This window comes from Musa acuminata, chromosome BXJ2-11 (genome assembly GCF_036884655.1).
Source record: "Musa acuminata AAA Group cultivar baxijiao chromosome BXJ2-11, Cavendish_Baxijiao_AAA, whole genome shotgun sequence".
Lineage (NCBI taxonomy): Eukaryota > Viridiplantae > Streptophyta > Magnoliopsida > Zingiberales > Musaceae > Musa > Musa acuminata.
Genome location: NC_088348.1, coordinates 32,478,223 through 32,753,226, shown reverse-complemented (window position 1 = coordinate 32,753,226; position 275,004 = coordinate 32,478,223). Strand labels below are relative to the sequence as shown.

At 39.0% G+C, this 275,004-nt stretch overlaps 34 protein-coding genes, 4 long non-coding RNA genes, 3 other non-coding genes and 1 pseudogene across 76 annotated transcripts; 23 read left to right on the top strand and 19 right to left on the bottom strand.

Annotated features, from left to right (window-relative positions):
• Window positions 1-2,900: 2,900 nt before the first annotated feature.
• LOC135626966 (uncharacterized) lies at window positions 2,901-31,301 on the top strand. 3 transcript variants are annotated; one of them, XM_065132829.1, is made up of 26 exons: window positions 2,901-3,193; window positions 6,093-6,173; window positions 7,208-7,307; window positions 7,413-7,497; window positions 7,605-7,654; window positions 7,733-7,798; window positions 9,612-9,691; window positions 11,233-11,292; window positions 13,329-13,428; window positions 13,522-13,599; window positions 17,529-17,596; window positions 17,674-17,742; window positions 17,822-17,899; window positions 17,992-18,087; window positions 20,838-20,908; window positions 21,804-21,881; window positions 22,016-22,109; window positions 25,613-25,711; window positions 26,318-26,517; window positions 26,607-26,721; window positions 29,210-29,341; window positions 29,441-29,548; window positions 29,706-29,815; window positions 29,882-29,977; window positions 30,281-30,537; window positions 30,645-31,301. In XM_065132829.1, the coding sequence occupies exons 1-26, from the start codon at window positions 3,152-3,154 to the stop codon at window positions 30,728-30,730; spliced, it is 2,499 nt and encodes an 832-aa protein (XP_064988901.1). In that variant the 5' UTR covers window positions 2,901-3,151; the 3' UTR covers window positions 30,731-31,301. The 3 variants fall into 3 exon arrangements, with proteins under 3 accessions (XP_064988901.1, XP_064988903.1, XP_064988902.1); XM_065132831.1 differs by having other exon boundaries at window positions 30,628-31,301; XM_065132830.1 differs by having other exon boundaries at window positions 2,902-3,193; window positions 30,651-31,301.
• A 387-nt stretch (window positions 31,302-31,688) lies between these two features.
• On the top strand, window positions 31,689-34,971 carry LOC135626967 (uncharacterized). Of its 4 annotated transcripts, none has more exons than XM_065132833.1 (3): window positions 31,689-31,786; window positions 32,635-33,493; window positions 34,828-34,971. In XM_065132833.1, exon 2 carries the CDS (start codon window positions 32,678-32,680, stop codon window positions 33,473-33,475), a length of 798 nt encoding a protein of 265 aa, XP_064988905.1. In that variant the 5' UTR covers window positions 31,689-31,786; window positions 32,635-32,677; the 3' UTR covers window positions 33,476-33,493; window positions 34,828-34,971. The 4 variants fall into 4 exon arrangements, with proteins under 4 accessions (XP_064988905.1, XP_064988904.1, XP_064988906.1 ...); XM_065132834.1 differs by lacking the exon at window positions 34,828-34,971 and adding an exon at window positions 32,437-32,506 and having other exon boundaries at window positions 31,738-31,786; window positions 32,635-33,687; XM_065132832.1 differs by lacking the exon at window positions 34,828-34,971 and having other exon boundaries at window positions 32,635-33,687.
• A 372-nt stretch (window positions 34,972-35,343) lies between these two features.
• On the top strand, window positions 35,344-36,268 carry LOC135626968 (bZIP transcription factor 53-like). Its single transcript, XM_065132837.1, has 2 exons — window positions 35,344-35,659; window positions 35,762-36,268. The coding sequence occupies exons 1-2, from the start codon at window positions 35,610-35,612 to the stop codon at window positions 36,165-36,167; spliced, it is 456 nt and encodes a 151-aa protein (XP_064988909.1). The 5' UTR covers window positions 35,344-35,609; the 3' UTR covers window positions 36,168-36,268.
• Window positions 36,269-39,474: 3,206 nt separating this feature from the next.
• On the top strand, window positions 39,475-49,790 carry LOC135626965 (uncharacterized). 3 transcript variants are annotated; one of them, XM_065132826.1, is made up of 13 exons: window positions 39,475-40,117; window positions 41,649-42,069; window positions 42,229-42,880; window positions 43,199-43,239; window positions 44,538-44,582; window positions 45,540-45,640; window positions 46,839-46,917; window positions 47,823-47,921; window positions 48,007-48,075; window positions 48,184-48,233; window positions 48,338-48,419; window positions 48,954-49,048; window positions 49,137-49,790. In XM_065132826.1, exons 1-13 carry the CDS (start codon window positions 39,747-39,749, stop codon window positions 49,294-49,296), a joined length of 2,265 nt encoding a protein of 754 aa, XP_064988898.1. In that variant the 5' UTR covers window positions 39,475-39,746; the 3' UTR covers window positions 49,297-49,790. The 3 variants fall into 3 exon arrangements, with proteins under 3 accessions (XP_064988898.1, XP_064988897.1, XP_064988900.1); XM_065132825.1 differs by having other exon boundaries at window positions 44,538-44,606; XM_065132828.1 differs by lacking the exon at window positions 39,475-40,117 and adding an exon at window positions 40,217-40,426 and having other exon boundaries at window positions 44,538-44,606.
• A 1,486-nt stretch (window positions 49,791-51,276) lies between these two features.
• LOC135626964 (uncharacterized) lies at window positions 51,277-54,064 on the top strand. The gene is made up of 2 exons (XM_065132824.1): window positions 51,277-51,872; window positions 53,566-54,064. The coding sequence occupies exons 1-2, from the start codon at window positions 51,441-51,443 to the stop codon at window positions 53,809-53,811; spliced, it is 678 nt and encodes a 225-aa protein (XP_064988896.1). The 5' UTR covers window positions 51,277-51,440; the 3' UTR covers window positions 53,812-54,064.
• Window positions 54,065-54,914: 850 nt separating this feature from the next.
• Window positions 54,915-61,245, bottom strand: LOC135626962 (uncharacterized). 2 transcript variants are annotated; one of them, XR_010492512.1, is made up of 8 exons: window positions 60,766-61,245; window positions 59,998-60,488; window positions 57,514-57,895; window positions 56,486-56,682; window positions 56,213-56,354; window positions 55,503-55,659; window positions 55,244-55,358; window positions 54,915-55,121 (listed from the first exon to the last, which is right to left on the bottom strand). XR_010492512.1 is itself a non-coding variant. In XM_065132823.1 (7 exons), the coding sequence occupies exons 2-7, from the start codon at window positions 60,063-60,065 to the stop codon at window positions 55,336-55,338; spliced, it is 969 nt and encodes a 322-aa protein (XP_064988895.1). In that variant the 5' UTR covers window positions 60,066-60,488; window positions 60,766-61,244; the 3' UTR covers window positions 54,915-55,335. The 2 variants fall into 2 exon arrangements, 1 of the variants encoding a protein (XP_064988895.1); XM_065132823.1 differs by having other exon boundaries at window positions 54,915-55,358; window positions 60,766-61,244.
• Window positions 61,246-61,648: 403 nt separating this feature from the next.
• LOC135626961 (shaggy-related protein kinase alpha-like) lies at window positions 61,649-66,787 on the bottom strand. Its single transcript, XM_065132822.1, has 13 exons — window positions 66,627-66,787; window positions 64,818-65,006; window positions 64,591-64,683; window positions 64,387-64,446; window positions 64,008-64,280; window positions 63,669-63,743; window positions 63,176-63,232; window positions 62,950-63,090; window positions 62,663-62,713; window positions 62,480-62,575; window positions 62,286-62,369; window positions 62,090-62,192; window positions 61,649-61,970 (listed from the first exon to the last, which is right to left on the bottom strand). The coding sequence occupies exons 2-13, from the start codon at window positions 64,929-64,931 to the stop codon at window positions 61,888-61,890; spliced, it is 1,230 nt and encodes a 409-aa protein (XP_064988894.1). The 5' UTR covers window positions 64,932-65,006; window positions 66,627-66,787; the 3' UTR covers window positions 61,649-61,887.
• Window positions 66,788-69,231: 2,444 nt separating this feature from the next.
• Window positions 69,232-73,766, top strand: LOC135626958 (ATP-citrate synthase alpha chain protein 2). Its single transcript, XM_065132820.1, has 11 exons — window positions 69,232-69,389; window positions 69,635-69,811; window positions 69,894-70,136; window positions 70,283-70,334; window positions 70,656-70,770; window positions 70,857-70,938; window positions 72,688-72,783; window positions 72,916-73,017; window positions 73,125-73,241; window positions 73,315-73,431; window positions 73,517-73,766. The coding sequence occupies exons 1-11, from the start codon at window positions 69,291-69,293 to the stop codon at window positions 73,586-73,588; spliced, it is 1,272 nt and encodes a 423-aa protein (XP_064988892.1). The 5' UTR covers window positions 69,232-69,290; the 3' UTR covers window positions 73,589-73,766.
• Window positions 73,767-75,239: 1,473 nt separating this feature from the next.
• LOC135626960 (uncharacterized) lies at window positions 75,240-78,201 on the bottom strand. The gene is made up of 3 exons (XR_010492511.1): window positions 77,664-78,201; window positions 77,076-77,114; window positions 75,240-75,624 (listed from the first exon to the last, which is right to left on the bottom strand). It is a non-coding gene; the product is annotated as an uncharacterized LOC135626960 (long non-coding RNA).
• An 11-nt stretch (window positions 78,202-78,212) lies between these two features.
• On the top strand, window positions 78,213-79,904 carry LOC135626959 (uncharacterized). Its single transcript, XM_065132821.1, has 2 exons — window positions 78,213-79,422; window positions 79,707-79,904. Exon 1 carries the CDS (start codon window positions 78,472-78,474, stop codon window positions 79,387-79,389), a length of 918 nt encoding a protein of 305 aa, XP_064988893.1. The 5' UTR covers window positions 78,213-78,471; the 3' UTR covers window positions 79,390-79,422; window positions 79,707-79,904.
• A 2,275-nt stretch (window positions 79,905-82,179) lies between these two features.
• LOC135626957 (uncharacterized) lies at window positions 82,180-89,066 on the bottom strand. Its single transcript, XM_065132819.1, has 11 exons — window positions 88,887-89,066; window positions 87,746-87,910; window positions 87,569-87,672; window positions 87,235-87,309; window positions 85,196-85,289; window positions 85,028-85,087; window positions 84,802-84,867; window positions 84,619-84,717; window positions 83,362-83,406; window positions 82,729-82,831; window positions 82,180-82,418 (listed from the first exon to the last, which is right to left on the bottom strand). Exons 1-11 carry the CDS (start codon window positions 88,992-88,994, stop codon window positions 82,348-82,350), a joined length of 990 nt encoding a protein of 329 aa, XP_064988891.1. The 5' UTR covers window positions 88,995-89,066; the 3' UTR covers window positions 82,180-82,347.
• A 2,893-nt stretch (window positions 89,067-91,959) lies between these two features.
• Window positions 91,960-93,652, top strand: LOC135627213 (probable galacturonosyltransferase-like 4). Its single transcript, XM_065133224.1, has one exon. It carries the CDS (start codon window positions 92,207-92,209, stop codon window positions 93,263-93,265), a length of 1,059 nt encoding a protein of 352 aa, XP_064989296.1. The 5' UTR covers window positions 91,960-92,206; the 3' UTR covers window positions 93,266-93,652.
• A 353-nt stretch (window positions 93,653-94,005) lies between these two features.
• LOC135626956 (uncharacterized protein At4g15545-like) lies at window positions 94,006-98,832 on the top strand. Of its 2 annotated transcripts, XM_065132817.1 has the most exons (9): window positions 94,010-94,506; window positions 94,592-94,660; window positions 95,676-95,732; window positions 95,947-96,016; window positions 96,196-96,297; window positions 96,384-96,590; window positions 97,870-97,912; window positions 98,281-98,359; window positions 98,443-98,832. In XM_065132817.1, exons 1-9 carry the CDS (start codon window positions 94,225-94,227, stop codon window positions 98,533-98,535), a joined length of 1,002 nt encoding a protein of 333 aa, XP_064988889.1. In that variant the 5' UTR covers window positions 94,010-94,224; the 3' UTR covers window positions 98,536-98,832. The 2 variants fall into 2 exon arrangements, with proteins under 2 accessions (XP_064988890.1, XP_064988889.1); XM_065132818.1 differs by lacking the exon at window positions 97,870-97,912 and having other exon boundaries at window positions 94,006-94,506.
• A 558-nt stretch (window positions 98,833-99,390) lies between these two features.
• Window positions 99,391-101,307, top strand: LOC135626953 (33 kDa ribonucleoprotein, chloroplastic-like). The gene is made up of 4 exons (XM_065132810.1): window positions 99,391-99,894; window positions 99,987-100,088; window positions 100,182-100,484; window positions 100,611-101,307. The coding sequence occupies exons 1-4, from the start codon at window positions 99,445-99,447 to the stop codon at window positions 100,734-100,736; spliced, it is 981 nt and encodes a 326-aa protein (XP_064988882.1). The 5' UTR covers window positions 99,391-99,444; the 3' UTR covers window positions 100,737-101,307.
• A 148-nt stretch (window positions 101,308-101,455) lies between these two features.
• LOC135626954 (histidine-containing phosphotransfer protein 1-like) lies at window positions 101,456-106,712 on the top strand. Of its 6 annotated transcripts, none has more exons than XM_065132815.1 (9): window positions 101,456-103,607; window positions 103,698-103,785; window positions 104,099-105,226; window positions 105,326-105,443; window positions 105,538-105,668; window positions 105,784-105,852; window positions 106,050-106,121; window positions 106,238-106,310; window positions 106,385-106,712. In XM_065132815.1, exons 4-9 carry the CDS (start codon window positions 105,384-105,386, stop codon window positions 106,433-106,435), a joined length of 456 nt encoding a protein of 151 aa, XP_064988887.1. In that variant the 5' UTR covers window positions 101,456-103,607; window positions 103,698-103,785; window positions 104,099-105,226; window positions 105,326-105,383; the 3' UTR covers window positions 106,436-106,712. The 6 variants fall into 6 exon arrangements, with proteins under 6 accessions (XP_064988887.1, XP_064988885.1, XP_064988886.1 ...); XM_065132813.1 differs by having other exon boundaries at window positions 105,323-105,443; XM_065132814.1 differs by having other exon boundaries at window positions 105,312-105,443.
• Window positions 106,713-107,748: 1,036 nt separating this feature from the next.
• On the top strand, window positions 107,749-110,213 carry LOC135627651 (uncharacterized). Its single transcript, XR_010492662.1, has 4 exons — window positions 107,749-107,870; window positions 108,581-108,727; window positions 108,854-109,016; window positions 110,084-110,213. It is a non-coding gene; the product is annotated as an uncharacterized LOC135627651 (long non-coding RNA).
• Window positions 110,214-110,374: 161 nt separating this feature from the next.
• Window positions 110,375-110,446, top strand: TRNAC-GCA (transfer RNA cysteine (anticodon GCA)). The gene has a single exon. It is a non-coding gene; the product is annotated as a tRNA-Cys (tRNA).
• Window positions 110,447-111,595: 1,149 nt separating this feature from the next.
• On the bottom strand, window positions 111,596-114,845 carry LOC135626951 (bZIP transcription factor 39-like). Its single transcript, XM_065132808.1, has 2 exons — window positions 113,153-114,845; window positions 111,596-112,219 (listed from the first exon to the last, which is right to left on the bottom strand). Exons 1-2 carry the CDS (start codon window positions 114,729-114,731, stop codon window positions 111,750-111,752), a joined length of 2,049 nt encoding a protein of 682 aa, XP_064988880.1. The 5' UTR covers window positions 114,732-114,845; the 3' UTR covers window positions 111,596-111,749.
• Window positions 114,846-119,092: 4,247 nt separating this feature from the next.
• On the top strand, window positions 119,093-121,036 carry LOC135627174 (glutathione transferase GST 23-like). Its single transcript, XM_065133174.1, has 2 exons — window positions 119,093-120,346; window positions 120,426-121,036. The coding sequence occupies exons 1-2, from the start codon at window positions 120,029-120,031 to the stop codon at window positions 120,903-120,905; spliced, it is 798 nt and encodes a 265-aa protein (XP_064989246.1). The 5' UTR covers window positions 119,093-120,028; the 3' UTR covers window positions 120,906-121,036.
• Window positions 121,037-121,790: 754 nt separating this feature from the next.
• On the bottom strand, window positions 121,791-121,863 carry TRNAA-AGC (transfer RNA alanine (anticodon AGC)). The gene has a single exon. It is a non-coding gene; the product is annotated as a tRNA-Ala (tRNA).
• A 1,065-nt stretch (window positions 121,864-122,928) lies between these two features.
• On the bottom strand, window positions 122,929-123,001 carry TRNAA-AGC (transfer RNA alanine (anticodon AGC)). Its single transcript has one exon. It is a non-coding gene; the product is annotated as a tRNA-Ala (tRNA).
• A 53-nt stretch (window positions 123,002-123,054) lies between these two features.
• Window positions 123,055-132,312, bottom strand: LOC135626948 (pentatricopeptide repeat-containing protein At1g80270, mitochondrial-like). Of its 6 annotated transcripts, XM_065132802.1 has the most exons (5): window positions 132,155-132,210; window positions 131,031-131,099; window positions 130,393-130,585; window positions 129,044-129,638; window positions 123,055-124,808 (listed from the first exon to the last, which is right to left on the bottom strand). In XM_065132802.1, exons 3-5 carry the CDS (start codon window positions 130,446-130,448, stop codon window positions 123,561-123,563), a joined length of 1,899 nt encoding a protein of 632 aa, XP_064988874.1. In that variant the 5' UTR covers window positions 130,449-130,585; window positions 131,031-131,099; window positions 132,155-132,210; the 3' UTR covers window positions 123,055-123,560. The 6 variants fall into 6 exon arrangements, with proteins under 6 accessions (XP_064988874.1, XP_064988869.1, XP_064988875.1 ...); XM_065132797.1 differs by lacking the exon at window positions 131,031-131,099 and having other exon boundaries at window positions 132,155-132,312; XM_065132803.1 differs by lacking the exon at window positions 131,031-131,099 and having other exon boundaries at window positions 130,393-130,519; window positions 132,155-132,310.
• Window positions 132,313-132,499: 187 nt separating this feature from the next.
• On the top strand, window positions 132,500-137,768 carry LOC135626949 (uncharacterized). 3 transcript variants are annotated; one of them, XM_065132805.1, is made up of 5 exons: window positions 132,500-132,643; window positions 132,773-132,852; window positions 134,822-135,414; window positions 136,379-136,554; window positions 137,054-137,768. In XM_065132805.1, coding segments are annotated over exons 1-5 (1,317 nt in total). In that variant the 5' UTR covers window positions 132,500-132,641; the 3' UTR covers window positions 137,520-137,768. The 3 variants fall into 3 exon arrangements, with proteins under 3 accessions (XP_064988877.1, XP_064988876.1, XP_064988878.1); XM_065132804.1 differs by having other exon boundaries at window positions 134,822-135,486; XM_065132806.1 differs by lacking the exon at window positions 132,773-132,852 and having other exon boundaries at window positions 132,537-132,643; window positions 134,822-135,486.
• A 995-nt stretch (window positions 137,769-138,763) lies between these two features.
• Window positions 138,764-145,179, bottom strand: LOC135627293 (uncharacterized). Its single transcript, XR_010492579.1, has 3 exons — window positions 145,034-145,179; window positions 143,190-143,393; window positions 138,764-138,958 (listed from the first exon to the last, which is right to left on the bottom strand). It is a non-coding gene; the product is annotated as an uncharacterized LOC135627293 (long non-coding RNA).
• Window positions 145,180-145,719: 540 nt separating this feature from the next.
• Window positions 145,720-154,395, bottom strand: LOC103972376 (transcription factor TGA2.2). The gene is made up of 11 exons (XM_009386693.3): window positions 153,741-154,395; window positions 152,573-152,676; window positions 151,452-151,525; window positions 151,140-151,334; window positions 148,793-148,870; window positions 148,640-148,699; window positions 148,128-148,205; window positions 147,959-148,010; window positions 147,056-147,327; window positions 146,370-146,615; window positions 145,720-146,176 (listed from the first exon to the last, which is right to left on the bottom strand). Exons 1-11 carry the CDS (start codon window positions 153,779-153,781, stop codon window positions 146,030-146,032), a joined length of 1,347 nt encoding a protein of 448 aa, XP_009384968.2. The 5' UTR covers window positions 153,782-154,395; the 3' UTR covers window positions 145,720-146,029.
• Window positions 154,396-160,006: 5,611 nt separating this feature from the next.
• LOC135627458 (sigma factor binding protein 1, chloroplastic-like) lies at window positions 160,007-160,718 on the top strand. The gene has a single exon (XM_065133564.1). It carries the CDS (start codon window positions 160,150-160,152, stop codon window positions 160,570-160,572), a length of 423 nt encoding a protein of 140 aa, XP_064989636.1. The 5' UTR covers window positions 160,007-160,149; the 3' UTR covers window positions 160,573-160,718.
• Window positions 160,719-162,046: 1,328 nt separating this feature from the next.
• LOC135627305 (calmodulin) lies at window positions 162,047-164,394 on the top strand. The gene is made up of 2 exons (XM_065133351.1): window positions 162,047-162,263; window positions 163,738-164,394. Exons 1-2 carry the CDS (start codon window positions 162,188-162,190, stop codon window positions 164,109-164,111), a joined length of 450 nt encoding a protein of 149 aa, XP_064989423.1. The 5' UTR covers window positions 162,047-162,187; the 3' UTR covers window positions 164,112-164,394.
• Window positions 164,395-165,940: 1,546 nt separating this feature from the next.
• LOC135627643 (protein ETHYLENE-INSENSITIVE 3-like 1a) lies at window positions 165,941-170,519 on the top strand (annotated as a pseudogene).
• A 365-nt stretch (window positions 170,520-170,884) lies between these two features.
• LOC135626947 (putative disease resistance protein RGA1) lies at window positions 170,885-175,916 on the bottom strand. Its single transcript, XM_065132795.1, has one exon. The coding sequence runs from the start codon at window positions 174,238-174,240 to the stop codon at window positions 171,037-171,039; it is 3,204 nt and encodes a 1,067-aa protein (XP_064988867.1). The 5' UTR covers window positions 174,241-175,916; the 3' UTR covers window positions 170,885-171,036.
• Window positions 175,917-177,076: 1,160 nt separating this feature from the next.
• Window positions 177,077-178,848, bottom strand: LOC135627071 (transcription factor CSA-like). 2 transcript variants are annotated; one of them, XM_065133027.1, is made up of 4 exons: window positions 178,581-178,848; window positions 178,257-178,478; window positions 177,750-178,160; window positions 177,077-177,604 (listed from the first exon to the last, which is right to left on the bottom strand). In XM_065133027.1, exons 2-4 carry the CDS (start codon window positions 178,471-178,473, stop codon window positions 177,339-177,341), a joined length of 894 nt encoding a protein of 297 aa, XP_064989099.1. In that variant the 5' UTR covers window positions 178,474-178,478; window positions 178,581-178,848; the 3' UTR covers window positions 177,077-177,338. The 2 variants fall into 2 exon arrangements, with proteins under 2 accessions (XP_064989099.1, XP_064989098.1); XM_065133026.1 differs by having other exon boundaries at window positions 178,257-178,848.
• A 3,541-nt stretch (window positions 178,849-182,389) lies between these two features.
• LOC135627185 (cyclic dof factor 3-like) lies at window positions 182,390-185,967 on the bottom strand. The gene is made up of 2 exons (XM_065133182.1): window positions 185,748-185,967; window positions 182,390-184,506 (listed from the first exon to the last, which is right to left on the bottom strand). Exons 1-2 carry the CDS (start codon window positions 185,856-185,858, stop codon window positions 183,127-183,129), a joined length of 1,491 nt encoding a protein of 496 aa, XP_064989254.1. The 5' UTR covers window positions 185,859-185,967; the 3' UTR covers window positions 182,390-183,126.
• A 3,488-nt stretch (window positions 185,968-189,455) lies between these two features.
• Window positions 189,456-190,049, top strand: LOC135627373 (uncharacterized). Its single transcript, XM_065133453.1, has 3 exons — window positions 189,456-189,564; window positions 189,639-189,691; window positions 189,785-190,049. Exons 1-3 carry the CDS (start codon window positions 189,477-189,479, stop codon window positions 189,911-189,913), a joined length of 270 nt encoding a protein of 89 aa, XP_064989525.1. The 5' UTR covers window positions 189,456-189,476; the 3' UTR covers window positions 189,914-190,049.
• A 1,771-nt stretch (window positions 190,050-191,820) lies between these two features.
• On the bottom strand, window positions 191,821-193,809 carry LOC135626946 (ricin B-like lectin R40G2). Its single transcript, XM_065132794.1, has 7 exons — window positions 193,611-193,809; window positions 193,399-193,521; window positions 193,103-193,331; window positions 192,738-192,889; window positions 192,526-192,648; window positions 192,225-192,453; window positions 191,821-192,049 (listed from the first exon to the last, which is right to left on the bottom strand). Coding segments are annotated over exons 1-7 (1,035 nt in total). The 5' UTR covers window positions 193,788-193,809; the 3' UTR covers window positions 191,821-192,047.
• Window positions 193,810-195,542: 1,733 nt separating this feature from the next.
• On the bottom strand, window positions 195,543-200,879 carry LOC135627084 (rhamnogalacturonan I rhamnosyltransferase 4-like). Its single transcript, XM_065133045.1, has 9 exons — window positions 200,602-200,879; window positions 200,118-200,469; window positions 197,996-198,063; window positions 197,791-197,879; window positions 197,547-197,709; window positions 197,173-197,462; window positions 196,878-197,082; window positions 196,648-196,805; window positions 195,543-196,275 (listed from the first exon to the last, which is right to left on the bottom strand). Exons 2-9 carry the CDS (start codon window positions 200,419-200,421, stop codon window positions 196,014-196,016), a joined length of 1,539 nt encoding a protein of 512 aa, XP_064989117.1. The 5' UTR covers window positions 200,422-200,469; window positions 200,602-200,879; the 3' UTR covers window positions 195,543-196,013.
• Window positions 200,880-201,645: 766 nt separating this feature from the next.
• Window positions 201,646-203,338, top strand: LOC135627642 (uncharacterized). The gene is made up of 2 exons (XR_010492656.1): window positions 201,646-202,669; window positions 202,769-203,338. It is a non-coding gene; the product is annotated as an uncharacterized LOC135627642 (long non-coding RNA).
• A 7,562-nt stretch (window positions 203,339-210,900) lies between these two features.
• Window positions 210,901-216,380, top strand: LOC135626945 (zinc finger CCCH domain-containing protein 53-like). Of its 8 annotated transcripts, none has more exons than XR_010492509.1 (12): window positions 210,901-211,310; window positions 211,441-211,878; window positions 212,050-213,164; window positions 213,253-213,432; window positions 213,560-213,745; window positions 213,858-213,955; window positions 214,053-214,313; window positions 214,410-214,539; window positions 214,723-214,932; window positions 215,048-215,124; window positions 215,221-215,285; window positions 215,554-215,863. XR_010492509.1 is itself a non-coding variant. In XM_065132790.1 (12 exons), exons 4-11 carry the CDS (start codon window positions 212,110-212,112, stop codon window positions 215,079-215,081), a joined length of 2,154 nt encoding a protein of 717 aa, XP_064988862.1. In that variant the 5' UTR covers window positions 210,902-211,125; window positions 211,203-211,310; window positions 211,441-211,878; window positions 212,050-212,109; the 3' UTR covers window positions 215,082-215,124; window positions 215,221-215,863. The 8 variants fall into 8 exon arrangements, 4 of the variants coding, with proteins under 4 accessions (XP_064988862.1, XP_064988865.1, XP_064988864.1 ...); XR_010492507.1 differs by adding an exon at window positions 216,123-216,380 and having other exon boundaries at window positions 210,902-211,310; window positions 215,221-215,734; XR_010492506.1 differs by adding an exon at window positions 216,111-216,380 and having other exon boundaries at window positions 210,902-211,310; window positions 215,221-215,734.
• A 4,055-nt stretch (window positions 216,381-220,435) lies between these two features.
• Window positions 220,436-224,305, top strand: LOC135626944 (L-ascorbate oxidase homolog). Its single transcript, XM_065132789.1, has 3 exons — window positions 220,436-222,519; window positions 222,602-223,714; window positions 223,802-224,305. The coding sequence occupies exons 1-3, from the start codon at window positions 222,278-222,280 to the stop codon at window positions 224,097-224,099; spliced, it is 1,653 nt and encodes a 550-aa protein (XP_064988861.1). The 5' UTR covers window positions 220,436-222,277; the 3' UTR covers window positions 224,100-224,305.
• Window positions 224,306-224,835: 530 nt separating this feature from the next.
• LOC135626943 (probable galacturonosyltransferase 7) lies at window positions 224,836-230,889 on the bottom strand. Of its 3 annotated transcripts, XM_065132785.1 has the most exons (10): window positions 230,620-230,888; window positions 230,348-230,376; window positions 230,207-230,260; window positions 230,050-230,106; window positions 228,878-229,073; window positions 228,214-228,269; window positions 227,596-227,891; window positions 226,775-227,132; window positions 226,140-226,682; window positions 224,836-225,535 (listed from the first exon to the last, which is right to left on the bottom strand). In XM_065132785.1, exons 1-10 carry the CDS (start codon window positions 230,762-230,764, stop codon window positions 225,254-225,256), a joined length of 2,016 nt encoding a protein of 671 aa, XP_064988857.1. In that variant the 5' UTR covers window positions 230,765-230,888; the 3' UTR covers window positions 224,836-225,253. The 3 variants fall into 3 exon arrangements, with proteins under 3 accessions (XP_064988857.1, XP_064988858.1, XP_064988859.1); XM_065132786.1 differs by lacking the exon at window positions 230,050-230,106 and having other exon boundaries at window positions 230,620-230,889; XM_065132787.1 differs by lacking the exons at window positions 230,050-230,106; window positions 230,207-230,260.
• A 2,045-nt stretch (window positions 230,890-232,934) lies between these two features.
• On the bottom strand, window positions 232,935-251,746 carry LOC135626939 (mediator of RNA polymerase II transcription subunit 33A-like). 3 transcript variants are annotated; one of them, XM_065132780.1, is made up of 12 exons: window positions 251,366-251,746; window positions 251,115-251,225; window positions 247,303-247,656; window positions 245,737-246,053; window positions 245,513-245,607; window positions 245,045-245,411; window positions 243,830-244,037; window positions 242,652-242,766; window positions 242,189-242,356; window positions 240,805-241,477; window positions 235,610-235,816; window positions 232,935-234,695 (listed from the first exon to the last, which is right to left on the bottom strand). In XM_065132780.1, exons 1-12 carry the CDS (start codon window positions 251,650-251,652, stop codon window positions 233,602-233,604), a joined length of 3,996 nt encoding a protein of 1,331 aa, XP_064988852.1. In that variant the 5' UTR covers window positions 251,653-251,746; the 3' UTR covers window positions 232,935-233,601. The 3 variants fall into 3 exon arrangements, with proteins under 3 accessions (XP_064988852.1, XP_064988853.1, XP_064988854.1); XM_065132781.1 differs by having other exon boundaries at window positions 245,516-245,607; XM_065132782.1 differs by lacking the exons at window positions 251,115-251,225; window positions 251,366-251,746 and adding an exon at window positions 249,035-251,044.
• Window positions 251,747-255,992: 4,246 nt separating this feature from the next.
• On the top strand, window positions 255,993-258,759 carry LOC135626938 (protein YCF54, chloroplastic-like). Its single transcript, XM_065132779.1, has 3 exons — window positions 255,993-256,285; window positions 256,982-257,214; window positions 258,297-258,759. The coding sequence occupies exons 1-3, from the start codon at window positions 256,040-256,042 to the stop codon at window positions 258,487-258,489; spliced, it is 672 nt and encodes a 223-aa protein (XP_064988851.1). The 5' UTR covers window positions 255,993-256,039; the 3' UTR covers window positions 258,490-258,759.
• Window positions 258,760-259,015: 256 nt separating this feature from the next.
• On the bottom strand, window positions 259,016-263,479 carry LOC135626936 (cytochrome P450 714B3-like). The gene is made up of 5 exons (XM_065132774.1): window positions 262,768-263,479; window positions 261,155-261,381; window positions 260,833-261,080; window positions 259,641-260,001; window positions 259,016-259,553 (listed from the first exon to the last, which is right to left on the bottom strand). The coding sequence occupies exons 1-5, from the start codon at window positions 263,048-263,050 to the stop codon at window positions 259,095-259,097; spliced, it is 1,578 nt and encodes a 525-aa protein (XP_064988846.1). The 5' UTR covers window positions 263,051-263,479; the 3' UTR covers window positions 259,016-259,094.
• A 1,545-nt stretch (window positions 263,480-265,024) lies between these two features.
• On the bottom strand, window positions 265,025-273,220 carry LOC135626937 (uncharacterized). 3 transcript variants are annotated; one of them, XM_065132776.1, is made up of 9 exons: window positions 272,974-273,220; window positions 272,248-272,533; window positions 271,014-271,097; window positions 270,734-270,796; window positions 270,413-270,475; window positions 269,722-269,781; window positions 267,212-267,355; window positions 266,156-266,248; window positions 265,025-265,672 (listed from the first exon to the last, which is right to left on the bottom strand). In XM_065132776.1, exons 2-9 carry the CDS (start codon window positions 272,473-272,475, stop codon window positions 265,208-265,210), a joined length of 1,200 nt encoding a protein of 399 aa, XP_064988848.1. In that variant the 5' UTR covers window positions 272,476-272,533; window positions 272,974-273,220; the 3' UTR covers window positions 265,025-265,207. The 3 variants fall into 3 exon arrangements, with proteins under 3 accessions (XP_064988848.1, XP_064988849.1, XP_064988850.1); XM_065132777.1 differs by having other exon boundaries at window positions 271,035-271,097; window positions 272,974-273,219; XM_065132778.1 differs by lacking the exon at window positions 266,156-266,248.
• Between the last annotated feature and the right edge of the window lie 1,784 nt (window positions 273,221-275,004).

Here is a 275,004-nt window from a genome sequence, read left to right as displayed (position 1 = left end):
AAAAAAATGTTCAAGTGATGTTGAGCTATGTTGGGGTCAATTCCTGATATGTCTGTCGGTGACCATGCGAACACCTTAGTATTCTCCTTGAGAAAGTTGATAAATTGCACCCGCCTCTCCCCATGAAGGGTTTTCCTAACCTTGATGGTTTGGGTGGGTTGGGCTTTATTTAGGAGTACCTCGATTAGCAACTCTACCATATCAAGATATGGAACAAATTTGATTAAGTCTCCAGGGTCTATATGTGATATCTTAGGCCGAGACCATCATCAAGTAGCACTGTTGTAACTCTCTTATGTTACTTCTAAGCTCTCTAATATTGGCTCTCATTAAAAAAATTATTATTATGTGGTAAGTTAGCATTATCGTCTTTAATCTATTTAGTATAGGTATGATTGTTTGTAACTATCATAAACTCAATCAATATTATTTTAGATTAGGGCTCATGTTTGAATGTGACATATAGCTTCATAACACTGAGAGGTAAGATAAAGTCGCAAGTGAACCCTAGTAGTGATGTTATTAAGGTAAGGCTATTAGTGACAACCTAAGTTTTCAAAAAGCATCAAAGGATATTAATAGAGTTACTTATGTCGATTACGACCCTCTTCACTTGAGCATTAATCATCTATATAGAGACTACCAAAGCATTGTCATGATTCAGACCGTGATACTCCACCTCTTCCTCATTGAAAGTTATCTCCTAGTCGCTTTTCATTCTCGGATGCTTTTCATTGGTAACTCAAGTATAAACTTTACAACTCAGAGTCCTCTCCCCTCCCCTCCTGAGGCAAGTCCACTAATTATAACATCAATTTGCCTCTCCACTAGCCCCAGAGGTTGGGGTGAAAGTTCCGGGTGCTTTCAAATGAACTGCCTAAGGTGCCCTCGTTATATGAGCTTTTCAATTTGTTCTTTCAGGTCATGATATTTTTTGATGTCATCATCGTAATCTTAGTGGAACTATAATACTTGAACTTATCTCATTTCACTAATGGGGTTTTCATTAGATGAGGGTATCTTAAGAGCCCCTTCTTTATCTGTAGGAAAACTTTGATTTGTTATATTTAGATATGTTAATTTTGACCTTAGATAGGATACTTTGGCTGCTATACTATGATGACCTCGGGTCGAGACTAATAGTGGCTGCTCCTGCTTTGACCTCTTGCATGACTCCTCATACTTAATTGAGACCATTGTCTTAGCAATACCTTGATTGACCCTTTGAAGTACCTAGGGTATAATTATTGGTGGTCTCCCTATCAATAACAAAAAAAATGAGAAGGCTTGAGCCCCATTATGAAGGTCTACATTATGAGTAATGATGAATAACTATTATGCCTCGATCTCATTTGTAAACTGAGCAATAAAATTTGTAAGTGTTTCTTTCTTCTCATGCCTAAGTCTAAGGACTATTGTCACCGAAGACCAAGGGCATACTTTCCTTTTGAAGTGATATTCAAACCCTAATGCTAGCTTGGGTGAAATAGTATATGAAAAGTGGCTTTAAGCAAGTGTACCATTCTTATATATGGCCTCTTAATGTGATCGAGAAGGTATGACACATTAGGACATCCGAGATATCATATAACGACATTTAGGCATAGAACACTGTAATATACTCCATCGGATTGATAATACAACTGAATGCTTCCATGGGTGGGAGATGAATATTTGTTGAAATTAGTTCCTCTTGGATTTACTAGGTGAATGATGATCGACTTGTCTCAAATTCAAGTAGGGCAAAGTGAGGGCGGTATGATTCATTGAATTTCATGATTTATGACTAAAGTGCACCGTTGGCCATGGGTGCTCTTGAGATGTCAACATCGCGTCGGGTTGAGGAATCTCAATGGACACCATTGGTCATGGATTTGGGGACTATGGCTGAGTTGGTGGTATCATCTGTTGGACTAGTTGGGAAAAAAGTGAATCAACGACCTATATTATTCTTATTAACATATGTACTTGGTGAATGAGATTTAAGAACACATCAATGAGAATGAGGAGGTAGACCAAAGTCATCCTTGGAGGTGAGAGACCTAGGACATTAAATATGAACTAGTATTGTATTGGAGTCTACACGGAGGTAGATGCATTAATGTCCAGAAAGAGTGGCTACTGTCTCCTTTGGGTGAAAATATTATAAGTTAGGTACAATGCCTCTTTGCTCAAGTGTTCATTGAGAGGATCGACGAACGGATGTTCGTGCAACATTGGGTCCTCTTTTTAATAGCAAAAATATCACGTAAAAATATCATTGATGCCTGAATCAACCCGATGTGGTTTAGACTCGTGTACACATGAGTATTTGAGGGGCCTTCGAGATGGAAATATCGAGCTTCTGAGGAGATTCTCCAAAGTACCACCTACACGAGGACAGGTTGGAAAAAGTTTCTCGAGTCCGTCTCTCCCGTGGTTGAGTTAATAATCCAAGATAAATGAATACGATCACCGTCATACGTCACCTGCCACGTATGCCCCACCGTCCTTCCGAGGCCCATGGCTTTGACCAATTGCGCGATGCGTCACGCGTGAGTCACCTATTGGGCCGCCTCGGCGCGTTCAGGCTCGGCTGCGTCAGCCAGGCACGGCGAAGCCCTCCCCGTCCCACCGTCAAAAAGGGAAAGCGAGATATAGCAACAGATCAGCTGTCTATGACGATGCAGAGTTCAGGGAACCTACCTCAAACCAGGCCCTCACTGACCGAAGTCCCGAACAAGCCACGACCTCAGTGGGACCCACGCACGCTTTCTTTTCCTAGATCCTGCCTGGAGAGGGACAGCCGTGGCGCACTAGCCTCGGAGCCCCTACGAGGACGGAGGGCGTTTCCGTAATATTGGACGACGCAAAGCAAACTATTAGGTCGCCTCATTCCGTCTCACTATTCCTACATTGTCTGAATAAAGAGTAGGGAGAGCAAAGAAAGAGAGGGATAAAGAAAAGGAGATAGAGAGGGGGGGAAGAACGAGAAAGGGGAAAAGGGTGGGCTTCTCCTGCGTCGTTAATGGCGGTTAGGGTTTTCCATTCGTCGCCCTAAACCCGCCCGTTTCTCCATCTCTTCCCCTGTTCCTCTTCCTCGTCCTCGGAATCTTGGGTACCTTCCCCCTTGAATTGTCGCGGGAGGAGCTGCGGTGGCGGCGGGCTGGTGATGGGCGCCCAGGGCAAGACGTCCAATTCCTCGAGTTCTTTGGTCAGTTCTTTCTAGGGTTTCTGAAAATTCGTTTCCCGTTAGGGAAAGATCTTGGGTTCTTTTTTCTTGGGTGCCCTAGTTTTTGTGATCGGTGCTTGTCTTCTTGAATCCTTTTGATTTTTGCACTGTTCTTGCTATCTTAGGGTCTCGTGTTCCCTTCTTGTTTAGTAATCCACTGGTTCTGCCACTGTGGTTATGGGCCCTTGTTATCAGCTTAGGCGCTCATCTCGCCTGTACCAATTTCTTTACCTTTCGGGTTTTTGTTTCTGTTTTTGATTCGTCCAGGGAATCACTTCCGTCAGCGACTAGCCCATTTTATATCGTCATGTGTCCCGGTTTGCCTGCCTTCATTTAGTTCAGGAGACGTGGCTTATTTGGTTTTGCTATAGTTTATTTTTACAGCATTATTTTCCCCGTGGTTTATTTTTGTTAGCTGTCATTCTTTTCGTATTCTGCTGTTTCACGTTACCTACACATTTGATATATGGTAATAACCTGTATTCTGTTGTTTCACGTTACAGAATGATACACTTATTTTTAGGCAGCATAAGATAGTCAATTTCCTCATCAACAAACTGATATACTAAGTTACTAACATAACAGCCAAAAAGTGAGGCTGCAGTGGTGGTGTATGACATGTAGCTTAGAATTGCATAGTCTTGACTGTGCTCTTCTAATGTTCGCATTAAATCAAAAGCTGAAATCTCAAAACAAAACAATAAATATTTTAGCCTTAATGAATATATAATCAAACATATAAAAGTGGAGCATATGACACACATTCCTGAAAAACATTGTGCCTCTTAGTTTGCAGTTGGATTTGAACTCTTGAAAGCATATCAAAGTATTTGGTTAAATGACATGGATCAAGGATTTTAATTTGCCAGAAAATTAACGTAAGCTAGTTGCTGGATAGTTCACTCAATAACATTTGGCATTCATTGTCCATGTGGTGCTTATACAGCGCTGTTGATGCCTTTTTTTTTGCATCAACTGTAAATTTTTTGTTATTTGTTTTAATTATTTTGCTTCCTGTTGGATCATTTTGGAAAGAGCCTTAGTAACACCCTGAACCCTGCACATGAATCAGTGACTGTGATGTCAGGAATGGTATATTAATTATATCACATTGTTGCATCTTCTTTTACTTGTGTTGTGACTTAAACTATTACATTGATTCTTACTTTATGTGGCATCTAGTCATATTTAATTTCAATTCTAATTCTTGTCAAAATTCTTAGCTCTCGCTGTGCTAAAATATAGATAAACTCTTTTTGTAACTTTGGACTAGTGTTGTCAAAAGCGCCAGGCACTATGGCAACAACATGCCTTATTGCTGGAGGCTTTAGATGTTTGTTTAGGTGCTCACCTGAGTAAAGTAATGCACTCACCTCATGAAAATTATGAAAATATATCCAAGTTCATTATTTCATTAAAACAAGAATTTAATCAAAATGAGTTCTATATCATTACATATGTAAGATGATTATCATCAAAGCACCAAATTACATAAGCTGAGCTGTCTATAGAGTGCTCAATCAACAAAATTATAATCACATTGCTTCATTTGTTATTATCAAAACTAGAAAATTCAAACATTTATCATTCAAGACTTCTAATGATAATCAAGGTCCGCCCACATCATCAACATTATCTGTTTGCCTATCTTCCTCACCACTTAGTTTATATTTCTTAATATCATCTTCTATTTTATCAGAATTAACCTTTTCTTCTTCAATATTTATTATGCTTGAACTTGATGCTTTGGCGCATGTTTGTAATCTTGGTTGTTGTCTAGTATAGTCTTGTTTTTCGAAACGCAAATGCCCTTGTTATGTCACCCATTATCAAATTTTGATCGTAAAAAAACCACATCATCTTTTGCATTTGACATGTTAACATTCATCTTTCAATTAATTATTTATTTAACTCATTGGTACTATTTCAAGAATTAGGATCAATTGGATTCCACAAATTAAGACTTGAGTGCTTGATTTTACTTAATATACTATCGGTAGTAATATCTTTGATATTTTAGTTTGTTTATCTACTTTATATGAATTTTATATTAATTTAAGATTGAATTAGTATTTATAGAATAAACGGCATAGAAAGGGTCAATGTGCCAGTGGCAAGTAGGGAAAAGCTTATTGGGTTGGCAGCTAAGGTGAGGCCCAGGTGAGCCTCTGATTGTCTAACACCTCGACCGAGGTGCTTGCCCAGAAGTTGCCTAGTTTAAGACTTTTAGCCTAGGGTACTTCGAGGTGCCTTATGCACCTCCAAAGAGACTTCTTCTGAAGAGAGCACTGGCAAGATTCAGTTTTAGTTCTGAATCCAGTTACATGAAGTCCCTTCTTTGTAATTAATCCTTCGTACCTCGAGAGACAGAGCTGCTTTATCCTCTTTGCCCTCCCTATCTTATTACTATTTTTTTTTGCTGTCTCACATGGCAGTGAATTGCAAATATAGTGGTGATTGGATGACAAACATGGTGAGAACGGACGGTGAATGCGAACACAATTGTATATGCTTTTTTGCTTCGCAGTCATGCTTTTCTTTTCTCTTGCCTTTCTCTTTCTTATGCCTACTGGCTGTGCTGTCTTCTGTCCTCCAACTTTCCCTTCACTGGCTCCAGCTGGTTTTTGGTTATACGGCCAAGGAATTGGCTGATGTTAAACCTGTCAATCTGATGAACCGTCATTTAATAGTTGAGATTGATCGTCTATATTATCTAATGTGATTTCGGAAAATGATTTTTCACACATTTTATGGATTTTTTTGTTCATTTTTCCTTCTTTTGAAGTCAACATCATCCGTTTTTGTTTATTATCTCCTAGTTGATTTGTTTACACTGCAGCTTATGATGAATTACTAACTAATTGGTTTATAAATGGTTCAGCGAGTTAAGGTTTACCGGTTGAACGATGAAGGTAATTGGGATGATCAGGGCACAGGGCATGTCAGAATTGATTATTTAGAGGTTTTGTCTCTCTCCTGTGACCTTCATGTAATATCTATAAATATTTTGTTTATTTAATAATATTTGTAGCTTATTATTATGAAATTCGTAATTTTATTTGTCACGGATATTTGTATCCTTTTTTTAATGATTGCTTGCCTTTTCTGATTAATGATGATCCAAAAAAAAGAAAGTAGATATTTAAAAATAGGGATCGACTTAGACTTGTAAACTAAAGCTGCTTATGGTGTTGTTGATTTTTAATATGGGATATGGACATAGTTCATGCATGCACAATTCCGTTGCTTTAGAACAAGGTTTGCCATACCGGACTGTACCGTCCGGTACGGGCGGTATGTACCGGTCCGACAGGCCAGCGGTACGCGGACCGCCCGTACCGTACCGAGTACTGTAGCAGTGTACAGTACACTGTAGCAGTGTACAGTAACACTGTAACAGTGTACAGTGCTCGGTACACGTGAGTGTACCGCTCGGTACACCTGGGTGTACCGAGCGGTATACCGTACCGTACCGGTACTGAGCCCGGGTCGAAGCGCCGGTACGGTACGGTACGGCGAACCTTGCTTTAGAACATTATGTATGAATCCTTTTTGGCTTGATAACGAGAAATATGGGAATTTTTTGATTGGTGATCGGTCATGCAAACTGTGTACTGAAGCCATCTCAATTGCAACACTTAGTTATTTGCTGAGGGATCAAGAATAGGTACCATTCATATGGTAATGCATTGCAGCGGTTGTAGGCTTTTCATATACCAGTGATCTGATAGTAGCTATCAGATCATAACATCTCATGCATAGTTTTAGTTGAGTTTGAAAACAAGTTATTGGAGACTTTTCCTGAATCCTTACCATAAAAATAGGAGATCAATAAATTTTTTAATTAAAAGTACTGAATTATAAAAAAACATAATGGTTCTTTTAACGGTATTTAGCCCAACAACTAGTTCTGTGATCATACTCTTCACCAGTTAATAACTTAATATACATGTTTAAACATAGCTCTTTTTCGTTATTGCATCATCATGTCTTCAGGGGACCGAGGATCTTGGCTTGATTGTGGTTGATGAAGAAGAGGATGACTTTTTACTCAAACATTCGGTCTCCTCAAATGATATCTACACAAGGCAAGAAGGTGTATGCTCTTTTTTTTATTCTTTTTAAATATTTGGGCTGGCAAATGATCCCTAAGTTGTTTATTTATGTGTTCCTGAAATGTCATGTTTCTTGTGAACTTAAGATACCATAATCTCATGGAAAGATCCAGAAGCAGAAGCGGAATTGGCACTTAGTTTTCAGGAGGCTCCAGGCTGCTGCTATATATGGTAGTTCATTTTGGTATTGTTGTCCTCTTTTGCAGTCAGTTTACTGAAGTTTTCACTTTCATTTGTATAACTTGAAAAATACACCAATATTGTGCTGATGTTTTTAGGGACCAGATATGCGAAATTCAGAGAAACCTCCATTTTAGTAGTCTTGGTGGTAAGTTGATTTTTGCAATCTTTTTAAATACTTTAAGGCATCAAGCTTGCTTATAATTCCAAACATGAGATTTTGTAGATCTTGAGGTTGGCCCTCGTCCAGCGATGGAAGATCTTGAAGCTACTAGCTCTTTATTATCCAATGGTAGATTTTCTCATTGATATGCATTATAGCCTTTTTTATATTTTTTTTGCAAAGATTCATTACCTTTTTTGTTTGAATTGTTTTGTTGTTTTACTGAAGTTTAAGTTTTTCAGACGTCTGAAATTCATCAAATGTAAACTGATCATGACTAACTTGCTTTACAAATTCATAATGGCTTGTATTCCATTTATTCTAATTGGTTTTGACATGATCAAGATAAGATGCTCTTATCAGGGCTTTCTTTAATTCAAGTAGGGGACCGATCTACAAATTATCTACTAGAGAAGTAAGCTATTAATCTAAATTATTATTTCAATTTCGTAAAAGAGATGTAACAGCTAAGTTTGAACCTCGTAGCCTTACATCATCAATATATATAGGTTTTGCCCGGGAAAACTTTTTTTTAAAGTAATCTTGTCATCATCCTTTAATGTCAAATTCTTCATAATTCATATAGAGCTCCTACCAGCTAAACAACTTGTTTAGCATATATTATAACCATATTAGAATTCTGATACACTAAATGGTTCCTAAAACAGCTACTGAAATTAATGGTGAAATTAATCTGAAAATATCTAAAATAGAGAAGTCAATCGTATTAGTTTGAAAGCCCTTAAAGGAGTTGTGAATATATAGGATTTCCATTTCAACTTTATTGCTCCATGCAATTTGTACTTATCATTTGCAGGAGTGGTATATGATTCCAATACAAGAGTAATTACAGAAACATGTCCACGTATTATACTTATCTCAATTTGGTAAAGACTAGCTCAGTTCATCTAAAGATTGATCTTAACATTTTTTTAGTAGATTAGGCCAACTATATTCCAACTTCAACTGGAGCATTTTTTCCCTGAATGCTCTGACTTTCTTTCCGGAAGACCTATTTTAAGTTTTTAAGTTTCCCTTAGCTTGATCATCCAGTTCCTTGACACTTGTCGATGTCCTCTCTACCATTCATGCCTTTCTTGATCCCATGCCTCTTGGAAATTGTTCAAGAAACAAGAGCCTTCTCACTGATTGCAAAATTTCTATCCATCATTATAAATAAGGTTAAGTTTTTCTTTTATCCTTCTTTCTTTTCCATCTTTGATGCTGCTGATTAGTATTCTATGATTCCTTCTCTTTTTGATCCTTTTCCTCCTTTTCCCCCTTGTTCTGCTGGAAGCCTATATCAGTATGGCCATCTATGAGCTGTGTTGATGTCAGGTATCTGACTGTTGGTCAGCATGAGACCTTGACAAAGAGAGGCAAATTTTGGTCTAGTGATTTGGGTTCATCAGAATTCTTTCTTATTGTGTTAAGCAATGACCAGATTTACAATATTGTCTGTGTTAATGAACTTGAAGCAATGTTTACTGAATCTTCTGATGGTAGTGTCCGAAATTGCTGATAGCAGAATGCTGCCCTAGATTGAGTTAGTTCAGGATCCCATGGGGGATTTGGTGTGTCTGAATTATTTGGAGCATCTGAGTATCCAAAATTTCTGAAAATTCTGGTAATGGTAATAAAACTGAGGTTGTGACCACGTGTTGAAGGCACAACATATAGTTGGATGCATTTTCCTTTATGAAAAATTTCAGCAGGAATATTTCCTTGCAAAATCTTATATTTTATTAAACTTTGTATCAGCACCAAATTGTTGTAATATTCTTGTCCCTTGCTTTACCTTTTAAAGCTTATGTACTTTCCTTTTAGGCTTTGTCAATGCATTTCTACATATTGTATCAAATATACTTGTTCTTGCAGAATATTCAGTTTGTGTACCTTATTCTAGTCATTTTCTTAATCATTTTTTGGTTATCTTTTGCAGATGAGTCACTTCGTACTGTTAATAGTGAACTAAGAGATCTTCCATCCATTTCATTATCCAGTCTTCCATTAATTTTGAAGGTATGGAATGTCCAGAATTCCCACTCATTCTTTTACACTTTTGTGCTACATGTGATTGTCCCTGTGCACGCACAAAAAATAGAAGTCATGTTGTGATATGCTGTGTCACTAACATCCTATGCTGCTACTTTTTTTTCATATCTTTGGAGGATTGTTGTGTATCCTTCTCTGTTGAACACTAATTTGCACCGAAATCCAACTATCTGGATGGTTGTGCATCTGAAAAGCTCTCCCACAGAATGAAGATTTCAATCTTCACTTGTGCCCAAGGTTTCCCATAGATTGGGGTTTTAAATACCCAATTTGTGCTCTGTGTGCATAGTTTATTGGAAAAAAGATATTGATTTACAAATTTCTGTCTTTATTCGGATATTCAGTTATCAAATTTTGCAGTCAGTCTTTGTTCATGAATATATATATTATTGCTCTTCTGTGCATTGTTGTTATCTTGTTTGGCTTTTGTTATTTATCAATTTGTGACTGTCTTAACCTATTTTTAAGCTGACAGTAGATAAAGCTTGGTTTATGGAATTGTGTTTGATGTACATGGTTCAACAGCTACGATTCTCTTTCTTCTTCGAATACACTCCCAACTTAGAGAAAGGACTTAAATTTTGAACTGATACTAGAGAAAGGACTTCAATTTTGGTCTGGTACCACTTTCAGTTACCGGTCAGATCAATATGGTATTGGTATACTGACTTGTATTGCTTGATATAATCAGAAAACAATAACCTCAAAAAAGAAGAGTCTGGTATAACTGAGATTTGATTCCTTGGATAATACTTAACCAGATTATTTACTGTGATCTGGCTCTTTTCTTGATGAAATATTGAGTTACTGGCTTACTGCTATACCAAAAGAATAATGCTCAGATGTGTTAAACAACCAATTTTTTCTATGTATAAATTCAAAATATGAATACTTATATAGTCATCAACAGAAATTCATTGTTGCACTAAAATAAATGGCAAATAGTTTGATAATCTTAAACATGTTTTATTAACTCTTCTAACACTTCTGAATGTCTGGTACATGATTTTAGATCCAAGTTTAGTTTGTGATAATTTTTTGTAGTTGCTTTATCTATTTTCTGGAAGCAAATTTTATTGTGAAATATTAAGGAAATAACTTGATGCGAGTTCTTCTGAATTATATCTATACAATTTATTTAAAACTGATAGAAGCTTGATCGGAACTCCTGAAAATGGCTGAAACTGGACAAAACTTGATAGGGATTTCATGGTGCTGTAACTTCCAAGATTGATCAATGTGGATGTGTTCTTTAAATGCCTGGCAAACCCTTTTCTCTTAGCATTTTGATTAAACTTGTATATTAATCTCTTACTTTTTTCTGTGTCTTTATTGTGCTCCTGTGCCCTTGGAATTTCACTTTTTAGCTTCATTGATGTGCTAAGTGAGATAATTGGTTGGGATCATATTATTGTTCTTCTTTGTTTTGTTTTGATTTTCTACATTTTGTCTTTGGTGTGCCACACAATTATTAAAACCTTAAAACTGATGGTTTATCACATGCGCAGACTGTAATGGAATGTGGTATCATGGATCAGATGCGTGTTGGAGAATTGATATTAAAAGATGTAAGCTTATTGCTAACCTTACCCAAAGTAATCTACTTAAGCTTATGAACATGAGAGTTTTTAGCTGGAAGTATAGCTTTGAAATGTTCTTGTATTGGTTGCTATTTTGATGCAATTTTTCCTATTATGCTATAGAATCTTAATTTATGTTGGCATGTTTTGGATTTATGTGTATACCTGGAATGGTTGTTAAACACTGTTTGTGGGGAACATGAAACTCAAGATTTTAATTTTAATTTATTCATAGTCTACATCTTCTTGTTCTGTTGATTGCTATTGGGAATTTGTGTCAGTTGTCCAATGGTATAATTTGTGTTTGTTCAACTTGTAAAAAATGTGCACATTTTGTCAACGTGCTGTTTGTTGTTTTTGCTTATATCAACAAAAATTTTGGAGTTGGCTTGTCCTAGCAATTTTCACTTTTGATTCTGTTTGATGCCTGGCATTAGAGGGTAGGACCGTAGGGGTACAATATAATTGAATGGTCAAACATGTGGTTTCATCATGTGATTTTTTGGTGAGGGAGGTTGTGTGTTTGTAATATATTGACAACACGACATGCAAAATGAAAAATTCTCTCAATTAAATCTCATTTTTTGGGATGTTTGTGTTTTGATTATGTGCATGTTAGATATTAATTGAGATACTCTGTTTTATGTGGAGTTGAATTTGAGATATATAGGGACATGAGTGAGGCTCCTATCAATGCAAGGTCTATGAAGGGTCAATATATGTTGATTTCCCTTTGCAAGCAAAGAAGTTGTTTTTGTGACCTCAAACTGCAAAGGGACAAATCTTATTGTGATCCAGGGATCACCTTTAAACTGAATTTGAGATAATAAATAAAATTAATGATTTATCTTAGTTTGATTATCAGAGGTTCTTGTTATCTTCTTCACATTTTAGAAGAACTGTTTTATTCTATAATTTCTTCATAATGAATAAGTCATGAATGCTATTAAATTTGCTCATTATATTTTGCTATGGTTTGTATTACGTATTCTAATGTTCAAATTCCTAGCCTTTTTTAGCACAAATTTGTTTATTATAATTTTTGTTGTTGTATACAACTATACATGTCATTCCGTGTTCTACTTTTCCAAGATTTAACATATGCCATATTTTACAATGTTGTAAGTGTTTCATTTTTAAATTCATATCCTTATCCATGTCTGTCATTCACTGGGAGGAATGATCTAGTTTAATGATCATGGTGGTTCTTTACTTCATGCATTCTGGCAAATTGTGTACGATAGGCCATCAAAGCTTGCTTATTTCTCCACTTAGTTCAAGCTCTTTAGATGTAAATTAAGGTGACGATGAGATATCAGACTGTCTAGGCATAGAAGCAGTTAACAAGATGGTACATTGTCTCAATCTCATTTTAGTATAGGTCCATTCCATGGCTTCAAGGATGTCTTCTTTATGGATTTCTTTCCTGATTATTGGCTGCTTGAAGAAGCACTCTGACCAGAGCGGGAGCCTTAAGAAATTGGGCTGAAGAGGAATTTGAGCCTTCGGAAGCTAAGGAATATACAGAACAAGGTGATGAAAAAAGAATCCTTCTACTCAAGACTCAAGTGTCTGTTCTTTGCATGGAAGTGTTACTTGGACTGTCAGAATAATCTGGAAGCATTACTTTGATCAATGAAGCTGCAGCAGCTGAAACTGGCTTAAGATTCGAGAATTCCTTCCTTGTAAAGGATGTGGAAGTATGAAAATTATGTTCAACGAGGGGTCATAGATCATTGAGACATCTACCAACATTCTGTGTTAAATAACAAAATTTATTCTTTCAAGAGGTCTTGACAAGTTTGCTGGAGTTATGAGAACTGCACTTTATCTTTAATAAAACATGTTTATGGTGGGTAGTGTTTATATAATCCTAACTTAAAGAAACAGTACCTAGATTTATCACAAGGTAAGACAAAAAATATATGTTCATGTTTAGCAAGGAATGCATCAAAGCTATACTTGCATTAACCAGATCTACATTGAAAAATTTAATCAGTTTTTTTTCCACTTGTGTGGTGCAGCAAGATTTTTTTTCCAAGCTAGTAGATCTTTTCAGAATGTGCGAAGACTTGGAAAACATGGATGGCCTCTACATGATCTTTAAATTGGTCAAGGGTATTTGTGAGTACTGAGAACCTCTGCTTTATATCAATACATTTTTTTATGTTCAATTTGTTTCTTATGCTAACGATAGTTTTTTTTGGTGATCTGTAGTTTTACTAAACAACCCTCAGATCTTTGATAGAATTTTTGTGGAAGAATACATTTTGGACATTATTGGTTCCCTAGAATGTAGGTTCTCCTTTTCAGCTCCTGTTTTCTCTCTTACTATTGTTTTTAGAAGTGTATATGTTTTTAGATGAGTGGAATTTGATTGTATATATGCTTCTTAATATGTTATCTAATATTGCTTGCTGGTTAAATCTGGGTTAGCTAAATGATAGCTGTCATTTATTTAACTCCTTATTACTCCATGCTTTGGGTTCCTTTGTTCCCAATTTAGCTGGCATAAAGTTCATACTTGTGCATTTAACCCTGCTTTTTGGATATGTACCCTAAAAACTGCTATTGATTTTGTTTGTTTCTATTTTCATAATTTCATTACAGCACTTAAGATGATCCTTCTATGTAATAAAATGCACAAGAAGTGTATGCGGTATACAGTAGGAGTCTTGATTAATGGCTCTGTAACCACATGCTATTGTCATGGTGTCTAGGCCGATATGGATGGTAAGTGCTATTTATTTACATATGGTCAGGCATGTTGCTGTTCTGACATTATGACATAATGCCGGTAGGTGGTGGAAAATTTAATAAAGAGGATGAGAGAGGGAAATAACGGTTAAAAAATGTCGACATGGAAGAATAAACCTCCAACGAGAGGAGACCTCCAGTTATCTTTGACAATCTCTAGACACCTGTGGATCATCTTTGATGAATTTTTAGTGAGGCCTCCTTGTGGTGGTAACCTACCAATACGCATCCAGATCTAATTGGAAGGAAAGGCCAAGAGAACTTCTATTAGGCCTTCATTTTAATTATTTCAGGTTCATCAGTTTAACTTGTTAGTAGTTGATAACTTGATATAAGAGAGAAAAAAATGGCAGTAAACATTTGCCAGCTTGCCCGTATTTGTGGTCTAATATGGTCATGGGTATTAATGATGCGGTATCCTAGTCCATGCAGGAACATAGGTTCCTGATCTTGATAACTGAGCTTGGCACACTGGCTTTTTAGCTGGTCTTGGCCTCTCAAATGCTTTGGTAGAAGTAGGATGCTTTCGTCCAATAGCATCATGGCATATGACTGCATGCCCTGCACGACTTTGTTACTGTGATCTGCGCATAAAATTGATGTATGCCTGAGGGGTCGATGTTGGTGCTGTTTGATGTGCATGCTCCAACATGGAGTAGGATAGACTCATGCATTTCAGCCATTGCTGAATTCCTCTTGCACAAGGAAGATCATGTGAAGTTTTTCAGTTTTGGATCATGTGTCTTTGTTGCTAACATGTGGACACAACAGTTGTTCCTGTATCCTGTGCTTATGACTTTATTCACCAAGGGAACAAGAGGGGGATCTGGTGAAACTGGTGATACGAGTACTAAGCATTCGGCATTTGTACTGTATAATAGTCAGTATGATGTCTGGTGATACAATTTGCTTCGGATTGAAAAATCCATTGTCATTGGACCGTATATAATTATCTTAAATGGTAGCCATGAAGTACATAAACCTAGTTAAGTTTTTGATTTTTTTTGGCAGCATACCTAACTGCCGTGCTTTCTAGAGTATTGGATATAATGTATAAAATCGATACTTTTCTCACAGACTTTTCGTTATTCTTTGTTTTAATGAAGTTTTAAACATTTAATAATTAGCTATCTGGCATGTTGACTTATCAACTGTTTTGAAGTCATTGTTTTCTGGACCTGAACATTTATATCTCTATTTACAATCAAGTTTATTCATATCTGCTTTTTAAGGCAATCGCTGCTGGTACATGTTTTGCAGCTAGAACCCTATTTCATGGTCATCTTGTTCTGAAGCTGTAGTTTTTGTCCAAATGTTGGGAATTCTGGTAAAATTACATAGGTGTTACAAATATATATTATCCACACTGAGGGATATTACTACAGTTCTTAATACCTATTGTGTTATACTAATATTGATTTTGTTGCTTTTGGCCTTGATATAAATTATTATTATTATTATTATTATTATTATTATTATTATTATTATGGTTCATTGGTTGCAAGGAAATGAACACAAATTGGGTTTCACTGAAAAAGAAATACATAAAAAATAACAGCAAGTTGTTTCCTTTTTCTTTCCTGGTGTATAGGATATAGGAAACCAAAACCTCTTTCCTTTTTCTTTCCTGGTGTATAGGATATAGGAAAAATTCTAAAACATGCTCTTTTTAATGGAAAGACATCTTGAAAAGTTGTAGGATTCTGGTCTAAAAGAAGTTTCTTTTTGTTTTCCTAAGGAATTGCTCGGAAAAATGGTTAGCTTTCCTGCTTACTTGGGTACTCAGTTGCTGATTTTTATACAGTTTTCCTACCTAATAAACATGAAAAAGTTCTCCAGGAAAAATATTTTTGCGTGCAACTTAACACACTCTTATTCTGTTTATGATATGTGATTTATGCTCCTGCTTTTATCTGTCACTCATCTCCGTCACAACACTAGAAGATGGTGGGGCAATATGATTAGGTGAGTTCCCACCTCTTTACTGCCTTTGGGATGTCCATCATTGCCCATCGAGTTGTGGTTGGGCCTTGGAAGATCAAGTCATTTCACGTGACCGCCTTAGAGTTAGAGGACACTGAGAAATCTGTGGTTGGTGATAATTACAGGTTTGTTGGTGATGCCGAGAATAATGATTTCTATGAAGTCATGAGTACCTGCATGATCCAGCCAAAGCAGGAGGTGGCATGGGACTGACTGCTTGATGAGAGGTAATGCTGGCAGATCCCAGGGAATCATGGTCTCACCACACCCCCTTTGCTGAAGGTGTTGGTGGTATTTTGGTCTGCCGTTCTCTGCAATGGTGATAATCGAACTAGTGATTTGTGGAACTGTCAGTGCCACCATATGCTCTCCCCTTTGGTAGGCCTGATGTCAAGAAGACAAAAGGACAGAATCATCTATTTAATTAAATGAAAATAAAGTTTTTTGCTCATTATTTACACAAGATCAAAAGGAAGGGGAGGAAGGGTAAAAAATATCTTGGTGAAGGTGCTAAAATTTGTTGTATAATTGTTGCTTAGTAAAACTGAGCGGATGGAAGAGAGAATAATACAAGATCTGATGATGCTTTCGAGGAATAAGAAAAGAAATAAATAAGCAAGGACTGATAGAAAAGATATGGATTATTTTTTAATCATATTATGGATTGAGTGTGTGATGTTCACAAACATATTCGGTGTTTGTTATTTTTTCATTGGAAGGGATGTCTCTAATATTATAGGCCTGCATATTTTTTAAGACATAATCGAGGTTAATTTGGTGATGTTGCTCCTCTGTTGCTTGGGTGACTATGTTTCTGGTTTTAAAGAGAACCACTCTGCATGTAGGGGTAATACTGTGTGATAGACCCCTTCTAGACCTATCATTTTCTAGGAGTTTGGACCACCCTTTTGATCTGAAGTTAATCTGCTTTGAATAATTATTAGAATAGTATGCCAAATACTTTTAATCGAAGTCCACGACAGATTAAATCTTGGATCAAGTTTCTAAATGCTTTATATAGATATGTCCTTTGTAAATGCCACTATTTTGTAGGGCCACTAGTTTGTAGGTAGTTGTTTTCATTTTTCACTTTTAGCCTTTGTGTGTCTCTGTTCACTGCTGATCGACATTTTCTCTGATTGATTTCTGAGATGGTCAGAATAGCTTTGATCATGTTACTTATAAAAAAAAAGCTTTGATCATGTTATTACACATGTATTTGGATTAGGCAATGACTTTGTTGTAACTCCTCTTTTGTATAAATGATCAGATATCAAGATCTTGTCCTTATTACATCGATATTCTTCAATATATCATGCAATGGTTGTGATGAATATTTTTCATGATAATTGTGACTTGATGTTTGTAACACAGGAAGGTTTTTAGTTGGAGTATTATTTTCTATATAAACTTCTTTTGCAAAATGATATATTTGTCATAATTTATTTTCTATATAAACTTCATTCTCTATAAACTTCGTGTAGATGATCCTGAGGTCCCTCAAGTGCAGCAGCACCGTGCATTTCTTAAGGAGCATGTTGTTTTTAAGGAGGTCAGTTAGTTGAAAGTCACCACCAAACTGATAATCTTATCTTCTTGATTGTGTTTCAAAGATTTGGTCCTCTGCAGGCCATCCCCATCAAAGACTCTTCTGTACTTTCAAAAATACACCAAACTTACAGAATTGGTTATCTCAAGGTCAATAACGCAGCCTATATTCAAGCTATTGGCTTAATTTGCATTAAGTGACATCTCACTATTGTTGTGACAATTTTAGGATGTGATTCTACCACGGGTTTTAGATGATGCTGTAATGGCAAGTCTCAACACAATGATTCATGCTAATAATGGTGTTGTGAGGATCTCAACATCTCAACCTTTTGGTCTTTGTTTATTTCAATTAAACTTTTTCTCTGACATTTATTTTTTGTTATATGATTCTTTGAGGTCATTTCCTTGTTGAAAGATGATGCATCTTTTATTCAAGAAATATTTGCAAGGATGAGGTCAACCTCCACCTCAGTCGAATCAAAGAGGGACCTGGTAACAGAATTATTCCCAAATACTTTATCTAACTGTTATACAAGCATACTTTTAATAATGTTTAATTTGATATGAATCAAGTAATTTCTGCATTTAACTGGGTATCTGTTATATGAATTTGCATTAGGATCCTAGCAGCACTTGGTCTTTACTTATGGAATACATTTGTTCTTTTTTAGTTTGACTTCTTCTGAGCTGAATTGGGAATAATTCATTGTGTATGATATTGTCCTCCGAGAGCCATAATATACTTGTTTTACCATGTAACTTATTTAGTTATCCTTTTATTTTACTAAATTCCAAGTGTCATGCTGTTTAAAGCTATATATTGCTGAAGTATTTTGATAACACAATGCCAAATGAAGATGTTTACGTAGATAGTGAGGTTATTAGAAAAAAACAGAATAATAAATACTTACGAACAAGTGGGAATAGTTTTAATTTAGGATAAAATGAAGAGGAAGTCATTTTAAGGTGGTATATACACGTTTGAAGAAGTGTGTTGATAAGTCAGTGACTGAGGTAAGTCAATTAAGTTTACTTGTTTAAAGGGTAATAGAAGGCCTAGAAAAATGTAATTAGAAACTTTAAATTGTGATTTGGTGGATCCTAATTTGACTAGTGATGCTTGCCCTCAACATAGCATGATGGTTAGGGATGTTAAAATCGGTTCGAACCGAACTGTTATGGGCTGAACCGAACCGAGCCATAACAACCAATTCGGTTTGGTTAAAAACTTAAAATAAGGTAGTTTGAATCAGAACCAGTTCGGACCTACCTAACTAAACTGGTTCAAAATTGGTTAATCTGGTTCCGTTAACTGGTTAATTGGTTTCTAATTTCAAGCAATTTAAAAAAAAATATTTTTTTCTAAATAATCTAAAAAAAGGTTTCTATCTAGCACCCAATCCAATGCAGAATTTCATGTTGATTAAGGTGAGGGAAAGATGACAACATAGATAAGAAAAAATGAGAGAAAATAAGCTAGAAGCCTTCTTCTACAAATGCAAAAAATTAATTTCAATAATCCATTGATTCGTAATGTAAGAATGTACTTTGTTAAATTGTTGTCCCATATGCTTGTGACAAGTGTGTTGCTTATTGATTTTTTATCATGTAAATTGTATGGTTCATTAGTTGATTAGTAATACTAGTGGTTACATCAGATCTTTCTGCAGTTTAGTAATACTAGTTTTGATGCCTCATGCACATGACAAAAAGCTTAGAAGCCTTGTCCATATTGATTTTGCACAATTCCATGAACGTTCATTTTTAATTTGATTCTGGAGAGGTTGATAGTATGTAATTGGTTGTTATCTTCCATATTTGAAATCGGTTTGGTTCGGTCCGAACTAGTTAACCAAACTGCGGAAGAGTACTCTCCCGAACTGAGATCGTTTATCTTTTTCAAAATTGAACTATTGATGAATTGGTTCAAACCAAACCGGTTCTGTTTGGTTTGAACACCCCTAATGATGGTGGGTGAAGATCCACGCTGCTGAGCCCAAATATTTGGACACGTTACTATGCTCTAGAATCCAGAGTCCAATTAGTTTCAGCAATTGTGTTGTTTGAATTCCAAGTTTGTGACATAATTTTTTGTGTCGGAATATGTGGAAATGGGATGGTTTTTTGTTGCCGAATGAGTAGCCATTCGAGATGATCTTCATAATTCAAGGTTTGTTGGGCATAAGAGAGTCTTGGGATTTAGTTTAAAATCCTATTGTTTGGACTGGCTCATTGAAATTGGCCAAAAAAGAGAACATAAAAAATGATAAAGCTAATTGTATAAAAAATAGAAAAAATAATAATTATTGCAGCATATCATTTATTTTTATATTTTTATTTAAGTTTTTACAAATAAATAACTCAAGAAAGTGATTAACAGAAAATGGGGAAAGATCTGCATCATCTTCTTCCTCCCCTCTTCTCACCTATCTATCTTGGTTTTATTGGTGGAATAGCCATATAATCTAAAGACATTGAACTTTTACGCCAAAGTGTTCTAGCTTTTCTGGAAACATGTTGTTTCAGCAATAGCTCCTTTTGGTGTCAATTGAATTTGATTGTGTTGATCATGAAGGGTACTATCCTCTTGAATGATAATTTGTATGATTCTTTTCTTACTTCACGGGCATAGATTTGGATTTGGATATGGATGTGATGATATATATATATATATATATATATATATATAATCTTTAAGATAAAAGGAAACAAAATGACATTGATGCAGCAACAACGTTGGCTACAGGGATTTTTTTTTTTCTGTGGTTGTGCACTTTATAAGACAATATCTTTAGTTAAATCAAGATCATTCAAATATCTTTTTATTGTTTCACAGTGTTCTTAGGTCTCCTCGTGTCTCTTATTACACCATAGGTACCAATTTACTTATCCTAACTTAATCTATAGATCTTCTTAAAATATGTCAATTACCATTTTAGGGAATTGTTCCTCGTTTTATCTTGTATGGCAAACAATTTGAAGTATCCACGATTGGTGGTTGAGTTGGTGATTCTTATTCTTGGTGAATATCAACTTTGAGTATGTGTCTATTATAGACTCATAAGTTTCCATCTATAAATAGAAATAACTCTTTTCATCAAATTTTAATTTTTTTCTCATCGGTATGTTTCCTGAAGTGTTTCTGTAAGATGCATTGTGGAATTTGGATGTCTGTAGTTCACAGTCTTTGTGCCTTGACTTGAGAGACCAATGTGACATTATTTTTTTCCTCCATGTACCAGGTTTTATTCTTGCATGAATTTTGTTCTCTGAGTAAAAGCTTGCAACAGGTTCAGCAATTGCGGTTATTTCGGTATGTTCATGTTTGTAGCTATAGAGATGTTTTTTTTTTTTTTATGTTGCAGTATAGCTTTGAAGCAACCAGTCTACTGATTGCCATATAGCTTTGTTATGGTTCTTTCAAATAACATTTGGCTGAAATATTTGTTAATTTTATAATGGGGAGGTGTAACAAAAACGTTTAATGGATATCTGAGTATGTAATGTTGTGCTAAACAATGAAATGGATGGGATGCCATACATGTTTTGGAATAAAATATCTAATTGTTCCAAGTCCTGAAGTTTGATTAAGAAATTGAAGTCTCATTATCATTAAGTGTGCTTTATTATTCTAATAGAAAATAGCCATCTCTTGTAAGTTGGTTGACATAAGAAAACCACAAAGCTTGAGGTTTCTTGCAAATGCAGTTACAGTAGTGGTAGTGTATAAGCAACTGTGTTCAAGAAACAATTTGTATCTATGCATGATAATTCGTGTTGATTGAATTGAATTATATTTGGAAGTTAAAATTATTTAGCAACATTTGAGTTTTCAGCAACCATACGTTGCATGTGAATTGTTGCATGTTTCGAGATCCCCTCTTTGGCTGCAACTATAGATATTTGGTTTTGTGTACCACAAGAGAGACTTGGTATCTTTCTTGGAGCAATTTAAAATTGTTGTAAATTTAGGATTTTGAATTCTTGTAATCATTGCAGTTTTGAGGAAGCCAAACATAAAAGGATCCTCATACATATGAAACTATTGGTTACCTTCTGATACATAATCATTAAAATGATTTTAACTGAGATAATAGTTAATTATATAGGTTTAGAATCAAATTTATTTAAGAAACAAAAGTCTACATTTATCCTTGTAAATGCCTTTTTGATAGTCTTCTGTAGTCCAATGATATTTTTACCAACAGGGATCTTGCTGCTGAAGGCTTATTTGACATCATTACAGATGTGTTGCAGAGTCAGGACAAAAAGCTTGTTTCTGCTGGGTAATAAGTAGCCTTATGTCTGTTAATATTCTTTTAAGTTATTTGTAGCTGAGCCAAATTGTAGGGATCTATGTCTGTTGTTTTAATTTTTATTGGCATATGCTAAATTGTGCAGCTATCTATTTGTAATGCAGGACAGAGATTCTTATCCTTTTTCTTAACCAAGATCCTAACCTTGTTAGATCATATGTCATCCAACAAGAGGGAAATTCTCTTCTTGGACTTTTGGTAAGCAAGTTGATAGCTATATGGTCTGTCTTAAAATGCACATTTTTTTTATATTTATTTATCTCTAGTGAGCTCTTTTCGTTCTTGAAAAATGTCAAGGATGTCAGTAATATCTTAATATCTTAACGTGAGACACAATTTGTTGTGACTTGTGAGACTAAAATGTTGGTGTTGGTCCTAGTCCAGACTTAAACATGGACTGCCCTGATTTCGTTGGAACTGCCTGGTATTGGCTGAACTTGGTGAAACATCAAAACTTAACCAATGCTGGTTGAAAATTGTTGAATTTTGATCAGTTTCTTTTAAAAGCATCAGTTCAGTTCATTATGTGAACTGGGCTTCTAGTTTAATAAATGTGTCGATTTGATCAATTGAATAGGGAGAAGATTAGGAAGAGAAAGTTTGCTGTTTTCTTGTGTTTCTTTTCTTATCGGTTTTTTAACGTACTTGTGCACAGCACCAGTGGGTTCAGCAACCAGAGTGGTACAAGTAACCGGAAAGGCCTTCCTAAATGAGACCTGACTTTCTATCGTTATTTAGACCTAAGCGCCTATTTGTGATGGAAGATTTTGTTTATTTGATTGATGATAATTTGAATTCTTATGATTTTGGCTCAATAAAACCTTGATTGGCCTTGTCCCACAAATAGTAACTAAATTTGTTTTTTTTATGCAAGATAAATTACTTAAGTACTTTGAATTTCATTAGTTAATTTTCTTGAAAGGCTTAGACATTTTTTTTCATTAATGTATTTGGTATGTATAATGGCTTCTCCGATGTTTTTCTGTGATATCCATATAGGGGAAGAGGTATATGCTTCATTCCACAAACATCATAAGCCTGTTTGTTAGTTCTGTTTGTGCTCGATGTATTTTACAATTACATGTGTAACAAATAAAAAGTTTCATATTAGACCTTGGGTTTCCTAGCCAATCAGTTTTGTAATTGTCAGAACTAATATAGTACCATCAATTACATTTTTTGTCCATGGAACCGGAAAATGGCATGAATAGTGTCCAAACTGTGCCAAAGTTTGGACAACTCAAGTACATTATATCATGTACTTGGCGCTGCATGATTCATGTGGAATGCATACTAGATATGGATGTGCCACCATATCCTCAGCAAGATATTTGCATTTACATGTACTTTTGACCTATATTACATTCTTTGACTAGATGCATGTAATCGGCACTATTGCACCTTCATGGTTACAACATGTTTTTAGAATTTTATAGCTTTTATTGGCCGTAGCAAGAGATTACATTTAATAAACCTAGACATTACGTGCATTTTTTCTATGATCTACCTTTCAATCTTTTAATAAGGATTGCCTTAGATTTGGTTGATCTTCATGTAGGTTTTGTAACATCCTATAATGTGATTATGTTGTTTTTTGGATAAAAAAATTGTTAGATCTTATTGGCTGTAATGATTGACCGATCATATTATGTGATAGTAAAGAGATCTTGATGAATTGGGGATGCTACTATGTTCGAACCTTTCAAATCTGACACCTGGTCACTTTGTGGTTCTATCTGGATTGCCTCTGGTGTTGTTATCTTGGTTAAGGTCCAGTTCCACTGTGTGTTCAAATTTTGAGACTATAAGAGCAAAGTTGTTGACATAATATACAGAAAATTATTAATTAATGCAACTTATGCTATGTTCATTTGTAAATTGATCATTTAAGCAAAGAGTTACCATTTCTTTTCTTGAACAGATGGAGATAAGGAAAGAATAAGTTCTAGAGGCACAAGATTAACAAAGAGATTAGTTATAGGCTAAAGTTATCAATCATGGTTGAATTTAGCTGGAAAAGTTAAGCATAACACATTATCTAATGCATGCGCTAAAATCTGGGTCAATATATTGGGGATCTTATATTTCTGATAAAGCTAAGTTGGGACAAGGTGAGCTTGTTATTTTGTTTTGAGCAGTCTTGACTTGTTACACCTGGAATCAATAGTCTTCTAAGTCCAATATTTATTGGTAGTGCATGTTTACCCATGGCAGAAACATATAAACTCTTAGTTTGGGACTATTGGGCATCACATGTCTACTGTCACTGACAACTTTAGCTTTTATATTGCCACCGACATCGAGTAAAACAGATAAACTTGATTGTTGTACAACTTACATATATGGTGCCACATTATGACATCTAAGAGTAGAACTGTAGCTTTTAAAACAACAATTGTGGCTTAAAGCTGATTTTCCCTTGTATACATCTAGATAAGTAGAACTGTAGTAGACCTAAAAGGATATCGTGGACCCTAATCTCTCTTACATGTCAAAAGGGACTCAGAGGCTCCATGATATTACATGAATCAGCAGGGGTACAATACTGTTCATTGATGCTTACTAGCTAATATAATCTAAAATAGATTTCTGCAGCATATGTTTCTTGCACCAAATTAGTGGTACAACACTGTTCATTGTACTTAATTTTTAAACGAACTTTGATGAGTATCCATATCCTACCTTTGATGTTTTCATGCAAATTAGTGGTGAATTTTATATCTTTCATGTTAACATTATAATATCATGTGTGGATGGATTGAACTTTATGTTTTGTTTCAAGGTATATATATATATATATATATATATATATATATATATATATATATATATATATATATATATATATATATATATATATATATATATATATATAAGTTTGACTTACCGGTCCGAGCCAGTGTGTCGGCCGGTCGACGGCAGGACACGTCTTGCTCCGTACCAGTGTATCGACACATGGTATGCCGATGCGTACCAATGTTTCGATGAGAAAGAAAAAGAGGTTGAAGAGGAAGGTCTGGTGGAGGAACAGAAGAGGAAGAAGGAGAAAGGAAGAAGAATAAAGAAAAGGAAGAGGAGAAGAAGTGCAGCGATACTTGGGAAGCAGCGGTAGTGTCGAAGGGAAGCAGTAGCTTCACAGTGGCAAAGAGACAGTGCTGCTACTGCATCGCAATGTTGAAGAGGCAGTGTTGTTGTAGCATCGCAGCGGCGAAGAGGCAGTGCTGCTACAGCATTGCAGTGGCGAATCAGTGAAGATGTAGCGTTGCTGCAGCAGTGAAGAGGCAGCGCCGCTGCAACATCGCAGCGGTGAAGAGGCAGCGCCGCTGAAACATCGCAGCGGTGAAGAGGCAGTGCCACAGCTTTGTGTGCGAGAAGAGCCCTAATATGTTTTTTTTAACGCTGAAATGGATTGGGCCCACCACTTTTTGATTTTTTTATTATTTTAATGCAGATCGCCGGAAAACGGGGTGGTCTGAGTATCGGTCCACGCCTGGACCGGTATGTACCACCAAAACCGTACCATTTCGGGCGGTATAGTAATCCTTATATATATTCCTTTTACAATTATGTTTGTTGTGTTCATCTTTATATTGCAAGGTTAGCTAATTATTGTTTTACTTATTTGTGTCTTGACCTGGATGGATAAATCTATGTTATTTTTTGTTGTAAAAAATAGATTTTACTGATGAAAAAATTTCCAGGTCAAGGGTATAGTTACTGATATTGGGGAGGATATGCATTGTCAGTTCCTTGAAGTTATTCGAATATTGGTTGACTCCTACACTACATCTGGTTCACAGGTACTCAAGTAAAAAAAATTATGATTTTATATTGTCTTATTTCTTTGTTGTCCTACCTGTTGCTTGTGTGAACATCTAAAACATCATTTTTCACACATATCATGTCAGTTGATTTTTGAGTTTCTTTGAATGTTCATTTATTCCCTGTTTTTAAACATGAGCTTATCAGAAACATTAAATATATACCGGCAATGGTCGCTTCATCAGTGTACAAAGCGTTATGTTCTTGCAACAATTTCCAAATCATGTTTTCTTGGTACTATCTTCTCATAATTAATAAATATCTTTAAGGGAAATGAGAGAATTAAACTGATTCATGAGTCGTATCCAATCTTGACAAGGATTTTTTTAATGTTTGCTTGCTTTAAGCAATCTTTCCTGGTATAGACTCTGAAAATTTTCCCTTTATATTAACTTGCAATAAGCTTTCTTTAATCATTTATCTTGTTTGATGCTTTTTACTGTTTGCTTGCTTCTGACTATCTTTCCCTTCTATAAACTGTTTGAAAATCTTCTTTTTATATTATCTTGCAAGGAACTTCTTTGATCACTGAGTTCGTATGCTAATGCTTTCATAATATTTGATTATTATTCTGTTCGCTGCAGCGAGACACAATTGTAGAGATCTTCTATGAAACTCATCTGCCTCAGTTAGTAGATGTCATAGCATCAGCGTGTCCCCCACAGAACACTTCCCGGTCAATTGCTAAATCATCTGCAACCATTACTTTAACGAAACCAGAAATTTTATCAAACATCTGTGAGCTGCTGTGTTTCTGTGTGATTCATCACCCCTATAGAACAAGGTGAGAATATGATCAAATCTCTATGTTGCTAACTATATTGCTTGATAATCTTCTCAGATTAGAGGTGCTTACTTTTCTTGTATATACAGGTGTAGTTTTCTTGTGAATAATGCCATAGAGAAGGTCTTGTGTCTAACATGCAGAAGAGAAAAGTTTCTAGTGGTGGCTGCTATTCGTTTCATGCGTACTATTGTCTCCTACAAGGTGTGTCTTCCAGTTTTGCATTAGTAACTGTTTTCCATCATTCAGATATTGAACAAATATATTATCTGCATATCCTCATATTTGTGCTCTATCACAAGTGCAGATAATATTGACTAGTTGCTTGTTTGTTAAGCATAACAAACATTGCAAGATGTAGATATACTAACAAGGAAATCAAGACATGTTTATCAAGTTGCCTCCCACAGCTTCTTCTGGTTACTGTTGTAGACTTGTAATATTAGTCTAACAAGATAAATAAACACTCTAGTTTTTAATATACCGTATTGGAATTTTATACATTAAATTGATTGTAAATAAGACCCTAGAGGTTCTCCAAAATTGTCTCTAACAATAAGATTGAAAATATCATATTCTTAAATCAAGTAGGACTATGGCATCCCTTAGGCAGGAGAGCTAGCTGAGATTCAATCAGGTCTTATTACAGATTTTGACTTGGGATGTTTCTTGGATCTACTTCAGTTTCATCATCTTCTAGTTTGGTATGGATTATAATCTGTTAGTGTGCCTCCTATGTGTTCATGAGCCCAATAATGATTGGGGTTGCTCGATTTGGACTATTAGGACTCGACTTCTGGGGAGCCTACTGGCTGCTTAAGGTGCTTTTAGTCACTAAAATTTTGCAATGTGATACTTGCCAAGTATCTTTTGGGCCTTAAGATGCACTAACCAGTAACTTTAGTCTAGTTGGTTAACATAGTTCTGAAAATTGGTTGTTAACATGGTTTCTTGAAGAAGTAATGACTTTGAGAACTCTACGCTGATTACCTTGTCTGTTCTAAAACAATGTTGGAGTGTCATTGTTCCTTCTGAAGACCAAAATTCAACATGCTGTTTGTCCCATGGTCATTAATATGCTGGTATTTGTTTATGGATCTTGGAAAAAATGTTATTTGAGAACATTGAAGTATCTTGGCTTTCTATTTAAACTGGATCTAGGCCTAGAATAAATAATAACATATTAGAAGGCGATGTTGGATAAACAGCATGAAGTTTCATAGCTGTGGGTTATGTCTCAGATTGAAGTGCTACTTGGATAAAAGTGTACACTCCTAGTAATTCTGGATTATCAAGTTGTGAGCATATGCCTACTAAACCATGAGGCAACTTATATGTCAACCAATTCGACCACTCAGTGTGAACTGTGTAGGAGGCAGATTCCTGGAGTAGGATGGGACTCCAATAGTTTTTCTACTGAGGACCTATGCTAAATGCAACCCAACCAAAATCCACTAATGGGGCTATTTTGCTGCCTCTCACTATGTGTTACAGGTAAGTCAGTAATCTTTGGGATGAGAAACAATATCCATTTCTAATCATGTTGAGAATCGTTGAGCTTCAGGACTGATAACAGTAAAATTGATTGTTCTTGGTCTAATCTCCGGTCAAGCTAAAAACTTAAAGCCAACAAAATCCAAGCTAAACCTATAAGCTTGATGAATACCATTAATTGCTGAAGATTGGAGGCAGATAATTTAGACCTTAGGACCCAGACTTATTCTTGGACTCCAATTTTGTCATTTTATTCTTTTGCCCATACACAACTAATTATTTTAAATTTCAAACAACTTTTTCGATATATGGGTTGTTTTTTAGGCTGCTACATCATGCTGGGATAGACATGACAAAAAGTTTGTTTGAAATCCCACCCAAGGAATGCCATTTCAGGTATGGACCCATATTGGTCCTTGCTGCGTCCGGTATGTATCGGTTGGTATTGTTATATACTGACTCATGGTACATTGATATCTACTGGTGACTCAAAGATGAAGAAGAGGAAGGAACATATGATAGTGGCGGAAGAGGAGTAAGAGGAAGGAGGAAGGAAGAGGAAGGAAGAAAAGGAGACAATGGAGAAAGAGGAGGGAGGAGGAAGAACTAAGAAGAAGCAGTGGAGGAAGAGGAGGAAGCTTACGTAGTTAGTAACATGTGGTGGGTGGTGGGGAGGTAAGCAGCATTGGGCGTTAGTAGTGACTTTGTGCTCCCCATGTAATTGGAGGGGTAAACTATAAGGTTTCCTTTATAACTTTTTTAATGGGTCTTGGTTCAATCGCTTGAAACGAGAGTGGTCCATGGACTGGTTAATGTAACTGGTATGTCTCACTTGTTTCATACCATTCTAGGTGAAATGTCATTCCATGAATTTCCAACATCTCTTGATCATATTGTAAGGTGCATGGAAAGGATGAGCTATCTTCAATACATACGCCCTGGTCAAAAACAATCCCCCTGGTAGACATTTAGGATTAGATTATGCTTGCGCCTCTGACTGTAGAATAGGTTGGGTCTAGTCCTTCGGTCTTATGGTGGATAACTAAATTGTTTTTATTGGCTTTCTTTTTCTGTACTAATTGTGTCCATTGCATGCTCTAAATCACAGTACTGTTACTTAAACCAACTGTATGCATTAGTCCATTACTAGTGACATCAGATAAATGTTGAATGACTAGTGAATCTGGACGTCTTACAGGATGAACATCTTCTTCGTCACATTGTTAAAAACAATCTATTAAAACCAATCATCGAGGCATTCATTGAGAATGGTGATCGCTACAATATGCTGCATTCAGGAGTTCTTGAACTTTTGGAGTATATCCGGAAGGTAGTCTTCCTTCTGGTTTCTTCTCTGATAGTGTTTTTGAGGATGTTTATATATTTTATTTTATAATTTCGTTTTCATGGCTATCCGAAATATATGCAGGAGAATGTAAAAGTTCTTGTCTTGTATGTAGTTGATTCCTTTTGGGATCAACTGCTGGAGTTTCAGCACTTGGGGACTGTCCAGGCCCTAAAGGTCAAATATGAGCAGGTGTGATTCTGTTTCTCAGACTGATTTTTTGATGCATTTTTTAGGTTGATGTCAATTAAATTAATAATGGAAGGAAAATCATGCTACTACTTTTGATTGTTTAGATATTACTTCTACTTCTGCATTGGTTTATTCTGGTCCCTTTATCTTGTGTCAGCTGCTGGAGAATCCTGAGAATAAAAATGCTACTATCACTGTAGACCCTCGAAGAAAAACCGAGGACCGTGCTCTTGAAAAGGAGGAAGAAGACTATTTTAATGAGGACAGGTATGTTATGCTAATAATAGTAATGTTGCGTGTGTAACGTAAGAGTTTAATTGGTGTGTAATCCAGTGATGAAGAAGACTCCGTTGCTCATTCATCGCATGTTCGAAACCAAAATGTACGATCAAAGCTGCCTAATGGAACCAAGGACCACCCATCTTCAAGGTATCCTTTAGCACAGTGTTATTACCTTTAAATCATTCTATTGCTGAATACACCCATATTGTCACTTTTCAGTCAATTAATACAGGTAAGATGCTGTAGCAGGAGTCTTTATACATAAATTTTGTGATTATGTCAGATAAATTGTTCTAAAAGACTCATATAATTCATTTCACAATGGAGAATGAGAAAGCTGCTGATACTTTAGTTATCAGTTTGTTTTCTAATGAAACTGTGTTCTGCATTTGGTTGTTCGACAATCTTCATTTATAGCTAATGTATATGGATCACTAATGTATGTTGTAGGTCTGGATCTGTTGGACTTGTTGACTATGACGATGATGACGACGATGACTATAATCCACCATCTAAAAAATCTGAAGCTTCTGCAGAGGATGAGGACGGTGTGGCTTTTTCCAGAATCAAGCGCAAGTCCACCACTTCGCCTGACTGCAAAGATGAGAAGCCTGAGCTAGTGAAGAAACCAAAGATGGATCTACGTGTAAATGATGCTAAGGCTGCCATCTTTGCTGCAAGTTCAACCTGCAGTGACAGCAATACAGGTAATATGAGGTCACCCCTTACCTTCTATGGATTGTGTACAAAATGAAATGGATGAATTAATTATTAGGAAAAGATTCTGTGTCCCTAAGGTGGTATCTGTCTGAAGCTGTAGATACGAGACAGTCAAGTGGAGAGGATTGTCCGTCAGCACCTGTCAATAATTCTTCATCAGCGGGTGTTGTGAATGGCTAACCGTTCATGGTTTGGAGCCATGTTGAATATGATGAAGTCATAGTTTTGGCTTAATTATCAAGCAATGAACTCTCATTGCACAAGAAGTCAACAAAGGTTGCAGTAGACATTTTTAAATCTCGTTTCAAGGAGGAAGATGGACAAGAAGAATGGTCGAACCATGGCTGGATCTGGAAGGGGTGAAACAAGTCTGTAAACTGTATATTTGAAGCATAGGTCTTCTTTGGAGCAGCATGAATTATTTTCTTGCTGGCGGAGCGATGGGCCATTAGCATCAGCATGTATTTATTCTTGTTCACTTGTAGAACAGTCAGAACTTCAATACATCTTGTGAACGATGAAAGAGACCATCACTTGTTTATCAGAAAAAAAAAGAAAATTGTGGGTACAACTTAAAAATATAACTACTGTAAGGAGACTCGGTTCTCTGCACTAGCTTTTTGAACTGGTGTGGAGTGTCTCTCAGTTCAGAGGTAATATTCAATTATGTACGGGTGACACTAGTTTCTTTCTTTTCCTTGTATTTAAAGAGTAGAATAAACCTTTCTTAACTAAGGCTTCTTTTTCTCCATCTTAACCTGTGTATTGTCCTGGTTCTTATCAAGTCTTTTCTTCATTGACAGACCAGTGTGAAATTTATTTTGATGGTTTTGTACTTATGCCAACATGTTAGTTCGAGAACGATTATGACAATGCCATCGGATGACGGCCGGCGTATCGATCGAACTGCATATGGCGGCACTAACAATACTGTGACGACGTACATCGGACAACGCCAAAAAAGAATTTAATATATTTAAAAGCGTAAATTTGGTTTATTCTACAGTGGCATGAATAACCTTTTCGAATTTACATGCTGAAAGTTTTAGTCTTAAGACCTCAAATTACAAATATTGAAATGGTTTTCTCTTTTATCGTTATATTTATTATCATTAAAAATAATTATCTAATGGTAATTATTCATACTATTAGTAGTATTACACGGTTTTCCGACACGCGCTTCCTTCCGACCCTCTGCATCGTCTAGGGTTTGGTCCTGCCCTTCTCGTCTCACAGGTACCTCGATTCGATCCTCTCGCATTCCTGTCTTACCTCTCCATCCGTTTCTTTCGGTGTTTGCTTTCTTCTTGGCGATCGATCTGAAAGATCCGAGATTACCTCTCCGTTCGTCTCTGCGCGTGTTTGTTTTCTGAAATCGATCCTTCTTTTATGCTTGTTGATGATCGATCTGAAAGATCTGGACAAGAAGATGATTACCTTTTATGCTTGTTGATGATCGATCTGAAAGATCTGGACAAGAAGATGATTACCTCTCTGTTCGTCTCTTTGCGCGTTTGCTTTCCGAAATTGATCGATTTCGTTTTTTTTTTTTGCTTATTGATGATCGATTTGGAAGATCTGTACGAAGAGATGGGTGCATCTCGTTCACACCTTCGCACGTTTGCTTTCTGAAGTCGGTCGTTCACGTTTTGGTTCTTGACGAACGATATGAAAGATCTGGTCGACTAGACTGGATGAGGAGTCGAGGGGTTCCTCTCTCCTAAGAATCCGGCTTTCGAAAGTACAACTTTTCTCAACGGGACTTATTCGCTTGCTATTGTTGTTTTCTGGGGCTCGCAGTTGTGCCTTCTCTTTGTTTTATTTGCTTTCGGAGCCTTGTTCCGCTAGTCTAGATGTGTGTTGATGTGCATTTCTATGACTTGTAGGATTAAAAGATACTGATGCCTTGGTTTCTACTTTCTACTATGTTCGGTTGGCTTCCCATTCGAAATCAAGGTTTCATAGCTCGGATGTGTTTCCTCCCAAGAAAATTAGGACTAGGTTTTGTTTTTTTTTTTCCAGCCATAAATTTAGGTTACCATGGAGTGGACCTCTTAATCCATTTACGTCTTTCTTTTTTCCAGGATATTAGGAGTTACAGATCGTTCTAATTATACAGTCATATATATGTCGAGCAAGAAGGAAGAGAAAGCGCAGGCTGCAGCTGAACGGATCAAGGCAGCGGCGCTGTCAGCTGCCAAGGGTCTTAGTCGGGCTCAAGCCGAGCGGGCTGCTGCTGCAGCAGCCCGAAATGTGAATGCCTATGGGCAGAAGGAAGAAGGACCTAGCCGATGGCAGGAAAGGAAGGAAGCAAAGCGCCAAATGTATCTGATGAGCACAGAGAAAGCTGTCAAATTGGGTGAAAGGAAGGATATCAAATCTTCCGTTTCCTCTGCTGGTGTCACCTCGCAGTGCCAGAAGTGTTATCAAGCTGGTCATTGGACTTACGAATGCAAGAACGAACGAGTCTATATTTCCCGGCCGTCAAGAACTCAGCAGCTCAAGAACCCGAAGCTGAAGATGACCCTCTCGGTGTCGTATGAATTGGACAACCCTGACATTGGGAAGGAAGAAAGGGATGAAGGGCGTGATAAGAAAGAGATTGGGGGAAAGAATGGCACAAAGAGCAAAAGAAAACACCGATCTGGTACTGATTCGGATGAGGACAGCAGTGAGGCCTCCGTGTTTGAAACAGATAGTGAGTCTTCAGTGACTGGTTCTGAAGACTCATCCGGTGAGTCTAGCTATAGCTCCAGTTCATCTGATTCAGAGGAAAGGAGGAGGCGGAGAAAGAAGCATAAGAAAAGGAGACAGAGAAGGTACAGTTCGTCTTCTGATTCGTCTGAGACCGAATCTGCTTCGGACAGTGACTCTGATGAGAAAATCAGCCGGAGGAAGAGCAGGCGACACAGCCGTAGGCGTTAGGCTGATTTCATAGGAATGGTAAGTTAACTCTTTTTATTAATGTTTGTTGTGGTTGTTCTGTTACTTATTCTGACCTTTAATGGTGATAATGTAGTGTCCAAAATTATGCTTGTTTTGTATTACAGCAGTATCGTCTGAGCAAATGTTTAATACTTTTCATGTGTGGCTACATAATTAAATATATGAATTTCATCTGCTTATTTGGTTGTTAATTTGAGAAATATGTGGAAAATAAGGAATGTACTTAAATTATGCTTCTATTAGCATTTTGATGATGGTAGTTGATTTATTGGGCAATGTTAGACTATTTAGTAGTGTACTTGAGCTAACTTACTGCTGAAAGCATTATGAAGAAAATGAGATCCACATTCCCATCCATATCCTTGTTTCTCTATTTTTTTCTTTGCACTTTTTTGAGTCTTTTCATAGTGTTGCATTTTCTTGTTTTAGTTTTTTTTTTTTCGGTCAATGTTCTTATCTGCTCAATCATTTTACATCTCCGTTTAAATTCTTTTCTTACTGATGATTTTCTTGTTCTTGTCTTCTATGTTATTATCGATGTTCTTACCTACTTAATCATTTTTTTTTTCCATTTTCGTTTAAACATTACTGCTCAATCGTCTCGCAATGTCACTGATTTTCTTTTTGTTGTCTGTTTTCATGGATGTTCTTGCTTCTGCTGCTTATGTTCTTTTAAAGTTTTTCTGAAATTTTTAAAAGTTTTATTATTGTAATTGTTGTTTTTTTCCCCATTTTCTTCTTCTTTGCGCTTCTTTTAATCTTTTCACGATTTCTCTATGTTTCAAGTGATTTTCTTATCCGCTCAATCATTTTCCATCTGTCTAATTTTTTTTTTCTTGATCTTGTCTATGTCTTTATTGAATGCTCAATCATTTTTTCCATCTGCATTTAAACATTACCGTTCAATATTTTTGTAATGTTGTTGATTTTCTTGTTTTTGTTTATGTTGATGTTTCTATCGGTGTCCTTACTGCTGCTGCTTGTGTTATTTTAAAGTTTTTCTTTTTCTTATTGGCGTTCTTATTTTATGTTATTTTAATGTTTTCTCGATGTATTTATCGTCTCAATAATTTTCCGTCTCCGTTTGGTCCAGCTTGATGATGGATACTTAAATGTCGTGTGTGTTTTTCGGTTGATGCTGTGCAACTAATTTTTTCGATGATGTTATAATTTGTTTTTGATTGCTAAAATAGTAAAACTCCCACTATTTGTTTTGAGTTCAGATGAAAGAGATGAATAATTATATTTTTGTCACGTGTAAAACTGTCATAATTTAGTTCGATTGTCGCCCGAAAGTAACGAGTCATCTTCACAGTTGTAATTGTCCACAGGTGTGAAGAGTAGATGGAAGCAAACTCGTCACATTGGTGTCCTGATGATGTGCGAAATAAGAGACAGTGTTGTCTTGGATCGAAAGCAGTTTTAAGATCATAAATTATGTTGGCAACTTACAATATAGGTATTTAACATAATTAATTGGAGACTAGGATGAAAATTTAGGAATATTAATCATATCGAATACTGATTTGATGATAATTAAGATATTACATATAGAAAAGGTATAGATATTATTATTATTATTATTATTATAAATAAAGATGGCAAAGCAATATCTTAGAGATAAAGAAATATGAAATTATTGTATCTAAAATTTTTATTAGAAGAGGAGATTTGAATTGTTATAATAGGTGTCTATTTCTGATTAGATGATTGATGATCCAACCGAAAGGGATCTAAGAGAAGAACAAATGGGGTGAGTAAATTTTTTTAAATTGTTGTTATAATATATATAACAATATGATATATATTGTTATAATATTATATATATATATATATATTATAATTATTTTATAGGTATAAGCTCTTTATTGCTAAAGTTGGGAGCACCCTTCCTTGGATATTGGTCTAACAGCAGAGATCGACTTCTTCTTGTTTCTTCACCCAACAAAGACATCGGTTTGCTGTCTTATCCGGGGGGAAGCAAGCAAATCCCTGTTCCCATATCCAAGCCTCTGCCACCTCGATTTCTCGTCCCTGTTCCCAAATCTCTCCTTTCGGTGGGTTTTCATACCCCCCCCCCGACCCCCGAAGACGCCATCCTCGTCCTCGTCGCATGATTCGCTTTCTTTCCCGGATCCCCGTTCGTTGTCCTAATGGTGTGAGGTCAGTTTCCATTCGAGCCCACTCCCTCTCACCTATATCAACGCCGCTGCTCTTGTTCGTCTTCTATGTGGTGTTCCTCGTAGCTTGCTCACTCATCATCAGGATGACACGGAACCCGGCGCCGGCGGCGGAGAGGAGGCAGAAGCGGAAGCTGTCGAACCGGGAGTCGGCGAGGCGGTCGCGCATGAGGAAGCAGCAGCGGTTGGAGTACCTGACCAGCACGGTGGTGCAGATGAGGGACGAGAAGGCGCGGATGGCCGAGCTGGCCGCCGGGGTGACCCAGCAGCGGCGGCTGCTGGAGTCGGAGAACAGCGCGCTCAGGGCGCAGGCGGTGGAGTTCGCCGAGAGGCTGCAGTCGCTGAGCTCGGTGCTCCGCCTGGTGGACGACGTCCGCGGGGCGGCCATGGAGGACGTGTCGGAGATCCCGCCGCCTGTTCCTGGGCTGTGGCAGTCCCCTCGCCCGGGCGTGCCCATCTTGGCCTCGGCGGACGTGTTTGAGTGCTGCTGAGCTTACTTTGGATTGTCTTTATCGATCCTCTCTTCCATTTCTGAGTGCAGTTAGTACTTGAGATAGGTTTCGTTGATTTCACAAAGTTGACCTTGTTGACATATTCTCTCTCTTCAACCAACTTGAATCTAAAGACCATATATATATATATATATATCTAATAAGCACTAATATCCAATAGAAAGTAGGAGTATATCTAAAAATAACAAATGTCAATATGCTGAATAAATAAGTATTAATGATAATAATTCTTGAAAGGGAAATATCGTCTCGGTATGTGATATTTAATTTACACATAATCAATTTTGAGAATTTAATTTGATTGTCAAATGAATCATATCATGAGTCTAACATCCAAAGACTCGTAACACAAGTTGGACATTAGACTGGTCAAATTCTATGGTCTTTCCCAATCAACTATTAAACTATTTAGGATAAAAATTTAAACCTTTAATATGATATTTTGAGGCTCAGTCTTAGTGACTAATATAGAGTCTTTTTGTTGAAGGATAAGTAATAAGGATAGGACTTGGACTTAGATTGCTACTACCAGTGAGCTGATGAGCTTTACATGTATTTAGAGAAAAGGGAATAGTTAGCAGACTCCCTAATAGATTGTCATACTCGATTCCTTGCAAACTTGAGTCAGCTTATGAGAATCACTAACAAAGATTAGGAAGAAATATTCTATAGAGTACACATAATTCAGATTGATATATTTGCAAGTGGTGTATTCTGCAGTCACAATATTAATAAGCACTATCTTGAAAAAAAAAAATGAAAAGAAAAAAAAAAAAGACTGAAGGCTAGAAAAGGGTTTATGCAGTCAGAAGGGCTTTTAGTTCATCAAATTCTGTGTAGAAAGAAAGTTCAAAATGCATGAGCATGCCATAAGAGTTGATAGGGACCTGTGCAGGCAGGATTGCAGTCAGAAGAGTAGGCTTTCAAAGCATGTTCCAAATGCATTTATGATGCACACAAGTTGATGAGGAGGATGTCTTGCAGTTAGCTGTGGCATTCATTGTCTATTTCTTCCATGAATTGGAAATGTCTATGTTGAATTGTAAATGAAAATGAAAATGAAAATTATAAGAAAAGGAACTATTCTTCTTGATTATTTAGGAAGCAATTTCGATCATTCTTTTTATCCATCATTATTTCTATTATTATCAACTCTGTGTTTCATCGAAAACAAAAAAATTAATCCATTAATTTGATGAGTCTGAGTCTAAATAAATACTTAAAATTAAATTAATAGTAATCAATCAATTTAGTTATATAAATAATTTATTTTTTCATATCCAATATGAGATTAAATTAAAATGTTTAACTATCATGAGCAATAACCAAATGGTGATAGTACTAGATATCAACTTATTTGGTTGATAAAGAAAGATGTTTGATTATAAAATCTCATATTCACCTCTTATCTTTTGTAAAGAATTCTTGATGCCATATATGTCATTATGAGATGTCACTATGTAAAGATGTTTAATTTACATAGTAAAGAAAATCTTGATGTAATTAATATATTTCATTATGAGATGTAACCAAGTAATCATAAATATTTGCAAGAGCAATATATGAAAGAGTAATTGAGCAAAAAAAATTAATAAGAAGACAATAACAATGATCAAAAGTTCAAATAAAATAAAAATATAGGAGAGTTAGTTAGACTTATCATTAGATTTTGATAGATCATCATGTAATAATTGAATGAAATTTGGGACAATGTTCTCATGAGGTCTGTCAAATATATCATGAAGAATAAGATTGCATTCTTCATCTAATGGCAGTTAAATCTGATGTAAACTTGAGATATGTGCATGTTAAAAGAACATTGACTCTTTTCATAGCTGCTGCAATTGACTCATGGTTGATGTGGAAAGATGATTTGGAGAGTATAGGAAGTTAAATAAAGGAACTGGCATTCTCTCCTTGCAAGTGGGTGGACCACACTACCACCAACTTGCTTGCAAGCAAACAAAAAACCTCAATGGATGAGGATAGGAGAAATAAAATACAAGCAGATGAAAGTTGAAGAGAAGACAAAAGATGAAAAAGGTAATTTTTCTAAGAGAGATATACAGGAGACATTGCACAAGTCAAATAAGACAAAATCAATGTTGGATATTATCTCAAAGGTTTATCCGATAGTATTGACTTAATTGACTTAATGTTCTTGACTTTTCTTGATGAAAGTTTCATGGTTCTACTTGTCATTTACGTCGATTCCCTTTATGCGGCTGACTTGTACACTTCGTCAAGTTTCACATAAGTTATTTTTCTTCTCGGTTTTCATTGAGTTGACGGTGACTTTCATACCTACTATTTTATAGGTTAGCCCTCCGTTGAGTTTAATCTTCACATTGGCTCTAAGTGTACCTTCGTTTAGTATTGCATAGGGTTGCTCCCTCACTTAATCTTGCAATGTGTCCACCGATGTATTATCTCATGCGAGATCATATGATGACTCATCGTTGCTTGCTCACTGAATCTATTGAACTTTATGGAGTTATCGTTTTGAGTTACCCCCTCAATATGTGTGGTCTATTGTACATGATTCTTCATCTAGAGAATTGAGACTTATCATGATATCCATCCCGGTAATTTTTCTCTTTACATCATTCACTCTGAAAGTTTCAAAGACCATCATCCTCTTGGATTATTTTGCTTTGATGAACATACCGTGTCATCGTAAACGCATTTACTAGATTACGACTTCGTCGATATAGCCCATTATTATATCTCTTAAGATTTAGCAACATAGTAAACTTACTACATACTTCATTCTTTTATAGACATTTCCTTTTAACGTAGAAAAAGTTTTCAAGTTCTATGATACCACGTTTTGATCATCTTAGGATGACTATAGATAATCCATCATCCTTATACAAATCTTTGCATGAGTATTGAATTCTTCAATATCTTAAAAAGATTATTTTAGAAAAAAAAATATTACTTTAAATGATAAAATCTCTGAGATTGAATTAGCTAGTTTGGTAAAAAAAATTAATGATTAATAATAAAATTCTGAGATTGAATTTTATCTTCATTGTATATCCATTAAAAAAAAAAGGTTAATCCACTACCTTAAATAACAAAGGAATCCACTACCTTAAAAAAGGTCTATCCATTGTGAATTAGCAAGTCACAATTTCTTTTGTTCTGCACAATGCATCAGCATCAGACTCCAAAATTAACTGTTGGAAACCCAAAGGTGGTAATTTGGAGTGAAGTGAAGTGTCAAACATGCTGAACCAGTAATGCCAAAAAGCTTCACCCAGTTGTCATGGCAGCAGCAGTCTCAGAAGGCATGGGAGGAGTTGTTCTTGATTAAAGAAAGAAAAGAAATGCCCCCACACAAGCCACAGCCCACCGAGAGAGAGAGAGAGAGAGAGAGAGAGAGAGAGAGAGAGGGCATCATTGATCCATAAAAGGAGGCTTCTTTCAGCAGAACACCCATTCTCCACCGCCCGGGAATTCGAGGACAGGTGATGAACGCCCTCCTTCTCACATCACTGCCTGCGTTGCTGCTGCTACTCCCACTGTGAGGCGAAAAGGAGCCGCCTTTGGTGCATGGAAACCCCGGCGGAAGAGCTGCTGAAGAAGATCAAGGAGCTGGAGGCCGGACATGCCCGCCTGAAGCAGGAGATGTCGAAGCTGATGCACGTGAACGAGGGCGGCGCACGCCGATCGAACCGCGGCCGGTCCCACTCGGTGTCGCCGCAGAGGACGGTGGCCTCGCCGCAGAGGAGGAACAGCGGAGGCTTCGAGGGCTCACGCTTCTTCCGGCACTCGTCGAGTCTGCAGCGGGAGAGCCCGGGGGCGAGCACCTCTGCCGACGGCGCCGCTGGGATCGGGCTCTCGGAAAGGCAGTACCTGAACATTTTGCAGTCGATGGGGCAATCGGTCCATATATTCGATCTTGATGGCAGGATCATTTATTGGTCAGTTGCCTATGCTTGCTTTTCTCTGTTCTTTGATCATCGCCTTTCCTTTCACTTATTTATCAAATGTTTTTGTTTTCTTTTTGGATCCTTAGGTAATGTGTTGCTGACAGTCTACTAATCTGGTCAGGTGTCTTCTTATCTATGATGTTTTGACGATTTGCATGATAATATTCAAAACTTTGGCAATGGGTGTGATTTAATTCTGCTATCACCCTTTTCTGATAAAATTTATATAGATACTGATTCGGTGAATGCTCATATGGAACCTTGCAAGAAAATTGTTGGTCGGGAAAGGTCATCTTTATGGTATGCTACTGTTCCAGATTTTGTAAGTGAAAGCAATTTATAGGTAGAACAAACTGAGAGCACCTCGACAAGCACTATGCATGGTTTTCAAGTCATATGCCGTGCTTAAATGTCAAGCATTAGGGTTCATTTGTTATGGAGGAGTTTACCAAAGACCTCATAAGTCGGCAATCTTTTTTCTAAGGTCACCAGATTTACTAGGATTTGAGATGTTGTTTAAGTGTACCATGATTGTGGTGAAACACTTGTGTCCTGTATTCTCATCAGCTCTGGCATACACATTTATTTTTATTCTCTTCGATTTGTTTCTTGTTTCTAATCTATGTTTTTTTCTGAAATGTTGGGCAGCATTCTAGTTCAACTGATCTTAACAGATCCTCATCCTAAGATCCTTTTCCACACCTTAAATCACTCACGATAGGAATTCAAGTGTCCTGGTCTGGCCTCCACCGACGAGATTGTCAAAACCAAAGAGTCAAAGACGATACTCCCTCTGCTACAATATGTTATGTTATATGACACAAGGGCACTAGAAGTGGCCTTCTCTTTAGTGCTTCAGCACATCGATTTAATGGGTTTGGTCAGCAGGTGGCACTCACTATAAAAAGAAATAATTTAATTGTTATGTGATCAGGTATTCTCATTGACATTCTTCTTGAAAGCTTTGATATTGCAATCAGAGGAGAATGTCAAGACAAATATGCTTTAGCCATCATCGATTTGTAAGGTTTGGGAACTAGAGAATTTTATGACTAAAATTTGGTCAATTATTGAAGAATACGTTGAATGAGCATAACCAATATTACTTATTTACTATATTGTCTTTGCTTTCTAGCAAGTTCACATAGCTGAACTGCAAAGGAGATCTAGATGGAACTTGATCTTATGATTGCTTCTGGTTAGTTGGTGTATATAAAGCAAACCCTCGGTGGTTTGCATTTTCTGTGGTCATTTCTTATCCATTTAGGTGTCTTATTATGCTTTGGTGCTATATCTGTTTTGTTCATTCTTTATAATGAAAGGTGCCACATAATCCTCTCCATGTGATATTTGGAAAATTTTATCTTATGCTTATAATATTGTGCTGGCAAGTGTTTTATTTTGGTCAACACACAAAGACTTGATCGTTCTGGCTTCTAAATGTTAAACTAGGTAGTTGTTCTAGTTTATTCACATAATTAACACAAAGACTCTTCAAGGATGATCTTTTTTGATGTTTAAGGAACCGATCAGCAGAAAATCTTTATGGTTATGCTGCATCAGAAGCTCTTGGTCAGAATGCAATCGAGCTGCTTGTTGATGCCCGTAATTTCAACATTGCTGGTCGCATAGTTCAATGTGTAACTACGGGGGAGAGCTGGACAGGAAAGTTTCCTGTGAAGAACAAGTCTGGGGAATGTTTCTTAGTTATTTCCACAAACACCCCCTTTTATGATGATGATGACGGTAGTTTGGCTGGCATCATTTGTGTCTCGAGTGATTCAAGGTCCTTTCAGGACTTGCCATCCTCTCCAACGTCTACCGAGTCACAAGCTTCTGTCGGCCACACTGCAAGTCGCCCAAGAAAAGGTTCTACAAGCAATGGTGGTTCTATTCCTCAACAGCCCATCCAAATTGCTATTGCATCCAAAATTACCAACCTGGTGAGTGTAACTTGTTGTAATTTCATGACCAGAAGAATGTAATAGAATCTCATGTCATAGAAGTTCTTGGGAGCATTCTTCATTTTAGATGTGTCTGGCATATATTGTTAATTTATTTTCTAGTTTATTCTTTCTTGATTTTTAGAATCACCAAAACAGGCTACTAAAGTTACAAACAAAGTTCGCTGTCGAATAAAGCCAGGTGAAAATAATCTGGAACGTGAAATTGGAAACAGAGATAGCCAGTCTTCTGATCATGATGCAATGCCATCAGACCGTAAGGAGGATGGTGCTTCCAGTGGATCTAGCACATCTAGAGGTGAGGTGCCACCCTGTGCTTCTGGTAAGCCCTCTGCTGTAGTGGAGGAAATATCTCCTGGCAAAGCAACCAAAGTAAATAATGATGAAGATGACCGAAAGACAAGCATCTTCAAGATCATAAGCAAGACAGAGGCATTATTTGCCAATAGGGGGATATTATCGCCCTGGAAAGGGCACAACCAGGATGGTAATGATGCAAAGAATTGCTTGGTCTGGCCATGGTTGCATGGTGATCAAGAAAATGACTACAGTTATCCAAAGTCATCCGAGTCTGGCACAAAAACAGAAAATCAAGCAACTGAAAACAACCGGACAGGAAATAATGAAGCTTCAGGCTCCTGGTCCTCTCTTAACATCAATAGCACAAGTAGCATTAGCAGCTGCGGGAGCACCAGCAGCACTGTTGTTCACAAAGTGGATATAGATACTGATTGCTTAGACTATGAGATCTTATGGGAAGATCTCACAATTGGAGAACAAATAGGTCAAGGTAGTCATCTTCTTTCTTGTGCAATAACAAGATGGCATTTGCTTCGGAAATCCCTCTAATGAGATCAGATGTCTTAGTGCAATAATCACAAATTGGACCAATTATCTTCTTTTGCATGTGCATGTATGTCTATGCAATGATTGCCAAGGAAACTTTTTAACAAGTACCAATAACATTATTCTCTTCTTACTGCCTAATTGGATTGGTTACCTAAATGATCCAACCTATAGCACTGAATAGGCAGAGGCTAATAATGTTATCACCTTTTTTCTTGATTAAATGCCATTCTCTAACTTTGAATATCTTCTGTTCCTGCAGGTTCTTGTGGAACTGTATATCATGCTTTATGGTATGGCTCGGTAAGGTTCTCTCATTTCATATAATGTGACCCAAGAAAGGTGTTTTCAGCATAGCTTGCTTTTCAATGATTTCCCTCTTGAGTAGCTGTTTGCTAGTCCTGTCTGTATTTTATTTTTCAATCATGCCGATGTTTAATCCTATTAACTTTAACTTTAGTTTGGTTTTATCTATGAGAAAGGCTTATCAATGAATGTGCTCCAGGATCATAGGTTTACACTTTACATAAGAGAGATACCAAATGCCACCATTGTTGAAAACTTAAATGTCCACTTTGAAAGTTTCAGCTAGAAATTCAATTGGATGATTTAATGCAAGATATAGTGAAGCTTACAATGAAAGTGCTAATTAAGATATGTTACAGCAGAAGTACCAAAAATTGAGAACTATCAATATGAGGTGACAGCATAAAATTATTTTACAATCACAAGGAGCATAAAATAATAGGAATAAATATGCACCTTCAAATTATACATTATGTTTCCGTATTCCATGCCTACAAGTCTTGTAGTTGTGATCTATTTTATGGTGGAGAGACATAAATCTGACCTTGCAGGCTGATTTAAATAGATTATTAAATGCATAAAATAAGCTGATGTTTTTCTTTTGACGTAGGTAGTATCTTCAGAATCTATGTAATATGAACTTTGTGATATATAATGCAAATGCATGCATATATATTTTGATATTCAATGAAAGAGTTGTTCATAGGAATAAAATTATTTTCCTTGGATTGATGCTCAAATGAAGTAGCATGCTATAGTGGATTGTGATGTTCTGTGAAAAAAATAAAACTAATGTATCAGTTCATCTCCGGTAGTCATGAATTTTTCTTAATAAGTCAAAAGATTTTTCACTTGTTGGTTTTCTTTAAGCTGCCTATGAAATGATTATCTGAACATTTGATGTTCCTAATGCTGGATACTAATAGTTTCTTTTTGGCCACTGGCCAGATAATGGTGCAGCATCTTAAATATCTAAATGTGCATGATATATTCTTGCAGTTTAGAATTGAATCTTGACTGGCCAGCAGGTTGCACAGAGATGAATGATCTGCTAGTACTTAGCTTAGGGCCATCTGCCTTGTCACATATTATTCTCCCACCCTAAAATAAGGAACCATTGAAAAGCATGGATGAAATTAGGCATGTTCTATCTTGTCTAATCTCATATGTGGACTTTCAATTTCATACCATAGATCTTTTTCTAGATGAGCATGGACGTCTAATGGATCAATCTGATGTTCAAACCGCCTTGTCCCTATTGTTATGGAGTTAAACTTATGCACTTTCTCTTGTAGGATGTGGCAGTTAAAGTATTCTCAAAGCAGGAATATTCTGATGAGGTGATTCTTTCATTTAGACAAGAGGTAGTGATCTCTTATAGACTCATGTATATGGTATATTGAGATTTGAGAAGCTCCCAAACCTCTTCTCATGAATTTGTGGTTCACATTGATTATTTGTTATTAATTTAGTAGTTGCTATTATTATCTTTTAAATAATAGTATCATTGTTGTAGACTATGTTTACTTCAAGACTTTCAATCGCGTCACTCCTCTATCTTTTCAGCTGTTGAAATTTTAGCTATCACATCTTCTAACAAGTTACAAGTGTTCAACTTCTTCATCAACTATCTTGTTTGAGAAACTTATTCAGAAGTTCATAAGATTAGAAATTACAGATCTTAGAAAAATGTCTCTCTCCTATATTTCTTTTTCTACTGTGCTTCTTCACCTTTTGAAGGTTTTCACTTCATGGTTCTGAGTCTTGACAGCATTGTCACTTCAACTGAGTCATATTAGCTAATACAAGTTAAAATAAGTATGCACTAGAAAGGTACTTGATCAATGATTTATAGTCGTCGTGACATGAAGTTTTAGAGCTTATCTGATCTTAATTCTCTTTATAATCTGCTACAATAACATGTGTAACCTTGTTGGCTTTCATAATCTCATGGGGCTTACGACCTGCCTAATTTCTATACTTTTATTGGCAAATTATCATGCTTGACAGCCCCATATGGCTTTTCATTAGCTATCCCAGACTTCTAAGATCTCAAAACTAATGTGTGCTGTTGAAGCTCCACAGAGATATGCATATGTATGTAATACTAGCTAAGCCAAATTTAATAATTTGTTTTCTGTTGACATGGTAGAAAAGAGTCCCTCTTTTCCAGATTGTATTATTGATTTCTATTTATCGGCTGCTTTTACTATTCAGATGTCTTTGGCGTGATGTCATCGAATTTCTTTTGAATGTTTCACATTGTATACAATCTAAACATTGCTTTGCTTTACAAGGTGTCATTGGTGAAGAGGCTACGACATCCAAACATACTACTTTTTATGGGTGCAGTTACTTCTCCCTGTCGTCTTTGCATTGTGACAGAATTTCTTCCACGGTTGGGTCTTGACCTTTTCTTTTTGAATTAGAGTAAAACAATGTGAGCATTATTTTTGTGTGAATGCGTTTTTCCTTAAACCCATCATGTAGTCTGGAAGTTAGCAGGGTATTTGCATCCTGTTAAGAACAACAATCTTCTGGGTTTGATATCCACAGAGACACTCTCGCATAAAAGGTAACTGGACAAGATGATGTTAGGACCTGGCTCAATAAAACACTAGCCTAATAATTTGGATTGGAAAGCCTTCAACCACATAAGCCAAAATATCCAGGTTATTGGTAGTATATACAAGGTACGCAATACCGAATGATACTGTCCGGTACGAGTGGTATGTGCCGGTCCGACAGCATACCGGTATGTGGACCGCCGGCTACCGAGCGAAACGAAAAAAAAAAAATAATATATATATATATATATATATATGAAAAAGGCAACGTTCGGTGACGTCGCCGAGGCGACGCGATGTCACCTTTTTTGGCGACGTCGCCTTTTTCGGATTATATATATATATGTATATATATATATATGTATGTATATGTATATACATACATATATATATATATATTTATATACACAAATATATATATATATATATATATATATGTATGTATATACATATACATACATATATACATATATATACATGTATATACATAGATATATATATATATATATATATATATACATAGATATATATATACACCGAGCGGTATGCTAGAGCGTACCACTCGGTAAACTCGTACCATACCATATCGAGCTGAGCTCGATACTCCGATACGGTACAAAATTGCAAACCTTGGTTGGTACATCCAATACTTCTTTTTCCTTGACTTGAACTTTGCAATAATTGTATGATTATAGAAGATGATTACATTTTAATTTCCTCGAGCTGCACCTTTGGGATATAGCAAAAGGAAAAAATCTGTTGCTGGTGGAAAGTTGAAGTACATCACAACTCTATATCATGTGCTATAGGTGCAACTTGTAAATGCTCAACCATTTGTTTAAAGTTGCACTTAAAGTTACAAGTAAAACAATATAAATTTACTGTATAAGTGCATATAGAAAAATGTTCATCAATTTCATATATATGTCCCACTTATGGAATCCATTTTTTAGTTATATTGGAGTGTGATATACATTTTTGAGACTTTTAGATATCCATTCACTTTACATGGACATAACTTGAATGCAGTGGGAGTTTGTTCCATTTACTGCAAAAAAACACGGGGAGGATGGACTGGAGACGGCGGATTCACATGGCTCTAGACATTGTAAGTATAGTTCCTCAATCCAAAATGGACGCTTACTCTTTTTCATATCTGTTCAAATCTAGTAATTCACATACAACAACCCAAAGTGCACACATTCGTATGGACATTAAAAGTGGTAGTATGTTGGTTCTACATGAATTGAAGTATGGAAAGGAATGTACTGTATAAGCACCAAATCAGATCCAGGAAACAGCGCATCATCCAAGTCCATATGGTTAACTATTTTCATTTTTTTGGGAATCATGTTACAAAAGGGAAGTATCTTGGTCAATGCTATTCTTCTTGAATTGGACATCTGAGATAGTGTGGGAGTTTGGGAGCATAGGGCAAATGTTATGTAGGACTCTTTGGACTGAAGGTGGGTAGTGGTTAGTAGAATATAGCAAAGTGGGCAAATTGCAGAGAGAGAATTGGTGCAAAGTTGATGATCTGCCAGACTGAAAAAGTAAGAGAAAGGCTTTATGAGTGTTTTGGTGGAAAGCTTATACTGCAGGTTTTTGGAGGCAGGAAATGTTGCTGACAAATTGATGGTGTCATTATGGGTGCTTTTTATTTTTTATTTTTTGCTATTGGGCTGTAGATGTTAATATCCTAAGGTGATCCAGTGGTAGGTTGCACCAACAGCATTCACAGAGAAAGGAGGAGTTGGTTGGCAAGGATGAGTCTTAGCAATTGGTTCTTCCAAAAGTAGTAATTTTTTTAGGCAAGAGAAGATGTTTTATTGGTTTGTGTGGCTCAGAAGAGCTATAGGTTAGACGGAATTGAACTCAGGCTTTTTTTGTTAATTTGTATTACAGCTTTTGTGTATATGACCTTTGAAATGAATGAAATGCATCTTAGACCCTTAATGTTGTGATTGTTTCAGATGATTTTAGTTTATTGTGAAATTCTTACTTTTTCGACAGGCAAGGGGGATAAATTATCTTCATCATAGCAGCCCTCCTATCATCCATCGTGATTTGAAATCGTCGAATTTGTTGGTCGATAAGAATTGGACAGTCAAGGTTGCATTCTATTTATTAATATCAGTGGCCTATGCCAACCGAACAGAAACATTTTATCCTTTATTAATTTCTTTATGACTAGCAGGTTGGTGATTTTGGTCTTTCGCGTTTGAAGCACGAAACTTATTTGATTACCAAAACTGGGAAAGGAACGGTATTAACATTTTCTTATGTTCCCTTTTAACCCATAGCAGTCATTGATGGCTTCTGAGTATTTGATTATTTGTGATACTAAGAATGTTATGTTTATATGGTTTCTTAGCCACAATGGATGGCACCGGAAGTTCTTCGAAATGAACCTTCAGATGAAAAGTACATGCAGATGTTAATTTTATTTTAGCACACAATTTACATTGTTATTTTACTTGCTGCTTCAAAAAGAATAAAACACTTCTTTTTGGTCTATGGAAAAATAGGTCGGATGTGTATAGCTATGGCGTAATACTGTGGGAACTTGTCACCGAGAAAATCCCTTGGGATAATCTCAATTCAATGCAGGTAATGCACCGCTTCAACTAAGTACAAGTTATTTTCAACTGTTGATGCTCTACAATGTTTTATGTTCCGAATGCTTGAAACTTTGGTATATCATTGTGGAATATGACATTTCTAGCATTCTTAGCTACTTCTTAGTGGATGGCCGAAGCCTGATGCATTACGATGGCTTGACATTTCTAGCATAACCAATCAATGAGCTAGATGTCCATTTTCTCTGAGCCACCTTGCCATGAAGTTTTGTTAGTTTCATCATTTGTCTATTATAAATTATTATTTAAACTCATGAGAGTCAGGGATTGCAGATTAACTTTTGACAAAAAATATGTTTGGTTATCCAGCTTTTCAAGTTTCCCGGTATGTTTGCATCTACTAAATTCACTGATAGTTGTTTCAATCATTCATATCACCTACATTTGTTTTGAAAGTGATCGTTGCTTGACAATTTTGCTGTTCTTAACAAGTTTGCCTCTGGTCTTGGACTGATTTCCTATTACCCTCCAGAGATATCTCACATAATGATTTTTGTTTATCCAGGTCGTTGCAGCTGTAGGATTCATGAACCAAAGGTTGCATCTCCCAAAGGATTTGGATCCACAGTGGGTCTCGATAATTGAGAGTTGTTGGCACAGGTTGTTTCATCACCCATAAATAGTTTAAAACAGTTCCTGCCCTTATTTTCTTAATCATCCCTGGTTGATTCTCTATTTTTTCGTACAGTGAACCAAAATGTCGACCAACGTTCCAAGAACTTATAGAAAGGTTTAAAGATTTGCAGAGACAACATGCCATCCAGTCTCACCTGCAGCGTGCCACACCGAGTGAAACCACACAAACCACCGCAAAAATGAGCTCTCAGGAGAGGAATGATTTTGACTAGATCATGATCTATGTTTCCATACCAACCTGAGATGGGGAATCAAGCTGCTTCTGTCTCTTTAGGAGTGCATTTGCAGAATTTAGGAATTGGTTTTAGATCCTCCAACAAGAATGTAGCTTCAGCTACATGTTATTCTGCTTAAGCCATGCAAGCGCTGTGAGTTCAGAAATATTTGTGGTGGTCATCTGAGATTCTTCTGTGTGAAAGAAAATGGATATCGATAACGAGGGTGTCGGGTTTGCTATAATTCAGGAAAATTTAGGGCCTTTAATATGTACAGTAAATGACAGGAGGATAGCTAATGGGGGGTTAAGCCTTGAGCTACGTCTACTGAGGAGTGTTTTCCTTGTGCCACTGGCAGCATATATCCATCATCTCTAAAAAGAGGAGAGACTGAATTGAACCTTTTCAAGATTTTGTACTATGAAGAGAAAGGCTCCACTTTGTAACTGCTATGTTCTTTTCAAAATAAAAGAGAACAAAATCTCTCTCTCTCTCTCTCTCTCTCTCTCTATATATATATATATATATATATATATATATATATATATATATATATGTATGTGTGTGTATATATGTATATGTGTATGTATATATGTATATATATATATATGTATATATATATATATGTGTATGTGTATATGTATATATATGTATATATATATATATTTTTATTTTTATTTTTTGGTGTGTATGTGCGCTTTAGTGTGTGTGAGCAAGTTTTTGGAAAAAGTATATAGTGTTGAAAAATTCTCTTAGAGCTAATTTCTATAATTTTTTGTTGAGTACCCTTTCCTTATGTGAAAATATCATTTTACCTATCTCTGTTGGATCTATTGTCGCCATTGTCCTACATCGCTGTCCTTGCTCCATATAGACCTTCTTAGCCTTCATTGGATCTACTCACGTGCTTGTTTGTGACACAAGCAACTATTGCCCTCATTGGATTTGCTCTTATGTGCCTCGTCTTCGTTGATCTTGCTCATAGCATTGGTGGCTAGCAATGAAGGCATAGACAAAGAGGGTTGCAAGCAAGGAAGGAGAGAGTTATGACTAACGAGATAAGGGCGAGTTTGGCGGGGTAAAGGGGAGGGGAGTTAGGGCAATTTGAGCCAACAATCTCATGCTGGGTGAAGGCGATGGTCGATAGGGGTAATATCATTATTTTTTTAAAAAAATATTCTATGAAAATTTTTAAAATTTTTAATAATGACAAAATATCAATCTCAAATAATTATGATATTATGATTTTGTTGTATATTTATGTTGTATAACTTTATATGATTTTCTTAGATGAAACATATTTACATGTATGCCGAAGCAGAGGACACGAGGTGATAATATATTGTAGTGAATAATTCAAACCAAAAAACATGCAAAAGGAGATGAGTGTTAGAAATATGTTCGACAACTTCTCCTCCAATTTTCAAATAAAAAAAACGTGAAAATCAATTATAAATTTATAACTAGAAAAATGTGTATGTTTAATTACTGGGAAGATATTTTTATAATATAATTGAGATTCTAATTAGTGGGAAAAATATGTATCTTAGAAATAGGAGATTTTTAATTCGTGGGAAGACTTTTTTTTAATTTAGATAATTGTGAAGAATATTATTCGTTTTGATTTGGTTGTAATGACGTGGCAAATGAGCTGATGATTTGACTGCGTGGACATCGTCCATTGCCTTATTTAGGTCCACGCGCGTCTTTCCATTGGAGATCCATTTCTTTCCAGTGTCAATGGATCACACGGAACACGATTATACCCGCGAGTGAGAATACCTCATTTTTACTTCATTTTATGCGAGAATTATCCTTGGTGACGTGAGCCCTAGGATGGGCTCACGTGAGCGGCAGCACACTCCCGCAGGGAGAACTGGGGGAGGCGACAAGATCACGTGAGCCGCGAAGCACAACTCCGCGCTCGTCCTCTTGAGCGGATCGGTCTCCACGTCATCGATCCGCGTAGCGATGCGAGCAGTGGACGGTGGAGATCGTCCGTCCCTGAAGCCGGTCGCTCGTGGTATCCCGAACCCTTCCTCCCGCCGTCTTCCTCCTCTATTTCTCGATCGATTTTGATTACCTTTTTCCCTTGATTTTTTTTCGATTAATTTCGTTCTGCATCCGAGGAGGAGGAGGAGATGAAGGGAGCAGCGACGGCGGCGGCGGCTGAGAAGGAGGAGAAAAGGGCGATGGACGCGGGAAAGAAGAAGAGGGAGGAAGAGATCAAAGGCGTCAACGGGAAAGCCGACGTGTATGAGGTCGATGACGATGAGGTGGAGGAGGATGGGGAGGACGACGAGGAGCCGGAGGAGATCGTGGAGTTGGATGACGACGACGACGATGGTGAGGGGTCCGATGATGATGACGACGATGATGATGATGATGATGACGAGGAAGAAGAAGAAGATGACGATGTGGAGGAAGTCACACCGCAGGGGCATCGCCCCCAAGTGCAGGCGGCGGATGATGACGAGGAGGAAGATGAGGATGAGGACGAAGGCGGTGACGGAGATGACGACGACGATGACAGCGACGACGACGAGGACGATGCCGGGGGTGAGGAAGAGGAGGTATCTCTCTGCCTATTTCGTATAAATCTCTCTTTTCTACTTCATATTTGCCTGTTTTGCTCATTAATTACTCGATCTAATTACCGTGCTTGGATTCTGCTCAGCTGCGTTTACTTCTTGTAGATCTAGACATTTGTATACATAAAGATCTTAGTTTTGTTCTTGGAATGTGTTATTGGTGAAACAAAACTATGCCTTTCGACGCAAAATTAACTGATGCTGCACGGAGATCATCCTGCAATTAGCCTAATTTGGGTTGTATCTAAGTCCAAATTGGTACTGTGTACTATTATTCATCGAAGTCTCTTATTGTTCATACATCAACTTTTTGGACTCACAATGATAAATCAGTTGGTATGATCATGTATTTGTGCTTCTTTTTGTATTCCGTAATGATGCCCTCCTTGGTGTGATTTCTTTTGTGAACCAAATAGATCATTACAACAATCCTGCCAAAAATTTCTTTGCATCTTTGTAATCATATCTTGTAATATCTCAATTTTTATGTTGCTTCCTCCTATATGTCGACTTGCTCTGCCGAATCATATCTAGCGTAGTTATAGATCGATCTTAAGCAGTAACCACAGATAACTGAGTCTCTATTAGTTTGTGGAAAGCTTTCTCTCCTCCAGTGCACTGACTATCGATACTCTAATTTGGTCTGTTCATTGGTTAATATGATGAACCTTTAATTTCTCTGGAAAACTTTCCCACTTATTGTTCTTTACATTCTTTTTTTTTATAATTTCCAAAGTAAGACTTGGTTTTTTTGCGTACTTTATGTCAGAACCTCTTTGCCTGCATGTTCACATCATAATACAATCTTCCTCTGCTGCCATTCATCTTCTCTTTCTTCCTTGAGGGATGCTGCTGCCCATCATCTTATTGCATATTGAGACAAAAAAACAAAATTAGGGCTCATCGATGATCCTATTGAAACTTCAAGTTTTCAAGCATTAAACATGTCTGATTATTTCCTCTCTCTTTTTTTTCATTTGCCATATTTTGCATGGTTGGCAATTTTGTCCTGTGTCCTGATGTTTACTTGTTCTTTTCTCATTTTCTATTCGCATAAGAATCGATTCTAAAGAGAAAATTTCCAAAGTGATGCCGATGCTTTGTGAAATATTCAGCACTACCGCCATCTTTATATGGATTCACCATGGTACATATTAAGCTACTATTTCCTTTTATCTTGGCTCATTTTATGATGCTTCCAAAGTAACCTAAGCTCCTTGTCTGGTTATAGTGAAACAGAAACATCGATTTCTCCTCCCCCCTTTTTTTTTATTGTTTCTTGAAGTAAAAGTAAGTTTGGTAACAAAAGGAGGCTGGAAAATTATTTGTTTGAGAAGAGCACAGCACATGAACCCGGACAAAAATTAGCTTCCATCATGATAATCTTCAAAAAAAAATTGGCAGCGAACGCTTCACCTTCAGAGTTGAGATTATACTAAATCATCGTTACCGAGCATGTCATGTGCTTTGATTTACTCTCTTTTTCTAAAGAGCAAAATCACCAAAAATCATTGCTGAGTTAGCTCTTAGTAGTTTCTGTGCCTTCTAACTGTTGCATTATTTTAGTAACCTGATGAATTGGCACATGTTTGGCTCTATTTCATGTTCCAACACATGATTGGTCTTTTGTACTCATGCTCCTCTTGCTCACATCTTCTATGCCATCTAACACTAGGAGGAACTGGGAACCAAGTACCTTGTGCCGCCAGTGGGTCGTGCAGAGGACGAGGAAGATGCGAGCGACTTTGAGCCGGGTGAAGAAACCGACGACAATGATGAAGATGATCATCAGGGTCACGGTGGTGGTGGTTCCATCAAGGATGGTACCTCATCAAAGAGGAAAAGATCAACCAAGGATGATTCAGATGGCGACAGCAAAGGCGACGATGACGATGATGACGAGAGGCCACCAAAGCGATAGTACATTGGTGATCTACCTGTTGTCCAAATGACTTTTGTTTGAACTTTTTATAAGAGCAACCCCGCCCCCCCATTACTTGGTGTTTATTAGGGTTTTAGATAGCCTGATTGGGGATGATAGATTGGATCTGCATGCATTGTTTGACAGTGTGTTAGTTAGGCTTTGTACAAGTTAGGAACTTTCATGTGTTGGTGATAGGTGGCAGTTGTTTCACTAAGATCACATCTTAAATCTATGTTTTCTTTCCTCGTGACCTTTGGAATCTTTTGTTTGACCTTTCTGTTTCCAAGTTTTACTGATGATTTTTGGATGAACATTGATCCAAGCGTGCCCGTGATCCGACGGTTTGCAACTCACATCATGCTTGCACCGATCCTAAGGCACCTGACTCTGCCAAAGGATATCTAAAAGCACCGATTCTTTGTAGGTCTTCGTCTTATAGTCTTCGTAGCTTGATTTATTCATTTATCTCGATCTTTTCACCATCTATTTGGAGTGCTGACACTGTGTGATATGAACATAAATCGAGGATTTGATTCGAACTATATCAATAACAAATAAAATATTTCAGACATAAGAAGAGGTATTTTGAGAATATATCAATGAATAAATATGAAACAGAAACTCAAATATCATATTTAACATTTGCATTTAGAAAATTAGCTGGTTGGAACACAGTCGATGGTAGGTTGACCTTGGGACTAAAATTTCCTATTGTTGAAACCATGCTTCTCTTGAACTCGACTGCTCGCTATTCATGAGTAACTTTCTTCGATCAGATTTTGGTCGTCCATCCCAAATGGAGAGAATGGAGATCCATTGATGAGTGTTGCAACCCATGTTTCAGGAGATTGGATGGTTCATGCAAAGAGCAAATCTACTAAGCAAGACAAAGAAGAGGCAACGAAAGAGCTTCCGAGTGTTTGACAAAGAAGAGGCAACAAAAGTCCCTTCACAAAGGAGATCAACGCTACTTGAGCTTCGAGTGTTTGTCAATACCCCTATCCATTATGCATATTTCTAGCAAATATTATTTTTGTATTTATTTTTTCTTCCGAACCCTCAGCTTCAAGTGTATTATTAACATCCAAACAAAGTTGGGAGGCATCAAAAGAAACTGCTTCCTTTTTCTTAACTATTTTTCAAGGGAAACTCCAGTTCAGCATTGTAATCCGGTTACCTCTGGATTTTCTTACAGAAACCTCTACTCGAATAATTTGTAATCAATCGACCAGGCACGCACAACGTCGTCGTCGGGGATTAGCAGGAGTTCCAGTCAGCGCGAGCTGCACCTAAGGCCATCAACCACCCTGGATCATTTGGCCAAAACAGGTCAGCTTACTGCCCTCATCAACAGAAGCATGGCACAAGTGGCATCCCCCGTGTGACCTCCAAAGTGCAGAGAGCAAGGCATTTTTCAACATCAGCTTACCACAACTTCAAAAGCAGCAGCCCATCAGCACACCTCTCCCTTGAACAGCATTGTCCATGTGGCCTCATATCTCAGCCAGTTGCAATTATTACTCAGTGTTTCAAGGACAGCCGCTCTGGCAGCACAGCATCGAAAACAAAAGATAAGTTCAGAAGATTTCTCACAGCAAATCAAAAATAAAAAGAAAACAAAAAACTATAGATGCAACTATACAAAGTGTAATTGCAACAGATTTATCAGTGGGAATTTTAAGTCTCACTTATTAGTTCGTACGTCACGATCATCGAGGTGCCCCAAAGTGACATGTTTAAGAACCTGGGTCCGAATCCTCTGTAGAACCCTCTCCAACCATCGTCCTCGAGGAGCCTCCTTGTTGTCTTCATAACTGATGGCCTTCCCGCATAATCATTCATGACCTAGGTCATAGGAAGAAAATCTTCAGCTTCAAGCAACTATGATGATGCTATGATTTTCTAAGGTCAAAAGTCTCTTTTTATTTCACTTCTCCATACTTCTATAACAAGAAACTGTAGCAACTAATCTTGTTGTACAAAGGGGATTCTGAACCATTAGATGACAGAGACAATATTCTGATGAAATACAATAAAAGTTCTATTTTTCCCCTCCAAAGCACCATGTTAAAAGACTTGGAGCTAAGTGCCCTTCAAAACTGTGCACTTTGGGTTCCATTAGAGGATTCAGTGAAAATTTATGTCAAATGATTACCTCTAAGGGAAACAAGCTGTTATTTTAAGAGAAAAGAAGATATCCGTATTCTTGACTGAGACGTGATGACTCTCTTGAACAACCAAGATCATCAGCCTCTTAGTTTCTGATATTATGAATGTCAAAGTGACTGCAGCAGAGTAGCAAACATGTTTTATGACACCTATATGTACATTATTTTCTTCAAAAGAATAAAGTTTGGCACTATCAGTGAGTATTTGAACAAGATAGGACTAAATATACCTGCAGCCGTGTCTTGACTGTATCTATCGGAGTAGTGATAACTGATGAACAAGCACTAGCCAGTGTTCCGGCTGTTGCCTGAACAGTTACTAGCTGTAACTGAGATGGTTTTTGCTCCACATCATTTCCATAGCCCAGGCTCCTGTCCAAGAAAAATGATAACAGATGTTTGTGCATACACATTATGAGCCAACCTAAGATATGCATGCTGCATGTAATTTCTGAACAAATCCAACCTAAATAAATAAAGGGAACATATTGTGATAAATGTACCTCCAAATAACATGTTGAGCAGCACCATAAGCACCCCACCAAAGAGCAGTTGCAGGTGACTGGGTTGCTACTGTTATCCCAAACCCTCTATAAAGACCACGAATTCCTTCTTTCTTCATCACTTTGCGGATGACATCAAAAGGGCCATTATATGTAGTCATTTCAGGTAGGCCTTGGACCATCAGTCTCTGGGAAATCTAGAAACACCAACAGAACCTAGGTTTAAGTACAAGAATGTGCAGAATCCTCAGGTAAATCTAGTAAGCTTGTGTTGATCACAACTGCCCCCCATGACACCTATGCTTTTCATAAATTTTTTTGTCCCTTTTGAGGTGCACCAACCATTCCATCCCTCCCCCAAAAAAGGAACACCCTTGAAATAGCACTAATCTAATTTGCAAACCGACTTTGATTTTACCAAGAATAAACAAAGCAATGCAACAAACCAAATTACTTAGATTCTGGTTTCATGTAGAGAGAAGAAAGGCTGTGCACAAATAACACTTATGAAACCAGGACATTTTTAACAAGGCACAAATTCAACCTTTTCCTCTACAACCCTAAACGATGTTGACTCTTAATTAATTATTAGAAATTTTGAAGACAAGGATACTACACTGCTCTTTCCAGTTTCCCCTAAAAGAAGGATCACATACTATATCTATGCCAAAGTAGTCAATCCTAACATTTTTGAATGGGACAACAACATGAAGAGTCTAAGCTCTAACAAAGGAAGGATTGAGGGAGTCCAAATCATGCAACATATGATCATATTTTGTTGATTCAACTTCAACAGCAAATAGGTAACAACTAAAACAACATCAACGATGTGCCCAAGCACAAATTTCATATCTTTATTTTTAATTATTATCCCCTTTGTTATCATCTATGACAAGCTGGAAGAATGTGAATTCATGGTCCCTAAACAGGGAATCAATTTTAGTACGTTTAAAAACATGTAAAGGTAAATTGGATGTTTGGAGTTCCAAATTGCAAAACAATTAATGAGTGGAATGAAGAGAACCTACCACATCCAAGGGTACAAAATAAATACATGAAACTATGTTTGAGACCAATCCTGCCACTCCATTAGACAAAGCAATACGTGTTGCCTCGGAGACATTCAGACCCTCTGTATTTTTTAACATTATATCTTTAGATACTTCAAGTGATGTAAGAGCCAGCACTCGACCTGGCAATGATCCAATGGCAGAGGTAGCAAAACCTCTATAAAGTCCAGGAATTCCATCATGTCTCAGTATTCTTTTAAACACAGAGATTCCACGCATGTGCGATAACCCAGCTTCAGTAACTTGCATTCTAGTCTTAACAACGGCTGTTGGATGTAATAACCCAGACTGAAACGTAAAGAGGACGGCACCAATGACATGAAACTTTGTCTTGTCCAACCTTAACACCAAAGTAAAACAAAAAATTAGTTAGATCTTTGGACTGTCAGAAGCTTCCAGACAAACTGACATTTCTTATAAATTCAAAAGAGATTAATGATATGTCAATGAACAACATCAAAAGAACTATGTTTGAGGGAAAAAGAGAAAAAAACACAGATGTCTGTGGCTCCATGCACACACACATAGTTAAGCAGAGTAATACTTCCATCTACATGAGACATACACTTTGAGAAGTGACTTCTAAAACCAGAAATAGATAAGCTGAAACATTCTAGACCTCCCACTTTTCAGTGAGTGGAGTTGAAGATGTACATATTTATCAGAATGAAGTGCTCTATACTAACAACACAGATCAGCAATAAAGCAGAAACTCATTCAACACATTATATAAATTAGCTCTTAGATAAGTCTACACTGACCTTTTAAGGGTCATTTTAACTCATTCAACACATTATATAAATTAGCTCTTAGATAAGTCTACACTGACCTTTTAAGGGTCATTTTAACTCATTCAACACATTATATAAATTAGCTCTTAGAGCACCCAACAAACTGGATAATTCCAATTGCATTGATTGGTTAACATAATTAGGTTTTTATGAGCCAAATTCAATTTGGGTAATATATTTTCCATGTACATCACATGGTCTCAAGTCTGGATTAAATTTGAACTTTTAAGACACAAATCTAGGATACATCTGATGCAATCCCCTGGGTCATTTTATTAGTCCTGCCTGAGCTGATCTAAGATCTTGATTTGGAGAAGAAAGAACAGCCTTTAGGTACATCATGAGTAAAAAAGCACACAGCACAAATCAGCAGCATTTAGATATATTATGACAGGACAAGATTCACTGAAAAAGCCAGATATATGTATACATATACATATGTATATGTACATGTATACATAAACATATATATACATGTATACATATACATATATATATATATATATATAGCCTTAGAAGTAATCTTTTATCCCACAGAAATTATTTCTTCAACAGCAAAAACGTCATTATCTGAACACCTAATTTTCATAGTCACTTCTCCTAAAAACCCTCTGTGAGGTGTTCCCAACTCGAGGAGTTATGCTGTCAATAACCTGAATGTGATATAAAAGGAATCAGATGTTGTCAATGATGATATGGCAGATGATTCTCATAATAATGCTTTGTGAATTTTGCTACAGGACAACATTTACAACTTATTAACAGAACTGTTGCATACTAATCAGTGTGATCTTTGATCCAATCGGAAACAGCAGTTACAAGATATCATATGAGATCTAAGACTCGATTGTTGAAAGCGATTTATTTTCAAAATCTCCTGCATTTTAAAGGCAGCAGAGAGACATTCTTACTTTCAGTTTGAGGTTTTAGGGTTCTGCTATTAGTCAATTGATCTAGAGAGAATGATCGCATCTTTGTAAAAGTAATTATCTCAACCAATCTATGCTAGAATGGCTACATTGTTGACTAATACTACTGAACGGTAAAAAGAAAATTGATGATGATTGTTTGAACTCCAAAAATTCGTAAATGGATATGCGATCGCTAGCTAGGATGTTTTAAGTGAAGTTGTGTAAATAATCCTGGCTCGTACGACGAGACCTTATTAGGTTTTAACTTCCTTTTTGTTCCCCATCCGCCAAGCGCTGTAGACTACTTGGTCAAGTACACGATCAAGATATCCAAGAAACGAACTATATACTACTAGGCTCAAATTATACGATGAAGAAATCCAGGAAACGAACTACATGCTATGTGGCTCAGGTATACGATCAAGAAAAAGAAGGAACCAACTATACACTACATGAATACATGATAAAGGAATCCAAGAAACGAACTACGGACTCCTTGTCTCAAAAACACGATCAAGAAATCCAAGAAACGGAGTACATGCTACTTAGCTCAAGTATACGATCAAGAAATAAAACGAACAACTATAGACTACTTGTCTAGAATACACGATCAAGAAATCCAGGTAACGAACTACAGACTCCTTGGCTCGAGTATACGATCAAGATATCCTCCAAAAGAAGTCGAAAGAAAAAGAATGGGAACCTCGGAGACAAGGAGGAAAGGAAGAAGCGGAGCGGACCTGTCCCAGTTGATATTGGTCTCGGAAAGGGCGAAGTCCGCGGCCGAAGCCTCTGCTTCCACCGCCATCGGTCACCTTCTTCCGCCGCCACCGCAGCAGCTGCCCTCACGGGGGCTGTTTCTTGGCGCTTGCTTGCTTCGTGTCGGTGGCCAAGCAAAGGAGCGCCTCGTACCGTACTCGTCTCTTCCCTGCTTTGTTGGGAACGGACACCTTCTACAAAACGGAGTCACGAGGGTCGGATGGAGAAGCTTCCAGAATAGGGGGGGAGAGACGAGACGCCCCGCTGCTGATCTGGCTCCGCGGAGGAAACACCGCCCGGATGACTTTTCATGGGTGATTGCGTGGAGGTTCGTCAGAGTGTTCCGAGCCAACGAGATTGAGGTGCTGCCGTGTCTCTGTCAAGCGATCCAGCACAAGAGGAAGTCCTTATAGGTCGCAATCGCGGGCGCCATGCAGCTACGGATCTCTGTGCTCAGCAATTGGGTGATGTGCTGTAGCGACGATTGTGTCACTTTGTTGGTCAACTAATGGGAACAATAAGAAAAATGAATTTTAATGAAGACAAGTATTATTTATTCAAAAAGGAGTTTTTATAATAATTTCCCCGTAATTTATGTTGAACAACCGATCAAACAACTAGAAATTGTGTCACATGTGTTGAACGCGAAGCATTCCTTTCCTCTTTTTTGTGTTCGAGCCAAAGGTGTCAACCATTCATTTCAAGGACCACTAGAAGGTCAAAAAGGATGGCAGCCGGCGAGTGCCCACCTGTTAATTAGGTTCTCGAGTGCAAATTTTGTAGGAAACCAGTGAACGGTCGAGATGCAAGGCGCCTTTGAATCAGCACAATTTACATATGGTGGGTGTCGAAGCAAGCTTCAACTAACAAGAAATGAATCAGCCAAGTATCGAGCCAGAACACCGTGGCACAGAAAAGGAGCAGCTGCTCTCTGGAGAAATATATAGCACTAAGAACCTAGAAATCCAACTACACCTGGATTCATTTGCCAATCAAATGCATGATGCAGACAACCAAGAAAGAGACTGCAAATTTCTACCAACAAACACAAGAACAGCTAGAATCAATAAATCCTTAAAAAGTACATTTATTTAAGATATTATAGAAAAAAAAAAGAGTTCAATGGACATTTTTGAGATTTCTTGAAATCTAAAATCTTATCCAAAGGTTACAGTGACACTGCTGAGAATCAAGACAATACAGCACTGAAAATGAGCACTTGGTAAGCGAACAAGGAACATATTTAATTACCAAGTAAAGAAAAAACAAACTTGCTGAAAAGGAGGCATTTATATCCAATAATGATTTATAGTCTGCTACTTTATGGAAAAAACTAGGAAAGGAAGTAATACAGTAGACTCTGCAAAATATCATATCAACGCCAAACTTTAATTGGATTCACATTATTAACCAAATCCATGACATAATTATACAACAGGAAATGGGTCTTTCATAGTGGTTAGAGTGTGATCCTTTTACCAATACAATACCTCCGCGATCAACTTGAATACAAATATATATAGAGACAACAGAGGCAAGGATTTGTTTTGATTGAAGTCTTAAGCAAACAACAAGATTTCTCTAAAAATATCTAAATATAGTGTGAGAAAAAGCATAGGTTAGCAAAGATACTGAACAATGTTCAAGGACCCAAGAGCATACCTTGCAATCTGGAGTGCTGATACTCCACAATACAGTAATACAAAGTAGACTAAACAAAGACAAGGAGAAGGACAGAGATGTCAATGACAATAACAACAAGAAAGAGACTTAAGAGGTCACACACGATGCTAATAATTAAGAAATAAGTATTTTTCCTTTCTACCGTATATAGATACACAAACTATTTTCTAGTGACATGATTCAACAAATCACAGCCCTAAGAAGGCGCATTGCTTTCTTGCGTGCTCCGGAATCAATTTTGATACAATCTCCGTCGGAACACCCTTTAACTCTGTATAATCATGCATTGTCAATAAAGAAACATGATTTTCAAGAGGGCGAAAGGATGAATGAAAAGAGGGTAGCAAAAGAATAATGTTATGCAGAAGGGATGTTCCATCCCTGACTTACCATTAGGCTTGAAGTTGAAGAGTGGAGGTAGATAACGACCATTTGGTAATCGAGCACTTGGATCTCGAAGCTCATCAAAGAATGGATGGATCAGTGCTTCCAACTGCACGAATAGCAACTTACTAAGACATCCCAAATTTCTACGTGGATTAATTTAAGTCCTTGGCTACAGTAGTTAAAAAGTGTGCCAACTCACAGCCGTGCTCCGTAAGTTTGGAGAATATTGAAGAAGCCTAGAGACAAGATCTACTGCTTCAGGTGGTGTTCGTTTATGAAAAATCTGACAAGAGTACAATATCTGGTTAAAACTGTAGACAGGAGAGATAAAAGAAAATAGAAGTGATTTGAAATTGAAAACAAATAAGATGATGAAATGCTAACTAAATTTACCTTGTGCCATGGGTGAGCTTTGATATGTGGAAACTTAAACTCAGTGTAATTTGGATTCATGCATTTGATTTCTTCTCTTGTTGGGGTACCCAAAATCTGCACCATGCCAAAAGAACAGAAGAAATAAAAATCGTGGTACCAATGATACATCTAAAAATAATAAATGCAAACTGCGAATGGCACCTTGATAATTTCAACAAGTTGGTCGACTCCACTCTCACCAGGAAACAAAGGCTGTTGACATGTCCAAAGAAATCATTTGCATTTTTTCATTTTCTTCTAGAGTACTACAAAACATGGTTTAGGATACAGGTTGAACGAGTATAGATTGATTGGTCTGTACCAGGCCAACCAATAATCAGTATAGAACCAAATGACACCAGATGGTGGTACATGTCAGTGTCAACTTCAACAACACATTGAAACTGATACCAAAATGGTATTCAAAACATGCTACAAGGCAGTAATACCTGTCCTAGAAGAAGTTCAGCAAGAACACAACCAGCTGACCAGATGTCAATTGCTGTTGTATACTCAGTGGCACCAAATATAAGCTCAGGAGCTCGATAATATCTGGAACATATGTATGATATATTTGTTTCCCCTTTCACCTGTTAAAACAAAAAAGTCATCTATATCCAGACACAGGTATTCAAGAAAAATATTGATGGATCGACAGAAAGGATGAAGATGTACCAAAACTTTGGCACTCCCAAAGTCACATAGTTTCAACTGATGTGTATGTGGGTTGACCTGTTACAGGAAAAAGTTAAAAGAAATTATATTACTTAAACTACAAAAACCTAATATAATTACAGAAGTATAACAATACGTATCAAAAGCACATCAACATATATAGCTATATTCATCATTATATAAATTAACCTAGGAAAGGTATAGGCAAAAGATACTGTGTAAATATACAATAAATACCATGTAGAACAACTAAAACAATTATATATGCACTTCAACATCTCAAACAAATACACATACATCTTTTCATATGGAAACTAACTTCCATGTGTTAGTTTGACACAAATTAAAGACTCCAAGTAATCCTTATTTGAACAACATTATGAACATCATATCAAATACATCTATTTTCCTTGTCCTTGAAGACAGGGAAATGGTTATGAAGCTCAATTTTCTATCCAGAAAGATGGACACAAGAAAATGGTAAAATATATACCAAAAGATTTTGTGGTTTGATGTCTCTGTGGCACACTCCAATGCTTCCATGAATATAAGCCAATGCTCTACAAATCTGTCAATACAAAGGAAGAATCAGGGCATGTTCCATTGGTACTTTCCCGAGTTGGTTCATTCAATTAATAACTGGATGGCAATAATAACATCATAGCACTTTAAGAAAATAACAAGAGCAGCCTATGAGAATGACTCAAACGAGCACAAATCTAATGTTGAAACTTGAAAGTAAACACGGTAAATGGAAAAAGTTTGTTTCAAATGAACTTTCCCAATAAAACGATTTGTCAAATGAAGCCTGACAAAAGAAGTTTAAATTTACCTGATACATATAAAGTTTCACGTATATCAATGGCATACGCTGATTCATCTTGTTATAGTGCTTGATTACTCGATGAAGAGTCTCAGGTACGTACTCAAGAACCAAGTTAAGATAAAGCTCTTCTTTTTCAGTTGTTGAAAAGAAGCAATGTTTTAAGCAAACAACATTTGGATGATCAAGAAGACGCATGGTTTGCAACTCACGGTTCTTGTACCTCTTGTCTTGAAGAACCTTCTTTATAGCTACTGTCTCAACCGTCTCTAGACATTTTGCCTAAAGGTAGAAAAATGATTAGTAGAACAGATAAATACAAAATATTGCAGAGCTACAGGTAATCCTAAGTTACTATTCTAGCAGACAAGGAAACTGCTAAACTCACCTGGAATACGACTCCAAATGATCCATGCCCGACAACACGCTCAGCCATGTAGCTTATAGTCTGCCAGGCATCCAAAATAAGTTAACAAAGGAGTAGAAACTGACAAATGCAAAACAATGATGATGAATTGGATGAGCAACATCAGGTAACAGGTATTTTTAGAATCAATTCACTTGGAAATATTCACAGAGCTAGCAGATTTACCTGTTTTGGCTGGCCATTTCTGCCACCTATAGTTGTCACAATTATATGACCTGTCTCTGTCCCGTTGCCATCAACTACAGTAGCTTCCACTTCCTACAATTACCGTATAAATAATTACTGATCCACATGTTTGCTTCTCAAATAATTGCAGCATTTTTTCCACTTACAATAATGGGAAATAGATAAAGCAGCATTGGTTCAATTCATCACTCAGTGTATTTACTTACCTTATCATCTTTTATTTTCATAACATTCATTGCATCTGGCAAAGTGTCCACAGAAACACTACTACCAGTGGTATCTTTCGGCCCTGATGAGGGTGGCAAGCTAATTGAAGCCATTCAGTACAGAAGGTAATTTAATGATCTCTGTAACCAGTTCCTCATGTAAAAGAAACGGATCCCGAGAACAAGTACCTATAAAGAAACCAGAATTCATGTCATTAAGACGAGCCTTGAGGCATAATTTCTGGAATGCAAATTCAAAAGAACCTCATGCAATGTTCAATGTTGTACAAATAATTGAGAATTAGGCTCATAAACATACAGTGCTTACAAACATCTACATCAAAGCAGATACTCAAACAGATAAAGAGTAACAAATTTATATCCGAAGGCATGTAAAAGATAGAACTTGTTTATATAGATCAACAGAGGAGGCCATTGAATGTTTAACCAACTCTCAACTTTGCTCACATTACATCGAATTGATAATAGCTACCAAACAACAGAATAAAACAGCTAAAATAAGTACAACGTTACGTCTTATATCTTTCCATTTAGATACAACACAGCAGAGTCAATGTATGGTGCCTTTGACCAAGTTAACTATCATTAATTTCCAGCATCATTAATCATCCACAGAAATTAATGAAGTGCAGCAAAAGCTAGCAAAGGAACACTAAATTTCATGCGACAAGTCAATGTGTGTTGCCTTTGACCAAATTAACTGTCATTAATTTCCAGCATCATTAATCAGCCACAGAAATTAACTTACTGGTCCCCATCATAACAAACCCATTCTTGAAAACATATCCCTAAAAGCAATATCAGATGACAATCACACAGAAATACCCAGCCCATAAAAGAGGCATACCCAGTTCATGAGGCTCTTGTTAATATCAGGTGTGGGGATGATCAATGTATGCAGTCTTCCTTCTATATTTAGAAAGATTATTTCCAAGACTTGAACCCTGATCTCCCAGATCATAAAGGACCAAATCCCCAGTCTACAGCTTCACCTAATTTTAGCAACTTATAAAGACTAACAAACGAAATCATCAACCACTTAATTAATGGGCATCATCTTAGACGTTTCGGTTGATCTAGGTTCCAGTTTTACCAAACTTGCCATCCGTGAATACCACTGAAAAGGGAATCCATTGTGAAACTTCTCAACCACGTAACTGGTCTTCTCAAACTAAGATTCCCATAAAAGATCACCCATGACCTCTGCAGCAAACATTTCACTTCTTCATCATGAAACACAAACATGTAATTATGCTATCCTCAAACAACGTTCGAACGTCAGTCAAACAAGGAGCTCCATGATCACTGGGGAAGCTCAAGCATGTCTAACTCATATCTGCAGCAACTATAACGAAATAGAGCTCCATGATCACTAGGGAAGCTCAAGCATATCTAACTCATATCTGCAGCAACTATAACGAAATACTCTATATTAGGAGAAAACAGAAGAAAAAAAAAATCTAAGAGATAGAAGAGCAAGAGCAACTGATTCAGATCATAACACAGACCCTGGACCTAGAAGGAAAAAACAAGATTTAAGCAACGAACTTCCATAGGCAACAAAGGACCAAAAAATGTAAAGCGTCAAACCCTAATAAGATCTCCTTCGATCTGCTCTGACAGTCGAAATCATTACAGATCTGAACACAAAGACGGATAGAAAGTACCACAAAAGGTCGAGAGAGCACGGATCTATCAGATCAACAACTGGGAGAAGATCATAGCAAGCTCAAACCTAAAAACCTGTTAAACAGAATAAGAAAGAAGAGTTCGGGCTGCGATTCTCACCGAAGAGAAATTCAGCCACCGATCAGGCAACGAGAATCACTGGGAAACAGATCATCAAGAGATCGAAGAATTGACGTTCCCCCCTCTCTCTCTCTCTCGACCTTCGCACTCTCACCTCGGGGTTGAGGAGAGAAATGAGACTCGTGTGAACACGAGCTCGAACTTTCATTTGTCTTTTTCTAGTATTTTTTCGCTTTAAACCTTTTCGGGCTTTTTATTTACAGAGGGTGTGAACGTCGGGGTTAAAATTTTCAATTGAAACCTTCGTATAAACTTAATTTACACCTCTTCTGCTACTATATATTCACAATTCACGGAACAAAACACAGACAATACCAAATATTATCCCCAGAAAAAGCCCCTTTTATTTTATTCACAATTAAGGCTCCCTTTGGGTTTTATTCCCACTTAAGGCCTTTCTCTATGCAACATTTGGCTGTCACGGTTATAAGTGAGAATAAGTGAAAGTTCAAAGGACGTTTTCATAAAATCGCCCATAAAATTGTCACAACAGTGCCGTGTTGCTACGATCGGTCGAGAGATACGAATCACGAGTTCCTCTCACGCATCTCAAAGCATCAAATTAATGTCTCCTATCCTATAAAGATGAAGCTTGTGCCAAGACACGCATCCACTGTAATCTACCTAGATGTACTTGCAATCGCCCTTCGCTAATGATTCGGAATAAACTTTCGAAGGACATAAAAATCCACTCGGATCAATCATTAGCCTCCCTTTACTAGTCATTCAATTATAAAGGTTAATCTTCCAAACTTGAGAATTTTTCCCGTCATTGACATGAATAAATCTCTGAAGAACATACAAGTTCATTTGAATCAATCATTAGTCTCCCAACCTTAAATAAAAATTTCAGACCGAAGACTTCTGTTGTTTTATATCATAGGAAGGGTTAGATCGGGATCTTATTCTATCATTAATTGCTTATACACGATCTCTAATGAAACCAATGTGTATCCTGACGCATTAGAACCCCTAAGAGGCTTGGACATATGATTGATCATCAAAATCTCATCTCGAACATATAAGCAGTACATCAGAATCTCCCCCAATCGAATCTTCTTCGACTCTAATCGTCTCATAGGGAAAGGGGTGAGGTTACCTATGAGGAAGAAAGTAATATCTAGATAACAAAAAGTTGACTTCTAATGTAGCAACTAATGGAAGAGAATTTAGCAGAGCTAATTAATTGTGTCATGCTGGCTGCTAGAAGATAAATTGCAAATTTTATTTGAAGATATTCTTACATTTATCAAATGCTGGTTAAAATTTGATAATATTGACTTTCTTTATTAGCAAGGAGATATTTTGCATCTACAAAAGAGAACAAAGGTATTTAGAAAATATGGTGATAATTTGTAGAAGGAATGAGGATGTAGTTTGATTAGTTTTCATGAGGTCCACATGAGTTTATATCAACAAAATATAGGACTCTTAAACGTATTGATTTTTTTATTATATTGGTCATATAGAAAGTACATTATCAATTAATCATCATCTAGCATATCATCTTCATGTGATGTCAAGGTAAAATAAGAAAACGAATGCCACTTTTCACCCGTCTACCTAGCAAAAGTCCAATATAAATGGTTATAGGTTAGAAAGATTGTTGGAGATTATTAAAGACTAATTCTTCGTGGAATAGTTTATAAAATATTTTATTCTTTATGATTATATATAAAATATGATTTTCAACACAATGAAAAAAGAGATTTTTTTTTACCACTCACATCTACACTCTTATTCTTCAAGTTATTAACTTAAGATCGGAATACTTCTCAATTTCAGTCTTCAAGTGATATCTGGGGAGTTTGATATTTTCACATTAGACAACTTTATATATGTGGGTCTGGGTCACATCGGACTAATCAAGATATTAATGATTTTTTTTTTTTTCTGTTAACACCATCAATAATCCATTACTCAAATGCCAAATAAGCAAATGATGAAATAAATAGAGTTTAGCCACTTATAATTCGGATCTACAAAATTGGCTCATATACTTTCTTGCGGCCCAATCCAGAACTTCCATCACAGCACGTGCGCCGACCAACGCAGCGGACAGTGTCCTGTGCCATCGCCACGATACAACTGGAAGATCCTATTTTCAAACATAACTGGAGAGGATCGAGTTCCCAACCACCGCTAACAGGCCACCGAACCTTCCCAACACACGATTTAAAGAGTTACTAAGTAATCCCTCCAAAACGGTACTCCCACCGTCTATCTTTTCCAAATTAATTTGATCACGTCAGATGAACGGTTCGATCAAAACAAAAAAAAAGTGGGACATACATAACCTGCACAATATTTGCGCACCCGAATCCTACGGTTCATATAGTTTCCCTGAACAATATCGACGGTGGATGTCGGATCTCGCATAAAGTTTCCACTATTAATAAAACTATGCGGCGGCAATTAGCGACCGCCGAGGGGTAGGTGGATGCGTCGGCCACTGTCCGCCAAAGCTAACCCGTCTCTTCCATCGATGCGAAGCGCCCACCTACCCGCCAAACGAATCTGGGCCGTCCAATACTCCAAGTTGATCATCTCCGAACGTTATTTAAAGCGATGTCTAGCGTTGCTTAGGGGCGTGGTGATCGTGTCCGTTGGAGCCACGGGCGGAAGAACCGAAGAAGGGAGGCGATGGCCAGGAAGAAGATCCGGGAGTACGATTCCAAGCGTCTCCTCAAGGAGCACCTCAAGCGTCTCGCCGGCATCGATCTCCAGATCCGATCCGTCCAGGTGCTCTCATCCGTCCCCAATCGATAACAGAGCCTCGGTCTATCGATCTCTTACGATCGTCCGTTTCCGGGGTTGTTTGGTCGTTTTATGTTCTCGATGATCGATTCGTATGGTTTCCTGTGAAGTTTGAATCTAATTTCTTTGGACGGGATGATGAATGCGTTCTAGTTGTCGCGCGTCGGTCGAAATTGGTCCTCAAAATGAGGGGTTTCAGACTATTTTTCGTGATGGTTGAGTTGATGTAGGTGACGGAATCGACGGACTTCAATGAGTTGGTGAACAAGGAGCCATGGCTTTCGTCCATGAAGTTGGTCGTGAAGCCCGACATGCTGTTCGGCAAGCGTGGAAAGAGTGGTTTGGTGGCTCTCAACCTAGATCTGGCTCAGGCGGCTCAGTTTGTCAAGGAACGTCTGGGAGTGGAGGTGATCTATGATGTTTTATGATCTTCTTATGCAATGAGATAACCGTGTGATGGAATCTAATATACTTTCTTTTTGCTCAAAGGTTGAGATGGGAGGGTGCAAGGCTCCGATCACCACGTTCATAATCGAGCCATTTGTTCCCCACGATCAAGAATACTACCTCTCTATTGTGTCCGAGAGGCTGGGTTGCACCGTCAGCTTCTCAGAGTGTGGAGGCATTGAAATAGAGGAGAACTGGGACAAGGTCAAGACGGTATATCTTCCTACAGAGAAGCCTATGACAGGCGAGGCATGTGCTCCTTTGATCGCAACGCTTCCATTGGAGGTGTGGTGCACTCGTTCGTAGCTATACATCAAATTATCGCTTGCTTGCTTTTCTTATTATACTAGTAACCATCAGAAATTATATATTATGGTGATATACTTCATTGTTGCTATAACTAGGATCCCTTGTTGCATTAATTGGCTCAGGTACGAGGGAAGATAGGGGACTTTATTAAGGGAGTTTTTACTGTGTTCCAAGGTAAGCCAGGAAATTAAACATCTGACTGTATATGTTCACCTAATAATAGATTCCCACACAATGCTGTTTTCTATGTTCTTGCCTCCAAATATGTTATATGCAATATATAGATATAGAAGGTGGTAATGCACATATGTTAAGAAGTAGATTGTTCATAGGTTATTACAGAAGTCTTCTTCTTGATGACATATTTGAATAGATCTTTCTATTTGCTACTTAGTGTCCTTAATCTGTAGATATGTTTTTTGGTTCACCCCTTGTTTCATTTTTGTGCTCATGATTCATAGTTAGCATTGATTTGGTCCCTTGCATCTTTTACAGATTTGGATTTCAGTTTTATAGAGATGAACCCATTTACTTTGGTAAATGGTGAACCATACCCACTGGATATGCGAGGAGAATTGGATGATACGGCTGCTTTCAAGAACTTCAAAAAGTAGGCTATAATTCTTTGACTTGAAGATTGGCTTATGGAAGACATTCTTTGACTAACTTCTTGATGAAATTTAACACGCTGTGTAGGTGGGGAGGCATTGACTTCCCACTTCCTTTTGGAAGAGTCCTGAGCCCTACAGAAAAATTTGTTCATGAACTCGATGAGAAGGTAGCAGCATTGATGATTACATCTTTTCATTTCTATTTAATTGGTACCTTTTACAGGAAGTTGACAAGTTTTGTATTTATAATAGCCCATGTTATTAGAAACATCTTAATTTTGTGTGGTCATGTATACTCTACAGTTTGGCGCATTGCTTTGTACTCTTTCATTTTCCTTATTGTTTCACCTCTTTTGAGATCCAACTTCATTGTGCTCTAGCTTATCATTTGCATTTAGCATTATGATGGATGTAGTTGACATTTTAGCTGGTCCAACAGTTTACTGCTAATAAACTTTATGCAACGATCTTTTTAAATTTTTTTGGAGACCTCCAAACCAAATCATGCCATCTGTTGAATCAAAACTGAATTTGAGTGCAGATATAAATCTTAGAAAAGAATTATCAGTAGTTTTGGTTTTTATCAGACATGAAAATGCTGGAAATGATATTAACTGGATTGATAATGTTACTTGAACTTTTCTAAAGCTAACTAGCTTGCCTGCTGTTTGAATTGTATTTGGTTTGTTGTGTTTTGATCCATCCCCATTGTTTCTTCTTGTTCCTGGACATTTTGAAGTTTGGTTTTCACTTTCTGGATGATCTAAAAGTAAATTATATCTATGAGCTACTGTAGTGCAGTAAGAACAAATTATATCTATCAGCTACTGTAGTGCAGTGAGTTACTATTATGAAAATATCTTGAACTCGTGCAGCTTAGGTATATGAGAGTTTTGGGGGAAGTCCAAGAGGTCTTATTTTTAATTCTTTGCATCCTTTGATGGTCACTTATTTGATGCTATGACTATGGGCTTAAGATGTCTGGAGGGGATCTTTGCTTTTTTTTCTTTGTCCTTTTAAAAAAGTGAATTTTGATTTGGATGTCTTTTTCCAGTCATACAACAGCTTCTTTCTTATGCTATTCAAGTATATTTTGAACACAATAATGATGATGAAAAAGGATTTGCATTTTGATATTTTTCTTTCTACATTCAAGCTTTATGGTATATTGACCATAAAATATTAGTGAGAATGGTTTTAAACATTAATTGTTAATCTGTGCATGACAACTGTTATGCAGTTTAAGCTTTCTTTGTTGATATTCTGTGTATGTTTCCATGCTGTATCTGTTTAGTTGCTTCTCTTCTTTTGCTGTAAAATCTGCAACAATTTATAATTGCAATCATACGGATTAACTTTTCTATATATGATACTAATGGCGAACCAGCATGCTACAATGTAAAGATAGATCTGTTCAATGAGCCATCGGCTGTAAGGTTTAGGAATTCACCATTACCTTTAAAGGAACAGCTGCAGGACTGAGGGTTCCTGATATCCAGTAAAGCATTTACATTTCTTTTTGCCAATCCATTATTGTTACTTTGAGATACCTCTATAAGCTGTCTCAACTCAATCGGTAATTACTCATTGACCAACTGATACTGCCTCCCTTATGGAGCTTTTCTGGTGACATCTAGCATCTTCTTGTCAGAAGATGCAGGACATGTGCAAGAGGTCATGAGAATTCTTTATGCTTGATTTGATACTGTTTTCTTTATATAGATAACGTAGTTTTTTTAGAATATACTAGACCTTGCACAGGATCGGAGATTGCATATATCATTTAATTTTCTTCTGGCTGTACAAATCCCATCCTATTCTAACAAACCAACCAATTTTGTGTGTTGGAGTTGTAATCATGATGTTTTTCCATTCTGTTTTGAGCATACTAAATGATTTTGATTACTTTGTTGCAGACCAGTGCCTCCTTGAAGTTCACTGTCCTAAATCCAAAAGGACGCATATGGACAATGGTAGCTGGTGGTGGTGCTAGTGTCATTTATGCTGATACGGTTAGCTTGCTTCCGTCACATCTCAGTTTTTCGCAAAATTTATGTAGGACTTTGATCACATTAGATTGCTTCAGTCTGTTAAGCCTTATGACAGAAATTTCTGCCTTGAAATTTGAATTCATCGTTTATTAGGTCGGAGATCTGGGCTATGCATCTGAACTTGGAAACTATGCGGAGTACAGTGGTGCTCCAAATGAGGAAGAGGTTCTTCAATATGCCAGAGTCGTTCTTGATGTATGAATTCCCTCCCTCATCCTTCTTGTTTCTCTTCTTTTGGGTTCATTCTTTGTTCGACTTCTCCTTAGCATTGACATTGAACACGATGTTTTTCACCGTATCAGTGTGCAACCGCCGATCCAGATGGCCGTAAGAGAGCTCTTCTCATTGGAGGAGGTATAGCAAACTTTACTGACGTTGCTGCTACATTCAATGGCATCATCAGGGCACTGAAAGAGAAGGTTAGTTCACCAAATTACAGCCGTTTTGTATCTTCTCCAACTCATGATGTACTTCTTCCATATTTATTCACAGGAATCAAAGCTGAAGGCAGCAAGGATGCACATCTATGTTAGAAGAGGGGGACCAAATTATCAGACTGGTCTGGCAAAAATGAGGAAAGTGGGCGAGGAGCTCGGAGTTCCTCTGGAGGTAACTCGATGCACATCTTCTCTATGAGGGGAGACACTTATCGAATTCGTTGGCCATATGCTCATCCAATGACTTTCTGTTGCAGGTATATGGACCGGAGGCCACGATGACAGGAATTTGCAAAGAAGCTATTGACTGTGTCATGTCTGCTGCATAACTACCATTGCATCGATCATTTCTTTTACTACCCTTCATTTTGTCTTGCTAATCAAAACCATGCTTCAGGAACAATGTGTAGCTTCAGTGAGAAATTTGACACGTGAACATTAGAATACATGATTGTTGAGCTTGAAAGTTAATTTGATCATGGAAATAAATTAAGGTTCCTTTTTGAAGTGTCTGATGTGAAAGCTTGTGTGATTCATGAAGGTGCCTATCTGCATAGGAAAAAAGATAAGGTGCGTGGTACCTGCTGCTGCTTCTAACAGTCGTCGCCAAACGCTCCTATCGAGAAGAACCGAGTCTTACCGATCAGTATTCTAGCCACCGACCAAAAGAGCAGAACTTAGTCTGCACAGGTATAGTAGTCATCAGCCGGATAAAACTGGTTAATTACATGTAGTTTGTATTTTGATTTTTACATTGGCATTTTTATTATTATGGAAGTAAAACATCTCGGACGATGTTAGTGGTTGCGCACAACAATGTCGCTAGCATCGACGTCTATACTTGGCCACCTCTGACGACGATAAGGTTGTCTCTCATTGTGATGTCATATGCCTCCACGAGGAACACATTGCCAACCTCATCATTGCCCGCTCTACCTAACGTATATGGTGAGGGTCGCTCCCCATCCTTCCATTTTTTCGTAATCCTATTCTCTTAGGAGCAGCATCCCGGAATCCTCAAATCTCTGAATCCTCAAATCTCTCTCCCATCTGGTTAGTGCCCAATGCGTCACCACAGAGGGTGACGTCCATCGTCGGCCCAATTGCTCTATTAACCTCTCACACGATGGATGGCCCAATTGCTCTATTAACCTCTCACACGATGGATGACATGCGATAGAGGGCAACAATCATCGCCAACCCAGTTGCTCCAATGGCCTCTCGTATGATGGATGTCGCCCTCTATGGCATCACATACATTGCCAACCTAATTGTTGTAATGGCCTCCTACACGATGGACAGTGTGCCATAGAGAGCAATGTCCATTGTCGACTAAATTGCTCCAATGGCCTCCCACACGATGGGTGCTACCCTTTGTGGCATGGCGTTGGGCACTAACCAGAGCTCATCCACGTCGTCACAATCGTGCGGGAGGCCATCAGAGCAAAGGGCGTGCACAATTGCAAATAGGTCGGGAGAGGCGACGAAGCACTTCTTACGCATGATGGAGAGGGAAGAAGAGGGAGTGCAAAGGCATCGTCAGCTACAATGAGGTGGGAGAAGGATTTGAGGATACTGAGACACTACTCCTAAAAGAATGAGATGGGAAAGGAGTAGGGGGATAGGGAGTGGCCACCACCATCTACGTCGACATAGGGTGCGTAACAATGAGATCGACAGGACGCTCCTCATGGAGGCGAGTGGTATTACGATGAGAGTGGACCTTATCGTCGTCGAAGGCAACCAAGTAATTATGTTAACATCAACACCAACGATGCCATCGTCCACTACCACCATAGTCATATACTACCACTGATGTCATTCGTCACCGAATGTTAAAATTATCTTTTTATCTTTTATTTTCGTGTTTTTATTGGTAAAACTAACATCATTAATATTAATGAATCTAGATGTTTCACTTTCGTAACTATAAAAATGTCAATGTATATTCTTAAAGTATAGAGACTAAGACGTTAAATATAACTAACTATAGAGCATAATATATAATTAGCCCCGAATAAAACATCCCCATCATCATTTACACATCACTGTTTATATAGATCATTGATATATATCAATATTTACTTAACCAAAAATCTTTCCGCCACTGTAGACATGTACAGGAAGCCGTCCACATCTTTGTATGACTCGTATATGGAATCCAAAAGTGTGGCTGTGAAATCAGCTATGGAGAAGCACGCATGACCAGAAATGAATCGATCTTGTGGTGAATGCATGAAGAAGACGATACAGACTAGTGCCTGTTGGTGGTAAGGTATTTTTGACAAACACAAAAAGGGCTTTCCCAGGATCACTTCATATGTAAATGAATTGCCCAACAGACATGTCTCTCGGCACCAGATATCTGCAGAAGGATGGTAAAGGCGATATAAATCTCTAGACAAGAGAAATCCATATGCACATCACCAAATAATTTCTTTTGTAGTAAAGACAGTTTAGATAATTATTTCCTAGCAACAATAAGGGTTTGACCCCCAGTAAACATGTGTTGACTCTCAAGTATTCTACTCATCTTTTATGGTGTTGATTCAAGTATCCTACTCATCTTATGTCCTTTTGATCAACTAGTAATATTGCTTTATAAGAACTCAGTGGTAGGAAATGATCCATGTAATCAGCATAAGTAGTTGAAAACCATGATTTGTTGTTGTTCCCTAGCTATATCCTTACATTGATAACATAACAAGTATCCACCCTGAGCATCATGAGAGAACAGTGATAACATAAGCAAATATGCATGGCTTCCAGGAAAAGATAACAACTACAAGAAAAATCAATCCCAGGCTATAACTGATGCCTTGTAGAGCATGCAGATGAGAAAGACCCAACAGGGATGTTATAAACTGAGTGCCGATAGCTCTTCTGTTTTGTGGAGCACAATACATCGAGGAATGAATGCAGAAGGGATGCCTGGCATTCATTGCCTACAGGTAGAACCTGCATGTTTTGGTTGACATGTTGAACAACAATGACAAGCATACTTGGGTTATTGCTTATATTATAAGAGTCATTCTTGGTATCCTGGAATGTGTTTTGGGAGTTCAAAATACATGTTTGTAGGGAACGGTCCAGAGTTCCAATTAGGCAGCCAATTTTGGTCCAGCTACCCATCCTGTAAATTCTGGACTGGAGGTTATCCTACTCACTAGTATCCATTTATATTGTATCCATTCCATAAGATAATATAATTCTTCTTTCATGTTGGGAAAAAAAGAAAAGAAAAGAGAGGTAGAAGAAGGTCAAAGAAGTCATTGCCAGAGGTCCCTCACTGACTAAATGAAGCTATATCCTGGGATTATCTCTACCATAGCCAATTTACTTCATTCTTCTTCCATTTGACAATATATTAAATACCTTTACAATACACAAGATTAACATAGCCTAAGAAAAAGGTAACTAAGTGACAAAATGGCCTATTATTCCTTTGCACAGTAGGTGAGAACTCATCACCACTATATTACCACATGAGATTCAAATGAGCAAAATATTCAACAGTTGCATTTATATGGATGCTTGCAGTTTTGCTTTAACAAAAATACCTCTAACAACATGGCATATTGAATGTACAAAATAACCATAGTTAAGGGCACACTTAAAGTTTGAACAGTGCGATCCTATAAACAACTAGAACTACAATGCAAGCAAAGAATAATGAAAAGGGGAAAAAAAGTTCTTCCACACACACACAAAAATAAAATAACTAGAAGTATGTAATGATAAAAAAAACAAAAAGCAGCAAATTTGACTATTAGATGATGAAGTGCTACTATATGGCTGCGGAAACACTTGACTTACTTTCTCTTTTCCATATCCGGGAGAGCACTCCTCGAGAACCTATCAACAATTACCCGATGAAGCAAAATGAAAAATCAAATAGCTATAAGGCAACTATCATGGAAGCTATATTGGTAAAATGTGCTGGTGTTTGACTCACACCAGAAACTAAATACACCTTAATCACAACAAGATTCACATGATTCTTAACATGTAGTAATTACTATGTATAATGACTATAGAAACTAAATACACCTTAATCACAACATGGTTCACATGATTCTTAACATGTAGTAATTACTATGTATAATGACTATAGAAACTATACACCTTAATCACAACATGGTTCACATGATTCTTAACATGTAGTAATTACTATTTATAATCACTATAGAGTTCTCGCAATTAAGCCCAAAAATTAGGGCTTTTTCTATGCTACTGGCATCGGTAGAATTAAGACCCAAAGTATGCTCAGCAAGACTCTAACATTGACGTGACGCAACCACGATCATTCCCAAATAGGAGCAAGCGGAAATCTTCGCCATCTCCACCCATTAATACGCGATAGATTTGAGGCAAATCAAGAGTCAAAGAAGGCTAGGTCATTACCGGCACTCGATCGGGGTACTTGGCGAGGATATCCCTCGATTCCGCGAGCCGCTCCTCTGCCACACACGGGAAGAAACAAGAGAAGAAATGAAGAACTTTCTACGGAATCGGGGAAGGGGAATCGAGAGGAGAGGAGGGCGAACGGAAGGAGAACTCGTCTTTGAAGGGTCTCATCTTCTGCTTCATTATTAGTGCTCCGGCTATGGGGAAAAGGCGACGGTGATCACCTCCCGTGCTTCGTCAGTTGGGATCCTTCGATCACAACGGCACATTGGAGATTGGGCCGAACCGTTTTGTGATCTCGTCGAGTCCATTGTACCGAAATGCACGTGATAGTGGTTTCCTCTCATCTAACCGTTGGTTATCCAAGATTGGAGTGATCACACACGGAATGAAGCCACGTGGCTGAGATCGAACTGAGCCTAATTACGTAGACATCGAGGAGAACGTCTTCGGAAACCTACGGTAAAATCACGTGCATTGCACGAGGTTAGCAGCTTTTTGACTGCGGAAAACTGACCCAACGACGCGCACCCGACGGGCTACTCTCTCGATTGCTGGTCCCACCGAGTTCGCTCGTGGCCGCACCGGACCAGGGAGAGCCGTTTGAGAGTGAACCCCAAACCCTAAAACGAAGCTCAAAGACGAGGGGAGAAGAATCCCCGAAACTGCGACAGATTGCGCTAACTCTCTCTCTCTCTCTCTCTCGATTGATTGATTTGGGGGAGGCCTCAACGCTTACGTCCACGACGCGAGATCTCTCTTGTTATAGGGTTTCGAGGCCGTGAATCGTGATGGTGCGGCGGCCATGACGACGCACGCTCAGGTGAAGAGGGACCTCCGGCCGGCCGGATGCGGCGGAGACGGGTGTGGCGCTCGTGACCCCTGGCCGCTCCACCACGTCCGCCACCGCACCGTCTTCTGCCGCCTCTGCACCTCCTGCGTCCTCCGCTATCACCCCGGCGCCTTCTGTACCTCCTGCTTCGATCTCCTCCTCGACGGCGGTACATCCCCTGTCGTGCGCTGCTCCGGTTGCCCCGCCGTCGCCCACTCCGCCTGCCTCCCGAATCCCGCCGCATCCTTCGTCTGCCCTAGCTGCTCCGACCTTGGTGGTTCCTCCTCCTACTTCTCGCTCGTGGCGGAGAAATCAATAGATCTCAAGTCGGCTAAGGTGCTTCTGGCCGCCGCGAAACTGGCGGCTGTGTCCATGGGCAGGGCGGCCGCGGCCACCAGGGCAGACGCCGAGAGGAAGGTCAGGGAGGCAGCGGTTGCGAGGAAGCGAGCGAGGGAAGCCCTCGAAAAGGTTCTTCTGTTGTCGCAGACCGAGAAGGAGAAGAAGAACAAGGAAACCGATCATGTTGCAGCACCGGATCCCAGACCTGAAGTCATGGACCCAAAGAAAAAGATGCCGAAGTTGAGTAGCACAGTTGCAGCCATGGTGGGACAGAAGAGAGTTCAAAACAGAGAGCGGGATAGATGGATGAGGTTTCAGGAGCCTATAGGGATGGCGCAGACACCAGTTCAGGGCACCGTGGAAGCTACGAATAAGGCGGATCCATTGATAGGGGTGCAGAACCATGTCATGGACGAGGAGGCGAAGGGTAGGTTGACTAGTTTGGCTCATGCCCCCAATCCCATGGGTCAAGTGGTGAGGGATGAAACAGGAGTCCTCAAAGCTTCTCAAGGTGGGCTTGTTAAGGAAGAGGGAGTTGTTGGTACTTGCTGATAGTGGCCTCAAGGATACCTGAATCAACTCAAGGTAAAGATGTTTACAATCTCTAAGCTCGAATGCTTTCTTTCTTTCTTTATTTTTGATAAATTATGCAGAATTTGTTTCTTTTTCAGTCTTCATAGTTAATATGTTTTTAGAAAAAATCTTTAGCATTTGGATAGATTAAAAGGTACTTTAGAGTTTAGAGTGGTTCATTATATCTGTTGATCCGACGAGTAAATTCTGAAGTTTTTGTCCAAGTGAGAACAAAAAAACTACTTATTTTGGCTTCCTTGAAATGTTTGATTTTTTATTATCTTGACCTGTTGCAGATGCGTCAATACTAGGACCAACCAGCTACCGATGCTAGACCATGGGTACCTCTGTTATGAACGCATGTGTCGGTTTATGGGTTGTGTACTTTAGTTAAGCGCATAATGGTTGCTTGCGGTCATTGGTAATTGTTTGGGGCATTTTGAATGTACTCCAAGTTCTTTTATTTTGTCAGTGAAATGCCTTTATTTTGTCTACTCGTCTTCATTCGAAATTAGATACTACAATTGTCTTACCACTTGTGCTAACATGTGTTAGAAATGTTTCTGCTTCATGCAAATTGTTCTTGATCTTTTTGCTCAGAACTTTCTATTTCAGTGATCGGTAAACTAAATATATTGTATGTGATACTAAAGTTGGAGATCTGTTGTTGTATATGCTTTTACATCAAAGTAATTCATTTATCCCATCTAGATTCTCTAACCTTTTCTGATACTTGCTTGATGTTTTATGATTGTGACAATGTTCGACGCTATGTCTCTTCTTTTAGATTCATATCTTATGATAGTATCCCTTTATGCGTATCACATATTGTGTTTGTGCATCTCACACGAAGCTACTATTATAAAATAAATAAATAATAGTGTGGATTGATGTGCAACGCAACATGTATATGTAACCAATTGCTGTGTGGAAATCGACTATTTTCTTCCTGGTGTATGGAGAATCATGTATTGCATATCCAGATTATGTCACAAATTATTTAGCATAGCGCATGGAAGTGTGTTATGTCGCCGGCTTTATTCATACTTGTGTACCGTATTCCCAAAGACTATTAGAAATGCTTTTTTGTTGCTTTGTGACAGTTAATTTTCTGAAGGACAGAACACAAATCAGACTATGTAACTAATTCTTCTTAGGCTGAAGAAACATTTGCACTTGATTAATTTATTTGGATCTGTATGAATTAAGATGTTAGCACCATAAGATGAGAGATTTGTTCGAGAGGCTTTGACTTGAGAACCCTTCTGTTGGTATTGTTGTCTAGAACTTGGCTTCCTCTACTGACAACTGATTTGTTGCTAGAGAAAATTGAATATGTTTCAAGACATTGTTGGCAAGACAACTTTTGAATGTAGCGGAAAGATAATCTGTTACTAGGATTCGATCGACTTTATGGAATGTTGTTGCTTCGCCGATATTCTGAAATAGCTGCTTCTGTTTGTATTGGGGATTATGTTACAGATTTCCTCGATTTTGGCTGCGAATTTATGGTTTCCCGAGTTTGTATTCTTTGCTGAAAGCTTGAATATATGGTTGCGGATTCTGCAAGACGAGAAATGGGTTTGGATGTGTTATCCATTGATGGTGTACATAAGCAATCTTCTCTAGGTCAGAATATGGAGCAAGGCAACTGTGATCCAGTGAACTGTGTTCTCGTAGACAAGAGTGGGTAGAGTTTTAATGTGCTTATGGTTTAGCATGTATTGCTGGTTTTCTCTTTTTGGCTCTGAGAAGTAGATTTGTGTCCTGCTGGTATGGATTAGATGAGTTGTCTTACCGTCCATAAGAGCACATTGCTGAGTATTCATCGAAAGCATGATGTGTGATCGGGAGGGAAGGAGCGGGGGGAGGAGGAGGGGAGGGGGGGGCGGTGGGGATGGGAGAGGGGTGGCAGCAGAAGCGTCCGCCAGAATCTCGCCCCGAGAATCTAACCTCCGCACCAAAAACAAATAAAAACTCATCTCCTCCGTAACTCGCCACCCTCTCACCCAAACGGAACGATCCATTATGGGACCCAAGGGTATTTAAATCAAACAAAAAAATAAATACGAACCAAATTGATTTTATGAATGATTCATATCCTTCTTTGCTTCAAATTGATTTAAATTAATTTTGATTAAAAAAACCAACTCTATTGAATTAATTATCTTAAACCCTTAATCGATTAATTAAACATGGGTTTAATTTCATAAATATTATATTATCATCCAATTGAACCAAAAAATATTTAAAATTATAAACTGATTAATCAAATCAGATCAATCAATCTTTGAAACAATCCGATTAAATAGATTCGATAGTTAATGAAGGTACACTACTTCCCTTTTTTTCTTGGGATGATAAGAGGCATAGAAGTTTGGCTCATATAAATATCATCAGAATTGCAATTATATCCTTCGAACGGTCTCTTTTTTTGTGTGCATTATTATCTCTTCATACATCAACTTGATGCAACTTTCAACAACTATATTGATCCTTTTTGGCACTCATATCCTATTGTCATTTTAATTTTCACCATGTGTTCCTAGTAACGACTCACTGGAACAATACCAAACTTGTTTGCTACGTCCTTGTATGGGCATATCAGCAGTTCCGTAAGAGTTCCATAGTGATTTCAAACAGGTTTACCAACCAGAGTTCTATTGTCCTATCTATGTAACAAGTTCCACAGTGATTTCGCAAAAGAGTTGCTATGTCCTATCTCGTCCTTGGGGTCACCACAGTTCTATTGATTAGCACACACAGATAGAGAAAAGATACACCCATCTCCGTTAGTGTTGATCTAAAACCAGGTTTAATTAAACATTAAAATACCTTTATGAATGAGAGCCATGATGAACACCTCGCAAACATTATAATCAAATAAAGTAGATATATATAATTAATTAGGAAGGCAGACCTATGTGTACTGGCAGTTCATAGACCCGAAAGTTTCTCGATCTCCTTGATGATTAGATCTTTCTCCTCTTCAAATTGATCATCTTCACCTACAGTAACACACAAAGTGAAAGTAGTAGTTGTCAGCTAATACAAGTGCTGGTCAGAGAGAAACAACTACTCAAAGATGCATCTTATTTATCAGCTGCTCATGTGTTTATTGGTTGTGGAGGGGAAAACAGAGGTAGGAGCCAATGTGAAAGTAAAAAAGAATGATGATTTATTTGTTCCTTTTTGGCCTAACCATACTGATGACAAGTTGGCCTTTCCAATGGGATGGCTAATTTTCCAATCTCTTTTGTGCATGAACATGTCTGATGGATAGCTTGTCGAAGAACAGATGCAATGACAGAATTTTACCTTTGCTCATAGGAAGATTTTGCAGTGACATCAAAAGTTCTTCATGGTTGTCTATCAGGACATTGATAATTTCCGGTGGCTTGTTTGGATTAGCCACAAATACCTAATTTCAAGAAAAAGAATTGTACAAGAACATTTATTAGTAGGAAGCCGATATTGCATAACAACTGTCTCTTAAACCATTAAAAAACCATTGTCAATAATAGAAAGAACCCATCTTATTCCTGGAGCTTAGGCTTCAGTTAAAAACCTATTGCAATTTATATCAAGAACACATCATCTTCCTGGTTAAATAGCAAATAACCCTTTCAGAAACCCTAGCAAAATACTATGAAAATGTGCCATAGAGAGAAAATGCACACATTCAAGCTGTAGTCAGATCGAGTTTAGATACAAAATCGAAATACTTTTTAAGGCAATACAAGGAACCATAAGCAACTGTGAATAATATATGACTTCAAACCAATTAGTTAACCAAAACTGAATCCTGAACTTTATGGTTCATCTTCATGTTAAACATCAGAAGATAGGAAACCATGAGAAATACCCACTGTCAGCAGGTTTCTAGTTGGAACATACAATTAGAAAAAATGTAACATAAAATGTGTCAAAAGGATGTGAGCGACAAACTACCTTAAAAATGTGGAAGGCAGAAATCTGGATATTCTTGCTTGTGTCCTGAAAAGAACATGGCACATGGACAAGAATACAAAAATGTACACATAAAATTAGGACATGTTATATGACAATTGAAACTTAATATAAACACCCCAAACAAATGATATCAAATGAAACAGAAACAGCATAAAAGAACTATTATCCCAGAAATCAATTTCAAGACATCAGGTACATATTTAAACATTCTATAGCCAACTATGGAGCAGAAATTTTGGCAGTCATTCCAAGCAAACAGATTTCAAAGTTCATAGGCATTCTCTTCTCTTTCTGGAGGTTCCCTAGTTGAAGCAGAAAATAACTAGATGAAGTGTTGACAGCTGAAGTCAATTATCTTTTTACAGGATATTGAGAAAACAGTCTATCAGCAGATATTTCTTAAATCAGGACAACTTTCACCCGTCCATGTGAAGAAAGAAACATTCAGCTGTGCATGCAGTGTCAAACTCTTTAAGGCCTGGAAAAATGAGCTTTAGCCACATTCTAATCCTTTTGATTCTTAATGTAGCCAAACATTTAAGACATCAAATCATATAAAATAGTATAGGATTAATTACCTTTGAAACCATCATCAAATCAAAGATCCACTATCTTGACACTGGTGACTAAGTAGCTTCAATATGTATCTTTATTTAGATGCCGAAGGCTCCTGTTGATTTTGTGGTCTTAATGGACAGGACAAATTTTATATGTTACCAGTGATTAAACTCCTCATCAAGTGTTGGATTGTGAACCGAGGGTGGGGTTAGAGAAAATAGAGAGAGGTTGCAGGTAGGGGTTGCCGGTCAAGTGGTTAAGAGGGAGAGGATTTTAATAAATTATATTTGTCAGGATCTGATGCAATTTTACTGAAATAAGGGACAGAAAGGGTAAAACACATTTTGTGCCCACTCATATGAGCTATATACCAGAACTAAGCAGCATAACCATTTATGGAAAGATTATCTGGAGCTAATATAAGTTTGTCGCCCTCTTAACAGGCATCTGGATATGAATCTATATATAATTTAAATAGAATCAAACTCCTCTATCATTTTGCACATTACTGAACATATGCACAGGATCCCCAACCATTAAAAATACCAAATATTAAAGATCTCATTGGAAAACATAGAAACCATGAAATAATAGCACGAAAACCAAAAATATACTTTAAGAAACATACAATAAGCTAGTAAAACTAGAGTTGTAGAAATATGATGAAAAATCATGTACCTTTAATAGTGCCATCATAATATTCAAGAATCGAACTTCTAGAATGAAGCGCTTCATTGTTTGCAGATTTTGGGATTCCAAAAGGAAATCCGAGAGAATCTAAACAATAATTGACATGAATGCAATTATAAAAGACAGAAACTTTGAGACGGAAGCTAAATGTAGATTACTGATAGAACTAACCTTCAAGGATTGTCTTCTTGTTACATAGTTTGGAGATGTCAGTAGCTTCTCATATAGCTCAAAGAACTGCAACGACACTCTTCAATCAGACAACTTGACAGAGCACGCCGAAACATCTTACCCAACTAACATACCAACTTTCCAGCAAATTATCACAATAAGTTGGATTTGGGAAAATTTAATCAATGAACAACTGAGTTGGTACATGAAGAACTTATTAGCAGACCTGATCATAATGTGAAATCAGAAACTCAGAGACAACAGTTTCATGCTTTATAAGCAAGTCCTGCAAAAATTGTCCATAAGTAAATATAGGAGAATGCATGAACATAATTCTGGAGTCTACAGCATGAAGATAAGTAAAAGCCAAATGCAGAGTGTTACTAAAACTGACCTTGAAGGTAGCAAGAGCATCTGAAGCTATATCAAAGGTCGGCAGTTCCACATATTTGAAAAATAATTCAAAGCTATTTGATTCCAAGATACATCTGAAAGATCACTACAAAATCAAAATGCATTCATAATCAAAAATTAATTGTCATAAGATAATGCAAATGTTATGTTTAAAATTCCTTATACACCTAGCTGTAAAATATTACAGTTTTATTTATCATACTCATACATGAAGTTAATTAAGATGCCATGTTCCTTAATGGACCAATGGTAAAACACAGGTTTAGTGTCACTACACTTGGAATTATCCAAGGTGTCAATCATAGACAAGCATGAAGGATTACTTGAAGCTATAGGAAATCAAACTACATGCCTTTAAATGACCCAACTTAGTGTAATCAAACATTAAGAGGCTTTATGGAAGCTGCCAGCAGCCAAAAAAGTCCTGTTCTACTGGGAACTCTTGCACAAAAAACTCCCTACTGTTGACGAACTTGCCACCATGCAGACAGCTCCTCCTCGTCTCTGTTGGTTATGCGAAAATGACATTCAATCCATTAACCACCTCTTTTTACAATGTGAATTCTCAGTAAACATTCTTTTTTCAGCTCCATCTGAACATCCACTTCAGCATGAAGGAGTGGCACTTGGGAAGCTGGCTCAGTGAAGGAGATGATTTGTCTTTGTTGAATGTTTTTGATCCTAAGAGCCTTAATTGCCATGGGTTTTTGGTTTCTGTCGCGGCAAACTAGAAGTGATGCCAAATTTAATCAGCCTAAACCCAAGGCAATTTTGCTGATTCCAAGTTTCCTGAAGGGACAAATGAGAGATTTCTCATGAAATAGATCGGAGACACCTGCTGTAGGGTTGGTTCAAACTTAATTCAGATGGTTCTTGGTCTAGTCCAAACAAGAATCATGGTATTGGCTTTGCCATTTATGATTCTAATGACAATATTCTGTTTGCAGGTAGCAGATTCACCGAGGACAATATGCTAAAGGCTGTTAGATTCTAGCTATTAAAGAAGGCCTCAATTTGCTTTGAAGGAAGGCATCAAATGCTTGTAGTTGGAGTGTGATGCACTCAATTTGGTTTATAATCTTACAGAAGAACCCCTCCTCGGAGGATTTTAAATGTTGTCAATGGAAATTTTCCGTTTATCAAGTCTTTTTGAGGCTCTTAGAATCCAGCATGTAATAGAGAAGCTAAAGGTCTTGCCAATTGGGTGGCAATTTTTGCAAGATATTCTCATACCACCTTTTTCTCCTGTTGTCTCCTCTGATCTTGAGGGGCACTTCATGAGCATTTTTTGCCTAATTAATGTTGGTTGAGAAAAAAAACTCTATCCTACATAAATAAACCATCATATAATACTTTATATCAATGGACCACTCTGTGCTGAAAATCCTGATGTAGACTTGACATCCAAATGTCACCAAAATCTATAATGTCCTGTTTGAGGCTGACTGGATGGGCAAACTGAACAATGTCAAATTCTTTTGTCAATAGAAAATGTAATTAGAGTATAAAATTCTTGTCTTGCTCAATAGATGTTTCAGCAGAAAAAGTCTAGGCATATATAGATAAAGATCACAAACACATTTTCGAGTAAAAAATTTTTGTGTGATTACTTTCCAGTGAATGGTAAAAAAAAGTTATGTTACTTTATCAAGAATGGTATAATTTGTGAACTATAAATATGATGAGTAGCATAACTTCAATTAATGAGTAGCATCTGTGGGGCTATAATTAGTGGAATTTTGAAGATGCAGATGATGTCACATCACGTCCTCATCAAAAACACCCAGACATATAATTCTTGGTTAGTTTGGACAAGCACATGAAACAAAAAGAACACCGATAACCGATAACAATATGATCATATTCATAATTTTGAGAAAGCTAAACATAAATACCAATCTAAATTATTTAAGCATGAAGTATGATGATTAATTTGATTATATACTTGCAGAAATGTTAACAGAAGAATAAGATAGAAAGATAATGATTACAACAACCCAAGGATTTCTGATAGCTTACTTTGCAAGAGTTGGATATTTGATGCACTCCCTCAACATGTTACCACAGCTCAATGCAATTTCTTTGTTGTTGTAGCTGCTCGGAAAAGAACTAACTCAATGAAGCTTCAAGACTGACTAATTGGAAACTTCAACAACTCAAGGAGGAAAAAAACAGAAAGATGACACAGTTGAAATATAGAAACAATGCAAAGAATCCTAACAGCGAATGGTAGTAAAGAAAAAAAAAAATGGACCACTCCCCTATGACTGGATGACTGGGAAGATAGGAAAGTATTGTTGTAGATACTGAAGATTAGGTGACAAATCAACTATGCACAAAAGACAGCACTCACCAGATGACAAGGAAATCCACAAGTTCCAAATTATTCTCAATATATTCCACACAGCAATTCTGCATCAATAAACTGGACCAACAGTACACCAAATCTTTTCTGGCCTGCTTATGAAAGCATCAGTTAGCTTTGGCACCATTGATGATTAAACTTACATCAAATGAAAGCTAAACTCACTTCCCAACTCAATGATGGCAACTTATGAACGAAAAGAGCAAGAACATCTCCTTTGCATATTTCAATAGCCAACTGTGAAATATGATCTTCATTTGGTTCAACTTCTCCATCCCCTGAAAGCATTTGTCTCATAGAAAGGATATTCTTTTGAACTTCTTCAAGAGCCTAACATAACAAAATATAATTTCTTAGAAAATGAAATAATGAAAAGATGTGCAAGAGACATCACTATCTCTCTAGATTTGCTTTGTACATATTTCTCTTAAAAGGTTCACTTTGCATTGGTTCTGATATATTCAAAGAAAGTGTAATTAAGCTGCCTTTAAACATACAAGTGTGACAGTTGAAGGTGAGTAGAATTACAAAGTACAAAAGCAAAACTGCTCTACGAGTACAAGGTCAGCCATCAGGCAAAGAATTGGGTGCTCGCCAGCATAGGATAGGAATGCACGCATGAAGATCTTAGTTCTAGACTTGTGCTGCAGCATGCTTACAAGAAGAAGGGACAATGAGTTTAGAGCCTAGACAAATGAAACACCAAAAGAAATATATATGGGCGAAGGTGGCATCAATATTCTTATAGTCTCGTTATTAGGTTAGTACTAAAGTATTGAAAACCTTGATACCCTTTGCAGGATTCATACTTCTAGATATATATGATCAAGATTGGACACTAAAAGCATCCTTGCTAGGATCAAAGTCCGAGACAATCTATATCATATGCTATACAGGATGGAGTAGAGGATCGACAATATGTTAGCTACTTCAGTCTTTCACCTTATGGACTGCACTGGTGGACACAAAAAATTGCACAGGATTGAGAGATTTCTTCCTTGATCGGACTGAATATGTTCAAGAAGAATCCAAAAGCCCGCATAAGAGTTATCAACCACGCCCAAACAGGCAGATCGAACAAAACGGCATCTCAAAAGCAGAAGATCGAGAACATCAAAGAAATTTCCACAAATAACTCGATCGGATAGGTAATTGACATAATGCAAACTGAGTAAATCGCAAGCGATCCGTTCAAATCTTAGATCTACAACGCATTTAGGAGAAATAAGCAGATTTAATGATCCGGCGGTCGATCGGAAAACACGAGAAGATCAAGACCGGATCAGAGGGGGGGGGGGGAGACAACCTTAGCAAAGGTGCTGGTGTCGAGGGCCAAGAAGCTCTCCTTGATGGCCTTGGCGAGCTCCGCCGGCGTCGGCTTGGGCCGCGGCGACGACTTGAACAAGAAGGACATCGGCGCGCTTCGCCTCGACTGGCACTCCCTATCTTCGCCCCAAAGCAAAGTCGGTCCAGAAAAGTAGACGTCGCCACGGTTCGATGCTGCTTTTGTCGAGTATGATTCGGTTCCGTCCGGTCCGGTTCGATGAGTGGAGACGTCAGCTTAACATACAATACCCGCTGGCTTATAGTCTCATCGGTAGGACTCAGGCGGATGGTATGCCAATGGGTGACAAACTCATGGTGATGTGTCTCTGCCACGGCAAGGACCATGCGGGACCCAAAAGTATGTGGTTCCAGAATATTCTAAAATTTTAATTGAGTTAGTTCTTAGGAGCAACTTATTTGCTTAAAATAGTTCAAGACCTGACATGGGTTTCGGATTCTACGATTTCAGATCCGGAACTGATTCTGGTTTCTAATTTTGGTTTGGATCGATGATTTTTATTTTTAATTAAAATAAGTTAAAATAAGATTATTTATAATTTAAAGATATTTGTTTTAATAGCGACTCATGATCAAACCATCTATCTCGGATTTTGATTCGATTTGATTTTAATTTCAGTCTAATTCGATTTCATTCCGATTTGATAAAAAATATTTAAATACATATAGTTGAGTATAATATGGATTAAAAAATTAAATCTCTATGTTAGAATCTTGCTTGATAATTTTTGAAGACGTTGAATAGTTTAACTAGTAAAGATTTTGATTGATAATAGAAAAATCCTTAAATCCAATCTTCATCACCTATTTGGAAGAAAAAATAAATTAATCCATATTTATTAATTATATTTTTTTAAGTAGAAAATTTTAATCACAATTTAGAATAGAATGAAAAAAGCACAACAAGCTATATAACCACATATATTGACAGAAATATGGATGGGTATTTAACTAAAATTTAACTTTTTCAAATGAAAATAATTTTCTCTTGGATTATTAAAAGAACTATATTTAGATAAATAAATAAATATATATATATTGAGTTATTTTTAATGATCATAAGATTATGGTAATTAAGAAAGTCATCATGCCAAAATCTATAAACACTCTCACATCTTGCAAAACTAGTCTGTAAATTATATTCTCTAGGGAAAAAAAATCATATTTAGCAATGGATACTCTATAAAAAATGATAAATAATATAGAGTGTTTCTCAAAAACTAAACTAAGGCATAGTCTCAACATTATTTTCAGTCACACATGTGGATGGATATGTGACTAAAAATTAACTTCTTACAGAAAAATAGTTCTCATGGATCGTAAACAAGAATTTTATTTAGGAAAATACACATTGAAAGCTGTTGAAAGGTGGACAGGAATAAAAAAATTTAGATAAATAATCTAGAAATAAAAAAGTTAATTTTGAAAAAGTAATATATTTTTCCTAATCTTTCAAGTTTTCTTATTAAAAGTTCAAGAAAATAAATTATAATAAATAAGGTTCACAATTTCGACCCATTTTGGTATACCAACTAATGATCGGTATAATATACCTAATATATATATATATATATATATACCTAAAATAGCTCCAAATATACCTAAAATTTTTTAAAATATTAAAAATAGCTCTAAAAAACCTAAAAAAAAATTAGAATTTCTAAATTGGAAATAAATATAAATATAGTATAATTTTAGTAAAAAAATCTAACTTAGGAAAAAATAGTGATAAATATCTTTTTTCGGAGAAGTACCTTTGTCGTACATTTCGAATTATCCTTTCGTTAATATTGAATTATCTATAAAAAAATAATTTAAATTATTAGATTTTTATTAATAATTTAAACTTTAAAATTTAAATAAATTAAGTAATCAATGGATTAATATACTTAGTTCTACCACAAAAGAGAACGATATAGCTCCATAAGTGATGGATTGAAATCATTGATTCTATGTATTAGTATATCAATTTGATATGTTTGTCAAACTCAATCCTAAATTTGATTCCATAACATAGTATATTGATGCATCGTATGTAATTGGTGCATTAATATAATGATAATCGTAATCTGATCATCATGAATCACATATGTCCAAAGTGACTCCTAAAGTAAATATGATTATGGAGAATGTCATAATTTTTATTTTCATCACTAATATGCTATTCTGTATCATAAGATCAACTATGACCAACTATCAATTGTAATATTGTTAGTCATAAGATTCTTCATGATATGATGGTTGTAAATACGATAAGCTTTGCTCTATGTCTATATTGTATAAGTTATGTCATATATTCTCAAAATCATCCACTGTCATTGGCTCCTTCCGTCATATTTAGATTGAAGAAGATCTTATTCTTAATCGTCTAAAATTTGATCTAATAAAAAAATCATAGTTTTCTAACTTTGTTGAGTTGGAGAGTAAAATATGAGAATAAGAAAGAGATGTAAATGAGAACAAGTCTGAGAAAGTTAAAGAGATCGAGAGAGTAATATGAACTAAAAAAGGAGGCAAAAAGAGTTAAAAAAATATATTCCTCTAATTCAAATGATCAATTTGATTATTTAAAATGGGGTGATCTTAGCCCTTCATCGATAATAATCAAATTTTGATTGTTACTATTTGGTATAGACCTCGTATCGTCTGATATAAGTTAAATTATGATATTGTTTAGTAAAGGATGATTCCTATATGGATCATTCATCGGATAGATATATATCATTTATGGCCAGCGGTATGGGTCGATATAGTGAACCACGATAGTAAGGATGATGGTTTGCAAGAATCTCTCTTTAAGAGAGAGAGATATATATATATATATACTCGCGCGCGCCCGCACAAAGAAGTGTTGCTCTCTGTGTATCTGAATGCCTTCAGTCTTCCGTCTTCTCTGCGTGCCATACTCAGCTTTCTAATGGCAGCAGAAGTGGTGTTTGTTTCGATCACCTCCTTCCTTGTCTAACTTTGGAGCATTCCTTGGATTGCTTCGGTTGACCCCTCGTCAACCTCAACGTGCCTTCCACCGGCAGGAATAGGCTTCGTTAGATATTAGTACCGGATGAAGTCCACCGCAGAGGAGCTGGTCTCCCGTGCCTCGCGCGCTTCCGCACGCTGCTTCCCACCACCGTCGAAGGATCCGCCGCTGTTCTCGCCCGCCCCACCCTGTTATCACTCCTTTAACCTTCTCCTCCTCCACCTTTCCTCATGGATTCTTTCCCTCCTCTTCTCCTTCGCATCTGACGCCGCCTTCGTAAGACCTCCGTTTCCGGTAGAGGCAGGATGGCCTCCTACCTTCGCCGCCACGGCCTCCTGTCCTTCGTCCTCCTCGTCGTCGCCGCAGACTGCGCCACCTCCGCCTCCAGCATCCGCATCGATGTCATCCGGCGCCCCTCCAGCACGACCTCGTCCATTCCCGCGTTCCGGGAGGCCCCCGCCTTCCGGAACGGCGACGAGTGCGCGTCGCCGTCCGCCGCGGGGCGTGTCGAAATCGCCATGACCCTCGACGCCAACTACCTGCGCGGTACCATGGCCGCCGTCCTCTCCATCCTCCAGCACACCTCGTGCCCCGAGAGTGTCACCTTCCACTTCCTCGCCGCCCGGCTCGAGGCCGAAGTCCTCGCCAGCATCCGCTCCGCCTTCCCTTACCTCGACTTCCGCGTGTACCGCTTCGACTCCGCCCGCGTGCGCGGCCGCATTTCCCGCTCCATCCGCCATGCCCTCGACCAGCCGCTCAACTACGCGCGCATCTACCTCGCTGACATCCTCCCTCCTGAGGTCCGCCGCGTCATCTACCTCGACTCCGACATCATCGTCGTCGACGACATCCGCCACCTGTGGGAGGTGGAGCTCGGAGACCATGTGGTGGCGGCGCCGGAGTACTGCCACGCCAACTTCACCAAGTACTTCACCGACGCCTTCTGGTCGGACGCCACGCTCTCCAGCACGTTCGTCGGCCGACAGCCCTGCTACTTCAACACCGGGGTGATGGTCATGGACGTCGAGAAGTGGAGGTCGGGTGGCTACACCAAGATGGTGGAAGACTGGATGGCGGTGCAGAAGCAGAAGCGGATCTACCACTTGGGTTCTCTGCCACCATTCCTCCTGGTACTGGCCGGAAACATCAAGGCAGTGGATCACAGATGGAACCAGCACGGCCTGGGCGGAGACAACATCGAAGGCAAGTGCAGGAGCCTTCACCCAGGGCCTATCAGCCTTCTCCATTGGAGTGGCAAAGGAAAGCCTTGGTTGAGGCTGGACTCCAGAAAGCCTTGTGCTGTGGACTACCTTTGGGCACCCTACGACCTCTACAGGTCTTCGTTACCCACCTTAGAAGAGTAAGGCGGTCTGGCGAGGTGAGAAGAGACAAGGTCTAGATTCTACAAGGTGAAGAAGACAAAGGCAATGACGAGGAGACACAGAGATAGGATACTCCGATGGGTGCAAGAGGAGGACCCATAAAAAGTTCGTGAGAAGTGACCTCAACATACCAACATAGTGTGCAGGGAGAAGACCTGCAAGTAGAGAGAGAGAGGGGGAAGAAGACAAGTGAGAGGCGTTGAAGAGGGGCTTCATGGGGGACTCGATGATCATTAGATGCAGCGGTGGGATTTCCTTCCGCCATTGAATTGTTCATACTTTTTAGGTCTCGGTCGTGACTGTGTGTGTGTTGTGAGGAAGGAAACAGAAACAGCAAAAAGTATTTCTTATAATTTCTCTAACTTTTCTCGGCATGTATAAATGTCAAGATTGTGTGTATAAGCAAATACATTGCGGCTGAATTATTTAGATGGTCATTCAATTATAATCTTTGCACATGTGACATGAAACGATCGAACATAATTGTCAAAATCGAAGTAGATAATAGTTTGACCAAGTTGGTTGAATATTATCTATCATGCATACCAATAATTGGATTTTAATGCTTATAAATTTCCTTCATGATAGATTTATGACCTCGATTAATGAAGGATGATGAGTTCGTGCTCACGGAGGACTCCCCCTGTAATTGTCGCGCTTTAGATCATCAGATATATTTGATCATCAACCACACATTCCTTCCTTCACCTTATCTCATCATACCAATCCGTGCCTTCTCTGCCACCCACTGCCTTGTGACCAAATCATTCGTATACCCACACATCGTTCTCCTCCTCCTTCTCCTCCATCCCATTTCTAGCTCTAATAACCGCGCCGATGATTTGTTGGTGTCTCGGCCCATCTTAACGGAAGTAATCAGAGGAATCCAACAAAGAGGGGGAGGAGTGTTGGGGTGAGCAAGAAGGCCGAGGGGGAGGCAGATGGCGGAGGCATCGGGTGGGGGGCCGCCCGAATTCGATCTGCCTGAGGCGGTGTTGTCGGCGCTGCCCACCGACCCCTTCGAGCAGCTGGACGTGGCGCGGAAGATCACCTCGATCGCCCTCGCCACCCGCATCTCCGCCCTCGAGTCCGAGGTCTCCGCCCTCCGCCTCCGTCTTTCCGAGCGGGACGACATCGTCGCCGAGTTGCGCGCCAAGCTCGAGGACCTCGACGCCTCCCTCGGCGACGTCTCCGACCGGCTCGGCCGCGCCCAGGACGAAAAGGTCCGACGCCTCTTCTTCTAATGCTCCTTTGCGAACCCCACCGTTGGTCCATCGGCTCTTTTCTCATGCCCTTCGCCCTTCTCAGGAGACGCTCTTGAACGAGAACGCGACGCTATCCAACACCATCAAGAAACTCAACCGAGATGTGTCCAGGGTACTCGTTCCCCTTCCCATTCATTCCACTTCAGTTTGTTCATCTCCGAATCAGATTTTGTTTGATTAATACATTACCAAGTTTCTCGATAAGGGTCAATCCCTTTGTTCGGCATTGTTTTTCTATAGACAAACTTCGATTCTATTACAGCGACCAAGTTAGAATTGGTCTGTCCCGGTTATTTTGGATGATAATTAATTAAAGTTCCACATTTGTTTTCTTCTCAAGAAAGAATTCGAGTCTATGTTGAATTGGTTTATACACTTAGAACCTGAACATTATAGTGTTCAACTCAAATTGTGCACTCCCCTTTCTTCGACACACTCCTTTAAGAAGCTGTTGCAACTAAGGGGTGCAATTTGACCTCCAGAGCAAGGTTCCGCTTCTTATCTGATTCAATTGGCAGCAAGACTCTTAACTAAACTCAATCTGCAGTATTAGTCCTATAGGTTTTATGCTTCAGTACTTTGAATTGGCTACTTGGAAGCAGCCAATTGATTTGAATTTATCCACCATGCACCTTCCAAAATGTAAATGTTCCCATATTATGAGCATACTACTACTTGGTAAGCAACTTTTTTAGTTTTCTTGAAAAATCAGCAGCTCTGTGGAGTTAACAACCAGCTAATTGATTGTAAAATTTTGTCTTACAAATATTGAAGCCTGACTGGTTTTATGTTCTGTTGTATAACCTATGAATACATTGATGTGACAAAGGCTTGAATGATATTAACGAGAATTATTACATGATAGGTCAGGGATTTTCGTATCTCTGATGGATCTTGGAACAAGACTTTCAGATAATTCCAGTCTGTGCTCAGTTGCTTAAGGAACACTTTGTTGTGTCTGAAGGATGAAGACAAAATTGTCTTCTTGGGATTCAAATGTGTACTTACCTATGCATCTTAGTCTAATCTATTCACATAGGAATCAACATCATTTTACCTATGCATCTTAAATTCTTTAGTATACTGTTTGTTCTTAGTATTCTTATATCTTCATTTATTTTGTGTAGTTGGAAATTTTTAAGAAGACACTTATGCAGTCTCTGCAAGATGAAGAAGAAAGTCCAGTAAGTGACTATGTTGCAAAATCTACATGCAGTAATGAATTAATGACTATGTTGCAAAATCTTCATTCTTTAATGGATTGATTTTAATAGATTAATCCTCTCACTGAAGATTTTCTAGGACAAAGTGTGGATGCATTCTTACTTTGCTCAACTTTGAGTTTTTAGTATTTGGAGTCAATAAAGTAGTGATTTAACCACGATCATTTCTGTGCAGCAAGGAGTTGCCAGGGTGGCACCAAAAGTATCAGAAACAGCTAGTTTCTCAAGTGGATCGCTTGTTGAAGGTATTGCACCAACTGATCCTGATTTTCAAATAATTTTTCTTAGATCACTCTAAATTATCAATGGTATATAGCATATCACCGAAAAGATTCATGTAACATAAATATATCATGTGGTGGATAAATAAGACTTAGGACACTGAATGAGTTCACTGTTGGAAATTCTTTGTAATTCTTGTCAGATGACGAAGTTGGATCATCTCCAATAAAATATTCTCAGCAAAGTCGATTATCTGAAACTGGAAGTTCTCTTTCAGAGCAAGGTGGTTCTGGTGAAATAGATGGTATGCTGATTATTATGTTTAGCATTTTGGTGGAGACCAATATTAGATACTTCAATTCATAAGTCATTCTTACTGCTTTGTTTCAGGCTCCAAAGAGGGCAGAGTATTTGGTTCATTAGCATCACTTGGTAGCACACCGAGACTTACTCCTCCAGGTTCTCCACCAAGGCGGCATTCTATTTCAGTTGCAACCACAAGGAACATGTTTGAGGAAAGGTCATCTGTATTTTCTTCCTTGCCGTCAAGCCATCACAACTCAATGAGCTCTCCCTTTGACACTGGAGCCCAAGCAGGTGAGTTTTCAATGTTTCTCACTGATAATATATGATTTATGGAACTGAACAGGTTGCCAAAGTTTCTTTCTTTACTCTGATTTAGGAGGCTATAAAGTGCTGTCAAATAAATAAATAAATAATGGAATATGAACAAAATTTTGCAAATGAAGATAGGATGGGACATATGGACCTGGCTGGCTGATCATCTGACATTTTAACTAAATGCATAAATCTTTAGTCAGAAAAGAATTGGAAACTGAATTAGAATATAACATTATGTTTGCTGTTTTTCTTTATTATTAAATATGAATCAGAGAAATTATTGTTTAGTCGAGAGTTAATTTGTTTTTCTTGCATAAATTTTTATGGCAATGATGAACAGGTCTGTATACATCCTAGTGTGATAAGCAGTCATCCAATTTTAACAATGCCAAATTTATCAACATTTTAGTCTTCTCTGGTTGAGAACAACTGCAACTGAGTGCAACAATAAATTTGTTTCTGGAAGTGTTAAAAAGTATTGAATTTTGATGAAACAGCCATGAAGTTCTAGATTAAGATGTTCTACTGTCTGCTCTCTTCCCCCTTCAATATCATCCATGTGAAAGAAAATCTAGATGCTCGATATACCTAAATCACCGTAAAACATACCAAACATTATGTGAGGATAAAGAAAAAAGAAGGATGAATGTCGACCATTTCACTATTCCAAATTGCACGGTAAAAATGTGAGGGAGGGAGAAACATATATATGTTGGATATATCTATCCATATTGAATTGCAGATATATCAATGATAGAATCATTTCTGATTGAAACATGGTTCATTCAGTATAAATGAACTGATGGAGGGTGGCAAAAAAGGTTCAAATAGCAGCATACACTTTTTCAAATATAGAAATCATTATCTAACGAATTCAACGGGTCCAAGCAAACAAAACAAATGGAAGAGATAGTTGGAATTCGAACTAGATCTTGGTGTCAAAGGGGATATGGCGAAATTGGTATACACTACAGACTTGATTGGATTGAGCCAAAACCTGCTAAGTAGTAACTTCCAAGTTTAGAGAAACCCTGAAATTAAAAAAGGGCAATCTTGAGCCAAATCCTTATTTTTAGAAAACAACTAGCAGGTCGCATGAGATGCCTTTGACATTCATGGTGTTTGGTCAGAGAATTTGGTTATCTGTTGTTTGAATATACCAGAATTGCATTTGCTAATTTCCACTCCAGTAGAAAATGCACAGAGTCTTACATTTTCCTGATTGCCCCACTGATCCATGAATCTTCTGTTTCAGGACGAACTCGAGTTGATGGAAAAGAGTTCTTCCGTCAAGTTAGGTATGTATAAGGGTCTATGGGGTAGCCCTGACAGGAACAAAATGATCATATTTGACTTGCAAGGATAGTTGTCTTTTAGTTCTTGAGCATAAATATGATTGTATGGAGTTTTAAGGGACATATATCCAACTTTCCTAGATAAAAAAAGCGCAATTCTACACTGATTTTGGTCATTACCCATTGTAAATATCACTAGTTGCTTTTTCACAACTTTTGCAAACATGAATCACTGGAAGTGGTGTTCTTCCTAAGGGGAAAAAAAAAAGTGCTTCCTTTCATGTAGTAATGAGAAAAAAAAAGAGTCGTTACAGAATCTGGTTTGTGAATTTAATCGTCTATAATGAACTATTGTGAGTTGTGTCATGCAGGAGCCGTCTGTCCTATGAGCAGTTTAGTGCTTTCCTGTCCAATGTCAAAGAACTGAACGCACACAAGCAAACAAGAGAGGTAGAGTATCACAAGCCCCTTCCCCTTTTCCTCCATTATCTCGATGTTCCTTGATCAAAGCTCTTTTTCTTATCCCATTCCAGGAAACACTGCGAAAGGCTGGGGAGATTTTTGGGCCTGACAACAAGGATCTCTATGCCATATTCGAGGGTTTGATTACCCGGAATCTCCATTGACAACGCTCTTCTACCGCCTCCTAAAGCTGCATAAGGCCAGTCGGTCACTGTTGATTTCATTTGTTTGTACTCAACATATACGAGTCTATTGTTCTGTGCGTCCAATCCATTGATGTCTACAGTTAATAATACCATCACTGCTGTTGCTGGTCTTTCAATAAAATATGGGAATATGTAGAGAAGTCATTATACTTAGCTTGTGTATTATGCAGTTCACAAAGGGGAATCCTCGAGACAAAACTCGTTGCTGTTTCATAGTTCAAGAACAAATAACATAACTTATGCTGGTTAGTACAAGGTGATTTGTGATCGATCTGGGGATTCAACTCGTGTCTGTATATAGAGAACACGAGTCTTTTATACTGTCAAGGCTTCTATTGACTTAGTCTTTTATTGGGGAGTTTCTTGTAATCATTTTGGCAAGTAATATATTGTTTGGCTTGATTAAATTAACTTGATTCAGAGTTGCAAGGGAATGAGAATAATAGGGGAAACAATAAGAAGTAAATAATAAAATGCACCTTTGAACAAGTAATTAATCTAATTAAATAAAAAAAAGGGGTATTACAATTGTAATTCTATAGCTATAGCATTTAAATAAGTAATATTAAAATTTAACTATCTTGAGAAATAAAAAAAACAGCTATTGCAATTGTATATAATTATTGTATATCATTTGAATAATTAATTAATATAACTATCTTGAAAAAAAAGAAACAGCTATTGCAATCGTGATTCTACAGCATTAAATAGGTCGTCTCATCGAGATTCGTGCGGATTCTTGATGGATGGATGGATGAGATCAAGCAGAGGCCAACTTATCTAAAGCCAGAGGATAAGAAGAGCTTTATTCCTTTCTTCCCTTCTGTTTCTGTCTCGTCTCTCCTCTCTCACGAAGCGTGCTCAGAAATGGCCACCGTCGTTTCCATTCGCTCCCTCCATGGCGTTCCCACGCTCTCCTCCCATTCTCCCGCCCACCGCGACCGGACCAGCCCTTCTCATCACTATTCGTTACCCCGCTCCCGTGGACCCAGATCTCTCCGCCTCAAAACCCTCGTCCTCCTCCCCTTTCCTTCCTTTCCCTTCTCTCCCTCTCGTCTCCACAACTCCACCTCCCTCTTCGCTTCCGCCGTCGCTTCCTACTCAGGCGACGAAGATGAAGATGTAGAACAATTCGAAGACGAGCAGCAAGATGATGATGAAGAGGAGCAGGTGTGGAACAGGTCGAAAGCGAGCACGAGAGCCGTCTTCCCGCGGCAAGAAGTGGGGCGGCTGTACGTCGGCAATCTTCCCTTCACCATGACTCCCGCCGAGCTCGCCGAAGTCTTCAGCGAAGCCGGCACCGTCGAGACCGTCGAGGTTCGTTCTCCTCGATCTCCTCTCCAGCAGTCGTCGCTGCCCGTTCTTTAGGTGTTGCGCTAACCCTTCACTTTCTGTGGCGTTCGCACCAGGTGGTGTACGATAGGGTCACGGAGCGGAGCCGCGGCTTTGCGTTCGTCACCATGGCCAGCGTCGAGGAGGCCAACGAGGCCATCCGTATGTTCGACGGTTCCGTGAGTCATACCAATTTGCTGATCTACTGCATGCATTCTTTCTCGTGATTGATTTGAATGTGAACGTGGCTTCTTGGTTGGATGATAATGCAGCAAGTGGGTGGCCGGACGGTGAAGGTGAACTTCCCAGAGGTGCCAAGGGGAGGGGAAAGGGAAGTGCTGGGGCCCAGGATGAGATCCCGCGGCTTTGTCGACAGCCCTTACAAAGTCTATGCGGGGAACCTCGGATGGAGTCTCACCTCGCAGGCCCTCCGGGATGCATTTTTCTCCCAGCCCGGCCTGTTGGGTGCTAAGGTCATTTTCGACCGTGATACCGGCCGGTCGAGGGGGTTTGGGTTCGTGACGTTTGCTTCCGCTGAGGAGTGCCAAGCTGCCATTGAAGCCATGAACGGAGTGGTATTGGTTCCATACTCTTTTGGGTTCCTGTTTGTTTCATGTTGCTTCACTTAATTATCACTTTGTTGTTGGATTAATTTGTCAAACTTATGGTGAAAAATTCTATGGATGTTTCTTGTAATTCAGGTGGTTGAAGGGCGGCCTCTGCGTCTGAGTCTTGCTGAGGGGAGACCATCCACGAGTTCTTCGCAGGAATCTAGAGTGGAGGCAGAGTCTCAGGGCAGCTCACTGGAGTCGAGTCTAAGCTACTGATTTGTTACAATAAGAGAATGGGCTGATTGGATTCTGTGGTTCTTGAGTGCTAGCCGACAGGTCTTATTCTGAAACGGGGACCATCATTTCTTATAGAGTGGAACTAGATATAGAAATATATGAGAGCTGGCATGATCATTAATTCAGACACCTGGAATGTTGACAAGCTTGCTTGCAAGTCAGCTAAATGCTTATGTTCCAGTTAATCCGATCAAAACTGTCAAACTGAAGAAACACGAGCTCCCTCTAATGCTTCTTATCTCCGAGTTTGCTCCCTTGTGTATTTTCTGCAAACTAAATTGAGATGAGCAGTTTCTGGTTTAGGTTTAGTTGTAGGAATTGTCTGTGTCATCTAAAATATTTTACAGCTGATCTATTAAGCTGTGTTCCTTTTAGACTTTCACTACACCAGGTAATTCCTCTTATTAAAGGTGTGGTCTTGAATCAATTTGCAGTGGGTCAAAATTTGTTTTCAAGTGTTTTCTTCTATGGTACTTAGGAAATGTGGATTTCTAACTTTTGTTGTTCTGTATAATTTTGATCCTATGGCTCAGTGAATGTGAATTCTTGACATACTTGTTTAGTGCTGTACATATATTAAAAGGAAACTTGGAAGACATTCTCTTATTGTAGCAATATCAGTGAGCAAACAGGGAATTTGTTGCTCAAACAAGTTTAAGTAGTACAATATAATATGTTTGTCTTGTGCTGGAGAAAATATAGTTGTATTTGCTACCGTATCCAATTAATGGGCAAAAGTGATCCTACTAGAAAGTGCTTCATTGTCGAATCTCTGCCAATCTTGTCCAATACAAATTGAACAAAATTGGTATAGAAGATTTTAGAACAGGCTAACAGAGATGTAGCTCCAAAAGTACTCCCTGATGTACAAACTAGAGAGTTTCCCAATGCATCAATTTAGTGAAACTTCAAGCTTGTTGGATTTTCACAGCATATAAATTCGTTTGTCAAGTGAAGCTCAGGGTTAGGTGGTACTGTCGACTGTCAACTAAATCTGGGTTTTACCCAGCTACTATTTAAATTGCTACATCGAATAAAGCAAGCCAGCAGTTTCTATTTAGTTGGCAGAGTCAATCTAGTGTTTGTCTCAAAACTGTTGATGCATAAAATAACAAGCTGAAAATTGCAGTTATGAAATCAAATGTCATGCTTATTCCTTGAAAATTTCAGATATGATTATTCCTTTACATGGAGTATGTGCTATTTTGCTATAGGAGTATATCATGGAGTTTTACATAGAATATGTCCTATTTTGCCATAGGAATGTGTCTACATGACTTTTTTCTGATGATGTTTCTGTTGTGAACTTACAAAACAAGTTCCAGGTAAACCATCAGTCTGAAGCTAGCCTGGTGAAGATATTCTGCATAATGGCGATGACATTAGCCATTAGCTACATGGAGACATTATTATTGGATGTACGTAACTGATTTTATGTGAGAATCTGGCATAATCTGTAGATTGCCTGGAACGCAAACTCAGAAATGCAGAGTATCAAGCTCCATTAAAAAGTTTCATATGTTGTATTCTCTTCCCTGTTGTCAGTTTATATCTCTTAAATATTTTGTATACCTTGGTAGAAGTGGCTATTCTTGTGATCTGAACTGATTTCTGTGTATCAGGTCATCCATGCTTCATGATGTTGGTGCTTTCTTTCATCTTCTTTTGTAATTTGATTCTGCATAAATATTCTGAAAAGATGGGGGTTTAGTCAAGAGAAGGCTATCTCATTGTTTTTTGTCTCAGTTATTGTGATGAAAGCAGAACACATTTCTAGATTGGACATTCCAAGATGTTGGAAGCTTACTTCTCATTGAGTAGGTTTTGCTAATAAATATGGAGCGGAAAAGAATAAGGCACAAGTAAACATTGTTTTAAAATGGAAGGTTTATGGTTTTGGAAAAGGAATTTTTTATCATTCTGATCAAGTTTGTTGGTGTATAATGAAACCATAATGCAATTCATTCTAGTGAAAAAATGGTGCTCATGTGTCTTTCATATTTTAGCGAACCTGTATTACAAATCTGTGGTGAGGTTATGAAGCTCTTGTTTAGGGCCCATGGCAATACTAAAAGTCATGAGAAATGATTCATCCTGGCTTTTGAGCTGTGATAAAGAAAATTGTCTTCTAAACTTGTGGCATAACTTTGGCTTAATGAATTGGTATTAGGCAAACCAAGTTATATGTAGCTTTGTTGAACTAGAAGTGTAATTCTTGAGGACCTATTTATAAGATGAGCCAGTCCTTATTGATGCAGAATCCCATTTTTCGGAGAGCTACATGTAAGATTATCCAACTCTTTCTCCATGATTTACAGTTGCACAGTTCTTGTAGAGTGGATTCCCTGCAATTCAGCTTTCATTTATTCTTTTTGTTACATTATATTTTTCATGTTGCTCTAAACCTTGGATAGTTTTAAACTTTGAGAGGCTCTTGTTGTCCAAGAGTTGCAATAAATCTGGTTGGTCATGTTGTATCTCAGTACTGTTGGAGAAGTTAATGTATTATGTGCTGCCCCTGATTGCTGATGTTTATGAGGAACTGCAACAGAGGTTCCATGTCATAGAGGTCAATATGATGCTACATTGATACTTTGATGCCATGAAAGCTAGTCAATCTGGTGGCACAGTATACTAGCATGCAATCTTACTGGTATTTGCAGCAACCCTTGTCAAGGGCTCCATAAATAACATTCGGTGGATCTTTTGTATCTTGTGCTTATTAATTAAAAATCTCCTGTGTTGAATGAATTCATCTTTCTGTATCAAGTCAAAATTTATGTTTTTTCATGAATCTTTCCAGGTGATTTTTCAAAGTTCTTCATATCACTAGCCGATGGCTCCTAACAGGTATGTGAACAAGCTCAGTGCTAGTACCTGCAGTGACTTGAATTCACCTGACATGATATGGGTTGAGCTTGTACAAAATGTACCTTTCAGTGTTGAAAAGGATGGCTAGAGCTTGTCCAACAATTAAAATGCAAGTATCTGTGACAGGATCTCAAACAAGTCCCCAAAATGATGTCAGGTGAAATTAAGTTGCTAGCTGCTTTATTCATCTACACAGTGTTTTTCCTGATAACTTTCTTAGTTTGTTTCATGACTTGTGTTCATGTATTGCTTGTCACCTGCAAGAAATGGGACTGTTAGACGAATGTGTTCTGTGACCTACTTTAATTAGAGCATTCTCCAATATCTCATGCAGACATAATCTTATGCAAAGTTTGATGATGAGAAGAGATTAGTGTGGTTGACCTGAAATAATTAGGATATTATGATTTATTATTATTATTGTCTAACGAGCCACATATCATTCTCTCAAGGCATTTCCATTAGTGCAGGATCATGGAGTGCTAAGATGGTTCGGACATCAGACCCTAAATGGGGGAAGAACAACAGATGATTCAAGCTCTCATCCTAAGGTAATGGATTCACATACATTATCACTAGATTAACACTGGAGGCGTATTCCACAAATTTCTGATGTGTGTCACGCACAATATAAATCTCTCGTGGGAAAAATAGTTGAAGCAAAATATTTGCTACTTCCTCACATCCTAATGTTTAAGATGCAATTAAGAAGAAGTCAGTAGTTGCTGTAAGCATAGGTTTGGTAGTTCTTCCGATGTACACGGACGCATCAGTCGCAGTCGCTCTGACTAATGGTCGGCACAGGACGGCGGCTTTGACCGACATGATGCGTCAACGCACAGGTACTGTCATTTCGTTCCTCTTCATCCGTCAACACTGTGACCATGGCAGTGGTGATGGTGGAAGGGATGATGGCAGCTTGGTAGAATGAAATAGGAATTTTGGATGCTTGTTGCAGTTATGGTCAGTGATTGTTAGATCAGTATGCTAGTCTTGTGTTTCGACACAAATAGATGATAATAAGCCAATGCAAGTGAACAGAACAGAATGCTTTAGAAGAACAGGACAAGTGAGTGACTCCACATTTTCTTTTTCTGGGGATAAGGTTTGCAATGGGAAAGATGTTTAAGAAAGGTAAAGGTTGCCAGCCCACACCAGCGAATAGCAGAGACAGAAAGCAGGGTAAGAATCTTGATCAGGCCATTGAACATTATTAGAGAGAGGACTACAGACAGGATCTTGGGTGTGTTGTTCATTGGAGAGAGAGAGTGAAGAAAACAGTGGAGGGACCAATCTAGACCACAGCATCCTTGTCATTGACTCTTTGGGAAGGGTGAGCTCCGGTTGTATTTTTCCTGCCACAGTAGGCCAATCAGAGGTGGCTAACTAATGTTGTGCCTGGTTAGGATGAGATGCTCTCCCAACATCACGCAGCCATTCAAGGGGGAGAGAGAGATAGAAAGAGAATATAGAAGGTAGTATAGGCTGTAAAGAGAGGGAGTGAGGAGCAGAGTCAGGGAACGAAAGAGGAAGGGCGGATTTAATACAGATGGTCATGAGAATTTATGGCTAGCTTTTAGGAGGCAGTGACTAAAAGGGTGAGTGGTTTCTCTGCAGCAATAAATTTCCTCCAAAACTCGGTGAATCTCTTTGCAGTTCCTTCCATATCGTTCTTGCTGATAGCTTTTCCTCAGAAGAGGCGAAGAGCCCCCCTCCCTGGAAGAAACCTGGTCCCTGCTGCATAGCTGCGGAGACATGGAGTTGGGTAACTTGCAAAGAAGATACATTGACTTCACATCAGCTCTCTTCCGTGAGGTATAGGGATCTTTTCTCATTGGTACTTCTGTCCTTGTTCTTCTGATTCCGAGTTCTTGTGATGTTTCTCTAAATCTGTCTGGTGTTGGAGAAGGGGTTTCTGGACAACCAGTACACACAGTTGCAGCAGCTGCAGGATGAGAGCAACCCCGAGTTTGTTCTTGAGGTCGTGACTCTTTTCTTTGAAGACTCTGAGAAGCTCCTCGATGAACTAAGCAGGACCCTGTGAGTGATCTGGTCCACAACTCCTCTAATCCTGTTCCATTACACATGCCTCGTCCCTCGATTCGATGGATTTATCGTTTACATGCTTCTTCTTTCGGCGGTGCAAACTCTCAAGAGATCAGCAGGTTGTGGACTACAAGAAAGTGGATGCCCATGTCCACCAGTTGAAAGGCAGCAGTGCCAGGTTTTCCACTTCATATCCATTCGAGTTGTTCCTTTTGTGTTTTTTAGATGCCGAAACCTTGAAATATTTCCTCAAGAATGTCTGCATATTTGAAATCAAACTGTGCGTTCAATACAATCATATTCTGAGTAGATTTTCCTTGAGATGGTTTTCTGATTGAGCTTATTCCCCACATACTTGGTATTCTGATTGAACAGCATAGGTGCTCAAAGAGTTAAAAATGTGTGCATGGCCTTTCGCAACTGCTGTGAGGAGAGGAACCAAGAAGGGTTTATTTCCAGTCTCTCAATATAATTTTTTGTTCTTGTTGCACATCTTTCTCTTCATTCCATACCTGATCTGAACTAGAATGATTCACTTCTAAACAAGCAAAGCCTTTCTGCAGTTGCCTCAGATGTCTGCAGCAAGTGAGGCAGGAGTATTTCCTGGTGAAGAGCAAGCTGGAAACTCTGTTCAGGGTATGGTAAAAAAGTCTTTGTTTGAATCCATTCTTTGTCAGTCGTGCTCACATTTTCTCTTTCTTGGATGCTAGCTGGAGAAGCAGATTCTGGCTGCTGGTGGATCAGTCCCAGTGTTGTGGTAGTAGCAACAGTAGTACATGCCAAAGCAGTTGTCCAGAGGTGGCAGGAAGAGTTGGTCATGATGTTTGCTTTGTGTTTGGTTTTTGCTTTTGCAGCTTCCTGTGGCCCACTCATGTGGAAACATCTCTTTTTGAGTGGATTCAAGGGATGCCATGATTCCCCACCCCCCCTTGATGCTGTAAAAAAGTGACTTAGCAGCCAAAACTTTTTGGTGTTCCATTTCTGTGATGATGTGGTAGAATAGAGTAGCAATGATATCCACTGTTTGACAGACATTTAGGTCCACAGTTTGCATGCACAGTTGGTTTAGCTAACCATTGCAGAAACACAAAGCATAGCTGAAGTCTGAAGAATTGAAGTGTGATCAGTACATAGACTAGCAAAATATGATGAACCCTAAATTTGAGGTTCCTGCAGAGACATGGAAGTCAGAACCATTTTACAAAGGTAAAATAAAAACAATGAAGGTTAGCTTTAGCTCTTGGAAGTCAATGTTACAAATGTATCCACAGTCTGATTCTTACAATGGCTATATGTACTAACTGTTGCATACTTGAGATTGGCAAACCATAGATAAATGATTGCAGACATGGTGTAATAAGATTGCTGCTTGAACAGGACCTTGACCATATTTTATTGTGATCAAAGTGATTTTTTACCTTGATTTGAAGCTAAACTTGTAGTTGCAAAGCATGGCACTGCAACTCCTGTAAAACATGAAAGTTCTGATCCTTGGATGGTTGTATTTGTTGGTATAACTTGTAGTTGCAAAGCTATACTTGCGGAAGTCTTCCACTCGATCATCCTCGTACTGTATAGATGCAAAATAAATGCAGAGTGGCCGTTGACAGGGTATATTCTGGTGTCACCATCGTTGCATCAGTCGACAATCACATCAGCGCTAACATGGAGTCTTGATACGATGCTTTCCGTCAACGTGGTATCTTGGACTTGGGTGGGATGGACGCTTGTCCCATGTCGTCCAAAATTGTACGAGACACTGTCGCGTAACATAAAGTTGCTCCGGAAAGCTCAAAACGATGTTGCGTAGTGTGGGTTCATGCAGATCGATCGATGTTCGTATAGGAGGTATAAGTCGGGTGTCATTAACCGATCACGTACGATTGACCCTTGCTCACATAGATGTGTTTTTAAGGGATCGAGTCAAAGAAATCCTCCTCGACCTCGGTTGAATCTCAAACTCAATCTGACCATATATATATATATATATATATATATATATATATATATATATATATATATATATATATATATATATATATATATAAAGATGGTGAGAGGAACGGAAACGTCGGCAACGTCGCCCCCCTTTCACTTCCTCTGGCGGTTGGGTGGCTCCTCTTTCCGGTTGCTCGAGGCGTCTTCTTGCTGCCATCAATGCGTACCGCGCCTTGCGTTATTCGTCTTGCTGCATCTGTGAGATCAATCTTCTGCACTATTGTTCTTGTCGTTCGATCAGTATTATCACCATAGTCGTCTTGTTCGTAGATCAACATTTGCTTTGTTCGATCTTTGCGGTCATCTAGGGTTCTGTTCTTGATGGGTTTCGCCTTTCAGTTGCTGAAGGCGTTTCCTGTTTTGTCATCAACCTAGCCTTCATTTTGTTGTTTATGTGCTTCGGATGCTGCTGCAATAATGACTCGTTTTGGTTTCTGATGTCCTCCTATGTGGGGTTAGGATTAATGATCAATTAGGGGTTGGACTTGGATCGGTTGGTCTTAATTGCAAAGTGGTTTGAATTACTTTATTGATTTACTTATGGACTATAAACAGTCAATTAGTTCTGATGAGTTACTTGCTATCGACTTCTTGGAGTCATTGGACGGTACAGTTTCTACTTTCAAATGTAAATGGCAGCAACTCTGGTGCTGTCTGCTGGATTTATAAGATGTAGACATCATCATATGAGTGTATGACAACCTTTTCCCAAATCTAGATTCTTTTTATTAGTCTTGACTACAAGTTGTTCAATTTGTTATGTATTATACATCCCAATGTAATTAATAATATAGATTGTCTTCCATTATCCTTGGTATTTCGATATTAGCTAGTTGTTTTGGCTGCATATGCTTTGATAAACTGTACTAAATGCCTAGAATATTGCTTTTAATGAGCCTTTGTTGCAGGTGGTGGTGATGGTTGGGATTTGCTTGTGATAAATTGCACACAGTGTCTATAATATTGCTCTAGAACCTGAATCTTTTGGGGGTTTGTTGCTACATATGTGAAGATGCTTAGTTTGTAAAGGAAGATCAGGATCTCAGGGCCGTAGGGTAATCTGACAAAATCTTACTGATTAGTTTAGCTAGCATCTTCAGTTCATGCAATTATATGTACATTTATCCATTGGCAACCATTAATATATTCTTGTTCCCCATTGGACTCCCTCTTGCGTGCAGGGAAGTCAAATGACTTCATTATGTTGCTTATGCAAATCATAAAAGTGAAAAGCAATCCTGAAGATTAGTAAAGAGAAAAGAGAGACCCAAATATTATTGGTTATGTGACTACCTTTTTTGAAGCCATTGGATAAGCTTTGGTTAATGCCCATCTCTACTGAAGGTAAATACAGAGAATCTACTTTTCAGGCATCTTTCCAGTTTTTACTGAAATGAAATTTTTGTTACTTCCCTTGCAATCTAAATATTGCTTCTTTGATTTTGTGCATGTCCAGTTGTTAAAGAAACTAGAGCTTAAACTGCCGAAAGAAAGAATCATGATCTCTGGTGCATAAATTAAATAGGAAGTAACATGATACCAGGGAATGGGTGACCAATGAGAGAGGGAGCATTAACCTGACGGTGGCCATATGCTTCTGTGGGAAGTAATGATAGTGTGCCCTGAGAGTTGAAACAAAGAATTCTGAAGTCAGCAGAAGTTGTTCAAGCAACAAGTACACCATTAAGAGTACAACTTTTTTGGACAAAGTCATGATTCCAAAGCCTAGTTCTTGGGTTGGGTTACATTTAAATGACATTCCAACTCATTCATTAAACTAAATGAATACACTCTTGATAGTCTTATGATGGTGTGATTATCAGTGACATCTCTATCGGCCCAAGTCGGTTTTGGGCCACGTGCGCAAGAGTCCAAAAATGATCAAGGAGATGGTTCAGGTGTTTGCCGAGGAGTCGACCTATAGGAAGACTAGAGTTGGGTGGGGTGCCCAACTTGATCCTTGCGACGGTCAAGTTAGGACTGAGATGGAAAGTGGAGTCACGGGTAAACAGTAATTGACCTTGGTAATAATAGTAAATTGATGAATTTTATAGCAAGTTGAGCCCAAAAGAATATTTTGCGATAAGGGCAGAATATTCTCTTCTGGGTTCACCATTGTTCTTGTGCTTAGGTGGTCGCCACATCGTCTAGGTTCGACCATTTGTGTTGATCGATAGCCACATGTCGAGTTGCGTTTGAAGGGATGAATTTTCCCCCTATCATCTTACCTTTAGATAATTGTTCATGTTGTTGTTACATTAACTTCTTCCATTCAGTCATCACATAACATGCATTCAATCGTTGCATTACATGCATACGGACTGTGTACCTTTGACCTCCTACACACAGTTTCGACACTGTTTAATTTGTAATATGCATTTTTATAATTTGTTTTGTGAATATGAAAACAGGGATCTTGACAGGAGTATGTGTGATGATAACTATTCTTCATCAAAATCCATCCTTTTGCCGATCTCTTGATGATGTGCCCTAAGTCCCGCGGATAATGGAGATCGCCCAGGTCAGTATACTCTACTAAATCACGATTATTAATGTCTTCTTCATGCAGCCCTTAATGATAAAAAATTGGTAAATTTGTGTGGATTTACTGTAGCACAATCTGAAGCTTATTAATGTCATTAATCATGCTGGTATCTTATTATAAATAATAAATAATTGATATTTCTTATCAAAACCAAATTGGGTCCATAGCTCAGTGGTAGAGCAATTGACTGCAGATCAATAGGTCACCGGTTCGAACCCGGTTGGGCCCTTTCTATAATTTTTTTCTTGTTACACTATATATATTTGTTTGGGTTTTTATTTATATTTTAAATATGTTGTTGTATTAGTGAAAAATATATATGTTTGTCGGGCTCTTTAAAATATTTTTTATTTGTCATTCAAATAATTTCTATTAAATTAGGTCCATAGCTTTGATAGGTCATTGGGTTGAGCTCTTTTTTATTTTTTATTGTTTGTTTTTTTATTTTATTTTAAGTATGTTGTATTAGTGTAAAATATATTTTTATTCGGCTCTTTAAATTTTTTATTTATTATTTCAGTAAAGCAATTGACTACAGATCAATAGGTCATCGGTGGATTCTTTAATTTTACACCTTAAATATTGACATGAGAGTAATGCACTAAACTTACTGCCTAGCTGTAGTTTATTGCAAGGTCCGATCTTGAATTTCTCATTCACCTGAAAAAGAATATATATTATTACACTTTATATATTTTTGTTGGTCCTTTTTTACTATTCATATAATTTCCCATCCAAATACTCTTCTGCTGCTCTCATAATAATGTTGTTTTATTTTTTATTTAAAAAGTTTATTAGTATTACAATATATATATATATATATATATATATATTGTTTGGGCCTTTTAAAATTATTATGTTATTTTCTATTTATATATAATATATGTTGGATAAATTCTCGTAAATAGTTCTTAGCTTTGATAAATTCTTACGAATTTTTTTTTCTTCTAAAAGCTGATTTTTAACCTGCCCTCACCCCATTAGTTATTGTCTTCGTCCTTAGCCACCTTCGTGTGTGGGTTCCTCGCCTAAGTTTGTCGTTATGGTTTGTCTTCACCTTATATTATTGTCCTTCCGTCCCCTCTTTCTCTATCGTTATAACTTGCGTGCTTTGCCTGTGTCATTCTCGCCCGTGACTCTCTCCACCAATGTTGATGATGAGGATGATGGGGGTTGCACTTAGACACTACTTGCACGGAGGTGGGGGCTCACAGGTAGAGATGCCAGCGTAAAATCATCTTTTATATATATAAAAAAAATATTCTATAAAAAATTTTGAAAATGAGGGAGCTGTATATTCCCTTCATCGCCGGATCCTGGTCCACCGCCGCCCGGAGATGAATTAGTTTGTCAGCCAATATGAATCACTCAGCCAAGCTGAACACAATGAAACCACCTTTTTATAGCCGGCAAATACTTAAAACATGTTAAAAAGATAAACCACGGTTCCGTATCAGACACAACAATGCTACCGAGGGAGCAAAGCAACTGAAGCCTTTTATTATCATTCAGTCATAATCTACTCCCCGGAATTAGTTTACAAGATGTGGGGCAGAGGTCTTAAAAGGAAGAACACAGGAGTAGGTCACATACTTGACGCTGTCAAGAAGTACAACAACAAAAATTCGAGATAGGGAGTTGGGTGAAATCCTCCCATCAGTTTCACCATCACCAGCCTCCCTGGGATCAGCCAAAATAGAGACCACAACTGAGGAAACAGGTTTAGGATTGTGGAAGTTGCTGCTGCTTTCAGAAGGCTTTTCAAACTGTTCCGTGTTATTTGCCGTCGTGGTTCCTCGAAGTGGAATTGGCTCAGGATACATTATCCTCCTGTTTCTCTTTTTTCGAGGATGAGACGAAGTAGGAGGGAGGTTCTCTGAAGCATTGACAATGGAGGAAGCGTTAATGATTGAATTCGTAGGAACGATGCTGCTCGAAGAGGAAGATGGTGAGACGTCAAACTGGAACACCTCAGTGCACATGCCCGAACTCAGTATTGGGCCTGTCAAAACAACGTAATCATACACCAAAACAGTTTTGTGTAAATTATTTCATTCATGAAACCGAAACTATCGGATGCTTTTTATATATAGTTTAAACACAAGGCACTAAAGCTAAAGAATGAGCAACCAAAAGCCATGCTTCAAATTTGAATTTGCATAAAAAAACTAACATAGAAAGAGAGAAATTTAATGTGCAATGTAACTTCAAACAAAAATGATGAAATATATTTAATACAGATGTTCATATTTACTTCTTATACGCATCAAATACTAACTAAAGTTTTCATGTGGTGTACAAGTGATTCTAATACACAAGTGGATGTAACAACTTAGATAGGCCATAGGCTACAAATAAATATTCTCATATTAATTCTGGGTTGAAAATCCTGGGCCAACATGTCTACAAATGCACGCCTATTCACAGATTATGTAGCTATACAAATATTAGACACCTACAGGCTGCAAGACATAGATGGAACATGAAAAACAAGGTCCAAACTACGATCAGGAAGTGCATGAAACTAAAATGTTACCCTAGCAGATAAAAGAATACAGAGGTATATTCTACGTAAAAATTCATCATAACTAGTTTATAATTCATATGCAAATCTATGGTTGAAGATTGTATTTTCCCCTATGGAATTGTCATATTCAATGATACTAACAGCTACGGGTCTTGTTCCTTTTGTAAATGCAATCTGATGCCCCCCCAAAGATTGCAATCTGATTTCCTCTTTCTTCTTAAAGCAAATCGCATGCTATAATAGTTCTCAAGCAACATAAACAAATGATCATATATAAGAAAGAGCTATCTAGCACAGAAGATATTAATAAATAAATTATTTGCCAATTTAATGTCAAATTCAAGAGAAACATTGTAAATTCAGGAACACCAAACACAGATATGAACAAATGAGGAATAATTCGCTCACCTGCCATTCCTTCGCGGAACCACTGTTGCATTGGGCCATCATCAGCCAAAGTTGCTTTCAAGTTGTTCACATATGTATCATCAGAATTAGAAGCTTTTCTATAAGATCTAGAGTGTTGATCCACCTCCTTTCCAGGTTTGGAAATGGCCAATGCAGACATCGAATTGCCTGCAACAGCTAGCCCAGTCTCTTTACCTTCTTTACCCAGTGACTGCCTTTCTTTGGCTTGTTGCATGGCCTTCTCACTGGCAAGAACAGAATGGATTATCAAATTCCCATTAATCTTCACATGCTTGCCGTTTCTCGGCACATAAAGCATTGCAGGCAGATTCTCAGTGGAGTTATGAGTAAAAACAGCTTCCGAACCAGGTGATGACCATGAAGTGCTTCCCATTGGCTTCACTCGAGAGCCCGCCTCTACATCCTCACATCGCCTACCAGTAACCCTATCTATACCACCTTCTCCAAAACCCTTCTTTCTGCTACACAATACTGTGCTATTTGGACCACTATCACGACTTCTAACACTAAAAATCCTACCTTTAGTCTGGCTCAAACTTTTCATTTTACTCATACCTTCATCCGCCTCATTTCCTTCGTACCAACGGTTTACTCTGGGAATTGCTCCTCCAAGTATTAGCATAAAGAACAACAACCCCAAAAGGCTCGCACTTGCCACTTTCTTCGTCTTGCGCTCGCCCTTCTTGCTCTCTGACTTCTTTGCCTTTGGAGTAGGCGCAGCCTGTTGAGGCTTCAGTCTGGGTATCGGAACCAAAGGAACCTGCGACCCTTGTGGCCTCATTCCATACCCCGGAACCCACGGGAAATGCACCGGCGCCATCGCCCCTGGTGGTGGATAAACCGCAGGAGGAGCACCACTCCCACCCAGCTGATGTCGTAAGCTCGCGTTCTCCGCCACGATGTACGAGATCTTGGTGTTCAATTCATTGATGGTGGAGTGCATCGACTTGACCTTGTCTTCCAGCTCCTCGACGTACTGCTTCTTCCTCTGCCTGGAGAGCTGGGCGCTCTCCCGGTTCCTCATCAGCCTCGCCCTCCTCTTCTCCTCCACCACCTCACCCCCCGATCCAACGTCGGGGGGCGAGCTCGCCTCCTCTGATCGCCGAAATTTGCTGCTCCTAGGGTTAGATCCAGGGTTATTAAGGTTAAGATCGGCGTGGCCGTCGGAGAACCCATCGTCGTCCGTCTCCATCTTCCTCTTCAGGCCCCATCCGGCCCTCTCCCTCTCCTCCTTGACTCCACGGTCAGCGACGAAGACGCCGGAGGCAGAGGAGTCGCCGGATTCGGGGGAGCAGGGGCGAGCGGCGAGGTGCGGGGGATCCTGGTTGAGGGAGGAGGAGGAGGACACAGCGGATCCGTCGGCGGCGGAAGGGTGGGAGGAGGCGTGGTGGTGAGGCTCCTCCGGTGAGCAGAGGAAGTCGTCAACGGAAAAGTCGTCGAAGTCGAAATCCAAGTCGAGGTCGCGCAGATCGTCGGAGGGGAGGGAGAGGTTGTCCGGGAAGAGGTCGGCGAACGGGGGATCGAGGAGGAGCGAGGAGGAGGGAGGCGGATCCGCCATTGGAACGGATCACGGAGGGGTTTGGCCTCGCGGAAACGAGGAGGATGGCTTCCACTTAAGCGTCGGGTACGGAGTCGGGTCTCGCCGTTGACGAGCAGTGGGCCAATTGGACGCGGTCTTCCGTCTTCCGGAAGTTTCATCTTCCCACTCTTGTACCACCACTGCGATTCCAACATACTTTATTCTCCGACTTACCCATATATCATCGGTGGGTCCACCCCATCCCTTCCAGTAGCAGTCAGGCACGTCGGGCAGGTAGGAAGAGGAGGCAAACTTGTCGATGTTTAAGGATGGATCCGGTCGTCCATTTGCGACCACAAGTTCGCTTTGCGAGGAGTACAAGCGACGGGTGACGAGCGTGGCCTACGGGGACGCAGAGCTCAATGCTTTTGCCTACTCGCTCGCGGTTCACCCACACCCACACCCACACCCACACCCGCTCACCTTACCTTGTTGTGACTTGAGAAACATGGTCCCACATGGACCCATCAGCAACCGGTCCGATTTGAATTGAATGCCTCCGCGTAGATTTGAGAAGCATTACCCAATTGGATAATCTGGTTGTAATGTATCCGAATACCATTATTACTGAAAAATACATAAAATTCTAAAAAATTCTTCTTGATTTTTATTCGGTGGAGTCCTATAACTATAAAAGATGAACGAGTGACTCGGTAAAAATTAAGATGATTTACCACTATGGTACGTTTGATTATCGAATGGATAAGAACATTACAGGAGAGTGTATATCCCTCCTTGTTCATCGAACGATCAACACCCCTTAAAAAACTTAATAACCTAGTGATCATCCTTTAATATCATCTCAAAAGTGTTCAACTTATCTAGGCATCAATGGTTCTCATCCTATTGGGTCAAGTAGCTCTAGTGCTTGCACAGGTCTTAGTATTATTGTTACTTCTATGAGATTGGCTTTTTTAGGCTTGCTTGCTAGTTGTCTAATGCATCAAAGGCTATTCTCTAATGGATAACTCTTCTCTTTTAGGAGGATGTCTCCGTACCGACTACATCAGGGTAAGATATACTTTTTAAGAACGTTTCGAGAGCCAAAGAGCTCATCACAATAGAGAAATATTTTGGGGTAGACATGAAACTTGTCGAGACGAACATGATCACCTTTCTCATCTTAAGCACCTTGAAATCCATACCCATGCAACAAAATTTTTGCTTAGTGTTGCATTGGGGGAAGGATTAGAAAAGAAAGACTCAAGGGATTGGAGCATACCCTATGGTGCTAGGCATAGGTTGGCACCAATCAACTAATATCGATTCATTTTTTATAACTAAGAAAGAGGATAAAGCTTCTATTAATTGAAGTACATAATCCTTTTTCTTAGTAGTTAGAAAAAGAGGGATGTTTGTGACGATATGAGTTAAGACGGCTCCCAATAAAGAAGTACACCCCTTCAAATGTGAAAATTGAGGGCTCCCTTTATATTGAATACTTTTTCGAGCTGCAAGATAGTAGTTCTTAGCCGTAGCCCTATTATAAATTTTAAAATAAAAGTGAAAAGATTCAGGATAGGGGTAATGCTGAGATAGCATCATTCCTCGATAAAGACTATGAGATAATGCCATGAATTGGGTGCCATATGAGATGCTAGTATGCTTCACCTTCAACCATTGAAGGTACACCATAATCAACGGATAAAGGGGGAACCTAAGTTCGATATTCACACATCGACATATAGATAGAAGTATATACACATCGAATTATATGGATGCAGCCTAACTCGAGATACATACACAATATACTTAGTTATTATGAAGTACATGAAGTGTAGATACTCCAAATACTTAGGAATCAGGGCTAAATGCTAGTTATAAGTATCCTATATGATTTAAAGATTCCTAATAACCTTTGAGTCCACTCTTACCATCTCTCTCATACCCTTGGGTTAACCGATGATAATACTTTGATCCTCTCGATCATAAATTAGCTAAAGGAGCAAGACTCAAACAATAAAGAAAAAGATATCCTATGGACTTGATATAGGAGAGGGATGAATAATGATGATTCAGAGGTTCAATGAATAAGAGATATAATAGAAGGCTCATAAAATCCAAAAGGAGGGCTCAAATTGCATAATGAGTCTCATTGCTATAGATAAGTTTGTTATAGCCTTAAAGTACCACCTTAATTATTGAAAGTCCCATCAGCGGCTTCATGCCTATGCTTCTTGCCCGAGCAACATTCGGGTAGGTATCTTATTAGTCTTTTCTACTCAATTTTTTCACTTGTCGACTCAATCTTTCTATGAATTTTTTTGCTCACCAAGGCATCGATCGACATGAGAATTGACCACTAGCACAAGCAACAAAGACTTATCAAATGTATTATTCTTAGACTAAATATAAAAAATCACTTGATATGCCCACTTTGGGATAAGAATCGAAGGTTGTTCAATATGTCTTTCTCGTACTAAGCATCTTTAGGTTATAGAAAATTATTTGATATGCCCTCTTAGAGCTAAGCATTGAAGATATCTTGTTGTATTTTTTTTAGGGCTAAGTATCAATAGTCATTCAATGCATTACCCTTGAGGCAAACATTGAAAGTTACCTGATGCACCCTCCTCAAATTAAATCGAAGGTCAACCAATGTGCTCTCATCGGGTTATGCATCGAAAGTTATCCAATGCACCTCCTCAGACTAAGCATAAAAAATTATCTAATGTATCTTTTTTAGACTAATCATCAAGGATGCACCCTCCTTAGACTAAGTATCAAAAGTTTTTTGATACATCCTCCTCGGGCTAAGGATTATAAAGGTATTCGATGTGCTCTTTTTAGGCAAAGCATTATGTCCTTCTTAAGTAAGCATTGAATATTTGTTTGATGTATCATTCTAAGATTATAAATCAAGGATACATAAAATGGGCTCTCCTTAGACTAAGATTAAAAAATTATGTCTGATGTGCTTTAATCAAGCTATGAATAATGAATGTATCTGATGCATTCTTCTTAGACTAAACATCGAAAATCTACCCAATACACTCTTCTTGGGCTAAGTACTAGTAGCTACCCAATGTGTCTCATAAGACTTGTCGATCTCCTCGATAGGTCAATCATGACTACTAAGCAAATGACTCGACAATCAATGTGCTAATTTGATATAGTTGCACTTTTAGATCTTTATGAGAAAACTCCATAAGTACACCTTCCACGGGGACACATAATAAGAAAAATATTTATCCTAATTAAGACTCGATAAGTTGTAGTTTAATCAACATAAGAAGACCAAGGCTTTAGTCAACAAGCAAGCCACATGCATATTAATTCAATATAAAATGCATCTGAAATCTTTTTCCTTAGACACGAGTTACCAAGGTGAGTCACTATTTACTCATGACTTATATTCTATTTCGTTGCTAATTTGAGCATTAGAGGGATGACATCAAAAACCCCATATGAACTCGATCGTCGGTACCAAGTTGAGTGTTTGAGATCTCATCAATCACTTCTAAAGATTTCTTATACATGCGGGTTTGAACTAAGGATTTAGTTATTACTAGCATCATCCCCTAATAGTTGCTTTAAAAAAATCATTGATTCCTTTTCAACCAAATAAAAATTATTTTTAATCTTACAAAGTATTTTTAAGAATATAATCTTTTATAGATTTAATGAGGGGAATAAATATGCTCATGTGTTAACTTGGTATACTCTAATATTTTAAACAAAAGGTTAATGTTGAGAGCTATCTTATTTTCGATAAGGCAAGGAGAAGGGTTAAAGTAATATGGGTTATATATCTTTTTAGAAAAAAATATTTTCATATTATCTTTAACACTAATAACAATACACTCCTTCGTAATTATTAACTCGGAGTATTAATAATTTTTACTCAGAGTATTAATGATCTTTACTTGATTTAAAATATTTTTATTCAAAGTATTAATACTCAGAGTATTAATGATCTTTACTTGAGTAAAATATTTTTACTCAGAGTATTAATAATCTTTACTTGGCAAAAATATTCTTAATGATAATTTATGGTTACAAAAAACTTTTCTTAATGAGAAAATATTTTGAGTATGTGTTATTCTGATTGTTACTTATTTATTTCATTGTATTTTATCTTTTCTCCAATAGCTAGTCACCATGTGTCAAAGCTTTGATAAATTGCCAATATTCCTCAATCAACAATATAAAATTTTGATACTCTAAATTCAACTTTAAGAACTCCTCCACTCTCATCAAAACATGGAAAATACTGTTAGTTTTATATATGTATGACATAGTTGGAGATATATTTGATATGTTTGCTTCGGATGTGTGCACAACCACTATGTATAATATGCACTTCGACAGTGCCCACGCCATAATCCACCCAACACAAACATCTTCGAAGCCACGGAGAACTGACGACCGGGCACTGTCAGCTCCTTTTTCCGGCAAATGTCCCGGCGAAGGGCACACCAAAGGCTGCAGCAGCACGCGTCAGCAGCAGTGCGGGCTGAGGAATGGGCTCCAGTAAAATGTGTGCTCCTCTCCTCTCCTCTCCTCTCCCTCCTGGCCTTCCAACAGTGCCACTGCGCCATCTGTGTCCGGAAGGATGGATTCCTATCCAAATTGGAGAACGCTACCTGCTGTTACTGTAAGCAGCATCGAGTCTGCGAAGCTGGCTATCGAAGACCGGGAAGACGGAGTACGTCAGTGTCCTTTCGTGGGGGAAGCACTTGGAAGAGGACGAAGACAAGGAAGGCACCACGAGATGTCGCGAAGGAGTGTGTAAGTGTTCGATGGAATGCTTGTGTACCGTATGGTCCTGTGGGGGGGAGGCCAAGAACACGCACGCAGACCGATTCAATTGCCGCACCGCAGACCCATTCCTTTGGTGAATGTTTCCGAGATTCATGGCCTGGTGATGGTAACATCTTCTTGGCGTCATGTGGGCCAAGTACAGACATACGTACCATGCAGCAGGCGACAATGGCGTGATAGGCTTCCACCCTAAACGCACGCTTGCTTCATCTCCATCCTCCTTCCACTGTCCATGCACCTCCACTTGGAGCTCCTCCTGATCTCTTTCTTCTGAACAGAGTCATGGCTCAAACCTTTGTTGTTTAACTTGTTTCTGGTTCTGCAGAAGACTACCAAGTTATGGACTTGGGAGTTACTGCCACATCGCACACTGTCCTGCACGCACACAGATCCCCAAGCCACCCTTCATTTTCTATAAAGCAGGGTTTTAGGCCTTCGAAGCACACACCAAAGCATAGAGCCATTCCACCTTCCTCCCTCCCTCACTCTCCGGAGGTCAGTGATCGCCATTAATGGACCAGAGCTCTTCTCTCAAGTTCCTGGGGTCATGGGCCGACTCCCACACCCACCGCGTCCGGCTCGCCCTCAAGCTCAAGGGCTTGGTGTTCGAGTACCAGGAGGAGGACTCGGTCAACCCCAGCCCCGCCCTCCTCCTCCACAACCCCATCTACAAGAAGGTCCCCGCTCTCCTGCACGACGGCCGTCCCGTCGTCGAGTCCCTCGTCATCCTCCAGTACATCGACGAGACATGGACCGACAACCCCATCATGCACGCCGACCCATTCGAGCGCGCCATCGTCCGCTTCTGGTGCCACTTCGCCGACGACAAGGTGACCTTCTACATGCACACGCACCATCTCACCAGCACTTGCAATCACCTTAGCCTTTTGTTGTTGCGGATGCGTGCAGCTTGGGCCGGCGGTGGGTTTGGTGTTTTCGTCGGCGGGCGAAGGCCAGAAGGCGGCCGTCGATCAAGTCCACGAGAACCTGAAGCTGCTCGAGCGCGAGCTAAGAGACGGAGCCTTCAAAGGCAGGAGGTTCTTTGGAGGCGACAACATCGGCTTGCTCGACATCGTCCTCGGGTGCGGCTCCTACTGGCTCGCCGTGTTCGAGGAAGTCATGGAGGTGAAGCTCGTCGACCCCGACACCTTCCCCTTGTTCCATGCATGGCTGCGAGACTTCGAGGAGCAGAAGGAGGTGAAGGAGACGATCCCGCCGATCGACAAGCTACTCGAGCACGCGAGGGGCATCCGGCAGATGATGCTGAGCCTCAGTACAGACACCACCACCGCCACCACCATCGGAGCTCCTGCTACTGGCAGCACCACCAGCAACAACGACGCTGCTGTTGAAGAGATTGGGCTGTTGCAGGAGTCTCTTGTGCTGTAGTCATCGTTTCCTGTGTCGAGTCATGTGATCAGCTGCAATCCGATGCCATGGTTGCAGAATCTTGGGCTCGACAAGATGGGGCATGTGGAAGAGCTTTGTTCCGACTACAATGAGAATTAATGCTTAGTGGCTTCTTGACAAAGCTAGCTAGTGATACAATTAACCTTATCTTAGTCTCCTCGATCTCAAGATTGACTGGCCAAGACCTGAATTCATATATTACAGAGAACCTGCTCTGTTACCGAAGCCATTTCAGGACTCCTTCTGAAGCTTCAATCTCGGCATCATACAGGAGGCCAATCTACACTTGGTAGACGTGACTCGGGATTCTCTACTGATACATCAAGCAAGGAAGAGAAGGTATCATTTCTAGGGTAGAAGAGGCGGCAAGTGGTAAACAGATGAACTGTGATCGGGCGGAGACGTTAGCCTATTAGAAAACCAACAACAAATAAATAAATAAATCGAATTTATCATGTGAGAGTGAGAGAATACAACGAAAATAATATTTAGTCCTAACTATTTGGGTGACTACATTCATCTTCTTACGTCACGTCCATAAGAAAATCATATATTTAGCTAAGTTTAGAATACTTAAATACTTATTTAAAAATTTTATTAAATATTTAAATTTTATTATCTCTTATTTTATAATTAATATTAATTATTTTATCTTATTTATGTTTATATCATTTCAAACATCTTAATGTGAGAGTGAGAATACTATTAGCTAAAGGCCTAACTATTTAGGATTCCTTTATCGTTATTAAGATTTATTAAAAACTATATATTTAATTAAATTTAAAATATTTATTTTTTTATTAAAATATTTGTAAGTCTTCTTTTATATATTATTACGTTATTAAAAAATAAATTTGAAAAAAATGGAGATGCGGGGTATCGATCCCCGTACCTCTCGCATGCTAAGCGAGCGTTCTACCATCTGAACTACATCCCCATCTGATTAAGTAGACATTTTACTTAATCAAATTTTCTATTCGTTAGCATTGGCCACAGGCATTTGGATAAGTTTAACCGGGATGACACTAAAGATATGATCAAGAGGATACCATTTCATACACATATTTGTGACTTATAGAAAACCAACAACATGATGAACTAAGAAACTATAGTTTCGAATCTCTACTATGCCACACTCGATACTTTCATTGCGTGAGGTAGTAGTTATGAAAGACATGCTCTCCTAAACACATGTTCATATCATTTTAAATAATTTTTTTTATTTTATCCTCTATCGAAAGGATACATAATTATTTACAAATAATTATGTACTAGGATTCAACCACTTCCAAACCTATTTCTCGTAAAAAACCTTTACATATGGTATATTTGCTTCATTTTATCTCTTTTGACTATCTGTCCAAGGGTCTTCTAAGCACGTATTCGTATCATTTTAAATAATTTTCTCTCATATGGTATATATTTTTTTTTATTTTACTTGCTTTGATATAGGACTCGATCACTCCTGAACTTATTTCTCATGCAAAACTTTTACATATGATATATTTACTTTATTTTACCTCTTCTAATTACCATATCCGAGAGTCTCCTAAACACAAGTTCATACTATTTTAAATGATTTTCTTTTCTTTTATCCTCTATCGAAAAGATACATAATTATTTACAAATAAAAGTTCTTTTATCTTTCATAATAACCCTATATATCAATTTTAACATTCTCATCTCAATAATATAAATTATATATATATATATATATATTATTTTTTAATTATCCAACAATTAGATCTATAAAACTTTTTAAATTATTTTTTAGTAGTCTCACAATTATATTATAAGAATATTTCATTAACTTTAGTAGTATTCAAAGTAGAAATACTTCTATAACATTTTTAAATTATTATCTAATTAAGATTTTTCAATGAAATATTTTATTTAATATTTTTTTTAAAAATATTTTCTTTGATAAGCTATATTTTTTATTTCTCAAACTTATTGTTTGCTAGGGAGAAAAACAAAAGAAAAAACATAAATTCGAAAAAAATGGAGATGCGGGGTATCGATCCCCGTACCTCTCGCATGCTAAGCGAGCGCTCTACCATCTGAGCTACATCCCCGTTGATATTTCTTAATTCGCAGAAATTTAACTTAAAGCAATCTATTTCTAAAGATGAAGTACACAACCATCACATTTGCTTCCTAGCCCAGCAAACTATTATTGTTTGCTAACATAGGCCATAAGCATTTGGATAAGTTTAACAAGGATGACACTAAAGATATGATTGAGGGTATCAAATACATTACATGTACATAATTTTAACATATATAGAAAACGAAAAATACGATGGGCTATGACACTATAGCTCGTTTTGAAACTAGAGCTCGAATCTCTACCATGGCACCTTCGATACTTCCACTGCCAAGGTAGTTATGAAAGACATGCTCCAATACCAGGACTCAGACCACTTCCGAACCTATTTCTAAGGCAGAGCCTGCACATTATGGTATAGTTGCTTCATTCGACTTGCTTGCAAGAAAGATTCCCAACTCAATCAAGCAATCCTGAGAGCTGAGCACTCCTGAATGAATCGGTGGCTGCTAGTTTTGCTTCCGCAACCTTGTTAGACAATAAATTATCTGCTCCCATCCAACTTGCTTGCAAGAAAGATTCCCAACTCAACCAAACAATCCTGAGAGCTGAGGATTCCTGAATGGATCGGCGGCTGCTAGTTTTGTTTCCACAACCTTGTTAGACAATACATTATCTGCCCTCATCCTTTCCCTGAATCCATATGCTGGAGACTTTGCATTTATGTAAGTCTGGAGTAAGGATAGATACGGCTTCAATCTGTCAACATATCCGAACTGCCTCATCTGCTGAAAGATCTTCTCAGCATTATGAATATCTCCCCTTTCAGAGTACTTATCTAACACCACCACATACGAGCTATAAAGGGGCCTAGTATTGTTGTACTTGAATGCTTTGTACAATATGGAATCAGCTTTCTCCACCTCCCCAACATCCACATACAGCTTCACAAGTGCATCCAAATTTGTCCGGTCGATAAAGTACCCATTGTCTGACATCCGCCTTGCAAATTCCTCTCCCTTAGATAGAAGCTTATTATTCACAAAAGCCTTCAACAACTCATTGTAGTACTTTGACGGGACAGTCTTCCATCTCTTGAGCATATTCTCAAAGACTTCCTCTGCATTTTCTGTCTGCCCAAGAATGCCCCAGGCCTTGATGGCAGATAAACACTCATCTAGAAGTGGGTCGGATTTGCAAATCTTCCAAATTCTTCCCACCTCATCTGCTTTACCAAGAGCCGCATAAAGAGGAAGAAGAGCCATGCAAGCGTCATGGTTCTCCTCAATGTCACCACCTTCTATCTCCCGTAAGATTGCTTCTGCCTTCTCCTTGAGGCCAGCAAATATGTAATACTTTGCAACCATAGCTTGAATCACCAAATTAGGCTCCACCCCTTGGGCCTTCATCATGTCTATAATCTTCTCCATTCCTAGTACATCCTTTGCACGACCTTTCATGTCTATCAATAGCCTGTATGTGAAAGGAGATGGTTTCACATTCTCCCTTTCCATCAACGAGAGAACATTAGCAATCTTCTTAAAATCAATCCTTTCATAAAGCAGCAGTAGTTGGTTGCAAGAAAAGGTTGTAATGGGGAGACCAAGATCCTTAATTTTATTAAAAACAGCTTCTGATTTCTGTAAGTCGTTGGTGGCAACACAGTTAGCTAGAAGAGTTCTATATATCACCTCACCTCTTAGGGATTCTGGAACTTTTTCTAAGTAATCTTCAGCCTTCTGAAGACCGAGCACTTTAGCAATCAAATCCAAATGGGAAGCATAGTCATGCTCAAGAAATTCAATACACTTGTTTGCTTCGAACCACTTGAGAAACTACACAAGATCATACAAGTTATTGGACTAGCATGAAAAACAATAAGCACATGCACAAAAAGTGGATATCTCAAATGTATAATTTCTGTATAGAAAAATTGATTAATGGTACTGAACAGCACAAAATGTGCCAGATGTAATCTTTATGTTGATTTGCTATAAATTCACACACAATCATGCAGCTGTTAGTGCTCTTTTGATCTCTTTTGAGATCTTAAAGGAACTATTGAAAGATATCAATATAAGAATAAGAGATTAAAATTGAATTAATATGAAAATGTCACATAAAGACAAAATAGACCACTCTTAGTTCAAAGTTAATGCATATAGATGCTTTCTGTGGTCCAAAAATAAAGACCATGTATTTATCAACTAGTCCTGTCAAACAAAAATAATATAAAAATTAAATTCTTAGCTTCAGTGTACACATCTTTATGGTATTATCCTACAACACTCCAATAGCAAGAACCCTAATTTAGCACAGAACGAACAAGACAGAACTTCACAGCACAGATTTCATATAGATCACATGAAGGAGGCTAGGCAGATGCCGCAGATCTAAGAAACTAAATATCAAAAAACCCTAGTGCTCAAGATGATGATTTTCAATTGCTAAGGCACTTTTTGTTGCCAAGGCCTGCCATACTATCACAAATTCAGAAACATAGTCTCTAGATTGTACTAGTTGCCAACTGTTCTATAGCATACTTATATTGAATAAGTAAAAAAAGATGTAGTTCCTTATAACACTAGAAATTTTCCAATAGAAAGGTTTTTGGTACACACTACAGTTTAGAATTTTAATTATAATTGCTAAGATTTTTTCATTCAAATAAATACTGATAGCTGATATATTTTGTTTAATCTTCATGTTGCTTCACCCACTGACCATTCCAACATATCTTTAGCTCAATATGATCAGAAGAAAAGTTCTGTCTTCTTACATATCTGAAGTTCGCCCTGGTCTTTATGTCCAAGAAGATCTTTCAGTCATCCTTCGAATAGCACCAGGACTCTCCAACTTATCATTTGAAAGAATCAGAGATTTGTGCAACCCTAACTCACATTGGCAGCACAACAAGTCACTTGAATCAGGCCAAGAGGCTGATGATGTATTATCCTAATGCAAGTGATGTAAGAAAAAAATGAAGGTAAAATAACCATCAAACCAAACACACACACACACACACACACACACACACACACACACACACATCAACAAGAATTTATCTACAAAAGGTCCTTATTTTTACCCAGTACACAGGAATATAAATATTATGTGTATCCACTAACATTTTTAGGGGTTATCTATAAGCGCTCTTTAGCTTGACCAACAAAAACATGTTGATCTAGAACATTTTTATTGCTCAAGTTTTGGGTCATTTTAACCTTTGCCCTCAAATTTCACTTGGAATCTTAATATCTGACCCCTGACAGATGTCTATATAGGTTATACACCCAAAATATACTTGTTTACCACATTTACAGCTTACAAGAAAAAACGAACTAAGGGAACAATATCAAGGTTCATCTTATTGGTTCGAACTGGTGTGCTAACTGACCGATAGCATGGTACATGCCACTTCATACCCGTGTGCCATGTGTCAATACAATGGGACATATCGACGACATAGAAAAAGGGCAAAAACTAGCTCCAAAAATTTCTACAAATTAAAAAAAAAAGTTAGATTAGGATTTTTAAGTTGAAAATAAATATAAATTTAGTATAATTTTAACAAAAATAATCTAAATTAAGAAATAATAGTAGCACATATCTTTTTCAAACTTTGAGGAACAACTTTGTGGCACATTCTGAACCATCCTTCCGTTGATAATAAATTATCTACAAAGAAATGATTTGAATTGTTAGATTATGAGTTAAACAACTTAAATTTAAAATTCAAATGAATCAAATAATCGATCGATGAATATACCTGGTTCTACCACTAAAAAAAATGATGGGACTCCACGGGCGATGGATCGGAGTCCTTGATCCTATGTATCTGTATATCAATTTGATAAGTTTGTTAGAACCAATCCGGAAATTAATCCCATAATATAGTATACTGATACACCATATGTCATTAGTGCATCAACGTGGTGATGGTCGTAGTCTGATCGTCGTGAACCACACGTGTCCGAGGTGGCTCATGAGGCAATTACGATTATGGCATGTATTGGTGAGGAGGTTGGAGAATACCAAAACTTCTACTTTCGCCATCGGGTTACTGCTTCGTATCATAAGATCGATCACTGTACTGCTGCTTTAAGAAGAATGACCAACTATCATCGTACTGCTATTGGCCATAAGATCCTCCATAATATGAATACGACAAGCTTAAGAGTTGAAGAGTTTGAGAGAGTGAAAGGGGTTGAAAGGAGTAGAAAGTATTTAAAATCCCTTTCTACTGGCCCAAACGGTTAAATAAACTGTTAGAATCAAATCAATCATGGCCCTTAATCAATATTGAACGCAATATGATCGTTATTGATCAGTACAGGTCGGTAATGGTTCGATTTCAATCGTTTCGATTGGTACAAACTCCGTATTGGGTGATACGAGACCATTTAACATAGACCACCCGACATAGGGTTCACGTACCAATCCCCTGTCGGACCGGTACTTACAACCCATGACGGGCAATATACCGCGGCATGATAAACCCTGGATAATACACCCATAATTATGATTCTATAAATCAATCATTTAGATGTATAGATTGGAATATCTGATATATTCAGATTTGTTTGTCGAGAAAATTCAAGTCAAAGCACAAATTAAGTTCCCCTATTTTTTTATTAATTTCAGTAAAGTACCAAAACTAAACCAACAAGCTTTATTGAGGAAATATCCAAAGCTAGAGATTAGCAATCAAAACTGCAGAGATATTGATACCAATAATTAAGCCAATCTTGAAAGGGAAATAAAAAAAGAAAATAGGATAGATAATGCAAGAATAGAATGTATGCAAAAATTCCATAGATATATGATGTTAAGTGATCAATTATACAAATTTAGATTTCACAAATAATGCTTCATGATCGATTTGTTAAATAATGCACTCATTCAAATCCTTCACAAGTCACTTTGACATAACCATCAGTATATATTTCTGTAACAAATTGCTAGCTCCATCACTATACTAAGTGACCATAATGGAATATGCAAACACCACAATAGTAGAGATGTGACCATTCCATAATTGGACAATAAGAGCATTGATATGAGTGCATTGGAAATGGACAAAAAAGATCAACATAAAAAGGGCACTGGCCATGAGGTTGAACTTTGATAAGTATGATTTCAGCCCCATTCTCTGTGATAGGGCACCATAGATACGTTCTATTATGGTTATGGAACAATTTGTGAAATCAGTTGGTACAGTAAAAGGTTTATATAATATTTTCTTTACATAAGCAACATCAATGTAATCTTCTCCCGCCACTATTTATAAAAAAGGTGTAATATATTATGCAGTTACACAAAAAATGAAAATGTGTTCATCATCCTGCTCAAATCTCTTGAACATAGAAGGACCAAGGGCAACAGGAAGGCAAATGACATTCAATTTTTCAACTGCAAGCAAAAGGCAAACAGTGTCATGGATACCCTCCATATGATGGCAAGTAAGCTTTAATTTTGTCTATTCTTTTATCTTTTTCCTCATCACCACTTTTTGGTTTAAAGAGAGAAGATGGGGACAGGGTTCAATCTCATGTCCTATTCATGGGCTAAAGTACAGGTCAGTTCCGACTGTTTTGCATGGTGCAGTGTCAAACTACCATGTTGGGAACTTACAGATTTTCCACACCCCTTTCTGCCATGTCAATATTAGTGTTACTGGGTCGTGTGGCACACTGTGGCAGCATGTGACACTCATGGATGGTCAGTGACGTCAGTCTAGGGCCCAGCAACTCATCCTTGCACATGCTAACACAAGCACAGTAAGGAATGCTATGGCACGACAGAGTAATGTGTCAAGATTGACTGGTATCGATAGACTATGTGACACTTAAATTATTCATACTCTTAACCTAAAGTAAGAGCAAATTCACATATAATATGCAAAGTGATTTGCTCACAAAATGTCATGCTGTAGATTCAAGACTTGCAAAAATCAAAGAGTGAAAGAAACTTGTCTAACCAAGTAAAATCATAGTCAATTGAGTTCAACATCAAAAATAAAAAAAACAACAAACAACATTCTAAGTTCATATTGACAAAAATCTCTCACCTGTAGAGCTTTCATATAAAGCCGATATCTCCTAAGATTCAGCATTGTAAAAGAAATTTCATCTCGTCCCAAACAATTACCATCTTCGACCCACTTATCAAGTGTGCTGTTAAATGAGTCTGATGGAGCTTCCATTATGATCTTGAAAAGTGGAGATTTAGCCCTCTTTCCCCGTCTTCTCTTCTTCATAGGAAAATCTGATACACAGTCCAACAAACCAAGTGAGTCATTAGCAGTTATCTTTGTGTCTTCTTCAGAGATCTCTCCTTCAGACACCAACTCCTCATCATTCTCATTCTCCTCAAGTTCTACCATTGCATCAGCTTCTGGAGGTAATTCTTTGTCAGAAAACCCATCCTCTAAATCATCATCCTTCTGGCCCTGTCTTGCTCCAACATCAGATGAAAGCTTTCGACACCATAGAAAAGACATTACAGAATAAGAACACCCACTGGAGTATGGCTTCAACAGTATGCAACCCTTGGAAATGTTAGAACCTTTGTCACAATGCCCTTTTTCATGAACCAAGATATTTCTTGATAATTTAGAATCCATGCAGCACACATGAGCTAACATAATGTCGTGACTCTGACCCCTGAGATTAACATTAAACAAATCAATATCACCTCTTATCAATATAAAAAAAATTCACTGTTTCCTGTACCAGTTACTAGCTCAGCCAATGTAGGATATGATCTCCAATGGTAAGTTGCAATAAGACTTGTATTCTCTGTTATCTCATTAAAACCCAGCTAAATACAACACCATGCTTGTTTATCAGGCATGCACAAGTTACAAGTAACCTAATACTTTAGTCTCTGGGTACAAGAAATGTTAATAATGTTAATAAACAACATGCTTGTTTATCAGGCATGCACCATTTGAAAGCACTTAGATTGCAAATGTTAATAATTATTAAGATAAGCCCCGAAAAAATGAAACATCAAAGACGAACCAGAAAAGGTAAATATAGTATGCAGTATGCACTCAAGAAATGACTGATGTACCATATTTTATCAGGCATAAGATGAACATAACTTTATAATTCATAAAACATTGACTACTACTTCTTTCTTAAATGGCAAAATATCTTTGTAAGAAAATGAAATCACATATGACAAGATATAATTGCAAACATACATCACAAATAAAACATGACAACATTTAAAGAAAAAATGCATTCATGAAATAAACCGTTTGCATGCAAACAATTAGACATCCTAACAAACCAACAGTTCAACTTCAGCAAACCATGACAGGGAAATATAAGCAATATTTGGATTTAGATTAGACCTTCCCAATGGATTCCACAAAACGAACTCCAGAGGCAACAGGACTGCAACACTCACCTCATGGAATGAGCAGCAGCTCTTCGGAGTGCCCATATGGCGACACCTCCACCCATTCAGATATCAGATTCTTTCAGGCATTCGGCAGAGGTCAAGATTGAGCATAATTTTAAGCTGACACTTTAAGCTGCAAACTCAATATAATTTTATAAGAAGGTCCCAGCATTATTTCAAGTTCCAAGTTTATGCAGGCCTAAAGATATTAGGCAACAGTTAAACAACTGAAAGTCATGATACATACAAGACCATGTGACAAGTCTACGCAGAGCATGTTTCTATCAACGAAGGCTAATTTCTTCATCGTAAGTAGTGTTATAAAAAAACTCCAAGCTCACTAGCAAAAGAATGCATGTGTTTTTTTAAGTAAAGCACATAACTCTACTTCTAAAATGAAATAATATCAAATTTCCTACTTTATCAAAAGATCTGAATCAAGAAAAAAAAAAAAAAAAACCAAGTGAGCATACATAGATCCAGCAAAAATATAACGAGAATAACAAGCAAAAATAATCAGAACAACAACTGTAAGTTATTTACAGAAGCCCTTTAACGAGAATACAGTGGCAATCACAAACATAACAAGCATTTGAAGTCAACCGTCTGTCCAAATCCAAACCCCGTCATCCATAAATTCTCACCTTTGCCCCAGCCACGGTTGTCAAACTGGCTTTCCTGCCTAGGATTGTATAGAAGGCCATAAACTCATACTGTAGAATTCATAAAAAAGTAATTCTAAGATGATATATACACATAAAATTTTATAAATAATTGTTTTTGTTAAGATTTAATAACTCTCATATATTAAACTAATGATTACATTTTTATTAAAGTGATGGCATAATTTGATAATCATATCTTTTATTTGAATTAATAATAATTTGTTGTTTTGTGTATTTTTTACAGGTTTACAATGATTCAATCTGTCTTGCCACTTAAGCATCTCAAAAATGATACTCAAGACTGTTTGTATATTTGTATTAGTGATGACATGGCTATTATAATAATTAAACAACTTTGTATTTACTAACTTTTTCCAGAGATATTGTGATTTGTGAGTTGTGACCTTGACCAAATGCATGCTTTCTATATCATGACCGGTAAACAGCATAATAACCTTTTTTTATTTTTCCAATAAGAGGCTACACAATGCTAAAACTCAACGAAAACACAAAACCACACGTTCATGCAAGGCCTTACTGAGCACTTCAGTTCCTCATTTTCAATTCACTGTGCGGTGCCAGTTTATCATGAATTGGTGAATGCACTTGAGGTTGGGGGAATCAAGTTGGAGATAAATAGTTTGGAGGATTTCAAATATGATGAGCACATCAACGTAGGTGTTGGCATGCGATTTTTTCCCTCTCTAAAGACCAGAGGATACTTTATACTTGCAGGATTTGTTTCATTACAACCTATGCTTAACGTGCAGCAAAAAATACGCTTACTAATAAAGATTGCACAGCATCTTTAGTACACTAACCCATTATTATCATCAAAATCCATAACAGAAGATCAACATATGTAGCTATAACAAAATATCGTCATTTCATTTGGTACATCGTCCAATAAACACATAAAGTTTGCAGTTAGAACAGTCTTGTGATAGCAAATACCGAAGTTTCCTGGAGACAAAGGCATTCGGACTTTGTGATGGGAGGAGAGAACAAGAGAGGGCAAGAGAGGAGAGAAAGAGGAGACGCGACGGAGAAGAGACGGGAGGAGAAGCGAAGAGAAGGAACGGGAGAAGAGGAGACGACGGAACCTGCAGGAGAGGGAGGTGGCGACATGCAAAGGCGGTGTAGAAGTGCTCGGCTGACGAAGTTGGCAGCGGCAGCAGCTAGGGCTCGCGTCGCACATCGCCTGGAATAAGAAGCCCGTTGAGTCGACGCGGTGAACTCGAGTCGACTCGCGAGTCGTCCCGAGTCCACTGCTGCTCCGTTTCAGGGACCGATCCGACTCGTCGAATGTTATCCGAGCCGTAGGATCGTGGCAAAACGACATATGTTGCGTGGGCCCCACGCTTCCCATCTCTGGGCGATTATAATCTTTCTGCCAGTGATCGAAAATTTCCACCAATAACTCACTGCCACGTATCTCATACGTTTATAGGTCGCCTCTTTTTGGCGTCTGCTGCTTGCAAAGAAACAGCAGATCTGAGACCTGTTTGTCCACGCGGGTCTCGTCTCGCAGCGAAGAACGAGACCAAGATTGTGGCCGCTTTCTTCCCCCGCTCGATTCCTCTCACGCCCATGTAAGAACAGTTTCGATTTTGGCGGAGCTTCGGTTTCTTCTTGATCGAATTCGCGCTCTTTCTGTTCGTTCTCGGATCGCGTTCTTTGACCGCGTTGGATTTTGATTTTGGTTCGATCGTGGGTTTTAGGTCGAGCGACGGGAAACATAATCTGTTCCGTGCTTTGGAGGGACATGGCTTCCTCGGGAATCATGATCCGGCAGCGAAAGGTAGGATACTCTTGTATTCTTTCCGGCATCAGATTTTTCTGCATTCTCGTGGCGAAAGATTGGTATCCGTTTAGGGTTGGTGATCGATTTCGAGGGTTGTAATGTTGGGGCCTGATGAGAATTATAGATGTTGAGGCTCGGATTTGGTCGGAATCATGAGTTGTAAGATTGCTGTGTTTGAGGAAGCTTCCTACCGGATGATGATATCATTTCTCTCCCGCATCAGATCATCGAGTCTTGTGTGCACAGTTGGTGAAAGACTGGCGTCTTTTTTGCGTCGGTCATCGATCTCGAGGGTTGCAATGCTGAGGCGGCGGTGAGAATTGTGGGTGATGGGGTTTGGATTTGGTTGGATGGTTGACTTGGAAAGACTAATATGTTTGCTATTACCATTATGTTCTGATTAAAGGGTTTCTATAAATAACTTATATTTGTTCTTCTGATAATTTTTTCTGGCAATTCTTATTAGAGTTAATGTTGGATTTATGCTCACTCGATTGTTTTTCTTTTTCTTGATTCATATATTTTGATAAAATAAGCAATTTGATATTACTATGCCACAAAAATGGGTTATGTATTATGCTAGAAAACTTGGAGTTGTTTGATCGTACATTTGGCGTTTAGAGAAGTTAGCTTTATTTGATGAAAACATGCTATGTGTGGACTTGTCATGTGATCTTGGATGTCTCGTAACTTCTATTTATTGTTAAGCGTTGCTTAATATCATGAACTTGGAACGTGAAATAATAACGGGACTTTGTCATTGAATATATTGGGTTTGCAGCTTAAAGTGTGTTGGTGACGAAACATATTATCCAGTAGCTGTGTGTTCTTCCTCCTCATGGAACTTCATTAATGGTTTAAAATCATGTAGAAAAGTTTTCAAGAACACTGACATAAATTCTGAGGAACTATGATGGATGCTCGACAGTACTCCTATTAAAACTAATCTGCAATTTTTCGTTGAGAGCTGAGGTGTCATTGTCACATGCAATGCTCATGCTGGTCAACATTTGCATGGATAAATAGATGTCTTTATCAAGTTTTGTCATACCGTGGCGTATCACTCGGTACGGGCAGTACATACTGATCCGATAGGAGATCAGTGCGGGCGGTATATTGATACACCCCCCATATATCATGTGTTGGTACGCTCGGTATAACTCGGTATATTCCGTACCAATAGCTGGTCCGTATACTGGTACAGACTGATAAGGTGTACCATGGTCTTGATCATGTTTTGTTATACTGTCATTTAACATAATCCTAATTGGACACCCAACTTAACTAAAATGTCTTGAAGACTTGGGTACTACCTCTGCTTTAGTTTCATAATCAACAGATCTCTTATGTTTGAACTTAACAAAGTCTATGAGTAGACGCGACTCGAAGGCTTCAACATTGACTAAATGAAGCAATCTTAACACTTACAGGACTTTTATGGTGACCCTGTTGAGAGTATGGAGGATAGTATAACAAGAGATAATGACAGTGACATGGCCAGTTACAGGGGAGAAGAACGATGACCCTTATATTTTACGAGGATGTTGCACTTATGTTGTTTCCAAGAATTAATCCTTGCTGTGAAATATTTATTTATCTAGTTTAATGAAAGTTTGTCCAATAGTGTGATTTGCTGATACACTGCATGTGGATATTAAATTTGCATCTCTTGAAGCTTTATCTTGAATCAATTTTTCACATAGTTGTGCTACATTTGGCTCAAAAACCTGTGTTGCATTTTCTGCAATCTTATGAATTTTTGGCGTGCATTCTATTGACTTTCTCTGTCATAGTTTTGCCACATTAGTACTTAAGAATTTGATCTCATATTTATGAATTTTTGTTTGTTGTGCAAGCTCGTAGCGATCTTTGTCAATTTCTGTATGTGGATTTATCTTTTGTAGTCACTTTTCATATTATTAATATGAAACTATGACGTCTGCTCATAGTGTCTTTTCGAATGCAGAAAAAACAAAAGGAATCCATGAGGGATTCTCAGGATATCCCAAGTATAATGCATCTCATTCTAACTCTCAAGAAAGTTGGAACGTCCTGCCGGAGCCAAAAGATGAAAAGGGTGTGCCTGTTTGTGATTCTGCGAAAGCAAATTACTCAATCTTGGAGCCTTATGCAATATTAAATAAAGGTTACGGTGCATCACTCTACAAACAGGAAGCATTTGTACAGCCACCTGATTTTGTAATGTGGCAGCAAGTCCAATTGAGTGCCTCTGAGAACAATATTTATCCAATAATCCATTATTATTCAATTCCTGTTGAAAGTGGATGCAGTTACATGCCACCAGTCAAGATGTTTCCTCATGCTCACCAACATAAAGTTCAAATTCAAGAATTTCAGTACTTTGTAGTTATTGACTTTGAGGCCACATGTGACAAAGACAGGAAGTTACATCCTCAGGAGATCATTGAGTTTCCATCTGTCTTGGTTAACAGTGCAACTGGTCAACTAGAAGCTGTTTTTCAAACATACGTGAGGCCTGCATATCATAAACATCTCACTGATTACTGCAAGCAACTCACCGGGATCCAACAATTTCGGGTTATTATGAATTTATCTCACAGCATACAGCTCTATTACATGTTTTTGTTATTCTTCATTTCTCAACATATGGTAATTGCATTAAGTTTTTAGCTAAGAATTTATGTGTCCATATAAATTACTGTTTTAATGATATCCAAGTGTTTGTAATACTTGTACTATGAAGCACCATTTTTATGAATTAGTAATGGAGACTATTTCATTATTCAATATACTTGATTTGGCTGACTTTGTTAATTGAGTTAGAAAAAAGACGTTTTGAACTATTATAAATAAAACTTTATCTTTAAATAAAACTTTCTTGGAATATTATTTGTAATTTTGGTTTTGAAGTGGATGGCATATTATAAGTCATTATTTTTTGTTTTAGGGTTTTGTGAATTTCAATGAGCAATAAGTTAATGGTGAAAAATAGGCTCTTTGGCACGGTTTGAAACTGATCTTTTGTACACTTATCCATATGAGAGTTGTATTGATAGGATCTTTGTTTTATTGGCATGATCTGATAGTATTCTTATTGAATGTTTGAGATAAGCATCTGTAAAGGTCAATAAATCAACATGATAAGATATTTTATCTCACCCGTAGCATCAACCACACCTGTAACATCTGGTTTCAACCAAGTGTAAACATTGCGAGAAGTAAGCAAGAGATTATCATTAATAATATGTTTACACCACTAAATATCAAATTACATTCATTTAACCATCTACAGAAAATTAAAGTGCTAAATTGTCTGAATCTAATAATAAAACAAAAGAAGATTAACATCAAAATTTACATTATTCAAAATTATAGCAAAAATTAACCAATGAAAAATGTTTCCTAAACTGAGCCTTATCTTAAGCGGGGCCCAACCAATGAAATGAACTTTGAAGTGTAAAACCTTCTTCCTCCTGAATGGGTTGTTTGGCATTCTGTTGATATGAAGCTACTAACTTCTCTTTATTTTGTGTACTCTCAGGTAGACAGAGGAGTTCTTCTAAGTGAAGCTCTAATCATGCATGATAAATGGTTGGAAAGTAAAGGAATTAAGCACAAAACGTTTGCTGTAGTAACATGGGGTGACTGGGATTGCTGTGTTATTTTAGAATCTGAATGCAAATTAAAAAGGATCAGAAAGCCTGCTTACTTTAACAGGTAATAATCACTATGCTTCTCGATGATCCGTGGAAATTCTTCTTCACAGGTGCAACACCTAATCTTGCTTGCAAAGAGTTGTGTTTCATTTGGTGAACAACAGTTGTGCTATAGACAATTTAGATTCTGTTCGTCAGCAATAATTTATGCCACTGTAGAAATTCTAGTGTAGACTTTTCAGCCTCCCCATGTATCAAACTTGATTAGCCTCAAGTCCCTATATAAAAGGACGCTGTTCTTGGTTCTATATAACCAAGCAAGAAAGAGTGCTTGTTGATCCTGTGATACTCGATTAGTTGTTGTGGTGTGTGCTTAACATTCCACAAGCGAGAGATTTCTATTCTAATTTTAGGTTCCTTGATGATAATTCCTAACAATCTCATCAACGTTTCTGTTTTCATGTTGATACAATTCCCAATTACGGCAATATAGTTAAAATATTCGAGTGCGACTGCTTGCGAAGTGATGCAAAAAATTTCTTTTCTTTAATTTTGATCAGGTGGATCAACTTAAAGGTTCCATTTCAGGAAATGTTTCAAGGCATCCGCTGCGGTCTCAAGGATGCTGTCGAGCATGTTGGCTTGACGTGGGAGGGCCGTGCACACTGTGGTCTTGATGACGCCCGTAACACTGCCCGCCTCCTGGTTCATCTCATGGATATGGGCTTCAAGTTCTCCATCACCAAGTCATTAGAGTCGCAATCTATGGATGTTCCCATGAAATACAAGGCATCCTGTGATTTCTTGTTGGATCGATCTGAACACACTCGAGAGCCTAAAGAAGTGTTTGGCACGCCTGTCCAGATTCATCCTTTCATGGACTCCACTGGGAAGGAGAAGCATACCTACTGTTACTGTGGGGTGTTGAGTAGCAAGTCTGTCGTCCGCAAGCCTGGACCAAACCAAGGTAGATGCTTCTTTGGGTGTGGGAATTGGACCGCAGCTAGGCGTGCTGTCTGCAACTAATGGGCTTCTCCTTGACGAGGGGCATCTCTTCGCTTGATGCTTAGAAGGCAATTTCCTTACAAAAAGAAGCTTTGGAATGTGAGTTGATACTGGAACTTGAAGCAATGAGGTATTGGTGCTTGCCTAGTGTTTGTTTCATGTACATCCATATATGTATATTGAACTCTTGCGTGTGCCGATGACAAAGTCTCTAGGTAGTATCTAACCTTTGAATATTGACTAACTTGTTAATAGAAACTACTTTGTACATCTGCATATGTTGTGGATTTCCTTATTGCCCTACTCGATGGAGTTGCATCATAGTGATTGCCTGGTGTTTTCTATTTGTTGATAACTGCATGGATGATTTCATCCGATTCAATTCAATGTACATTAAAACCCCCCCGAGAAAAAGATCAACTTAAATTGTTAGTTGGTTGAAAAAGGGCAGCAAAAACCGTTAAGTAGGACTTGCGATGGGTAATTGTTTGAACATGTGTTGTACCTGTGGTTTATGTACGATGATAAACTTACATGTGATTTAGCATAATAAATTTACATGCAATAATTGCGAGGGCATATATTTGCTGGTTTTTGGCTGCTAATAATCTATTGGGTTGTGCATACAAACAAACAGGTTTATGCTCATAACATGATCCTAAGCATTAGTATCATATCAGTAGTCCCCAATAAAAAAAGTAAGATTTGGGAGGAAGCAATAGAAGAGAGATAACATTCTGTAGTGACACTTTCTGCAATAGAAGTTAAAAATGAACAGATTGATCACATCTTATTCTACTCTCTCAAACACTGTGTATCCTTTAAGTGCAGCAACATGATCAAAGAATAACTCAAGCAATTTGTGGTCTGTCACATTGGCATGACAAACCAAAGGGAGTATTGCTGTCAATTAGCGATCCCAGTAATATGTTCTAATGGCTGCTGGCAGTAGTCTGGGCATCAAGCTCACCTCTTGCCCTACCTGTGATGTTAAGAGTTTGATATATATTGTACTCTATGCTAAGGATTTAAGTTATCGAGATTACTCATTCGATTACAAAAATGTATCAGTGGAATTGTTGTGAGATGATCACCAAAACAAGTATATGTTGTCATCAGCGTTACAGCCGACAAATTTACTACCCATAATGAGTGTTGAAACATTGTCATGATCTGCCACCAAACGATACATTGTCATGATCTGTTCGCATAATCTAGGGGATATTTATTTTCCGGCATTTGTCAACATAATCTTAGATACAAGGTAAAAACACAGTCACCACATAAATAGATTAAAAAAAAAAATGCTGAAGAATAAATACATTGTTGAATCGTATCATAGGGAGACTCAATATGTCTTCATTTACAATCAGTTCTATGCAATTTGTCTTCAATTTTCAGTGTAGAGAAAAATCTGGCATGATGCAGCATCTGAGATAGTGCAGAGACTTCTTCCTTTTCTGCATATAAATGTTGTGTGTGAATGAGAACCCAGCTTTTGCTAAACCACCTTTTTGGAAAGCTTGTCATAATTGTTGGAGCAAATTCCTACTTAATTCAAGCAATTTCATTGATGACTAATGTGCATAACAATCTATGCATATCTTGAAGTAGATGTATATAAGCAACCCTTTTTGGAAAGATTTTGTATTTTTGGTTTGCTGTTAACATGTCATATTACCAAGTTTAAGAGGGACACCGGTGTTCCATGTTTTCATACAGTAGTATACACGGCTTTTATATACATGCAAAATCACAGTACCAAGTTATGCTCATGAATAACATTGATGCTAGATTTTGCTCAATTTTATAAAGATTCTAATCAACATGAGTGATAAGGTCATATTTAGTCTCACATTGATTGGAGAGTTGAAGAACAAGGTCTAAAATAGTCCAAAGGTGATTATACACTTAGAGGTGCCTTTTGAGATCCACCACTCCACCTCAAAAGAGCAAAATCATGTAGGGTCAACCCCAAAAGCATGTAGTTCTTGTGGCTTAGAGAGGTAATAACAGTAACTGCTAGTGTGGATCTTATCAGATGATACCCGCTATAGGGTTGAAGAGGCCTTGACTCCCTAACTAGGGGCTATGACGATCATATTTAATTCTAGATGTGCCTTTTGGGGCCAAGGATAAAATCATGTAAGACCCATCCCAAAACAGACAATTTCTCATGGTTTAGAAAGCTCAGACGTTTTGAATATAATGAGTTTTTCAAAATAATTATATAGACCCATGAAAGATGAAAAAACAAAAAAAATCTCTTCATTTGTGTTAAACATTGAATCGTGTGGAGTATGTCATGGTAGACAAGGATGTATGAAGCTATTAATTCATATGTTGATCCTCGAATTGGTCCCAAAGACCCTTGTAGGTCTTAAATAAAAGATTTGTTTAGAGGGCAGCCCTGTGCAGCTAAAACTAGATTTTTGAGCTTTATATATCTCAATACTCTCATTTGATAAGGTCGAAAGCTTGGATCCTCATAAGTTATTGATAAGGCATACCAGAAACTGGCTGGCCAAGAGAACAAAACTTTATCTTAGATTTATGTTGGAAGCATACATCAAATGAGATAACCCCATTTTACCAAGAACATATTATTGTTACCATGAGATGCTTCTACAGATTAATTCTGAAAATTCCTTCATTGGATGCACCTAAAACACCAATATAGTAGTTCCTAGAAGATAACACTGAAGTGGGTGAAATCCTAATTAATGTGATTTTGAAGCTAGGGGATATTACCTATTTTAAAATTGTTCTCTTTTTAAGGATCTGACTTTGATGTGTTATTAGGGCATTGACATCATTTTTTCCAATCAATAATCTCCAATAACAAGTTGACTCATACTGATTTACCACCTGGGAATATATCTAAATGGGTGTTTAAAAGACCATGTGAAAAAGCATAAATTTAACCTATCAGTTACATTGTTAGCGCAAATGAAGGGGATAGACCATTTTGATACTTATCTCCTTATCTATTAAATTGCACAAGTATTTTCATACTTGGTTTAGCCTCTGTTCACTGTCTCAACTCTTAAGATCCAGAAACCTCTCTTGTTAAGCGAAAGAGATGATCCATTGACTAGTTGATCCTTTTGGAAACAAACCATTTAGCAACTACATGATTAATTTGATAAGATAATCCTGATCTATGGTTTCATGATGACCAAAATACAATTGGAATTGTGTTGCTTACAGGGACAGCTATACACTGTTCATCTACCATTTCAGAAAATGTTGAAAACTTCAATTTCCATGAAAGCAAGCTTTTGTTGCATTGAAAATTGATTTTTCCATGAAAAATAATCAAGTTGAACATATAAGATAACCAAGTTTCTTTATGATTGCACAGTGCAAATATATTTCTTTCATGCATAGATTTGAAACTTCTCTTCATGTTGAACAAGAAAAAGAACCAGCATATGCTTGGATGCATAGATTTGAAACTTCTCTTCATGTCTAGATTGTTTCTTTCAATCAAGAAAAGATCTAAGAAAAACTTGGATTTAAGGCCTGCCTAAATGCTTTTGTCCTTCAGTGATTGAGGACTGTTAAGCATCCAGGAGAGTCACCTAATATATGTGGCTGTTGTGAATAGTATCCCATTTAAAGGTTTAACCAACTGTTATACTGATACCAAATATATTTCAACATATAAACATGCTTTTATTATTTCTTTTTAGTATACCAGTTGGTGCTAATATCAGATCAGCCAGTACATACTGGTATTGATAGCTTAATGCTACAAATATTGACTGGGAAAATTCAAAGATTTGATGGCACCATTTCCATTCTAATTTTTTGAATACATAGGAAGAGTGACAGCAATAGCACAGAATGTGTTTTAAGTCTAGAGAAAACTCAAATAACTTACTATGTTTTGCTTTATGATTTCATACAATGTTTAGTCCATTTGGCATAATCAATATCTGTTAGAAGTAAGTTCTTCTACAGTGGCTTCAGTTTTCCGTAAGGTGAAGTTCAAGGATTTTAATCAAAGCATAAGTTATTCTCTTCAGATCGTGATCTCACTTGAGACTTCACCTCAACCTGAAGTGACGAAGTTACTTCCAGGCAATCAAACATGCCACACAAAACAAAAAATGTAATTGCACATATACTGCCTCAATGTTGTGATCCTTGATAGATTAAAAAACTATGAACTTACATATGAATGTACGATGTGTGAGGTGGTGCCTAACCTACTGCATGCACAACCTATATGCAACAAGAAATCATATAACAACATCTAAGATATCTACTATCCTCAAACTTCATCTTACATGGAGAGAATCTCATTGCAAGTTCTTAAATATGGTGTCTATCTGTGAGTATTACTAAACAAGGAACTATACTACATCCTGCAGTCTGCAGTAGATCTGATTGCCTTTCTTGAGTACTACTGAAAAGATGGTTCACCTGTGTCTATTAGATACAGCACAATGTTTTGGACTTTCAGCTTCAATCTATGACCTAAGACATCTATGATCGAATAACACAGGTTTCACTGATGCTAGTGCCAATATTGCCATCAAAATTGGTTCAAGAACCTTCCTTAAAAGAACATATAAACTTTCAGTCTATCAAAATTGATTTGATCACATTTGAGATTTCATCTCAAACTGAAGTGATAAACTCAACTGGATGTCATAGGGAGCACCTTTCAGGCAATCAAAATATGCTACATAAAACAAAAATACAATTGTATATACTGCCTCAATCTTGTGATCCTTGAAACATACAAAATTTATGAACTTAGATATGAATGAAGGATGTGTGAGGTGTTGCATAACCTTCTGCAGGCACCACCTTTATGCAACAAGAAATGATGCTCATAGCAACAGCTAAGATATCTATTATTCTCAAACTTCCATCTCACATGAAGAGAATCCTATTGGAAGTTCTTAAATGTGTCAATCTATACATTAGTAAACTAAGGAACTAAGGCATCCTGTATTGCTGTAAATCTGATTAGTTTTCTTGGGCTTTCAGCTTCAGTTAGTGACAGTTTAAGATCAGATTGTAGTCATCTATGACCTAAACCAAATGACAGGAGTCACTGACATTGGTGCCAGTATTGCCACAAATTGATTTGATGATCGTCAATGTAAGAACATTTAAATTTTTAATCTATTCAAATTGATGAATGAATAAAATCTTTTGGTCCTTAGGTGGTGCAACCTGTACTCATTTGCAGATAAACATGGAAGATTCCTACATGAGAGCGTTGCTTACGAGCAATGTTTGTAATGCTGCCCGGTTTGGTAAGGTATCCTATGGATGGTATCCGTCGGTCCAGTAGCTTACTGATATGTAGACCAGGGAAAACTGGGCGAGATACCCAGTACAGGGTCCATACCACCAGGTACGCTGATCTCTGTCAGGGCAATACAGGGATAATACCACCAGTACAGGATGGTACAGGCCCTCTACAAGGTAGTTTCTTTTTCTTTTTTTCAGGATTTTTTTGAAAGTCAGTATGTATCGGTGTACCATACACCAGGACAAACTGATACAATACTGGTCCAAATCCTGATCGGTACCCTACCAGTACATGAATTTGTCAACTTTGCTTCCAAGTCTAGAACAGAATAAACAAGCAAATAACCATTCAATTCATGAACTGTAAATTTCAGATAACACAGTGAAAGCAAATGAGATGAGGTGAGAATCATTTACCATGGTGGGGGCATCATTTACCATGGAGGGGGCATCATTTTGACACTGTTGGTAAGCCATGAGTTCCTCTGCATTTCCAAGGCTGGAGGGCCTCATCCCAGCCTTGTGATGCTTCTTATTTGCACGAGCTCGCGAAAATACCATTGAATAATCTGTATTTTTATCCCATCCTCCAAACTGAGGAACAGACATCCAACCCGTGTTCTGAAAGAAACAACTTAAATGGTAAGCAGATGAGTAGAGGGCATAGCTTTCAAATTTTAATAGGAAGATCAATAATGAGAATGCTAAAGCACCCTTAAATGTAGTGCAGAATGTTTAAGGATCACAACATTGAGGCAGTATCTCTGGTAAGCATAGATTTCACAATTTAAACAGGAAGATCAATAATGAGAATGCTAAAGCATCCTTAAATTTTGTAGTGCAGGATGTCTAAGGATCACAACATTGAGGCAGTATCTCTGGTAAGCATAGCTTTCACATTTTAAACAGGAAGATCAATAATGAGAATGCTAAAGCATCCTTAAATTTTGTAGTGCAGGATGCTTAAGGATCGCAACATTGAGGCAGTATCTCTAGTAATAGACATCCGATATGGATCGCAACATTGAGGCAGTATCTCTAGCAATAAACATCCGATAAACTTGGAACTGAACACAGAAGCTCAGCATGACCAGTTCCTTGAGACATGCAGAAATCAGGAAATGGTACCTAGTTTTTTATAGTTGTGAAAGAAACTGGAGCACTGATCTGATTGCAGAAAATAAAGAAAAAGAAACAAGGTTTCATATGCATCTAAATTTCCATCTCTCTTGGCACTATTTTTTTCTTTTTTATCTTGCAAAGGGTAAATGATGAAAACGGGATCTGATCTCAACATCTTACTATCAAGGTCGAGGCTTTTGCTAGATAGGCTAGTTGGCATATTCAAACATACATTAAATAAGAGTTTTGAACTCTTAATCTCTAATAAGTAGGTCTCGGACACCACCATGTCCATCAGACTAGTATTTTAAATGTAAAATTTATTGGACCCCCAACCTTTAATAAGTGCGTGCCATACCACGACCAACATCATTCTCGACACTAATTGAGCAGTTGATAGACTTCAAAAGGACAAAAAAAAAAAAAAAAAAAAAAGAGAAGAAAAATCATACTATGTATTATATTATGGTAGTAGTAGCCTATGATATCTACTTCAAAAGGGAAGAAAAATCATATTATGTATCATGGTAGTAGTCTATGAACAAGCACAGATTTGAATCTCCAATTTACCGGTCAAAATACCTGTGCTATGTAAAGTAGACAGGTTAATCATAATTTAAAACAAGAGAAAAGCTTGCTTCCATAAAGAAAAAAAGAATGGAATGTTGAAAGAAATGATCCAACATTCTCCAAATAAGAAAACTCCAAGTCAGGGCATATATTAAACAGATTTCTTGGGTAAAAAAATTAAAATGAGAGAGAGAGAGAGAGAGAGAGAGATTGAAGTGGAAAAAGAAGTCAAAATTTACATGACATGATCCAAATGACTCTTAGTCATCCAACAAGGAGAATAAACGAAATGAACCACCAACAAAATAAATGCCACAATGCAAAAGGAAAGAACGGTTCATATGATTCAATGATTAGAAAACGATTTCAAATCGAATCTTGTCGATAACGAAAGGGAAAAAAAAAAAAGAGGCCTCATTTTTCCGAAGGAAAGAAAGGTTCGTATGATTTAATGATTAGAAAACGATTGAAAACGATTTCAAATCGAATCTTGTCAATAATGAAAGGGGAGAAACAAAAAAAAACCAAAAAGAGGCCTCGTTTTTCCTAGGGTTCACCGAATGCTGTACCTCCAAGCGGTTCTCCATGGTTGTCCCTTGGAGAGGGAGGCTTGCGGACGTCTTCCCTCGACCTTAATACATGGATTTATAGAAGAAGCTTGCTGCACGCCATGTGACTGATGGAAGAGGGTGCAACCACGGCCACCACTCGTTACATCTGCTCTCCATTGAGCCAATTTTAAGGATCTCAACTCACCTAATTTTAAGGATCTCCATTGCGTTTCTTTTTGAATTTCCGAAATATTTAGATTAATTATTAGCCCATTCTTATAGATGAGATATATATATATATATATATATATATATATATATATATATATATATATATATATATAGGTAAAGAAATTTTTTGTGGGAAATAATTAGGTAAAGATTTTATATTATTTACATAAGATAGCTTTCAATCCATTGATCACTTGCGATATGAGTTCACTGCACAGAGTCGCAAGAGAAACGACATCCTGCGTACAAACACTAGGCTTTTAATCAAACACCCTCCGGACACTGATGCAAAAAGATTTACTACGCAGTGTTCTTACCACAGATATAATGTCTTAATCATCACAAATTCATATGCTTGGAAAAAACGCAGATGCTCTTAGTAACCTCTGTGCAGTCACATCCATGTCATGGATACCATCAAACACTTGCAACGATTAGTTCTTCCTTGTGGAAAGAACAAGGAACAGATGAAATTTTAGCCATAAATATGCTGAACTATTATTGCATTGATCATCTCTAGCATACAGAACGACAACATAGATGGTATTTTTTTTTACACAAGCAAATGGTACATTGCATGAGCATCGACGACCGATTTTGCTATACATGAACCGAGTTAGATTTAGCTCCATGCCCGGTGTCTGAGACTCTAAGAGTGCAACCAACCAGCCATCCATGATACAGGAGTCAATTATGATACCAATAAGATAGATTTTTCTGCCAATTGGCCCTTCAATTGGGAATAGTGTTGTCAAGTAGAATGGAGCAATCACATTTGGCATCTTACTCGCGAGGCCGAGCAAGCCAAAGGGAGCTTAGGGCGCGAAGTCGTGAGAAGTAATCGCTTATGGCAAGAAGCGCCCGTGCAGACTGACGGGTAGTTAATATCCGGATCATTTGTTGCAGGGTTTGCTGTCGCAGGTTGTCCGCCTGGGAAAAATGATACAATAAGCTAATCTCAAATAACAAGAACTTCAGACTGACCAAAGAAATGAACATACCATGTTGTACAATAGACAATTAATTCAGAGCATGCAGTAGACTAGATGCTACAATAGTTTATGGCTTTATGCAACATCCTGACGAATTAAGAGCAGCAAATTTGAGCAAGAAGATCATTTACCTGGCGAAGAAAAGTCTCAAGAGTTCCAAGTTTCCCCATAGCCATAGCCATCTGGCCCATGTAGTTTGCAACATTCCCTGTAGATCCTGAGGGACCGAGAGAGCCAGCCAATGTTTCTGCCAAGGACTGATGCAATGCCTCCATCCCTTGAGAGAGAGCATCTTCAGCCTGTTGTGATGACTGCTGGAGGTTGCATATGCCCATCAACTGCTGCTCGGTAAGCGGCTCCAGCTGATTTACTAGTAGCTGCAAAGTTACATCTTAGAAATTCTAATGAAAAACCTAAGCTAATTTGGATTTATTCCATTATACAGCCATTTGCTTGATTAGGTTTTTTTGTGGCACAAAGAAAGGAGGGTATAAAAAATATATCTATTATAAACAAGGTTCGCCGTACCGTACCGTACCGGCGTTTCGACCCGGGCTCGGTACCGGTACGGTACGGTATACCGCTCGGTACACCCAGGTGTACCGAGCGGTACGCTCACGTGTACCGAGCACTGTACACTGCTACAGTGTTACTGTACACTGTTACAGTGTTACTGTATACTGCTACAGTATCGGTACGGTACGGAACGGTCCGTGTACCGCTAGTCTGTCGGACCGGTACGTACCGCCCGTACCGGGCGGTACAGTCCGGTACGGCAAACCTTGATTATAAATACAGTGTATAAAAAATTCAGCACCTTTAGAAGCTCAGATGAACGGAAACCCCCCAGCCATAAAAAACACCTTTCGGCTGGTGTCTTCCACATGCCTGATGATATGTGAAAAACATCTGCCTTGGCGGCAACACCCTTCAGCCGAAATATTTCTTCATAATGTGTCATGATGCCATCGACAATAACACGTAGATCATTTTCACTCGCATGAGCATTCACTGCAGTCCTCAGTTCACTGATCTGCCGGTTATGATCATCAAGCCATCGTGCATACTCTACATCAAAAGCCAAGGCCCCTGCAATGATGTTTTAAAATGATAGCCATTCTTGGAGAGTAGGCAATTAAATTAGAACACAAAATTTATAGAAGCTTGCAACAGTGGTAGGTAAACAAGTAAATAAATTTATGATGCAATTTTGAATTTACCGTGCGAAGGAAACGCAGTTAGGCAGTCTCAAGGAAAATTGAACCTAAGACAACCTTGTAAGTGGCTTTTTGTGTACAAGTTAATCACATATTAACCATCCAGCTTGGCCAAAAAGTAGAACCATAACGAAATATTAGATATTTTTTTGCATTATAATACCACGGATACCATGGAGAAAAGAAAATTGGAGTCCTCATACAGACAATAAAAAAAAGTTGCAATTTGATGATCAAATTATCCTGTGCTTGAAACAAAACTACTTTGTTGCAGAATGAAGTTTTGCAAACCCTTTCTATGCTACTTTTCTCTAATTGCTGCTGACCGAATATATTAGGCTTACGTATTGACAAAAAGTACAACTGGCATGGAGGAAATAACTATTTGGAACAAATGCACTAAGGCCATCTTTGAAGTTTAAATATGTTTGTGTTATCAATGCTGTTGGCAAGGCTATTCTGAACACAACATCAGATTAAGGAATAATGCAAAAAGAAATTACCATTTCCACCCATGGCATGGGTTTGATCTCCTGAGCTAGAAATAAAAATTCCCTGCCGAAAAAACAAAAAATAGCATAACAGCCTGGTTATGTAATCCATATTGTTCATGATAGAAGTGACATGAATAAAATAGAAACGAAATAGTCCAGAAAAGAATGAATACCACACCTGCTGGCGAGCTCTTTGAAGCTCCTGCTCAAGTTGAGTAAGCTTCAGCCGACTACTCTCTAGTTGTTGCACATATGCCTTGTAATTTCGTAAAGAAGGTGTAAATATATAATTTATTGAAAATGTACCTCACTGAAGTTAACATAAAAATCCAGTTAACATAAGGGAAAAAGAAATACTACTTGTTCGGCAAATGACTGATATTGGAAATTACATTGCTTTTCCAATGAATTCTTAACCTAACTTATTTGTCATGCCTAAAAATCAAGAAAATGGGAGCAAAGCTATTGTAAATTGTAATTACACAAATATTTTCCTAAATGCAAACAATTCAATCAGGATTGATAGATGGAGAATTAACAGTAGTGATATGCACCTGATGTCCACTAGTTCCAAATAAGCGCTTAGAACTAAGAAGTGTTTTCTTTTTCTCCAAGAACATACCATGATAATCTTATAGATGCTACCAAAAAGCAACATTAAAACTTGCAACAAAAAAGTACACAAACTACCTTTTTCCTTAACCGACTCTTTCTGGCAGCTTCACGATTTTGAGCAAGTCGACGAAGTGTCTGCAAAAGCATATCGATATAAATAAATACATTTATACCTCTGACTAATACATGAAAGCACCAACTAACTGGAAAATACAACAAATATAGTACCTTTTGGTCCAGTGTTTTGTCCTTCGATCTGTCACTAGAATCAGATGCTGCAACGGCAGCAAGTTGTCCTCGTTCTGACTGTAATTTAGGAGAAAAAAAACCTTAGCCACAAAAGGTATCAAAATTTCAATACCTAAAAGACATTCCATTTTGAAAACAACAGGAGGATATATATACATATACCTCTAATGAGTAAACAAAACAATAGCATGTTCCATTTAGATCCATTGGTCATAGTAAATATCAGCTAATCAGTCAAAACCTAGGGCAATAAGATGCCTACACTAAACAAGTAATCATGGTCATCACAATATGGCATATGGTTTACAATCTTTGAAAAGAAAAACCATTTGATGGTTTCTTACTTTTCAATTGGCTCAGCTTTCAACATGTTTATTGAAAATCTAGGATCACTTAGTCATTGGCCCCATTCACAATAAAGTCCAATCCCTGGACCAAACATGTCTTGGCCTGAATGAACAATGTACATCATACAGATCTGATTTGATATAATACTGAAATAGATTGAATAATAAATTGACCAAACTGATTCATTTAAGCTCCTTCTCTTCTCTTGTTCAATGTGAGGTGCATAGTTCATTATTTCTCCATTGTCTGCCCCTATCCACTTCACCATCCTGCTGCTCAAACCGTCAAGCTTTAAAAAATTGAAATAGAAACGTATATCACCTTCCTTTTGAAGCTTAGGTAGTATTGGTTGGTCTCCTCTCGATGACAGATGATCGAGCAGATACAACAAAGTTCCTCTTCTTCCTTTTTTCTCTTCTTCCACTTTTATTTTTCCCCTTGCAGCTGCCTGTGTCAACACATAGCCTATACCATATCAGCAGCATGGTGGACCAGTCCAAGTGGCAACTGACATAGGACTGGCATTTAGGACTTTAATCCTTGATATACACAAACCGATTAGCATTTTTGAACCCACTTATCATCCTAGTAAGTTATATACTTATAGTTACCATGCATGCACCAGATAGTTAAGAAGGGAACAGGAGCTTGATTTGGCCAATAAATCAACACTTTTGACTTCAGCAAATCAAGAAAATAAAGATGAAGAGATATTAGCAAAGAAGATTTCAGTACTATCTGCAAATCCCAAATTCTTCCACAAGATTGGATGGTGCGGGACCATTTAACAACTATTCTACAAAAACTGCAATAAAAAAATGCTCCTTGAGTTTGTTGCATCAAAAAAACAAGGTCATCACAACAACTTGAGGACAAAGAGCTCTAATGTTTACATCCTACCGTGACAGATATAAGAACCGAGAAAGAACTCAAGGCTTATCCCACCATGTAGTCTTAGAACCCCCCCCAACTTTGGGCAATGTGAATTTAAGGTGTAGTCTTAATTTTTAATTATATTTTGGTTATAGAAATGATTGGGAGAATACTTAAGCCATTATCAGTCAAGTTTAAAGAGTTCTAGTGTTTTACTTCAAATTTATGGGATTCCAATATTACCAAAAAGAAAACTCTTCTACCACAAGTTACATGTTTACTGTACATACAGCATACTGGAAGCCCCTAAAGCTACATCATGCAATTGATTTTTGTTCTTTTATGCAATCAAATAGATCAGAATAGTCAGATTAATTTCATCTTCTCCTTATTCTTCCTTAGCATACTTTGTATCCTCCAATTAGAGAAAATACTTAAAGGGGCAAATTTTATCATAGGGTACACCTTAGAATTTTGCAGGTCCCATTTTTAGCTTTAAGGAAATGATGCAGAAGTCAACCAAGCTCATTTGGATTGAAATCCAAGTCTCCAAAGACAAAGCTGTCAAGAACATAATAATCCCTCTCTAAAGCAACCCACTATTTTCCTGAACTGCTGAATCAGCTCAAATTCTTAGACATGTATAGACTTAATTCAGTACAATTCATGTCATTGAAACATTTGTAATCTTGAGGACTTCAGAAAGATGCAAACAAAAAAACTGAAGGTAAAAGAACACATAAGTGGCCATGAAAATACAACCAAATGATTGGCAAGAGACAAATCTAAGCATATACGGAAACATCAAAACCTTAGTATTTCATGTAGAACGTAATGCACTTCCATAATGCCTGAAAGATGTTCTTAAAGTTTTGCCTGCCTTCTATGCAATTCACTTAAGCATGCAGTGAAATAACATTCAGTTTTATAGTACTTTAACATCGTGCAACAACAAAAGTTACCAAAGCAGGATAAAGAAATATACTAAGAAAACAAGATGTTATTCCATCTTTCAGAAAATGGCAGAAAGAAAGACAATTAATATTCTGATGATACAGCATAAAGCATCTAGTGATCTAATAAACAAAAGAGAAAAGTAAATCACCCTCTGATTTTTGTCATCAGTGTCCACATCTGTGGAAGTATCTGTCCTAGGACTAGCATTTGCCATTGTGGACTCTCCCCAGTTCTCAAATTGACTGCTGGAAAATGACACCAGCTTAGGTTGCTGACCCTTTTGTTGAGGTGAGGTCAAAGGCTCAACCCTTACAGCAGGTGTGGTACCAGAGGAAGCTAAAGGCTGCGATCATGGGAATAGAAATCAAGAGGATATTTTCTACCAGCAGCAAGTAACCATATGCACCTAATAACACATACACACACAAAAAAATAAAATAAAATAAAAGGAAAATCTTACATTACTGAGAACACCAGATTGAGAAATATTTGAAGTAAAGGTTTGTCCGCTTTGTTTCACACTAGCTGCCAGATCTGTATAGATGATAAAACATAAGCAATGACAGGCCTCATGTCGAAACATTTTGTGAACACATAAAAATCTGCTGCCACTTATATCAAAAGAAGAGATCAACAAAATGTTAATAAGATTAATCAGTTTCAGCGTTCCAGCAAGTATAAAATATTTAGCCATCTCAGATTATCTTCTTTCACCAAATAATCAAGTACTTAAGATGGCTCCGATGGTCAGATATCTTCCTATTCTTCTCATATTGCTTACCTCATGTTTCAGATATTTTAAAAGTTGGTATTTCTGTTGTCACAAGCCAAAAAAAAAGACCTTTAAATTTCCCACGAAGGAACTCAGACATGTAAAAAAAAAAGTTTCCTTTGAAAAAGAATTTATGAAATTGAATTTGTACAACTAGGCCTGGATACATCTTTCTAGAAAACAAGATAATGGCAAAACTGACATTTATATAGCAATATGACATCATGTGCTTCACTTAGTGTTAGGGTTAGTAAGTATTTTTTAAGAGTTCTAATTGTATTTAAATTAGTTGATAGAGTCCTAATTAAATTAAAACTCTTTAGTGAATTAAGATTTGTTTCTATAAATATATATTTAAGTCTCAGGGCTTCGATGGAAGAGAGAGAGGCAAGACGATTTGGGTGCTCCCAAGGGTGATCACTAGAGTTAATAGAGAGGGTAAAGAGAGTTCTTCAAGTTTATGTGAGAGGTGAACAAGGAAAGTCGTACTTAAGTCAGGATAATTCAGGAGCTTTGTAATTAATCTCATATATTGAAAAATCTGGTTTTCTCCATGGATGTAGGTAAGGATTTGTCGAACCACGTTAATCTTGCATTGACTTTTTGGTATGTTCTTTTGACTATTAATCTCTAGTGGATTTCTCTTTTGATTTTTGGTTTTTCTTCTCTCCCTTCCCAACACTTAGAAGCTAGTGGAGGTAGCGAGTTACTAAAGAAAATTATCAAGTCAAACAGACAGAAATAGAAAAATAATAGTTACTCGGCTATTCCATAAATTAAAAATAAAAAAGAAGAAAAACATATCTCACCCCTGCGGATGTCAGAAGCAGCACCTATATGAAATACAGTAGACTGCTCAAGCAAGCCAAAGTCAGATACTCGAGAAGGATGTGTTGTGTTTTCCTCAGTGCCGCTGATGAAGAAATCAAACTATATTAGCCATTACATGATCTGTAGACCAACGAAAGGGCATACACAGATATAAACATGCAAACTTATATACATATATGTATCTTAGGAGCAAAGAATGCATGCTAAGATGGTGCTGAAAATGTCAGCATGGTCCGGAAAACCGACATGCTACTGGAATGAACCCATGCCAACATAGCTACTGGAATGAACTGACATGCACTAGACTTGTAACACCCCCGGTTTAGTCCCACATCATAAGTGGACAAAAATTAAGATGGGCTTATGAGGGTTATGAGGATTTGATGAGTGTGTTACTGTTAACTTGGACCTAAATATTTTGGACTAGCAATTCAAGCACAACAAAGTTAATGGATCAGATATAACTCGAGTAAGAAAGGGATATCAATGAATAAGACCGAAGGATCCTTCATGACATGAAGTCACCACTAGGCTAAGCCTTGCATCAATTTAGGATCTAGTTTTGAACTATGTTGGGTCTCGACAAAAACATCACGATCTGAGCTAACAAAATTAATGACAAGACTTGCATAACATGTTAGATCCACCATTTTGGTCTCTCCACAAGCTTTGCAAGTCGCCACAACTTTTCAACTTTAATAAGGATCAAGAACATATGCGAATATGGAGTTGGTAGATGATATAATATGTTTCACCAATAATTTCATGCAATCCAATATTCGAAATGTTCTGCACAGTGATCTTATATCTGCTTTTGCATCTTATTCCAACAAGAGCAGCAGATGATATTCATATAATATCTACTAATATCATCCTTACAAAAAATCTCTTTTCCAATCGATAGATTGGAACAGGAGCTGATGTTATTGATAGTCACTATTGTAGAAAGAAGCAGATAGTCCACATAGCAAATAGCAATACCATCAAGAAAATACCACAGCTTCCGATCCCAGAGCTTATAGAAATGATCTCAAGAGGGCAGCCATGGGTAACCATGGAACTTAGCAACTAAACTCGAATCAAGCAAAAGATTGAAGGGTACCCGAGTTACCAAAACAGCAGAGAATCAAGAGACTATGCACATACTTGTCCTGGACCGCCGTCGACGACGAAATAAAGCTCGGCATCCCGGCCACAGCTAGTTCACCATCTTCGACTCTCACCCCAGCTTCTCCTACTCCCCATCCACCGTCACCGCCGCCACCAAGCAACCCAAACAAACTAACAAAAAAGATCCCTAAAGCTTTCAACTTTCCAGCCCTAGAAGACTTCCACCCCGCCAGAGACGAAAGTTCCAGAACCCTCTCCGTACCAACCACTCGGAGCAATTAAAGCAAGTCTCGCGATGGGCAACAACCAGCTGAGAGAGACAACCCTGCAACCCGAATCCGTACACCGGGAGAAAGCGTCTCAGAGACACACAAACCAACTCCAAGCAAGTACAGACCCCCCGATGTCGGTGGGATTCGGGGTAGGAAGGACCGAGTTCTACCGCCAAAACCCTAAATTTCGGAGGGAGCAGCTCGGAAGGATCGGCAACCGACTCCTTCCCACTCCTCCTGGTACTTTTGACTCCACCCTTCGATCTCTTTCAGCTTTTTATCTTCTTACTTTTCCCCAGGGCACGGGGGGAGAGAGAGAGAGTAGACGATCTCGAGGAACGGGTGATGCTGGAGGAGAGCAATCTAATCCGAGAGTGTCGTCTTCTTGAAAGGACGCTCTTTTTGCCTTGTTGCTGGTTTGTATCGGTTCATGACGATTATTTGGACCTAATTTAACGTTAGGAATATACTAACATTGTTCTGCTTCGATATGATTGTACGATCTAAAAAGGGTAATTGTTCAGTCGACTGTTTTTGGGGTGAAATGGGCCATTTTGGGAGGGAAGATATGGATTCGTCCTCCACCTCCCACATTCCACTCCTATCGAAGAATAATCAAGACTAATTTAATGATATTTTTTATATTATAATTAAATATTTTCTATTTAGGATCAAAAATATATATTATTTTTTAATAAACATAAAATTAAAAAATCTTATAAGAAAAATAAAAATTCTTTTTTCTATCAATCCACTTATCTTTTATTTTTTAAAATTATAAATATTCTTTTCGAGACCTTTGACATTTTTATCTTGATCGAACCCGCATGGATTTACTCTTTTGGAGTCACGGAACTCCAAAAGGTGCCTCTTGGAGGGGGATACCCGTCTAGCTCATCCAGTCCAATCGATAGAGACTGTGTGGGAGCACCAAAGGGTCTCTGGTCTGTCTCGGTACACCTTGGGGGTACGAGAGATTATCCGTTTTGGGCGTGGGAGCGCCAAAGAGTTTTGTCCCTTCAAAACGCTTAGATGCCTCTAAGTGTAAGGGAGGCATGACTGCTCCTTGGCTCCTTCACTCCTCAACTGATGTGTGATTAAGTTGACTTTATCAAACAGGTGTCATACAATGATAGAGTAATCTTTCCTAAACATTAGCTACTGCTTCAGTGGTTCTAGTTGTTCCTTGAATTGGAACAGAGATGAGTTGCTTGTTAAAATATGAAAACACAAGGTTGTTTGCAGAATGTGATCTCCATTGTCTTTCTGAAAAGATTTAGGATACAGTGTCATCAACCCATGAGATTTGTGCATGAAATTTATGAATTAGTTTCTGAATGATCTTTTCTGAATGATTTCTCCACTGCATTGACAAGTTCAAGAAACACTGGTCCTGCATAACATTGCTGTTTTAGATTTGGTTCCTCAAACAGCTGTTTGATGTTCTAGTTTGCATGGCCTCTTTCTGCTTACACTGCAGACATCAGCTTCGTTTCCTTTGTTCATGTGCATTGTCTTGGTAATGAACTCATCTGCATCAGCTTCTGCTAAGCAGTGTCATTTTCTTATGACCATAAACAGTTGAACTCTTCCCTTCTGTATGAATTCTCTTGCTTTCTAGATGGATTGGTTGAATTCGTCTGTAAGATACGAATCCATTTGCAGCTTACAGCTTCCATCAGCTGTTTGACATTCGACTTTGTTTCAGTTCTCGAAGAGTTGGTAATTCCACCATTGTCAAAGTCCACGTTCTTGGCATTCAACTTTGTTCCTTTTTTTGTCTAGAATAAAATTCATCGTTAAGTAAAACGATTAGAAAAGTCTTCTCTTCCATCTGAGTTGATCAACAAGAAGATATCAGAGGCTCAATCCCCTCTCCAGAAATGACTATGCTATAGCTTTCAGATATAAATTGCTATGTTGCTCCACAAAATCTGCAGTTTATGCCAATCATGTTGGGGTTTTGTAATGGGTTTCTCCTTTGAACCTTGAGAAGAAATCTTAAACTGGTTCTGAAAAGAAGAAAACTTGTAGAAATATGTGAGCCTGTTTCTTAAGACTGACTGCTACATATAGACTTCTTTGTTCTCGAGGAAACGTTGCTGAAAGGCTATTTCTTTTGCTCATTCAATCATTGGTTTACTGGCACTTTCAGCCATGAATGGCTGACTGTCATGGTAGAATGACAACCACACCATTGCATTTCAACAGCAAAAGCTACAGATCAGTACATATCATCCAAGTTGTACTCTCATTTGTTGGCAAAAGGACTCATATCTACTCTTTGTGGTCCTTAACATGAGATTGATTATCAGCAACATACATTACAGCAGTTAAAATCCTCCAAGATAATCTGAGAACACATATTGTATGAAGTGATTGCTAGTTGGGCTACTGAAAACAGAAGAAATTTAAATCATGCATTAATAAATGTGTGCTGCTACTTGTAGCAATTTGGTTTTCTTCAAAATGGTAGAAAAATGTCTGTTTCTTCTTTTTTTCCAAACAACAAAATTGTAAGGAAAAAAAAGAAAATCAGAACTTGAAAAAGAAAATAAAGGATTCGGCCGCTGATCCTTCCAAAAAAAAAAAAAAAAAAGATTTGGATGACAAAGCAAATTTAGTTGACCGATCAATACCACGATTCTTCTCCCGATTAACATGAATTACCTTATCTTTTTTTTGAAGGATTTTAACAGAAGCAAAATATCTCTAATAATATTTTAAGCTTTCAGAGCAGCACGTTGGAATTAAACTTGTTTAAAGTCATAAAGAGGTTCATTTCATCAAAAGAAAGATTCATTGCAACAAGTGAGAGAATCATTACATCAAGAAGAAAAAATGGATTAAAAGTCTATAAAAAGATAAGTTAAATCGGTTATTGATTCTTAAATGATTTCTTGAAATAGAATGATTCGTTTTGAATACAATTAATATAATGTATATTTGGGACTATATAAACCTCATATGTTGGGTCACGAGGAATAGAGAGTTTTTGTAAAAGTATTTTTCTTGAGAGAAATATAGAAGATTAAAGCTTGTCCTACTCTTCTTTGAAACAATAATAATAATAATTTGACTATCATCAGCCATCTTTGAAAAATGTGTTCTACATGTGTTTTTTGCTTTGTCAGTAATCCTATAAAGTTCTTGACAACTTTCTCTAGTTGAGTTTGAATTCAAGCACACACACAAGTTCAGTTCCAATGTGTAGGGTTTATGTACAGCAGCACACAGTCAAACCAATGAAACTGGAGGCACAAGGCAACATGGAGCAGGTCAAAGATCAGACCACCAATGTTGACCAGCTTTTATATTATGACCAGCTTCTACGTTTCTAACAGCTGAATCAATCACCAAGCAAACAATCTTTTGTGTCTTGCAAATTGTCACAGTAACTCTTCTGATCATGCATCAGAACTGTTCAAAGAAGTCAACCAACAAATCAAGCCAAACATTATTGGTCTTTTATCTCCCAAAAAGATATGGTAGTCACTGTCAGTGTCATCTTTAATTAAACACCAGAAGACAACAAAATGGGAGATTAGACATATGGCTCCATGGACCATGTCATCTCAAGTTACCTAGAGATTAAGAATCTGACTTGAGAAACAAGCACTTCAACTGGACTGTCAAGCCTTTAATGACATTTTGGTTGGAAGCACCAGGTCAACATTCTGGATGCTTTTTTGACAAGAGACCAGTAATACATCCCCTCATTCTAACCTTGCAAGGTTATATTTACCATAGTCAACATGTTTGTGTATATATGAAAGCAAGGTTCGTTTTACCGTATCGTTTTGATGTTTCGATCCCGACTCAATATGGTATGGTACCAATATATCAGACGGTATATTAGGGTGTACCGAACGATATACCCTAATATATCGAATAATTTTTTTATTTTTTTTAACAGTGCTATAATATAGTATTATAGCATTGTAATAATATCGGACGGTCTGTGTACCGATAACCTGTCGAACAGGTACGTACCATCAAATATGGGTAGTACGTTTCGATATGACAGATCTTGTATGAAAGTATAAATTGAGTTTTTTCTCGTAGAAAAGTAAGTTTTTGGATAAAATAAATTTTACGAGGAAAAGAAACAAAAGTATTTTTTTATTTCTTTTCATTAATACCCCTTTTTTCAGTATCATGTGTTCCGGTCCCTCATATATTATATTGTTTTTTATAGAAGAAGGTTGCATTTGCACTGTATTACATGATTAATATGGGGATAAATACAAAGAGTGGGAAATAGGATATAGCTAAAACACATCGCCTTCGATTGGCGACATCACAGTGCCGGTTAGTGTTTATGATGTTTGCCTGCGGCAGTGTCCTACAAGCTTTTGCCTACATGACATGACATGACATGGCTAGACAACTTTGACTTGACTTTTGTTTGGCTAAATTCCAGCCAAAAGGCTTCATCATATAAGGCTTAATTCTAATGCTCAGCAAAGATTAGTCGTCAATTTAGCGTTTTTATCGTGTTAATAGCATGATTAATTAATTGATGGAGGTTTAATTCATCCAACAAATCTGTCCTTTATGCACTGATCTTTTCAAGACACTTTTAAGTGTGCTGTCTATTTATTCCCGGTATTCTTTACCTGTGATCGGACAGGCAAAGAGATAAGGATGGACCCACTGCATTATTGGTCATGTCGACCAGAAAAAAATATAGAGGTGTTATATATATATATATATATATATATATATATTCTATCTATGTTTACATATTAATAATTAATTATCTTAACAAGGAACATCTAAAGCACCCAATAAAATGTATTGATATGTCAAATAAACATATATATATATATATACACAAATTATACAATAATAGAATGTATAAGATGTTATTAGTGTGCAGATGAGTTATTCAATCGACTAGCTTCAAGTTTTTGTACAATAAGTTGAGATCGGGTGATCAAAATGTTTAGACTTAAGCTAATTAGATAAAGTACTTAATCTATTTAGGTCTCACATTTGCCAGTAGTCCGGACTAGTTCATGTGATTCCTTGAATTCTTGGAGGATTATGAGACGACGAAGAAAATAAGCACAAAAGCAAATTTCCAGACATGAGAGAGAGAGATTCGAACAATGAATTGAATCCATCGAGAAACTTTGATACTGTACAAGTTAGAAGGCGACATCCCAGGACAAGAGGCTTAGAGCTTGATGCTTGATATGGACCACCTCGTAGCTATCACGTCGTCTCTCTCTGTCTCTCTCTGTGTCTCTCTCTCCCTTGAAATTTTCTCAAAGGTCGAGTCACTGAAGGACCATCTCTCTCTGTGTCTCTCTCTCCCTTGAAATTTTCTCAAAGGTCGAGTCACTGAAGGACCATTGTGACAGTAGAGTAGGTATACACTCACGAATCAGATTCAAGTCCCATAAATGATCCCTATGGGGTTTAGGTGGATGAACACTCGCAATACTGTTTGCCATGAGAATGGACCGGATGATGATTTCACAACAAAAATTCATATCCCAGCTTAGTTTAATATGGTCATAATATATATATATATATATATATATATATATATATATATATATATATATATATATAACATTCTTCGTATTAATGTATTCAAACCCATATTTTTTTCACTTTCCTATATTTGGAGATGTGAATTTTCAAAGATAATTTCACTATCGTTTGAATATAATATTGTACTAATTTATCTGTCAGTAATTTTGTACATCGCGAAGCCCACTCGAGCCATGCAAGGCATCGTCTCTTCACGTACGTATCCACCACACGTATATACAACAGGAAGCTCGCTCGAGCCATGCAAGATATCAGTTCGGCTACGAGCCCAGCGGCGCCGGCTCACCTCACCTCGTTATCTCGGTGACGTCACTCCGTGCCTCAACCCGTACGTCATCTGTCCGTCCTTTCTTCCTCGATGGCCACGTGGCACGAAATATTGCCATATGATCGATTGATTCCAATAGTATCGTCACGGCGTTGCCAACCCCTTTTTATTTTGGGCGGGCTCCCTCCCTCGAGACTTTTACCCATTTCTGTACCCACTCTTCGCCCCATCTTCGAGGAAGCTATCTGCACTCCCTTTCGCCCCAAGCAAACGTCTCGAATCCTGCCGTTATATATCGACCGTGTCTCCCTTGTTGGATCTCTCCATCCTGCAACCAGATATGGGGAGGCCGAGCGTCCACCAGAAGAGCCCCGAGCAAGCCAAGGCCAAGGCGACGAAGAAGAAGAAGCCCATCAAGGTGGTGTACATCTCCAACCCCATGAGGGTCACCACGAGCGCCGCCCAGTTCCGGGGCCTCGTGCAGAAGCTCACCGGCCGGGACTCCAACGTCGCCGACATGGCCATCGCGTGCTCGCCGACAGGTGGACCCTCCGCGGACTGTGAGGGCATGACGCCGCGAGATCTGAGCTCGGGCTCGGGTGCGCTCGGTCCGTGTAAGGGCGCGGTGGCGACGCCGTTTGAGATGTTGGATGATGACGGCTTCTCCTCGCAGATGTTAGAGGACTTGTCGGGGTTCCCACCGTGGCCGTCGCTGTGTTGTGAGTCTTCGGTGGGTGGATTCTGGAGACTCGGTCAAGTGTGAGGAACAATGGAAGGATTCAGTATACCTTGTTGGTCACAGTCATGTCCATATATACTCTTCTTGTTTCATCTTTTCCAACTGATCCTCGACTTCTTTCTCTGAATCTCTTTGTCTGTATCTCAATAATATGGTTTGATTTGGCTGCACTGTCGAATAGAGAGTATAACAAAGGATTACAGATGAGGGGATGGATGGAAATCACGATAAGAAATAGGCTTCCAATAACAAAGAGTTGGAGAGACATTAGCTGTCTGCAACTGGAAGTAACTTTGATGCATGCATCCAACAACGAAAGAATCCAGCGCAAAAATGATGCTACAAGCTTTAGCCTGATCCATCCTTGTTGAAACCGGAAGGATTTGGAGGACTGTGCTGTGAGTTTGTAGTGAATGGTTGATGGTTACTCACCAAACAAAAGCGTGAGAAGATCTTTGAGATGAACAGCCTTCCGGAAGAAGACGGAAACCATGAATGCTTGAAAGTAATGTTTGACCGGAGCGTCTCCCAGCTCTGGGCAGTATGTAATGGCATTCATGGAGCTTCGTGAGAGGCGGACGAGTGCTCATGCCACACAACCTGATGCAGTACATGTATGCATACAATTGCTTTTACTATAGGGAAGCCTGGTTCATATTGTAGACATTTCAGTACGTGTACCCTATTATGGTTCAGCATGAAGATAAGAAAACTTATTAACCTTAAATAAATGATACAGTAAATTTATTTGAAGCTAAGATAAACAAATAGAAGATGCAGAAAAACATGGAAAAGAGGGGCGGCTGATGAGAAGGGAGAAGAAGAAGAGAAAAAACAGGAGAGGATGCATGGAAAGAAAATGACGACCGAAGGAGAGAAAGCGATCAGATGAGAAAAGTTCTTCTCTTCCTTAATAAACAGATTGGCGTAAATATCTTCTAAAAATAAATTAAGGATATTTAAATAATCTTAATTAAATTATAAAATTAGATCATTTTTTTATTTAACCTAAATTATAAAATTAGCTATACTCAAATAAAGAGGATTATATCTATATATATATATTATGAATACTCATTATTAGACTTTTTTTCTCGGCTATTTCTTGTGTATACAGTAATTCTCCATCGAATACAACAAAAATATAGTGCAGGGTTTTTAATGGGCCAAAAAGTGGTTCAAGGCCTGTTATCATCAAGTGGGGATTGTCCGACCGCTTGATCTTCATCGGACGGTTCCATACTTGCCTAAAGATTATGATGTTTCGTCGGATGGGACCTTGATGATGTTGATCGGTACTCGATCTTGGGCCGTCGTTTACACGATCAGACGGTGGCAACCAAACTCGATGAAGGGGTGGTTCTGTGAGGCTAAGATCGTCATTTTAATGGTTCTTTGGATATTTTCGTAAAAACGTGAGAGATGACGGGCGTTACGAAGCCGTCGACGTGCGGTCGGCCCCTGCGGGCCCTACAAAAGAGGGCGGCCCCGCATTCGTCCGATGGCCGGGGCATAAAGCGCTCGCCATCTCTCGTTCGCGTGACCTCTCCTCCACCTCCTCGCCTCGTTGCTACCGATCTCATTCTTCGGATCGCCCTGGTGCTCGATCCCGATCCCGATCCCGATCCCACTGGGAGTAATGGCGGAGCAGCTCACCGACGAGCAGATCTCCGAGTTCAAGGAGGCCTTCAGCTTGTTCGACAAGGATGGGGATGGTCTGGTCTCCATCTTTCGCTTCCCATTTTTCTCTGTTTTGCTTCGATTCCAAATGTCTTGCTGCCGGACACTCTGGTGGTTCTGCTTCTCGTTGGAGCAGGATCTCGTTGGGTTTTGTTCATCTGATCCACTCTCTCTTTTTGGCTCTTTTCCCTTTTATTGTCATCTTAGGGTTCCATGGGGGTTCTAAAAGATATTAGATGGATTAAGTTGTTTTATGGATTCAACTTCTTAGATTGAGATTGATGCGCATTTTGGGGCCTAAAAAAAGCTCTTTTATCCCCTTTTAATTGGTATATAATATGATATGGTAGTTTTGCCACAGTAGTTGTCCATGCAGCGGTTAGTGCTGATTTTGATTACAGAGATCAGTTCAGAATGGTAGGGTGTGAAGTTTTGGCTGCAATCTCCTCCCACCTCGTTTGTGATTGCTTGTAAGTGAGGTAATGTTGTGGATTTTCTCCATTTCCACAACATTGAGTTCTTGGGTAAATGCGAAAGCCTTTATGCCTACTGTCGTCATTTAGATCTTCATGTACCGGCGATGCTAGACAAGACAAACAAAGTGTGAATGCACGAGGCTCCCGCCAATGTGGGTACTGGGGAGGGTCAGTTCATCTGCTTTGAATTGACATATTGATGTAACATTCGCTTTTCTGAAAGAGAAATTGATGATAGAATTAATCTTAATCTATATACCCTAATATTATTGGTGATGTATTGATATTGACATCAGGAAACATGAGTTTCAACTCCTCTGGACTTCTTTCTGGATCAGAAGTTTAATTCTCAAAGTAGGGACTAATTGAAGGTAGTAAGAGAGGGTTCACAATCTGTTCATCATGGTTGTATGGTTAACTGTCCATGTGAGATAATACTCGTATGCATTATTTCTGCTACCAAGTAGGGAGGATAAAGAAAAGGGCATGTGATAAGGAGAAAAAAGAACACTTATATTCCTTCTGCATTCTATATTTTGATCAGATAGAGTTTAACTGCGTAATTCATTAACTAGTAGTAGTCTGGCATGCCTTCCATGAATTCTTTTGATGTACCATCAATCTCAATCACACTTCATTATGAGGTTGCACGCATCGAAGAAGTTGGTTGATGAGAAATATCTACCATCGTCGATGAGGGAGGTACTAGTGAGTCGGACAAAGTGCGAGTAAGTTTGCCTAGTAAAATGATAATTTATATATCTAGTTAAATGCGTATGATGCAGTTCCACGGTTTAGGCAGTTTGTTTCTGACACAAGAAACCCATTGCAATTATTTTACATCCTGATAATTTTGTTGTCTGTGTTAAGAAGTTCAACTGCTTTTAACTTTGTAACCATTCTTTAGAGATCTTGATTAATCACTTGCAGTTTAAAAATGGCATCTTCAGTACTATATCCAAAATCACAGAAATCTTGTCTTCTAGATGTCATGTGTTTATTTATTTGATATTGTGCCTTTGTATTTCAATAGGTTGCATCACCACTAAGGAGCTCGGAACTGTGATGCGCTCATTGGGTCAGAACCCCACGGAAGCAGAGCTACAGGACATGATAAATGAGGTCGATGCAGATGGTAATGGAACGATCGACTTTCCTGAGTTTCTCAATTTAATGGCTCGTAAGATGAAGGACACCGACTCTGAGGAGGAGCTGAAGGAGGCCTTCCGTGTTTTCGACAAGGACCAGAATGGTTTCATCTCCGCAGCGGAGTTGCGTCATGTCATGACCAACCTTGGCGAGAAGCTGACAGATGAGGAAGTTGATGAGATGATCCGTGAAGCTGATGTCGATGGAGATGGTCAGATCAACTATGAGGAGTTTGTCAAAGTCATGATGGCAAAATGAGTCTCTCCAGGATATAAAATAAAACGCAAAACCTCCACCGGCAGTTATTTAAAGTAACTGTTCTTACATGTTTGAAAGAAACATTTTTTTGATCATGCACTTCTATCTTGTGCATGGGCATTTTGTTGAACTGGGTTTTCTGATTATTCAAATCAGCCCTGTCTGCTTTTATTTTCAGAATGCTAAGTGTTTTGCTTGAATCAAATATGTAAACCATTCTTTCCACTCTTTGATGTTTACTCTTGCAGATTTGGAATGAGGAAAATATCATTTGCTTGTTCAATTTCTTATGCATCTCTTGTTCGGTTAGTACCAAATTGTGAACATAGAACATGCGATTTTGTTTCCTATATTTAATATTTCAAGGTTAGCTCAAAAAGTTCCTTTATTTCATCTTCTAAATCTGTCATTTTCTTGGTTGTTTAAATGAGGTTATGATGATTAATCTGTATGAATCTCCATTTTGGGTGACTCAGCTCACAGTTCCATTATTCCAACCTCATTCCTTTTGCTCCTGTCATGACCACTGTGACAAAACTATGAGTGTGCGAGTTATATGCATCATCATCATCATTCTCAAATTTATGTTGAATGACTGTTCCTTTTCTCTCTTCTTTGACTTGTGACTCAATTTTAGTCAAAACCTATGTTCTTTGACATGATGTATGGCCTTGGAGAAGTAATGAATGAGACCCAAGATGCAATTGGGTGCCATCATCCGTGGGGTAGAAGACCAAACACCTTCATTTACTATATTTTAGGATTTGGGGTATGGTTGATGTGGAAAAAAATTAGTCGGATTAAATTCGAATACAGTACATATTTACGGTTCAATATTATTTACAATCTTAATGTTAAATGACGATAAACTATCGTGCATATCGGGGTGTATCCATAAAACACGAGCTGATAAACTATCGTGCACATCGAGACTCATGATAGCACACATAGCACACAATGATAGCACACATAGCACACATCGGACATGATCCATTGGTAAGGTTACGACGAATATAATCATAATCCATAAAGATATTGATAGTGGGATCCAAACTCAATAGATGACCAACGATAGTTAAAGATATTGATAGTGGGATCAGATCTAGACTCAATAGATGACCAGCGATAGTTAAGAGCAGATACTTACGAGCGTTGATTTAATCGTCAAGAAATCATACGTTCAATATTCCAAAACATAATTCTCGATTCAAAAAATATTTTTATTTTTATTTTTTATTTTGTTATTCGAAAAAGATCAAAATTTTCTTATTTAAACATGTGGCACCATGGGAGTACTTAGCCATTGAGCATTTTTTACTATTGATAATTTTTAAATAATAAAATATTTTTGTTACTATTTATAATATTAATTTTATTTTATTTTATCTTTGTCATTGTTGCTAATATATACATTCATTTGTAAATAAATAATATTTAAAAATATTTAAAAAAATAATAAAGAAAAAGTAGAAATAGTAATCTATGGTACTGAATTACTAGTGGTGTCATCTCCACTATTTTGACTTTTAAACCAAGCATTCTTACAATAAAAATGTTATGAAAATAAAAATTAGAGGATGTATTAAAACCGGTGATAAAAGAATTTGGTGTGAAAATTTATCGGTCCTCGTTGAATCGATCATTCTAATTTTCTATTTGGGGATATTCTAATTTTGTAATTTTAGATGTTCCCGTTGGGTATACTTGTAACTTTATGTGACATCACGTGCCGCTGACACTCGACCGCACTACGGTGGCGAAAGGGAGCGACATACAATAACGGATGGTGAGAGCACATCTACTGATGCGGAAGAGAGTACCGACCGACTCCTCGTCCGATTCCATTACTCTCTCTTTTTCTCTTCTCCCGTGTCTGCGAAGGCTGGTCTTCTGAGGGATGGACGCATGCACACCGTCTCAGCGCTGCCAGGGGCGGCGGTAGTCGCGGAACTGGGCTTGTAACAGTGGAGAGAAGGCAAAAAGGAGCGATTGTTTCATCACCTAGGCGCCTAAAGTTGCCTCCTTTGTTGCTTTGTGCTCAGTTTCTGTTCTGGTGGATCTCTACGTCGTTTCCACTCGGTTTCGGTCGCTTGTTTCTTTTCTTCACTTCCTATTGCCTTTGTAGCTTCATTGGAGTTTTGGTGGACTGGCGGCTGCGGGTTTCGGAGGTTGGCTATGTCGTCGGTGCAGAGGGAGAGGAAGACCGCGCTTGTATTAGGCATTAGTCGAGAAAGAATCACCTTTTGTTGATTCTGATCTCGAACTAGCTTCGGTTCGTCGTCCAAGTATCGCTTGCTTTTGTGGTTATTGTTGTCGCGTGTGAGAAAAAAGAATCAATTTTTGGGCGGTTTCGCTCATCATATTGCCGTTGGTGGAGAAAGACGCCGAATCGGCGTTCACTCTGTACATCCTCGGGAGAGTGTGCTGCGTTCGTTTTGATTCGGCCTTCGGTTTCACTTTCGGTGATGAGCTGAAGCGCGCAAAGACGAAATTTTGGCGTCGTCCTCTTTGTCTTGGCGCAAAGACGAAATGGGGGAGTTCACTTTCGTTTTGATTGCCTGATTTCTCATTCATCTTGAATCGATAAGCTTCATCTCTCTGAGACGGTATGCTGTTCTGAGTAATTCTTCTGCTCATACTTTCCAAATACAGAACGAAAAAGATCATTTTTCTTCCCCTTTTCATTTGGAACCATTCTTTGAATGTGATTGTGTAGTATCTTTTGGTAGGTACTCAGGACACCATTCTTCTGTTCTAAGCAAGCACGATGCCTGATTCAAAATTTCTGTTCTGTATGTGAATCAGCTTATAAATCATTTTATTGCGTGCTGCTTTGTAAATGGTTGTATTTGATAGAAATAATAGAAGATAAAATAATAGAAGATAAGAACAATAATTGAGGAAGCTTTATTGTAGAAATGAAATAGCTTTTACATTAACATCTTCCTTTTACGAGGAAGGATTTCCGATTTTCCTTAACAGAATAGAGAAATTTCCTCGTATAGTTAGGAAAATCTTATCTTCTATCGTGCCCCCGCAAGATGGTGCTCCTCTTATCTTCTATCGTGCCCCCGCAAGATGGTGCTCCTGACAAGGATACCAATCTTGGATCGATGCAAAGAATTGTTTACAAGCAAGAGGCTTTATGAGTAAGATAAGTGTAGATCGCTGCTGTTGCTGTTGCGATTGTTGTTGCTGTGATGGCACAGGCGTTCTCTTCATTCTCCTTAAGTCTGTCAAATGTTGACAGATCAGCGAAGACTACCGCGGTGAGGAAGATGAGCCTCTTAGGAATGCAACGGCATTGGTCGCTGGCCGAAGGGTGAAGCTTCACTTTCTTCAGCGACGTTGGTCGCTGGCCGAAGGCAAGAGCGAAGCCTCGCTTTTCTCAATGACGTTGGTCGTGGTTGGGATTACGACAGCTGTGACGGTAGAGAAGAAATCTACAGCAATATTGCAGTGATGCTACTATAGCAAAGGAGGAAACTGCAATAGATGAGGAAGCTGTAGCAGAAGAGGAAGCTGTAGCAAAAGAGGAAGGAAAATAGCTACAACAAGGAAGAAAGGTGGGGCAGTGCTGATGAGTAGCACTAAAGATACCGTAGCGGAAGGGAACAGACGTTGGCGCAGAGTGGCAACACCAATGATGAATTGACAGCGAGAAGAGAGCTTGCTCTAGGCAAGCGGCTCTGATACCATGATAGAAATAATAGAAGATAAAATAATAGAAGATAAGAACAATAATTGAGGAAGCTTTATTGTAGAAATGAAATAGCTTTAGCTTGAATACATTAACATCTTCCTTCTATTTATAGAGATTAGAGATTACGAGGAAGGATTTAGAGATTACGAGGAAGGATTTTCCTAACAGAATAGAGGATTTTCCTTAATAGAATAGAGAAATTTCCTCATATAGTTAGGAAAATCTTATCTTCTATCAGTATTTATGTTGACACACGTTCTTCTTGAACACGTTTCCAGTGATCTATATAACTAAGAGAAAGGCAATTAGTATCACATACGCCCTTGTGAAAGACGACTTGGTAACCACTCCACTAAATGCATCAAATATCTTCCTATTTGTTGAGCAGATCCTTTCCTTGACGGACTTGATGATACATCATGCCTTCTCACTACTTGTGGGGGATATGCTTTCCGTGATTTCTTACATTGAATTTATTGCATGCTTGTTGAATGTAATAATGGAGATGGAAAATACGTCTGTTGGTTGTTCTTGTTGTATATTTCTTCTTCCGTATATCCTGCACACTAATTATCTTTTGGGTTCCGAACTTGTGAGACACAGTGCATGTTTTCTAATGCTTTGGTGCTGCATCTGTTCCTATCCAGGGAATACAAACTTGCGTTCTTGTGCTGCTTGTGATGATGGGGGTGCTATTAATTGAAGACATGGTGTGTCCTGGTGGCTCAAATTATGTGCAGGGTGAGAGGAATGTTGGTTACGGTGGCTTCCACCAGGTTTCAGCGGGCGAACACATAATGGGAGAGGGAGATCCGGTTGACCTGCCACCAGAACAATTTGCTGAGGCTGGTGATGAACATAGTGATGATGATATTGATATAGAAGAACTTGAATGGCGCATGTGGAGAGACCAGCTGCGGCTGAAACGCTTGAAGGAGAAGCAACAGAGCAAGAGCAAGGTGCAGACTGATGCAGCAAGACAGCAGTCACAGAAACAGGCCTGCCGGAAGAAGATGTCTCGGGCACAGGACGGGATTCTCAAGTACATGCTGAAGATGATGGAGGTGTGCAAGGCTCAGGGCTTCGTCTATGGTATAATTCCGGAGAAGGGCAAGCCCGTCAGTGGTGCTTCCGATAACCTCAGAGGTTGGTGGAAAGACAAGGTCAGGTTTGATCAGAACGGGCCTGCTGCTATAGCCAAGTACCAGGTTGATAATGCTGTACCTGGATCTAACAGTGATGTCAACGCGGAGACTGTGGGTCCTCATTCATTGATGGAGCTTCAGGACACAACGTTGGGTTCTCTCTTGTCTGCTCTTATGCAGCACTGTGATCCACCACAGCGGCGGTTTCCCCTTGAGAAAGGAATCCCGCCCCCATGGTGGCCTACTGGGAGAGAGGAGTGGTGGCGCAAACTGGACATCCCTATGGAACATGGCCTACCACCGTACAAGAAGCCACATGATCTGAAGAAGTCTTGGAAGGTTGCGGTCTTGATGGTGGTAATCAAGCACATGTCTCCTGACATTGAGAGGATCCGTAGGCTTGTTCGGCAGTCCAAGTGCCTCCAAGACAAGATGACTGCCAAGGAGAGCACAACATGGCTTGCTGTCATCAAGCAGGAGGAGGACATGTAGATGAAGCTGCACACAGATGCATGCGCACCCCAATCCGCTGGCCGTGGTGTCTCAGGAGCCATCTCCTTCGACAACAACAGCAGCGAGTATGATCACACAGGCATTTACAAAGTTAAAGGTGAGGGTGTGGCAAACTACAAGCTGGCTCTTGCTGCTAATGCCTTTAATTTAAGAGCTTGTACAGGGGATGTGATGCTTATTAGATCTGCTCCGATGAAGGGAGAGAAGGATGTAGGGTTCATTCAGAAAAGAACTTCCAGGGAGTCTGAACTGATGATGAACAGCGGATCTATACCTGCGATAATGCGCTATGCCCACACAACAATTTCCGCAATGGATTTCTTGACAGGAACGCCAGGAACAGTCACCGTTATGTCTGTAAGTATCAGAACACTCTTCCTACAGGTATTGGGATGATGAGCAATGGCTTGCAGGTGCCTGACAACAAGCCTTCAGTTAATCCAGTCAATATATCTGAACTCGGTATTCCTTCTGATGGGCAAAAATTGATCAACGAGTTAACGAACTTGTATGATATCAGTATCAATGCTAGTAAGAACTCCAGCTCGGGAGGTGTGACCATGTTGGAAGGATCAAATTCTCTTCAGATGGAAGACAGCTTCTTTGATCGCAGTCTATTCGAAGAGGTCAGTGGTGTGGTAGAGCGATCACTGCCACTCGAACAAGAACCAAGTGCCCAGCCCCTTGAAGCTAGTGCAGGTATCAGGATTAGGTCTGGCTTCAACATGCTTGGAATGGATAACTCTGATGCCTTGCATGGGGGTACAAAGCAAGATGGATTTAGCTGGTTCTGCTGAAATGAAATGGTGGAGACACCATGTTTGATCATTTCTTTAAAATGGTGGAGTCGCGTCAACAGCAGCAGATTAGATTTCCGAGAATAAAAAGAACCTTGAATTTGGCTTAGGGTGGTCTTCCCTTATCTCGATATGTAAATTTTTTTCCTTGTTATATATATTGGATAGATATTTATATGTGGAGTGCGCTCCTCAAGACTTGGTTGCATGTATAGAATGTGGAGTTTGTATTAGTTTTGAGAACTCATGAATGGATACTTTGATGTTTAGACTGTCATGTTGCTTTTAAACTTGCTCTTGTTCAGATATTTATGGCTTAGTAACTTGTAGTCATATAAGCTTTTGCAAATTTCTCCTTCTTGCAGATCGTCGATGGACGTAATTGTTTGTGTTGTTGTTCCATGAACTGCTCTGCTCCACGGTTGAGCAATTTATCGATGAATCTTGGGTTTGTAATTCTTTATTTATCAAACTAATAATTTGCTGTTATTTTTTCTTTTGTTGGGGTTGGTTGTCTGTGTATCATAGCGAATTTCGATTTGGCACCGGTCTATCTTTGCTCAGAGGATTTTGTTTTCTCTTTGCAGTGAAGTATTTCTATTGGATTTCTGCAAATGAGAAAATCTGGTGTATATTTTTCAGCTCTTGAACTGGTAATGCAGGTGTTCTTCAAGTTCTTACAACCTCACTTCCAGGTCTTACAACCTCACTTCCAGGTCTTGCAAGGACGAGTTAGGCAGAGAGAGAGTGAAGTTTCTTTGGAGGATCTAACAATTCTTGCCAACTTGGACAATTTCCTGTTCACTTACTGTCCATGACGAGCTTTCAACAGAATCCAAGCGCTCCACTAGGACTTCTGGCATGCCTCCTGCTTCATCATCTGGGTCGCAGTTACAGATACCCAAATGCTTTAGGTTTGGAAACGCACCACGTTCGAGGTGAGAGAGTAGCAGCTTGTCGTCCACGTTCATCGTCAGCCGGTTCACAGATGGAAACGTCGATGGTAGTGCTCCTAGTTTTGGGCAGTCCGTCAGTACCAGCTCTGAGAGACGAGGAAGGAAATCTTCCCCCTCCGTGCCTGACCACTCCTCCAAATCCAACATGAAAACCAGTCGCAGTTCCTCCAGTGCAGGGAACGCGCACCCGCCGCCGGACAACTCTGATCCCAAACGCTTCACAGCAGGAAGCGCTTCGAGGCAGAGGACCCTGAGACAGGGTAGCTGCCCTAACCGTGGAAGGCACTCGACACGGGGGAATCTGCTCAGGTTCAGCTCCTTTAGACAGGAGAGCCTCTCCAACGCCGGCAACTTCTCACATCGAGTAAACAAGTCCAGTGAAAGCTCCACCAGATTCGGAATCGAGCAATCCATCATCCACCCCGGCAGCACCTTGCCAACGTAACCCTCGATCCGCAGGACCTCCAGGTCTGGCTGCGGTCGGAGGCTTCCTAGCGCATCTTCCACCAGCTCGGTGTGCTCCTCACCAATGGCCGCGACATCATTCCGGTCTTCTTGTTGGAACCAAGAGGTCAGATCCCACTTTAGTTTCAGCGAACGCAGGCCCGGCTTCTCCCTCAGATTGGCCTCGCCGGCTTCCGTAGCACTCCTTAGATTCTGAAGATTCCCGATATACAATTCACCTTCGAGATTTAGGGTGCCGAGCTCTTCAAGACCTCCTTCGCCATCTCCATCACCGAGCAGGTACGTCGGCAGCATCCGCAGCTGACGCAACTGTCCTAACCCCGCGGGCATGCAGGTCAGACCATAACAACCACGTATGTCAAGGTGTGTGAGGCTTCTCATGCTCTGTGCGTTCTTCGGAAGCTCATGCAGCCAGTAACAGTCTCTAAGTTTCAGCAGCTGTAGGTTTGAGAGGGAGCTCAACGATTCCGGCAGCGTGGTGATGCAAGCCGTGGAAACATCCAAGTTCCGCAGGTTGCCCATGCGACCGATGCAATCCGGTAAAGAAGAAAGGCGTCGGCAGAGACAGAGATCCAAGGTCACCAGATTTACCAGCTCGCCGATCGATTCGGGCAATGCTTCGAGTCCTGTACAACTCCACAGTTTCAGGATCTGCAGGTTGTGGAGACGCCCGATGGCCGGAGGAAGTGTTCGGAGGTCGGTTCGTGACAGGTCGAGGTACCGCAGATGATCGAGATTTTGTACTGCAGCAGGCAGTGCTTTCATGGGAAAGCTATCCAAATGTAGTGCTCGCAGGGGTTTCATGGTGGAGAATATGGCAAGGAGAACTCTCTCGTCTTCGTCTTGCTCCTCTGCACTTCGTCCGTAAACATTCTTCCCGTCGAGCACCCTCACACCATACTCCTCAAAAATGCCTTCGGTCACGATCACATACAAAGCTCGCAGCTTCCGCAGATGGCCAAGCGTCTCTGCAACCGATGGCGTCCGTCCATCGAAGAGTAGAGACGCGTAGCGCGAACCTGGGGAGGTGGCTGTGCTGCCGCAGACGTCCACGATCGAGCATTCGTCGCCGGCGACAAACCGAGCGAGGTCGTGGACGACGTCGTGCATTTTGACCAGGTTCACAGCACCATGCGCTTCCTCTTGACCGATCTCGAGAAGGGATCTGGACAGCAACTGATCCACGTAGTGAGATCCCACATCCTCCAGGTCCGCCAGGCCTCCTGCAACCCACAGCTGAGCCAGTGTCTCGATCCGCATCGTTTTGCCTTTTGGGATAATCGCGCAGTACGCAAAGCATTGTTTCAGACGCGGTGGAAGATGACTGTAGCTCAGCATCAAAGCAGGTAGAATCTGGTCGTCGTCAACGTCGGCGGAGGGTCTCCAAATCTCGTTGTCCCGGACCGCCACCCACTGGCTCACCTCTCGCTTGAACCGCATCATGCTCCCCAAAGCCTTGGCTGCCAACGGCATGCCTCCACATCGCCTCACGATCTCCTTGCCGATGGCCACCAAGCTGGGGTTCCTCGCGCTGCTGCCCGACTCGAACGCCCTTCTCTTGAACAACAACCAGCAGTCGTCGTCGGAGAGACCGGCGAGGAAGTGCACGTCGTCCGCGTTCATCACGGACGCGACTCGCCGGCTTCGTGTCGTCACCACAACCTTACTTCCCTTGGCTCCATTGTTCAGCAGAATCCTCAGTCTATCCCACAGTTCGTAGTCCTCGTTCCAGACGTCATCCAACACCAGCAGAAACCTCCTACCTCTGATCTGTTCCACGAGCTCCCGCTGCATCGGGTCCATGTCCGGGAGGGTGAACTCCTTTGCGCTCAGGGATTCTATGATCGATCTCATGAGACTTTTGCTGTCGAACTTATCAGAAACGTAGACCCACATCCTCCTCTCGAAGTGCTGACGCACCCCCTCATCATTGTACACTAGCTGAGCGAGAGTGGTCTTGCCGAGACCACCCAGCCCAACAATTGCAATGACTCCGAGATTGTTATTATGTTCTTCAGTAGAGTCGCCGAGAAGGAAGTCGATGAGTTGCTCCTTGTCTTGCTGTCGACCGTAGACTTGGGATTCATCCACCGAAGAGCCAGTTTGCTCTCTTACTCCACTGCCCGGCTCACTGTCTTTGGCGGTTCCCTCCCTCAGGTGGAATGTGGCTCGCTCCTCCGCGATGGCGTCTAATCTCTTCCTCATCTTCTTCACCTTGCAAGCTATCTCATGCCGAACTCGAATTGATTTGGGCGTGAGAGGCAATCCACGCACCTTTCCTTTGGTCAGGGCCTTGACTGCGGTCTCATCCAACAGATCGTCCAAGTCGTAGGCGACATCCTTCAGCTCCCGCAGCCAAACTCTGAGGGATTTCTCCTTCACCTGCCGTGCTTCTGCGTCTTCGAGCACGTCTTGGATTGCGGCGAGGGTGCTCTCCAGCCGCTTGAGTTCCTCGCCCACACCCTTCAGCATCCCCAGCTCGTTCAACACTTTGGCTCCCAGCTTGTCGGACACAAACCTCACGATGCTGCTGGCAACCACCTCTGCCATGGCTCCGCTCCGTGGACGGGGAAGAATTGGAACTCAGCTCTTGCTTTGCTTGCTGGCCGATTGATCAGAATCGCCACATCAAGGGAAGAAGGGGAAAGCGTCGGTGGAGTGGAACTTTCTCGGAAACATGTCCACCCACCACGCTTTGCCATCCATGCATGAGACGACCACACACACCTTGACGATGGACGATGGACGATGGGGTCCGTTGCTTTGCTTTCCTCTGAAAAGTTAGTCGGTTCGACGAAGGTGTAAAGATGCTTCCCTTGTCACTGTTGGTAGTGGGAATTCGCGCATTGCCGACCTCTGTGCTCTTCTTCTTTTTGACTTGGGGGCATTCTTCTTCAGCTCAGCAAGAGAAGAGTTGCAGTGGAGTTGCTTAGAACTTACGCAAAGACCCCAAGGAAAAGATGTCCGTCCTGCTTGGGGAGAGCTGCCTTGGAACATCTTCTCTAAAGCGTGTCCATCGTTCCACGTAAAGGAGCAAGCAGGCAGGAAGCTTTTCTGCTCACATTATAATTTTAGGCTGCTTTACCGACAAATTTCTTGGACATCTTAGCAGCAAGAGACCATCAGCGCAACAGGAGAACAGAAAGCAATCAGATGGATTTGGACTGCCATATCTTACAACAAAACTAGAACTAAAAATCCATGAAGACAATAAAGGTGCATCAAGTTGTAAACAATTTGACCTGAATGACTTCTGTTGGAACTGATGTATGGAACAGAATGCCCATCGAAGAGAAAGAAACATGACGAAAGGTCCATTTGTTAAGAAAAAGAAAAAGATGTATCAAGGTGTCTCTAGAGATAAATAAGAACAACCAAACTGAGGATGCATGTAAGAAAAGCAAGTATCAAAAGTTAGAGAACATCATTGTATCAAAAGTGTGTTTCTATTTTCCAGTGAGTGGTGTAGCAAGGTAAATGTGGCGAGAATGAACAGCACTAGCAGGTAAATATGGAGTTATAAAGAGAAGAGCATTCTGCCAAGATAAACCTGACATAATTTTTGTACATATTATCCTTATAGAATTACCATGGTTAATGAACCTTCATATACTAATAAATGTTACAAGAACTCTTTTTCTTTCATTGAGTTGAACGATTAGGCAGAACACTTCCACCCAGCTCTTACAGAATTTACCGTAAGAGCGAGAAAAGGGAATTTACCGTAGAGCGAAACGCAGGGCGTAATCCACCAAAGGAAGGTTCTAATTCTAACTAAGAAAGAGAACTGAACGAATCTCTAATCAAGAAAGACATGCATCAGGAGAGTCTTGAGAAATCCAGAGAACCGAAAAATCTAAATATATCGAAAGTGAAACAAGAAAGGGGAAGTGAAACCAGGACATCGTAGTGATTGAGCACTGGATGAATCTTCAATCAAGAAAAAGGCGTCGATTCTCTCTATATATATGAATCTTTAATCAAGTGCTCAGTTGAAGCGAAACAAGAGAGGGGAGGAGAAGTGTAGAACTCTCTCTCTCTCTCTCTCTCTCCCCCTATAAGTGTACATATCAAGAAACCCAACGAATAACCGGCGAGAAAGAAACCAAACTAGAGGCGTGCGAGCTCGTGGTAGCCATTCGACCGCGACACCCTCAGAGTTAGGCGACGAAGGCAGGTGTGCGTGCATGGTACTTGAAGGGCGGCGGATGCCGCTGGGAAGCGCTCCTCGCGAAGCCATGAGCCATTCAGGTGACGGCGTTGAAGTAGGGGAGGGAAAGGAAACCCACTCTCATTGGTGGACGACGACGCGGGTCCCACGGTCGACGGGCGGACCCGCAACGGCGGTTGGTTTCTCAGTTGATAGTAGAAATCCACAATAATTATTTTTTTTGACAAAATCATCATATATCAATGCCACCATCACATTCATGACTCTAAAAATCATCATAATTTATTTTAATTCAATCAGTAAAACAATTCAAATTTTTAAAAATATTATTATTTCAAGCATGGCACAAATATCATTTTAAAAAATATTAATTAAAAAATACTTATCAATTCCAACATAAAATTGATACTTAAGTACAAATGAATAAAGAGTATTATATAAATAATTTTAATTAAATATTAGATGAAATGGAAATGAATATAGTGTGACATGTTTGATATCATAATAAAGATTTTATTTGGGTTATGAAAAACCAAAAATTGAACTGTTATAAACTCCCCCCTTGTTGAAACCCAAGTGTCATTCTTCCATTTGATATAATCTTTATTGCTTTGTACAGAGTTCTCCCCCCAAACTCCAGCAGTCGGTAGCTTTCTTCTTCCTCTGTTTCCTCCTATGGCTATACCTGTCATGAGATCCTCCTTGAAAGGAAAACCAAATCTCTGCACGTAGCTACATTTATGAAACATCCTGCCAAGCCCCATAATGGTGCCTCTTCGATTCAATCGCACCTTCACCGTGCCATTCTCACAGTCGAGTCAAACAAGTAACCAATCATGACATTGCCACTTATTTGCACAGTTAGTATGCCCGCCCTCTAAGCTAGAGAGAGAGAGAGAGAGAGAGAGAGAGAGAGAGAGAGAGACCTCTGAAGGGGATGCAAGGTCCAAATCACTACTCACAAAGCATTTCCTTTGTTTTTCCTCAAGATCGCTGCTCACCGTTCTCTTTCCCAAGGTTTTTTTGCTTCTTCTCAGTAAGAAGCTCTTCAGCACCACCATGATTACTGTAAGGCGCTGCAAGGTGAGGAGATGGGCCGTGCTTCAGAAACTCTGAGCACCCAACAGCCTTTAAAGTGGGAGGTAAACAACAACACAAAAGACCACTGCTTGTCGATTCCTACAGATCTGAGCAAAGCATAGAGCAGTGCCAAGGTTGAAGAACATCATAGGATGGATGAAGTCTTTTATGATTCTTTTTTCTACACGTAGTCTCGGTACATATATAGGATGAAGCATCATCTCATTTCGTTTGATCTACAGGTTGAGATCAGAGCTTGCGGGTTATTGACAACCTTGAGAAGGATAGACAACGCAGGATCAAAGTTCTTTCGCAACATGCTTTGTGGCTGCTACATTAATGGACAGAAACTACGTCACCTTCGCCTCTACCTCTCTTTCTTTGGGTGTTGGAACCCTTATCTTGCTCCCACGCCTAGGAAATCAAAAAAGGGCAACTCAGTGTTCTTCCTTCCATGATCTGTTTTACCGTGAGGCAAGGTCATGTGGTAAGCTGGTGGCTCAGCTGCTGTCGAGGCCCTTGGAGTTGAACAGGTGCAGCCAGACTGACCAAACCCAGGAACCAGCATCAGCATAGGATTGACATGAGGGAGAAAGCCACCACCAGAATTACCCAACTTGTCACAGAATCCGTCGTTTGCCGACACCAGCCTTTCATCAGATCCTACAATGAAACGATTATCCATTGACCAACACCAGGAGATGGGAAAAAGTGGAGGCAATGGTTGATGTTGACAGCTGAAAATTCATGTGGAGCAGAGCTGCAGAACAAGGGTTTCTTTCGGAGGAATATGGAGAAAAGATCATACCATTGAGCATGCCACAGGAAGGACCAGCGCTGCTGGTGAAGGAACCGAGGGAAAGGTCTGCGCGAGCGGAAGCACACTCATCTCTGGTGCTGGTGATGGTCGACTCACCACTGCATGCAACGTTGGGGAGGGAGTGCTGAGATGGGGGAGAGTGGGCGGAGCAAAGGAATGGCTTCCGCCGCCTCCTGTAAGCACAACTGCACTGCTCCCTCTGCTTCCTGGCCATGGTCACATGCCAATGGTTCTTGACCGCATTGTCGGTCCTGCCAGGGAAGATTCTGGCGATCAGCGCCCATCTGTTGCCGTAAAGCCTGTGGGCAGCCAACAGCCTCTCCTCTTCTTCCTCACTGAATGCCTTCTTGTTGATCCTTGGATCCAGCTGGTTGAACCACCTCAGCCGGCAGCTCTTCCCTGCCCAGAACCAGTTCCGGTAACAGCAACAAACAAGGCACAGAGGATTCAGTAAGCATTCGATAGATTCTTTCTTTCTTGTTCCCGACGACCTACCTGTTCTTCCTGCTAGCTTCTCAGCGATCAGGTTCCAGTGTCGAGGGCCATGTTGGGAGACGAGCTCCTTGAGCTTGGCGTCCTCGGCTGGCCTCCAGTGGCCCCTAGCACAGAGCTTGTGCTGTCGTTCGCCATCTTCTTCCACCTTGCCGTGGTTCTCATGCTCCCCTGTCAAGCCATGAACAAATGGAGGTGCTACCGGAGCGAAGAATCCCATGTCACCTGTGAGCTTGAGTTATTTTCTCTGTGTCTCCAAGAACCGAGGCTCAAGAGATGCAGAAGAAATACAAGAACAGTGGTGGTGGAATAGCTTTAGAGAAGGACCTTCACAGAGCCAACGTCCTTGGGTGGAAGAAAACCACACGACTCTCTCTCTCTCTCTCTCTCTCTCGCTCAGAGTTGCAGAGGAGAAGCGTTCGTGTGGATCCAGGAATTCGAGGCACCTTCTCCCCCACACTCTACTCCTTTAAATGTGCTGAAAGCTGCATACTCCACGGCTGCTGCTTTGACCTCTCTACCTTCTCTGGAGGACCTACCCTGACTTCCATCTGTTGTCCTCCCTTGCACCACCGTCCATGCTCATCGTCTCTTCATCTCTCTGCATCCAAAAAACACAAGGCAATATAAGGACGAATAAACGCAATATATTTGTTCTAACTCAGTAATTAATAATATATTAACATATTTATTTTGAGTTGCATATGCATTCTAAACATGACGGAGCAGCGGTAGCGTTCACTCTACTGCTTGTGCCGTATACGTCGTGCGTGTCCTCCGCTTCTTCCCCTTTCTCTATCAAATGTAGGACACATGCGCATACATACTCCGTACGCGCACGCTGAATGATGGAAAGCACGATAATCAAAGCGAGGCCGCAGCCGATCCGCACAAATTACACGCGCGCTATGGAACAGTGTTAGCCTCCTTTTTCTTTTTTACCCTAATAATTGTAATAATAATATTATTATATTGTTATTAGGCGGCTGCCGAGTAAGTGTTAGTGTGTTGAGATTCGTGTTAGGCTCCCAAACTCTTTGCCTTGTTGTACGTAGATCAGCTGTATGGGACAATAATTAAGTCACGACTAGCTCACGACAGTCTTGGTGCGCATCAAGGTAGAGAGAGAGAGAGAGAGAGATGGGATGAGATGAGATGGAAACGTTGGACTTACACGGTCACTTAGATGTTGATCTAAGGTGACCTATCTATAGGTGAGGTATCGAAATAAAGCTTCTTCTCTTCTTCAATAATTGTTCTTATCTTCTATTATTTTCATCATGGTATCAGAGCAGTGAGAAAAGCGAAGTTTCGCTCTTGCCTTTGACTAGCAACCAACGTCGTTGAGAAAAGCGAAGCTTCGCCCTTGTCTTCGGCCAGTGACCAACGCCGCTGTAGTCACATTCCTAAGAGGCTCTACGGTCAATCCTCATCTTCCTCACCGCAGTAGCCTTCGATGCCTTCGTTGATCTGCCAAAAAACGATGGACTTAAGGAGAACGAAGGGCGAACTTAAGGAGAACGAAGGGAACGCCTATGCCCTCATAGCAACAACAATCGCAACAGTAGCAGCGATCTGCTCTTGCTCTATTCACAAAGTCTCTTGCTTGTAAACCATTCTTTACAACCATTCTTTGCATTGATCCAAGATTTGTATCCTTATCAGGAGCACCATCTTCCGGGCATGATAGAAGATAAGATTTTCCTAACTAATCTTTTCTCCTAATTTATATAAATAGGAGAGGGACATGTTAATGTATTGAAGCTGCTAAAACTATTTCATTTTTAAATAAAGCTTCTTCTCTTCTTCAATAATTGTTGTTATCTTCTATTATTTGTTGTGGTAGAAGATGTGATGGGTTGGGTCTTTGGGAACCCGATACCTTTGCTGAAGCTAATAATCAGAATGAAAAGGTGAATGTGATGAGCCAACTTAGATTGTCTTCTCTACTTTACCCCACACCTTCTCGCAAGTACTTAAGCTGCATATTGCTCACCATGATCTGTAGTAGTCGGCTTGAAAAGCTAGCTCTAAAGCAAGTGTCGAAAACCCATGTCCAGCTTTGCAACACTTCAAACTTAGTGGGGGGTGAATCCAATCACATGGATCCATTGCTCAACTTTGTTGAATCCCATGGCACATCTTGGATCTCTCCTGTCATCTCTCTCTCTCTCTCTCTCTCTCTCTCTCTCTCCAAGCACAATGATGAGGCACGCGTGCATTCATGGCAGCCATTGTTGAACCACAGCAACCTGCACTCATCTCTCAGGTCAGGCCATCACAACTCCTCAGCTCCAACAGAAGATCTCTCGATAAGATCCAAAAAGGAAAAGAAAGACCATGCAAACAGCTTCTTCGTCTGGATTATTAGCTTCAGCAAAGGTATCGGGTTCCCAAAGACCCAACCCATCACATCTTCTACCACAACAAATGTGCAGGCAAACGCTTCTTCCTTCTCCTTCCTACAAGTCTTCACTTCCCCTTCTTTGTTACTTCAAGAGGTCAGACACCACCTATGGTTATCAGAATCACCTCTCCACAATAAATTGGAGGGTTTTACATCCTTGCAATGTTTGAAGATAGTTTTCATTTATATATTACATTATATATATATTTATATCATATATCTCCTTTTAGCCTCCCACCTTTGAAACATGGAAAATTCCAAGCCACAAGGAGACAAGGTATATAAAGGCATTCATACCATGCGTGCCCACTTGCGAACAAGTCTTCCTCCACCCACTACAACATGATTTCCTCTGTTGGATCTTCCCATTTATCTATCTATCCATAAACGACATAACATGACAAGCGATCATTGATGTACGGGACCCAATATAAGATGACTAAGTCATCGTGCTAACTAAGTCGCTTGGCCGGATCGCGTACTCGTGATAGGGATTTTAGGATTCCATATCTTGGAGGAGGCAGAGTTCAGGATTTTCTCGTCACGAAAGACGGCACAACTCATCGTCGGAGTCGAACCGATGGAGGCCATCGGAGGAGAAGGTGTTCCGCGTTTCGACCGTGACAGGTGAGCGACACACCTTGGATTATTGCATGTTTTTGTTCTTTTCCTTCACACAGCGCGTTGGTGGCCGGATGGATGGTGACGGGAGTGATGATGATGACTCCCTCCATCGTGCCCTAGGCATCTTATGTAGGGTTAGGTTCGATGGATCTTTGTCCAGTTTCAGCCGTGATTGATGCCGATGACCTGTTTGAAGAATTGTCTCGTACTGGAAATCAGCGAAGAAGAAGAAGAAGAAGAAGATGTCGCTTACGCGAACGCCAAGTGACATGCCTCATGCATTCATGTAACTTCTTGCGGGGCTTTCATCATCAGCAATAGAATTCTATGTTGGAAGTCCAAAGGGCTGTTAGTAGCATAGGATTGTGAATGAGAAGATTGTAATTTTTGACAGCAAGGTGTGATCTATGTTGGATTGGAGAATCCATAGAGAAAATCTTGAGTCTCCATGGTACCAATCCCTAATTCCCAAAATTAGTAATCTTGTCATGATTAGAGAAATCAAAATACCAAAGTAAATTTCAAACGATATTATTATTGTTGATGTTCAGAAAAAAAAAGAAAAGAAATATTGAAATATGTTTATGAATTATTAAACATTTATCATTTGGGCAGTATTAAAACCTTTTCACAACATGCAGCCACTTGTTTCTCAGCAGTTGACACTGTTTCATATCACTCTGAGCAAAATCTAACTACAACCAACTGTTATGAAATTTACAAGTGTCAGCTATACCACAGGAGGAGGAAAAACCAGGCCAACAAGTGTTAGAAATTTTATTTTCCTACACAGAATAAAAAAAAAACAAGAACAATTTCATGTCATAAGAGTTGACATGCAAGCTGTTCACTAACTTATGAGAAATCAGCAAAGAAGATATTAGAATTTATATGCGACATAAGATCTCGGTCAAGTAATTATAACTCGAATAGTTTCAGTTGTAATCAACTTTCATTATTTTGGCACAAAATTGAGAACATCATATTTACAGCTCCTAACAAATGAATGAATCACTATGTCAGGGCCTGGGGGTATAATTATCAAACTCCAAAATTTGAATAGACATGAAAGGTATGAAATACTAATAGAACTGATCCAATGATATAGCAAAGATAAAGCACATATTTTGATCAGCCATCAATCCAAAAAGAAGTTCGAGTTGCCTGTACAAGTTCATAAAATTAGGACAATAGAGGTAATGCCACTGAGCACAGGTAAAAAACTTTCCAGACTATGATAATTAAAGAAAACACACTTCAAACAACTACAGACAACCATTAGAATACTGTCGACCAAAAGATATCGGAGCATTTCCATGACCTCAGCCGATAACAATAGTCTTTGAGTAACTGAAAGAAGAGATGTAAGACTATTGGACAACAAAGTTATCGATGTGCAGTGAAAATCTATGATATTGCCTTTATTTGTATAAATTTCAAGGAAGCATCCAACAACGCAGCCAAGAACCATATAAAAGCAAAAGTTCTTTTTCCGTATTAGAACAAGGATGCCATTTGAAGATTCAGATTTTTCAGTTCTGATACTATGTTTATGTTCACCTTTTTCAACTTGATCCTCATATCATGGTAAACTAATTCTGTCATGATGCAGGAGATGACAAACTCTCTGAAGTAAAACTTATAAACAAGAATGTGTTCCTCTTGCATCTACAACACGAATTCTTCAACAATTTTAGATATGTTAAACAAGCTTGGCCCTTTCCCCTGCTAGCTTTGTAACAATTTCAGATCCTGGTTTTAAGGCCACCAGCCAAGTGAGCTCCCAAATCACATGGCACGCATCATACAGAGTAATTTCCACACAACTTCAGAGAGAGCTCTTTATGTGCTCTCCTGAAAGCAATGAGAACGAGATACTGCAGCAGGGTTTTCGTGCAATAGCTGTGCGCCATCCAATTTTTTAGCCTTGTGTTCAGACTTGAACTGGAAGATACTGCCCATTTCAGGCTTGATACCAAGGGTAGACCATATGGAACTCTTGGAAGCCTCTTCTGGATCATCCATCCTAAGGGTTTTAGGGACCCATAAAGGCTTCTTCATATTATTCTCTCCCTGTATACTAGAATCTCTGGAATGCTTACCCAAAGTTGGAGAGCCATTTCCTGAACATCCGCTATCGCTCGTAGAGGGTGATGGTGATATGCAACCATTAGATCCAGCACATGGTACATTCCATGTTCCATTTGGCAAAATGGAATAGCCCAGAAATGGAGCCGGCATGAAAGAGAAAGGTAGTGTTGATGCACAAAAAGGAGAAGCTGCCATCAATGCTCTGGGACTCCGTGAAACCGAACTTGAATTGCCATTCTCCACTGTGCAAGAATATTCAGATGAGCATCTACCAGCTTCCATGGCAGCAACACTGTTCCATGCCAGACTCCATGGGTGAGCCCATGGAACCCCAGGATAATACTGCAAATGAGGCAGAGGTGCTAGTCCATTGCAGTAAACTCGCATGTCACTTGATCGCACATGAACTGCTTTTTCAGCAGACACATTTTTGACAAAATTGGAGGCTGTTGCAGAAGATGAACAGGAGGGTTCCTCTCTTTTATATCCACATATCATCGAGTCAGAAGCAGCATTGTTTCCTTGCTCCCTGATATTAAATGCACAAGTCACAGACTCGTAAAGAGGATCTTCTTGATCAGATTTAAGGACGGTCCCTTTTCTTATCAAAGGTTGTGAAGGGGTAGAAGACGCACATGGAAGAGGCCGATGATGAATAGATTTAAAAGCATCTGACTGAAAACTCTGAAATCCATCTGACAAATTCACTACGTTACGATATGGTGAATTGGAATGCTTACTTTTACGCCTACCAGCACCCACAGGAACATTCCTCATTGTTCCCCCAGCAGTCCAATATCTCTGGCAATTCTTACAAAAGTGTCTAGGTTGATTAAAGTTGTAGTTGTTGTAATAGCAGAATTTGGTTTCCATACTATTACAGCGAGGACATGGTAGAATTTTGTCTGGCTTCTTGAGGACCTTCTCTGGTACAGAGCCATAAGCCTCACTCTTAGCATGTTCAGTTTTAGCTTTTGCTGCTTCTTTTTCAGCTTCAACGGATGTTTTATGGTCATCTTCATTGCCACTGGTCAAACCAGATAAACTAATTGGGTCACCTTCATTCTCTTCTTCAGTTGATATAGAAGAATCATTGTTGACTTCCATATTTGTTACTCCCTTTGATGAATTCTGAAATATAAGACCAAAACAAGATAATTAAACACTTGTCATGCATTACAGGTTAGAAGCATAATCCAGTTAATGCATCAATGTTAAAAGTTTAAACTACAATGAAAAGTAAACACTCCTAAATGACAAATATTACCCCTTATACAGTACAATTTCTTTTTAGTTCCAATCAAGAATGGAATAAGGAAAGAACTGCTTGGAATGGAAAGGAGATCCTGGATGCACTCATCAGCTGAGGTGAGTTAACTGATTAGTAGAAAAACCTAAGAAGACTTTATTAGGAATAGTTGAAGAGATTGGATGGTTACTATTAAAAAAAGTGATCTGTCACTAAACAAAGCTAAATGGTGGGAAAAGATCCATGCAGTCAACCTCAAATAGTTGGGACCTTTACAGACAATCTATTTGCTACATGGCTTCTTGCTACAGTTAAATTCTCTTGCCTTGCAAATTTAGACTTCTTCTTTACATGAATAGAATTCTACGAATGTTTTCCCTTTTGCTAGATAATATGAATTTAAGAATCATATGCATTCCTCTTATCCCCCTTTCACATGTACATGACTGATCATTTTCGTTATTCTACTTTGTTGGACCCCTCTGCAGAGTATGACATGGATCTGTACAGTACAATTTATATGGAATTGTTTCATTACTTTTTCTTTCTTGATTTCGCAAAACTGATTGCTGATCCACCTGTATTAACTGAGATCCAAGAAACCCCCCAAAAAGGAATAAATCATCAAGAATAACCAAAGACTCGATTTTTTCCACCTGCTGGAGATTTCGGGAAAAAGAAGATCAAAGTATTCACCAGAACAAAACAACGTCATCTTTTTACTTTCCTCATAACACCAACTATTATAATCACTCAATGAGCAAAAGAAATTAAGATGAACGAAACAGAAAGCTCAAACCACATTAAGTTGCTATGCCATGTAATTCTGGACAATGATGTCAGCAATATATTTGAAGTCACACCATCCATGAAATTTCCGAGTAAGAGAAGTCCAGAGTGTGATGCAAGGTCGTCAATCTTCTCATGTAACATCAGAAAGCTTACTCAACAAAATGAATCCAAATTACTTGTAAATGTAAAAGGAGAAAAAATCACCCATACGGCAAAACAAGCGAAAAAAGAAACGACCTTTCGCCGACCCCGACAAGATTCATAGAGGAAATACTAGGAAAAACGAAGTGCACGGATCGAGAAAAGAGGAGAGGTGGGCTTCTCTTCTCACCTGCTGCGTCTTCGCCTCCGCTTCCTCGACATCGGGCTCCTCATCAGCCGCCGCGGCCATGGGGATGGTGGTCCCGAATAGCTTGATGGCAGGGTCCCCAGGCTCGGACATGTTCTCTGCGCCGTCCGATCGATTTCCGAGAGGGAATCGAAGAGCATCTCCGCCTTCTCCTCGCTGTTTTGCCCGAGAGAGAAGTAGCAATTTATTGTCTGGTTTGTTTCAAGAAGGGGGGTTTTTATTGCCGATTTCCATCGGAAGGAAGGAGGAGGCGGGAGACCGGGAGTAGCCGGTGACCGAGTGCCAGGTAAGCGTCGGAGTCAACGACGGGAGGCATTCCGAGCCACTAATTCTCGTGGTTGTGGATTAAGGAGGCTGACGTCAGCCAGGGAAAAAGGAAAAGGGCACCAGAAGTCGACCAGGAAGAAAGATACAACTTTTCAGGGATCGGGCCTTTTTATCCTTGCAAAATACCAAGAAGACCCTCGTCATTAGAGATAATTACGACAGCATGTTTTTTTCTCTCTCTTTTTCAAATTTATGTTATATAAATTGGCAATTTCGAAAATCTAGTGGATTCCGAAATCATGTCAAAAAATAAAAAGAAAAATATAATCTTTTTAGGTTTTAAAATATAAATTTATTTATCATGTATTCTTTATTTCGTCAATATCTTATATTATTATTTTAATCGAAATTAAAGATATGAAAGATGAAATCGCCCGTGTGTTTCTAGAAAAGATGGAGAATGAAAATCTCGAAATTTAAGTAATCATCGATAGGTCTTTATTTTTATAATAAAAGATTATTGTTGGGTGTATTCACGAATTGATCCCCTTGATACCTATGTGATAGGGTTTCTTGAAATGAAAAGTGAGGAGAGTGAGTGCAAAAAAAAAAAAAAAAGATAAATTATAATGGAAGGACTTTTGATATATACTCATTATTCTTTATGTTATATCACACATATCATTATTCTTCATCATGTTTTGAAACAAGATCTTTTAAAAAAAAAAAAAAAATTCTTATCGAGACCTAACACACTTCTCATTCGATGGGTGATATGATGGAGTATACTTAGTGCCTCGAGGCCCTGGATGCCCCAAATGCTTTTAGTTCAGATTGATGAATTGGGCTCTTTGGATCATTGCCATGCTTAAGTATAAAGAGGGTAGGAGACAAAGATGATGAGTTAGAAAAAAAAAAAAATGATATCTTTTTCATGTGTTGTTACTTCAATCCATTCACAAACCACAATTTAGATTGGATTGAATTGAATTGTGACAAACTACAACTAATAGATCTCAACCACAATCTGGAAACAAAAGTCATACAAAGAGACCTGCAGTTCATGTGGGCATCCATTCAACTTTTCTCTTTCTTGAAAAAGATAGCTTTGATAAGAATCTCTCTTCCCATGGCCTTTTTTCCTTTTTCCTTTTTCCCTTTTCCTTTGGTGGTTCTGAAACCATGAGATTGCTTTAACATTCTTGTTTATTTTTGTGAGCTACTTGTGGCTCTCACTCATAATGTACCTTTTTTTTTTAATGTCAACTTACCCTTTTTCTATTTACTTCTCCTAATAAGCTATTTGCGGGTTGAATAGGTGTTTGATGTTATTAGGGTTGATAAGTATTTTTGATGTCTTAATAGTAATCAGATTATTTTGAGAATCAAATTACTCGAGCGATAAGAAAATTTAAGCATGAAAAAAAGAAACTACAGAAATTAGGATTTGTTACTCTTTAAAATCTTACACATCTAAAAGTTTTAGATAAGAGAAAATTGTTCATGATTCATATGAGAAGGTACATAAAGGACTTTGAACTTAAAGTTAAGCAAAGAACTCAATAATTTGTGTTTTGTTGTTCTTTCATCACTGATTCACTTCACTTTGATAAAGAGAAGTGTGATAGAGAAGCACAAAAAAGAAAGAGTGTTTTGCAAGTTGTGGGAGTTAGATTGATTAATTCATTAAAGTTGTGCCCCACATAACTTTCAATTTGGAAGTCTTCTCTGATTAATTATTTTACATCATTTTCTTCTCCATTTTGGTACATTTGTTTGACTAGATTTATGTAGATGACTTTGGAGGGTAGGATAGGCTTCAAGCTGCCTTACACAACTCGATGTGCATGATAAGTTTCAGCAGCTCCACATGATTATGGACATCTTGTGCAATGAGGATGACCCAACTCTATTAATCGGACAAGATCTTCCTTTAAATCTAGGCAACTTGAATAGAATCTATCTTGCAGTCCACGTGTCGAGTTGTCAGGGTGGAAAGAATCCACAACTTCATGTCCATGGCAAGAGAAGATACAGCTACTCCTTTCCTTTTGTTCAGTAGGTGGATTGCAGAGAGAGCTCAACCAAAGGATCGATCGTTCTTGGAGCCTCCGTACTTTGATCCAAGCGTAGATCAAGCTTGCTCTCCTCATTCTCGTCAAAAGCATTTACAATATGTAGGAGAAGGAAGAACATATACAACAAAAGGAGCTAAACTTTCCTCAATTTCGAGCATTTTTATGGAGCCTTCTTCTAGCTTTAACATGGATGTGTTAAGGTAAGGCTCAAAGTCCGTAAGTGTTGCCATGAGAGGAATGGAGCCACATGTCTCAGCTTTTCCTTCCTTTGCTTCATCACTATCTTGTAGCATTTCGTGTAGCTGTGGCTTTCAGTTGGGCAGGCGAATGGCGAACTCGAAAGTGAAGGTGACACAAAGCATGCAAGCATTGTGGTTTGATGAAAGAAAAGAGCTGTAAAAGCAAATGGAAAGATATTGTACTTGGAATCTTTGATCATAGAAAAGGAAACAAGAAAGGGCAAAAAAGATTAGGATTTAGAGTTGCTTCCTTTGAGTGAATGGCACTTTACATGTTGTAAAGTGCAACAATATCATATTTATTCACAAGCATTTGTATGTATTTGTTGTGTCTTTCTTTTTCTTTGCGAGTATAAGGGACAATACTATCGACAGTCGAATTATTTACCAATTAAACTAGCTAACATCCTCGCTCGTTCGTACTAATTAAAATTATTTTGTCGTTTTATCTACTCATATTTGTCTTTCATCGGGATTATAATTTGGCTTCTAATGCACTTGGGAGACTAACTAGTAAGAGTTAAAAGAAGAAAAAATAAATAAATCCAAGTAATTTACATCATTTAATTATGTAAAAAAAAAAAAAGAATAGATCAAATGAGGCACTACAAAAAATCTTCTCAAATCATACTTCAAAATAAGTCATTCAAGTTAATCTCTTTATGATGATGGTCAATTCCTCTCAACAACTTGTCACACACAATAATGCTGCATCAACCTCTACTAGTACATGAAGATTCTTCACTTCAATATATATATATATATATATGTATATACACACACATATACATACATGAAAAATCTGTGTGGGGATACTACTATTTTCATGTAAAGAATTTTATTCTTTACATGTATGAATGGTCTTAATCTTACAATTGTGTTATCAGCTTTCTATCATTTGTATATATAATGCAAGTGGCATGTACATTAACCCATATGTGACACATATAACTTGGCCCTGTTTAATTACTACTAGATTCTAGTATGAGTCATCCTAAAGCTTCATCATTAGTGGAACCAATTATGTTCATATATTCTATGCAGATTGCAGTGTCACCTATCAGACAATTGCTATATATTACACTCATTTCATCAGCTTGGTTTTCTGTTGGAAGTATATTGCATTTATGGATCAGAAGCAGCCTCTGAATCATCTCTTCACACTGCTGCTGCTCCTTTCATGCCTTCTCTCCCTGGAAGCAGCTCCACCGTCAAGTACAGTTCTTCAAGGTTTCTTCTCACCTATGGAGCCACCCGAGTGCTGATCTCTTCTCTGGTTTGTGTTGCAGGAATCCTTGCATCGAGGAACCGAGACAGAGCTGTAACGAAGGCTGCAGTACAGGTTCTCTCAGTAGGGCATTACACCTTTTTGTTCTTTGCAAAGCAGTGATGTTTGTGTAAGATTGATTCATTGAATCCTGTTTTCCTTGTGCAGGTGATTAACAAAGAGATGATAGTCACGGAAGGAGTTCCTGTGAGCGGGGCGATGGACATTGAACTCAATGACTACCCGGGTTCAGGAGCAAACAGCCACCATGATCCTAAGAACCCTAGAAAACCGTGAATCACACTCCCAGTGTGGAAGATGGATTGGCGTGTACTATTAGCCACCTAGTGCAGTAGCCTTGATGAGTTCATGAATTATGTATGATTAGTACTGGAGTAATGGTATCAAAAAGTATTACAGTGGTCTCTCTCTCTCTCCCTCTCTCATGCTTCAAACCCGAGTTTAAATTGCACTACTGAACATGCAATGGACGCAGAAGAAAGCTAGGGAGAGACGACACACTACCTGTAGGCAAACGTAGTGTACTATAAGAAAGATGCATAGATATTTCAAGACAGCGTTAAAACCAAGGAAAAAGCATGGGGTTCAACTCCAGAAGTGGCATCGAGATTGATACCATCACACTTGTCCCTGCGGAATAAGATGAATAGATAGAAGGAGAGATCAATGAAATCGAGGAAGGTGAAGTTTGGAAGATGTGCAACTCAAGAACTAGTAAGAGGAGGCAGGCAATTTAGAAGAGCAGCTTCTGCGGTGAACATCGATCGTATACTGAGGAACAATCTTCCTCCTGATCTGGTTGTCCCGTTTCAGCCACTCCCACAGCCCCACATAAGTTCCATCTCTCACTCGGCGATGCTCCTCGTATCCCCTTCGCTTGTGTCATTACTCAAGTGAAGCATGGTGCTAAAGCCATCCTGCTACCCGAGAGGCCTATCAAGCCTTGTGTCACCTGAGAATATGCACTACTCATCGTGATCATCGTAGCACGTGAAAACAATCCAAAAACTATTTAGAATAAATCATTTTAACAATGCTGTCACGAAAGATGTCTTAACGAATCGTTCGTCACTTTTGCATGCTTGTACCGAGACATGACAATCTGTTTTGCCATTGTTTTATATGTTTTTATTTGTAAAAATACATGTTTGAACAGGTTACAATGCTACAGTGCGATCGCTCATCGCATCGGGTCGAAATGCCCTAAAACGGCTCAGTTTTTATGTGCCACGATTTGTTTTCTATAAGCCACATTTGCACACAAAAACATTAGCCATCTTAGCACCTTGGAACTCCCCGAGTAGCACAGGGTTAGATGGGGCTTCATATATTATCGGACATTGAAAAATCTTCATAAGTTCGCACGTTAACTTGATGAGAACTTACCTTCGCGCCCAGCACCCGATGAGCAGTTGTTTGTGGACTTGCAACTGTTTGTTCTACTTTTTAAAGTATTTATTTTTCTCTTTCCCCTATTTTCTCTTATGCACGCAAGATGCTCGTTGAATTTGCTTGTAAAGTTTTCGTTTTCGCAAAACATCGGGATTTGTTTGTCGCTCGTTTTTGAACTAATTAACTTTCTCTTTTACAGGTCCTTCGAGACCTGAGTGAGGTTGTAAATTAACTAACCCTTTGCAAATGTATATCGCAAGGGCGTGCCACAACTTAGGCAATCCTAGCTAAGTTCAAAAAATTGGCGCAAGGGTGTTTCGCGACTTAGGCAACTCAAGCTAAGTTTATAGTTTTACCGTAAGGATACCTGATGGCTTAGATAATTCTAGCTAAGTCCGTGACAATACGACTAAGTGATAAGTGATAAGTAATAAGTAATAAGCGACTGACAACAACGACAGAAGCATGGTGCAACACCGTCCTCTACACAAGAGCCTCATCCAATCCCATACCACTCGGGTTCTAAAGCGAGATTTGTAGGATGATGAGATTGGTTGATGTTTTGCTTACTCACTGTGGTCGCAGTTGCCATGGCCCAAAAACGTCCTTCGTCCTGGTGCTGTGGTTCATGTCCTTTTACGGGTGCTTCGATCCACGAAGGAAACCACAAGAGCAGATCAAAACAGGGATCCTTGTTCCTCTGCTTGAATCAAATTTCATAATAAAAAGAGGCTAAATAAGGAGATTAAGCAATTATGCAAATCTTTAAGATCTTGTAAGAAACATGGTGGTGTCATAAGATAGATGCATTAATATTTAGCCAGTACAATAACCAAGCTGAAAGCATGGAGATCAACTCCCCGAAGTAGTGGCATAGCGCCACGATAACATAGCAAAGAGGGACACAGAGGCCCTAAAGCACAGCTTATTCTTGGAAACACGTCTACTAGCTGGTAAATGCTGTGCAGAGCAGCAAACCGAGACCAAGAGATTGCGATTGATGCCACCATCGCATTGTTCCTGCAGCAGCACAAGATGGATGGTTAGAAGCTGAGATCAATATGGAAGAAGGTGAGGTCGATGCAAAAGCTCAAAATAGAATCGGTGTTGGCTCCACTTCTGTCTTGAGCTGAGACACACATGCTTGAGGAAGACACTAGTGCTACAAGAAGTCTTAAGAGGAACTACTACTTACAATAAGGAACGATCTTCCACCTCTGGTTGTCCCCTTTGAGCCACTCCCACAGCACAATAGTGGTTCCATCCCTCACTCCACCGTGGTCCTTGTCTCCATGGAAGGCATCAAAGTTCAAGCGGATGTTGTTCACCATCCTGATGCACCTGTACCCCTCACCGGTGTCATTACTCTCAGACCACAGAACGGACTCATCGAGGTACTCTGGGTTGTAAGGAACCAGTCGGATCTGAGACACACAAATACCAGGAATGAAGTGAGGAATTAGCAATTCAAGTGGTGTTTCAGCTGCTGAACTCACTGGATTCGTAGCTCCGATGGCGTGCTTGATAGCTTCGCCGGTCACTTTGTTGACGAGAGCAAAGCTTGGGAAACCTTCTTCGTCCTTCACCTCGGTCCCGTACCTCATGTCCTTGTACCAACGCTGCAATCCAAAAGAACAAATGAAGTGAGACAACAGCCCAAAATCTCGCCACGAAATCCAAGAGAAGACTTGTCACGGATCAATCTTGCCTGGTAGTCATCGTTGGGATCAGTGGGTGCAAGCACCACTCTTCCATCACGGACGGTGAGGGAGTAATCCGGCCCTGCCTTGGTCAAGATCCGAACAGTACGCTGTGGCGGCCTGCCGCCGGCGTAGTTGGTGGGGGGAGGAGGGTCGGAGGCTGCATGGTATACCAAACAATACTGAACAAAGAGCAGCTAAATATGCTCGATCTACTTCATTCTTAGCACAGAAATCAAAGGCATGGAAATTGATCAGCGAAGCTGATTGCTGCCTCTACTTGTATAGAGAAATTGACATCAATCAAGGACAAAGCTCTTAGCAGATGTTGCAGCAAGAGATCAAAGTTTCTCCTTTTTGAGGTAGAACTTACATTGGGGCTCGATCTTCCACCTCTGGTTGTCCCCTTTGAGCCACTCCCACAGCACCACGGTGGTTCCGTCTCGCACCCCTCCGTGGTCCTTGTCTCCATGGAAAGCATCAAAGTTCAAGCGGATGTTGTTCACCATCCTGATGCACCTGTAGCCTTTACCAGTGTCATTGCTCTCAGCCCACAGAACAGATTCATCCAGGTAATCCGGGTTGTAAGGAACCAGCCGGACCTGCAACGATCACAAATCGGGTGAAGGAAACATGAGAGCATCAGAAACGAGCGCAAGCTACACATACTGGATTTTGAGCTCCAAGGGAGTGCTTGATGGCTTCGCCGGTGACACTGTTGACGAGAGCAAAGCCGGGGAAGCCCTCTTCGTCCTTCACCCTGGTGCCGTGCCTCATATCCTTGTACCAGTGCTGCGATCCACGAAGGAGGCAGTCATCGATGAGAAGGGGAAAGGCCAAAACAGAAGAAGCAGAGAGCGAGCAGGAATCCTTCCGCTTACCTGGTAGGGATCATCGGGATCATTAGGCGCGAGGATCACGTTGCCATCGCGGATGGAGAGGGAGTAGTTCGGGTCGGCCTTGGTGTAGACCCTCACCGTGCGCGGCGACGACCTGCCGCCGGCGCTCGAGCAGTGCTCCTCCCTGTGGTGGTGGTGGCGGTGGAAGAAGTGCGCCATGGTGGCAGTCTCTGTCGACGGCGTGGGGTTTTATAGAGAAGTCGAGCTAACTTCTCATAAACACCCCTATCAATATCTATATTTCTAATTAACCCCTCCGATGAAACAAAACAATTTGCGCATCAAAAGGACACGCAATTCGGAGAACATTTTGATCTTTAAATTATTATTGTCCTATATATATAATAATTTATATTATATATATATATGTATATATTATAAAAAATTATGGCGGGGAAAGCGGAAAGCTGTAGGTGACACTGCCACGCGGCGGATCGATAGAGGATGAGGCGAGGACAAGTGTGGGCACATGTCGACAGCAACGCGGCGTGAGTCAAAGTAGTGGATTGGGGTGGTTGATTCGTGTTGTCGGTGCGCTCAGCGGGCATCCAATTTGTTACTGTTTTGCTTAGACGTGAAGGAAGAATGAGCGGTTGGTTGGTTGGTTGGTTAGGTGCGACCGATCATATTTTCCGAGAGAAATAAAATTAATATAAAAAATAAAAGATAATTAATTGAGGTAGATTTCATGCAATCCACTGTATCTTTTTTATATTTGCACGGCAGACTCAAAATCTTCCCAATAGAACAGCAATCTTTTTAGTCAATTTAAATTTATATCCCAATATATCATATCTTTGAAGCATATATATATATATATATATATATATATATATATATATATATTATTCTTACTGCTTTATTAAAACATTAGCATACATTGAATATTTAGATGGCAGCCGATTCTTTAACTTTAAAGGAGAAACTTTATTTTCTGATCAAATATAAAAACAGTTCCTAAAGCACATCATCAACGGTGTAAATCCTTTCATCAGTTAGGAATCGGAAACGAGGAATGACTCCAAGCAGAACAGGATGAGCAGCCTCTGCTTATGGCTGGCCAATGCAGAGCGGCAGGCGTCTGCTGCTTCAAAGAAAGCTTCCGTTCTCCCTCCCTCGCAAGCGCATTTGGCGATAAAGGTCGGCGTCGTTCCGTATGGTCGGCTCCTGCTTTTGATGCAGACGGCTTTTGACGTTTCCGAGTGGGAGCATCTCATCGTCTCGTCCTTCCTATTCCATGTGTCTCTGCGGCATCAGCGTCTCTATAAGGCTGCGGTCGTGGAGGCCCGTCGCAGGACTTCTGCTCCGCTTTTGGGGATGCTTTTGTCTACGCGACCACCCAGCTCTCGTTTATTCTTTTCCTGCATTTGACTTCTTGCGTCGGCCATGCAGTCTCTCTCTCTCTCTCTCTCTCTCTCTCTCTCTCTCTATATATATATATATATATATATATATATATCTAACATTAAATGGAAACAATCTTAAAAGAAAAACTATACAGCTAGAAGGGAAATCTTTTCTGAATTGGCCGAGAGAGAGAGAGAGAGAGAGAGGAGGAGGCGGAGGAGAGAGAGAGAGGCGAAGGAGGAGGAGAGGGCGAAGGCATGGAGCTGGTTTCGTGGTAGAGGATGACACTAATCTCAAAGCGCTCTAACAGATATATATATATATATACATATATATATAGGATTAATCATGGTCTATTGTCACCTCCCTTTTACTTTCTATACTCTGTGGAGAGACTAGTTTTCTCAGAACAGATCTATGCCACTGCTTCATACGAGCAAACCACGATACATTCTCAAGTCAAAATTTTTGATATTCTGTTACAGGATCAAAAGATATATAAATCTAATCTTAAATATATAATGATTTGATTTTAATTTTTAACATTAAATTTATTTCACACAACAGTTAGCATCAGAAAAATGATAAGCTTACCATCATCGATACATATTGTTGTTACAATTGCAGTTGCGATTGCCGCTGTAGATGATATTTTACGACAGAAAAGACTGTAAATTTTAGTCGACCTTTGTGTTACAGTCCCATCCCTACCGAAACCAATAATACATCTCAAGAATCCGAAGACCAGAAATTAAAGAATGGCGAATCAACCCAGGGGCAGACTAGTTTGTGCCAAAACCCAACTGCTTGGCTTCCTCGCCTGACATTGATGGTCATAGCTCGATCGCAGCCTTGGCTTCTGTTGATCCTCTTCCACAGATGCAGTTGTAAAACATGTGGACTTTTGGTTTGCCCAGACACTAGAGTTAGCAATATTTAAAATCTAGTCAGCTGTACAAGGAGCTGCTGACATAGCCTTATAGTCCGAATCAAAGAATCCCATGATCGGGGAAGAAACTAGCAGCTACAACGACAGCTTTAGATATTGAATTCTCTAGATTCGATGCTTGAAATCCTTGAAGGACCGGTGCATTCCTGAGGATTGGCATAAAAGTAATCCTCCTCTTTTGGCCTCCCAGGAATCACTTTCCTTAGTGTTGGTTGACCCATTCGGTTCTTGTGCACTGCCTTAACTGCAGTTGAGAACTGATCCCATGATAGTTTCCCATCCTGGAGAAGATCCAAAAGCTCCACAATTTCTCTCCTGTCCAACACAATTGTCCCGCGAAATCCGGCATACCTACACAGGAAGAAGAGAAACCTATAAGCACATATTTGAGCTGGATTTACACTGAAGAATGGATCTCTGGCAACGAATGTAATACACATTATTTTAGTTTGTATATCTTGCTCCATAGGAGATGCATTAGGTAAAAAACATCTGCCAGACCTAGCAATTGCACTAGCTTCAACAAATAACAAGGTTTAATTCAGCAGAAGCCATCTGATAAGTCATCTCAAGTGAACCCCCAAATGTATAACATCATAGAAATATTTTCTGATCAAGATGAGGCATACTTGATATTTATATTACTGAAAAGCAAGAAAATTAAGAAAAATATCTAGACCAAGAAATCAGATCAAAACAGTTGAATCTAGAGAAGGAACCAACCTGCGATGTCCTTCTACAACTTTGGCCATATTCCCATCGTAAGTGGGGACAAAAACATCACTTGCAACAGATACCAGATAGTCCAACGCAGCCATCTGAGTTGAATGATTCTGAAAAGGCCTCAATTCCTCGGCACTGAGAAGCATCTCCTTCCTTACCTGAAGAGTTATATTGTCGATAAGAAAGTTATATTGATATTTCATTCAACTGTCTGAGAATAGAAGGCCTACAATTTTGGGATACGAAGCCCTCAAAGCAGCCATCCTTCTTTCACCACCATAGATTTCACCAGAGGCAATGTATATTAGGGAATCCCTTGTGAAGCCCAGAGCTCGTAGCACCAATGCTGTTTCTTCAGGCGTAAGGGGACACAAACCTTCCAATCTTTTCTTTTCAGATACTATTTCCTTCTCTTTCCACCAGGGAAATGCATATCTTGAAGTCCAAAGGTCCCGACAGATACCTTTAGTAATTCAAAAAAACATACAGATGACAAAGAAATATAAAGGAATCAACTAAGCAAACCTCATCCTCGTTAGTTCTTCAGTTTCTTTGTCAGAGCATCCATGTGTACAACCAGAAAAGGACAGCATATCCATTTCATATCGCAGGTGAAGAACAACAAAGAAACCACTTCTCCGGAGAATTGAAATAAGCTTATCACCTAGGGCCTCAATTTCTGGTGTAAATCTTAATCCCTCATAATTAATGCGGCAACGAAGCTTTTGGAGTCGTAAAGGAAGTCCATTATTTGCGAGACGAGCATCAGTTCTATTAAAATGAATCACCTTGTGCTTCCTTACAAGTGGTAAAATCTGCAAACAAAACATTTGTTCAAAGATTGCATGCTTGGAATATTACGATACCCATAAAGAAAAATACTTCCTTTCTTAGCTAACCTGCTTCAAGTAGTACTTCTCACTAGACCAGCTGACTGGAGGCATCGTGAATGGTTCAGTACGGATTTTACTACTGAACTTTTTTGGGAGTGCTTTTATGATCTTAACTTCATCTCTCAAAGAATTAATAAAGTGATTTACATTGAATATATCACCAAAATCACTGCAAAAAATGCATGTATATTTCAAAAATATAACTTCAGAACAGAAGAAGTAAGCTGCGAGCTAGCAAAGAAGTCCATACCTAGGATCAGCCCAGAAAGATGTCTTGTCAAGTTCAGGGATTACTAGTGTTAGATTCAGATGACGTGCTATAGTAACCATATCACAGATCTGCAGGAACCAATAACAGTTATAACATAAGAGCAACTTCAGCAATATGAACTATGATGGCATTAATGAAAGACTAAATCAGCAGAAGAAATATAAAAAGATAACGATTTACACACCGCAGCTCGCATTTGATTTAGGCCCCCATTGCATGATACTTTAAGATAACCATTGCTTTTGTAAATTCCTAAACAAGGGTAACATATGTTGTCAACATGTCAAAGTAAAATGTGACAAGAAAGAAACGGAAAAAATAATTCTAGACAACAATATTTCAATAAACTACATACTGTATCTGATGCAACAGAACAAAAAGATTCAATCACCAAAATTTAATTTGATTATGTCAAACTCATTTCTTTCTCATACCACCACATTTGCTAGGATCTATGCATATGGTGGCACAATAAGTTCAATCTTGAATTATAGAAATGCCACTTTTGCTGTAGGCCTCTGCATCTTCATCTAAGAATCACTAATGTTTCTCCAACATTCAACTTTGTGATGTAAGTTAAAATGTCTAAACCTACCATTTAATCTGCACAGCCAAAATCAACATTTATTTCTTTCTAAGAAGACCTGCAACTGATCCAGCAATAAATTACTCTTCATGAGGATTAATCACTAAACTTCCATAATAAAAAGCTACTTATAAGATAACCAATGAGATTGTGAATCTAGAAAAAGGATGTAATAGAATATATTAAGAAAAAAAAAATATCAATGCAAATAACAGCATCATTGTCTGAAAGAATAATTTGTATGCTATAGAAGTTCTTGGCACTTGAAAAGCGTGTAGCAATGCTTTCTTGGCAAATTTTCAGAAATAAAAGAATAAAGCTTGGACCATAAGCAATTGTCATAACCCAAATGAGCAACAGCATAAATAACTGAGAGAAACCTATCAATAAACCCTTACTAGCTATCCATCGCATAGATAACCTAGCTTCTGTAATTGGAACTCCCAGATGGCCTCAAAACACCATTGAGAGTTTTGAAAGTAAAAAATGATAGAAAGGTCTACTTCTTTAGTATTATTACAGTAAATAAACTAAACGCTGTGTTACATATGGTATTTTGTTTACTAAGATGTCAGATTAGGATAAAGGCCTGATCAAGGTTTCAAATTCCAGTAGGACCGATATGTACATAGTACTGATCCGACCGATGACAGACACCCTCCATATAGCTTGTTAATGAACAGTGTTCATTTATTGTTATGATTATTTTCAGCAATGCTATATAGTCAGATATATCTGTACCTTACTGGTCTGACAAAATGCTGAAACCAATGCCAAATAAAGATTTTGCAACTTGCTCATATCAGTGAATAAATCAAATTATACAATATTCTAGTAATAAACCAAAGGTTAAAGAAATGTCAGGATACTAATTTATTCTATTTAAATGTTATACAAAAAAAACATTGATTAAAATAGCATTGGATGTCCAAGTTACTTGATCTACACCTTGAAGATTTGATTTTTCTTGTAGAATAGATTTTCCACATGCATAATACGATAAAGTATTAGAACAACTTTCCTAAAGTCCATCAGATTATTGGTTCCCCTTTGCTTTTTGTTATGCTTCTCTATAACTTTCGAAACATGGAAAAAAAAAAGAAGAGTTTGCATAACAGCCTTCTGAGACTCTTCAAGTTTCATCGAGTCCACTAAAATCTTTATCTCACTGCAAATTTCTTATAGTAGGAAGCTCCATCTTTATGTCCACTTGCAGCAGACATATGTGTGTGACTTGTGCTCCAGAAGGACTTGCAAGAGAAAGAAAGTTCAGGTGCTTGAATCTACTGGCATATTTCTAACCTAATCTCATCAACCATAAGTTAAACGATAGCATCGTATCCGTGCTCGATATTAATCCAATCATACGAATGCATTGACGACAACAAAAAAATTTAGAAACAAGGATTTCAAAGCGTAGGACGAAAAATATAGGCCACTGGTAGACATATTTTTCGTCTCACATACAGGAAAGAACGGGCACTCTTCTGATGACAAGCTTCCAAGATCGTAAGAACAATACCTAAGACGGTGAATAAAAACGTAATTCGTGTTCCCAGTTAACATACAGGTCATCCGTATTCAACTGAACCAAGAGATCAAACAGGCCGGCGCACTTTTAAGTCGAGGCAAGGGATCGAGAAAGCAAGCACCAAACGGATCAAACCACAACAAAGATGCAAAGTTGGAGAAAGAGAGAAGAGCAGGGAACGGGACTCACTCCGCGGAAGGAGGGCGGGCGGGAAGGAGCGGGACCCAGACAGACCGTGCTCCTCGCCACCGATGACGGAGAGGTCAACGGTGGCGTTGGCGCCGGCGCTTCGGCGGTCAAAGCAGGCGGCGGGCCACGACCTGGGGAGCCGCGGCTGCCACACCGACGTCAACTGCACGACCGCCGTCCAGATGAGGAAGCTGGACCCCACCCGCAACATCCACGTCCGCACCGCGGCCCTTCGCCACCCTCCTCCGCCGGAAGCCCTGCCCGCCGCCGGCGTGGGCTTCGGCGCCCTCGCCTCGTCCACCATCCACCGAACCCTCCCGAAGAACCACCAATCCCCCGACCAAATCCGCGACTGCATTCCGTTTGTAACACCAAATCAAAACCACGAACAAAGCGATTGTGAACAAAATAGCAACTCGACACTGATCTACGCAATTAAATCGCAATTAACATAAATTAAGATGAAAAGGGGAGAATGGTTTACCTTTTGACAGAGAGGAACCGAAGAGTGGAGCTAAGTAGAAAGCGAAAGAGACAGGGGGGCGAGGGAGAGGAGATCGCGAATGCGATGGATTGCCAGCCCGTGATGGACTTCTTCTACTAAACACGGAGTTGGTAGAGAGTGGGAATTGGGAAGCGATGCCTCTTCTTCCCCTTCTTCCTCTCCTCCCCTTTTCCCCCACCCTTTCGGATTCTTCTGCTACTGTTTTCTAGTTTGATTTAAGTTTCGGCGTTCGACAAGACAAGCTCGTCTTGTGACCGTTTCTTTGTATTCTGATGCAGTAGTCTTTGGGCCCCTCTGCAGGTTTTCGTTTTCGCTTTGCTTCCACCCTATCGTTTCATAATGTAGTTTTTACTTTGCTTTTCCCTTTTCCTGCTTTAGCTATCTGCCCAATGCCTAATCCATAGAACCTTGAAAGCGTCTGCTATAGAGTCAATGAGCTTAATACCAATCCACTAAGATAGATCTTCCAGAAAGCCTATACCATAACTTGAATCAAAAGAATCCCATAATTGACATGATAAGCCATCATTAATTCGAGAATTATTATTTTTAGATATATGTTTGAATTGATAAGATCTTCCTTTTTTTTTTTTTCTAATAATCATGGCTTATATCTTCCGTTCGTCCTTTACTCTTAGGACACACGTCCCAGGAGAGAAATAACTCTTTTATCGACCCGCATACATTATAGCCTTTAGTGTTTACGATAATTCTATGGTGCGAAGGTGATTCATAACAAATGCAGCAAGTTTTATTGATCCAATTAGTATTTAGCCAACTCCAAACCAAAATGGGGCATGTTCTCCATTTTCTCTTTGACATGGATGGGTTGGTTCTTTGGATTACATCACGCTTTCTTGCTTTCTTGCTTTGAGAAGAGAATTATCCAAGCACACGAAGGATTCACAACCTGACAAATACAACACATCATCCTCTGTTCTTCCTCTTTATGTTATCGTTTCATTTGGATCATCACAAGCGTCTCACATCACCTGAGAGGGGGGGGGGGTGGGGAAGAGGAGCAAAGCAAGAAGGAGAAGAGGCATTCGCGATCTCCTCTCTCTCTCTCTCTCTCTCTTTTTCGCATTCGACTTAGCTCCCCTCTTCGGTTCCTCTCTCTCTCAAGAGGTAAGCCATGCTCCTTCTTCTCGGTTCGTCTTAATTTGTGTTAATTCGATTTAATTGCGTAGATCAGTGTCTCTTTTTGTTCTCATTCTTTTTGTTTGTGGTTTTGATTTTGGTGTTACATGCATAATGGAGTATGGATATTTTCTACGAGAGAAACTCATAATATGTTGAGTCGAGAGAAGCCTCGGGCTAACTGTCACACCTTGGTAAGGAATGTCGCTATGGTCCCATCTCGAGTTTGATAGCTTTTAGCTACTTGACTAGTGTGTTATTAAACATCATGCGCTTGGAGTTTCCGGATGAGTCGAAGCTCCAAGAGAAGTGTTTCATATTCAACTTTATTGTTAGAGATTTTGAACTCAAAATAGAAAGCCTATTCGTATGCCTATTTGTTCGAATATTTCAAGATAAGTTAGGCACTATCCCTTTCTGATATGGCGAAACCATCTATTAATAAGATCTAGATAAAGGGGGTGTGCTCATCTCACTTCAATCTCAAGTGAGAGAGTTAGCTTTAGTATAAAAGTCATCGATGCTTGAGTCTTGATGATAACCCTTGGTACATATCGGATGTTGAACTCGTCTAGCTACTCGATCACTTCCTGAGACGTCAAATCACAATAGAACCTACTTTGAATGATTGGTCAGTGATCACTTACATGATATGCGTTTGAAAATAGAGACGAAGTTTTCTTATCGTAATACTAAAGCATCTCATACAAGTAATCACCGACCGACCAACTCAAGTAGGTTGATCCAAGCGCATCTCCCTTAATAAAAAAAAAAAGACCTATTTTTTTATTCGTTATTTTTTTTAAAATTCAGGATAGATGTCTCTATTTTCATTTTTCTTAGATGATCCGCATATTTTTTTCTATCGCCGTCACTCTATCAGGACGCCTCGAGACCCAACATAGAGGTTTGTTTAGTGAAATTGCTCAATATAATTTAAATGTTTTATGATTAGTTTAAGTCTGTGGAAGGAGAGTAGCTGCTGCCGATGGAAACGGGTATGCAGTCGATGGTTGGATGCAGACGTTTGATTCCATCTCGCAACGCGCGGAGGGGTTTCGAGGAGCAGATCACCGGTGTCTCGATATCATGTGGGATTACGATCCTGGAGTCTGTTGATTCCAAGAAATGTGTGTGGGAGTTCAATCTGAGCCTTTCTCGAAGGACTTCCTTGAAGGGATTCGATTTGGTCCACATAGATGTTACTTGTAGCTCGTGTGATATGTGTTGTCTCCTATTTTTCCCCCCTTTGTTTTCAGATGGATCTGAACGAGGTGAGGTGTGGCATGAGATACAGAGATTCCGCGAGGTTAAATAACAGGGACATTCATCATGACGAGGTGACCATTACGGCCTTATCTAAATTCCTTGTGCTGTAATTTTTGCAAATGGGATCGCAAATGTAATGGTCCTCGCCGAGATTCGTTTCTCCGAAAGCCCCAAGTTTGCCCTACTAATACATTGTTACGGGCATCGTCTGCATGTCCATATTGGCCAATCCAAAGAACTTGGTATTGGAAATCAAATCATTGTGAGGTCTATGAGTAACCAGCATATATGAAGTCAGATTTCAGAAGTAATGCAGCCTATGCTGGTAAGATCATGCATTTCCTATTCTCTATAGGCTCTTCGTTCATAGATTGATGGGCATAGCTGTGCAAATACATTCCAGTTTGCTGTGAGACCACCCAATTTTGTTTTTCACATCGAATCATTCATAAAAGTTGAACAAGTGGATGAAAACATTTTCACTGGAAGATGCAGAGCATACAAAAATTACTCTTATGAGGGACTATATTATATTGAGCTCACATGTTTTTAACTCATGGTACAAAGACCTGGGTTCTTATAAGGTCTAAATGGAGGAATCAAACCAAGGTACTGTCCTTACTGTTGACGGTGGATCTGATGCTCATTGTGTGTATAATTTTTTTTGTCTTTTATGATTCTCAAGTTGACACCAATCTCAAACGCCAAATTTTCTTGTGAGACTGTTGTAAATGATTTGTACATATTTTTTATACCCAAAGGTTAGTTGTTTTTATTTTATGTAAAGGAAAAATGCAGCTGCAATGTTTATTCTAGATATAGTTATCAAATGAACTGTTTAATTTCCTTAATGTGTTTCATTTCTTTTGCATCATTAAAATCACATATTCATGCAAATATTTTCAATTATATGGTTTCAAATGATTATTGAAACTTACCACAAAAAAATTAGAAACAGTCTGTGGTTTTCACTTCAATATTCAGTTTGACAGGATGCTGTAGCTTTTTTTATGCCATTTTATGATCCTGAGTTTGCTTCTCTTGTATGTTGCATATACTACTATTTGCTTTTTCATTATATAATTAACAAGAGAAATATCTCACAAGAGAGAACCTCGTTGATATGATTTTCTGCAGTCAGTACTCCAGCTATAGAACATGGAGGATGGAGCCTCATAAGTTGGTCTTAGCCTTAGGAGGCCAATGGCCGATCCAATTGTATATTTTTGGTCTGTCTAGATACAGCCTGTTTATATGCATTTATATGTATGTGTGCATATATATGTAGGTGACATGTAGATTAAGGGCATCTATTCTATCAATATTGTATCTGGGGCTTTATCTATCTTGTATTTGAGGGTTTATAGATCTTGCATATGGGGATTTGATAGTTTGTTATTCTTGTGTTCCATTCTTATATTGGATACCATATTTGACCTTGATGACTTCACCCATGGAATGGATGTAGATATATTAATTGAACCATATGAATCTACTACGTTGTTTGGTTATGATTATTTGCCTTTCTTTCCTCTTCTATGTCAGGGTATCTATTTTACTTTTTCTTGTTTTTGTGGGATTTCAGAGGAGCTATTGTTGTTACATGAGACTCTTATGTTGGTGTGGGTTTCTAGTTCCACTTAATGAAGCTTTCTTCATTGTCTTCACTCATGGATGTAGGCCTATCTGCTGAATCACATGAAGTCACCATGCCTGATCATGTGTGACCGTCTTTCTCTTTCTATGTTCTTCCCTAGCTCTGTTGTGAGCTTGATTTAGGTTCCTTGATGTACATGAAAGGGACCAGCATGAGAAGCTTCTGCCTCTCTTTGGACATTTTTCTGGGTTGCATCATTGTGCTTTATTTGTTTCCAATCTTTAAGAATCTTTCTTCCTTGTATCTTTGGATTTTGATCCTGTTGTGTTACAACTAACATTTTGAGTTATTGGCACTTAATGTGGAAATAATCCTATTCTTGAACAATTTTTCTTTAATCTTTGAAGGCAAGTAATGGTTTTTTCCTCTTGTTCTTGATGGGGTGAAAATCTTTGTTGGGAGTGCACATTGATACTGTTTATTTATTTTGGAGGATTTCATCACGTGTGATTGGAATTGTAGTTTGTGTTGCACCATGCATATATGTGGATCCTGACCATTTCATAGACAATGATCTCTTTGTCGCCTGTAGCTTATGTGGCTGTTTTCACTTGTGGGTGACCTACACAAAGTATTCTGATTCAGTTGTCACTCTAGGAGGGTAGAATGTTTGGTGAAGTGGAGTACTTATAGCTCCTAACCTTCACTTTTCCTCATTAACCTATGGCATTCATAATCATTGTTGGTAAACATTGTCCATGTATTTGCTTGGATTTTTTTTTTACTGCACTTAGGCCCTTAGTTGTGGCCTTTAACACCGAGTCAATACAATGCTTTCACGAAGCACCCTGCTACACCGGAGTCCAGTTCATTATAGATGTTACCTATGTCACCTTACTGATCTTAAGATGATGCCCATATAATCAGGTATGTCCTGAGGATTCACTTAGTTTGCTTTGGCACCTATTGAAAGAACACTATACAATATGATAGCACATACTATTTTCCTAGTGGTTTCCTAGAGGTCCATCCATTGCATATCACTCTACCGGGGTGCATTCTACCTCATTCTAGAATCTGCAAGATTCCCCTAAATACTACTACATTGATTGTTAAATCTCCAACCGCACAATGTGGTTGCATGAAAAGGACCGTTTGCATGGTGGTTCCTATTTCTGCTCCTTTCAGAGGTACTTGTAGTAAGATTTTAATGTCTGCATTTGTTTTTCTCTTGATGAATTTTACATTGATGAGCACCATGCAACGGATAACAGTAGACATTTGTACTTGTACATTTGTTTTACAAGTATATACAAGCTTCAACATTCATGTTACATACATATTCTTGGACTGGAAATGAATCATGAGGGAAAGTTCTTAGGAAGCTAATTCATTCTCTTTATGATTATTCTGCTTAGTATGCTAGTTCTGTTGACAAATTAATAAAAACAGTTGCATTTTCTTTTGTTACTTACGTACCTCTAACCTTACACATGAAGTTACTATGGTTCTTCTTTATGTTGTTCCTTCCCTTGTTATGATTCTCTTTACTCCATCAAGTACTCTCACATTAGGAAAGCATGTGCCCTTTGTTAATTGGCCCTCGTAACATTTACCAACTGTTTGCAGGCCTTTTTAAGTTATTACTGATAAATTAAAAAAATGTAGTTTTTCATTGATTCATGGTCAATGATCGTCTGTTACTAATGCTGAGATCAAATCACAGTCCTACCTAATCATTTGTTCTTTTAATGTTTTCTCAAAAGTTTGATTTGTTCAATTTTTTTGTGATATGTATATTCTTTTTCTATATTTATATAGAGGTATGCGTTATTACTCGATCTACATCTTTCTTTTCTTCTTCTGTTCAGCTATTGTTCTTGACCTTCTATTTCACATTATCATTCATCTTCTTGCACTTGTTAAACTTTTATCTTCTAGTGGAAGTCCATGACTTGTTGACTTCGGTTGCTGCACCAAAATTGTTGTTTCTTCTTTCTGTGTGCGCATGCATGCCTGCTTGTGTTCATTATTGCAAGGTCCATAATTAAGGCCATTTCAGTTATGCTGAGATTGTTGTGGCAGTTGAAGCCAGTGGTATGGCAGAAAATGGATTGGTTGAGTTTGTTTTTCTTATGAGAAAAGCTCTACTAGAGAAGTAAGCTGGCTTTTGCTTGCATAAAGCACATGAGGCTAATTACTTTCATAAATTTTGCTGAGCATAAAGATTGTTTCTTTCATCAACTCCTGGGAAGGGTTCTCTGACTTGTGTCAAGAACACAGGCAAATATGGTTGGATGCTTTGTGTAACTAAGTCCTGGGTTCCTCCATTGCTGAGCAGGAAAAGTAAACCCTTGATTGTAGCAATGTTAAGACAGGATAAAGAGTTAGCTATGTCAAGACAGGATAAAGAGTTAGGATAAAGAGTCGATCAGCATTACAGTTTGTACGACCAACATTTTCTATTGGTAACCTGCTCATGTTTGCATCAATCTTTTAGCAAGTTCTTTAGGTTGTTTTTTTCCATGGGTGAGGAGTCATTCGATACAAAAATCTGAGATTACTGCTTTGGGGTTCGGTTCTAGTGATACTGCTCACTGATAGCTGGTCTAATGATGCATCAACTATTGCCCCATGGCTTAACGTGACACACTTGAGGGGCCATTTGATACGGAAACTGATGCAACATGTAACTTATACTATTGCGTAGCAGTTTATGTGGGGTTCATAATTATATTATTGTGGGTAGGCTCACAAACCTAGCGACCTTTCTGAGCTGGATCCTGACAAAGGGTACATGAACATGAAATGAACAGCCATTAATCTTAATTATGGTAGCTAAGGTCGATCCAATGGTCCGGGGAAGTTGATGCTCTAGTTGATTGTAAATAATGAAAATTTTGAACTGGATGGTGGTTGTCATTGTCTTTGAGGTTTACAGCCATCAAGCAGTATCTATTTTCCTTTTTTTCTTTTGTATGCAATCTTTCACTTATAGAGTTCAATCATGGAGGTTGGTGGTATCGGTTACATATTGTCATGGGCCAAGACAACAATATGAGTAATGGATTTTCTGACACTGTCAATTTAGTACTAAGGCTTTTCAAGCAGTGTTATTAGTTATTTCATGCAAACAAGAAAAGGTAGGTATCGAAACAATAGGTGAGAGATGAGAAAACAATGGTTGAAAATATCCTAGACAAAGCTGTAGCTTTAAGTAGCAGCAAGCAGCAGGAGGAGCTAAAACATTTCATTCAAGTGATGGAGGAGAATTAGGAGACAAACCAAGACTCAAATGAATGTGGAATGTCAATAGGAAATTATAAATTTTACCGTACTTGGTTTTAAGAAATAATCAGATGAAAGGAGGATGCAAATAGCCCTTTTGAAGTTAGCTGGACTGCCTTTGGGTGTATATTTTATTCCATTGCTCCTCATTGCTTGTCAATTTTGGTGCTAAAGGAACTAATGGAGTGCCTTCCATGCATAGTGAAAACGACTTCTTAACCAATACCTACTTCTTGAATACTTTGGTGGATCGCAACCCATTTCTGCAATGCCTTTGTATCTCTCTTTAATTTGTTACTTCATCCAGAGGGACTGTGTGGTAGTTTCTGTTGTTCTTTCGCTTTCTCTGCTTGTGTGAATACATAGCTGGCCTTAAAACCTCAGGATGGAGAGTGGTTACAGTAAATTAGTACTCCGACTATTAAGTATGTTTTGGTTGTTTGGGGTTTTGAAGAGGGCTATTAGATTGAATTATGATTCCTTCCAAGTAATAATAGTCTTTTCAATCTTGACCTGAAACTTGGCATTCTTGTTTCTACCCAGTTGTTCATTTCATCTATGCATAAATTTATATCACTAATTTCATAGCGTACTTCTACAATAATTGTGTTCAGTTATTTTATTGTCTACAAATTAGAGGAGAGTAAGGCTTCAGATGAAGGTGCTGCACCTTGGAAAAGGGATTACCCCGAAGATATGCTGATACAACAAAAATATGCAGATGATACCATAAACTAAAAAAGCAGACAAAGTGAAGTCATGGATACCTAAAAAGCAAAAAAAACATGATTGTCTAGCACTAATTATCATCGGCTGGCCCTTGTTGTAGAGATTTATTTAAACTATTAGTGGTGGGATGTGAGCTCATTTTGATAGTTATTATTAAGGTTGAGCCTTAGGAAGACAGCACCAGCCCCTTAGATGAATGGCATCATTTGTGCGGTGACTTTGGCTCATATGATATGATGATTTTGTTCTGATCTTTCTTTTTATATAATAGTCCTCCAATTATGAAAAGAAAAAGGCAGGGAGGGAGGAACATGTAGATGGACAATGAACAAGTAAAATATTTTTTTTTGTTGAGACAGTAAGCATCAAGGCAATATGTAATCTATCTAAAAGCCATGGAAATGAAGTTTGTCTGTAGTCGAGCAGTGTTTGCACCCAGCAGAAGATTGCAGCTTTTTTCCACCCACCCTCTCCCTCCGGAAGAAAAGGTACAAGAAAGAAGGGGAAAAAAAAGGCTCCCTGTATTTTTGGCCCTAAAGTTGGGGTGTGACCTAAGAATCCAGCTGATGCCCACAGGGGAGGATGGTTACTTCCTCACCTTTCTTAGTGTATGCCCCTGGCACTTGAAAGGATGTTTCCATGGGAATTCACAGAGACATGAACTCGTCACTCCAACTTCAGAATAATCCTTGCTTGGGTAACTGGAGTGCTAAGTCAAGAGTCACTACTTTCTTTCTCCATCTCTTGGAAGAGAGTGTAGCCTTTTTTGGTCATTATACTAGATATCATTAGAGGACAATGAGAGGGACCATAAAGGTGAGGGATGGGGATCACCTTAAAAGATTTTATTGGTCTCCCTGAAACCAATCTGCCAGAGTGTTCTTGGAACAAGCCTACAAAGTTTTAATTCCTAAACATCTGAAGAGGGGGTAGTGCCACAATTATTTAATTTGGTCATGGTTTTCAAATTAGTCAGGTTGGTGTATGTAATCTTATGTTGCCGAGCTATGTGTTATAGTACTCTGTTAATGTGAAACCTAATATCTAACACAGTGCAACTTCTCGTCATTTACTACTCCTGTGATTGCAGAGGTTATTGCAGCTCAGAGAGTCTGACACTGTCACATGGTGCTGAATCAGTGGAGAGGCTTTGGTGGGGCTGGGAGATGTAGTTCAATCATGTCACCTTGGAGCAGTATGTGGTATATCTCCACCACTTTCTTCGTTAATGATGTTATCATACGATATGAAACTCCCACTAGGAAAAGAATCATGGAGCCACCACTGCATGCATTATCTGAGGACTAGAAAGAGGGAGGAAGCTTTTTGGAGACCTATGAAGCTTCTCATCAAAAGGGCGAAAGAATTAGGAAAGGTAAGGAATGAAAGGGCAGTAATGCTTCGCAGTAAAAAGTGACCGGAGAGCAAGAGGAGAGAGTGAGAAAGGGAAAAGCCAATTATGCAGGCAATTTGATGGTGATCTTGTGGCCGAACTTGTTATCTAGCGATCTTGCTGAGTCCTGACCCTGACGTTGTCTGCGCAAGTGACAAATGAGTGCTGTCATCAGTTGTGAGTCCACCGAGACAGCTCTATCTGTCCCCATAAGTTATGTAATCTCTGTACGTATTATGATCTCACTGTCAACTGATAAGAACTGGAAGCAAGATCACTTCCTATGCCACTGAAGAATCTTTAGAGACAACATTGCTAGTAGTTCATGTTCCGAGGCATGAACCATACTATTATTCTTTTTACCGTTTTGACTCTTCTCAACCTAGCTAAATTGAGCAGGCCTAGTTCGCTGCCTTGAGCAAGACGAACATATTTCAATTGGTCATCAAGCACACAGTGTGATCATGAGTTTGAAAATCCTGGTCTAAAATTTTCAGATTTTGAAGTTTGTTACCTGTGTGATCATCAAGAGTATTGAAGATCCGGTTCTGAGAAAGAAATTTCCACAGAGCTGAAGGAGCTTCTTCTCATGGAAGAACAGATGGAAGAAAAATCTAAGCAACCAACAGGTACAAGTTGGAAGAGCAGGTAGCTAGCGAGCTAGCTGGCTTGATGTGAGTATGGTATAAGTTTGGCTATTCTTGAGTTAGACGATTGGTTTCATATAATTAAAGATATTTCTCATATATCTAGTACTTTGCAGATGCTCAAGATTTTGGAAGGGGGATGTGCTCGAGAAGGACATTAGTCCTTAATAAGAGGAGTCTCCCAGCGAGGCACTTCCTGGAAGAAGACCACAACTACCACAGTAGTAATGGCGACATCTTGGTCTTAAAAAGCGGCTACGTTTCTACTCAGTTTGCGTCTCTATCGGACACATGTAACCACAGGTATGGTAGGTGGCTCCCAGATTCTACTGTGAGCAACAATTAGCAGCAGCAGGAGACGTCTCCAATGCCACCACTAATCATTGCTTTCCGAGGACCGCTGCCACCGGAGATGGATCAGCTCCCTGTTACTACTCCGTGTTCGTTCCTGAAACACTATGCATCTATCTGAGTTATCTATTAGAGATCCAAGTGCAGAATAACCTTGCATTTGCAGGTTGCAGTAGTACCTGCCAGTTGCCACTGTGCCATCTGATAATGATGTCAGACATATAGAAGCTCCAGTACTCTTTTGAGTTCCTATCTTGGCAGAAGAAGGATTTTGGTAGGTCTCGAGTCATTTATTGCTTTTAGATTAGGGTAAAGCCAAGTCATTTCCACCTTTGCAACGTTAAGCTTGCTTGAGCAGATACTTACCATCCATGGTTGTCGTCTACTCAACAAAATTATTGCAGCAGTAAGGTAGAAGCTGTAGCTGGCGAAGACGACTGCACGAGCTTCCTTTTCATCCCATTCTCTGTGATAAGGAAGCTAATGTCAGTGATGCGTGAGCTCCTGTTGCGGAATGTGGTATGAAGTATGATGCTCAACATGGACAGCAAAAGAACGAGGTTAGGAAAGAGAGGAAGGGGGGGGGGGGTGGAGTGGAGGGGTCTGTCTTAACCACTGCCTTGTCTGCTAAATCTCACAAATCTCTTCCGTGTGGCTAAAGCACGGGAGAAGTGAAGAGAAGGAGCATAGGGACCATACGCGAGTCAGAGGCCAAACTCTGCAGGCGAAGTAATAGCAGACGGTGGCGTTGCAGTCGAAGAGCTGTTCTCGTCGTCGGAAATGGAGGCAGTCGGTGGCAGGGAGCTGCAACCTTGAAGAACTACAAGTGAGGGGAAGAAAGCGTAAGTGCCCGAATACTACTACTCAATTGTGATGGAAGGCATGCTTAGGCTCTCCTTTTTCTCTTATCACTTGTTTCTGATGTCCTTTAATGGTAGCCCCGCAGAGCGAACATCAACCTTTAATACTCGCTTCTCTCTCTCTCTCTCACTGGTTGGGCTTCTTTGTTGCAGTCTTGCTATAAGAGGAGAAGCGGAGGAGGAGGGTTAGCACTCCAATCATTTGATTTAAGCATGGACGCCTACGAGGCGACGAGGATAGTGTTCTCCAGGATCCAGAACCTGGACCCGGAGCACGCCCCCAAGATCATGGGGTTGCTCCTGCTGCAGGAGCACGGCGAGAAGGAGATGATTCGCTTGGCCTTCGGCCCCGAGTCACTCCTGCGCTCCCTCGTCTTGAAAGCTTGGAAGGAACTCGGCCTCGTCCCGGACCCGAGCTCCTCTGCCCCCTGCACGCCATTCGGCGGCGGCAGTTCGGCTTCCCCCTTCCTCCTCCGCCAGAACTCCGCCTCCCGCCTTCCCGCAAGGGGGCTCCCGTCGCCGCTCGCTGTCTCCTCCCCGTCCTCATGGCGCTCCGACAGCAGTAGCGGCTGCAACGGTCTGAATGGGTCGTCGGACGAATTCCAGAACTCGGACGAGCTCATGAGCCCCGGTAATCTCAGAGCGTCACCCTTCTATGGCGTCGGTGGCGACGGTGGGGACCTAATTGATGAGTTTCATCGCTCGGACCAGCTTTCCTTCCTCAGCGACGCCGCCGCCGCCGCCGCCGCCTCTGATTACAGCTACCCCCTTTCTTTCGCCTCGAAGCACGTAGGCGACGTGTTTCAACCGGACCTCGAGTGTCGGAGCCCCAGCAGCAACGGCGATTGTACGCTCTTCCCTTACGGGGTGGGCTCGGGAGTCGACGGCTACTACCACCGTCGGAGCTGCTCCGCCGCGGACCTCGGCCTCGGTGATCCCGCTGCCGGGTTCGGATGGAGGCCGTGCCTCTACTTTGCTAGGGGCTACTGCAAGAATGGTACTGCGTGCCGGTTCCTCCATGGGCTCCCAGAGGAAGCTGTGGTCGCGCCCTCCGTGGTCGGCGGCACCAAGATGGATGCGGTGTTGGAGCAGCAGTGCCAGGAGCTGCTATTAAGGTCTAAGAGCCAGAGGATCGATGGCGTTTCACAGCTCATGGCCTCTGCGTTTCCATACTCCCAGACGGGCTCAGTGCCACCATCTCCGTCGTTGTCCTCCAGCAATTCCCTGAGCTTCTTGCTTCAGCAGCAGCAGCAAAATGAGAGCCAAAGGTACCATCTTTCTCGCATTAAATTGTTTGCAACTTGGCGTCTGTTTCAGTGATGCGTCTTTGAATTCGAGGATCTCAAATTGCCGCAGGGCTACAGCTGTGGCGGCGGCAGCAGCACTGATGCTGGGGGGGGATGATACCCACAAGTTTGTCTGCAGATCAAGATTCGAAAGAAACGATTTGATGGCAAATCCTGGTTCGAGGCAGATCTACTTGACCTTCCCAGCTGACAGCATCTTCAGCGAGGAGGATGTCTCTAACTACTTTAGGTTGGTTGATAATTCTCTTGTTCCTACAGATCGCTACATGGCTTTACAGTTCTTCAATGCTTATGATCTCCCTTCCTCTGCCTTCATGTTCTAATCTTTAGTTAGCGATTATTTGTTCGGTTCGTAGCATCTATGGGCCTGTGCACGACGTGAGGATCCCTTACCAGCAGAAGAGGATGTTTGGCTTCGTGACCTTCGTCTACCCGGAGACTGTGAAGCTGATCTTGGCTAAGGGCAACCCGCACTTCGTATGTGATTCCCGAGTTCTTGTCAAGCCCTACAAGGAGAAGGGAAAAGTCCCCGACAAGTACAGGCACTCTTCCCTCCTCATCCTTAATAAGAAGTATCTTTTATTGTGGGTTTTGATCTGTGCCACTGAATTGTAACCATGTTTGATGGTGGCCTTTTGCAACCTCTGACCTCAGGAAACAGCAGCAGCATGCTGAGAGAGGAGGTGATTTCTCTATGTGCATGTCTCCCACAGCCTTGGACGCTACCGAAGCCTATGACCTTCAACAGCTTGGTTAGATCCTCTAACCAGTTTTTCTCCCTTTTTTCTCTTTGTTATCAGTATGTTTTGTTTTTAAGGTTAGTGAAGTATTTTTCTGATGACATAACAGGAGCAAGGAGGTTGTACAACGGCAGCAGTCAGGAACTACTGCTGAGAAGGAAGCTAATGGAGCAGCAGCAACAAGCAGCAGAACTGCAGCGAGCCATTGAGCTGCAAGGGAGTCGATTTATGAATCTCCAGCTCAATCTCAACAAAAGTGGCCTCTCCAACTCCCCCGCTATCGCAGTCACTCAATCACTTAGTGATGTTGATAGGAGCAGTAATACCAGCAGTAGTAGCAGCAGTAGCCATGAAGGATCACCAACAGAGGGTATGTTAACTTATCATGACCACTTTCTTGTTGTTCTTTTGAAGATAGAGTTAATGGCTTGATTTGCTAGTAGTTGACTTTATGCTCTTCATATAGAAAAGAGCCTCGGTGCCGTGTTACCAGAAGAGAAGCCCAACAGTTCCGATGGGTTACTCCAGCAGAAGGCAGATAAGGAGGAATCTGCTGGTGAGCCGAACCCCAAAGAAGACGGTGATTTCCAACCAAGGTAATTGCTTGAACATCAAACAACCTACTATTTGTTCTCTCCCATATAATTCTTTTTACAGTTGCAATATTTTGAAGTGCAACATAAACAAACAATGAGTGAATAATGTGTTCCGTCATGTTTTCTTCTCCTTCCGAAGCAAGATGGGTAAATTTGTTTAATGTGCATATAACTTGGCTGCAGCATTGAGCATAACCTGCCTGATAGCCCATTTGCTTCCCCGACAAAATCCTCATCCATGCTCGACTCTTTCACTGCCAGTGAAGACGTGGCTACTTCATACATTGTGAACAACAGCAGCACCAAGGACTACTTACTTGCCTCCACATTGCTGCCCACCACTTTGTCTCTAGACATGCCTTCCTTCAGCTCATGCTTCTTCCAGATGCCAAGGTAAAAAGGAAAAGGGAAACACTAGCTGCACAATTGTTGTTGAACAAATTCATTGAACTAAGTTTGCAATGGTTCTTCTACATAAAACTTACTACAGATCATTTGTGACCTTTAGCAGGTTCTCTGGTCAAGGAGAAATTGGAATGTAGACCTGAAGAATCCCAGTGGAGTGATCGAGGCCTCCCCTTAAAGGTGAGCCTCGATCTCTGCCCTTTGTTACATGAAAACTTCACTAGTAGCTTATGGCTGTTTCTTCTCATTTTGGAACTTTTGCTTGATTTCTATCAGGTATCTCCTAGTAAAGCAAAAGGATAGTGGAACATAAGAAAAGAGAAGCTGCAGAATGGTTCAAGGTTTATGGTTCCCCCCTTTTTTTTCTAATTTTTTCCTTATAGTTTCTAAGTGTAAGCATTATAGGAAGGTCTTCCAGTGTCACCTCACATTCCCTTATCTACAGAAAATTAGAGAATTATGACAAGGAATAGCTGCCATCTATGAGCAATCAATCAGCCAATACACCAGCCATACATCCCTACCTCTGATATTGCTATTGCCACCAACTAATACTATCTATAGCTACCCATCACAACCCACCAAGATATATAATAATCTACTACACAGAATACAGACGACGACAAAGAACATGACATAAAGCCAGACTGATTACTGTGACGGAATAGGTCAGCAGGAAAAAAAAGAGCAGCAGAGATGATGGACTACTTCCAAGTCAGGGTGTATGGGGAGCAAAAGAGAAGAGTTGGAAGTTGTGCATGCCTGCAAGCGTTCGTGTTCCTCCTTGATGGTAGTCTCTCTCTTGTACACTATCATATGGCTTTTACTTTACCTTTTACTTTTATTTGATGATCCAGTGTAGGTGACATCAATATAGTAGACAAAGGATTTATTAAAAAGATGTTCTAGTTTTGCTGAAGTGTTTTGCATGTATGTAATGAAAAGACTAGAGCCTAGTAGGATGTGAGAAAAAGAATATGTTGGGCTTTCTCATTGAATTTTTATTTGCAGGAAACAGTGTAAATAGTATTATGGAGGACTAGACTATACATGTTAAAACCTTTATGTGAGGTCCATGTGCCAAAACCCACATCTTTGATTCATTGTTTTCTCCAATTGGGTTGTTCTATAAGAAATGTTTGGGTTAATTATGTTCTTATTTGAAGCCTTGGGAGCAGGGAGGGAAAAATGAAGGACCAGGGTGCAGACTCTGTGATGTCACTATTTCGAAACAGGATGAGATAAAGAGTTGGCAGTATGAGTGGATAAGCTCTTAGGCCAACATAGAGGTGACTCCAAAGGCAAGCATTCAACCAGCTATAGCTGTGGATCCTCCACACATGAGATAGAGACCTGTCTCTGTTTTAGATCCATTTTCCATGTGGGCATGAGATTTCATCTCCTACACAATCTATGCATTCTGAATTAGCCTTGCATGATTATTATCTGTGATGAGTTTCCATCAATCTAGGTTTTTGGATCTCATTTTTCTTGGTTCCTCGTAGGGGTCATTGATGCTAGGAATCATGCTTACAATGTTTTGTCCAGATTCACAACATCAATAGACCTGAGATTGGTGTATGCAGCTACCAAACCTCTATACCTTCAAGGAGGAGAACGTTGCCGATTGTTTTGCTTATTAAGTAGATTTTTATTTTGAAATATATAGCTTATGTCCCTTTAGTTCTCTCATATTTATAGAGATTTATGTCGACTTTTAACTCTAATGAATTATATTTTATTGGGTATTGGATTTTTATCTAATTATTCAAATATCTTGATTAGTTGATCTTTATCTAATAATCTTATTGGATTTTATTCACGAGATATAATAATTTATTAGTTTATTATATTATATTAAGATAAGGGTTCTAGCGGATATCTCATATCTGAATCTCAACTCGTTGCAACACCTATCATATGTGTGTGATATTCTAAAACTAATATCGAGTTGGTATAAGTTATATCTATCAGAACTTCTTATAACTCAATGAATTGTTCTCTTATAATATCATTCGACTCATCAACTACAGATGTGAGAACTTTCTCTCTCAATCCGAATGACCTTGGCTAGAGATTTATTTGAGCAAAAACACATAGGATCTTTTATGATATCGAGAGCGGATGATCCTCTATCGATACTCAATTATCCTCATAAGGTTGGCTACCACTCCCGATGATTAGTTATGTTAGATTTGGAACCATTAGGCCTATAAGTCCAGTATCAAAGAACGAAGTATTTTTATATGGCATCTTTGATGTCTCAAGTCTAAGGACCAAACACACAATTGATATCACGAAATTGCTATCTAACAATGAGGTATTATTAACCATCTAATATTCTGTGAGCGGATCAATCAATGAACTCATTCTAGAACGAGCACTTGCACTGTATCCCTAGTGTCCTTATATGAGCAACTATGAGAACATTTGCCTATATCATATAGACGAGTATACAACATACTAATCTATCCAGTTATCTCGATAGCTCTCTCGAGTAACATACGATTAAGATTATTTAGGGTATGTGTTTAAAGGTGAATTAGTCTAATTATTATAATTTTATCACGATTTGATTCTCATTGCATAGATTCATTGATACCATAATATGCACAACATGTAACATAAAGTATGAAAATACTAGTAATAATAATAAGTAAAAAGACTACATAGCATGTCACACGTGATATTGCTCACGTGATTGGCTTACAAGGCACCTATAGCTAACAAGATGTTAGTGTTATAAGCTAAAGAAAGAAAGTTCTATTGCCTTAAAATAGATTACATCAATTTAGTTGAGCCTCTACATCTAAAATGAGGTCCAAACCTACCAAGATACAGGATTGATCATACGAACAAGCCTAATAATGCTACAAACAAAAGACACACGAAGCAAGTCATGATAGACTCGATGACTTGTAATAGGCTAGGCATCAAGATGAGGTAGCGAGTCAATACCATCGTTAAAAGGCACTTCAGGCGCTATCGGGATGTACTAATCCTCGGGGTAATTGGTAAACGAATATACCTTAAGCTACATCCTTATGTATCTATTCCTGAAATAGGCTAAGGCGATATAGTACATGTACTAATATAAGATGACTCTCGATCTCTCGAAGCCCCTCCTAAACCTAGCGACGGCCTTGTAGTCGGTGATTGTCTCCTCCCAATACCTTAGTATCATGCGTTGCTAAGTCTCCAATGCCACCTTCAAGCCTCGAACCTACTTAGTGATGCTCATGACCTACTAATTGGCTACGTCGACTTGCTCCATGTTTTGGTTGTTGCTTTAGACCTTTCTCAACTACTCGGCATAATTGGTAAAGTGTCGTTCAACCTCATATAGTTGCCTTGCTAGCTCAGCCCCTCGAGCCTCTACCTTGGCAATAAGTGTAGGGTCCCCTCTCTCCTTTTTTAGCCCCTTTACTTCTTTATGGAGATTGTCAATCATGAGCGACTATTGGTGAATGACAGAGTTGACGTTCTGTACACAGTTAATGAGGGTTGTGATGTAATCATGATGTTATAAACCAAAGACAAAGGGGTAAGCAATGAGAAAATGAAGAGGCTAACCATGACTTAACTTACAAGCACTTTAATGTGGTAGCACGTGTCAATCAAAACCTCCGAGAGGGAGCGGTAAATCTACTTCACCACTCGTAAGCATAAGGACCCCCAACTATACTATGCATGCATATATCTTCACTCCATGCTTTTTGCCCCTATTATAAACCCTATCATCTTGACTGTAGGGATGTACTTAAAGCCAAGTTCGATAGGTCAACTATCTGTAATGCCATGAAGGGTAATGACATACCTCAATATTAAAACTATAGAAGATTACCTATAGAAGGGCAATGACATACTTCAAAGGTGTACCTATAGAAGATTAAAACTACTTATATGACATTTAAGTCATACCTTATGGGGCTAGGTTGAGACCTGCATTGATCAGCGAGTCCTCATCCATCTTTTAGACAACCTTTGAAGAAGAGAATTTATCTCTCAATCGGAGCACTTGATCAACTTCCTCATTTGACAAGAATGAAAGTGTGTTATTTATGGGGTGTGTCAACTAAACGAGATTGAACCCTCAATCTCGACCTGAATCTATATGAAAGAAGCACTCCTTGTAACCCTTATTGTTAGAAGGGGCACTACTAACTTTGAAATCCTCCCTAGTAATCAAGCAATAGTCGCTTTTCCCCTTACACAGCTTAAAGCAAGTAGTAAAGAGTTTACGGGTAAGGGTAATACCGATGCGTCAGTATTCTCTAATGAACATTACTAAGTCATGAGTTGGGCACCATTTGTGAGAGCGATATCCTCCACCATTGGAGGCAAAATACTATCATGGGGTGGAGGAAAAAAAATGAAGTCTCATCTCGAAAGAATTAGAAGACAAGCAAAAAGGACTTTAACATGGGGTCGAACGGATGGTGATTAGATTGAGGGATTTGCATATCAAACTTGATTGGAATGGAAGGACTTTAAATGATCCAAGAGTTATGCACTCACCATTGAATTTGTATCGTATGTACTTTTTATATACTCTAAGGCCCAAAGAACCATATGGTTTACGAGAATTGACTCCCCTAATGAGGGGGAGGTTGGGACTTCCCTTACCCTTGGGCTATCCAAGGACAAAACATTGACCTCCTCAGTTGACCGGTGGCTGTGAGACCAGGAGGAGCTGGTGCGAGAAAGGAATCTATAGAGGAGGAAGTGCATGATGTTGGAAGACCGAAGTATTGTTGAGCTGATGTGTTACGAAGACGAGAAACCCAAGAATCAACTCACCTTAGAGAAAATCGAGCCTAAGTAGAGGTAGCTCCTAAGGAGGTTTTGGAGGCTCAAATAGAAGAATATGCCTCAATCCATCATACTCAAGGGGGATTTATAAGGAGGTGATCAATCTCTCTCCTCCTATGATAATTACAAGTGTCTCTTCGGGTCGATTCTAAAGGAACATCAATTGACGAAGGGATACCTTGGAAAGCACGCAAGTGACCAATATACGAAGACCACTTTAGAAAGCACACAAGTGATCGATATGCAAAGACCATATTGGAAAATACAAAAGTGACCGATGCACGAAGACCAAAGGAACATACAAATGTGCCTTAAGCACGCGAGTTGAAAAATTATGACCCGTGCTAGAAGAAACTTGTTACGGGAGGAAGCATAAGACAAAATATGCTCGATGTGTGAGAGTTGGGAAAACCTGACTCGTGTTAGAAGAAACCCACCACAACGGAAGTCATAAGACAAAATGTGCCTAAGGTATAGAGGTCGGGAGTTCTGACCTACATCAGAAGAACTTGCTATGGTGGGAGGCACACGACAAAATATACCCGAGGCATGAAGGTCGGGAAGTCTAACCTACATAAGAAAAATCCACTATAATGAGAGGAACAAGATAAAAATGTATCCGAGACATGAGAGTCAAGAAATCCAACCCACACTAGACGAAACCTGAGGCATACGAGTAAAAAAAAACCCGACCCGTGTCAAAAGAAACCCATCATGACGAGAAGCATAAAACAAAATGTGCTTGAGGCATGGAGGTCAAGAAGCTCAACCTCCGGCTTGGCTTAGGCACAAAGGTCAGGGAGCCCAACCTCCACCTCTATCCAAGGTGAGGAAGTTGGAAAGCTTGACCCCACCTCTACCCAAGGCACAAAGGTCAAGAAAGCTGGGAAGCTCGACTCCTGCCTATGCCCTAAGTGTAGGTGTCAGGAGGACCAACCTCGCTTCCACCCAAGGCATTGGGGTTGAGAAGCTCAACCCCCACCTCTACTCGAGACATGGAGGTCAGAAAGCTCGACCCCCACCTTTGCTTGAGGCATAGAGGTTGAGAAGTCCAACCCCCACCTACAATTGAGGCATAGGGGTCAGGAAGTTCGACCCCCGTCTCTACTAGAGGTGTGGAGGTCGGGGTACCCGACCTCTACCTTCGCTCAAGGCATGGAGGTTAGAAACTCCGACCACATCTGACCGAGACATGTCCCTTGATAATACAAGGAGCAAGTCAGTACTGAATCGCCACCAACAATGGTGGAGGGGATTCTTGATGGATGTTCCGGGCAAACTCATTCTGGATGATACGAGGTGTATAATAGACTAAATATGTCAAATAAACTCGTGTCGAACGAACTAAACATGTCATCAGGTCGACTATGGAACGAAGAGGTATGAGCTTGATATGTCAGATGAACCAAACATTTCACTTCGAACCCCTTTGACAAGAGCCCCGAAGCATGCCTTCTGGAGAGAGAGGGTATAAATAATGAGTATGTCATTAACCAATTATCATTCATCATGTAACCACCACATAGTATCCGTAGAAGAAAATAATGTCACCCTCCACCCTTTTGCCCACGTGAGTAGATATCCAAGGTAGGTAGTTACATGTTATCCCCTTCCTTCTTGCCCACGTGGATAAGAGGCCGAGGAGAGATTGTTGAAAGTGGTTAGAAGTTACCTCTTCATAGAATATTCTATCTCTTTACAATCATGTAAAAAAATGATGAGATCTTATCTTTTTTGACTATTCATGTTTGCACTCATACTTATTGGGTTACTAATTTTTTAAGTGTCTAAGAGATCAGGTGAAGAAATCTCTCTCGATAAACCTATGCATATAAATCTAAATGACATAAAACTAAGATAGATGTGAATGATATCTTCCCGCGACACTTAGTTCTACCACCGCTCATCGAGTCCTATCCAAACGGGGGTGAGTAAAAGCTGTAACACGGTAAAAGCTTGCCGCGGAAGGGAAGGCCACAGCAACCCCGAAGAAGAATATCGAGGTGAATCAGCTTTACCGAATGGTTGGTTCGTTGGTGGTATCAGATCCGGAGTTCTCTAACACACAACCCGGATCCGTGCGCTCCTCTCTGTTACGAGACCCTGCACTCGCGTAGCCTCCGCGTGTGGCCCACTCTGGCCCCACAACTTAATCCTCTCTGCTACCCCCGCCCCTCTCGCTCTTTCCTCGGTCCTCCTCATCTGGTGGAATGCAGCCTGCAACTTAATCCTCTCGCTCTTTCCTCGGTCCTCCTCATCTGGCGGAATGCAGCCTGCAACTTAATCCTCTCTGCTACCCCCGCCCCTCTCGCTCTTTCCTCGGTCCTCCTCATCTGGTGGAATGCAGCCTGAGGAGCAGGACGCAGAAGCACGGAGAACCGAGCAATGGAGAGAAAGCCTTTGAAAGGTTCAAAGCCAAATCCATCATAAATTATGACTCCCACCGGAGCCCAAGTCGTAAAGCCACGAGCCGAGCTCTCCTCCCTCCGCGTCGAGCGTAGGGAGGGCAACGGGCGAGAAGATGTCGAGCGTCGTGCTCTTTGCGCTTCTCTCTCTTCTCTGCCTCTCCGCTGTCAAGGCGGAGGACCCGTACCTCTTCTTCACGTGGAACGTCACGTACGGCACCGCCTCGCCTCTCGGCGTCCCTCAGCAGGTCATCCTCATCAACGGCCAGTTCCCCGGCCCCAACATCAACTCCACCACTAACAACAACATCGTCATCAACGTCTTCAACCACCTCGACGAGCCCTTCCTCTTCACCTGGTCTGTTCTCCATCTCCATGCACCTCGAGGCGCAAGTAGCTGATAAGCTTGCTCTCTTCATACATGCTTTATGTGGTGGCAGGAACGGAATCCAGCACAGGAAGAACTCATGGCAAGATGGCATGCCGGGCACTAACTGCCCTATTGCTGCTGGCACAAACTACACCTACCACTTCCAGGTGAAGGACCAGATCGGAAGCTACTTCTACTTCCCCTCCGTCGGCATGCACAGGGCGGCCGGAGGCTTCGGCGGCCTTCGTGTCAACAGCCGCCTTCTCATCCCCGTGCCCTTCGATGACCCTGCTGATGATTACACCGTCCTCATCGGTGACTGGTACACCAAGAGCCACAAGGCCCTCGCCCAGCTCCTCGACGCAGGCCGCACCATCGGCAACCCGGCCGGCGTCATCATCAATGGGAGCCCCGGTAAGGACGCCGCCGGCGAAGATGACGCTCCGCTCTTCACCATGGAGGCCGGGAAGACGTACCGCTACCGCATCTGCAATGTCGGCCTGAAGGTGTCGCTCAACTTCCGGATTCAGTCCCACCTGATGAAGCTCGTGGAGATGGACGGGTCGCACACCGTGCAGAACGACTACAAATCCCTCGACATTCACGTCGGGCAGTGTTTCTCGGTGCTCGTCACGGCCAACCAGGAGCCCAAGGACTACTACATGGTCGCCTCCACCCGCTTCACCAAGTACATGCGGACCGCGACCGGCATCATCCGTTATGCCGGCTCCAGCGTCCCTCCGTCACCCGAGCTGCCGGAGGGGCCAGTCGGCTGGGCATGGTCCTTCAACCAGTGGCGGTCCTTCCGGTGGAATCTCACCGCCAGCGCCGCCCGGCCCAACCCCCAGGGCTCCTACCACTACGGGAGTATCAACATCACCCGAACCATAAACCTCGCCAGCTCCGTCGGGCTCGTCAACGGGAAGCGCCGCTTCGCGCTCAACGGCGCGTCGCATGTGGAGTCCCCCACCCCACTCAAGCTCGCCGAGTACTACGGCGTCGCCGACAAGGTGTTCAAGTACGACACCATCGGCGACGAACCACCGGAAAGCAGTGCCAGCATCACGGTCACGCCTAACGTCCTCAACGCCACCTTCAGGGACTACATCGAGATCATCCTCGAGAACCCTGAGAGGAGCATTCAGTCGTACCATTTGGACGGCTACTCCTTCTTCGCCGTCGGGTAATCTAATATCACTGCACGCCTGAGTTCGGCAGAGGAGTTCCGGTCCATGGTTGACGAGGTCGGTGTTTGACGTTGTGGATGCAGGATGGGGCATGGGAAGTGGACGCCGGCAAGCCGGAGGACGTACAACCTTCTCGACGCAGTGAGCCGGCACACGATACAGGTGTATCCGAGGTCATGGTCGGCGATCATGCTGACGTTCGACAACGCGGGGATGTGGAGCCTGCGGTCGGAGCTGTGGGAGAGGCACTACCTGGGACAGCAGCTCTACATCAGCGTGGTGTCGCCGGCGAGGTCCCTGAGGGATGAGTACAACATCCCGGACAACACGTTGCTCTGCGGTGTGGTTGCCAGCCTCCCGAAGCCGCCACCCTATGTCTAATTGCAGGGACGGGAACAGGCGCCGCCCTCTGTGGAGAGCGAGCGAGAGGATACCTGATGAAGGAGAAAGGCAGGTGAGACTAATAAGTGGCTTTTTCGCAGGGCCTTTTAGTCTTGTGATGTATTCGGCTCTAAATTTGCTGGGTTCTCCTCATCGCAAGTAAAATGTTATGATTTATATATACGAAAGGCCTCAAGATTTACCTCCGTTGCTGTTAATGTTTTCTTCTTCATCATGCCGTGGTTGATGATAGACAACTAATTCCCATCTTTTACGCAATCACAGCCTCAGTACTTGATCTACATTCGGCTTCCTGCTTTACAGTCATGAACATATGGTTACACTGAATGTAGCAGAATAAGATTAGTGTACACGAAAACAACTTATGCAACACAAACAATTCTAAAGAGGAGTATAAAAGTCACAGCTTTCTTTCAATTTGTATATTTATAATCAACAAATAAGGCGTTCCAAGCTTTAATAAACAAATAGTAATTTTGATGGGCAGGTGAGATTAAATAGAAGTGGGATAAACAATTTTACTATGGTAAACAAGATCTTCTGCTGATAGTTTGCATTCAGATAGTCTTCTCAATAAATATGCCACGCATTAAAGTTCTAATCTATATCATGCATACAATTTTCAGGAAGATAACTAAACAATGGCAGACCACCGAAAAGGGAGGGAAAAAAAAATTAAATCTACTCTAAATGCAATCGGCACCAATCAGATTGATGGTACCAGAAAAATAATCACGATATAAATCAGAATATGAATGGCAAAATCAACATTCATAGTCAGAACACAATTACCAGAACCGCGACATTACATTCCGCGGTCTCTGTAATCACATCTCTGGTTATACCAGGATTTTTTTCCGTTGACTTATCACCATGACAGTGTCTAGTCTCAGGACCCTCAGCTGCTTTCTCTAGTAATGGCTTTACAAAGCTCTCTTCCAAACCTCTTAATTTTCTAAGAATGCTTTTTGTCCTCATTTTACCTGATGCGGCTACCCTTAGATTCTGACAACCAACATACAGGAATATATTCTAGTATCAGAGAACAAACGAAAGATTAATTTGTCATCCGCCACCGGTCTACCTGCACTGTTGGGGACATGCCGAAACTTTACGCAAAGATACAGTATCAGCTATGGATTTACATTGCATTCATCCATAAACTTTTCATCCTGTGTAAGATATATCTTCCAGTATTTTTTGTATTCTGGTATACCGAGATCAAGCCAAGGTTTCATTTGGCCATTGTAATGCAATGATGTAGCAGTCTTCATATCCTCTACATTGACACTGTAGTTGTGGCCAAGCCCTAGCAAAGACCACCTTTCACTGAGGGGGTATATAAGATTCTTAAGTGCGAGTAAGCCTGCTGGAAAAGCTGCAGCTCTAAGAGATACTTCATTCTTTGTTCCGAACTGTCATGAGCACATTCAAATGTATGTTAGACTCGCAAAAAAGCTCATTAAGTATATATATAATCCTAGCAAGAACCAAAGGAACTTATTTAAGAATGACATGCACACTAATATATTCGTTTCAGTGTTAACATCAGGCATGTGGTTGGAATCATCCAGTGAAAACTATTTTCTAACAGGTGGGAAATTGCATATAATGGTTAAGCAACATAATGAATTAGAATCAGTTCTTTAAAAATATATATTCAGAGATAAGAATTAGATGCATAACTTAATGAAAATATCCAAAGAGTAAAAACAAAATTAGGAAATGCACTTAAGAATTAATATTTTCAAAAAATCAGGTGATAAAATTTTATGCACAATTGTTCAGTGATTTCTAGGAATACATAATTGTTAATGATTTGCATTGCATGAAAAAGCATTTTTGCCTGCTTCCATAATTTGGCAATGCATAAATCAGATAAACCTTTAAAAATACTCAATAACTTAATTATGAAAAAGTATACTTTTCTTTCATGATTCCATATTCATAAATTTAGGTTTAAAAAAATCATAAAATTCAACACAGTTGACTTAAAATCTCAGAAGTTATATCACTTACACTTTCGAGGAGTTGCAAGTATGTCCTGGTGACATTATGCTCTCTCCACTTCTCCAAGTCAATAATATTTAATCCTGACATCCATGCACAAGAGTCAGCATCATAACTGTTTCTGCCCAAAAGCATTTTCAGCTGACCAAATCTCAGCCTACAGAACTCAATAGCACCATTCACTTTTCCTTGCAAGTGAAGGTTCCACAATGATGATAGATCATGCTGAACAACCACATCGTCATCTAAAACCACCACCCTTTTTAGATTTTTGAATATTTCTGGAAGCAGATAGTGGGAGTGACCAAAAACTGTTATGTACTTGGTGCTCATTTGTGTAGTTGGTTGATCAGTTTTATGAATGTAAGCACGGAATTCCACAGGCAATGATAGCTTTGTGAGGCCATCATTATGAAGGTGTTCCAAATTAAGTTCTTCAAAATTGATGACCACAATAGTTGCCTCTTTATAAGAATTTCTGACAAACCAAAGCTTCATACCGAAGTAATTTTGTGCATCCGTGACAACATGAAAGATCATATTTTGACTGACCTATTAAATCACAAAAAGAAATGCCATCAAGGACCAGCAGATAAAACAACTTCTATAACATTGCCCCTGTTATAAAGATAAAATTTACTCACCTGAGAGTTCACAACTGTTGAATTTATAGTAACTGCAGCTGCAAGTATGTTTTTGGAGAAAATTACAAAATGCATAAGATTTGGGCTGTCAAGTTTATTAGGATGAGAGTTCTTGGAATCTGCAGACAGTGATTTAAAAAACTCTACTGTCAATCTCATTGACAAGCAATGAAGACTTTTGGGCATGGTCTGAACGCCAAGTTGGTAGAGGAATGCACTTTGCTTCAAATGAAAATTGGCTTCATCCTCAGTAAGATCAAGGATCTGCCTAAGTTTCTTGTCAACATTTTTGCAATCTACAGTGCATGCTTTAGTTCTTGCAATAGTCTGCTCCATTTTCTGTATTTTCTTTTCCACACTGAAAACCAAGACAAATTTCTATTCATTTTCTATCATATGGAATCATTAGCAAGATAAAACAGATTGGTGTATATAAGTAACTGATATCAATGGCCATTAGACAAAATATTGTGGTTAGATATACAATCAATGCTTAAAAGACCCAAATGATAGAACAATTAGAGATTACATGAAGACAATGAATGCCATGACACACCAATGACAGTATAGCATGAGATCTAGCACAGTATGCTTTGCTAGACAAACAAGAAGAGGGTCAATGCCTATAACATGAGATATTATTATAAAAGTAATTCAGATGGCAAACCGGAGGATATAGATCTATTCTAGACCTTTGTAGTTCAACATAAAAAAGAATGTTTTCATGCATTTGCAAAGCAGTTAAAGATCTGAAATGGCACATGCAAACTTTAAAAAATGAAAGGCTGTAAACCTAACGTCTGACCAAGCTTAAAGCTTACAATGGTGGAAGATCAGCATCAACAATGGCTTCACTAAGCATGTGCTCATGTTCCTGTATGTTTTGCTTCATATCATGAGATAACTTCTGTTGTCCATTAAGTTTTGCAAGGCTTGGATAATAAGCTCTGGCGACAAAGAGCTGATCTTTGAGTTTCTTCACAGTAGAATCGTCCATTACTTCTTTATGCTCTGTGGACCAAACACAATAGCTTCCAAATGTAAACTGACAATCTTTTCTGATTCCATCACCATTTCCACCTTCAGCATTACTCTTCTTGACATCCCTGCTACCAAGCTGGAGGAGAACGTGCAAATTTTATTGTCAGTTCTACATTGTGAAATAATAAACAAAATAAACAATCAACATACATGGCTTCACTTTAGTGACATGAATCCATAATAGCAACAGTCAGTCATGAAACACTCAAAGTGCCAATTAAGTAATGCAACATGCATAGAATTTAATTGATTGTAGTATGTCTGTGTAAAAAAGATATTAGTATATTACAGAAATAGCTCTCACAATATATATCATAAATCTTGCTCCAATTTCTTAGGAATATGCCATTCGTTCATACAAACATAACGATTTGCTATTACAGAAAGGTAACTCTTACCTTTGCAGTCAAGTCTGGAAGTGATCTTGATGGAACTACTTGTGGTTTAGGAAAAGCTGCAAAAAATAAAACAATATGGAACATCAATAGCATTTGGATCTCTACAAAAAGTTCACAATAAGAACTAAGCAGAGAGTAAACAGCATCGAGAAATTTCCTGATGAACTAGAACACAACTAATCTACATGGACCAGTCAAAATATTAACAAAAATGGTTCCCTAAACCAGTTTATACTAATACATTACTGTTCCTGATAAATGTACATAACCAGAAAACAGAAAATTCCAGATCCAGCAGGTAAATTATTATAATTATTACTCCATAGTCCATACCATATGAAATATATTGGATGTTTGTCATGATTAAGAATCTCTTGCTAGCAAAGAAAGTCTGTTGCTGAGAGACAAATAGAGGGCAAGACATGAGAGCACCACCCTGGTAGGTTGCCATTTTCTTGCAACCACCTTCCCTCAGTTTCAAATATGTATCTTAAGAAAATGGTCACCAACTGCCTAGCCCAGGTACATCCTGATATCCTAAATCTCTTTGTGGTTTTTATGCATCAAAGTCTAAACTTGGTCCTTATGTTCTCCCCTATATCTTTGAATATGGGAACTGGAAACTTGTGAAGGCAAAAAACCTCGAATATTTGATGTTGCATACCTTTCCGGTGAGAAATGATGACTTCTGGTTTATAGTGGGTACTGGTATTCTCTATTTGAGAGCGAGAGTTCAAATTTATTTCTTTTGAGTTGGAACCAGTGCCCTTCCCTGCTACAACCAACTGCCCTGTGGAGTTAGTGTCAGGCCTTTGATTTAGCAGATCACCAGTTTTGGACAGGTCACTCCCATTAGCATCCTGAAAAACACAAAAAAAAGAGCTGATTTTGAGGAAGCTACTGAGACAACTCACAGATTGTAGACTGATAGATATTATGGATAAAACATCTCACTAAGATGTAGATTAGAGAACTGAAATAACCACATAAAGCAGCACAGTGGCCAATAACACAATGAAAAGCCAGACAAGAAGTTTACTGCAGAATATCCTATCAGCCTGACAGATTTCAATCCTAGCAAAATAATGAACCTCAAAATAATGCAAAAAATTACTCTGTAGTAGCATAACAATAACTATGCAATTCAATCCATGAGAATAGCTTAGCTCAATGGCAAATTTAAAAGCACATCAACATAATACAATGACAAGTTGTTGAATTCAGATTCATTGTAAAGCACATCAACAAATACTAAGATATATAATTTGGACTCTAGCTGTGAAGTATGTGGAAACAAGGATATCACAAGTTCACCGAACTGAACAAACTTTTAGGCTCTTCTAGAACCAATTTTGAGAAGATAGAACCAAAACATGAAACCACGTATTCCTGGAAGGATGTCCTATATATATATATATATATATATATGCTTCTAAACTTTGGGTAGAGCAAACTTGGAAATTTGTGCCAGTCAACAATGACATGGTTGGAAATTTGCCACCAGAGAGGAAAAGCTGTTTTTCAATAATGGATTCCTGCAACAAGCATGACAATTCCCATGCACTACATAGTTGGATGGCATTTCAATGTTGATTAAACAAAACAAGAATATGTTGATCTAATAAGTAACGAATTAAGCCCATGCCATACAAAAACAGAACTGCACACGCATGATGCTTTTGTGAACTGAAATTTAAAAAGAACTTTTGAGACAACAATAAGTAGTTGGATGCCGCACCATCCATTCACTAAACTCAAAACTTCAAACTGAAGAAGAAGGCCACTCAAAAAAAAAATTTATGATGGAGGGTGACATTTCAAGAAAGCAAAGGTGACCTTTGAGAAGGTGGGTTCAAATCTTTTGACGAGCCTCTCAATGCTTGATACATCACCCTGATATGAGCCAATGCAAGCCGAAAGGAAGAGCAGCCGTCAAGGAACCATACTAGTACATCTTATATCAAGTAAATCAGTAGTACGGTGAGAAAGTAACCTCAGAAGAACTACCAACACCACCCAAACGACCAAAGTTCCAAGAACTAGTTTCCTGTGCCGACACAACGTTTTGTAGACATGTCAATTAATAGGTGAACTTACACTATTCAAGACTATCACAGTCCGATGAGAAGCTTACCGGAGGTCGGCGATCATCAGTCAAGTAACCTGCGCAAGTAACAAAAACCAACATCAAGATCTCGTCCCAGTAACACTTAAATCCCTAATTCCAACAAATCAGCACTGCAGATCTCTGACTCTCGGACTCCCCAACCAGGATGATCTACAACTACCAAGATCCAAAACCCACGACCCGAATGCAGATCAAACGAGCATCGCTCGCCGCGCCTCAGCCGAGGACAAATCGAAGCGAGAAAGAAAGGCAGCAGCCAATGCCGCCTAGCGACTCACCGGAGGGGAAGCGGTCGTGAAGACCGAGGAGGAAATCCAGGGGTACGAGCAGCGAGAAGAAGACGAGAACGAGCACCACCGCGGCGGGGGCGCGCCACCGACGCTTCGCCGGCGGAGTGGTCGAGATCGCCACGAAACTCTTCATAGCCTAACGTCCTCCTCTCGTCTCCTCATCCGGTCTCAGAGTCTCGCCTCTCACTTCACTCGCTTTGGCTCCGCAAACACAAAAAAGAAGGAAAGCGGAGAGAGCAGCGAGCGGGGGGAGAGTGTAAACCTTCTCGTGTAAATGGTACTACCCGAGTTTTCCGGTGCAGGAATCACGGTCACTCCCTGCTCGTGGACACGCGTCAGCGATCGTGTGACTGAATCATTGAAACCGTGTCTGGCGAAGTCTCTTGATTAAAATAAGCCCTTTACGGGACCCACCTGTCGGACCCGTAAATAAATCTCTTTCATGTGAAAATATTAATTAGATTAATAAAACTACCAACTTTTTTGAAACAAAATTTACTATTTACTATTTGCTTTTCTTTTTTTTTATTTTTTTTGCTATTGATAATAGACTGCTATTAGCTATCCTTAAAAATAATATTAAAATATAATTTTATTATTTATCATCTATAGAGAGAGGGATATGATAAGATTCCTCCAAGAAGAAGAAAGAAAAAATATGTTTATATCTCGAGAAATATTTTATTAAAAAAATTAAAATAAGTTTATAAAATAATATCGGATAATATATTTTATGTTATTATGGACGGAGGAAAAAGAGGAGAAAGTAGCGGAAAGCAGATGGATAATGATGGCATTGTAAATTAATTATGGTTTCTTTGGACGAAAGAATGCTTCTTTCTTCTTCTTCTTCTTCTTCTTCTTTTCGTCATCATCATGTTGTAGAGCACATTTGGTTTGGGGAAAGAGTAGTCTCATCCAAAGGAACCCTCCCTCATACGTTATATATGTATCTCTTGTTCATCATTTGTCATTCGGATGATGTTAGTGTTTGCTCTCTGTGTGTGTTGGAGTGAGTTGGGGTTTATCGGAGATGGGAGTCACGACGGCGGGTGGTGAAACTGAGGTGGGAGTCGTACGAGGCACTGAGTGTTCATGTCGGACGGCAGGCAGAAGCAGCCGCTGGTACGATGTGAATCGTGTGGATTACCGAACGGTGCATCACCGGACAAGAAGACGGTGGGGGGATAAGATGAGATCCGACTTCAAAATTCTATTATCAATATTTTTTTTTCAGAAAATAAATGTATGATCCTAATCGAATACTGATATGTGAGTGAGTCTAGCACAGTAAATATTAATTTTTTTCGTTATAATCGAAGAGAAATATTGATAAAAATTAATAAAAGAGGAAAATATCGATCTTCATTCGATCGTAAGAAAATTATATAATTTTTAAAATTTATATATATAATTTATAGATCCTTTGTTCTCACTTATATATCGCTGTAGTTTTCGAATACGACGACAATGTGTTTGTAAATGATTTTTTTAATAATAGTAAAAGATACACATCGTAAATTTGATCTATCATTATTTGATTTTAATTTTTAATAATAAATTTTTAAATATTATCTTACATGTTCCGAAAAAAAAATATATATTATTACATATGATTGGATCTATTTATTTTATGGTGAATGAACGATGTTCATCGGGTGGTAAGAAAATGACATAATTTTTTAAATTGAAGTATAAAAAACATAAAATAAAATCTCGAATTTTCAACCTAACATAAAATAAATGGGTTAAGGAGATAAATAATGGATCATCTTCTCATTTACATGGCTTTCTTCCATGACAGGTTACATCCACAAACAAAATGTTCCTTAGTGGTCCTCCTCATCTTTCATTGCAATGAGCACTGACATTGTTGTTGCTCGACAGTCTGGTCCTCAACTTTCTCCCCTTCTCTTCTTTATATGTTGTATATACACATCTATATCATTGTCTAAGGAGTGACAAGTCGAATGTACAGACAAACAAATAAGACTTGGACAGATGATGGGTGCATCCGAAACCCATCATGTGACTTGATGAACAGTTTGCATGCGATGGATGCCATCTCTCACTCTTGCTTTCTCTTCTGTCCTCGAGCACACGAACAATGAATGGGCTTGATCCGAGCTCTGCGAACCCTAATCTGTTAGGTTCGGCCAACCAAAAATAGATCATCTGATTGATGTCCGCACACACAGCATGATCCAAAAATAATTGATTGGTTGTCGATTTATAATAAAATTGACAAGCAAAAACATATAGAACGATCGAGCTGATAAAAACAACAGGTGATTGCCAATCCATATTCTCAGTGGTAAATGAACGTTTTATTGTAATCAGTAGTGTAATTACAATGTTTGGACCAAACAGTACTGTATCATCAAAAAGTCTTTACCACATTATCCGTTTCTCATAAATTTTATAAAAGAAAAGAAAAAGAGATTCCAATTCTTTCTTCTTTCTTTGTAAACACTCGCATGCCCTCCTCCCGTCAGCACCATTACGTCAGCACCATTACTACTACACATATGATCCTGTCATCTCTCCCAAGTAACATCCTTCCTAAATTTGCTCATAAAGCTTTGGACCGAAAACCAATCCTACTACTCATCTAACAGATATGTGCGCCTGCGCCCGCTTTGGTGACCGAGCGCAATCCCGCCCAAACATCTTACCTTCATCAGTAAGAGAGACCTTTACAGACTGTTAAGTCGAGCTTCGACTCAAAAACTTGTTTTAAACACCTGTACAAAGTGGACGGTTAGAAAAAATTTGATCTTGATGCTCTTTAGGTAACACGTACCAACTGATATCAAATAACTCATCCCCACAAACACGTTCATCAGACAACCGAAAGCCATCGGAACATGAACCGGATTGGATACAAAACTGCTCCAGCCTGAAACACGGGTGTCAAGATCAGGATATCTGCTCTATAAAATCTACAGAAGCAACATCGAATGGGATAAATCACAACATGTATTCCACCACCGCTGTCATGGATGAGGGACCGCCATGCTCAAGCAGTGATAAAGCCAAATCACACTCATGCCACCCCCTCAGGCCACTGGCCAACTTTCGCAGAGTCTCCTGCTTCACCTCATGCACCCATGCTGGTGCAAATTTCACCAGCAAGCCCACAAAACATGAAACATATGCTTTCCACGTTGCCGGATCACACCGAAGAATTATGTTGCCCTCCACAGCACCGGTTACAAAGTCCATGTGGATTCCTATAACCCGGGCTCGCCTTGATGAGAACACCGATGCGTATGCTGGGGATGTATTTCCGACCCCCCAAACAAGAGCCCCGCACAAGATCAGCATATAGGCCAAAGCGTAGCCTTGTAGGATGTTGGATACCGGCCCAGCACCACCTAACTTCTCCCCCCCAGCTGACAGTAGCATTGTTGGCAAGGTCTCCTCATAGAGTACCTGCACCATCTCCACACCACCTGCAATACACAAAAGGCACGTTCCCAGTGTTGCCACCTGCTGTACTCCTGATGCAGCAGCTGCAAGTGATATCCGACTTGATTTCAGGTGGGCAGGCCCATCAGAGGCCCACTCATTTGCCAGTTTGTGTGCCCACTCAATGACCAGCTTGAAAATCACCTCATTGACAAAATGGGTATCATGAAACGTTCGACAAGTCCGGAGGTAGAGAAACCCTGGTGCAATTGGTAGCCGGACACCCTGGTCGGACATAAACTGGCCTAGAAGTCCATTGACTCCACGATGTCCTGTAATGTGAGAACCTCCAACAACGGAAGGACCCAAAAATGCTGTGAAGCAGCTTCTTATCAGCTGCGCAACAGCATCTTTATCCCTTGAGAAGGGAGAGCGTGAGCAAGATAGGACGATAAAGTCATGCCACCTTCGCACCTTTTGAGTCCATAATGCTCCTATGATTGGCATGCTTGGCCAGGTGCAGCCCGTTGCACAGTTCTCAAGGGCCTGACCGACAACTCCATGGATGTACTCCACGCTCTTGTCAAGCTTGAATGTTATTGTCAAGCTCACAAGAGCTGCCATTGGCAATGGGAGCATTGGTGGCATCCCACCTGCCAGAAATAGTTATGTTAGTAGAGGAAGTGGAACTAATATATATATATATATATATATATATATATATATATATATATATATATATATATATATATATATATATAATGTCAAGAAGGAAGAAAAATATATGAAATTATAATAAAATATAATCTAGATTAACTTTTCAGCAACATAGACCATGTAACTGAATTGTTGGATGAACATCTTCAATAAAATTGTAGTTAGTTCACTCTTATTTTCCTTCCAGTATATATATTCAGATACAAACCCAGAAGTACGACCTACATTCTTCAGATATAACGTACTCTCTTTTCTGTAGTAGACATTTCATTACTGTTTTGAGGATGGTATATCAAGTGATATGTTAAACAACTTGTACTAAGACTATGGTTGTATGGATATATGGCATATACCACGGCACAGATAACACATTGCTGCTCCAGATAACACCAGGTAGTCTCTTATGCAAGGTTCGTAATATCGTACCGTACCAGTGTTTCGACCTGGGCTCGGTACCGGTACGGTACGATATACTGAGCGGTACACTCAGGCGTGGCGCACACTGCAGCTCTGCTACAGTACTGCTACAGTGTCGGACCGGTAATAGGCGGTCCTGTACCGGGCGGTACAGTTCGGTACTGCAGATACTGCTCTTATGTCATTTGTAAATAAATATCTTATGATGCTTCAACTTCTTATTCTTATGTTCAGCTTCTAAAGGCACAAAAAAAAAAGGAATTAGTCAAGTAGCCCAATTCAGTCTAAACTGATGTCAGTTTTTGGATGAATGTTGCTCGACCAAAATAGAGAAAGCAAAACAAAGAATCTAATAGTAAAAGAAGAACCAGAAATGAAATATTTTTATGACCAAGAAGATGCATAACGACAGAACATAAAACAAAACGCATACGTGGATAACAGCTCTTAATATGAACCCCAGCAGAGGCAAGGATTTCTTTTATTTCAGATTCAGTGGAGAGAAGAGTTGGAGAAGGGCTAGGCCAGTCAATTCCGTTCATTGGAACTGGTTTCCATATTCCACGAGTAATCTCAGCTGAAAAGTAGCTAATGATAGTAGCAAGAGAAGCTGGCAGAAAATCCACAAGATCTCTCAAACCTACAAAAGTTATGGTTAGTGGTACTAAAAGAAGATGAGTAGAATATAAAATGGCAATGCAGAGGCATAATGTGACTTTTTGCTTAGTTACTTTCTAATACTGCCAGTTAATAGTCCACACAATAACTAAAGAAAGATACGTGCTTGTCTCCATCTTGTATACTCACTATTTTCAAAGTGAAATGTAACATCTTCATCTTGTATACTCTAATTTTAAAGTCAAATGAAATGGCTTCATCTTGTATACACTATATTTTTAAGTGAAATGAAACGACAAGTTCTTACCCACTTATGAATTTAATCATGTGCATATGCTTAGTGTCTATCTGCATAGATTCAATGATGACACTAAAGGGAGTGATGTGGTCGTGCAAACCATGCTCTAATTTGGTATAGCATCCATCCATCCATCATTTGTCTAAGATAACATTTTAATACCAAATATAATTAAATTAAGAATGAAAATGCGACGTGGTAGGGGAGTATGGATTGAGAAATAAAGAAGCTGATGGAAGCATCTATCACAAAAAAAATGAAAGCTGAGAGAAAGATAGCAATATTAGATCATTCAAAACTTTGTTCTTGTTTTACTGCATCTTTAAACCCTTTAAGGCTTATTTATACATTAACCATTCAACTATTAATAAGATTCAATAAAATAGGGACTTTATCTCATCTTCGAGTTAAAACTCATCTAACTTCCTAAAGATAAGATCTTAGCATTTTTCTAGCACAATATAAATTAAAACTAATCCTAACAAATGCAGTATTTAAAATTAATAATACTCCCCAGAACAAAAGGCTTATGTTGAAATTTGACTCCCTCTGGATCGATGCACCAAGTGATAAGACAAACAAGGGAAATTGCAGTAAAGCTCAGACTTTGGTAAAACAATCCAATATCCTTCGCTTTTGTCCCCTCTCAGTCAAACAAGATATCCTTTCCAAGCAAACAACTACTAGACCATGGAATTGGCTAGACTATGAGTATAACTTTCCACCAGTTTATTGGTCATTAGATCACCACAAATGCCATTTGGAGTAGCAGATGTGTCTTGTCAATGCCGAAGTAGCAAAAGCTACCAATAGACAGATTGTTTAAGGCCAACCAACTAGTAGCAACTACCCAGTCTTGCCACATTACACCTCTTACCAAGATTTGACGTCATCCTCTCCAACCATATCCTAGAAATCCACCAGTTATAAAGAAAGTTAACTTTGCAAGAGGAACCATATCCCAAGTGGACAAAAATATAATCTTTTGGAAAAGAATATTACTATATGTAGATATTCAATCTGTCCACATTTGATTTCTTAGAGATGTCACCGCTAGCTGTTCGAGATCAAGGGGGTCTGTCCAAGACATGTTTCCAAACAGGTACAGGTAATTTGACCTCAAATCCGGGTTCGTCATTTCGGGCACCAAACCCGTCTCGAAGATTTGTCGGTACGACACATACCAGTATGTACTGATATACCAACACATGGTATGTCGGGGCGTGCCGACTTGGACTCGGGCGAGCCACGTCTCAGTGGCGAGTCGAACCAGTACATACTGCTCATACCATATCGACTCGGGCGGTACAGCAAACCTTGCCTCAAATAGTGAAGAAAAGTGCTGTTTGCTCTTACAAATTATCAACTTTAACAATGAAGTAATGTAATTCCTTTGACATGAGCACTAGAAATAGAGAAACTAAAGCCGTTTAGTGTGTGATAAATAGAATAGAGAATAAAGGATTCAAGTCGGAAGAAAAGAAGAACCAATGGAAGATGGAAAAAGAAAATAAGGGTTGATGGCCAATTTTTTTCACATGACTTTTTCAATAACTCAAAACATTAACGTCTAAGGAGTGCATGCTCCTTTTATGGAAATAGACCCCAACTTAAAACCTTCCATGACTAGCACTACAGAAAAAATATCCACCAAAAGAAAATCAACAATCATATTAAATGTATCTGAATCTTAAGTCAAACAGAATAACAAAACAGCTGAACTAAAACTATTTACTGCTATCAACCAACTAAATTAGACTCAACAACTAGCCTAGTAATTGACTTGAAATGGAACGTGGACTAACATCAATAACATGACTAAGTCTTCATGTTATTTGTGCTTGGAGTGAATTTGTTCTTTAAAATAAAGCCCTTCAAGCATCCTCTAGACTGTTCCATGCATAATCTGGACTACACCAAGTGTCTTCTATTATATGTGGGCTCGACCTCAGCATGATAACCCCTATGTATTGAGACCCTGTGGTTCTGTTTTCTTCACAGAGGACGGTAGAATTCCTGAGTGATGCTTAAAGCAGTTAAAGAGTCTTGAACTTATGTTTAACCCTTTTATCATATAACAGGCCCAACTTTGGCCAGCATTTGGCACCAGGTTGGCTAACTAGGCAACCAAGATATCCCAAGGTGATTTGTTTAATCTAGACTTTTACACAAAAACATGGAGTAGGTTCTTCAATATAACACGACTACAGGTAATTAATAATAAATACTATCTTGGCAAGCCTTCACACCATGTAAAAATTGCTACTCTACGACTTGAGTAATCACAGTTAAATTTTGGTTAAGGATGTGTAAATTGACTTCCCACACCTCACTATAGCAGGAGCCCTGCACACAGGATCAGATTTATCAATAAATGTTGCCTTTTCACTGCTCACCTTAAGTTCATCGAACCACAGTTTTTTTTTTTATCGATCAAGTGAGAAGCATGAGGCAGGAAGACAAGGATGAATCAACACTGTGGTAATTAGAAGATTATCAGCAATAATAAATTATAAACATACAGATAGTAGCTATCCTTTTCTCTGTTTTTTGTTTTCTTTTCCCCTTTGACTTCAACTCCTTATTTTCTTCTCCTTTTCTATGTCCAAAGGTACTCCAATCTTCTTTTCCGCCCTTTTTCCCATCTACATGGAGTGAATTTTTTATAATACGTGGTGTAGAACCACAAATTGCATAATTGACCAGTTCAGTATGATTCAACCAGTTTTTACAGGCTCTATCACCAATCAGTACATGGACCAGCCCAATCTGGGTGATCCGTCCGGCTCAAAATATATTTCTAATTTTTTTTCTTCTTTTAACCCTAGGGCTTTGCTTGAAAGTTATGTGACTTCTCAACTTCAACTGTCATACCTATGCTCGCCACCTGCTCCAGTACACTCCAGCATCACCTCTTCTTCCTTCTTCCTTCTTCGTCCCCTACCTTTCCTCCCCTAGTTGTACCATCATACGTCAGAACTGACAGGACCCATACCGATCCATCCATGGACCAGCACAGGTCCAATAACCAAAATTGGAAATGTTGTGTAGAATCATCACTCTAATTTCCCTATGCTACTTCACTTTCCTTTCACTTGCTTCTTTTCTCCTTATTCTCATTATACAAAGGACAGTCTTTTACCATGTTTAGCAGATAGTAAGTGTGATATGTATTCATTACTCTGTTTGTTCTTTACTAATATTTAATTTCCTTAGATTACCTTGATTGTTGGACAATTGACTAGAATGCGATATCAAATTTGGGCTATCATTCTGTCTAAGATATTGGTCAATGGTCGATATAATTCTCAAGATCTTCATGAAAAAGAAGATTTACAAAGTGTATTGGATAATGAACTTTGGAAGAACCTTCATTATCATGGAACTGTTGCTTGGAAAATCAAAATGATTTGATGAAGTTGAACATGTGTTTGCCCCTCCTACCATAGTGGTAACTTTATAAGACTTCTATGAATATCATTCAAACCTATATCGAGACAAATTAGATAGTTCTTAAATTTCAAATTTGATTTTGTTTCATTTTGGATAGTTTAGTTGGCTTGGCCCATCAAAACATTTTTAGTTTTTTCAGTTTTACCCTATTTTGATCATAAATCATCACTAATCAATCATGTCCACTTATAGAAAGAGGTTTTATAATGACTCCCACCTCAGTTTCACTAAGGCAGCATCGCCGATGGTAGAAGCGGCGATGGGGTGGTCCGCTGGTTGGGAAACGGCACCGACGGCCCTTCTCGCTCGAGCGAGATAGGGAAGCGAGGAGGAGAGATCGCTGACCAAGCGGGGGCAGCGGCGGCGGTGGTGGCCGCTGGTAGCAAATGGTAAGACCCTAAAGTCTTATCGTCAGATGCTCTGATACTAAATGATAAGACCCTAAAGTCTTATCGTAAAATGCTCTGATGCCAAATGATAAGACCCTAAAGTCTTATCGTAAAAGAAATGAAAGAAATGGAAGAAAAAGGAATGATCGCTTCGAGAGGATCGGCCTCATTATCCTTGATTGCTTCGAGGGGATCGGTCTCCTAGGGTTTGTCATAACAAACTGAAATAATATTTCATTGATTGATTAGAAAGGATTACATCACTATTTATAAAGTTCCACCCAGAATCCATCAAGACTTGGACTCTTAATAATAATTAAATATTAAATAAATCTCTATCCCACTCTAATTGAATTAAATAGACTTAATAAATATTACTCAAAAGCTCATAAAATAAAAGGGTCCTAACATCGACATGAGCTCTGAGCTAAAGGATTGGACAAGTCTTCACCATGCCACATATTTATGACAATACCAGCAGACACGAACAGCACAAAATAGTACATACCATGTTGCTGCCTACATCCTAAATAAAGAGAACAGCATTTTGAGACAAACATAGACACTTTAATGCAAGATAAAAACATTCTAATTTGTGCTCAATTGATGAAATGTTATTATGAAAATATCTCTTCATCATCCTTCTGTAATAATAATTTATTGGTTGTAAAAACCAAATTATAGGACACCTTATTTGTTATTACATGGTAGACGGGAGTTTTTACCACTTAACATAAGATTTCTACAACTAAATATACTGGAAAGTGGTAGATCAAAAAGAAAAAAAGGCTAGGTGTATTAGAACACGAATAAACATAGGAAATACAAACAAGAAGTAAGAAGAACAATCAACAAATACGTGCATCAAACCTGTCGTCAATTCTCGGGATGAAAGCCTCCCGTGAGCACATGCAGTCAAAATAGCTTCAAGAACAAAGGGAACTGCTTCTAGAATCTCCCATGCAGGAAGCATTGGCCTTTGGAAAGAATCGTCACTCGTACTTACAGGTGATCCACTTATGCTGCTACTAGAATTTGACGAGGGATTCCCAGAAACAGGTCCAGTTATCGACATTTTTCGACAGATCATACTCAAAATCTTATTGGCAACTTGATGCACAGGATTTTTACTACACAGACCAGAAAGAGTGGAGGCTATACATGCTTGATTCTGGAAATACCAACCCCGAAGTTTTGGAAATGAGTCAATGTAAACTGGTTGACTTGGTGATGAATAAAATGGGTCCATGTTATTAACAGTTCTGTCGACAGGAGAAGAGTTTTGCAAAGTAATACGACTGTTGCGCATCAATAAAAGATAGTCTAGCGTTAGTTCCATCCTCATGGAGCCTCCACGGCCTGCTATACAGTGTTCCTGAGGGGGCTTATAGAACTTCCACAATCGAATGAGAAACAGGAATGCACACGAGAAGACTGTGTAAACAGAGGGTTCCTCAGATGTGCTTGATCTATGACTGGAAAGAGGTGTCAGTGAACCAAAAGCCTCACAAAGTGGCATTAAAGCTGCCGCAACTTCTGGAACCTGAAGATACCATTATCTTGAATCAGTGATGAGAAGAAAATTTAAGAGAGGTATATTTAGGTACAGGCAAATGTAGATTTGCAAATCCTTTTGTTGGTTAGAAAATGAATGTGATGTAAATAATCAAACATATTATGCATTAATACAGGAATAAACAAGAGTACCATGCATATATCACTTGACAGTTCCCATCTTCCATAGGTTTCTAGAATAAAAACGTTTCGACAATTGTAACATTGAGCAAAACCTGGGAAATTGGAAATACTATCATTACATCACAATTACAGAGTATTGGGTACTACATGTTATGATGTTAATACTAAATTCTAAAACTAACACTAACTGGAGTTATCAATAGTCCCTCTATAGTTCCTCTCCAACATCTCTGTTCTTTTTAACTACCTTTTCTCTCTTCCTCTCTAATCTCTCTTTCTCCTCCCTCTATACCCCTTCCATTCATTTTCAGACATGCCCTTCTTCCCTTAAAAGAAAATTGTGCTTGATAAAAGGTGAAAATCCTATCACTTTATGGAGGAACAGAAGGAACAATAGAGGATTTGATTAAACCATCAACTATATACAAACCAAAATCAGCAATCATAGACATATCTTCGTATACATTATTAATTATATTCAGAACAAAAACGAATTACAAATCAGCAAATTTGCGACTGTGGAGAAATGTATTTCACCCAAAAAAGTTTTGCTTACCATCCCATATAAAGAAAGAATATGAACAATGTCCACACAAGAAACTCCAAATAAAATAGCACTGAGCACAGACATGTGGCCAATTAAATAATTCCCAACTCCAGATGCTGAAGAATCAGGAGGTATAGGTGGAGATAGCAATTTCACCACAATGTGCACAACATGTTCCTGGACCAGTAAAGAGAAAATTAAGAGTGAAGACAAATACAAAGTTCCTGAAGTGGAAATTAATCTGTAAAAGGATAACCCACTTGACACATTGGGATCATATAGATAACTGATATTGAATATCAAAGGACATTGACAGCTATAAGGCATCTAAAATATACAAATTTCATTCAATATTAACTATACCCTTAACTTAAAAAAAAAGGTGAAAAGAAAATTACATAGTTTTTTTCCTATACAGTTATTGGGTTGAATCAGGACATTTAATTAATAGAGAAGAATACAAGTTCTTTACCTGGACATTCCAGCCACGGACAAGGGACGCACCACAGAGAATCTTTGCAGCTGCTAATTTTTCTTCTTCTGATCCATTGACTGCAATGTGGTACATCTTCTCCAATTCTACTAAACTAAAGAGCAGCAGAGTAAGATCATGAATATAATGAATATAAAGGCAACTGTTTATGTATACATAAACAGTGTCATGATACTATCACTCAATCAGGCTAAAGAGCTGAAACAAAATCAATGCCATAAAATATAATGAACGCTAGTTTGGAGTACGAATATTAAATATACATCATGTTTAAAAAATATGCTCTCCGTGAAAATCAATATTTAAAATACTGACTGGACCTGCACAAATTGACCAGTATGGCCAATCAGTATTTACCAGTCCAACCAAGCATCCACAATGGATCAAATGGCACCACTCAGCACTCTTTGTCTTTTTTTAATATTTTATAACTCAGGAGCGACACAACAAAAAAGGATGTCCCTTGTCAAAGGTGTTACCTATTTATCAAATTTTCTGTACTTATTCCCTTGTTTTCTTTTCACTAATATATAGTTATTACAAGATGCATTAGGTATTACACTACATACAGGTGCAACTCAGGATTCAAAACCCGCCCTACAGGAAGACGTCCTCGATGCACAACCATCCAGCTAGCAGGACGATGGCCTTACTTTTTCTATATTGAAAGTTGGTAAGTGACAAAAATCAGAACAACTTCGACAGGATTAATTTGTCATTTGTCTTCAACCGTTGTGCTCAGGTGGTTGACATCATGAACAAGCTTGCTGCATTTGGAGAAAATTGTTCTTGAAGCAGATGCATGGTTTTACAAGTTATTTGTGTACTATATATTTTCCTCGAATAGAGAAGGCAACACCATCAGAAGAGGTTATGTTTCTTTCTTCCAGTTAAGGTAACAATTACTAAGTTCATTCAATATTTTTCACCTAAAGGCCTTCTCAATTTCTGTTGTTTGTTTTCAATTTGATGCAGAAACCAATGCTAACAAGGGCCAAATATGATGCAAGGACATTTCATACACAGTCATATCAATTCATATCTATACTCTATAGAGAAACATGGAGTACTGTTACAGCTAGGACATGCCTGTAACCAAGAAATGCAGCCAGTAAACTTTATCAGTTAACAAGTTATTCTAAAAGGATTTAGATTACCTAGATGCAGGAGTCACCATAAGGGAGTTTTTCAAAGAACCATTTAGTGGAGCCCCCTCAAGGAAGGTTGACCAAGGAGAATCTTGAACTGAAGTTGAATCCCTTGACAAAGCAGATGGACCCACATAACCAGGCCAAAAGTAAGCAGATGTATCAATCAAATTTCTTGCAATACAGGCTTCAACTATTAGATGCAGCATATTCCCAACTACATGTGCAGAGAAAAAAAAATACATTAGAAAGAAGAAACTCACAGCTTCAGGTCGGCTGTTGGGTGACTTGACGTCAAGGAAGGGGAAGAAAGAATAAAGCAATACGTAAAAGAACAACAATAATACCGGTAACAATCTGATAAACCAAGTGCTTGATTTGATAAAATCTGGTCTAATTTGAGCTTAGGTTAGTTGTGTGATAAGCAAGTCGATTAATTTAACTGAATCTAAATTGATGATCTCAACTTTATTTTGGATTTGGGTGAGCCTTATTAAAACCTACAAGTGCTGTAAGCCATAATTTGAGTCCACTTTTACCCGGTGTTATTGAGACTAATTTATGTTGGATCATGAAAAAAGTTTCACAACATTTTTATTTGAAGCATGGTTTGCCTTATCGATCCATACCGATGTACCGACCGGTCGGCAGCATGGTATGTATCGACATACCAACACATTGTACAATTGGATGTACCAACAAACTATTATGTACCACCCATATTGATCCCCTATCAGACTAATATATACCACCTATATCGGACGGTACACCGCGGTATGGCTAATCATGATTTAAAATTGACCTACACCTAACCTAGTACTAATTCCTAAAGCTCTATTTGCTCGGTTTATGAAGTTAAGCCAAACCCAAAACTAATTCAAAATTATTGGTTTGAATTAATCGACTAGGTCTTCCACAAACCTAAATCGCAAGTAATTTTAAATTTAATGTCTCTTTTTTTTTTCTAATGATATCCAGTCAGATTTGAGTCATTAGATTCCTTAGGACTTGTTGACCGAAACTGTTGAGTTTATTTGATCCTTCCATGAAATAACTGATTAGTTTAGTTCTCTCTCATTAGCTTATAGATTTTAATGAAAGTACCATGACCCCTATAATGGTAAATTAAAAGTCATAAGATAGAGAGAGAGTCTGTAATCAAAACTGAGTATTACATTTATCACTGAGATTAAGATAATCTGAAAATTATCAAGACAAACAAACCTGCTTTTATAGAAGAATCATTAAGCCCAACAACATTTAGATTGTTATTCCCAGCCTTGTAATTTGAAACAAAGACTGCTGCTTTTGTAGCAGCATTGTTTGCTGCATTGACAACTGATGGAGGAGGTAAGAGAAGTGCTGAAAATTGTCCTAGCATCTTAAGGGAAGATATCAATCCATGCCTTCTAGAAGAAAACTTATTCCCTTCATTTTCATGTGAATTGCTTCTCAGAAAGCCATTGTTGACAGGATAACGTATATCAAGCTCTTCCTTCACGACGGCAACGATTGCCAAAGGGACAATTGAAAGTAGCATGCACAATCTTGCATCAAGATGAGGTATTGGTCCTTCCAGAGGCTCACGATCCTAGTTGTGCACAAGTAGAATAACCAATATTAGAATCATGAGTATAATACATAAATTTTTGTAACAGATAAAAGTTGTAGGCACAGGCACAGAATTTTCACAACTCGCTGTACAAGTCGGAGAGCTGAAACCCAAAGAGCTTGAAAAGTCTCCTGCCAGCTTGCCTGGTTAATTACTTTAAGTGTCTTGGTCAATTCTGTTTAAAGAACAGATGATAAGTGAAAGTCCTTGTGACAGAACAGATATGCATATTAGGAAAAGGACACTCGATTAAACCAATAAAAAGAGCAAACCAACACAACGGTTCAAGAAAGAAAACTGGCACCTGTAAGAACCTCAACAGCAGATATGGCATACAGATGCTTCCCATCCATTGCGTTCTCCATCAGAATATCAATAGGAATCCAACAAGCATCCCTTCCAGCCCCAGAACTGTTACATGAATTCAAGCTACATGGCCCAGCATCAGCTAGAGCTCCAAGAAGCTGATGCTTATTCAAAAGGAGTTCTGTACTCGCTGCCTTCTTTATATTCATGAACAATTTATTCAAAATAGGACTGAGTGATAAGAAACTCTCTGATGTCAATATATTGGATTCAACAGTTTGCAGTCTCTGAAGAAGACCATTGAACTTCTCAGGCCTGTGCTTAGAATAAAATCTTTATCAGCAATCAGGATATTACCACGACATAGTTTGGAAATAATCTCATTGAAAACAAGATGCTAGTTTAAAATCAGGTCTCCAATTTAGAAGCTTCTATGACAATTATCAGGTACTGTCAGAGTTCTCTTTCAGTAGATATCTATAAGTAACATGCATCACCACTCTGCTAGTTGTCTATAGGCTTTCTTCACAAAAAGAGAAGCTCCAATACGAATCGAGAAGATTGATTAATGCCTCAGTACAGGACAAGGATCTTAACAAGGTGTTCAGGGAATGGAACTAGCTAGCAGGAAAAGGAGATAAATAGGACTCATGTCAATAGATGGTAACTCAGGTAGAAATCCAATAGTCACTGCATATACATCATCATTCAATAAATATCTGTCATAGTCTGGTTCTGTCTTCTCAAGGGGAATTACAATAACAAAGCAGACAAGGAAGCGGATAAAGGTTGATGAAACCAATATGAGCAATCACGAGAAATCATGCCAAGCAAGCAAGTGAATTCATGTACTAGCTGTTGGTGTTTTATGCAACCACTGGAGGGGAATTCACTCTTAGTAAGACCAGCATTAGGGAATCTATTAAGAGAAAAGGCACGCTTCAAAGCCAAAATTACAGCTAATAAAGGTTCCCTTCCGAGGATAGATGAACTGCTCGAATTGACTATAGTTTGCCATTATATTTTCCATATCTATTTTACAGCCTATAACCAGGTATCCTATGACTTCCAATTAAACAAGTCAATTCAAGGAGGAATCACCATAATTGCTCCAACGAATAAAAATAAGTGACCTAGCCCTTTTAATCGGTGGTTTCATGCTACATAGAAATCTACTAACAAAAAAACTTGATATGCATTTAAGCGACAAATGATATGTATTTCAGACCACTATATCCTTCTATCTATCCAATATCAACATCACAAACGATATGCATTTAAGCTACAAATTTTTTGTAACATAATAAAGATGAAAAAGAAGGTTCACACAACAAACTTAAAAGCTATTTATCAAAAAAAAATCTCATGGAATACCAAAATTATCAATGGACATTATAAGATTCACCCATGGTGGCAATTGATCTTGTGTGGCCCGTTAGAGATCCTATTCCAAAATAAATGAGACAAGCCCTTTGATTTTACTATTTGTATGTTCTTTAAGAATAATCCTACATGAAACAATATAAAAAGAGGATTGAAACATAAAAGTCATGATGATACATACATATTGATATGGATGAGATGAAGAAAAGCTTTTGTCTTTTTATTTGAAGAAATTTTTTCAGCCACCTCAATAGCCAATAAAGCATTTGTTCTACGTAGATGTTCACGATGCTCATTTCTCTTGTCATATGAATTCCCTTTAACATCTAACTCCATTACTTGTTTTCCACCATTAGCACATACACTGCCATGTTTGTCTGTGGATACCAATCGCAAGCCATAATCTTCAATTGTACAATCAATCAAGATTGTGATAACAGTCATAATAAACAAAACAACTGCATGACCAAAATCCATTTTTTTAACCCCATATGTATCTGAAAGTTGTAGGGCATCATCAACTGATTTTGCAATCCTGCAAGATGGATAATATTGCAAAGGGTCAATAGAAGGCTACAAATTTCACTTTGCACTCGAGAGTTAGACTTTAAACATGCCCAAAAGGCACATTTATCCAATTCAAAAGAAAATTTTAGGGACTCACATAAATTCCAGACAAGACAAGGAAACAACTGAAGAATAAAGACCTTATATTTTATTTGAGGACAGATAGATTGCAAATATAGAGGCCATTTGAAATTATGGAAACAGCTCCTCTACTTATAAGGGTGAGACTATATCTATTAACCGTCCCCAAACCCCACATTAGCATGTACCAAGCCCCCGTTTACGATCCAGGATGAATACAAGAAATCACAAGCATAGCAACATAAAGAGGAAATAAGCAAGTAGTGCAAACGAGAAGCACAGAAGTGCTATTACAGCAACAAAACATACTTTTTTTTTATTCTCTATTATCCTTCTCATCTATCTGTCTCTTCTTCAGATCTGTGTGGCAGGATTGAGAGAATTGTGTGTATGACTCTTGGTCCAGAAAAATACTAGGCATGTGTTGTTAGGCATAGCGACAAACATTTCTTACCCCGCTTGACTTTCTTTCATATATAAGACCAAGCCAGGGTTAAATACCCAAGGGAAGCTACTTATGACTCTTTCAAGAGCGCTAAGTGGAAAATATTCCCCCAGAGCTGATTGGGAGCATGCGCTGATGCAATCAACCCTCAGGCAACTAGCTTACATAGTCGACTTTCTAGAACAAAGTACAAAATCTATGATAACTCAGAAAATCCAGTTCAAAATAACAGAAAAATTCTAATCATGTTCCAGAGTTAGAAACTTGCAATAAGAATCAGATATCATCTAGTTTAGCCTACGATGGAATGAGCTACAGAAGTTTTGTGAATATTATGATAAAGAGTCCTGATAGACGTCTGCTGCAACTTGGTTCCTCTTTTTTTATATTGTGACTGATATGCTAAAGGCTTCTGATCTTTTCTGTGAACTCAGCAGAAAAAATTAAGAAAATATTCATCTATCTGTCTACACACGCGCACAAGTTTTGAATCAGGCATTGTAGAACTTGAAGGTATGAAAAGATATATCTTTCATGTTTGCATCTTGCAAATTAACTTCAAATGCCACTAATAGAAACTTATCCTCCTCTTAAGAGAAAATCACAGAGAACTTCCAACTGTGCCAGCAAGGCCTTAACCAAAAAGCAGCACATCATGTTCCAATATGTAGAACTTTGACATGAATGTAAATCCATGCAATAACAGATGCTGAGTGATACTGCATCTCCAGATAACATATGCAGTGATCAAGCAGTTGCCCATTCCTGTTTGTCCATGCCTGGGACATATATTTAGAAATCAACAAACACACAAACTTACCAAGCAGGAAAAGTCCTCTCTTTTGACTAGCTTATCCAAGTGCTTGAGAACCTAGACATAGTGCTAGAGAGCCTGCACATAGGGTTCAGCACATGGACCAAAAATAACCCAAATTGGAAAATTGAAAAAGCCCAGTATGCTTTCTTTTTCACTTATCAGCCTCTTTACTTTGCACAAATTTGGAAGAATAGAATGCTAAAGCACCAAAGAGCCTATCCATCTGTGTCATTCCTTTTAGAATACAAAAATGTAATAACACTATTATCACAATGTCATTCCTTTTAGAATATAAAAATGTTATAACACTATTATCACAACAACAACAAGTAGCACATCTTATCTACAATATTACTCAGTACTGCATACAATGATGAAATAGAGATCTAAGTTAAGTTCAAATGATATCAAGGTCAACATGATTGAACATTTATATAATTTTGCAAATTTAAAGGACCTATCCCCACACTTTAACATTTGCAATTTCTTTGTTCTTAGAAACTCATGCAAGGATGAGGCCAAGCAGAGTTCATCATCTTAAGAAATGTCCGATCACAAGCAATGGTTCAGGTGCCTTGGCCAGTAGACAGGTAATACGGTCTGCACTTTTTACTAGGAGATATCTGAATTAAAGAGTGATGATTTTTTTGTGAATTAATCCATAATATTAAATTAAAGAAAAGGAGTTAGTATTACCCAGATGTCATCCCTGATGATAAAATGTAATAGAAAACAAATAAGGAGCCCATAACTTCATACAGTCTGTTATTGCGAAATATTTGATGTGATAAGTTCTCTGCTTCCAAACTTTTATTCAATACAGTTATTTGCACTGATTACATTGGTTAAGCCACAGTGAATATTTAGGACCAAGTATGATGGAAGAAGACATATCCACTTTATCTGAGCAGCTTAAGACAAATTCACTCCACTGTCTTTTATTTTGTCTGAGCTTATACTTATCAGGGAAGAAAACCTCAAACTAACATGTCATTTAATTTAATATCTACACCTGTGGGATGCCACATCAGCAAAACTTCCTGCTTGAAAACGGCATTTTAGGTGAACGAAAGCCAAAGGAGAACTTTGTTCTCATAATTGCAAATTGTCATCTTCTTTCACAGCATGGCACCTAGTGTCTCGTCCATACTGGAGAGCTCAATGTCCAATATACCAAAGAAGCTCTTCTCTACCAGACCTCTTGCTGCTCAGCCCTCAAAACAGCATTTTAGGTGAACGAAAGCCAAAGGAGAACTTTGTTCTCATAATTGCAAATTGTCATCTTCTTTCACAGCATGGCACCTAGTGTCTCGTCCATACTGGAGAGCTCAATGTCCAATATACCAAAGAAGCTCTTCTCTGCCATACCTCTTGCTGCTCAGCCCCTCAATGGCAACGGCCTTCAGTTAAGGAGATGAAACTGAAACCCAAAAGGGACCACATACCATAACAGGATTATGCTTGTCCACATTATAGGAATATGTCCTACCAGATGCAAATGAGCCTACTGAAAGATTTTCAGTTGGTTGTGCGAATCCTCTCCCTCAGAATGCTAATCGGATGGCTACTGGTAGTTATGAATAATGTGTACGTCTGAACGAATTCTGACACACAGATTTTCTCTTTATGCCACTAAACCATCCATTATTATCAGCTAACTAAACTTCCTCTCGAACTATCTTCTATTCTCTAATAAATCAAAAGCATTCTCTACTACAATCACCAAACTTTTGCCAAGTAAAACTTTGCATCTTCAGACAAATCCATCTGAGAAATGGAACAGGGAAGAATTCTTGGGCAGCTGCTAATAATAGAAAGACCCTATCAAGAACTTGCCCCTTTAAGTTTTGTCTATCACATATAAATCTAAAGTGAAAAAGTTCTTGTTAGCTAACAAGTTTGTTTTCCGTGACCTCGAAGATAACTTACCAAACCTTCGATGGCTCATGATGCCATTTCTCCAACATCGACATGACGAGTTCAAACTCCACAGAATCCATGAGATTGGTTCTTTTAAGATATGAAATGTAGACAAAGAATTCTGAACCACAAAAACCCAGCCTTAAAGAAGCTGGGAACTTACTTGTCTCTGCAAGATCCAGCCTCAACCGAGAGCGATGAGAGGGCGTACCGGCTCAAAAGGACCAGGTAGAGCCGGTAGGCCTCCGGCTGCGTCCGTCGATGAGGGGTCACCCTGAACTCATCGAGAAACGAGAGACATGAGAGAAATATCATCAAGATTCAACAAATGTGAGGGAAATGATGCACGAAAGAAAAGGTAAAGAATTCAAGGACAAAGAACGATCAAGGAGACCGTCAGGGTCGCATCCCTGCCTGGGGGTGAGGAGGGCGAGGGCGTGGATGGGAGAGACGACGCAGGAAGCCATGGTCTGGTCGAGCAGCTTCCACAGGGACGGGTTGTTGTTTGCGAAACAGAGATTGGAGACAAGGACGCGACCCAGCTCGGGGTTGGGAAGCCCTAGGCCCCGCTCCTGGACGCACCGCGCCGCCTCGACCGCCCGCAGCAGCGGCGGGTCGCCCCGTTCCTCCGCCGCCTTCACCGCCACCATGACCCTCCGCTCCAGGTCCGCTTCGAGTCCGCCGCCCTCCGACGCCTCCATCGACGCCGCCGCGTTTCCCTCCCTCCACCTCCTCCGCCTCCCCCTGCGCCGATCCTCAGTAAAGCCGTACGAAACGGAGCTCACAGTGAAGAGGTGTGGGGGGGGGGGGGGGGGGGGGGTGAAGGAAGCAACGCACAGGATTTAACGGCGAGCCCTCGCGAACCCCACGATCCGAACCGTTGGTTCGGCACACGGAATTGCCGTGGCGACATTAGGGTACGCCATCGTCTCACCCACGAATAGTTCCTGTCACCCAATTAGGTGGCCCCCAAGCATCTTGCTGTGAAGGTGGGGTTGTGGGGCAAGAAGGTTCATGGAGATGGACATTGACCAGTTATTCGGTTCGACTTTGACTTATTGTGTCAAGCGCTTTGCTTAGATAGCAGAAGAAAGGAAAGCTCGATCCACGGTCAACAAAGTGACTCATGTCAACGTCAACGTTTAAATGATCTTATTAAAGCTTAAGTTAAATCAATTTATTTCCAACTTAAGTCTTTTTATATTAAAGAGTAAAATTACATATATATATATATATGATTTTTTTAGAAAAACCTCTTTTTTTTATTTTCTTTCATTTGATATTTCTTTTAATACCCCAAATATCTCTTATTATTATCTATCGCCTATACCCATCATGATTGTATTCATTTTATCGTAAATTTTTATTTATTTTTTTCTCGTCACCTATGTGAGGTTTGTCATAGTTGAGGTTTCTCATCAGTTTCATCGTAATCATATTCTTTTTCTTTTTTATTTTTGATGATAAAAACATGAATGATCATAAAATCAAAATGATATATGTCGATGAGAGGTATAACGGAGATAATTAGTTAAAAGCAAAATAACGATGAATTTAACGAGGAGCATTTAGGATATTTGAGAAAAATAATTATACTAAATAAAAAAAAATGAAGGGCATAAGAAAAATCGTCCATCGATCTATTTATATTTTATCAAAGATAATATCAATCTATAAGTATATATCTTTAGGACTCGAGATTTCTTGATTGTATACTTATCTTAACAACTAAGAAAGTATTTGTGAATCATAATCCTATTATAAAAAATCTATCATGCGTTTCATCATCACTAAGATTCTAAATATTTTTGAATCGTAAAGCAATATTCCGAACCCACCGGCAAACTGGATCGGATACCCCATAGTATAAAAGCTCAAATGCTCCTATAAAGTATCTTATATTATTTGCAGGATAATAGAAAAAGTATTTGTGATAAAGAAGTTGGCATCAACTTTGCTCTCTATACTTGAGGGATCATGGTTCTCACTCCAAAATTATGGACAGTCAAATCCATTGATTTTTTAGCAAAATAAAATATCAACAAGGTTGTATTTTTATTTAATCGAACTCCAAAATGAATTTTTGTTGAGATTGATAATTTCTTTTTATAAAATAAAATCAATTCAACTTACTAAATATCAATCACAATATTCGTTGGTGCTCTTTAGATTAATTACATATACGTTACCTTTAGCATTTTTATCCTTATGTTTTAAAAAATTATATTGACATTTTTATAGTTATGAAAGTGAAACATATAAGTCTATTTACCCTAATGATATCAGTTTTACTGACGAAAATATGAAAATAAATGACAAAGATAATTTTAACGATCGATGGCAAACGATGTCGATAGTGGTGGACGATAGCATCGCTAGTGTTGATGCCGATATTATTGTATGGCTACCTCCGATGACAATAAGATCTGCTCTCATCAAAATGTCATTTGCTTCTGTGAGGTGTACGTCATCGACCTCATCGTTGCTCACCCCTTATTGCTCTATATCTATGATAAAGTCTGCTTTCATCACAACATCATTCACCTCCATGAGGAGCATGCCATCGACCTCATCATTGGTCGTCCTAGATCGCTCTATATTTATGTTGACATTTACGTAGTTACGGGCGATAATTGTGTTGGAGTCGACATAGATGGTGGTGGCCACCTCGTCGCTGACCCGTTAGGTAAATCCTAGCCTCGACCCAAAGCTGGGGTCATCGGAGCTCCTACCACTCCCACCATTGTCGCTCGTATCTACGTCGATGCTAATGCAGATGTTGCTCGACAATGAGGGGCAGATTCTATCCTTGACCTGAAGCTAGGGTCACAAAAACTCCTATCACTCTCTTGATGTTGAGCGGTATTTGCATCGGTGTGAACATAAATGCAGGCGACAGGAGCTCCAGATACGTAGCCTCATGTCGAGGTCGAGATGCAGCCCCCATTGTCGAGCGACATTTGCATCAGTGTCAATGTAGATACAGGTGACAATGGGAGGAGCAGTAGGAGTTTCGATGACCCTGGATTCGATCGAGATTGGGATTCGCCCAAGAGGTCAGCGACGAGATGACTACCACCATATGCATCGACATTGATGTAATTACTGCTTGGCAACTATATCAGCATCGATGCAGATGGTTGTGAGTGCCTCGCCACTGATCTATTGGGCAGATCCCATTCTCCACTCGAAGCTGGGGTCGTTAGAGCTCTTATTTCTCCCCCTGCTCCCCTCGTTGTCGCTTGCATCTACGTCAACGTTAAGACAAATGTCACTCGGCAATGGGGGACAGATCTTAGCCTAGACTTGAAGTTGGGTCATCGAAGTTCTATCGCTCCACTTGATGCTGAGCAACATATGCATTAGTATCAATGCAGATGTGGACGACACGAGCTCCGATAACCCCAACTTCGTATCGAGGTTAGGATTCGACCCCTGTTGCCAAGCGACATTTGTATTAGTGGATGGAGCGGTAAGAGCTTCGATAACCCCAGCTTTGGATCGAGAGTGGGATCCACTCAACATGTCAACAATGAGGCGCCCACCACCATATGCGTCGACGCCAATACAATTGTCGCTCAGCAACTACATCTGCATCGATGCAAATATAGAGCAGCGTGGGGTGAGCGGCAATGAGGCCAGCGACATGCTCCTCGCAGAGGCAGGTGGCATCGCAATGAGAGTGGACCTTATCATCATCACTAAGCAATTGCGTCGACGACAATTGTTCGTCATCGAATATTAAATTTATATTTTTATTACTACATCGTTCGTCATCGAATATTAAATTTATATTTTTATCTTTTATTTTTTTATATTTTTATCTATAAAACTAATATCATTGGCATAAATAAATTTAGATATTTTACTTTCATAATTATAAGAATATTAATATAAATTTTAAAATATAAAAATTAAAATACTAAATGTAACTAATTAACTAACTAACTAACTATATAGCATAATATGAAATTGGGCTACGCTCTTCTCTCGTATTAGACAAACCAATGCACAACATTCGAAAAGCTGGCAGAATACACATCGATCGATCGATGCCCACAACTTTGTTGCAACCAATGGTCCTTCCTCATGCGGGCGGTTGGTTCTCTGTGCACTTGTTCTTCTGCAAATGTGTCAGCCAAAACACTCGAACCTAAATATTGAAAGAATTTATATGGGTTCAGATGGATGAAGCACGTCAACTTCATGTTCGATTGCAATTGAAGTCGAATCAATTAAGAATCAATATCGAATTTAGTTAATGATTCGATGATTTTTGTTCTTGGAATTTGGAATCGGTGACTTCAGTTCATAAATTATTTTTAAAAAAATAATTTAAAAAAAATATTAATTGAATGAATATTTTTTAAAAAATAAAAATTAAGTAAATTAAAATCAAAATCATCGAATTTTGAATCACGACCATCCCGAAAACGATAAGGGCGACTCATAGAAATCGATCGAGATGAGATCATGTTCGATTTCAATTAAAGTCGAATCAATTAAAAATCAATATCGAATTCAGTTAAGGATTCCATGATTTTTGTTCTTGCAATTTGGAATAGGTGACTTCAGTTCATAAATTATTTTTTAAAAAATAATTTTAAAAAATATTAATTAGATGATAATTTTGTTAAAAAATAAATAAAATTAAATAAATTAAAATCAAAATCATCGAATTTTGAATCACGACCATCCCGAGAATGATAAGGGCGACTCATATAAATCGGTCGAGACGAGATCATGATTTCAATTGAAGTCGAATCAATTAAGAATCCATATGGAATTTAGTTAACGATTCGATGATTTTTGTTCTTAGAATTTGGAATCGACGACGACTTCAGTTCGATTCCGGATCGATCGATCATAAATTTTTTTAAAAAAAATTAACGATCAAATATCCTTCAAAATTTATAAATATATCCATTCAAATACTAATTGAATGGATATTTTAAAAAAATTAAAAATAAAGTAAATCGAAATCGAAATCTCAAGGGAAGGCCGAGTTAACGTCTATCTAATCAAGTACTATGAGAGATAAGGCCACCCTTCTTCCCACTTACACTCCTCTCCTCCTCGAGCTGGGCAATGGTGGCTCCTGCGACTCTCACCCTCGGCCCATCCGCTGGCTTTTCGCCAAACCAAACCAAAGTGCCCTCCTTCAACCGTAGGCCTTCGTTTCCCCTCCCTCCCAACTCCTCCCACCTCAAAGCCAGAAGCAGCAGAGGAAGCATTCCCCGCCTCCAAGAAAAGCTCTACTTTTCCCCCCTCCCTACCGTCGGAGCTGTGGCCGTGGACTCCGATCGGATCGGATTATCGGAGCCTGCCCAAGAGGTATCCTGCCCATCGAAATAGAGTTATCTGCTTCCAAAGTTGGTTTCTTTTAAGTAGATCGACGCATACAATCGAAACGTGCTACAGCTTTATTTAAATTGGGATGGATTAGCGTTTCCCTGTAAAGATCCTTTTTTTTGTGGTTAATTAGTTAGTTTCTTGGACAAAGCTGAAATCTTTTTATCAAGTAGTTGACGCACAGAGTTGATACGTTTTGCTTCTTTTTCTCAATTTGCCCACTAATAAAAACTATATTTTCTTGATTTTAGTTCCTGAAAGAATTTGTCTAGATTGATTGATGCACAGAACTGACAATGCTACACATTTGGTGAGATTAGGATATATCAGCATTTCCCTGGTAGAGATGCCCTTTGTGTTTAATTTAGTAGGTTAATTTGAAGAAAGCTGAAATCCCTTTCCTGAAATATTTGATGCACAAAGATGACACATTTTAGTTTATTTTTCTGTACGATAGCAAAATAAGTCAACAACTTTCCCCTTTGATAGGAAGTCTCCTTTCCTATATTAGTTACCTTGTCTGAAGTTGGCAGTTCTTGAAGAATTAGATTAGGATAGTTGCGCAACTTCTCGAGATGTACTACCTTCTGGATGAGTTTATCAAGAATTCAGTAAACGGAGAATAATTGTTGCTTTTTTCTCCAAGGATTTTGTAATATGTGTAACTCTAAATTGTAGGAAAAACCAAGGAGGTACGACTTTGTGGTGGCCAATGCAAAATTCATGCTCGACGAGGAGGAACACTTCAATGAGTTACTGTATGAGCGGCGCCGAAACTTTGGGGAGCGTAACAGGGAGCAGGACTTCTGGATTGTCATCGAGCCCAAGTTCTTAGACAAGTTCCCTGGCATCACCAAGCGATTAAATAGACCTGCTGTGGCTCTTGTCTCCACAGATGGACCCTGGATGACGTAATTATCCTCACAAATTACTTCTATCTGTTAGCCGTTGCTCATTTCAATTATGTTCTTCTTTTCATGATTGTTGTTCTAGTCTGTTTTGATCTTTTGGAAGCTTGAAAGCTTCACCTTCATAGGAATGTTTGTTCAATTTGGGAGGAAATATAGTTTACACCTACTAAGGACATAATATTTCTGTCACAGAAGCCACTTAGGAACTGTAAGCATCGTAATATACTTCAATTTTCTTGTTATCTGCAACTTTCATGAACTCTGGTAGCATTCATTTACTTGCTTAAGTGCCGTAGTTGCAAAGCAAGGAAAACCTACAAGATGAACTAGGAAAATTGGCAGCTACTGTAACTTGTAATAATATCTGACTATCAGATTAGCAGCTTTGATGCTCTGAAGCTTATGAGACAGCCAGTTATGCTCTCTGGTTTCTTGTCTTGTCTTGTCTTGTCTTGTCATGCATTAATGTGAGCGGATTATTGTATTAACTGGGAAATTAGCTGGGTTTGCTCCTAGAAAAGACCTCTTGATCAAATAATCAGGATTACATTTAGATTCTCTGTGACCGATCTCATTGCTCAATAACTTTGTTTAAGAGGGATAGACCTCAAGTGGTTAAATTTACAGGAAAACACTAGTAGTACTGGTGCCTCAAGCTACCACGTTCTGAAGATTGATAAAAGTGATCGAGAGAAAAGCGTGAATAGATCATCAATTTCGATGCAAGAATGTCTTGCTAGTTTTCACTCTGCTTTCTTCAATTTAACATGTGTGGGGGAGTGTTTGATCAGCTGTTTCACTTATTTGTGCCTTTTAAGATATATATTATGCCTGAAATAAACATTTATGTAGAGAATTTTGCCTGGTTGCCAATTGTTGAATGAGTTTAAACTACAAAAGAAAGAAAAAAAAAAATCAGTCTTGGTACTCGTCAATCAATCTTTTAGGTCTTAAGCCAATCCATCTTGTCTAAAGTTGCCTTGACAACATAACTTAAGAAGATATCTAGAAATTAGACGGTCAACATTCTATAATATGCTCCATCTTGAAGTTGCTTACTTGCTCAGAATGGTTCTTCACAGGTTTATGAAGCTGAGACTGGACAGAGTTTTAGCAGACAGCTTTGAAGCAGACACTCTAGAGGAAGCTCTTGCCTACAATTCCATCGATCTAAATTTCGAGAAGCCAGAAAAGTGGACGGCACCATATCCAAAATACGAGTTCGGATGGTGGGAGCCCTTTCTGCCACCAGGCTCCAGCAAAAGCTCATCATAGATCCAACATTTGGTCTCAACACAATCTCTAGTTTGTTGCATGTAGCAGAGTATTTAGGCTAAATTGGCCAGGTTTTGAGTGGTCTTTTGTTTCCGATTATATAGAACTTCCCCAGCTTTCAATTACTGTCAAATGGTTTGGACAAGAAGTGGAGAAATTAAAGAGAACAGCTATTGCTGATCGACTTCTCTGTAATCACTACAAGAAATGACAGGAAAAACTTGATGGATTTAAGCATTTAGTTGCCGAAAAAACTGATTCGGTTTGCAACTTTCTTATACTACTCTGTGGAATCAAAGAGTGTTTTGATTCTATAACTGAAGTTCTTGAAAGTGCAGATAATTTAGTTGTCTTATTCGATCACAAGTGATGGATCCTAAATAGTCGGGGCGGTTTGTTGTTGTTATTGTGCTATTCGATCATAGCAAACCGACAAAAGTATAGATTTGTGAACCATTTAGTTGTGATCAGAATTTACTTGAGCTTTAGTGCATACGGTAAACTATTTCAATCTGATTCTGTGGAAGATTTAATTATGGTGACTTGTAGATTCTCACCAAGACTTGTATTACCATGGTTTTCTTGAAGAACAGAGTGTAGTTCGATCATTGATAGATACCTGATGAGGTTACCAGGTCTTCTTCCTTCTTCAGTAGGAGCTCCACTCCATGTTCAGGCTCTACGATCAATCTCAGTGCAGGGGAGTGGCGGTAGTTTGGCGACAAGGAGATGCTGAACCTGAGAAGGATAAGGGAGAGGAGGACCTTCAGCTCGGTCATGGCGAAGTGCTGGCCGAGGCACGTCCGCGGCCCGACGCCGAAGGGGAGGTACGTCTGCGGGAGCTGGCAAGCGCCAAGGACCCCCCGGGCAAATCTCTCAGGGTTGAACTCCAGCACGTCCGGCCCCCAGATGCTGGGGTCGTGATGCAGCGCCGACGACTGCACGAAGATGCTGACGCCCTTGGGGATGCGAACGCCACCGAACTCCATCTCCTGCATCGTCTCTCTCGCCACGTATGCGCCAGGGGGGTACAGCCTCAACGTCTCCTGGATCACCATGGTCAGCTGCAACCGAGCAAAACGACGTTAACATGGAGACGATCGAAGAGAGATCTGTAGCTGTCGTCTCCAGGGTTAACGCTGCTCGCTTACCGTCTTCATCTTTTGGAGGGAGTTAGCGTCCGGTGGACGGTGGCCACAGACCGCCGCCGCCTCGGCGCGAGCGCGAGCCTGCCATTGTGGGTGGAGAGCGAGCAACATGAGGCACCAAGACGTCGTCACGGCGGTGGTCTCGTGGCCGGCGAAGTAAACGTTCTTGCAGATGTCGACGACGAAGCTGTCGGGGGTGGCGGGGGAGGGAAGATCGTCGTCGGCGCTGCGAAGGATGGCTTGGAGTAGGCTCTTCTGCGAAGTGTACTGCTCGGTGCCATTGCCGTCCTTCACCGTCTTCAGGATTAGGGAACTGATTTCTCTGTTCAGCCGGTGCACTTCTCGGCCTCCTTTAGTAGGAAATCTGTGAGAACGACGGCGACAAATAAAGAAGTTTAGTATCAAAGTTATTGAATATTTTAAATATTTAATTAATATTTAATAAATAATAAATTTTATTTAAATTACATCACCTGATTAGTATAAAAAAATATCAATAGAATAGATGCTTAAATGTTGATACTATTTTTGTAGGATGTTAATATAATTTTTTTTTGACTTTATCTAAAATTATATGATTATAAAAAATGATTTCTTAAGAAACCATTATGATTTCTATTTAATTATTTTTTATTTATTTTTTAAAATTTATATTATATGATTATATTATTATTATTATTTATTAATTTAAATAAAAAAATATGTATGCATTATTAAATAAATATAAAAATTAAAAGGGTAAATTTATTATAAAATATTAAATGAACTTTTGAAATATAATTTTACCAAACAATACTCACCTTAATGCATAATTAAATTATAACTTGTTGAGACACGAGTAAGGAAACGAAACATTGGGAAAAGGAGGAGGATAAGTAGATATCCTAACATGATATAAAAAAAATATATTTATATATAATTTTTATTAAAACAAAAATATTGTTTTATAATATTTTTATACTTCGTTACACTACTTAGACAAAAACACATATTACATTATAATGTTTTTATGCTACATACATTATGATGATATTGTTGAAAACACTATAATACAATATAAAAAAAATACTGAAATTGGATTGTTTCATATGAAAATAAAGAAAAAGAGGTATTTTTATTATTAGGTGAAAAGAGAAAAATTCAATATATATATATATATATATTATATAGTGGAAATTGGGCCAATAGAATTTACCTTAAACCAGTGATTTCTGCAAATAGATTAGGACTCGAAACAGCCTTCTGCAGCTCCCTAATCTTCAAGAAGATCTCCTTCCCCCTGCTGTAATTACTCCCAAAGCATGTTCTTGAGATGACATCTGCGGAGTAGCGCCTCAAATCCTCGTCCACATTGATTGCTGCGGTTCCTCCGCTGAGCTCAACCTTCTCCTCCCATGACTTGAGCAATGGCCAGGCAGAGTCCACCATCAGCTCCACCATGCCCTGCACTTGGTCGGATGACATGCCGACGCCATTTCATGAGAATGTTTGGGAGGGAGGAAGTGATCTTTCCGTACCTTAACCTTGTCAGAGAAGAACTCTGGTGCTAAGATCTTTCTCTGGTGAGACCAAGATTTACCACTAGATTTCAAGATGCCTTGACCGAAGAGAGGCTCATGGCTCTTCTTCAAGTAAGAAGACTTCCCCAGGTCGAGAGATGAGCAGAGGCTGATCTCCTTCACCCAATCTGGATGGCTGACATGCAACACTACTGCGTTGCCCAGTGAGTACGTAAACACTGGACCTGATAAGAACAAGCTGATGTCTTATCAGCAACAGCAATATAATTATGTGACGATGGAAGAAGATTGTCAGGTTATGTAAGATACTACTGTTCCGGCACTAGAAAACCCAGTCTACTTTTTGATTTGATGAACAGTAATCCAAAGGCGAAAAGCCACCAGCTGACGGTGTCTCACCAATCAGGTAGGTTACAGATATGTTCTACGAATCATGTTGGGTAAAGCGATGATCAACGCAAAGGAGAATAAACATAAATGGAGATCCTTTGTGGGACGTCAACGACGATGTGCTGCACCTTTACAGGTATGGATGTCGACTCGGCTTCTCCACTCATCTACTCAAATCATGCTCCACCTAGCACTTGAAAGCAGGAGGATCCTTTTTCTTGTACGACTCCACATCCTCCTCCTCCCTCCTCTTCTCCCTGCTATATTCCTCGGTCTCTTTCCACAAACCAACCCATCCATCACGTCTCTATTTTGTTTCTCTTCACAGTGTCTTCGCTAGGCGAAAAAGAAAGGGGACACCATGTCTTCTGGAACGAGGAAGAGACACAAACCATCGGTGAGATAGAGATATGGCGATATACGTCCTGGTTTTTCTATCGATATTTGCAGATGGGATATGACGAGGAAAGAACAAACAACACTAGTTCAACATCGATACGTGTCCATCTTGGTTTCCTCACGATGGTATTTTGTCACCTCGACGTGCTAAGGTACCTCGACAAAGCTAAACCTATACGTGTATTCCTTGAATCGAGCCACAACAGACAGCCTTACCCCTTAACGCTAAAAGATGTCGACCGCAAAGCTGTTGTGTAGCTACAGATTCTTAATGCTCCTCTCCTCTTACGTGCGTGGATGATATGATCGATCCATAAGACCTTTCGTTCTGATGCAATCATAGAGTTCTGATCGACATCATCGCTTGCGTCTAAAATCTTAAGGTCCGTAGGTGAGACATGATTTGACTACCTATTATACGATACGATCATTAAAGTAGAATTGCCACAGCAAACTTAGGACAAGCAGCATATTATGTGGACGCAATTAGGACAAACTCACCGACGTTTTGTGATACTAAAGCTCTAAACTCTTATCGCTTGTTTCGTGTGTGGACGACGGACGATGCATAAGATCTTTCGTTCTGATGCCATCTTGAAGTCTGATTCGATATCATTGCATCTAACGAGTTAAGCGAGAAGGTGAATCGCTAAGATTCGACTGCGGTAATTTCGGTGATGCATACAACAGTGAAGGAAAAGATCCACCGATGTCTCAGTTCCTGCGCTCTTTAGCTATCAATCATTACAGAGTCCGAAGGTTACGTACTAAAAGGACTCAAAGTACGAAGGGGAAAAAGGAGAAAGAATGATGCTGCGTACCGTACTCCTTCCTCCACTGCTCAAAGTGAGGGAACACATGCTGCGTAAACCCATGCTTTACCTCTCCTCCTCGGCCTCCTCGAGTCCTTTCCGCCATTAGAAGCCTCTTCATTTCCAGCGAGCTTCCATAGAGGAACAACGACGGCGGCCCTGCTATCCCTTGCTGCCTCAGCTTGCTGCGGATGCCTTGGGGTCGCAGCCACGCGATGTAGTAGAGGTAGACAACCAAGCTGCAAACTCCTATCAAACACAGAGAAAGCAAAACCTGCAGAGGCACCTCCATCTCTCTCTCTCTCTCTCTCTCTCTCTCTCTCTGAGCTGCCTACATGCTTATAATACTGATGCTGATGAAAAATGGGACACACACACACACACACACACACACAGCTGCTTTTATGCTTATAATACTGATACTGATGAAAAATGGGCTGCTTTATGAGGTGAGTACATAAACAGTGTGTTGCATGGGAACAGGGAAAAGAAGATGGGATCCATGCTAGATAACAAGCCCTCGGCTTCGGCTACACACAGGGATAACAGAAGACTCTATTCTCAGAAAGCTGTTCCATCTTATCATTTAGGAGCCCTATGCAAGTAAGTGGACCACATGAACCATTGTTACTCTATATGAATCCATGGACTTGCACCATGCTCATAATTGTGTGTTCACTTGGTCACATAGGTTTATAATTTGATTAGGACAAGTTTGTCTAGATGCAGGGAAGAATCTTTTGGTGCATTTAAGAGCAGATTAGGCTGAACCAGTTAAAAAGTACTGGGGGGTGGGGGGGGTGGGGAAGTCACAGTTGGAAATGTACCTTCCCAACAGAGTCTATCTTAATCACAATATTCTATGCACCATTCATGTCATGCACCATTATCTTAGTCATTGCTAGGAAGACTTGTTGTCCATGCCTTGGGTTGGGCAAAAAGAAAGGTATTCTGCATGCCTTAGTAGCTAGCTGAAAGCTGATTCCAGAGATGGAGACAGCAGCTCGATGAAGCCCTTATCTGAAGATGTGCTATGAGTGCAGTCTTGTTGGTTCTTGTTGTCATGAACGATGGATGTGCTTTGAGTTCAGATCCAACATGGGAAGATCAAATATGAATAGTCAACTCTGAAGCTCCAAGATTTTTAGTGCCAAGCATGTGAATTCAAGTACAAATCGAGAATTTTTATTACCGAATGAAGAAGCGATTAGATTATGGAGATAACAAGGTTTTTGATTTGTCAAAACATTATGTTTGTCTCCATTGGCCCTCTTGTTGAATGGGTGTGACTCATCTCACACCTGAACCTATTTTTTGTATTGAGGAGAACACAACACTGATTTGAATTAGAGGAATTGGAACATAAATGTAGTTTTTAATTTCATTCCTTTTTTTCATCTCTTCACATCCTAATGTTTTACCTTTTGATGAAGTCTTCCTGTATCTCTTACTCAATAATTGTTCATCCAGTGCAATAACACAAAAACAATATGGCTTCTAATAATTATCCTATCACTTTTAAATCTGGATCTGATAGAGAGATAACTGATCATAAGAGAGTCTAAATCATCCTATCACTTCTAAATTATTAGTTTCTATGAGGCTTAAGAACACTGAATTTATTTCCCACAAGAAAAGCCCAAATTATAAATGCTTCCAGGCTACCTTGCAGTGTAAAGCCTGGAAGCATTTATTTCCTGCAGTCCTCAAAGATACTAGTGTCCCTATAGAAGCTATGGTAGAGATTAAATCTTAACTACAGCCACATCTATTAAAATGTTGTATTACCAAGTTAATAATATTCGAGAATTAAGTTATTTTACTTTTACTCTGTTAAATAGATATTGTCTTGAGGCATAGACTGGTGTGCCAAACTAAATAGGACAGTGACAAGGAAGGCATACATCCAAGAGAAACATTTATCTTTATATGACCTGCAGCCACAACACCATCATACAAAGAGATAAAGATGCCTAGGACAACTTGACTAGTGCTCGAACCAATATGATTAGTGACAGCAACAATTGTCCATGTGAAGCAGTCATCAAAAAGATATCATCAAACATTCCTCTGGAGTAGAAGGGAGAGCAAACCAAACCAAGGAGACACTAGCATTGAATATTTAAGCCACATCATTTTCCTGCCTAAATTCCGCTATAGATGCTTACACAAACAAACAAATCAGTGGACATGATACTTATCACAGAGCCATCTAAGTGAAACAAAGACTCATGTGGCTCAACCAGGTCCTCAGAAAAGACCGATGTTGGCAAAAAGTTTTTTAAGTAGCTCTTTTATCCTCAAATGTTTTACAGGTTCAAGTGCTGGATATCTTTCTCATTCTGAAAAACTAGTGTGTGAAATGAAAATGACAAAACAAGTGAAAAAAAATAATTATGGGACATAACATATGAAGATTCCCTCTTGCACAAAATAAATCTCAAACAAATTAGTGGCCAGATCTCGAGCTGTTCTGTTTCACCAGATCAGCGCCACTAACATATTTGGCCATGAAAGAAATCAACCGGAAAGGGGCTCCAATAAGTGGGGCGTCTGAGAGAGGAACTGCCTCTGCTATTTCATTATTCTTAACTCCAGTTAAGTCTTCCTTGTGAATTTGAATTTCATCAAATGGAACTGTTGCGGGTTCACTTCCTCTTGGCTCATCTGATGGTGGTGGTCCTGGTCGGTTAACAGTTTCAGAATCCAAGTCATTGATGCCATTATTAGCACCAAAGTTCTCCTGCAGTTGGACGGAGGGATGAACAGTTTCACCTGAATCCTTTATCTTTTCCCTGAAGTCTGATACATAATGACTTGGAGAGGAAGCTCTATCCAGCATCTCGACCCTATTAAGGTCAGTACCAGAAGGATGACCACCATGTTTTTCAGGTACAATGTATGGTTCATTCACCTGAATAACAATAATAAAAGTTTCAGATTCAACAGGAACAATATTAGAGATCCAATCAAACAGATTGTCAATCTACTTGGAGCTACACCAGTCCTATTCCTTGAGATGACTCTTATAAAATGTTTTAAAGGAAAAAAGATTATGTATATTGCAAAACATGGACGGTTAAGTCAATGACCATGAAGATTCAAGTAATGTGTATTGTTGTTCCTCCAATTTTGATCCCATTTAATGAGAATCAGGCTCAAGAAAGAATTTTTGGTCTATCAATCTGATCAGATAATTTTAAATACATGAAGGGTCATAGTCTGGCCAAGTCAATTTGGCATGTCAATATGATCAATCAAAACATGTGAACCAAGAATGTAGCACTAGGAAGTTGAGTACTCTTATTTCATAAAATATGAACTTCATAAATCATGTTCCATATAAATACATAAAAATGAATAAGAAGGAATTGAAGACTGGCATTTCACTTGTAACCTTCTCCGAAAGCTCTGTACTTCCAGATGTTTGATCACCAAACAGGGCACTGGATGCTTCTGTTTGTTGTGCAGAGAAATCATCTTCAGGAAGCTGCAACAATATTCTGTTAAGTGTAGTCCAAATCTAGAAGTTAACAGGGGCTAAACATGATTTGGTATTTTCAGACAAGTCATTTCTGTATACTAATAGTGCTAAAAGAAGCGACATGGCCAACAGTATAAGTTTCATAGTGAAAACAAATGCACAAAACTCAAATCCTGCAGACTTTCAGTTCTAGGCCCTTGCTTTTCCTTCCTATTTATGAAAATTACTCAGGTGCAATTTTATCTTCTGAAATTTATTGAAAATTAAACTCAAATCGCTGATCTATAGATGTCCAACAGGGCATGAAAGCCATCTAAACCAGTCCTTACTACAATTTGGCTAGAATACCATGTCAAATTGCACCTTAGAAGTGCATCTTCCAAAAGCTTATTTAGAATTGTTCTCAAGTTACCAGAACCATCCTTTTTCCTGTGAATGCATTTATGGCTTATAATAACAACTAGAGAAAAAGCCTTCTCCTGCTTATATTTGAGTCGGCCACACTGTTCTTTTCACCGGTTAGCTCTATGAGGGCAAAATCCACATATAAATCTTAGAATATGTGGGTTTCCTTTCCGATGCTTCTAAGACCCCATCAGTCTTCATCCGAGTCCCAAGCATCTCTAAATAATTATGACCATCGATTAAAAGAAGTGTTTTGACAAACATATTTATAGTCACTACATTTAAAACTGTGGAATAATTCCAAGAATTATCATCCATTATAGATCTATTTGGATCTAGAATAATTCAAATTATATATGAAAATTTGTTAAATCAGCAGATGACACCTTGAGACCCCATGAACAGAACCTAGTCCAAATTTAACCAAACCTGGGTAATAGGGATAGCTCACTGTTGTGGAATAGTTCAGGATATGGCAAACCATATTAATACCACAAAATTAAGGTAATTTATTAATAAACTCAGTAAATAGTTTAGACTAAAAAGCTGGCATAAAAAAGCAACCTTTGTCATCGTCTCAGTCAAGTTTTCATGTGAAGGAGCTCTCTCCTCAATGCTTTGAATCTTTTGCTCCAAGCCCGTCACCTTTTCCATCAACTGTTGATTTTCTTCGAAAAAAGTGTTTCTCAATCCTTGCAACTCTTTTACCTGCCAGGCTTTGTTATTTAATAGTCATATCAGAAATTTAGATTCTAAAGAGTTTGAGAAACTTACTCTGTGAATACACAAGAAGTTTGTAACATGAAACATCAGAGACAGAATATAGTTGAGGACATACTGATTGAAATTGAACCTGGTCAACAAGTTCATGAATCCTAAGACTTGAGATTTTAAAAACCGGTGACAAGTGGATAAACCATAACAATAAGAGTTTGCATTTACAAATGGCATATGGTTGGTATAATTTCATCATGATTTTCTATGTTTGTTGCTCAAGGTTACATGCGTGTATGAAACTCTGAGACAAGGAAATCAATGTTGGCTGGGAAGGTACATACAGGTCAATACTTACCAGTCAGGCATGAAACGGCAAGCGGAGCGTCCAATTTCAAATTTCAAATGGTCCATGTATGGTACAGGGCTTAGTGCCTAGTAAGCCCTATGAACTAAGTGGTAAGCTCCTTTCTTTGATGTTTCATTTCTTAATCCTGAACCCAACACCTCCCAACCCCCCCCTCGGCCACTACCTCCTCTTCCCTTTTTCTCTGTACCATGATACATTCTGGCATACTATTTGTTGATATGCTGGAACAGAATGGTCCGGGCCGTCGGGCCATAGGCCAGCATAGGTATGATTCCTGAAATTGAAAACACTGTTTTGAATTGTCTTAGCTTAGGTGGTTCTTTCACTATCAGATAGACAGGGACAGCTCCAAAATTGAAAATGATGTGACAGGCTATACTTGTTGTGGGTGGCTGAATGCGAACATTACATCCTAACGTCACATTATGGTCATGCCATGTTATCCATGAATGCATGTTTCTTGGCCCTCAAGTTGATGAATGGTCCTCTACAACAAAGACCCAAGAACTGATCATATGAAGGATAACTATCACCACCTAATTTCCTACAATGACATCCTTGAAAAAGAACACTCTCCTTTTCCTGACAAGCCCTCTGTACTTAAAGGAGTTCTACTCTCAAGGCCAAGTTAAACACAAGATCAGCAGTTATTCCCTTTTGAGGTTGCTACCTTTTCTCTAAAAAGTGCAAAATTGAGCATCAGAGAGTTGTATCTGGTCTTGATGATCTGTACCTCAACCTTCTTGTAACTCCATGAGGCCTAATCACTATGTATGCAGCTGCCACATCATCCTCTGTCCCTCCCCCAAAAGTAACCATTGGCAATAAGGGGTTTATTTATGATATAATCAAACACCAATAAGAGTAACGAGTGTGCTTCCCTAAGTTGAGCAGTCTGATATATTGATTCAATTCTCCAGAAATTCTGCTCTCATCACATAACTTCTCAAGCCATCTGTTTACTGAAACCTAAATTTGTGGATCCTTAAAACAAGATAAATCTAAGCCTATAAGTGTTGCTAAAAAAGCAGTTCTTACCATGTGAAACTATCTGAGTCATTTCATTTTGAAACTTAAATTGTGGGCCTTAGTGACAAATGAACAGAACTGCACAAACAAGTGTTCAAACAAGCTTCAACCGCCCCTTCGATTGTGAACCAAATTGATCAAGGTCCTGGACACTAGGAATCTTTAAACTGGACTTGCAAGCCCTTAACTTCTTTTGGGCCCTCACCGCCTTACATTGCTTCTTTGTTGTGGGGAGTTGAATGTGGGGAAGCAAAAAGGAGGCTGGATAACAAGCATAATTTTTCTTTATTGTTCTCATTGCCTTTGGGTTCTGCCAACACTTATGTTGGCAATTCTTGTGGCTGTGCCAACCATCAAACAGCATGAGGGTCACTACAATATTTCAAAACTTGTTTTAAATACATGTTTAGGAAGTTTCTAAGGGTATCAACACTACATGTTGTCATCATTTATCTTTTTTTTCAGGCCTACTATAAATAACAGCAAACTAATGATGCACTATAGATGACAATTCTTCAGTTTTGATGGATGATGTATCCTAATAGTAACATAATCAAGCATATATTGACAAGTCAAAACCGTTGCAGGATCATGAGGATTTCATAAAGCTAAGTCTAGATGTTTAATCAAGGATTCTTGCATGGATGTTCAATCATGACTTTCACCATTCAGAACAGAAACTTGTTGAACGAGTGAAATAACAAGAAGATGTTAAAACAATAGTAAATATTGTGTATAACATCCATTAACAACTTAAACGAAAACATCCATCAGCACTCAAGTGCTCTTTCTGTCTCTCAAATGACATTCTGACATAATTTGGAGAAAATCATAAAATAAAAATAAAATCTAGGATACAAAGTAAATTAGCCTAGTCTAAATATCTTAATGGCATGGTATCTATATCCATAAATCTTATTATTCTGCCAACATGAAGAATAGAGCTGGTTGAATTACATACCTGTGTATCAAGTGCAGTGCTAGCTTCCTCTACCCTAGCAATCCTTTCCTTCAATGAGATCTAAATAGTCAAAAATTTAAGTCATTACTCTACCATAAGAACTGAATGCATCATGAAGTTCTAGAAAGATGATGCTTGTTGGAAAAGTATGAGTAATGAGAACCATAAATATACATTTTTTACATGATGCTATGGTATACACAGTAAGGACCAGTAATTAAACCGTCGATAAATTATTATTAAATCCTTGATAAATTATTAATGATATCTCAGAAGAAATAGGAAGTACATGGCATTTCATTGTTATTAGTTTAAATTTGAATAAAATTAGTCAAAGAAGAAATCATGGACCTTTCCCATGGGATCTATAATAACAATTATACAAGCAAACTGGAATATAATTATAGGCATTGATACGTCAAGAATGACTATCAGCAAAATTGTATCAACTGCAAAAGAATAATGGCATCTTTGACACTAAACTAATGCTCAGTCAATGCCATTAATTCGGCAAATCTTGTCATCCTACTAGTGGCACTGTAAATCTAAAATAATAATCATTAATGTGAATATGCCAACAAGAACAGGTCAGAACAACTAGCCAAATTACTGTTCTAAAGATATCAGAAGGAACTACCTTGGAAAAATGGAGAATATATTTCATTTAAAGGCATAGTGATTCGATAATTACCTCTGTTAGAACCAAGCTGTCTTTGAAACTCTCGACATTCTTGAGTTTCTCCTCTACAAAAGCCTGCATACCCATATTAGCAATAGTCCTTAATCAAAAGCCTGGAGTAAGATGCAAGTGCACTAAAAATGAACTGTATCCACAAAAACAGGGACACACTCATGTTTGCTACACATATGGAATTCACTTGCGAAACCTTAATCGCTAAGAAAAACCAAATGCTGAAACCTCCACAGATTCTACACCTACACTGAACGCATGGAAAATTGCAAGTTTGAGAGGCACACGATGATGGCATTTTGCATGATAATCAGTAATTACCTCTTTTTGCGCACATAAGTCTACTTCTTCCTGTAAAACTTTAATTTTCTCCTCCAAGTTGGCCTGCAAGTGGTAGGAGCATGAGAAACATCCGTTTCAAGACAAGTTAACAACAGTAAAATGATCTATCATGCCATATTATTCATTATTTGTCAAGTGCATGAAGGTATAGCTAACAACGAAAAAAAAAAAAAAGAGAGAATGGCTGATATATGCATGGCGTGAGATTCTTATTCTTTCTTCGTAAATTTATTGCAGAGATTATAACAGCAATTCTAACTTTAAGGGGGGCATAGATTGCCTGTTTCTGGAACCACAAAGCTTTCTCATACTCCAACTCTCTGACTTGTTCCTGTAATTTGGCCTGTAAAATATAGACAAAGATGAGATCTTTCAAAGAAAGATTAAGCCTTATGTCATATAGTAAATGTGACTGAAACCACTCTCAGGAAAGTGTTGATCATTAAGTCTTCCCATTTAATCAATATTGGTGCACTTGAGTGAAAAATCAGCACCATTAAACATAATAAAGTATATTTGAAGAGACGAGGAAAATACCCAGTCCCTTTTATGATATCCCACAATACAATGCAAATAGTAACTTAATTTGTGGTCTACAACCATTTAAAGAAGAATTTTAAATGGTCTACAACCATTTAATTTATGGTCTACAATCGATATTCGTGCACTTGAGTGAAAAATCAGCACCATTAAACATAATAAAGTATATTTGAAGAGACAAGGAAAATACCCGGTCCCTTTCATGATATCCCACAGTACAATGCAAATATTAGCTTAGTTTGTGGTCTACAACCATTCAAAGAAGAATTTTCTTTCACATGTTTTGGAATGGTATCAGCGCTAATTCTTCCCATTTACTAATGCAATGAATGTTTGTGATGTTTTTTTAACAAATGGTATCAGCCAACGAAGATCTCCACATAGCACGGATAGTACTAAATCCTGAAAATGAGATTGTTGTAATATGAAAGCAGGCCTTGGTACAATGGTAAGGTTGCGCCTCTATGAGGTCTCGTAATTAGAAGTAAGGTGCATAAATTAATGCTCCCTGCATTGGTGGAAGCATCATGCATTGGGTACACCCTTTAAATTGTTATCAGATAAAACAAATATATATGTTGAGTACAAGTCAAAAAAATTAGCATGACAAGTATCTGATAGTAATTGTGCCCTTACTAGGGTATATAAACGTAATAACCTATCACAAGTTTATATTTGAACAATCGTCTAATTTAAATTTGGATTCTGACCGGATCCATTCTGAACATGAGACAAATATAACTCTAAGCAGCATATATTGAAATTCCACTAGAAAGAACTTATCTCCGCAATACATTAGATTGAGATTCAAACAATATTCAGGTTATTTTGTGCAGCTTATTACAAATGGTTTTCAAGTCAGAATATAATCATTGATGATGAGCAACAAGAAATTCGTAATTGTTTAATCAATAACACTATGTAAATGGATCACAGAACAGCATTGGACTTACAAAGTTCTCTTCATATATCTTGTTCTTGTCATGCTCCATATCTGATTCAGACACTCCAACATTCTGACCATGGACATCAGTGGAATTATGTGCATTGCAATTTTCCTCCAGACCAGAACCATTGTTTGACTCCTGCACAGCCACTTTTTCAGAATTGGATGTGGCATCTTCTGCAACTTTATTCTGGTTGCCTTTCTTTTTCTTGTTCTTCTTCTTCTTTGCATCCATTGTTTAGCTTCACAGCAAGAAACACTCGATTCTCTCACTCCAGCACCGAATTCACAATCTATACAGAAAAGAAAGAATTGAGGCAATGCTTGCAAATATTCTTACTCATAGATAGATCAAGAATATATAACGCTAAACAAGAATATCATGTTTTAGTGAAAAAAAACTTTTGCCAGATATATTCTCTTATCCAATGATCTAGAAATGTCAACATATCATGTCATTCGATTAACTCAACTGGAACACATATATACGCAATGTATACAAATCTTTAAGATTCCACCAATCCCTTCCAGGAAAGGGTGGAAAGCAACAAGAAACCAATCAAACGCCTCACATCAAACAAACGACTAAACTTACACATTCCATCTTGGGAACCCAGGGAAAGAAAGGCGCAACTCACAGTTCAATAAAACAGCCTAACATAAAGCAAATAGAAAGAGATCTACATCAGAGAACGACCGAAGATCCAAAATCTTCAGATCCAAAGATCCAAACCTTTGAAAGAACACGAATCTAGGGATCAATCATCCCCGAAGTGTGCAGAGATTCCCTCACTTAAATCAAGATTGTGATGAAACCCAACCCTAGAACCGATCAAGAAGGTCGCAATCCGTCCCGGATCGATCGAAGACTGAATGACGCGTCCCGAGATCGAATTCCCAAAGGTCGGTGCTCTTTAGGGCTACGAGATCTGTCTTTGTTTGGGGAAGAATGAGAGAGAGAGGGAGGGGGAGTATTTAAGGGTTTGAGCGAAACGTCGACAAAGCGGCATACAAACGATTAATGCACATGTCATGCCCCATCTCGACCGTCTGTTCAGTGGGGGCCATCAGATTTGTGGTTGGAAATGGTCAACCAAATAATTTCTTCTTAGGACGAGGTAGAGTTGACCGATATGATTCCATCACAATGAATACTGCAAATGGAATAAAGATAGCCTCTTAATTTGGGTTAATTTTTTTTGCTAATCAGTCAAATTATTTGTCTAAATATCAAATATTTGTCAATAAAATATCAAAAAATATTTTAAACTAATATTTAGACATACCCTTATTCTTAATTTATAAGATTGTAATTTTGACTAGGTAAAACTAATATGAACGGTTGGATATCCAACATAATGTACGCATAAAATATTGTTAGATTATATAGTTATATAATTAGGTAATATATATTATATATATGATTGTATTTTAGTTATGATTATCGATCAATAGAAAGTAAATTCTAGAATTCATTAGGAGATTATCGGATCTCTTCTAATTGTTTATTTTAGACTATTTACTCTTATTTATAAAAGGATAAAATACTAAATAAATAACGTGTGAATATATGAATAAATGGATATTCTTACACATACCTTTATTCTTAATTTATAAGATTGTAATTTTGACTAGGTAAAACTAATCCGAACTGTGTATATCCAACACGATGTAGGCATAAAATATTGTTAGATTATATAGTTATATAATTAGGTAATATATATTATATATATGATTGTATTTTAGTTATGATTATCGATCAATAGAAAATAAATTCTAGAATTCATTAGGAGATTATCGATGGATCTCTTCTAATTGTTTATTTTAGACTATTTACTCTTGTTTATAAAAAGATAAGATACTAAACAAATAACGTGTGAATATATGAATAAATGGATATTCAAGATACATAGATAAAAAGAGACGAAGATATGGTATTAATTAGATATTATAAAGCTTTTCTTATCTCTCCTTAGTCACATGAATATCTCTTGATTGTCTTTAATCTAGTTCTTATAAGTTTTGTGAAATATAGGAAGAGAAGAGAATATGAATCTAGTTCTTTTTGTAAATCGACGTTACGATAGCTTTCGGATTCGACGACGGTGCACCTGCACATCATATAAAATATTTCTGAATGATATCTAAATTTACGCACCATATATTTAGATCTACAGTTATTTGATTTCAAATATTAGTATCAAAAAATTATATAATAGTAGCATAATGATGATTTTTTTTATAATTATAATTAGTATCAAAGCTAGGCTTAAAATTAAATACTTTACATATATTTATTAGTACATTTCGCTCACGAAAAGGTGTTATTTGACTTTCATTTACGATGCATTGAAGATTTGTCTATTTTTTTATTTACTTTTTTATCTATTCTGTCTTATCATCTACTTATGTATGATGTAAGATTTTTTGAGTTTGGTCAACAAATTACTATCGACAGCTTACTATCGATGATAGTATTATTGTGGGCAACGACCTCCAGTGGTCGCTAGCCTAGTCACAAGCAGCAACTGACATTAATAAGAGATTACAAATCTTCTCTCATTTTCTCTTAGTCATATAAACTGATTAATGAGAGAGTATATATCTATTCTCATCTCCCCTTTGTTCATGATCTACCTCTCATAACGGTCCTACGAAGGATAAAAAGAAACGAGAAGGCTAGTCTACTTCTTCTTGTATATCTACATCGCTATAGTCATTGGATTCGACAATAGTGTACTCTCATTAATCGGATAAAACCTTT

What these genes read in the sequence shown, in the direction of transcription:
- LOC135626966 (XM_065132829.1), top strand. Translation starts at nt 3,152, where the DNA reads ATGGGCGCCCAGGGCAAGACGTCCAATTCCTCGAGTTCTTTG. An exon ending in CATCACCCCTATAGAACAAG is followed by an intron (nt 26,518 to 26,606) that starts GTGAGAATATGA and finishes TTGTATATACAG; the next exon opens with GTGTAGTTTTCTTGTGAATA. An exon ending in AAGGACCACCCATCTTCAAG is followed by an intron (nt 29,978 to 30,280) that starts GTATCCTTTAGC and finishes TGTATGTTGTAG; the next exon opens with GTCTGGATCTGTTGGACTTG.
- LOC135626967 (XM_065132833.1), top strand. Translation starts at nt 32,678, where the DNA reads ATGTCGAGCAAGAAGGAAGAGAAAGCGCAGGCTGCAGCTGAACGGATC.
- LOC135626968 (XM_065132837.1), top strand. Translation starts at nt 35,610, where the DNA reads ATGATTCGCTTTCTTTCCCGGATCCCCGTTCGTTGTCCTAATGGTGTG. An exon ending in CGTTGTCCTAATGGTGTGAG is followed by an intron (nt 35,660 to 35,761) that starts GTCAGTTTCCAT and finishes ACTCATCATCAG; the next exon opens with GATGACACGGAACCCGGCGC.
- LOC135626965 (XM_065132825.1), top strand. Translation starts at nt 39,747, where the DNA reads ATGGAAACCCCGGCGGAAGAGCTGCTGAAGAAGATCAAGGAGCTGGAG. An exon ending in GATGGCAGGATCATTTATTG is followed by an intron (nt 40,118 to 41,648) that starts GTCAGTTGCCTA and finishes TTGATGTTTAAG; the next exon opens with GAACCGATCAGCAGAAAATC. An exon ending in CATCCAAAATTACCAACCTG is followed by an intron (nt 42,070 to 42,228) that starts GTGAGTGTAACT and finishes TCACCAAAACAG; the next exon opens with GCTACTAAAGTTACAAACAA.
- LOC135626964 (XM_065132824.1), top strand. Translation starts at nt 51,441, where the DNA reads ATGAAGGGAGCAGCGACGGCGGCGGCGGCTGAGAAGGAGGAGAAAAGG. An exon ending in CCGGGGGTGAGGAAGAGGAG is followed by an intron (nt 51,873 to 53,565) that starts GTATCTCTCTGC and finishes ATCTAACACTAG; the next exon opens with GAGGAACTGGGAACCAAGTA.
- LOC135626962 (XM_065132823.1), bottom strand. Translation starts at nt 60,065, where the DNA reads ATGGCGGTGGAAGCAGAGGCTTCGGCCGCGGACTTCGCCCTTTCCGAG. An exon ending in GCTCAACATGTTATTTGGAG is followed by an intron (nt 56,355 to 56,485) that starts GTACATTTATCA and finishes TTTCTTGGACAG; the next exon opens with GAGCCTGGGCTATGGAAATG. An exon ending in CGTGACGTACGAACTAATAA is followed by an intron (nt 55,359 to 55,502) that starts GTGAGACTTAAA and finishes CTGTGCTGCCAG; the next exon opens with AGCGGCTGTCCTTGAAACAC.
- LOC135626961 (XM_065132822.1), bottom strand. Translation starts at nt 64,931, where the DNA reads ATGGCTTCAATTAGCTTGCCACCCTCATCAGGGCCGAAAGATACCACT. An exon ending in CTGAACTTCTTCTAGGACAG is followed by an intron (nt 62,714 to 62,949) that starts GTATTACTGCCT and finishes ACATGTCAACAG; the next exon opens with CCTTTGTTTCCTGGTGAGAG. An exon ending in CTTCAACTTCAAGCCTAATG is followed by an intron (nt 61,971 to 62,089) that starts GTAAGTCAGGGA and finishes ATGATTATACAG; the next exon opens with AGTTAAAGGGTGTTCCGACG.
- LOC135626958 (XM_065132820.1), top strand. Translation starts at nt 69,291, where the DNA reads ATGGCCAGGAAGAAGATCCGGGAGTACGATTCCAAGCGTCTCCTCAAG. An exon ending in AGGAACGTCTGGGAGTGGAG is followed by an intron (nt 69,812 to 69,893) that starts GTGATCTATGAT and finishes TTTTGCTCAAAG; the next exon opens with GTTGAGATGGGAGGGTGCAA. An exon ending in ATGCCAGAGTCGTTCTTGAT is followed by an intron (nt 73,018 to 73,124) that starts GTATGAATTCCC and finishes TCACCGTATCAG; the next exon opens with TGTGCAACCGCCGATCCAGA.
- LOC135626959 (XM_065132821.1), top strand. Translation starts at nt 78,472, where the DNA reads ATGACGACGCACGCTCAGGTGAAGAGGGACCTCCGGCCGGCCGGATGC.
- LOC135626957 (XM_065132819.1), bottom strand. Translation starts at nt 88,994, where the DNA reads ATGTCCTTCTTGTTCAAGTCGTCGCCGCGGCCCAAGCCGACGCCGGCG. An exon ending in TGCCATCATTGAGTTGGGAA is followed by an intron (nt 87,673 to 87,745) that starts GTGAGTTTAGCT and finishes TTTCATAAGCAG; the next exon opens with GCCAGAAAAGATTTGGTGTA. An exon ending in CAAGAAGACAATCCTTGAAG is followed by an intron (nt 84,718 to 84,801) that starts GTTAGTTCTATC and finishes ATTATTGTTTAG; the next exon opens with ATTCTCTCGGATTTCCTTTT.
- LOC135627213 (XM_065133224.1), top strand. Translation starts at nt 92,207, where the DNA reads ATGGCCTCCTACCTTCGCCGCCACGGCCTCCTGTCCTTCGTCCTCCTC.
- LOC135626956 (XM_065132817.1), top strand. Translation starts at nt 94,225, where the DNA reads ATGGCGGAGGCATCGGGTGGGGGGCCGCCCGAATTCGATCTGCCTGAG. An exon ending in AAGATGAAGAAGAAAGTCCA is followed by an intron (nt 95,733 to 95,946) that starts GTAAGTGACTAT and finishes ATTTCTGTGCAG; the next exon opens with CAAGGAGTTGCCAGGGTGGC. An exon ending in GAGTTCTTCCGTCAAGTTAG is followed by an intron (nt 97,913 to 98,280) that starts GTATGTATAAGG and finishes TGTGTCATGCAG; the next exon opens with GAGCCGTCTGTCCTATGAGC.
- LOC135626953 (XM_065132810.1), top strand. Translation starts at nt 99,445, where the DNA reads ATGGCCACCGTCGTTTCCATTCGCTCCCTCCATGGCGTTCCCACGCTC. An exon ending in GCACCGTCGAGACCGTCGAG is followed by an intron (nt 99,895 to 99,986) that starts GTTCGTTCTCCT and finishes CGTTCGCACCAG; the next exon opens with GTGGTGTACGATAGGGTCAC. An exon ending in TTGAAGCCATGAACGGAGTG is followed by an intron (nt 100,485 to 100,610) that starts GTATTGGTTCCA and finishes CTTGTAATTCAG; the next exon opens with GTGGTTGAAGGGCGGCCTCT.
- LOC135626954 (XM_065132815.1), top strand. Translation starts at nt 105,384, where the DNA reads ATGGAGTTGGGTAACTTGCAAAGAAGATACATTGACTTCACATCAGCT. An exon ending in CATCAGCTCTCTTCCGTGAG is followed by an intron (nt 105,444 to 105,537) that starts GTATAGGGATCT and finishes GTGTTGGAGAAG; the next exon opens with GGGTTTCTGGACAACCAGTA. An exon ending in TTGAAAGGCAGCAGTGCCAG is followed by an intron (nt 105,853 to 106,049) that starts GTTTTCCACTTC and finishes CTGATTGAACAG; the next exon opens with CATAGGTGCTCAAAGAGTTA.
- LOC135626951 (XM_065132808.1), bottom strand. Translation starts at nt 114,731, where the DNA reads ATGGCGGATCCGCCTCCCTCCTCCTCGCTCCTCCTCGATCCCCCGTTC. An exon ending in GTTCCGCGAAGGAATGGCAG is followed by an intron (nt 112,220 to 113,152) that starts GTGAGCGAATTA and finishes TTGTTTTGACAG; the next exon opens with GCCCAATACTGAGTTCGGGC.
- LOC135627174 (XM_065133174.1), top strand. Translation starts at nt 120,029, where the DNA reads ATGGACCAGAGCTCTTCTCTCAAGTTCCTGGGGTCATGGGCCGACTCC. An exon ending in GCCACTTCGCCGACGACAAG is followed by an intron (nt 120,347 to 120,425) that starts GTGACCTTCTAC and finishes GGATGCGTGCAG; the next exon opens with CTTGGGCCGGCGGTGGGTTT.
- LOC135626948 (XM_065132797.1), bottom strand. Translation starts at nt 130,448, where the DNA reads ATGGGTGGAGGTGTCGCCATATGGGCACTCCGAAGAGCTGCTGCTCAT. An exon ending in GCTGCTGCTCATTCCATGAG is followed by an intron (nt 129,639 to 130,392) that starts GTGAGTGTTGCA and finishes TGTTAATCTCAG; the next exon opens with GGGTCAGAGTCACGACATTA. An exon ending in TTTATATGAAAGCTCTACAG is followed by an intron (nt 124,809 to 129,043) that starts GTGAGAGATTTT and finishes GATCTTGTGTAG; the next exon opens with TTTCTCAAGTGGTTCGAAGC.
- LOC135626949 (XM_065132804.1), top strand. An exon ending in TCATGATCCGGCAGCGAAAG is followed by an intron (nt 132,853 to 134,821) that starts GTAGGATACTCT and finishes TTTCGAATGCAG; the next exon opens with AAAAAACAAAAGGAATCCAT. An exon ending in TCTTCATTTCTCAACATATG is followed by an intron (nt 135,487 to 136,378) that starts GTAATTGCATTA and finishes GTGTACTCTCAG; the next exon opens with GTAGACAGAGGAGTTCTTCT.
- LOC103972376 (XM_009386693.3), bottom strand. Translation starts at nt 153,781, where the DNA reads ATGCCGAGCTTTATTTCGTCGTCGACGGCGGTCCAGGACAA. An exon ending in TCGACGGCGGTCCAGGACAA is followed by an intron (nt 152,677 to 153,740) that starts GTATGTGCATAG and finishes TTTCTTCATCAG; the next exon opens with CGGCACTGAGGAAAACACAA. An exon ending in TTCAAAGAGCTCGCCAGCAG is followed by an intron (nt 148,011 to 148,127) that starts GTGTGGTATTCA and finishes TTTTTTCGGCAG; the next exon opens with GGAATTTTTATTTCTAGCTC.
- LOC135627458 (XM_065133564.1), top strand. Translation starts at nt 160,150, where the DNA reads ATGGGGAGGCCGAGCGTCCACCAGAAGAGCCCCGAGCAAGCCAAGGCC.
- LOC135627305 (XM_065133351.1), top strand. Translation starts at nt 162,188, where the DNA reads ATGGCGGAGCAGCTCACCGACGAGCAGATCTCCGAGTTCAAGGAGGCC. An exon ending in GTTCGACAAGGATGGGGATG is followed by an intron (nt 162,264 to 163,737) that starts GTCTGGTCTCCA and finishes GTATTTCAATAG; the next exon opens with GTTGCATCACCACTAAGGAG.
- LOC135626947 (XM_065132795.1), bottom strand. Translation starts at nt 174,240, where the DNA reads ATGGCAGAGGTGGTTGCCAGCAGCATCGTGAGGTTTGTGTCCGACAAG.
- LOC135627071 (XM_065133026.1), bottom strand. Translation starts at nt 178,473, where the DNA reads ATGGGATTCTTCGCTCCGGTAGCACCTCCATTTGTTCATGGCTTGACA. An exon ending in GAAGCTAGCAGGAAGAACAG is followed by an intron (nt 178,161 to 178,256) that starts GTAGGTCGTCGG and finishes GGTTCTGGGCAG; the next exon opens with GGAAGAGCTGCCGGCTGAGG. An exon ending in TTCCTGTGGCATGCTCAATG is followed by an intron (nt 177,605 to 177,749) that starts GTATGATCTTTT and finishes GTTTCATTGTAG; the next exon opens with GATCTGATGAAAGGCTGGTG.
- LOC135627185 (XM_065133182.1), bottom strand. Translation starts at nt 185,858, where the DNA reads ATGTCCGAGCCTGGGGACCCTGCCATCAAGCTATTCGGGACCACCATC. An exon ending in CGGAGGCGAAGACGCAGCAG is followed by an intron (nt 184,507 to 185,747) that starts GTGAGAAGAGAA and finishes CTTATATTTCAG; the next exon opens with AATTCATCAAAGGGAGTAAC.
- LOC135627373 (XM_065133453.1), top strand. Translation starts at nt 189,477, where the DNA reads ATGGATCAGAAGCAGCCTCTGAATCATCTCTTCACACTGCTGCTGCTC. An exon ending in GGAAGCAGCTCCACCGTCAA is followed by an intron (nt 189,565 to 189,638) that starts GTACAGTTCTTC and finishes TTTGTGTTGCAG; the next exon opens with GAATCCTTGCATCGAGGAAC. An exon ending in TAACGAAGGCTGCAGTACAG is followed by an intron (nt 189,692 to 189,784) that starts GTTCTCTCAGTA and finishes TTCCTTGTGCAG; the next exon opens with GTGATTAACAAAGAGATGAT.
- LOC135626946 (XM_065132794.1), bottom strand. Translation starts at nt 193,787, where the DNA reads ATGGCGCACTTCTTCCACCGCCACCACCACCACAGGGAGGAGCACTGC. An exon ending in CCCTTGGAGCTCAAAATCCA is followed by an intron (nt 193,332 to 193,398) that starts GTATGTGTAGCT and finishes TGATCGTTGCAG; the next exon opens with GTCCGGCTGGTTCCTTACAA. An exon ending in CCATCGGAGCTACGAATCCA is followed by an intron (nt 192,454 to 192,525) that starts GTGAGTTCAGCA and finishes TGTGTGTCTCAG; the next exon opens with ATCCGACTGGTTCCTTACAA.
- LOC135627084 (XM_065133045.1), bottom strand. Translation starts at nt 200,421, where the DNA reads ATGGTGGACGAGGCGAGGGCGCCGAAGCCCACGCCGGCGGCGGGCAGG. An exon ending in TCTTTCTGGGCTGATCCTAG is followed by an intron (nt 197,710 to 197,790) that starts GTATGGACTTCT and finishes CATTTTTTGCAG; the next exon opens with TGATTTTGGTGATATATTCA. An exon ending in GTTGTAGAAGGACATCGCAG is followed by an intron (nt 196,276 to 196,647) that starts GTTGGTTCCTTC and finishes CTTCCTGTGTAG; the next exon opens with GTATGCCGGATTTCGCGGGA.
- LOC135626945 (XM_065132790.1), top strand. Translation starts at nt 212,110, where the DNA reads ATGGACGCCTACGAGGCGACGAGGATAGTGTTCTCCAGGATCCAGAAC. An exon ending in GATGTCTCTAACTACTTTAG is followed by an intron (nt 213,433 to 213,559) that starts GTTGGTTGATAA and finishes TTCGGTTCGTAG; the next exon opens with CATCTATGGGCCTGTGCACG. An exon ending in TGCTTCTTCCAGATGCCAAG is followed by an intron (nt 214,933 to 215,047) that starts GTAAAAAGGAAA and finishes TGTGACCTTTAG; the next exon opens with CAGGTTCTCTGGTCAAGGAG.
- LOC135626944 (XM_065132789.1), top strand. Translation starts at nt 222,278, where the DNA reads ATGTCGAGCGTCGTGCTCTTTGCGCTTCTCTCTCTTCTCTGCCTCTCC. An exon ending in GAGCCCTTCCTCTTCACCTG is followed by an intron (nt 222,520 to 222,601) that starts GTCTGTTCTCCA and finishes ATGTGGTGGCAG; the next exon opens with GAACGGAATCCAGCACAGGA. An exon ending in TACTCCTTCTTCGCCGTCGG is followed by an intron (nt 223,715 to 223,801) that starts GTAATCTAATAT and finishes TTGTGGATGCAG; the next exon opens with GATGGGGCATGGGAAGTGGA.
- LOC135626943 (XM_065132785.1), bottom strand. Translation starts at nt 230,764, where the DNA reads ATGAAGAGTTTCGTGGCGATCTCGACCACTCCGCCGGCGAAGCGTCGG. An exon ending in CATCATTTCTCACCGGAAAG is followed by an intron (nt 228,270 to 228,877) that starts GTATGCAACATC and finishes TATTTTTTGCAG; the next exon opens with CTTTTCCTAAACCACAAGTA. An exon ending in GATGCTGATCTTCCACCATT is followed by an intron (nt 227,133 to 227,595) that starts GTAAGCTTTAAG and finishes CTTGGTTTTCAG; the next exon opens with TGTGGAAAAGAAAATACAGA.
- LOC135626939 (XM_065132780.1), bottom strand. Translation starts at nt 251,652, where the DNA reads ATGGAGGCGTCGGAGGGCGGCGGACTCGAAGCGGACCTGGAGCGGAGG. An exon ending in TGATTCTTCTATAAAAGCAG is followed by an intron (nt 244,038 to 245,044) that starts GTTTGTTTGTCT and finishes CTGCACATGTAG; the next exon opens with TTGGGAATATGCTGCATCTA. An exon ending in TATTAAGAGCTGTTATCCAC is followed by an intron (nt 234,696 to 235,609) that starts GTATGCGTTTTG and finishes TATTTCTGGCAG; the next exon opens with GTGGGATGCCACCAATGCTC.
- LOC135626938 (XM_065132779.1), top strand. Translation starts at nt 256,040, where the DNA reads ATGGTGGCTCCTGCGACTCTCACCCTCGGCCCATCCGCTGGCTTTTCG. An exon ending in TATCGGAGCCTGCCCAAGAG is followed by an intron (nt 256,286 to 256,981) that starts GTATCCTGCCCA and finishes TCTAAATTGTAG; the next exon opens with GAAAAACCAAGGAGGTACGA. An exon ending in ACAGATGGACCCTGGATGAC is followed by an intron (nt 257,215 to 258,296) that starts GTAATTATCCTC and finishes GGTTCTTCACAG; the next exon opens with GTTTATGAAGCTGAGACTGG.
- LOC135626936 (XM_065132774.1), bottom strand. Translation starts at nt 263,050, where the DNA reads ATGGAGGTGCCTCTGCAGGTTTTGCTTTCTCTGTGTTTGATAGGAGTT. An exon ending in TCTTCTCTGACAAGGTTAAG is followed by an intron (nt 261,081 to 261,154) that starts GTACGGAAAGAT and finishes GACCAAGTGCAG; the next exon opens with GGCATGGTGGAGCTGATGGT. An exon ending in CCCTCCAAAAGATGAAGACG is followed by an intron (nt 259,554 to 259,640) that starts GTAAGCGAGCAG and finishes GCTCGGTTGCAG; the next exon opens with CTGACCATGGTGATCCAGGA.
- LOC135626937 (XM_065132776.1), bottom strand. Translation starts at nt 272,475, where the DNA reads ATGGATGCAAAGAAGAAGAAGAACAAGAAAAAGAAAGGCAACCAGAAT. An exon ending in AGATATATGAAGAGAACTTT is followed by an intron (nt 271,098 to 272,247) that starts GTAAGTCCAATG and finishes TATATTTTACAG; the next exon opens with GCCAAATTACAGGAACAAGT. An exon ending in GCACTGCACTTGATACACAG is followed by an intron (nt 267,356 to 269,721) that starts GTATGTAATTCA and finishes AAAGCCTGGCAG; the next exon opens with GTAAAAGAGTTGCAAGGATT.